This window comes from Strix uralensis, chromosome 6 (genome assembly GCF_047716275.1).
Source record: "Strix uralensis isolate ZFMK-TIS-50842 chromosome 6, bStrUra1, whole genome shotgun sequence".
NCBI lineage: Eukaryota > Metazoa > Chordata > Aves > Strigiformes > Strigidae > Strix > Strix uralensis.
The window spans coordinates 26,813,789-27,102,146 of NC_133977.1; the positions used below are offsets into that span (position 1 = coordinate 26,813,789).

The window sequence follows — 288,358 nt, forward strand, 5'->3', positions numbered from 1 at the left end:
TCTTTCTCTGCATTATCTCCATCATTAAAAATACATTTCCTGTATTTTCTCTTATCTGCTACTCATGCAAATCTCTTTTCCTCTTCCCCATCCTGTATTTCTTTTTCTATTTTCCTGGTTCTTAGATTTCATCATTCTTTCTTCTTTCATTTATTCTTATAAGTCTTTTCCTTTTTCCAAAGGCTCTTTATCTACGTTCCCCATATCTGCGCTATGAACCCCTTCTTCAATTCAGAAGGGATAATGGGATTATTAGAATTGGTGAATTGCCTTTTCTTCCCACCCTAGCCCACTTTACCCTTTATTTAGTGTGAGCGGGTGGCACTTACTCAGTAAATCATAGGAGAGGAGAAACTGGAGAATGGCTGTCAGGGTGCAGACAGAAAAGCGTTGTCTGTTCTTGGCAGTGTGCTGAATGTATATGCAGTTAAGAGTAACCCATACAAAGGCACATGTTTTTTTAAAAAAAAAAAAAACACAACAAAAAAAACCCAACAAAAAACAACCCAAAACCTCAAAATCCCAAAGGTAACTAAAGCAATGTTCCTGGGTTCTGGTCCTGTTGCTAACTGGCATAACTCACTTTCTGTAATGAATCCCAGGTTAACACCAGCTTGGGATCTGGCCTGAGGTTTGTTCTACTGAGATTTTTCCAACTGTCTCCTTTCCTCCATGGACTGAGTATGGTGAGCATGGCTCCCTTGATAACCCTCAACAGTGGCTCCACAGATGGGTTCTGACTGTGTAGGAGGTCCAGACAAAAGAAAGTGCTTCTCAGAAGGGCAATAAGCCTGCACAGAGCTCCGTATTTCTCTGCTTCTAGGTAGCTAACTAGCTAGTTCCCAGTTATCCAGTTTAGAAAGAGCTTAGGTATTTCTGCTTGACAACACAGAGCTCTGTATAAACTGGGGAAGCCAAGGTGCACTTTAACTTTGGCCACCAATATCTGCTTCATGCCCTTGTTTCCATGGGATGGAAAGGCAGGTGCTCTAGCCAGAAGGTAGTCAGGGCACAGTCACAACTGTTTACACCCATGGTCTGAGCACTGAGGGAGGGATGCAGTTTCTTCAGCATTAACAGCACTAACATTAGATCTCAGAGTAAACAGCCTCCTTCTGTTACTCAGACACTGATCTCCAAAGTACTATTCCTGCCTTTAAAGGTATAGAGAGCCATCAACTGTTTTAAATTAACATTGTCAAGATTTTTGACCCACTCACATAACTAATGTTAGGGATTTTTTGTTGCTACTTGCTTTGGCAATAAGTTTCTTTTAACAAAAAATCCATGCAAAGCCCAAAACCTCGTAACTGTGACTCCTATGGCATGCCTAAACCAAACTGTATGTGCGTATCCTTTCTAACACAAGCATTCACTCAAGGCACTGAAGGCACTGTGTACTGTAGGGCACAAGTCATGTTGTTTTTAAATTTTTTTGACAACTGAACCTTGCGGGTTATTTAAACCAAGAAAAGAAAAATATATTTCCCAGCTTCATTGTTTTTTATACAGGCAGCAAAAACTATTGTTAGAAGAAAAGTTTTCTGCAGGTGAAAAGAGTCCTTTGAAGTGTTTTAATAAAAAAATAAAAAAAAAAAAAAAAGGGGTTGGATAGCCAACAGGACCCACATGTAATACATTACTGATCTGTGCATTTGTGACCTCCGGGGTTGATTATTATAATTTATTTTACCTAGCAATGCTGCCAGGTGCTTGGGGAGAAAACCCTCCAGCTAGTAAAAAAGTAGCAGCTTGTTTCCTCTGCAAAACAGGTCAAAATGAAACAGTTGTCTCAATACTGTTCTGCCTGTGCAGGCTTCTTGGGGATGGATGCTGGTTGTATGTCTCTGCCCTCATATTGGAAGATATATCTGAGAAATCCCTTCTCCAGCCATAACCACTGACTCTCACAGGAACTCTGCTTCTTGTAATAGTTAAATTGTGGATGAATGATGGGGGAGGTTTGTGGATGTGAAAGACAGCTGCAGTACAACATGGTCTCTCTTATTTTTTAGCATATTAGGAGAAAGAGTCCTCAGAAATGGTTTGGCACATGCTTTTCCTTTTTTTTTTTTTTTTTTTTTTTTACTACCCTGAGAACATACACTCTGGAAAATATAAAGAAATGTAAAAATGACAGTAATGCAGTAATGAGCAAGCTATTGCTAATAATACTGAGCCTCTGAGCCTCATGCTATAATCAGAGATGTCAGTGAGAGAGTTTGTTGTTGTTGTCCTTTGCCAGTGACTGCAGTCAAACAATGTTTTCTTCTGTGTACTTGTATAAGAAGGATGTTCCAACAACATCAGAGCAAGAGTTGATATTCCACATATGACAGTTTAAGATGAAATTTATTCTTATAGTCTTGTGAGTTTATAGCAATCAACATTATGTATCAGACTCATGTGAACTAGTGCCATTTTATCAATTTTAATGTATTTATATACTGCAGGTACAGTTTATCAATTTAGTCTAGGCAGAATTATTTCATTTCTCATAAGCTAATAATGCGTTCTGTATTAGCTACTGTATTTTATTAGTGCAAGACATGTCTTTAAGGATCAAGGCCAAAACCACAATTATTATTTCTTCTTATCAACATTCAGCTTTCACAGGCAATTACAGCTTATGCATATTTTATAACAAGCAGTTGGAGCACATGCTGATTATGTAGTACTTGCTCAATGCCTTGTAATATTCAAGAATGCTTATGGCAGTATACAGTATTTGGGATCTTACAGTATGAAAGAACCCTTTTCCCTTTAATCACTTACAAAACCCAGCATTTTTTGCTTGGTGACCCTGATATATCTTGTTTATTTCAATTATTAAAGATGAAAAGAAAGGCAAAATATTCCTGCTTACATTTCTTATCTGTATGTTGGCACTGTGTCACTATGTGAAAACAGAACTGCAGCAGAGGAACTGCCATGTGGAGAGAGACCTGCAATCCCTCCAGTATCCAGACCTGTAGCCTGTATCTGTTGATGACCAGTTCCAGATATCTGAGTGAACCAAGAAAGAAGCCATAGAAAAAGGAAGTCTTTATCTTGATCTTCAATAGCTAACTAGCAGACAGCTTTTGCTTTGAAACATGAATGCTTGCATGTCTCAAAACAGTATGCTCCTTTCTAATTTATCCCATCTAATCCTCATTTTTGTTATGCATATAAAAAACTTTTTCTTCACCAGTGCTCAGAATGCCCCCAACAAACTGTGAGAAGAGAAATATGTCTACAAGGTGTGCCATGTGAGACACAGCTTCTGAGAGAGCTAAGGGTCATGTGGTACCAGCTTCTTCACCATCTTTTGATCCTGACCCATCTCTTACACTGAAAAAGTCAGGTTGGGTGGCATTATTCTAATATTCTCCAACTTTGCCTCAGTCAAGGATTTTTCAGTGTCAGGGAATCTACATCTGCCCCTTTAAGACTTCTCTCCATCTTCTTTGTGCTGTCTCAGCAACGTTCAACAGAAAGAACTGGAGCCAAGAACTTGGATCAAGATGTGTAATTGTGTTTTGAATTCTACTATGCTTTTGGCTTTGGTAGTAACTCATGGCTGTGGGTTCCACAGCTTAATCATAGAATTCATTGTCAAAGTCATCATGAAGATCAGTAATTTAATGAGATTCCAGCCAAGCCCAGGAAGCATTTAAAAAGTGTCAGTGATTTTTGGGAAGGTTTTATTTAAGAAGCAATAGCTTTTCAAGGAAAGCTTTTCAGAGCTTTCATTTATCTTTATCCAAATTCAGTTTAACGTTCTACTTTCTTCTTACAAAACTCCAGCTTAGTATTAATATAATGCTTTTGAAATGGGGAAACTGTGAATACAAATGATGTTTTTATCATTACCTGGGCACAAAGTGGTGTTTTGCCTGTTCTTTGCTGCTACTTTCAGGGGCAAGGACAAAATCCTGATCCCTCAGAGGATGATGGCAAAGTTTTCAGGGACTTTAATGGAAGTTTCCCAAGACTTAATTTACATGACAGAGCTGTACATGAGTGACAAAAATGTTAGAGACAGGTAAATGAAGCCATTCAGCTGAACACCTATGTGTGCACATAAATGCCATAAAACTCCACTTTTTGACATATGGCTTTCAAATTCAGTTACTATACAGAAGTTTATGGCAATATATTTCTGTTCATCATGTGTTCTGTGGGAGTTCTCCTACGCAGTATTTTAGAACTTTTAATGTTCACAGTCTCCCATGAAAATGCTTCTTTTAAGACTGAAGTTTACTTCCCTATCAAGAAAAGCAAGAACTCTAGCAGGCAAAATCTCCTGAATTCTTTTGTAACTCCAGAGAAATCTCCAAATACAAGGGCAACAGCTTCAAAATTTAGGCAGAAAATTTGTCTTGTCAGTTAAGTAGCAGTCTGCTGTCTTTATCTTTAAGGACACATCTTGAAGGAAATCAGAAACAAATACCAAATTATAGTTTTGATCTCAAGTTAGAACTTCATACGTCTTTCACGCTGCATGATGACTTTATGTCTTTATATATGACAGCTGCTGTATTAGAGAATTATTTTTTTGGCATGGATTCCAAAGGGCAGAATTTCTGTATCCCTATTATGCTGGTGTTCTGAAACATGTGTTTAATTTCACAATGAGATTATAAATTGTGGCTTTTTTCCTAACCTGTATTTTGGCATATGTGATACAATTGAATCAACTTTCCTGTGAAAACCAGCCGTTGGAATGCTGATGCATTTGTTTCTTGCAGTGTTGTGCGAGTGCAGTCACAGCCATTTAACTTTGTCTTGACAATACACAAATCTGGTATGGCATATATTACCAATGTGCTTCAGAAACAACTTTTCTCATCTGAAATCCTCACTGTGAAAGAGAATGTATGTATTTATTAATTCATTGTCAAAGGAGCAGACTTAGAATCTATCTAAATTAAAGCATAACTTACTGTCTCTTGTGAATAACTGAATAACTTGGTTCAATGTTAGGTCACAGTGGAACACAGACTGTAACAAGAATATATAAAAGCTCTGAAGGGAGCAAAGAGACTTTATTCTGGAATGGTGAACATCGTTGCCAGAGTAACATAAACCTTGTGTGTTTTCACAAGGAAATGAGTCACTTGTTTCTGTTGGCTGGAACTCTGTTTTCTTTTAATTTCATATTTTAGCTGCCTAATATAGTTTGAAGGAACCCTAGGATTGCAGTCTTTGGGCTAAGATACCTTGTTAATTAAAGCAGAGTAGAAGGGTAGCATAGCAATTACAGAGAATCAAGAAAAATGGATAGTAAATAGGGCATTATCACATGTTGTGTGAAGGAAGTTTTGATCCCGCTGTAGTACAGTTCTGAGAACTATTTACATAGTTGCAAAAAAGATGATTCATTTTCACATGTGTTATGTTTATACCTGTATGCATACTTACATCTGTGGCTTGTATTCTTTGTGAAACTAATTTGCAAGTTCCCTCCTTGCAACTGTGAGTCTCATAGTTAACTTAAGGACATAAGCCTTAGTTGTCATCAATGAACAGACGTTAAAGATGTTGGATCAGATCCATACTAACAGTGAGGCAGTATTTTCTTTCTTTGGACCAGCAACTCAGAACCAGTAAGATTATTCTGCATTTTCCTAGTGTTAAGGCAGCACCAAGCATTCTTGTAGAGTGTCACCCCTTCTTGGTGAGGCATCCTCACGAGACTTAAGATCAGCACAGCTCGTTCCTAAACCACTTTCTATTTTCTCTTCTTACAGCTCCAAACTATGGAGATTGTGCCAAGCAAAATAAGTAACACAGACTGTATGAGCAATTCTCAGCTACAGTGGAGTCTCTGAAGGAACATAGCTGGCTGGTACAACATAGACTACTTTATCCTGTATGTAATTTGGGCAGAAACTCCATATAGCTCCCCTCACTACTACAGCCTTAAATGGAAGTAGCAGAGATTGAGGGCCAAATATATTCAGTTGAGAATTAAAGTATATATTATGATTTTTTTTGATGGCATAAATCCATATGCATAAACATGGCACACCTGTGCATGTATATGTGATAGTTTAGACATATAAGAATTTTTTAAAGTTAATGTTTGCATAGGTGTATAGGTGTAGCAGATAATCATGCACTTATTGCATCACAAACACCAACAAATCAAATTCCTATTCCCATTGGTAAAGATTATTCAAAAAGCAATGCTTTATGCTTAAATGTAAACACTAGGAAACACTGAAGAGATGCTTAATCTGTCCTATTCCGAAACCAGTGTTTGCATGCATAGTCAAACTCACCCAAGAATCTCAAACCCAATGTTTATTAATTAAATATTGAGGCATGCTTTTGACAAGCTGACTAAAGCAAGTATTTTTAAATAATTTCAGTGGGGAGCAAAGGAGAAATGGAGAAGCTAAGTGAAACTTAAAAGTCATCTACTGTGATTGACTCAGAAAAAAAAAAAGTCCTGGCCTGAACCAGGACCTTGCATTAGTTTAGACACAGGTAGCTAGTTAGGACTTTCTGGGCATGTTCAAAACACTATAAATCCCAAAAAGCACAGCAGATGATATTCAGATACGCATAAGTGTAACTGAAGTGAATTGATGACTGCAGCATTAAGACTCTTGTTTATTTTGAAATGCATTACGCAGAGTAATTAGGAATTAGGGATGGGTTAGAGAGAAAGCACAGAGAAAACAACTTAATATATTTGGAATATATCACACTCGTCTCCCTCACAGAGAAGACTTATTCTTTTTTTCCTTGCCAAAAAGTGGTGTAGCATATAAAATAGGTAATCAAACTGAGGAAATAAACACCTTGTGTACAAGTGCTGGGGATTGGCTTTCTCTAACAAAGGGTTATCACAGATGAATGTGGATGTTTAAGAGCAACATTAGCTTGCAATCTTTGTGAAGCGTACAGCATTTCATTTCATTGTGTTTTCCACTCAATGAATCTGACCTACCTGATCTATCCAGTCGATATACCTAAACATTTTGACAGCTGCAGGCATTATAGAGTGTTTGAGTATCTTAAAAAGAAGATGTCTCTGCCATAAATTTTAACCAGGGATTTTACGCTTTGGTCCTCCCATTCTCTTCTGTTCAGACAGGTGGAGTTCAGACAGGAGTGTGGAAAGTGCATAGCAAATGTCATTGTATGTTTACTAATCCTAATGAGTGGTTTTTTTCTGCTAATGATATATGCCCTACATTTTTCTTCTGTGTCTTCTAGCCACAGCTGTTTCACATTTGTAATGAATCCTTTATTGTTTCTGAGGAACACTATTTCTGTGGAAATCCATAGAAATATGGAATGCATTCTTACACCATGGTCAAATAATTTCATTGACCATTTCAAATTAACAGGTCCAACAGTCTTCAAAGATCAAGATCAATATCTTGAATTCAGCATAGATTCAGTGCAAGGGTATTTTGCCAGGTGAGTTTTCAGATTTTGGAAACATTTAACAAAAATTGAGTGGAATAGGTACCATTACTGATACTTATGTTTAGGAACAAATACTGTTTGGAAGCCAATATACCTAACTGAAAACCATAAAAAAGAGATTTTACAGACTCGCCTTTAAAATGTCCAGTGATGATCTTTTACCTCAGGTCACAGCAGTCCCACCTACTATATTCAGTGTCCCTTATATGCTTACATAAGTAATGACACATGAGCACTGAGAATAGAAATCTGTAAGAAACTTTTGCTTGGGTCTGTGCAGGTTTTGTCTTTCAACAGGTACTTTTATTTTTCCAGTATTTTTGTGGGTTGTTTTTTTTTTCTTTTATTTTAGTAACTGCAGTCCTAGAATAGGAAGGTCATTCTAAATAGTATCTGTTGGTTTTATAGGCATTAGAAAAATAAATTAAGTAATTAAAACTTCTGTCCAGGGCTGGTGCCTATACAAGGCACCATGTAATCTGAATGCATTTTAGTAGAACATACTACACTAATATTCTATGAAAGATGTTACAAGTGTTTATTTGCATGCACATGTCTGTTTATCTAATTTTTTTATTAGTACTATCATAATACCTTGGCTATTTAGTCACAGACTATGTCTCCCCTTGGAAATTTCACTGTATTTTGTCATAGTCCCACTGTGTATTCTCAGTACAATATTATCTGCTCTACAAGGGTCATGATGCAAGTGAAAGGTGGGATCACAAATACATACAGAAATACAGCAGGAAACAGCTGTAATTAAGATGACAGAGGCTCCAGCACTGTCACTATAGGTGTTTCTCACCATGCAGGACTGGGCTTAGAGCAAGCAGACCCAGAGTGTACCAGCTATGTGACTTTGGAATGTTAAGGTTCACCAGTTTCAGTTTTGGGGAATACAATTCAGGCACTCTCGGGTTCTTTCCCATCCTGCACTCAGTCATATTTTTCATGGGATACCATTTCTTCAGAAGTGTGTTGTTATGGTTTTCCTAGTATCAGCCTATAAAACTTCAAGCTAAAACTTGATTTTGCGAGCTGGTCCCTGGAAAACATTGCCAGCCTTGAAAAATTCCATAGAGTGAAATTCTAAGTAGCCTTGAAGAAGAAACTGGTAAAACATTGCCAAATTTCAGAGACATACTGCCAGTTTCTTCTATTCCTACTGGGAACTTGAGCTTACATTGTACAATAACTTACGCATGGTCTATACTGAGAATTAGACTTTATTCCAGTTAGTAGTACAGCTACATCAGACAATGCCAACATGCCTTGCCCTCCACTGCTTACACTTACTAAAAACCTGAGTAAGCTCTCCAAGTACTGTTTGAATCACCTAAACTAGGAGTTTTCACTGATGTAATCATCCAGCTGGCAAATAGCAGGAAAATCCACCTTAACCAAAGTCGTCTTTAGAAAAATCAAAAAGCCCCATTAGAGAGTTTCACTTTCTCACGGCATGAAAGTGTTTTCTAGCTTCCAAATCATATTTTTTTATGACAGCTGTAAAAATAGGTAAATGAAGCTTCCAAAAGGAGCCTGGACTAAATAAGTTGTCAAAAAATGATAGGAAGAACCACAGTATGTTCCATGTAATCAGTCCTCTGTGAATAAAATGTAATGCTTCCTGTATATCCACATGTCACTTTTGCACAGAACTAAGCAATTACTCTAAATCGTCTTACAGGCTAGTACATGTTTGCAGAATATGTTTCTATGATGATTAGTCTTATGAGAATGAATGATAACTTGAATGAAATCAAGGATGTGTTAAATTAATAAGGATCTCCCTTCTATGCTGTCATAAGAATTTACTTTAGTGTCTACAACTGTGTAGTTGGCATATACAATACTTCTGTTTTCTGAGAAAATCTGCAGTTTGATGGTCAAATGGCAATGATCAATCTGCATATCTTTCTTTTTCCTCCAGTGAGACTTAAATTTCTGTCTTTGTAGTATGGAATGTAACGCAAGACCAACTATCAGCTGGCACTTGAATATGAAGCCAGTATAAAATATGTGGTTTTAATTTCCACTCAGGGTAAGATACTGGATAAATTGCATCAGCTCTTAAGCCCAGTCTGGATTTAGCCTGTTGTCTACATACTTAGATCTGCAGTATTAAGTAAAGGGTTCCAGTGAAAATCAGGACAGAATATTCACTTATCTCTTTTACTCTGTCATGTTCTAATCTGGTAGTTCTGAAAAGGAGGGAAGAAAATATATTGTTGGAAAATTTTCCAGTAAAAAGAACTTACATGAGAATTAAATGTTTTCTTTTTAGCCCTTGAGAAGAAGCATGAGGTAAATGTGGACAATACTGAGCAAAGCCTGGTCTACACTTGCAGAACTAGGAAGCAGTTTGTTTTCTCTGTCATATAGTAGGCCTTACATGTAATTAGAAGTTAGTCTTTCATACATTGTCTAAGGCAGAAGAGATGAGTTTACTAAGTTATGAATTCAGATGCTGTACTTGGTGAAGTAATGAGACGTTGAATTATTTTAAAAGAATGGTATTTCAGCAGAATATAATTCCTCATTTACGCACAGTACACTTTGTTTCCATGAAATTATACAAATATCAATTAACTAACCATTACAACACTTTGAGAAAAAGGAAAAAAAATTACTGTTCAAAAGTAATAAATCTGGCACAGAGATATAAATGCTAGCATGTCAGAGCTTTCATCAACACAATTTAAATAATTTTCTGACTTTACAAAAGAAATGAGGAAATCTTTTTATGTATGTTTCAAGTAGTCTTACATACCTTCATGTGTGAGAGTACACTGACTCACTCCCATTACAAGACCCATGCCTATCCCAAGATAGAAAATGTCATTTTAATGATGATAATGCTTTATTTGTCACCGCATACATGTACAAATCACATGGCAGGGATGCTTTCTTTTTCATCAGCTGTGGTGAGCTGCATTTACCACAGCATTTACTATTTGGGTATCTCTGGAAAATCTTTGCAGTTTCTGGCTTTGACACTATTCAGTTTGTCAAAAACTAAGTTTGAACACAGGTCTGAAATACCTACTACTGCTGGGTATATACAACTCCTCTCTGCCTCAGCTGTGCTGGGCGCAGCAGGGGGTCTGTCCTGCCCTGAAATTCCTAAGCAACCTCTCTTAAAATAGAAGGAAGAAATAAAAGCTCACTCTGGTACAGAGCTAGTTGTGGGGCTGTCAGCCTCAGATACCTCCTACCTTTGGGAGACTTTCCTCATGTAGGATGAAATTTCTGGGAAGAACTCACAGATCCTGTGAAATCTTCCCTTAAGCTCAAGCAACTCCAGCAAGAATTCCTAGTCTCCATAAGTCTGAGTTATCTCGGGGTACTTTAGAAGAAGCTTCTGCTTTTCTGAGAAGTCATAAACAGGATAAACTGTGGGTTCCTTAATTCAGATACCACCCAGAAATAATCTGCATAGCACAGTTTGGATCCCCCCTGCTTTGTGTGAAGGGCTTAATGTGCAATCTATTGACTGTCAAGAAGTCTTTCCACTGATGTTAAAGTGATTTTGGGTAGGGACTATCCATGGTATTTTTCTAGAAACTGCAAGATGCCAAAGAACTAAAGAAACTGATTCAAACTATGCTTCACCTCAGGAGGTAGATAAATGCACTGTTCCTTTTCAGTATGAGAGGAGAAAATGTAGGAACATGAGATGGAAAAGAGATTCCTAAGATATTGAGCCCAGCCTTGTATTACCATCAGTCACATCACATACTGCCCTTCAGAAACACATCTATCTCTACCTGCAGAACAGCAGAGTATTAACTCCTAGTGGAGTGTTACTCCAGAATGTCACTCTACTGAAGGCTGAAGATATTATTTTACTATCAAGGCTAATATTATTTATGACATTGTTCACTCCTTTCCTGCTGATGTCCTTTCCCTTAAATAGCTTGTTTCCCCACATACCCAGACGTCTTATAGAGAAAATTATCTCAAGAAGTACAAAACACTTAAGTCCTTGGCCAAACTTTAGCATAATAAAAATGCATGTAAATCTTAGAGAAGCTGTAACCATTTACAATGCATATGAATTTCATATAATAACTTTTATGTTGGTTTGTAAGGGGATTTCAAAAGAGGATATTGCAGCAAAAAGAAAAAAAAAGTACAGGCAATTATCATTGTAACACATTGTAAGACTTTAATGTTACTGTAGCTTCTATTATTAGTAATTGTAAAGCTAAAGCTAGTTGGTTATTCACATTTCCTTATACAACAGTTTCAAGTGCCCTCAGGATTTTTGGCTCATCCGGGCCTTGAATTTTAATCTTAATTTGGAAATTCTGTGACTGAGATGAGGTGAATTGGATGTTTTACACCTCTTTTGCTGTTTATTTCTTCTTTACAAAACTCAAGATAACTGAGCCCACTCAGATCCAGGAAACAGGATGGCAGGTGGTGCTGTGCCCCCACTGCTTAGCCCTCCTTCATAATTGTACCAATTATGGGATCCTAGCTAATACAACTTCATGGTTATTTTACTGTGCCATGTAGATAAACCAGCTTATATTCAGAGTGAGCGTTAGTCTTTTTTGGTTTCCACTTCATTGCATGATGAGGGTGAATCTTTGTTGTCTTTCCATGCAGTATAAATGTCAGGCTTTTGTTCTAATCTCCCCATCCTTTTCATCTTTGGTCTCTATACAAATTTACGAGATGTTTTAAACCCTGAACTTTTTAACTTCCTCCTGGTCTCTTAGACAGAACCATTCTACTGACTATGGAACAGTTATTATGATTTTTTTCTCATGGTCAACTCCCCAATTGTTCATTTCAGGAGTTCTTCATCATTACTTAAGATGATGAAGTACTAACCACTATCTAAGATGGGACAGCTGAAGCACTGGGTCACCAATCTTATATTGTGTGGCAATCCTCATGTTCCACATCTGTATGTTTTCTAACATAGAAATTAATTGTTTGGTACAATGTTCCTTCTGTAGAATTATGCATATTCTTATTGGGCAAAAAGCTGATTTCCGCTAACTAGTGGGTATGACACAAAGGATGATTTTGCTAATTAGCTCAGCTAATGAAAATGTTATATCAGATTTTGTATATTAGCTCTGGTTCTTGGATTGGACTGGAGTGCATGTTTCTAGTTTTATGGAACAGAACAGAGTTGTCAAGCTCCCGAACAGACTTGGAGCTGCTTGCTGTCCTCAGTGAGTTATCAGTGTCCTCACTTGTAGGCTGTCAGGGAAAAAAAAAAACAGAACAAGAACTCCATGTGAAAACACTCTGTTTGAGAAAGGTATAGTTTGCTGGTTTAGTAAATTTGCTCAGGAGGGACTGTGCCCACAAAGAGCCTGGGCTTAAATGGGACTGAATGTTTACTTTACTGGAAATGTCAAAAAAGCTAAAGAATATGTACCAATAGCTCCTACCCTTGCTAAGGCTTTCACATGGAAGTAGTAGCAGCTAGATAGCTTACATAAAGAGGGAAGATATTCCCTTTTCAAACAGCCTGTGTACAGATAGTCTGGGTTTGTATCAGAAATTAAGTTTATTTTTTAACAAAGTGTTTTAGAAATAAGTGTGAGACAGATTCTAATTAGATGTGTCTGAACGTGCTTCATAGCTGTGTGTTATTAGAATGCTTTTATTTTTCAAGAAGGAAGCACTAATGAAAATAAGCAGCTATGGTAGTACTTGTATGCTTCATAATTTCAGGAAGAGTCAGAGCAATGCTGCACTAATTAATACTGAAGTTTATCAAGAACCACAACTCTCAGGATGCCTGCAGACAAGCCCTGCAGGGTTTTCCTGCAGGGAGGGATGTTTTGAGCATTTCCAAGTCCCAGCAACAGTCTGTCCCTGTGCTGGAGGGAACACTATCCATTGGAACAGAGGGTAAAAGCAAATACCTGTTGCATGTCAGCCTGCAAGTCTCCGCATTCACTATCTGGCATGTTATGTTAACCCAAGACCAATGGCAGCTGACTAGTATTTCTGGCTGTGAACCTTGGGGATGAAGGTTCAGCATATATTTTTTACTGAGGCCAATCTGGATGCTAACCTTGGGCAGTGGAGGAGGGAGGAAGGGAGGCAGACTGCTGGGAACACCCCAGATTGGTGTCTTATGTCATCCCAAAGGATCACCAGACTTTTATGAAAGGACTCTTTTGTATCCTGTTAGCAGCAACACAACCACTTTCAGAAGCAAGATATAAGTCAACAGAGCAATTTCTAATCAAGATTTACATAAGTATAACTATTGATCCCATGATGCCTTATCTTGACTCTGCATCAGCTTAACACAATTAATTTATTACGCTTGTTTTTCATGGAACATATTTCAAATCTTATTTGTTGAATACATTGCCTTTTAATTGCTTGTCGCTTTTAGAATACATCTTATTTTTATATGTATATAATGTCTCATTGCCAGTGTTATGGACTTCCTCAGGAAAAAACAAATCACAAAAATCAGAGGAGACATTTAATAACTTTTTGATATGAGACCTGATGAGAAATGTTATTTGTTCCCCAAATACAGCAAGGTTTCTTTATTGGCCTGTCAGCATTCCAAAAACTGCATTTATGTGAGAGAGTATGTCATAAAAAATGTATGCAACAGCTCTGTTCTAGAAATGTGAATTCTAAATAGCAAAGTGCAAGAGCTACAGTACCAGAAAGCATTTTCTTAAGAAAATGCTTTGTTCATTTCATGCAAGAAGCTTTCTCAACTGCTTGAAAAAGAGGGTGTCTACCAGGTATTTTTCTCTATCCTTTTCAAGCAACTGTTCAAGAGTAAGTGTAAGTGTTAAACATTGCTGGGTTCATGCACTTGAAGAGCCCCCTAGGGTTAGATTCTAAAGCCCTTTCACGGCCTTTATACTCATAAATAAGGGATTTGCTGTATTTTAAAGCATATCAGATCACAGTGAAAGTTTAAATTAGCATTCACTCCAAGGAGAACACATTCCCCAACCCTTGTTAACGTTCACCTCTTGGGTACATGTGAAGATTGAAGCGAGAGGCTTTCCAGACACTCTGGGCATTTCCCTCCTGTTCCGTGTCCCGTTTTGCTCCTTCGAAACTGCAAAGCAGCAAGATAAATGTAGGAGGGAGTCTGCTGTATTGCTAAAAAATTAGTTTCATGTTACTGCAGCTATACCACATGGGTGTATTTTACCAATTTATGTAATAACTAGATGGCAGCCAATCACAAAACTATACAAGTGTTCAAACGCAGCTGCCAATTAGCAGCTGTAACAATAATCCATTCTAATAGCTATTAGCAGAGTCAGTGACGGGATGTACCTTTACAACCTGAGACCGAAGAAGTAATGGTTATCTCTGAATCTTCTGGTTTTTAAAAGCATAGTGGGCTATTCTCATTCTTGCAGTTTTCTTTCTGAGCATTTTATTGGTATGCAGTTGGAATCAAGTATGCAGTAGGGTGTATCCGACAAGAATATTTGGGGCTGGAATTTTCAACGGCTGCACAGTGAGGCAAACAGTTTAAAACATAGACCTGTAAATGTTTTAATCCAAAACCACTTTTCAGACATGCAATTGAAGTGACTAATGCAGCTGAGATTTGCCAGCCTGTGCATTTATGACTGCATGATTCAGATATTGTTTTGGATTTACATTAGTGGATAAAGTACACTGAGAGTCAGTAGATAGAAAAGCCTTTGCAGTGCTCTGCAATCTGTGCCCCTCTGAGTACAAGCCCACCCAGACTGCAGTGTGGCGGATGCTGTGTAGGCAACTAACACAAGATTGTGCTGCAGAGTATTAGCTTAGCTGATGCTTTCTCTTCTTTTTGGTGGCATGTTCTGAGGTTTTGTGTTTGGATGTCCCTCCAAAGAGGGAGAGTAAATCTCTTTCTTCATAGTATCCTCTACTCTTCTAGGTTAATGTTGTTCTGAATTTCTGATCTTGGTTAACCTCAGGCTCTAAACACATTCACTCCTACTCATAGGCAAGAAAATGAATAAAAGAGGAATCTGTCACAGTTCTCTCTTCTGGAGGCAGAGGAGGGGCAGGATAGAAAAAGGTGGTGTTATCTTACTGCTAAATACTTGAAGGAGACTCCTTTATTATGATAAGGAGACACAAGAACCTTAATAGATTGGGTCTTGCAGATACTGATTTTCTGGTTTGTCTCATGATGCTCTTGTATCTAAATATTAGCAAAGGCTTACCCACTTTTATAGCACTTTTGCTGTGGCTCTGTGTACCTGGAAATTTGCAAAGCCAAGTTGTAACATGAAGCAGATACTAATGTATCTACCCAGTGGTTGTTTTATTTTTTATTTTTTTTTTCATGGATCTCAAAAAGTTCAGGCTTCTCCTTTTTAAAGCACAGTTAAACTAACAGCTTTGGGCTTGACATTCCACCTCTGGAAGTGAAAACTGATTCTTTTGCCCCAGGATGGTAAAGTTAGAGAAATTAGCAGGGGAATTATAAAATAATTATTCAGAATGCTGTCACCGAAATGGTAATTTCCTTCTGCTGCTCTGAGTTTTTTCCCGCTTTGCTTTCTTCAGTGATAAGTTTCATAGAATCCAACCCAAGAGTTCTCTGCTGCCATGAAGCAAATATTACAAGCAGGCCTGATTCATTGCCGTGATAACAGAAAAATCCTATTCCTACTTAAGATGCTGCAGTGCGACTTCTGATGCAGTGTTAGGAAGAAATCTCAAAGCTGATTTTTGTCCAGAAAAGAGTGAAAATCTCATACCTTTGTGCTAAGAAAAAGGTGGAAAATACTTCTATATGATGGCTCCTCCTCTAAGGTGAAACTAAGAAAAATAATCATTGTTATTTATGAAATTTGGCAATTTATAAAACATTGTTGAGAACAGTAATCTGAATGATGGACTGCATCAAAAGAGATATTGTAACAGCAATAAATGGTGAAATAAATAGAAAGTGCTTGAGGGCTGACAGTTGGGAGTTTAGTCTTGGAATATTAATTAAATTTATAAAAGTATGTGGCATTCCTATGAAACAACTAAGTCTATTGGAACAAACTAATTCCCATTATAACTCTGCTGAAGACACATGAGTCACAGAATAAATCTGGCTCACTGAGTTAAATGCTGCATCACTACTATGGGAGACAGGATTGTACCTATTGCGTCAGGTGCAATTAAAGAACTCACAAGATGCCTAGTCTTACTATAATAATTTCTTTTCTTTTAACAGTTAAAAAGGATTGAGACAGGACTGTATATAGGTAGGAAAAAAAAGCTTATTTTTATATGGTTATCTTTTTTCTTCTGTTGCAGAAGGGAAAAAAAAGAATTGTGTGAAATGGCTGCTTTCTTTTAAGGCAAGTTTTACAGATTATTGGTCCAGGATGTTAATACTTTATTCAGTATATTCAGGATAATTTAAAAAATAATAAATTGTACTCTTCTTATTTTGATTTTGTCATTATTTTTTTTACAAAAAACACAAAACATCCACAGAAAAGACTTTCTGATCTTGATCAGCTTCTTGTTGATGCTAACGCATCTCCATAGTAATCAGTCCGTTATAAGTAACAATCTATTCTTTTTTTTTTGCTTTTTTCTTACACTTGCCTCATGATAAGAAGGACAAAGGAAGAAAAGTGTGGAAAGAAGCACAAGCAGAATAATTTATTAGTAGGAAATAATCTGAGGTAAGAATTTGCATAGTTTTCACAAGTCCAAAGTTATTTGGCACTGTGCAGTGAATGTGTAAGGAGGAAAAAAGTGTATTCTCTGATTAACATAAAGGTAGGGGTCTAGGCTTCAGACTCTTTCTTGGAAAACTGGTCCTAATATCCTTCAGTCCCATTATGGGATATTTGCCACTTCATATGCAAAAGTGTGTATTCAATGGTCCCTCCTCTGGCACACTCCCAAAAACTCTATCCAGGGCCCTATTCATGGTTAGCGTAGTGTAAAACGGGTCAATTTAACAGACTTTAATTGGATCAGTTTTCAAACATGAGTTACAAATATGGGTCTCTTCTTTTTTCACTTAACTCTAATTGCTACTTGCTGTATACTACAGGCTTGCATCAACTTGAATGCTGAAGTACAAAGATGTTGCTGTAAACTGAGCACCTCATTCTGAAAAGGGAGGCCTATGCTGTTTTTTCTGTAGAAAGCATAAAAAAGCATTCAACAATGGGTTACTTAGTCCATAGAAAGATTAATTTCTACTTACACTGATCCTTATAAAACAGAAGTCTCCTCTATTTCACAGCTACTTTTTAAAGCCTGTTGTTAATTCAAGCCTACAAAGTCCTTGGTGGTGGGAAGGAGAAGTAGCTGGAAGATTGGAGATTATCTGCTTTAGGATGACTCATTCAATATGAGCAATTGTGAATCATGAACAAACTATCTACAGGCAGCACACATAAGACTTAATAACTTCCATGTTATTAGATGCTTCTAATGTTTAGCATTAGTGTTGCTTTCCTCTTAAAAGCAGAAAGGCTTACAATATATTATTGAAGAATTACTGATTTAAAAGTTGCACAGAAATATCTGTGACACTAATTCTCTACCAGTTACCATTGCATGGGGATTTAGTCAATCTTTTCACGTTCTTGTGTATGTAACTTCAAAAGTCTTTAAAATGACAAACAAAAATGTAAAAGTCTATCCCTGGGCAACATACTGTTATTTGTTGTGCACATGGGTCATTACAAGATCATACTTTGTGATGCACTGTTCAACTACTTCAGCTGGGGCAGGTGGTAGCAGGGTGCTCTACTAGATGGTGAAGGAACAGCGGCAGAGTGGGAGTGTAGCTCAGTAGGATTTAAAGATATTGATAATAAGAGAGGAATAGTGAGATTTAAAAACCTTCAGGTTCATACTGACTCCAGCATGGAGCATCCAGTAATGGGTAACAGCTGGAACAGTATACACATATACTTGATTTCTATTGCTGTCTAATCTCTCTTTCTCCCAGCATGAGGTACTTTGACATCCAAGCAGTCCATTTCTTATGCTAGCCTCCATCTTCTTGTTCAGCCAGACCTATTTTTCCTGACATTGCTTTCTCACACTAATCCCATAGTTTCCAAGCCCTTCTGGTACTACCTTGTCTCATTCCAGGCTCTTTTGCCTCTCTCCTCCCTTTTCAGTTTCTTCATTCAGACCTTTGTTCTACTTTGTTCTTTTGCCTCTTCCTTCACATTGTTCTTTACTCTGGCTCCCATCTCCCTCCTTCAGATCTCATTTTCAGCCTTCACCCAACAATGAGCCTAGCTCACTGTCCCAGTCTACTTGTCCAGTCAGTCTTATCTCAATAAGCTGTATATTCTGGTTGTATATATAGGCTGAATGGCCTATATTCCTGGCCTGAGCTGTTCTATTGCTTTCCTATTCTCTTTACTTCCTATTTTCAATTTACTTACTGAAGCAATCCCTTTTTGATAGGTTCTACCTTGAGGTCATTCTCTCCCAGTCAGCTGATTCCCAGGCCTCCTCTACTTTTTTTACCAACTTCTTGTTCCTAGGTCAGCCAGTCTTCCTATTTAGTAATTCCTATTTCCATCTACCCACCCAGTCTCAGTATCACCAGATTCCTTGCTCCAGATGTTCTTCCCTCTTTACCACCATATGCTGCCTGGTATTCTGCCTGTATTTGAATTCTGCAACTTCTTGTGCACATTGTGAGTGCCAACAGGACAGGCTCAGAGAAGGTAGCTCATCATACAAAGTTACTTTTCCCCGAGGATCCCTCTCCTGCTGTGTGCCCAGTTCAGTTCACATAATTCTCAGCCCATTCCCTGAATGCACGTGAGTTACCTCAAATGAAGAGGGCAACCAGAAGCAGGGTCTATGAATTTCTTGAGCGACTTCTTCTCTCAGACAATCCTGAAGCACACAGGTGGATGCACTTGCAATGCATATGCGATAAAGCTGGTATTTGTACTCTGACTGTAGTGCACACAGCAAGTGTGTCAGACATGCTCAATTGCTTGTATGGGAGTGGCTGCGCTGTGCAGCTCCCTGGTACTGAAAGGAGCTAGCAACAAAAACGTTGCCATAGTGCTTCTAAAACACTCTATATTGTTTTAGCTGAATAACTCCTTTATCTTAGGGAAACTTTAATTCTGTTAAGAAATAAAAGCTGAGGTTTGTTTTTATGCGCCTGTTTATTTAAATTAGTGAAATGATTCATTTTAAATGCCCTCATCTGTGGTTACACAGTAAACACTTTTATTAGTAGATGTGTGTACAGGACATGAAGCAAGAGAGAACATGGTGAAGACCATTAAGGAAGAATAACTTCCTATGACACGTCAGAGGAGATATGCTCTACTTCTGAAGAAAATTAATTTCCCTTCATAAATTGGTAAGGCTTCCTATATTCTGTGTTTTGAACATAAACTCTCTGAACATCTTATGTTGCCAGTGGTCCTTTATGCAAGCATCCCTAGATTAATCCTAACTGCTGCTTGCGTATAGCCAAGCACTACATGATAACTAAACATTTTGTTTCTGATAGTCCCCTTTTAATGAGTTGCAGGTGCCACAAACTTCATGTTCCCTATAGTGCTTTATTGCTTACTAGATGCAGTAAAACAGTTGGCACACTGTAAATTATCAAGTGATAATTATATTCATGGCCTCAATACAAGAAGAAAATCCTCTGTTAACAACATATTTCTTCCAAAATGTGGTAATGAGATGAGTTGCACCTCCTAAGAAGAGCTTGCAGGGTGACTCTCTATTTAGAATACTGCAATCACAGTTCTATTTTCGGCCAGCATCTCTATGGTCAGAACAGAGAGTGACTCTATACTCCCAAATGTGTATTTCTCATTCACTATACTTTTTAATTTTTACTCATCCACTAAAAGAAAGTAGTTCTGTGGTTAAAATTGGAAAGATGTGATATTTATTTACCCGGCAGGTATCAATGTGAATTCTTCATATTATCTGATTTGAAAATGTTGAGCTGTGAGCTACAATAACCTGATGACTTAGCCAAGCTATTCTAGTATTTTTCCACTGTTCCAAATGTATCCTGTATGTGAACACTCCATGACAGCCACATCTCAAATGGTAATAGTGTCTCTGAATAGCATAAGATGCTTCCTATCTCTAATAAGCTCCTTTAATATACCAGTCATATAATGATGCTCATCAGTACAAATTACCACTGCAAGGTCAATGAATGTTAATATGTTTCCTGCAACAGAACCTTGAAGAATAATATAACCCCCTCCTCCTCTCTAACTAAGATAATTCCAGGCTGAGTACCATCCTACCGCAAAATAAATTAAGGAATACTGGAGTGTGCGGTTATGCCATGATTTTGTAAAAAATCTTAGAATTCTCCTCAAGTGCTATAATAATGATTACTTTTTAATGGTTTGTATTAATCTGTCAAAATTCTGTGATAACTGTAAACAACTAGAATATTTAGGGAGCGATATTCACACAAGATTTAATTTATATCATTTCAGTTTTAATGTTTGGAATCTTCCTCCAGGCTGCAAAGCTCTACAAAAGCAAACAGGCACACAGGGTATATGTAGTAGTTACACGCCATGAGAGAGCTGCAATAAATCCTGGCTCGATCATTAAAGAATTTGGGTGGTTTTTTTAATAAATTCTAATCATGTTTTTGGTGAAACAGCTGTTAATTTTATCACTTTTTAAACAAATGATCTGATTTCTTATTATTTCTTAGGTATTTTTTGTTGCTTTTTGGAAAAATACAGATGCACACTGAAAGTGCAGGTTAGTCATTCCATATGCAGGCACTAATTCAAGTAAAATTTAAAGCTATATTTTGGTGTGTCCCTTTTTAGGACAGTATGTGAAAAACTAACAATAAGTTCTGAACAGGAGCCTTAAGCAGATTAATTTTAGTATATGAAGCTTTAATTCAGTATTGTCACCAAAAGTTGTTTAGCAAAGAAAAAAGCTTTTCTGAATATTCTGTTCTGGTTTCTTTCACAGCTAACTTAGCCACCTGTCATATTTGTAGCAGATAATTAATTTCAGAGCATACAATTAGTCTAGCCAAGAATAGTCTTTACAGCATACTACCTTCTTATTATTTCTTTATCATGCTTCCCAGCCCATTGACTCATTACTTCTCAGCTACTACATTTACATTTTACTCTTGGGTGAATCCACAAAATAATAAAATTTTAAGATAACAGACTGACACTGCTCATTATGTATTGTAATAACCATAATAAGAGGGATAATCATATCACGCTTATACTTCATGCATACTTCATTGCCTCAAACTCTGGCCTGTACTCATTGATGATTCTGATTTTTTCTTGGTGTTTGCTAGAAGAATTTAATATTAAACAAAAAATGTATTAAACAGTAATGGACAATTTATTGGAAAATATAAGGGTAAAACCAGGATAGATAGCTATCTGAAAAATACTTCTAAAAAGAATGTATTTAATTAAAAAGATATTTAATCATTGAGATGATAGACAAATTGATAAAAATCTGTTTTACTTTATAGCATATATTACAGTTAAAAAGGGACTCTCATGAGAACAGAAATGCATAAACCATAGTGTACTGCTTTTTGCCCAATACATAATTCATACATGCAAATGTTCTGCAGATATTTCACTATAAATATAATTAATTGCTGCAGATTCACAGATGAGGCTGTGTGACTGTGCATGCACACATTGCCAGGCACACTCATTTATGTTGATTTCAGGCTAGAGACTCCTGTGACAGCATAATAGGTAAAGAGGGGAAAAAAAAAATCAGCATTTAGAGTCACACAGAGTCATGCGAAATCTATGTAGACAATTCCTTACAGAAATGACAGCATTCCCCAAGAAACTGATGAAAGTGACCTGAGGTAAATAAAGAAAGGTGTCTCATACTAATAAATACACATACCGTGTAATATTGCATAACATTAGAATACTGCAATTTAGTTGAATTTATTCCACTGTCACTCAGCAATTATCTCTTTATGCTGTTGCTGATTATTGGGAAAACACCGAAAATGGGGGGGGAAAAAGTTTTAATGATCATATTTGTTAATAGCTTTGCAAGGTAGAAGCTTTTGTTATAAAAAGCTACAGAAAAGTTTACAGATAGTCTTGCAAAATGGGGAATTCAGGTTGATAAACATGAACATAGGGGTCGTTTGGAAAATTCCGAGCAGGGCAGAGCTATTCAGCTTTGGAGAAGGAAGGCAGACACAGGAGATGATCTAACAGGCCTCTCTTTTCTATTCTATGTGATTTCATCACTGATAACACAAAGCAGTTAGTAGTAAAATAATTATGTAGTAAATAGATTTTGCTGTTATTTCATAATCTCAGTATCAACATTGTAAATATTTAATCTTATTTTTGCTAATAAGTCAGTAAGACCATGCATCAAGAGATTCTTCACTTCTATCTGGATTTTCAAATCCCTATCTAACAACGCGTAAAAAAAAATTTTTAAAAGTTAGGAGATTGCATTTAGTGACTTATTTCCTTTAGTAACTAGTCAGGTGTAAGGGATATGTTCTGAAATTTCATTACAATTCTATCATCAATTTACATATCTAATCAAACTCTGAACAAGATCTTATTTTGAGCTCATACTCTTTAAAATCAAAATAAACACCTTGATTTATAAAAGTCTGATCACCACAGGATTCCAATGCCTTCAGTAGGAAATCACTTAATCCCTTTTGAATACTAATGTGTTCTGAAAATAATTAGAGAACATATGTTACTATCCAGTTTCTAACAAAACTCCAAATTTATGTTGGTGTGTAAAAATTGAAGTCCTAATAGATTCCTGGGGCAGAATTTTTGGAACTTTTATGATTGTTATGCTCTGTCTTGTCCATTTCTGTGACATAAAGCTTACAAAATTTCTCAGATTTAGACTTCACTAGACTTCTACAGTGTTCAGATAATTCCTTCAGCCTTCCTTTCTAGACCTTCTCTAATCACTTTGATGGCTATATTTAATTTCTTAGAATTATCTTGTTTGTTATACTTGGAGATAGGTTTGGTAGATCATCATAAGCTTCAGTTCCTTCTGTTTGGTATTACCCAGTAAATATCTGTTCATAACACATTTGATTTTTCATGGTTTATATTTGGTTCAACTTGATTTAAATTTCAAGTCTTAGAGATGGCACGTAGGCTTCTGAATCTAGGGGTTCCCACACATTAAAAAAAATCTGTTACTTTTGAAAATCCAGTGGATTTCTACATCAAATTGAGTCAAGAGGGAACTGGAAAAGCTGAATTTATGATGTTTACCTACTAATTTGGAGGGGTCTCCATGCCCAATGTGCTGTGCAGAAGAATGCATAAATACTTGTAGATGAACGGGAATTCTGATACATTAGAAAAGCCAAACAGCAATGGAAGAAGAAAATGAAGAGTTATTTCAGTAAAGGCTTTTTTCAAATACTTATGAATATCAGTCAACTGTCCTTTTGTTGTGTTATTTAAAGTCATACTCATAACCTTTATTCACTGGGGTTATCTTGTTTGGATAGGAAGGGAGAAAGCCTCTCATTTGTTTGTTTGCTTTTTGTCTTTTCTTTTTCCTGTTTTTACTTGGCCATTTTTTAATATTCCAAGATTGCCAGAAACGACAGAGAGGAGAAATACAAATATGAGCTAGGTGAAGTAGCTCAGTATGAATAAGAAAAAGTAAATGGCCAAGATAAAATGTTTGCAGGTTGAAATTTCCTTTCAAATTTGAGTACTTGGTATTGGCAGATAATAGCAATTGACATGAGCAGATAAATGATGGAACAGGACAAAAAAAAAAAAAACAAACCACAACCCAAGTTAGTCAGAAACTGTTTTCAGTAATTAATCTGTTTTCTTTCTTCCTACTGAGTGTGAATAACCACTATTTTCTTGAGTGAGTTCTCTGAGTACAAAAGTTAACCACTAGAAATGCCTCAATTTTCATTGTTTTCTATACAATATTTATACTATGTGTTTTGTTTTGCTTGCTTGTTTCTCTGGTTTATGATATTATTGATGTTGTCTGCATCTTTAGCAGCTTAACCAGAATTTCCCGAAAGTAAGTGGGATAAAGATTCAGTGAATCTGCTCTGCTTACACTGACATTTCTGACACAGTTTCTTTAAAAAAAAAAATTCCCTATTTTTGTGAATTGTTACTTAAAAGCAAAAAATATTTTCAATCATTTCCCCATAGTCTATACATCATAAATTGTACAAAAAGCATCCAAAACAAATCTCAATTTTTGCTGACAAATCAATGTAAATTTTTTGCCAGGTTCTCTTCAATCTGATTCCCTGAAAGAAAGGGAAAAAAAATCTTCAAGTTTCCAGTGATATCATCATCTACCCATTACTCTTCAACACTCAAAAGCTGACTGCAAATGAAGATGTGTGGGAATATTTTTTGTCCAGCAACATCTCCGTTCTTGCTATAAAAAAATTTCTTACTATCATCTTTCCTTACAAACTGACACCCTGCGGACTTCTCTTGTGTATCCTCTGAAAAGCTGTAATACTTGCCCTTCTGCCTTTTCCAAGCTTGCAGAATTTGTAGACTAGTATCCTACACATTATCTCAAAAGGTTTCTTAAGAACTGCTTAATTATTCCCATCTTGTCATCTATTTTTCAGCTCTTTAATTGTCTACAAAAAATCTATCCTGTGTGTAAGTTAGAATGATCTTTCTCTTGTGAAAATGCTAGTGTTAGAAAATAATCATAACTCCATCCTGCCTTTGATTATAGTTTATTCTTCTCTGGTCACTGCAGATCTCATTAAGATTCCAAGAGCTCACTCATCCTTAATAAACACCATAACTAAGATACTGCAGCTAGGAATCTTAGCAAAGAGAGTTGAGGACTGAATGGGCAGAAAGATAGATCTGCTTCTCTTCAAAAACAGATCTTTTTCTAATTTGGGGTACAGCAGTTTGCTCTATCAAAGAGAGTTACTGTAGAGCAACCAATGGAGACATGGAGAGATTTTCCTCAGGAGGCACAAACAGTTGGAGAATCCACAGCAAATATGAGAACCAGTGGCAGATTTAGCAAAGATTCACTGTTCTAAATCTTAAATCCTATCCAGACAGATGCTAAAACTAACCTGCTCAGAAAGTACAAACTTTCTCCAGCTTGACTTCATCAATTTAACTTGTTGCTGTGTTATGCTGAAGCTGAGCTATACCAGTGAATTAAAATGTGGGTGGTAACTAGCAACAGAGGTCTATTGTTGTAAGATTGCTCTATAGAAGAGCTGTCTTTGAATATATAAAAAATAATTCATAGTATCACTACTCACATATGAGAATTTACCATGGTCTATATAATAGGTAGGTTCAGTAAAGTTACACTACTATTGTTTTATAATATGCCTGAGTCATCATGGACTCATCACAAACTCAAATGACAATTGAGAGGATCAGCGCTGACCCCATCATTCTTGGTGTTTGGTACCAATGCTGGCGAGCAACATTATCTCTGAAGAGCCTTTGCACGCCTTTCTAATAGTTTGGGTGTCATCAGGAAATAAATTTCTGCAGTTGCACCATGTGTGCATCCCCTAATAATTCTTGAAGCTGGTGCTGAAATTGTTGAAGATGACTTGAAATTGGACAGAAAGGCAGAAATCTCACTCGTGAAATTCCAACAGGTTTTGTGAAAATCACATGAATAAAAAGAGAAGAAGGAAAGAGACACCAAGCAGTTCCCCCAGGAAGGGAGAGGCTGCATGATGAGCTCAGCAGTGATCAGTCCTGTTTATCCTGTCACTAGTCAGTTAGCATGCAAACGCTGTCTGGCCAGTAAGCACTTTCTTGACTAGAAATCAGTGACTGGATATGCTGCCTCTGGCCAAAGCAGTAGTTGGAGGCAGAGGTGTGCTGTGGAGATAAATGTCAGGGAACGTGAGTGGCTGGGAACATGGTAGGCACTGGCTTTATCACAGGACTTGTGCAGTCATAAGATACAGAGCTGGGTAGCTGGCAAGGAGAGGTTTCCAAGGCACAAATGCACAGGAAATCAAGCTTTGGTAGTTGTGCGGTTCATGGAATACTTTGAATGTGATTTGGACCTTGTTCCACTATATGCAACAAGAAATTTGAAAAATTTCCTTGTTTTGTCCTCTTTCTTCCTCTCTCATCACTCTCAAATTCTTCCACTGTGCAGAAAGACATAGATTTTGTTGTTTTTCTTTTATATCTATGTAGAGGTCTCTGTGTAGAAGTTGAGCTGGACTTCATGGCTTCAATTCTTCCTACATTAATTAATTTATATTTGGATCCCTCCCATGTATGAAAGGATTACATGTACCTACTTTCATAGTGAGGTGTACAGCTCACTTTGCTCCAGGGCCTTCAGGAAGTGCTTTACAAGGGAAATTGTCACTGCACAGTTTCTGAGGACTGTAAGCTGTTAGTAGAAGGAAGTGAACTAAGGACAGCAAAACCAGGAGAACATGTATTTTGCACCCTGAACAAAGAGGCAGAGGAGATGTAATAGATTTACATCCTCTGTGTCATTCATTGTCATTTATCTTACATGTTCTGATGCAGACACACTGCTTTGAGTTACTCTGGATTTTGCCTTCAATCAAAGCCAAAGCCAAATATTTTTCAGCAATGAATTGTCACACGCTGTTGAAAGGGCTCTCTACAGCTCTGAAGAGAGGTCGACACCATGTAACTATAAGGTTTTTCAGCACTGAAGTGCTGTTGCAAGTTAAAAAGAAAGTAAAGTACCTTAGGTTTTAACAGAAGTTTCTCTCTGTCCTTGAGAGCATAGATGCATTGCCCCTGTTCAGAAAGATTCCCATTGTGGTGGATGAATCACTATAATTACTTCTTAAACAATATAATTGAATTATGCTCAAACTTTCTAGTGAGCTGGTCAAGATAACGCTATGGAGAATGACTGACATTTCAACCTATTCCCTCTTCACCTGCTCCTATGAAGATACTTGGGAATATTTTTTTGATGAAAGAAAGCATACCTCAGAATCAGCATTTTTCTCTCCGTCCATGGACTTTCCTCATGATCAGATAGAGGTATTTATTTTTATCTTCAACAAAATGTCATGAAAGCATTCACATTAATTATAAAAGGGTGTTAGATGTAATATATGTAGATTGGTTTTGTCTATTCCTCAATGTTACCTTCCCTGTTTATCCTATCTGTTCTGTGTCTGTGTTAGTTTAGATTGTAAAACTTCTGAAGGCAGAAATAAAAAATCTTATACAAAGCATCATCAGTATATAGCCAATAATAATGATGACATACCTGGGAGATCAATTAGTTCCTTACTATTACCATTCCCTACATGTTTTTTTTAATGTATGCCTTGTAATGTACATAATTCTGTTTTTTCCACTAAGGCCATACATTTATTGCATGTTTTCTGCTAAAAATTCAAGTATTTCTCTGCTATTTAACAGTTTAATACACGCTACTATTGAAATTAAGGGGAAGCACTACTAATTGAGGATAGACTTCTTTTGGTTTAAATTTTTAAAAAGCATCGTAAGTTTTTGCTTTCTTTATATTCAGAGACTTCCAACACTTTCTCTCGTGTGTGTGTTTGCATTTGTAATTCCTTGGGACTTCTTGGGTTTTGCTGGCACTGCAACTGGCAGCACCAAAATACCACAATAAGGGTTGTTTATGCAATACTTCCTGCTTTACCAAGGCCAGGAAGTGCTAACACCCGTACAAAAATTCCACAAGCTTCACAGTCCAAAGCTGTTTAACAAGCAGCTGAGCTTTCTGGTTGCTAATGCTGACGGTTTTTTTGATGTTTGTCTACCATTAGCACCGTGCCTAAAATGATGCCAGTTTGTCCTCTTGAATTGTTGGCTCTTCTTGAAGTCTAAAACCCTGTGCTTACTTATTCTTTCAATGGGACAACCATAGCTCACCAGCTTCTTTGCACTGTTTGTCCAATGTACCCCAATTCATTTCATGGAATTACCATCTCAGGAAGTCACACTTAGTTTAGGCTGAGCTTGTTAATTCTTTATGGTGTCACCGATGGCAAGCCAGTTAGGCTGAGGCACTGTTGAGAATCAACCACAAGTGTAAAAGAGAACCATCTAGCATGATGGTTTGGAAAGAAAAATACGTCTGTGCATCTTTTTTCCCTAGTTTGTACAAACAATGTACAACAAAGTATCCCCAGTTGCTGTTAGTGTATAGCTCCTGAGAAAGGGATAGACATCCATAGTAACCTTTTTTAAGGAAGAAATGGATTGGGAGAATTTGGAAGTCCATGACAAATTATTACTGTGAACACTAGTGCTGAGTATCAGCATTTATCAATAAGACTTACAAGACTCTTATTCTGACAGAGGTCTGATGGAGTTATATGATATGCAAAATGCAGGACAATCCAGTATTTTAGAGCAATGTTTTTTACCTTTGCGTGTAAGACAAGACTTGATAGTGAGATCATTAATTACACAACCTATCTGAGAGTACATATTGCAACTTCTTTTTGTAACCCAATAAATTAGTGTTTCATCTCTCCACCTGAGAGAGAGTCAGGTCTAGTTTAGGTGTCTGCGTGTTTGTGAACATGTTTAAGCGAACATGGAAGGAAAGGATTCATAGGTGACAAACCTGGAAGGGAAAACAGTTCTTTCTCAGTAAGCCTCTGCCCCCAGCCCCACCTACTATCAGAAACCAAACTCCAGAACCAAGAGCAGAAGAGCCCGATGGTATTCTTCCTGGAGGAGGGAGTCATCACAGCAACACAGGAGAATATAAAATAACTTTTTCCATCCTATGTGGGCTAGGTGCATAAATTAGAAGCCTGCAGCTTGCTGGGATCCTGTGATCCTTCTTCATGGTAGCCAGTCTATTCCCAGATGGATGGAGTCCCAAGCCTTACATCAGCTTCCTCTTTATGAGTAAACTCTTTACAAGTTGTCTGCTTAGGCAGTTTTTCTATATGAAAGTGGTACCTTATTCACTTACTTTTTTCATAAGCATCTATATTTTTAAGACCTAAAGAACTTTAGCATAGGTGACCCAATATCTCTGATCCCTCCATGATTTAAACTAACCTAATAGAATGGAGTTGAGGGAAATCATCAGAGATGGGGAGATAAACAGGGGCAGGGATAGCAACATATAAACAGCTGTGGACGTAAAAATAATTGCGTGACTATCACACCCATGAAAAGGACTATTCATAAGAATTGGATCATCAGACAGAAACCAAGGCCAAACGACGTACCAGTGTCAAAAGATGTGTAATGTTTACTTTTTAGCAATAAAATAAATGTTCCTCATGAGAAGATACGATCCTTCCTAAGCAACGTTCTCAGCTTCCTGAATGTACAAAGTGAAGGAAAAACTGAGACAAAAAAATTGACTTCTGGATTTGAATCATGCCGCGATCAAATGGTAGATTGAAGAAAGGTCATTATCAAGGTCTTGTCAGTGAACAGCTGTGTGAGCAACCATGACTGAAGCCATGTCTTATCTTTTCCTTTGATAAACTGAAGAGGCTGAGCTCCAACATGAAGTCAAATAACAGCATTCTTCAGGTAAACACGTAATCCCTTGTAATTTTCACCCCACTCTGTTTTGAAAAAAGGCTCTTCCCTGTTTGGAGGCCTTTCCAATCCACAGTCTTCGTGGATGTTGGTGCATATATACACTTTGCAAAAGGACTCTATGTTGAGCATGTGCTCTTTCAGGAGTATTTTCACCTCTAGTATCTTACTGAGAAATTAGTTTAAATATCTGTCTTACTATATCCCACTAAGAACGTACCATAACTGGAAAGGAAGAAAAAAATGGTCTTTAGGAATCAAAAAAGAAGAAATCGAAAGAATAAAGCAGTCTATGCACTGATTTTAGAATCTAATTTTTTGGCAGAAGCTCTGACTGGTAACTAGAATCTGTGGATCGTACTAAAATCTTACATCCCTGTTTAAAAGCTTGTATAAATACAAGATATATGATGAATTTGCATTAGTGCTGTTAAATACTCATGTAAATATATTATTAACAATTACTAATTTAAGTTATTGTAATTATTCACTTTTTCAGTTCTCTCAGATTAATTTTACTTCCATTGTGGGTGTTCTGAATACCTAATTGGATTCTATGATGGGAAATATGTTCAGAGCCTGTCAGAAAGTACACAATCGATAGTGAAAGAAACTTCTCAAATGTATGATATTCAGTAACAGTGATTAAAACGAATAATATGAAAGGAAATTATGAAAAGGTAGAGGGGCTGTATAGGAATCAAATATATCAGTTACTTTTCAGCATGGTATGCTGTTTTTTTAAATAAAGACAAGAAAAAAAGGAGCAATTTTTCATTTTATTTAACATGCAGAGATGATGTTGTAATAAGTTTTAACTTGTTATTAATATAACCGTCATCATGGTGGTATGTGGAAAGGCCAAAATCTGGAAGGAGTTATAGGAAACATTAAATTCTGGAGCTGATAATGAGCTGGGCAGAGCACGGTACCGTGAGCTCCCCGCAGGTGCTCCGTGCCTGCCGGGGGGAGACTCTCCCTCAGGATGAACCCCCGGGAAGGAGGGGTGCCCCCCGTTGCAGCGTCAAACCTTCGGGACGTCAAAACTGGAATCAAAATCGCTGAAACGGCGTTTGGGTGTCTCAATGACGGCGTCGCTTGGCAGAGGGCTTTTGCCGTTGTTTCCCGTGTTCCTTGGACGCAAACACAAACCTTTGGGCGGGGGCGGCCGGGAGGGGCTCCCGCCCCCGGCCCCGCAGCGGCTCAGCCGGCCGCGCCGCGCCTCGCCAGGGGGCGCTGTTACCCGCCGCGCGCCGCCTCCCCCGCCACCGCCCCGCCCGCCGCAGCGGCGCTGCGCGCGCCTGCCGCTGCGCTGCCCCGGGGGCTTCCGCCCGGTCCCCCCGGCCTGGGCCTGGGCCTGGGCCTGGGCCGGAGGGAGGGAGGGGAGAGTCCCAGCTCTGCCGGGACCGGGTGTCTCCAGCCTGGCTGGATGCCTTCCGCAAACGCATCAGCACATGGGAAGAGCTAGGAACGGCCGCGGCACTGCGAGTCACCCGCGGGTTGGACGGAACGGGCCGGCAGGCAGCTCCTCCCGGGGCACCGCCTGAGGGAGGCTCTCCTTGAGCAATCGGGAACTGGCGCTCCTCTGAGGTTCCTGAAAAAAAAAGAGATTGTCTCCAGGCGGCCTGGTTAAAGACACTGCTCCGTCTGCCTGGCAAGCCTGACCCACACGCCCAGCTGTGTGCTGGTAGCTCAAAAATTCTGTATTACAGTTGTTGTCACACATGTTCATGTTCTTTAGGTTATGTAGGGAGTCTAAGGTTGTAAATCGACTAGAAATTATAATAAGCTAAAAATTTAAAAACTTTGTGAATTCCTAGCATATTTGATCAGCTACTATAAAAATGTGAAAATCCCAAACTATAAATCCTAAAGATGACTGCAAGGTTTAGAAAACACTTGCTAGTCTCTAAGTCCTCTGAGAAAAAATGATTAACATTCTCCATTGCTAGAGATGTGTTGATTACAGCTCAGACTTTGGCTTGTTTATTCACAGGTTTTAGGTCCCCTAGGAACATATGTTTGGAGGTTTGATGTCTTTGTGCCTCCCCTAGTGAAAATGGAAGCAAAAGTGCTTTATAAACATCAAATTATACAAAAATGAATCAAAATTCATAAAATGATGCAATAAAAACTGCTAGCATCTGATAGAAATATTATCCCACGATCAGTGAGTACTTTCATAAGTTTCTCAGTGGATTAAAACCCCAGAGACCAGAACTGGAAATGCAATATTTTTATTTGGGTAACTTTCCAGCAAAATAAATACACATTAGTTTATAAAGACTTGTTGAGAAACACGAGATCTGGAAAGAATTTAAAATGCTAAGAACATTTTGGTGTATATCTGAAACACTTTATTGATATCACAATGTTTCTGACACGTGAAATTCTAAGAAATTGCAGAACTATAGTAAAATGGGGCTTAGTTTTAGAAAAAAGAAAGATACAAAATGGTTAAATATACATGTGAGAATTCAGAGCTTTTATTGGTGTATTTTTTCATTTGTGTTAGAAACAACAGAAAACATTAAGCTAGTCCAAATCAGAAAATCCAAAACTATGTTATTTCTATTTTTATATTTTTATTTTATGTTACTTGCAACAAAATTTATGTCCCATATAATCTTGCAAAAGTCACATAGTCCCTCCACATCTCAGTTTCATGTCTGTGAATGGACTCAAAAAATGGGTTCAGAAAAGGGTTGTGAAGATGAATCAAAAAAATATTGACATTATCACAGTACAGTAAAACGACAGAATATAAACATCCTAAACATTTCTAATTAAATTAAAAAAGGGTTTGTCTTCTTAGGCCCACAATCATGTAAATTGAAATGTCTTGAAATAGCACAAAATGGGCCTAGAAGAATCTCAATTTATCAGATTGACACTGTTCCACTATCATTTTTCAGAAATAAGAAAAAAATTTTTAATCCCTTACGAAATACACCATAACTAGGACTTCTATCCGGGCCTTGCTCCTAGTTCCACAAATTCACATCAGCATTAGCATTACTGTCTGTGTTGAACAGAGAAAAATAAATGAAGTTGCTCAACTCTGCTTTGTCAGTGTTGCATGACTAGAGAACTATTTTAGCAGGGAATGCTGGGGCTTCCACAGCAAGGTCATCAGCTAGAATGAATCACCCCAGCTCGACTGAGGATCTGGCATTTCATCTAGAAGACAGAAATGGATTCAAAGCCAAGGAGGAAGCTTCCATTTTTACAGTAGATCAAGGGTGATGACACTTTAATGGCTTTTTGAATTATGCAGTAGAGACACAACACCTATTAGCTCTGACAATGTATTGCACTGTAAGTGTTAATTTGCATGTACATAGGTCTGAGTGTCCAGCATTTACAAATAGTTTGTGATAAAGCTAAACATGATAAATTGTGAATGAGGCTCAAATACATTAACTAATTCAAAATGGCAATGTGTTGTGGTCCTTGTGTGAGAAAGACATTTTCCCTGTGTAAAGAAAATCAAAAATAGCACTGGTAGGTATCTGTTGAGATATAGAGTTCAAGGGTTTGGTTTGTATGGCAAAGGCTTTTTAAAAATGTATTAAAATGCCTTGTTCTCTGGTTCCATTAAATTAGACAGTTGAGACATCAAAAATGTAGAATACTGTATACGGCTAACAGGTGAAAGAGCCTACGCTCTTTGACTTATTGATGTGCTTGCTTAAGGAAATAAGGCTCATGCAATTGTTTTGCCTACTCACCTTGTCCTTCTTCATCATTTATGCCATTATAACTTTTGAAGCCTTCAGGCAATTTCAATCAAAGGTGATGGTGGAGCAGAGGTGTCATAGATAGGATAGCCCTAAAAGTTGCATGAAAATCAGTAGCTGAGAAATGGTGGCAAAGCTGGTGTTCTGCTTGAGAGCCCAGCAGGTGGGGATCAGCCTGGGCCATTTGACCAGAGGGCAGCCCACTGGCCAGTTGGCACTTGAATTAAAACAGCCAACCTGTACGTACAACTGCACAGAGGGTGTGGGACAGCTGAAGGTGTTGCTGTGGGTGATGGAAGGAGTAGGAGGAGTTTGAGAAAAGACTTATTAGGTATTTCATAAACTGCAGAGCTTATCTAAAATACGACTCTGGATTGGAAGGTTGACGTTTCATAGTTGGGAAGAGTTTTATTCCAGAAATAGGAAAATTTAGGGGCGATTTAGAAGAGAAGCCTGAAGGATGTATCCTTCACCTTTTATTTAGAACTTGCTTAAGATATGCCTTATGTAGCGTGTATCTAGCGTAATGTATCCCTAAATCTGTAGAAATAAGATGTCTGTTGTCTATGCTAATTAAACTTTTAATTCTTGTTTGCATGGCAGTAAAAAAATGTTTGTCCTGAATTATCCACAAATATTTAAAATCAATGGTTTGAAATCGATCAGGACCAACCACAGCTAGTTGGCCAAGCTGGTAAAAAGACACCCACCAGAATTCTTACTACGCTGTAGCCAAAGTGGGCTGGGCTTGGTGTTTTCCTCATCTGTTTGTGGAGAACAGGAAGGAATGGCAAATAGTGCCCTGAAACTGAGATGAGAAAATTGAAAGGGAATATCCTAATGAAAGAATTGTAGCTGGTCAATATTTTATAGAGGTACAATTATTCTCTTCCTTGTTCATCTGCTTGCACAGTGAAGACTGTATTGCTAGAGAGACTCCAGGGCGGTTAGGAACTGCATGGGATGGAAGTTCCTGATAAATAATGTATGAACAGAGGTTGGATTGATAACTACCTCCACCTAGGGATGAACATGGTCCTGTAATACAGCTAATTTTTGCTGTCAGTGAGAAGACTGTTTAAATAAAATGTTCATGTATTAAATAGACTCACAGAGCTGGACCAACGAGAGGTACCTCACAGGTTTTATGAAGAATGCTGAAAAAAAATCCAATTGCTGTTAGTATGCCATCATCTTTATTAGCTGGGCATCTTAGGGTAAAGTAAACCAGAATATAGGAAATTTGGAAAATGCAGTGCTTATGTGGGAAAGGATTATCTCGGACCTATCTAAACACGAAGAAAAGGTTATTGCTGGCAATCAGTGTACCCAAATTCATGGTGGTATGTTTAGCTGCAAACACAGAAACTGTTTTCATGAAGAGTCCAGCTGCATCTTTTGTTGATGTCCATTGCCAATAGTGGGAGCATTGCCTGGTGCATGTGAAACTTCATGAGAGGGAAAGCCAAAATGCAGAAGGATGTTAAATTCCTATATGTTAGTGACAGTTAAATACTTCAGTTGGACAGTCTTAGAATAGTGTATAGCCCTGTAGATTTTACAAAAGTGAATTACACTGACTGCAGCTGTCAAGAGCAGCTGAGCCAGTGCAGTCTATGGCTCAGCTGTAAGGATAAACGAGGGCACACCGCATGCAGCAAAGTTTCAGTGAAGCGTTGTTGCAGCAGGAGAGCTACTGTAAAAATACAGAATTGTAGTCACTATGTTGAAATAAACATTTAAGAATTTGCAGAAAGGGTTAATAGCCACTAAATCTAGAGAGTTGATTTAATTGATGAAAACAATCAAGTGCTTTTCATCTTGGTGGCCCATTAACAATGGCCGTTTATTTAGCCTTTGTGCTTAAGAGTGTGGCCTACTGCGACCTGAATTGAAGAGTCTTTCATTTGTGTTGCAAAGCAGTCAAGGCCATATGATGGGGCTAAGGGTGGCATTACAACAAGGAGGTTTTGCAAGTAATTGGAACAGTGTGTGTTGGGGGTGAGGGGAAGAGCAAAGTTGTTACTCACTGAGAGCTTAAACCTAGTTGCATTTCTGTAGCCCTCAAACACTGAGGGTATAAAACAGATCTTTTGGTTTGTTAACATTTGTATGTGAATTAGGATGCAGTACCTGGCTTCTCTGCATCCACAAGTGATGCACTGCCACTGCTTCTATTTATTTTAGTCCTTTTATGTGAATCACACTAGACAGATTCCTAGCAAATGACTGTGGTGCCTTGCATCACCTACAGACTGACCAACAGGCAGACAAAGAACAGAAGAGGGTGAATGTTTGACACAGTTTGCAAACTGGGGAAGTAAGGCACAGGGTAATTCAGTGACTTGCTCACCCTCTCGCCCACATTCTGTGGTAGATCTGATATTCGACAAAGATCTCCCAAGACTCAAACTAGTATCTTAACCAGAAAAAAAAAAAACAACAAAAAACAATCCTTGTTCAAATATTCCTGACTGTGTCAAAGTAATAACGATTTCAGCATAAACATATCTCTCAGTTTAAACCAGTGCAAACACCACAAGTGGTGCAGAGTACAGCAGTTCACTTGGTTCCCGGAGTGAGGTGGATTGAATATATTTCCCTCCTATTCTGCATTGCATTTGACTTTTTCTGCCTTACGGTAGAACCCCTAATGTCTAAACTGTAGAACTCCTAATGTCTAAATTAATCTGTAAAGCTTAAATGGGATTTCTCTTCCAACACTCTTGGAGCCAGCGGATAACTATTGATTGGGTTTAACTGCATTGCCCTAAAACTCCTCTGACATGGCAGCACATACAGTGCTTCTCAGACTTTTGCAGCAACAGCCCAACATCATATTTTAATCAGTCCTGACCAGTTAGACTATAACTATGGTAAGGAAATAATGCAAAAAAAATTAAATTAATAATGTTCCATCAATAGTCAGTGAAATCTGGCCATGGATAAAATTATGCATTACTGTTCTCCCTAACATTCAAAGCTGCAGTATCTACATTTGTATTGGTGCAGTGTGTAGGAAGTCAGCTTTTAAAGAAGAAAAAAATAATCTTTGTTACTCTGTTGGGTATCTACTAGCCTTCAGAACACAATTCAGTGTTTACCTTCCTTCTTAATCCTATACTTTGTGTAGTGCATAAATGAGGCAAGCATTTTTAACCTTGTGAGTATGTGGTTACGACGGCAGGATTTAGTACCACCAGACAGCATAAGCAGTTTCAATTTAAAAGTGTTTATTTGCCCTTGCTATGAACACAGAATAAGCAATTAAAAACAAACATTTCCATCAGTGTGAAAAGTTAGGAAATTAGTCATTTGGTTTAGTTTCTTCTGCAATGCCATCCTGTCTGTATTGCACAACTTGCATTCATATTACTAAGTTGGCTAAATACTCAACATGTTAAAAAGATACAAGCAGAGTGATGCTAAATTAAGATTTTTTTTGCCTAAGAATTCTTCATTGATCCATTCTTAATAAACACCTTCAATACTATTTTAAAAAATGAAAAAAATTACTGTAACAGGCTCATGTAAATGATTCCAATAAAATAATTATATTTTCTAACCTCATGTAAATAAAAACAGAGCATCATTTGCAAATTCTCATTAATCATCAGTGGGATCACTGTACTGTAAAAGTTTGTAGTACTAAGTTGCAAGCTTATTTTTTACATTCAATGATAAATATTAAACTCTATCAATTTTGAACTTCTGCAATGTCAGCTTTGCTAAATTAGAGCAGATATTCCAATGGAAGTAGATCTTTAATTAGAAAATATTCTGGTTGAAAATGGAACCAAATTAGTTTCAACCTTACATTACATGACACGTTTGGGGATGAGATTAAGCTTTAGAGCAAAAGACCTCGTTTGGGAAAGTTCTAAGTCCCTGCAAGGAGAGACTGGGAAGGAGCTTGAAGATCAGCTTTAGCTGTTAGAGTTGTAATCAAATACTCTCTTAACCAGATTTCTTCTTTCATCACTTTCAGGAGCCATTGTGGCAGAGTGCATTGCTGGTCCTCTCGCTGGCAGCCATCAGCCATTCTCAGTAACTTGACACAACTAAGCTGGAGACTGTTGCAGTTGTAAATGCTGGAATGATAAAGGCTCCATTTCCCCTCTCCTCATTTCCGAGAGATTTTTTTCTTCTGGGTGCTTCTCTCCCTGTCATGATTGCACAACTTGAGACAACCACAGTAGCTGCTTACATGAAGAGGGATTCTAGGAAAACACTCTTCTATTTCTAGCTGTCTTCAGTACAATATGTGTTTTCTTTCAGATCTCATTCTTTCCTTCCTCTTCGGGAAAATCATCACAAAATCCATCCATCAACTACCAGTCTTTATTTCTTCTTCTTGCTTATTCTGGTTTTCTCAGAAGGAAACTAAGTGTTCTAGCACCCGTAACCTGTCAGCTTAAGGGAAGCCAGCACCACATTCTTTATAGTTCAACCATGAACTTCAGACCACAGTTTGGCAGTTCTTAAAGCAATCTATAACAGTATCATCACGTATCTGGGCTGTAGCAACACATTTCCCCATGAAGCTTTGAAACTTCATTTCTCCTACCCTCTGACCATACACTACCCTGGAGCCATATTACCTTGCATTCTTCAGATATAATTGCAGCCTGTATGCTTTTTCCACTGCGTAAACGCCAGTACAGTCAACAGAAGGCAGCTGATTTTGGCCATGGCCATTTCAGCTTTTCCAGATGCACATTCTTAACCCCCTCAAATACCTGATCTTTCTGTTCTGCTCCACTTTTTTGTAACTTTAATCTTTGTCCCTCCCACAGAAAGTTAACATCGTGGACACAAAAATATTACCAACTCATATGCTGTGTTCATCCTTCTTTTCATGGTTATTCTAGCCATGTGTTAACCAAAAAACCCCCAAAACCAATCCAAACAAAACCTCCCAAACCTAACCAAAACTCAGAAGCTCCTATGGCTCTTTCCTGGGGAAAAAGCTGTCTCCTAAAGATGCAACTAGTCTTTTAATCTGTGTGGACCATAAAGCGTATACAAATTTCTTCCCTGGAAAATACTTGTAAAGCGATCTTAATGGCTAGCCAGGAGAGCTGCAATGTCATTTGCGTAATTGTCCTCTGCTCAGCTGGAATTTGGAAGAATATCTGCAGTTACCTCTCATTGCTCAGCCTGCACCAGGGATTCATGGCTGCACAAAGGCTGCCTTTGCTATTGCACTGAGATGCTTGTAAATCCTTAAGTTTTTTAATGTTTCTTTCCACTCTTATCACATTTAGCTTGGTTGATGTTAATACACTCAGGAGTTTTGGTGGACCTTATGTTTAGGTTTTATTAATAAAACAGTGCTGCAAGACAAAAGTTATTGTGATCAGTGTGACAAAGAAATGGTATCTGCTTAATACTCCGAGGATCAGTTTATCTTCGGGTAGAAAAGCGACACGTTTGTCAGAAGTAAAGCCACTGGGCTACATGGGTTTTTTACAAATAACAGTGGATTATAGTGTGCTGTTGGTCCCTACTCCTAATGTTTTGGAAATTATCTTTCAGAGATAAAATATTCAAGTGAAAAAAATTATGATTACTATCGACTAGAACAGGAATGTTTCCTGTTTAAGAATGAAGTGTACTCAGCACCACTGGCGAAAGTACAAATTTAAGGATGTACGATGGGCCAGATGGAGAATTTGGTCTGGTTGTGTGGTTGCTGTTCTGCAAACTGATTTTAGCACTGCAGTCCCTTCTGCTCCTAGCAGATAATGGACCCTCTACCGCCACAGAACCGAAGCCAAATGTAGTTCTTCCAAAATTGTATCTAATTCTCTCCTAAAGCCTGCGCCCTGTACCACTGCTCGGCAACGAGATGCACAAAGAGCAAAGGCGATAACAAAGCCCAACCCGGCTAATTAGGTCAGAGCCGAGCCGTCTGCGGATGCGACCACTGCAGCCCTCCTCCTCCTCCGGAACGTGGAAACCCCCCGCTCCGCTCCCCGCCGGGTGCCGCAGCTTCTCCCGCCGCTGAAGCGGCCCTTGGGCCGAGCGGCGCCGCCCGCCGCCCGCCGCGGGGGAGCTCCCCCTGCCCCGCGGGCTCTGCCCGGCCGCCGGGCCGGGGCCGGGGCTCGCTCCGCGGGCGCCGAGCGGGGCTAAGCGCCGCCCCTCGCCCCCTCTCCCTTTCCTCCCTCCTCCCTCCCTCCCCCAGCCCTGCCCCGCCGCCTGGCACCGCCGCCGCCGCGCCGGCCCCGAGCGCTCCCCGCCGCCGCTCCGCCAGCCGGCCCGCCGCCGCTGCTCGGCCCCGGCCGGGCGGGGACTTGGCAGGAACTCCCGGGGAGAGAGCGAGAGCGCCTGCCCCCGCTGCCGCCGCTCCGCTGTGGCTTTTGGGTGGAGGAGGAGAAGGAGGAGGAGGAGGAGGAGGAGGAGGAGAAGGAAGGTCTGGGCTTGGCCGAGGAGCACAGCCGCCGCCGCAGGAGAGGACGAGACAGGAGGGAGAGAGAGAGAGAGACGGAGAGGCGGCTGGAGCCCCCCAAAGTGCCCCCCCGTCCCTGCACTGCAGGCTACATTTCCAGCTTCATGGGCAAAGTGTGGAAACAGCAGATGTACCCCCAGTACACCACCTACTACTACCCCCAGTATCTGCAGGCGAAGGTAGGGTACGGCGCGGCGCGGCGGGTCGGAGGCTGGCCCCGCTCCGGGGAGCTCGGCCGGGGGCTCCTGCTCCGCCGCGCGGGCACGGCCCGGGGGAGGCGGTCAGGTTGCACAGGGGGACGGAGACAGGAAAGAGCCGGCAGCCCCTTCCTGCCGCCCGCCGCCGCCCCGGGAGCGCCGCCGGGAGCCCCCGGGCCGCCCGCGGCCACCGTGCTCCCCGCCGGGCCCTCCCCCCCCTTCTCCTCGCTCCCGACTGTGCCGTCTCCGACCTGTCTCCCTCCCTCTCGCCTTCCCCCTCCCGCCGGCGGTCCCTCCTCTTCCCCAGGGCTTTCGGCGTGTCTCCTCCTTCCCAACCACGTCCTCGGCCACCCGCCGCAAAGCGGAGCTTAGCGGGGCCCCGCTCCCGCTGCCTTCGCCGAACGCGGGGAAACGACCCAAACTTAAGGCGACAGGCCCCAAAGTGGGGCTGGCCGCTGCCCACGGCCGCGGTGCCGGCTGGGGCGGGGTGCGCTGGCATCCCGGGGGGTGGCAGGGCGTGCTTACTGCTCCGAGGGGGTAGCCGTAGTTCCACTTAAATCTCGACACCGAGGAGGCTGCAGGACTCGGATGGATACTCATTGTCTGGGGAGTTGGACCTTTGTGAGCTGCCACCTCGCAGTTTACAAACTGGATTAAAGACGCGTCAAGGGTCCAGCTCCTCGTGGTTAATGTTGTACACGGGTAGCTGTTGTTTGCAGGAAAATTGATGTTAGTTGTTCCTGTGGTGGTGGATCTCCACCTTTTTTTTTTTTTTTTTTTCCGTTCTCCTTCAAGTCTGTAAGGGCAGCCAGCCCCACTGCTCTAGAAGCATCATGCTGCAAACTGGCAGATGCAGAGGTGGTTGCATCAGCTGTCTGGAACATTTAGCATAAGCCTCTCCAACCACCAGTGTCACTCCTCACAAATCAAAACAGACCCATATGAGGCTTCAATGTGTGAACTTTTTTTAGAGGTTATAACCGTGGCGTGGGGTTTTTTTCTTTTTTCTCTCTATTGAGGTGTCCTACCTGTGTGGCAATGACAGGACAAGAATGCCCTTCTTTTTATCTGCACACTTGATAAACTCATCTTTTTACTATGTTCCGTGTTACTATATTGTGAAATGTAATTTATACTGCTTGGCTGAAAAATAAATTCCATTTGACAGTCATGAGACGTTTTACAAGTCAGCAATGAGGAGGCTTTGAAATGTGCTTTCTTATATATAGAAATTGATAGAAATACGATGAAGGTCTTTAGGTGATTTGAAATGACTAATCTCTTAAATGTGTAATCGACATCAGGCTAAACAGTACAGTCTGTAGCCATTTAAAGATTATGCCGCAGAGTAATCAGTACCGTTCAGATATATATTTTTAATGCGTTGTTTTAAAGAAAGGTAGAGTGCCTAAAGGACAGCCTTTTGCATCACTTAGCTGTATGACTACATAAATATCCTGAAATTAAAAAATGCTTTTGTTAGAAACTTTTACCGTTATGATTTTGTGTGGCAATAGTAAGTTATGAACCAAGTACATAACATTGAATATATATATATATAAAGCAATGCCACTTGGCTTTTTTGACCTGTAAATAATTGAAGAGGGAGATAAACAGTAATAGCTTACTGTAGTTATTAGAGTATGATCCTAGAAATCCATGATCCTGTGAGAAAGCTTGATGGACCATCTTTTGAAAATGTTTCCTGTACAGATAATTTCATATTGATTTGTATTACGGTCAATGACATCTTCAAAACATCTTGCAGTCTTTGCTATAAAATTATACAGCCTGAAATTACATTATTCTGTTTCAGCAGAGAGAACACAAAGCCATTTGACCTACACACATGAAATCAAATATCTGGGATCCAGTCAAAGTTTTCTGTTTTCAGAGATCTTGATTTTATAAAAGAAATAAAAGAGAAAAGGTGGCTTCTTGGTGTAGATAAAAGGACCAGTAACTGTAAGTTTTGATATTCAAATATGCAGAATTCAGTAACACAGGCCATCTTCTCACTATGGATCCTCTCTGAACATGTAGAAAAATTAATTTAATTCATAGTTTTCAGCTGTTCTATTCTTTGGGCCCTGAACCAACCTGTTGTCCAGTACATGAACTATTTCAGTAATTCTGAAGAAATCTTTGTGTTTTATTGAAGACAAATGATAATAGAATTGAATAGCCTTTGCTGAATGTGTGATGGGTAATGATACGTGATTACACTGGGGGAGGCAAGAGATTTTGAGACTAGAAGTTTTGCTTCCCATCTTATCCTTATTTAAGTAATGATGGAAAATCTGCTGACTAATAAACTGCAAATTGATAATTAGGAGAAGACGGGAATTGCTTGAAGATTAATTTTTCTGTAGAGAGCTCAAAAATATTCGTTAGTAATTGCATGCATTCCTAATGGCTCTTTAGGTTAAAATGTTGACGTGGACAACTATTTTAATTGCTACAAAATATGTTATAGATTTTGTATTTGTCTGTTATGATCTTCACAATCTTATTCATGAAGTATTCAAGCTGGTTCAGTCATATATTCTGGGAGGAAATATAAACATTTGCTGTGATTCAGCACCTCCGTCCTCCTAATCTTAGGGAGCTCAGCATCAAAAGAGATTAGTGAAACCATGGATTTAAATGAAGTGAACAAAATAAACATTGGAAGAAGGTGTAAGGCTTTTAATATGAAAAATCATTATGGTAATAAAAATAGTTCAAAATGGTTTCAAGCTGAAGCTTGTAAAATCTTCTACATTTGTGACTGCCACAATTTTTACTCTGTCAAATGATATGTTTGACATACCTGTTAAATTTTTGTGTCTTCTAACAAATGTATGTTTCAGGACAGTTCCTATATTGCAGCATTGTATGGCGTGTCAGAGAGCATCAAAAGTATTTTCCAAGTTCAATGAATGTTTCTAAAGGTTTAGAAGCTTTCTTTAAAAATATTTTTGTAACATTGCTTTTCAAATTTCAACTCAGTTGTATTTGATTTCCTTACTTAATATTTTATTTGTAATGAAGAGATTTTGTATTTCAGCATTTTAGAAAGAGATGGTAATTAAGATTGTATGTGTTTTACTAATGCTTAAAGGCCTCTCTAACCAGGAGTAAAATCTCACTGTGCTAGGCAAAGTACTGTAACATGTAACAACACAGTTAGAGTACACATAAACAAATAAAAATGTATATATACATCTCTAGGCCACAATCTGTTTGCTTTGGTCAAGTAAGAAATACAAGTGAATTTAATGTTTTGTTTTCCTTTACCTAAATATCACATGGAATTCAGGGACATGATGCACACAATGATTTACAAATAAATTGTGATAACTAGCTGTATTACTGTTTTTTTCTTGGGCAATAATGTGACAATATGACTAGTTTTACTGATAGGTTTCTGTATCATAAAGGAAAGCTCTTTACATAAGAGAGAGTTAGTACAAACCAGCAACATTTGCTATAGATAGCATGGTTTAATTAAAGTGCAAGCATTTTAATAGTCATAGACAATATTTATGTGATACTTCTTTTTGTTTCTTTTGTATGGTATTAGGTAACTACAACCTAGAAGAAATGAAATCTTGCGAATCTTGCTAAATTACCTTAGAGTGGGCTTCCAACTGTATAATTTGCTAGCTGCAGAATTAGTGCCCTGGCAGCTGTGAAAAGAACTAATATTTCTAGAATTTTGTGTAGGTTTGTAGGCAGGACTGTAGATTGATGTAAACTTGTAGTGAGCAGGCAGATTCTGCCATGTCAAAAACTTATTTTCATGCTGTTGACAGCAAACTTTAAAATGGGAACATTTAATTTTTATTCAAGCCTGTTGATGGCAGAGTAAGTAGGAAATCAGTTAAGAGGAAGCTTACTGTAGTGTTAAACAAAGCAGATATAAAACTTACTAGGAGACATTGGATAATCCACAGTTTAGTGTCAGTGTATGAAGTTAACAGACCGATGTAGAACCTTCTGGTTCAGATGCTTCTAAAGCAGAAACAGTAGGACCCTCTAATGGTTTGCTGCTAATGAATACCTTTACTTACTGCATTCTGTGACAAGCACAGGTCTGTTACCCTTTAAAAAGTTTTACTAGCTTATGAGCTGATTTTAATCAGCATAAATGATTACTAATTCTAATCAGTTTAGTTAGATTTATTCCATATGTACCATGACTGCAAAATCTTTACATAGTAAAAGAGAAGTTTATAGTAACACAGTTATGTGTGTTTATGTTTATAAGGTTGGATAGAAATAATTTGCACACTTCTTATTGTGGGAGGTTATGTTAATTGTCCATAATTGTGATCTCTCTCCGGTTCTTGACTGGTCTTAGAAAAGCGTTAAAAGAAAAAAAAAAAAGGAAGCACAGGTTAGCTTCAGGCAAACGTTTTGTCGCTGCACAGTTACCTGATCCTGTTAGCCTCCTCAGCCTCTTGAATGTGTTCTCTCCCATTCTGGCCAGGCTGGGATTTTATTGTGCAACTATCCAAAGAATTCCTTCAAAAAGTGTACCACATTGTGGAAGGGAAGGAAGTGTAAAATTCACCAATTTCCAGAAGAACTTGAGAGTGCCAGTGGTGAGGTGATCCCTCCAGCTCTTAATGTCAGGGGATATAAAATATGGAGAAATGAAGAGTGTTCTCTAGAAAGAGCATTTTCTCTTCTTCCAAACATCCCAGTCCAAAACTGGGAATGCCTGTTTGCATCCATCCATCAGACAGTCACTGGTCACAATGACTGTTTCATGTAATTGTTCCAGCTAGCTTATTTTGTGTGGGGCATCTCTATCCCGGTCTCAGTTACTGCTCCTTTTAACTTCTGAAGTTTAGTTCAGGTGGTTTGCTATGAACTAGAAATATGTCCTTCAGGAAGTATTTCTAGAAACTGTTGCTAGAATAATTCTTGTGTATGCAAAAGCTGAAGTCTTTCTGGAAATGGATTGAGTGAAATTCATACAAAACTCTGCAAATGTTCGTCCTCCTTGCCTTGAATTACTCCAGTTTTAAATTAGCCTGTAGGAGGGACTGTTTTGAGAAGTCATATCAGATTAGCCCCATGGGCAAACATGTATTAGAAGCAGGATGTAACCAGATATATTGTTAATAGTGGTGACTTCAGGAAGGTTTAAGCCTAGATACTCCACACTGGGAGCACTGCATTGTTTGTTGGAGACAAGAAGGACATATATTAATGTATCATGTATGTTGATGTACATCATTGTACTTATCTAAATAACTCTGTTAAAGGTACATGAAATGTAGAAGCACTTAACAACATCATCATCTTGAAGACCGGCTTCATTGAAGTCAACACGAGTTTTGTCTTTGATTTCAGATAGGCAACATTTTATTTACTAGAAACTTGATTCATGCTTGGATTATGCTGACCATGCTTAATTTGGGGGTGGTTTGAAATCTTCGCTTTGGAGGAGCAAAAGTTAGGCAGGGCAACATACAGATTGTGTGATGGGGGCTGGAATCAAGAAGTAGCAATGGAATCTAGACGATGTGCCAATTTTATATTTTTTCTAGGGAATCTTTTAAAAAGAGTTTTTAAAAAAGCCGTGACTTTCTTCCCTTAATTCAACCTCTTTAGAGAGAAGAATGGTATAAATATATATATGCACTAGAGACTGAATTTCCAAATGACAAAGTAAAAAATATTTCCCCCACATCATTGATGGTAGAAATTACAGGTTCTTATTAACTTTCTAATTTCTAGAAGTTTTAGTCTAAACTCATCCCTAGAGTACACTGTGCTGAGCTTAATTTTATACTGCATGATTGGCCTCATTTAACAAATGTCAACAAAATCTTGGTCTCTCCTTGATTCAGTAGTAACTTTACTGCTGACGTATAAGTCCAATCCTGAGTCTGATAGTCTTATGGGACTGCCTTTTACAGAAAAGTGATAAACCAATATATGATTTGAAAAACACTTGAAAAATTTATTTAGTGCTGTTTTCCTTTTATGTTTGATTGTTAACCCCTCCAGGCACTGGGTATGTTCCAAAACCGTGTCTATGAAGTTTATATCCAGCAGGTAGGCAACAGCTGTAAGAGACCAGAATTACACAGTATGTCTGATCTGTACTAGTGTATTTTCTAGCTTTGCCTTCAATGCAGGATCCCAAGGCAGTCATGAAAGGTGTGCAATAAGTTTGTGGGGGGAGAAGTTAATTTTCTTTGCATAAAATAGTTCTTTAAAATATGTTTTCTTTCACAACTCAACTGTTACTCTTGGTAATGACTATAGTTTTTCCTCATTACTTTTAAACCAGAGTTGAGCATGCTGTTTAGATTCTTAACCTTATTTGTAATGGGAATCCTATACTTCAAAATACTTTGCTTCTAGTTAGAGCACAAAACTTCAGCTCTCAGTCTCACGGACGAAATTTCCTGAGAGTAAATGTCTAAGCTTCCACTTAGTGTTGAAGGAACAAAGAAAAGATAGACAAAATTACTGAAATTTTCCAATGGAGAATAACACAGTGTAGTAAAGTGTTGTTTTCTAAATCTATCTTTCTATGAAATAATGCCTTTCAGAAACATATCTATTTAGGATAACAGAGAACACCTTGGACACAATTTTTAAGTTGCTTTAAAGTCCAAGCAGCAGTTTGAGATGTCAGTGTTGATAGCAGATGCATCACTCTTACTCAGAAGAGTAATTGATGCTACCAGTCCAGTGCTCCTGATGAAGGACACTTGATTGTGATAGCCATAAAGAAGTTTGAACAAAGGTGTAGCAATAAACTGGAAAATATAGCTTGGTACAGTTACATATTTCAGTTTCAGTCTTCCAAGTACTCATAATCGAGAGCGAATAACAATGGTTTAAAAACCAAATTGTTTTTCATGAAATTATGCTTTTGGTTTGAGAAGTAGTCCTTTGAAGATATATGCTCAGATTTAGCCAAAAATATGCTACAAATTATATACTCATTTTTGTTGTATGGACTTTCTAACGCCTGTGCAAAGTAGTGATCACAACTATTTCTATTGGTAAATCACCTGCTTTGTTAAAGAAGTGAAAAATGTTGGAAAAACATGCTGATAAAAATCTGTTCTGAGTTTAATTAATTTCAGTCAAAACACAGGCACACAACAGATTCAGGTCATATTTACTGTGGCTAATAGGTGATAATTACTATCTGACTTCATGTGTTTTCTTAGTCTTCCTCAGCTGAAAATACCAAGACCTGCATTTAAATGTAATTTCATTAAGTTCTAAGCTGAATTATATTATCTCAGAACTGAAGAAGACAAAGAGCCTGGACACGGGTATAATCAGGTACCATGGCTCACTTGTTTCATGGTAGCTTTTGAAGCCACTGTGCTCGGTTCATGGTCTGATACCATAAGAATACATTTAGTCTCAATTGCTCTGACTTGATGGAAACATTTCAAAATATATTTAAACTAAATTTCTGAAATCCCAGTGTACACATAAGGCCTGTGAAAAGTGCTTCAGAATCATTCCAGGTAGATAAACAGAGCTTACTGCTGCGAAATGCAACTCAAAATGTTCAGGGTGACTCTTGTGCTTTGAGAGGAAAGTATTGATCTTCTGTAGAGATGTAGAGCGAACAGGCTTCACTTTGTGGATTTTACTACAGGTTAAGAACTGAATTCCCTTGCTTGTCTCTTGGCAACACACACTGACACAATTTCTATAGCAGTTTATAGGCTGTGGTAGTATCTGTGACCTCTTCTATCCCTCAGGCCATAGCTACATAATCACTTTAATTTTACATAACTATGCACAGCAGCCAAAAAGAGCAGTCTTGGCTTTCCCCATTGCCCCCAGCAACTCATTCCTGTCCCTTCCCCTGTGCCGGCACTAGCATTTGTATGATCAGTCAGTAAGCTGAATCAAGAAACCAGTCTGGCTGAAAACTAACCCAAAAACCCCCAACTGTAATACATTTTTACAGTGGAGCAACTAGTGAGATACTTAAGGAGTCTGAGATTTGCACAGCTATGGTGAAGTTGTCTCAGAGAAAAGTACATCCTCTTGGGTCTCACTGTTGTACAGAAAAATGGTGGTGCTTAACTTTTCTAAATAGAAGGCTTCCCATGTCCTTGGCCAAAAGGGCAAAAGATCCAAGCCAAAGGAAGATACAAGAGAGCTCTTAGGTTACCAAAATCTGTTGATTGCATATATATGCAGATAACTGCTAGCATCATTTTTCTATTACTTTATTTTTTTCTTTTACTGTTTTAAATTGTGTTAGATGTTGGTGCACTAAGTGTTAAAAAAACACTTGAGTCTGTCTTTCTTTCTTAGGACCAGTGAGTGTGGAAGAAAGTGTGAAATAAGTTGCTGAGAGGGCTTAAGTTAGGTATAGGCTTGGGAGGAAAGAAAGAATCGAATGTAAATGGACCTTCCAGAGGCCTTGTAGCATAGTGTTACATCTAACTTTCCATTTTCAGCACAGTGCAACATTGATATTTTATTTCATTCTGGGGAAAGAGGGGAGAAGGCTGGCACTTCAAATTAGCAGCAGCTGCAGAATTAAGACAAGGGTGTTAGTGACTCATTTGGAAAAGTACTAGCTAAAACATTCTGTCTCCTAGAAAAAACATTTAAGAAGGGTTTATGATATAAACTTTGAATTTCATGAATAGTGCCTGTGACCTCCTGGTTTCCTCCTGGTTGCTTTTCTGATTAGTGACCATTTGCTTTTAACAATTGCATATTAAAGTGAGGAGAATGCATGGAGATATTTTGGAGGAGGAAACATCTCCATTAAAAGGGTCAAAGACTCCAGAATGCCTCTTACTTCTTTTGACCCAGTCAGTTAGACAAAAATTCAGATTCTTATTGTTCCAGGTAGAAGGAAAAAATGGTGATATTTGATTGTTTCTTTGATGTAGCTGAATTATTGACAAAGAGTAGTCAAACTCCAGTTTCTGTGAACACACAGATCCAGAGTAATAAAAACAGTTTCTTTGTTCTCAGTCCCAAATTTCCTTCTCCAATTCACTGATCTCTCTGTTTAAGCCTTTTACAGGACCGTATACTCAGTACATATGTTTAGGTTGTTCTCTACTCTTTCCATATCTGTCTTTGGGTGAGACTTTTCCTTCCTCTGATGAATATGTATTTTTCCCTGTTTTATCCCCAAGTCCAACAAACAGCTTTATTTAGCTTTAAGAAGAGAAGGCTAAGGGGAGATCTAATTGCTGTTTAAATCTATCAAATGAGAATGTATAGACAAGGTGGAACCAGACACTTCTTGGAGGTGCATAGGGATAGGATCACAGGATAATTCAGGTTGGAAGGGGTTTCAGGAGCTCTCTAATCCAACTTTCTGCTCAAAGTAGGGTCATCTAGAAGACCAGACCAGGTTGCTCAGGGCTTTATCCAGTCTGGACTTGAAAGCCTGCAAAGATGGAAATGCATAGCCTCTCTGCATGACCTGTTCTAATGCTGGCTGTCCTCGTGGTGTTTTTTTTTTTTTCCTTATTTCCCGTCTGCACCTCTATTGTTTCAGCTTATGCTCATTGACTCATCCTGACATCATGCACCACTGTAAGAACCTGGCTCCTTCTCCTTGATAACCTCCTCAGAGATTTCCATTCTACAAATGGAAAGCTGCTATTAAGTCCCACCAAAGCTTTCTCTTCTCCAGACTGAACAAGACCAATTCCTCCAGCTTTTCACAGAGCATGTGATCCAGCCCCCAGCCATCTTGACAGCCCTCCCCACTGAACTTCCTCCAGCTTATCAATGTCTTCTACCGGAGTCCAAAGCTGCATGTAGTGTTCTAGATGGGGTCTGTCAAAAGGGGTGTTAGTCACTTCTGTCACCCAAATGCAGCCCAGGAGGCACACATGCTGCTGGCTTATGCTCAGCTTGCTGTCTGCCACAACTGCCCAGGTCTGTTCTAGCAGAGCTGCTCTCCAGCCAGTCACTCCTCAGCCTGTATCCTTGCAAGGGACTCTTCTTTCCCGGGTGATATAAAAATGTTTAGCGCACCAGTCCCAGGAGGAGACCCTTGTGGTGCTCCACTTGGTACTAGCCCCCAGGTAGAGTATAACTCATTCACTATGATTCTCTGAGCCTGACAATCCTGTTTCATTCCAATCTAGTTGTCCACTTGTCCAGACTATAATGTCTTTACCTTGGGTCCAAGAATATAGTGGGACACAATGTCCAAGTCCTTGCTAAAATCAGTGTGAATGACATTCACTGCTCTCCCCTTGTCTACAGATGTAGTAGTTTTATTGTAGAAGGGAATAGGCAATAGGAGGGACACAAGTTGTGACATAAGAAAATTCTAATTGGATATGAAGAAAATTTTTTTTCACCGTAAGAGTGGCCAGGCACCTGAACAGGTGCCGAGAGAAGTTCTGGAATCTTTTGGAGACAGTAAAAACTCAACTGGATCAGGTTGCTCAGGACCTTGTCTAGTTGAACTTGCTCTTGGAGGGAAGTTGGACTAGATGACCTCCAGACATCCTTTCCACACTAGTGTGTGATTCTCTAAGGTAGACCCTGATAACTTTTGTTAACATAAGAGGCTCTAAAGTAACTGTTACTGATCCTTCTATGTCTCATTATTGTAAGCTGTGATACGGTTTTTGGAAAGGAAAGGTATAGAAGGAATTCCCTTCCTTTATTTAACAGAACATGCATTCTACAAACATGCAAATGACATTTCAATAATCTCTTCATTGTGCAAATTCCCTTATCCCATTTTAGCAAATAACTTGTTCAAGCTGCTTAAAATTTAAGGTTTTAGGTTTGTGTATTTGTTTTTCTCCTGGCAGAACATTGTAAGTGCTATAAAACTATGATGTAAATTGTGACAGATGTGTATGCATTCTCATACCAAACCACTTATTTAGGCTGACATTTCTTGTTCCTGCATCAGATCTGAATTTGTTGATAAATTTTTGTCTTGGACATGGATTAAAAATTAAATAAAACAATGATTAACTCCAAATTAAATCTTGTTTCTTTCCAAGCAGACATTATTCAGAGGAACAGCAAAGAGTACTGAGGAAGGCAGTGTTCTGACTTTCTAGCAGAAAAAAATGGGAAGAATTAGTGTGTTCCTGTCGCTCTTCAGTGACAGTTCTGCTATATGTCAAGTGACTTTTCTTCCAAATTACAGTAGGTTCATCAGCTGCAGCAGCTATGGATATGTGAAGGGCTTCCAAACCTACCCACCCAGCTTCTTTAGCCTGCTCTGCTTTTATTAGCATTTCTTTCCAGTGTCTTTTATATACTCACTCGCCCATATTTTCTAAGGATTTTCAATGGCAGGTACAGTAATAGGAAGTTCTCATGATCCCAAACCCTGAAGTTAATCTTAAAGGTGTTGCTTCTACTGGATCTTAAAAAAAATAATAAAAAAGATCATAGCCATAGCTGTCAGCCAGATTGATGATGAGAAAAACATGTAAAGCCCACCAAATGTCAGTTCATTTTTACACTGCTAACTAAATAATGTGATTGTGGTTGTTCATTAATTGTGAAAATCAGGTTTCTTGTTAGGTGCTGGAAATATATATTTAGGGACCTAAACCAGGATTAAGTTGGACCTAAAACAGGATTAAGTTGGCCTTAAAATGACTTCCTCATGGCCAGAAAGTTTCAGACAGCAGCCTTATCACCCCAAGTCATTATCACAGAAATTACCTAATTGAACACTTATTTATTTTCTTCTTTATCCTAGAGTGTTTACCTTGATGGTGACTGGGCTATCTGAACATAAATAAAAGTGAAGATTTTTACAAAAATACAGAATTGGGAAGAAATTAAGAGATATTTGTGTACTTGAGGATGTTTCTGCTCTTAGGAATTTTAAATGCTATTCTTGGACTTCTATTTAGTTGAGGTCCTGGAACTAGGGCGGAGTGTTATCCAGCATCTGACACTTACATGCTAAGTAGCCATGCATCTTTCTGGGAGAAATAGCAAAAAAATGTGGTAAAAATGAAAGAAGTATGACAGAAGTTTACTGTGCCATGTTGCCCTGAAAAGAGGCAGAAGAGCAACTATGCATATTTTATAGCTGCTACTACTTTCCTTCTTTTAAAACTGAAAGTGTAATTCCATGTCAGATGAATAATTGAATAATGAACAAATGAATAATAAATACTTTTTTTTTTTTTCACTCATATGAAATATAATGGGTCATTTTCCATGCTTGCTTACACTCTATTCAGCTCTGTCAAGGTTAGTATAAATGACTTCTCTTTTACTGATATTTATATGAAGTTTAGAAATGCATACGTGTTGAAAAACAGAACTTGTGGCATTTCTGCAGCACACCTTTTTAAGAGTAGGGATTTATCTGAGTGTTGTCTTCCAAAATGTATTCTGTCTTTCTCATTGATGGAAAGCGTGCTGCATCTCACCCAATTGCTTTTGTCATCCAAAGAGGATGCTGCATATCCCTGTGCTCTGGTGGTGGTTGATAATACTTATATATACACATTTTTAAAATGTTGGATATATCGTTTAGATTTACCTACCAATTGTAAGAAAATATTCACTGTTGATTCATTTTCCTTGATTGACTAGTTATTGTTATTCTTTGATTCTTGACAGTGTGATGTCTGCTCTGTAGGGCAATCTGTGCTTCAAGTAACTTAGACATTGGGCAATCTAGTGAAGTATGTATGTGTGTGTATTATTTATAAAATATTCTGGGTTGCTGTCTGTATGATGAAGGCATTCATGTATAAAATGGGTAATAGTTATGATTTTTTCATAAATTAAGACCTTAGTCCTTCTCTTGACACTGATGTTGAGCTCCATGTATTCTCTAATTGAAATCACCATAGAATCTAGTCTTTGCAGAAAAATCATGCACCGGAATCTTACTTTTATCTCAAGAAATAATAAACATTATAACATTAATTTTCATATTTATTTCATTACAGCCCCCCATTTTTCAATTTAAATGAGTTGCAAAATCTCCAGACCATACCAGACTATTGTTCATGCCAGCCTATAGCCTTAGAGCAGAATTCAGGAGCCATTTTCTCTGGATCCCTTGGAGACAGCGGAAAGAAGGCTCGCTGGTATCAAGGTTTGTATACAAGTCTGAGCAACTCTGGCTTGCCTAATTACTGGAGGATGTCAGGAGACTGAGCTGGAATTTCTGGGAGTAGAAAGCTGAGAGCCATGTCTGGGAATGACAAATATTTCACAGTTTTAGTGAGAATCTTTTGATAATTGATACTTATAGGAATAGCATCTGGAAGAGAGGAAAGGAAAGCATGGCTCAGGATACCAATGAGATAGCAGAGAAGTAGTCTGGTTTCTGTAATTTTATATAATCTTGGCTTCACTGAGGTGTTAGACACGTTTGGAAGAACTACCTGCCATTAGTCCTTACTCCCACATTGAGACCCAGAGCAGCTGGTCTCAGGAGCAGTGGGTTTGCACAAAAGGGAGGTGGTTCCATGGGGTCGATCTGCTTTGCTTTCTTTGCCCCCCTAGCATTGAGCTTATTTCTGAAAGTAGGTTGAATAGGCTCTTAAAAGCTGGCTATAGACCTGTCCCTGGAGCCTTGTGTTGTCATTTGAGATAGGAAAAGAGGAAAAGGTAAGTGAATAATACAAAGGTGGATGAAGGGAAAATATAAGGAAAACTAATTTTGCAAGAAGAAAATTCCTGTAGAGAACAGATAAGGGAAAAGAATAAGAGAGAAAAGAGCAGGGAAGAGAAGATACCCAGTTCAGTGGAGAGGCTGTGGCATGTGTGCCAGAACATGGCACAAGAAGACACCTCCAGCTGCCAGGCTATCCATGGGGAGTTGCATCCCCAACAAAAGGAGATTGAAGGCAGTATTCTGCAAGAACTCAGTTTGGGGACTGCTAAAGTTCAGCAAGAATGAAAGGTTATTTTTACAAAAACAATGGAGGGTTTTGGGGAATGACAGGCAAGACCTCTGGGAAAGGCCTTGTTTTATATAGATTGTGAGAGGACAAAAGGTACTCATGGGGCAAATTTGGCAGTTACCTTTGCTTCTTAACTGGTGCAAACATATTGTGATACTGTAGATAAAGTTACAGAGGTAAACTCCTCAGAATTGAAGACTCTGCCATTTCTTTTTATTTATTGTAGATTATACATCTGTTTTCTTACTACACTGAAACTAGGGTAAGTGCAAGCACTTCCTGAACACACTCTTAAGTAATATGGTGATGTTCTTATTCTTTTTGATATTTTCTATATTCAGATACTCTCTTATTCCAATAGGTCTGGCATGAATTTGAATCCAAGAAAATATACAGTATAGCAAAGACTAAATGGAGTTAGCATCCACTTAGCAGCCAGAATATCACTATAGTGTATCACACTCTACTCCTGGCAAAAGTGGCTAAACAGAAAATAAAATCAGAAGGCATCCATCTCAATATAAAAAATTAGAAGAGTCTGCATGGAAAATAGAATTCAGTTGAAATTATACAGTATATCGCCAGAGTGAAACTTTGAATTTATAGCAACATATTTTCATGTCTTTAAACTTTACACATACAGATTCATACTTTCTTATATCAAAGTTTTCATCATTCATTTGTGCTGTTTGTACTATGCCAGTTCACTTAGGTGTCCAGTCATGCTGTTCTGGATATGTGTCAGTCAGCCCATCCTAGCAGCCTGAGCGGATCTGGTGTTTGGACAGAAATAACATTCCAGCCTGCTTTGGTGAGTGGAGAGGTGGGCTTTCTGTTTAGATTAAGATCACTTGGAGAGAAAAGCAGGACCAAGAGAAGGTTTGAGGTGCTAAAGTCATCACCAGACAATAGCATTTTCAGTTCCTATATCTGAGATGGGATGATTTGTATATTCATATTTTTTGTGAAGTGGCCAGAATCACACTCTACTGTGCTGTGGCCTTTGGAGGTGGTGGAGATCATGATGTTACAAAGGGGTAACACAGAACTTGTATTTTTCTGTCACAGTCTACCCCTGTGGAGAAACAAAGCCCAAAAAAGAGCTTTAATTTTGTGGAGAAGGAGTCAGAAATAATAAATAGTGATTTTGCACTTCGAGTATGCTATCTTGAAGCCATAACTACATCTGACCAAAAGAAGATCCTTTTTATTTTGTTCAGGTTTAATGTCTCTTTTGTAGCTTTTGGGTTTGTTTCTTTTTGTTGTTTTTAAATTATCGGTTGTATTGGTGATGTTAGCCCTCAAAAAATGCTAAAATCCCATAGTTTCATCCTGCATCTCTCCCATGTGCAGTGATCATCTGAGAACGGTATTTGGCATCTAGTTCGGGTATTCTGGCAGCAGGGATCTTTGCGAGGTAACTGCTGTGCAAGCACCGTGCACAATACTAGCACAGCAAGCACTGGTGGAAGGCCAGGTATAAGGATTTATTAGGTATTCTGGAATAATTATCCCCAAATAATTTCAAGTGAGTAGAGCTTTCTTCTTGAATAAGAGTACCATTGTCCAAAACAGCTTAATCCACTTTCAAAGCCTGCTAAACAAGAAAAGGCATTCTTATTCTGAAATGTGATTGCCTTCTCATGCCGTTACTCATAAATATTGTTTTATTGATCTGATACAATTTTTATGCATACATGAGGCTTCTGTTCCTGCTTCTTTCCAGGATGAGGCCTTAAAGGTTTGATAATCCTGAAGTAAACACACTGGAGTGTTAGAGAGTAAAAGCTATCAAAGGTGCAGAATATTGATGATAATAAGATTTAGAGCTTGTCTACACTTAAAAATATAAAGGAATTTATATGGAAATACTTTTCTGGAATTATTGAGTGTTATAAATTTCCATATAGATGTTCACATATCTACACATCCATATCAGGGGTTATTTCAGAGTCGTTCTGGTAAATTTCCAAATGTAGACAGGACTTAATTAAGCTGACTTGATGTACTAAACTCATGTCAACTAAAACTCTATTAACTGTATTGTCCTCTAATTAATAATTTTAATAGTTTTCATTATATGACTAAATCCAGTAATACCAAAAGTAAATAAATGCACAATGAATATTTATTCACTTCGCTAAATAAGCATTTTGCCAGTATTCAGGACTGGGCTCCAGAGTATTTGGCAGAACACAGATGAGATTTCTCCGTGTTCTTTTTGATGTCTCCTTTCTTGAAAATTATAAGTACGGAAGTTACACAGGTATCTTGAATTTAATTTTAAATTGAAAGGTTTCTAGGATATGCAGGAGTGCAAAACATGAGTAATTACATAAATGTGTGTATACTTATAGTAACACATGTACATTAAATAGTAGTAGTTTTATAAATAAAAGTTATGTTACACAGAAGAATGGATATGAAGTTGCTTAGCATTCTAAAAACCACATTTTCAATGATGTATACATATACATATATTTAATTTAATTACACTAAGTGTTGATATGAGAGACCAACTCTGCTCAGTTATAGCCCTCTAATTAAAACTGGAGAGGGATGGCGTTAAATAAGTAATGCTGAGTAGAATTTGATATAGAAAAACTCTAAAATACAGAAGAAACTCAGTTGCAGTCTGTAGCAAATTCTACTTTTGTGACTTTTCTTCAAAGAGAATTGTACATTTGCATCCCAGGGCAGAAATTGGCTGTGTGCTTGAAAGCATGAAATCTCTCAAGGTAATACTTCATAACTATGGAATGTATCCCATGACTGATATGTAGCTAAGAACTGAGAATCAAATTACACATTAGAAATACGTGAAATTAAATATTTTTCTAGCAAAAGAGCATTATGCTGGATAAACAATATAAGTTTTCTTTTTCTAGAGATGCATTGGAGCATAAATATATGAAGCATTTAAATATGTATGTTCATATTTCCTGCCTTGTTTTGAATAATTTTTTTCTTGAGTTCATTTATTAGAGTTTTATATTTGGCTCTTTTAAGTACCTATTTTTAATTTCTTTTTACATTCTTCTTTTCTTCAATTAAGTTTGGAATTTCTGATCTTAACCAATTAATTTCCAACATACAGACTTGTTTCAGCAAGGAAGGAGCAAACATCCCTAAATTCTTACTGGTGTCTGCACAGAGGCATCCACTAAGGCACTCTCAGTGGTCTTTTATTAAAAAAAAAGTTACTGAAAACAAAAAATAAATTGGTGAACTTTGTTGTCCATATTAACGCACCTAAGATCAACAAGAATTACCTGACCGTTCATTTTCACAGTGACCCAGACCCCTGCAGGTACAGATGAGCTGTTTTGTCCTCAAGCAGAGGAGGAGTAGAGTCAACCCCACTCACTTTTCTGAAACCATGTGCAGTACGAACTGAAGCCTGATACTGATCAGGTTTAATGGGGGGTATTGGACTCCGTCCATCTCGTCTTCTTCCCATGATACTCCTGCCTGCCTTGAGCGTTGTTGTGCCAGGTGGGGAAGGCGATGATCATGGTTTTGGCTGAACAGCTCTCATAGTTGGGGAGACCTTTCTCTGTTGCCTTTGATCAACGTTAAGGAATTGCTGAGGATCCAGCCAAACGTGCAGAGAGGAAATTCTTGTGGGAAATAGAAAAGGATGTTTATTTGAAATAAAATAAATAGTAAAGGAAATGCAGATTTTTCTTGTATTTGTTATTTTACCTGAGGTTCTGTTCACATGAGCCCAGGTGGTCAGGGGGATTTTCTCTGGAAGCTGGGTTTGCCACTGCATGTGATAGACTACAAGGTACTTGGTAATTGATTTAGTTTATCGGTTATTACTCTTTATATTATTAAAGCACCCTGGCAGCCCTCCACACAGGTTAGGAATCCTTTGCACAAGGTGACTACCACTGAGGGCTTTCATGTCTCAGTGAAACACAGGAGACAAAATGGATTTAGGAAGGTATAGACAAACTGGGTAGTAGTAGTGTTTAGTGTGCTAATTCCCTTGGGTTTAAGACAGACTGATACTTTTTTGAACTTTGTTGCATAATATACATTCAGTATCCTGTGACTAATGGGTACTATTAGGGAAATCTCAATATTTAGGGAGATAATGTCAGACTCATTGGAGACCTGATAAAGAACAAAGCAACACATTAATCTCATTGTCAAAAGAACTATATGTACACCTCAGTTCCAACAAAGTGAGATGTTATTCTTTACTTATACTTAATTTCTATCAACTTTAACAACCTTCAGCTCTGTGTCACAATTCTTAAAATGCTTAATCATGGGAATAGCATTTGGAACTATTCATGTAGCTAAGAATATTCACATGATTAAAAACCTGAAGTTCTATCTGACCTCTGCAGATCAAGCCTGAAGTATTTTGCCTGTCTTTACCATAGCTCTGAATTGTCTAGATTCTGACAAACACGTTGATAATGTAGGTGTATTGAATTTTGCATAAGTTTTTAGACGTATGTAGTTAGGGTTGGAGAAATACTATACTGGTCATTCTGTTACGTTGCAAAATAAAAGCTAATTACAAAAGGCACATCTTGCAGTACTGATCCCTGAAAAGGGATTTCATATGAAAACTGTGCATTTGTATGAAATGTAATGGCCGTTTCTTCAGTGAAATTTCACTGTCCTGCTGAGCATAAAATACAGAAGCACTTATATAATAGAAACTTGGAACATTGTAAATTATGTCCTTTGAACAAGAAATGAACTTTCTTCTTATATTGAACTGAAGTTCAGGAATGTAGTGTTCTTTGTCTCATAATTGTCTGCCTACACACACCCAGTCTGCACTTCTAATAACAACTTGCCGTTGAAGGAACACACATGTCCTATATTTTTGGCCTCAACTGTATATTTTTGTAGTGGAAGATGTCTTTATATTACAAAAATAACTTCATAATGATTATATATTAGAGTTAATGGTGCCAGTTTTACATCATTATGTGCATGCATACTTGTTAGAACATGAACGATATTTTCAGAGTAACCATACAGTTTGTGGAACTATTAACTGTTTTTTGCTCCATTGAAATATTCAACAACATGTTTGTTGAATATGCACGTTTTTTCTTATTAATCTAATATTGCCATTTGTTAGGCTGTGATGAATATGTTCTCCAGACAAGCTAACAAAAGTTAACAGATCAGTTCTCTGTCCAGGAAAATGACACCATGTAAACAGAATATTAGACCAGGGCTTTAGAGGACAACCCATCATTCTGTAAAAGAAAAAGGTCAGCCTGGTATGATGTCTCTAACTGTGCTTCAGTACAGGTAAATATAAAACCATAAAGAAAAGTAATTGTCATTTAAAGCTAAGCGTAAAAAGCATAAGCTTCATTATCGTGCTGATCTGGATGAACCTTAAACAATGTTTACAGTAAGGTTTGGAGAGTTGCCTAGCACTGGAGTATACACAATTAAACAACATAGCTGAACTTTTCTTTCATGTCAGCATAATGCTAAAAAGGCCTCCATTGTACTCATATGATAGTCATTCTTGGAACTTACAACATAAACAGGAATAGAGAACATTCACTTGTAATTCTATGCCATGGTAGCTGAGTGCATTAAGGGCCATAACTGCATTTTCACCTATACAGCTTAAGAAGTAAATTAGATACATAAAATAATGGTAAGGACATAGCAAAACATGAACTCAGTTCTGACATGTGAATGTGTACCTGAATTTGGTAGTTGCAAGTAGGGACTAATAGTTATTTAACATATTGCAAAATCAATTTTGACTCTTTTTGTGCACCCTTATTTTTGTGACTAATAAGCATCTATATACTCATCCTTGCTTTGGTATAGTAACCCAAGAAAAGCAAACACAAATTACTGAAGGAATAAAGAAAAGCTAAAGCAACAAGCCAGTTGGTAGACTCTGAAAGTGGATAATCTGAGTTGGAACTACATTTTGGCATGTCATTAGTCTCAGAAATATTTGTGTTTCACATTGTAACAGTAGGAATTTCCAGAATCACCTATATGATTTCATATTTGTTCTGGTTATTTTTAATTTTTATTTTAAAAGAAATTATTTTGGATACTGCTTTTGCATACGTATACATCATGAGAGTTCTTGTAGTGCTTTTAACTAATGTTATTTCATTAACTTGCCACACTCAATTTCTATTAAGCTGTTTATGGAGAGACTATATCTGAATGAGCATTTTTAATGAAAAACTGTTAATATTAATGGCTGTATGTAAAAATGGAAGTCAATGTAGGATATGAATTTAAATGTGCAGTATATGACTTGTTTAAATCTAGGACAATTAACTAGGTTGTATGCAGTTGATGACACTGCAGAAAGATGAACACTAATTGTATCGTATATGAAAAATGCTCTGAACTTTCATCAGCATCCAGAAGAGCAGTTCAAAGCTAATGAACAAATTACAAACGTAAATGCTTCAAACAGTCAATGTTTTCTTTCAAATATTATTTTTTTTAATCGAGACCTCTTGACCTTTGCTTTCTGAAGGAATAATACTAATCCTGTGCAATTTCAGATAATCACAACACTCACTCATCAGAGATTAAACCAGGTTTTTGTAGTATTTGTAGACTTGAAATTAAAATGTTTAAACCATACATTCTCTTCACTTTCACTGAGCAGTTTTTACTGCTCATTGACCAAAAATTATTCACGCTATTGTCTGAAATTGCAGCTTATTACAGTTATGATAGAATAATTATACTAGAGCTCATAGCAAGAGGACTAATCGTCATTTTATGTTGTCAGACCCTCAATCCCTCAGTAGTGTCTACTCTGTAATAATTTTTTCAGTTTTAAAAATTGGCATCTCGTTTGTCTGGACAGATATTCAGCTGGAAAATGGTGACATGCCAGTGTTATTGCTTTAAAACCACAGAATTTAGGAATAGTGCATCAGCTCTTGTGTGAGTAGTACATAAACAATTTCTTTAGCAATCCTGCAGCATGAAGTTTTTTTTGTCTGTGAATGTACAGAAACTTTATTACCTTTGAAATAAATTTTCTCAAATTACTGTCCTTTGAATTAGGCCTTTCTGCCAGATGTGATCGATACTACATTGCCAACTGTTGCCAGTGCCTGTCCTGCATATTTTTAATACAAAAAAGTTCTTTCAATATCTAATGAATTCTTGCTTTTGAAATTAGATGAGGCTTTTGTATGTTCTGGGAATCCAAAGAACTGTCTTGCAAAGTCAAATGAATGTTGGTGCTCTTAAGTACATAAATCAATGGACACTAACTAGACTGAGAGGAATTCACCATTTGCTAAACACGCTTGGTATATAGCTTTGTGCTTGTAGGCTGGGAACAAGCACCCTGTGGGGGCACTCTGGGTTTAGGCAGTGACTGGTATTTAGGTGTGCAAGAACTGCAGGCTGAGGAGAGTAAAGGAAATGCTAAACCTGAAGGCACATGGCTGCTATGAATCAGTAAAGTCACAGCTGTGTCCACTGTGGACTAGAAAGGCTTGCCTGCTATCTTAGGTGAGGAAATTTTTTGTTGATATCTGTGGGTAACTTCAGCAGTATTTCCACCAATTTGAATGGGCTTATGCCCAGTGAATAGAGAGATGAACTCTGAAAGCCATTACAGTTAGTTCACTTTCAATTGCAATTATCACATTTACTTTAAGGCTGTAAGAATATTGTGCTACACTGCATGTCTTGTGGCTGTAAATAATTCTGCCTTAATAAAGTTTTAATGTCTATAAATCTACCTTCTCACAGGCAGCACATTTTTCTTCTAATAATACCTAACAGCATGCATCTGTAGCTAGTCCCTCAGTGTGCTGGTGCCAGCCATCCCTGTGCAGATAAGGGGTTGTCACTGCTTCCATGATAAATTCATATTAGCTAGGTTTAGAGCTAGACTGTATTTTATTTGTTAACTCATAAACTGGGACTTCACTCAAAATGAGTTTATAGAAAATAGCTTGTACAAAATAAGTTTCTGATTTTTTTAACTGTAAAAGGAAGATAACATCTTATTTGAGTGATACTTTCAACTTTGACTTAAATTGGCTCTTTAAAGTAAGAGAGAGGATGTTACCTGTTACTTCAAAATGTGGGCCAAATGGCTTTATAGTATGATGATAATATGGCTAGTTGAATTTTTAAGGCATTCGCTCAAACATTAGTAAAGTAAGTGTTAAAACAATTATCAAAAGATAAAACATAAATAAAGTGTGTCTTCTGGTAGATAATTTCTGGTATATGTTTGGATCCAAATCATGTCTGTGTAAGGTGCTACACAAAGATGAGGTCCTATTTATGTCCCAAAATAGGCCTGAAATGATACATGAGTAATGCCTGAGCATTGTGTTGGTCCCCTGTCCAGATCTATGAACCAGTTTCACGGCTATTGTGATTATCTCAGTAGACTTGAAACATCCAGTTGATATACATCCACGTCAAGCTTACTTCAGCCACGCAAATCATTATTTCAGTGGAATTAATGTCCCGTGTTGTACCCCGAAAAGTCGATGTTCACTCGGTCTCATTCACTGTTTCCAGGGAAAACTAAAATGTATTTGTAGACCTTTCTGTCCAACACACCCACATGTGCAGGTTTAATTTTGTGCGAGTATTATTTATTTGTACAGTCCCTAACCACTGATGTGATTGGAATTAGATAAATGAGGAATCCAGATACAGATAATAAAATAGGTTTCCCTCCTAGTCGTTGTCCCCATAAAATCTTGATGCTTAACCTATAAATTGTTTGAATAGTTTTGGGGTTTTTTTAAAGATAGATTCTAAGTATGAATTGCCAGAATGTTGCTGTCATAAAGTCTCACTATTCATTGAATTTACATGTCTTCAATTCTTCCAGAAATGTGTTATTTTTTCATGACACAAAAAGCATGGAAAAAAAGGCATGAGCCAGTTCAGCTTGCAGACATAAAAAACTACAAACCACCATAACCCATTAAGCTAATTATGGTATTAAAAATTAACATCTCCAGACTCCATGCTTCCTTTTTTTAACTTCTGCACAAGGGCAAAAGTGGATGTGGTGTGCACGTGAAGCAACGTGAATTTGCAGTCAGAAAAAAGGACTAGTAACAATAAACCTCCACGGATGCAGTCCTGAAGGACTTCCTTTCCAAATGTGCCCTGTTGCAAAGCACTGGGATTACTCATAGTAGTAAGGATTTGTTCTGGGACTTTACAGGGTTGCCACCCAACCATTTTGTGGCTCCCAAGATATGCAGACCTTTTATAAAACACAGAGGAGCTGAAGAGCAAATGGAAAGTACTTTTTTATATGTAGCCTTGCCACTTCAGAGATGCCAGGACGTTCAGGCCTTACGGTGCCATCACATTTTAAGCAGAACTCTTCAGTGCTTTCACAAGCAAGTTCTACTTGAGAATTGATGGCAAGAATATGACCCCGGTGTGGTGTGTGCTTGCAGGCTGAGTGGTGGTGGGAGGCCAGCTGTGGAATGTGGGAAAGCGGCTGAACTGCTGAAGTCATGCAGGGAATGTTAAATGTGTCTCCAGCTGGCAGGGAACTGCGGCTTAAACACAAGCTCCAGGTCCTGGGTATTGCTGAGTATTCCCGGCACTCTCAGCTCCTGCTGCCCTGCGCACGGCGCCGATACATGTCGCAAATGGATTGAGAAGAAAATGAATGCCTGTCGTCTTTTAGGGGAGTTTTAATGGCAAATGAAGTGAAACAGCGAAGGTTTCAACTTTTAATTATAAACTAAACTGTTACAGCAGTCCTACCCAGTCAGTGAGAAGTGTGGTCGAGAAAAGTTAATTCTGCAACTCTCAGCAGAGAGAAAAAGGGTTCTCATCTTTTTCTTTTTTATTTCCTTGGGGTATGTTCCTCTTAGAGAAAATGCAATTCATCCTTCATTAACAAGCCTCTAAATTAGTGGGGGTGTTCTCCAGCAACTTAGTTAACGAGTTCCAGTTTCACAGTAAAACCAACAGGGGCAGGGACTGCTGAGTACCTGGCTTGGCAAGGGGCAGAGGGAGAGCAAGTGGGAAATGTGTTGCAGCCCTTCTTCTGGGTGGACAGTTACAATTTCCTCAGGTCCGCCAGTGTTCCTCGATTAGCAGGGCAGGTGGTGTGAATACCCCTAAGTGATACCTGCAAGTATTTTCACATGTTTTTTTATCATGCTGACATACGCTCACTTTGTCTCAGCTCTGAGCTAAAGGGAAACCATGTTGGGGCAATGCTTAACCTGAGCTAAAATATCCTGCTGAGGTGTCAGCGAGGTGACTGCTGGTCCAAGGGCACAGGCTGTCTAATCCCAGGTCTATTGGAAGAAGACTGTGTAGACATACCCTATGTTGTCTAAAGGTCTACTGAGGGAAGAGTTAGAAAGCATGACAGTAAAACTCAGAGGTGGAAACTGTGTTATGAATAACATAGGAGTTTATAGAGTACTATCTGTTAAATGGGATATAATCAACAGTAGCAAATGGATTATTTCAAACTGCAGCATGTAACTGCCAAACCATGTTAAGTCCCTAGCAACAGTCCTCATCTGGAAATGCCTCGATGCCCTCCTAATGTTAATTTTCATAATAAGATTACAACTTTAAATCATCAAGAGAAAGCATTGGTTGGCTGTTTTTCAGCTTTTGTTTCGCTAAAGGCTCCACCCAAGTAACTCTGATCATAAGACATTTTCTTCTGTTAGAGTCATAACTCAGGATGTGTCACAAATGGCATTAACATTGAAAGAGCAATGGGCTGTGCCTCCTTATTTCTAATCCTGACCACAAACCTCTTGACTCTGGATCAGTAACAGAATGGAGAAACATGAGAAAAATGCATTTTTAAGCTTTTCCTATGCAAGCGATAATTTAAGGGGTTTTCGAGATTAACTCTAGTGAATCTTGCTGCACAGATTTCAGATGTTACTTTCCTCTGGTGACTGCACTCCCTCCACTGCCTAGCTTTTCCCTACTCATGTACCTTCTCGGTGGAGGCAGTGAGGGGACATCTGGCTATGCCTCTGCTGTTTTCTTGCAGAGTTTGACACTACCACTCAAGTTCGCTTTCCTTGATCATGCAAGCATCATAAGAACTGCTTCTTGAAGCAAGGTGTCCCCACCTTGGTAACTACCGAAGGCTACCAGGGAGCAGAGAGAAGAAAGTTTGCTGTAGGCAATAGGTGAGAAGGGAATACATCTGGAACTGAAATAAAGCTTCCCTGAAAAAAATAGTTGGGAAAGAGGGCGGGGACACAGCAGCTGAGGAAATACAGAAGAGCAGAAACAGAAAGTGTACTTCGCAAGCACATGAAAGCTCACCTTCCAGCCTCAGCCTCAGTCTGTCCTATGGGAATAGAATGCTTCTCATAGTCGGGAGGTGGAGTGCCTGGAAAGTAACCCTAATGGTGTGGGAGGGTGGGGAGATGGGAGAAAAAAGGTTGCTGAGTTAAGATACCACAAGCTGTACTTGGAGCAGCTGAGGCTCAAGCATTCCCTTCTGCTCACTCTGCTACTGAGGCATTTTTGGCAGAAGAGCAAAAAGGACACCTGGAGGCAGCAATACCTCAAACTACTAGACGAAGGCTTGCAAATGCTCATCTGCCAAAGCCTAACTTGTAGTAAGAACATTCACTGCTCTCCAATAGTCAACAATCGAAGTTGTTGCTATATGGTATCAATAGAAGCAGCTGGTGCAAGTAGCGGGTCTAAAGGAGATGAACGGGAGACGAACGTTAAGTGCTCATAATTTGCGCTCCAAGGTCTGCAGCTCAATTCAGATCAGTATCCTATAATACAGAAGACGCATTGTAATACTAAAGCTGTGTTTTCAGATGTATTCTTTTGTAGCAGTACCAACTTTAAGCATTCCTCTTTGTCTCCAGCCATTCTTTCTCCCCACATTACCCCATCAACAATGCCAGCATAGCTGTTAGTGGGGCCATACAATGAAATAGATCTGGGAACTGGTCCAGGTTAAAAATAAACAGCAAAAATGAATACCAGGAACAAGCAGGATAAGGGGGGAACTGTTTATGCTAGCCCTGTTGCTGAAAGAAATGTCTAAGAAACTTTGCACTAGTGAATTCTCATTTACTGTTGGAGAAAACGATAACTGGTGATGTGCAAAGTAAAACATCAGATCTATGTCCTGACAGTCTGAGAAGAGCAATCATGATCATTATTCACCTTTATATTTTATGAAAGGGATTATTTTAATGTGAGATAGTATTAATTTTTTACATAAATGTTACTGCCATGGAGATTATGGCCTATTCAGGCCCCCCTGTAATCTGTAAGTAAAAAAGGGGTTACCGAAGTTAAATATTAAAAATTGCTTTTGTGGTACAGTGGAGGAAAAAGTAATTGTGAAACTCAGACTAGGATAAGGGAGTTTCTAGAGAAAACCCTGTGCTGTAGTATCAGAGTATTTAAATATTAGATTTTGTAGTCTTTGGTATAAAGTACCAACAGTCCAACAGATCAGTAGTCATGATAAAAGGCTAATTGAAATATATAAATAATGGATATTTATTTTCATTATTACAAATGAAATGAGGAAATTAATTTAATCTGAAAGTATGGAAATAGGGGAAAAATGAGCTACCTTTTCTGAATAAAGGTTAATGACTGCTGTTGTACAGCATAAAAAATAATCCAGTCAGTCAGTCTGTTCTTACTGGTGAAATCATCTTCATACCACAGGACATGAAATAAGCTCATAAAGTGAAAATGGAATGAGAAAAGCATGCTATATTTGGGGAGAAATCAGATTTACAAAGGCTAGGACACCCTATCTGATGTATTTTTAAACAGGTCTTTTGATTCATGTAAAGAGGCCATGGCACACTATATTTCATATCTGCAGTTAGTTAAAAACAAACAAGAAAAACACAGCAGCAAACGACTGGGTGTATAGATATTGAGATACTGGCGTTCCCTGGGTATGCGGGGAAGCAGGGTGTCACAGGCAGAGGTCTTTCCGTACCCAAGAAGCTTTGCCAACCTCTTCTAACATCCCAACACCTCGAAGAAACCTATTTTGCCTTAAAGCAGGGATTCTGTTAAATAGTTTCAAACACAGTCTTATCTTACCTGTCTGGGTTTTATGCCTTATAAAGCGGATCAAAAAAGACTGGATAGTTTGGGGGACTAACATTTTTCTGATAAGACAAGAACTATCTTAAGAAATTTTCTGAGTTGCTGAAATTTGAAAACTGGGAGTGGAAGGCAATACATTTAGAGTTCACCTGAACTGGAACATTTTTAGAGATTTCAGTGAAACAAGAATTTGAGAGCATTCTGATTCAGGCTGAGTTAAGTGTGTCTTTGCCCCAATTAATTTTCAAGTTTTTTAAAGCTCATTTAGAATTAAGTAAAGATAATTTTGAGATGTGATATTTAATAAGAAAAAGGTTAGAATAAAATAAATGGGAGTATTGTTGATAACTTGTGAGGTTTGTGGTTGTTGCTTTATGGTTGTCATTCCTGATACCAATGTAGAAATTAGCTCAGATTTATTGGTGTGTTGTCTCTGGACCCTTCTTGCACTTCCATCTACCAGATCAAATGCCTCCTTGAATGTTTAAAGTTCTGTCCTTATTTCCATGCCTTGAGTTCTGGAAGATAGGGGTATATCCTTTATCTGCTTCCTGGCTAATAAAAGGGTTGATTGAACTACATTGCTGTAAGATAAATAATTTTTAATCAACTTCTGCCTCTGTGGCCTGCTTCTCTGCCTTTGTTTTTCATAGATTTTGCAAATAACTTCAGCAAAAGTGACATGGTTTCTGAGAGTTCAGTTTTCACTTATTTTACATCTGATAAATTGTCTCATCGTTTATAATGCTTATGATGTTGACATGTCTTGATTCCATCTGCAACTGATATAAAAATTCCTTATTTCCCCCAAACATATGTGATTTCCAATCTGATGTTACTGTCTGAAGTCATAGTAGCTAGTAGGAAGTGAATAAAGTTGTCAGCGTTCAATGGCCATTTGTTGGTAATGTGAAATGAGATGCTGGTCTCAGCCTGTGTTTGTTGTAGTTACAGAGGCCACTGTCTCAGTTGTCACCCTTCCTCGTACGCTCAGCAGAGAGCTAAAAAAGAGAAGAATTGCATACTCGTTCCTTTTTGAAGGCAAACCTCCAAAAGCAGGATTGAAGCAAATCCATAGGGCAGTATGGGGAAGCTTTCTCTCTCACTGCCCACACTGTACCTCCTGGTGTGGAAGTTGTGGAAAATGAGATCTTGTCATTTCCAGAGATACTAAACTAGCTTTGAGGCAGAGAAGGAAGGGATTTGATGTTTAACTTCAAGATGAATTTAAGTTTTAACTTTGAGATTAATGTCTTAATCCAGCAGGTCTTTAACTGAAAAAAACCCAAACCTTTTGATATTTTATGTGAAAATCATGCAATGCTGGCTGTGGGGCAATAATCAAGGGCCCAGGCCAAATGCAGAACTTTCTCTGAATGTCTTGCCACCAATCCCTAAGATTTCAAAGGCACTAAGTAGGATCACATTCAGTAAAAAAAAATTAAAAATTGGATCATCGGGTAGGTTTTAAGGCCGTAAAGAGGCTAAGAATAACAGACTGCTTCAATACAACTGGTGTCCTGGAATGATCCACTACAGCTAACTTGGGGCTGTTAGTTATTCCCTATTTACTCAGGGAAGTTTAAGACTAGATGACATTTATCTGCTGGCCCTTGTCAGTGAGGTTGAACATGGCATAGATGAGCAGATTTGATTGTGAAGGTGTTAAGACACTGAGTATTCAACTTGGTGCTGAGTTAGTGAACAGACTTTTTAAAACTGATGCACAAATGGGTAAAAGTCTTTAAAGCTTGCTGTCTTCTGTTTACTCTTGAGGATAGCCCCCTAAAATGGTTACAGATGTTCCACCATCTGTAAATGAAGGGTTTAGTAATAGTAGTAAACAATGATAATAAATATTAATAGTAATAATAGTGTTGAGAAGATTATTTGTGCAGTGCTTCAAGAATGAAAAGTGTTAAATAAATCCAATTAGTAATTAAAGTCTGTGTAATAGAAAAATATGCTCAATGAGTTAGATTGGAAAATAATTAGCCAAAATTGGCATTTCCTCTTTGGTCCATCTTTTGATCTTTTGTCGAAAGATGAAACCCAGGATTTTTATTTTATACACTGTAAAACTGAGTAAGAATTAATGGGTATTTTATAATTAAATGACAACACATCATGTTCATTAGCATGTAGTTATGGAACTACAATATTTTCATATGTGACTGTAATATATTTTAATTTTTCTAAAACATTTATGTACTTACATACTTGAGTGCTGCACACAAGCACAACTTCTGTAAAGCACAATTTCTAGTTGCATGGTGAGATCTGACATTTCAAATACTGAGGAAAAAAATTGCTGTCTGACAGACCAGACAACAGGCTTGCAGAACTTTGTACTTGGAAATAATGAATTCAGGAAATACCTTGTGCCTGACTCCAGCAACAATCTCTTCCTCCCTAAGAGTGATCCCCACTCTGTGCTCCACAGTGATGGCAAACATGCAGGCTGGAGTTGGGGGGAAATGGAAAAAGAATCTATAGCTAATGCAAATGTCTCCTTTTCGTATGGATCCATGTCACCGTTTTTGCTTACATGAGGCAAAGTTCTTTACTTCTTTCAGGAAAGCTGTGCATTCTGCAACTGAAGGCACCATTTTCTTCTCAAAGAACAGGCAAATGCATCCTAAAGCTGTCTAGGATAGCAGCCACTGTAGGATAACATTTTAAATCCAATCTGTCTCTGCTATTCAGCCACCATTTCCAATTCAATATCAAATTATTTTCATAATTCTCCTCCTCTCTGACCCAACTTCAGCTCTTTATGACTAAATGTGCAAGGAATCTATACATAGATCAAGAGAGTCAGCATTTCAACATTATTTTATACTGTGAACTTGTCTACGAATTTGGAAGAAAGTGATACTGTGGAGGTGTTCATTTTATCTCTAGAATTGGTTATATCTATGATATACCTCTGAAAGAAAAAACGAAAAGAACATACAAACATGTGTTAAGAAAAGCAGTGTTTTGTGTTAGTGAACACTCCTTCCCCTTCCGCAAGACGGCTGAACCAAGTATACAAGAAAACAAGGAGTGTCCTTATTATTGTATGCTGATCATCATGGTTCTCCTGTGTGTTCCTAACCAGGGCGGACAGGGGCTGTGATTCTTTATTGCCTTGCTCCTCGTTAAAGTATTCATAGCAAAATAAAGTGGGCATAAGGTATCTGTTATCCAGAGTCTTGAAATAAATCTAAATCTAAATCAAACCTTCAGTAGTCTTCTAACACTAGAATAAATGACTACCCAGAGCAGGAGGAATTCATCAGTCAGATCCCAGATCTCCGCCATTCCAGACTACCTGCTTGTCATCAGTTTTCCAGTAATGGATAGTTTAGGTAGTCTGCAAATAATCAAGACAAAAGGTTGCTCCAAGAGTACCCAAGACAGTAGGAAGTCTATCAGGGACACCTCCTAGAACATTTCAATTACTAAATCGTTCCTTTAGTTAAAATCCTTTTTGTACCTTCAAAGAAATAAATCCTGACTTCTGAATTTGGAAGAATGATACCGCAACTGTGTAATTCCCTATTACAGATAAAGAAAGTCCTAATTTGCATTCAAACAGGTCAGCTTTCCTATTGCAAGGCTGGCCTGTCATGTCTAGTTCTCTTGTCTAAACTAAAAATCTGGATTGGCCCAGCAATATATATTTTTTTGTCAATCAGATGCTTCAATCAGATCTAATCCCCATTATGAATGTTTGCAGGCTGCAAATGCAGCTTTGTGTCTGTGGACTGCCTCTGTATTTCCATTTTCCCTATTTCATATAGCCATTATCTATTTCATAATATCTGCAGTAGCCTGCTGGATCACTTCAGCAAAGTAGATGGAAAAATGTCACTTTTCCCTATGTGACTCTCACAGTTTCTGTTATCTTCCCTTATTTCTCCCAGTTAAAACCAGCAGCAATTAAACATGACTAAGATAACAAATCATCACCATTTTAATTTGCTCATGTACTATCTCTATATTTTAGATTCTTGGGTTGACTCTTAGGTCGTAAGCTAAATTATCCCAATTCATCCGTATCTGTGTGAAGGGAACAGTACTGTCTCCAGTTCTCAACTCAGCTCTGCAGTGCAAGGAACTTTTCACTGTCCCACTTGAATGTATCTTGTGTCTCCCAGGTTGACTACAGAGGTTTTAAGACACTACAGTAAAGATTAGGTGATGGTAATCAGTAGGGGTGCTGTGCATTCTGCCATGATCACCAAAAGAATATTATTCACCTACTTTATACTCTGTTTATACCTGTTTATATCTGTTTTGATGTTCTTAAATGATAAAGATATCAAGACCTGAAGTCAAAAAAAGAATTGCAACATCATTCCACCTAGTGGCTTTCTTCACCCTGCCTAAACCAGCACTTGTCAAACGACTATCGATTGCATGTTTCAGTAACATTTTATTTTATTTAGATGTCATTTTCTTTAATAGTGATGTTTTTGAAATACTGTAAGTATTCTACTCTCTGTTATGAAGAGATCAAAAGCAGTGCTAGGTTGAGAAAAAGATTGAATTGGGTCTCGCAAATATTCTATGAGTCAACTGCTTTAAAAAAGGTTGGCATAAACATCAAGATTCCAAACAGGTAACATGAAACATGGATAAAACTATCAGCTGTTATATTGTGTGGGTCATGCTACAGGTGTACAAGCAGAACTGCTTTAAAGTCAATATTAATAACCAATATTGGATCGAATAAAATGTTGAAGTACATCAGATCTTACTTAAATTCCAAGGGTAAAAAAATGTTGCTAGAAGTGTATGCAACAGCAGGTTTTTTTAAATGTTCAGATATGAACAGAAAAGTAACAGTAGATAAAGAGCAACCATAGCTCTAATATCATAGTATGAATGCCTTCTTTTTCATTGATAGGTTCAAAATAGCTTTAAAGTACGAGCCCAGGATTATCAGTGTATTTTACTGTGGAGGAATGAATGCACAGTGGCAGAATCATGCAGTGGCAGAAGTAGAATAGAACCTATATAAGCTCTCTTGCATCCTAGCGTGGTATGTTAATCACTAGACTACCATGAGTGTCATTTTTTGCTAGGGGGCTCAAAAGGACAAACTTTAAACTATGTATGTTTTCATCTCCCTTTTTTATTGGCTTTGGATATTTGAATATTTGTACTGTAGTCCTTCTGTTGAAAGAAAGCAAGTTCAAAATTAGTGTACAGGTTAGAATCTGAGGAGTAGTAAACTTTACTGGTGAGGTAACAGATACTTGATTAAAATGATCTATGAGATTCCGACCATATCATCAATTTGTTACTAAAGTTTTAAGTAAATAGGTAATAATCCAGATTTCAGTGGATGATGAAATAAAATCATGTATTGTCAAACTTGATATGAGTAGTCTCCAATCTATTGTCACAAATAGTGCCTTTTTACTGCTCAAATGTATGTCTCAAGCTTTTGTGCAAAGTGGTTTTCTCTTCTTTTCCCTTCTTGTAGCAACTGTATTTCCCAAGGAGAAATGTTGCATGGGAAAGGCAGAAACTTCTAGTTATCCTGTTAGTTCATCTGATAAAGGCGAAGCACATCTCTTCTGCACAAAACCCACTCTGTGAAAGTGTTAAAGAACATTTTGGATGGATAGAAATTAAATGGCAAATACACCCCAGGAGTGTACCCATCCAACAGTTTAGCTGATGGCCTGGCCCAAGAGCTGCCTCATTCCTGCAAATTGTGTGAAACCCAAGAGCCCGTTGTTTGGAGAGTGCGTAGGAACCCGTCCAGTTCGGTGCATCTAGAGCTAAATCTGCTCCCACTGCATTCAGAAGTATCTGATGATTTTAGCAAAACCAGAATTTACTCCCTATTGTAGCACATCTGCCAGCGGAGCCTTGCTAGAGTTGAAAGAATGGGTGTGTGTGATCTACATTCTGCTTGTGTGGTGCACATGCCTCTCAGACTAAGCATGTGCATATAGAAAATATTTTAGGGAGAGTTTTGACTTCCATGCTATTTTTGAAGTGCATTATGAACTGGTGAGTTTATATAAATACTGCGTAACAGTGATAGCCTCAAAACTTCAAGGTTGCTTTATATATTGCGATGAGTCAGTGATGCTGTTGGCAATATAGAGGCAGCTCTCTGCAGAACTGGAGGTTGTGGGTGGGTGGTGAAGTGTTCTAAATACATCATATACAAACTTTACGAATAAGTAAAAATGCAATTTCCCTAATTGAATATACTTTTATTCTTCCTATCACAGGGATTTATGGGCTCCCTCTAGTGGGTAATTTTAGCGTATGAGCTTTTCTTACGGGCTTGTTCTTCTCGGAGAGTTCACAGCCGATAAACAAGATGGCTGACAGGCTGCAAGAGCCTCGAGGTTTAAAAATCTTCCCGTGTTTCTGGTCGCTCTGTTGCCACCGCCGCTCTCAGTAAAGTTAAGAGAAAAGTTGCACAGCGCGTACGATGGACCCGTTACCACCCCGTCTGTTAGAGAGCGGAGGCTCTGGCGCCATTCATTCCTCCTGCGCTGCCGCTGCCTTCGCTGCACCGAGCGTTTCTGAGGGCAGCCGGTACCGCCCCGCTGTACCGCGCCCGGCCCGCGCCGCGCCCGCCCGAGCAGGAGGCGCCGCCCCACGAGTTTCCCGCCGCGTCCCGCGGGGAGGGGAGGGGGCGGCGGGACCACGCCGCTCCCTCACAGCCGGGGCGCTGGGCAGAGCTGCCCGCCCCCGGCCCCCGCGGCCCTCGCCGCTGCCCCGGCGCCCCGCGGGGGGGTTTCCACGCCGCGGTAGGAAGCGCAGGACGCGAACGATAAGCGGGTCGGCGCGGCCCTGAGGCGCCCTGGTGTGTGTCGTGGGGCCGTGCCAGGGCCCCTCAGCCGCGCGCGCCTGCCCTTCAGCGGGTGGTTTAGGCCGTCTACTGAAACCAAATTTTAGAAGTCTTAAGCCGTATTATGATAAATACCATTTATTATTAAAACTGGGAGCGTTTCAGGGCCCTCGCTTACTCTTGATTGTTTTGGAGAAAGCATTTTGTTGTGGAGAAAAAAGTAATTGGTTTAGCTTTTTTCAGTTTTTTAGTCTGTTTTACTTCCTGGTTCTCTTGTCTTAACAGAAAGCTGTAGTGTCTGGGGTGCAAACTCTGACAGGGAGTTTGTTACTATGTATTTCTACTTATCTTAAATTTTAGTTTCTTTAGTATTATTTTTTTCAAGGTTCGGAGTGTGGGGGGTTTTTTTTGAGGGGATTTTAATAGGGTTTTTAATTATACATTTGGGGCTAATTTGACCAGATAGTGCCCCGCTAAAGCTCGCATTTCATGAAAAATATGTGTGTCATCCCAGATGTGCGTAAAACAAATGGTGAGTTCCTTCAAGGAGAAATGAACGGCTGGGCTTTTGAATGCTGAATCCTGCAGTTATCTTAGCTGCAAAAGTAATTAAATGTGATTATTTTTCTTCTCATTATACTGGCACAAAATAAGAGTGGGAAAATGTCACTGAAACAATTAAAACTGGCAGTGAAAAATAAGAGCTTTTTTTTTTTTTTTTCTTTCCCATACCTCCAGCATAGTTACATTTATAACTGAGTATGTGTCTCTTGTGGTCTCGATTACATCCTGTGTTTTTAGCTGGCAGCGTTTCCTCTGCAGAGGCCCTGTTCTGTATGCCAGCATACATTTCTGTGTATATTAAAAGAACAGAACCAAGATGAAATAGTAAATGAAACTATACGCCCCCCCCCCCCCCCCCCAATAAGTGGGTTTTTAATACTAATGCTTGGAACAAAACAAGAAGTGGTATATCATTGTGTTTCTTTTTGTAAAACCAGCGAGTGTTGCTAGCTTTGCGTTGTCGAAGATTGAGCAATTGATTTAAGTCATCAAATGTGTTACACAGACCTTTCTCCCATTTTTTAATATTTAAATATTTGAAGACTCTATTTCTTCAGTAACATTTTCTGGAAGCAGAGCTTGGCTTCTCCAAAGTATTCTGTGTTTCAGAATCAGGATGCGAATCCTCACCTCCAGAAACGACTCTTTTTTCAGTTTGCATAGAAACATTTTTGGAACAGTGAACTCCACTAACAGCTGTATTCAATCTTGAGTAAAATCACTTCCTGAAAAAAGTGAAATTAAACTTAATATACAAGCTTGCTTGGAATATAATACCATGGAGTTAGGGAACTTTGTGATTATGAAACCCAATCCATTCACCCTGCTGAGGTAATTTCTTGTAAATTGTACACTGTGGAAATCTTTAATCAATGTCAGTGTTTTTAAAGCTAAAATTCATACATTTCAAATGTGCTTTTTATTTCCCCTTACCCAGAGAGTGCATTAGTTTGCTGGGTTTGCTTTTGGGTTTTTTGGGTTTTGGTTGTTTTTTTTTTTTGTTTTGTTTTTTTTTTTAATAATTTTCTGCTGTGGTTGTGTGAGGTGGGAGACGAAAGGAGTTAGGGCATGAAGAATGGCACTCTTACCTGCCCTAAGTGTTTGGCATCATAAATCCAGTCATGAAAATCATGAGACTGCTTTAAAAAAGGCAGGTATTTAAAAGCTACATCTGATCCTCTTAAAAAAAAAAAAAAAATCAGGCTGTTCTTCAGTTTAACACTGCAGTGATACGCAGAAGGAGTGGGAGGTGTTCGGCATTTTTTTATATATTTAAGATGAAACGTGAGATTCTGAGTATGTTTAAATTGCAATACAAAGGTAGAAACTGAGCTAGCCTGCGTACCGGTAAGCATCACTCTTGTGGTATAGACTAAAACCACAGAATAATACTCAGCTTGCAGCCAGACTTATGCCATTGAAGCTGAAACCCACCTTGGGGTGACTACACTACTCAGGGTACATGAGCTTCAAAACACAAAACAAAACCAAAAGCATCCATGTACTGAAGCTACATGTTAGAATTGTTGACGTAAGTCTATCCTTTAGCTGACTTCATGATCCAGGACTTCCAAACAAGACTAAAAAGAACAACACACCAAACCCAAATTGCTCAGCTGTATTTAAATTTTAAATAGAGGAACAGAATGTTTAAATCCTTATAGGGGCTGAGCATCTGAGTCAGTCATTGGGGCACTCCAGTAAAGTCCTGCCTTAGCTGCTATCTAATTCTATATGTGCCTAAAGATCTAAATATATTTTGCATATATTTCTGCATTCAGTAGCTTGGAAGCAGCATATAAGGGCAAAAATTCGAATGTGGTTTTCTTATATTTGGGATGAGTGCCATAGCCACAGGTTATAGAATCTATTTCCCTTCTTCCTCATTAGCATTTCATTATTTTATGTAAAACCGTGACCACGCTGATAGCAGAAATGGAGAGATCCACTCCTAAATGCCCAAGCCAGCAGGAGCCAGGACAGGGTGCGAGTGCTGGCTCCAGGTTGAATTTGGGGCTCCTGTTTCCACTGGGATGTTCCAAACGTGTGTTACTTCTGCAACTCCTGGCATGTATGGTTTTCTTCTGAAGCATGTGTGGTTTCTCTTCTCTTTCCCTTTACTCGTGGCATGAGTAACCTAAGGGCCTACCTTGGAGCAGGAAATTCCAGGAGGGGGAAGGCCACCTACTACGTGCTACAATAGCTAGCCAAGTGACTGACAAACTGCCATTTAACTTCTCCTGCCGTCAGCTTTAAAGAGAAACCCTCCTTTCAGCAGCAGTTTTGCTTTAAAATCAAGTTTCACTTCCTGATTTACCAGGAGAGAACAGAAAAAAAAGTAACCTGAAATATTCTAAAATAGTATAAATTCTAAGAAAAGTTAAATTTTGTGTGAGCACTGACCTTTTGGCTGTATTTAGCTAACAAAACATACAAAATTTCTCCTATGTGTCATACCGTGGATTCTGGAAAGTAAAAAAGGTAAATGTTTTAACCCAGATGTTCATATGCACAACACTTCCCATTTGACAAGGACAGTCTTTAATGTTAGTAATATTTGCTATATTTATGATTCATCAGTCTAGAGAACTTTCAGGGCAAGTTAATTATCTAGTGTGAAGTGGTCGACTTCTCTTACTGCTTTATATGCTATTTTACTTTATTTTTGGATTATCTGTATTCTGTGGAAAATATAGGTGTAGTAATGCAACAGACTACTCATTGCAGTACGAATACTTTTGTACAAAAAATATACATTGAAAGTTTTAATGCAAATAAAAATAATTGCTTTCACCCCACTTGAGCTCGGTTATGGCTCTTAGGGAGGCAGAGTATACGTTAGGGCTTTGGCTGCTTCATGTTTGGAACATCGTATTTTAGTTGGCTTTCTCGTAAAATGTAGATTATATGCTTATCTGTTGGATGATAAAACCCTCTTGGGAACAAAATTCGTTTCTCTTCTAGCATGATTTCTTTTTATTTTGTCCAAATTCATATAACTAAAATTAAAATTCTGCCCACCCCAACCAGTTTTTTCCTTTTTACTGCTGACAAAAGAACTGAGCATTTTTTCCATTCCTTGTCCAAGTTGTTAAGATGCCCCCGAGGACCTTTGTTTACAGTGTCTTCTCATTCTTTTTTTCCTTGACATTCTCCCCTCCCTCCAGCAGTGAGATACTAATTAAAGAGAGGACAGAGTGACCCTGGGTTGTTTAGAAGTCACAGGGGAGGGGTGGTGGCACAATGACAAAACCATCCCTGCAGGAAGTAATCAGGCCGGAGACCCAGCACAATACTGACTTCCATCACCTGAAAAACCCTTTCAATTTGGAGATCCAGCCCAGAAGCAGATTTATTTTCCCTTTAATAAAGTATCTTCATTACAAACAAAGCCTCAGTATCTCTGTGTGTCAGTCTGTTTGTTTAACGGGGTTATTGTACAAGTACTGTTTTTTCTTAAACAATTACTGAAAAATATTTCTCTTAGTTGAGTTTGTAAAGTAAAAGCAGTATTAATAATAGCATGTTGCCGAATATCATCTACATTTGTCTTTAATTTCAAGGGGAAAGTAGTTGGTTAGCATATCATCCAGCAGGATTACGGTTTTATCTAATGTATATGAATTTCGCAATATTATTATGGCTGTTATTACTCAATTACTACTTCGATACTTGTGGTGCTTTACAAGCATCTAGCGACAGAGAAATCCAGGATTCATTCCAAATTAGATTTTGTAAACTGAACGAAAAAGTCATCGCTTTGTATTTACACCTGTGAAAATAAGATTTCTGTTTATCCGGCAGCCTCTGCTGCAGGGTATTTCCAGCGTAAGGTAAAGGCAGGGTCCTGCCGTGTCTGCTGGGGCACCGCCTGCTCCCATGCAGCATTCTGCTGGCAAAGCCAGGGAGACTCTGTTGATATGTTAGTGCAGCCAATTAGATAAATCAGCAGGCTCTAGCCCTAGCACTCAATCTTCAGTGTTATCTGTACAGTTTTATCTTGTACCCATAAAAGAATCCAGCTGATTTCAGTAGCTATCCACTTGGGCTGGCCTGCGTAAATCAGATTGCAGTGTTGAAGTTAGCAACATGATACCTACCATTCCTGTTGAATACATGGAAAAAAAAATCCCACTGTCTGGGAGCTGGATCAAACTGCAGACAACATGCACTTTAAAATGCATAATTAAGGGATTTTTTGATTTTTATCTTTATGGATTTTTTTAAGCAATTAAGAATAAAATCAGCTAGGAGAAACATTTGGAAGAGCCTTGTTTGAGGCAGAGGAGAGAACACCATTGTGTCTCACTCCACAGCCTGAATGAATCATTGTCTTCTTAAAAATAATCTCTTAACTCTGAGGTTTGGGTTTTGTGTTTGGGTGTTTTTTTTGGTTTTTTTTTTAATTCTTGAAGGTATGGTAATACCTGGAAAAATTACAAGTTTTAGTATGTCCATTTCACTGAGTATCAGTCTGCGCAACAAGGTTTACACTTAACAATGAAACATTGTCTCTTCAGCCCAATTTAAAGTCTAAGTGTAATCCAAGTATGGTAGACACAGATTCATTGGATCAGTCAGTTCCATATATCTAACAAGCCTTTTACTTTCAGTGTTAAGGGCTGTAAAATATATAAGGCCAAAACAAAAAAGTCAGTGTAAATGTATTTTCAATTTTGCAAAATCTTTGATTATACCAGTCAAAAATATCCTGATCAAATGTAATGATTTCTGTAAGAGTATCTATATTCTAGATAGCAGGCACCAGAATTTTGATAGAATTTGTTCTGTAAACTTTTTTTTTTTACTCATTTTTTAATGACCTATTGATCCCTCAAAAACTAAGGTGCTGTCAATTTTGATTGGCTAGTAGCCTTGTGTCTTCAGGAAGAAACTATGCCCCAGCACCCTAAACCAGCCTGAAAAACATATCATGTCCTTCCCTGCAGTGACTCTGACCCTTCGCACCTACCCAGGATGTGAGCTGGCTGTGTAACTAGAGACCTGCAGAGTTATTGCTGTCTGGGCAACAGAAAAGAGCTAATAGCATCAAAACCTAATACTGTGGTCCCATGATCATTAGTGCCAGATCTGTGCCCTGTGGGACTGCTTGGCTGGGCACACGCGATCCAGGTACGAGCACACACAAGCTGCCTTGCTGTGGCTAAGGCAGAGTGCACAGTGCAGTGCTTGTGATCACAGAGGTGAAGCAGTACCTGCAGCCCGCCCGGACCTCCTGGCAGCCTTCCTGCACTGGTGCCCTCTTTCTCTGCCAAATGCCGGCCGTGTATCACCAGCTCCTGAGCCAGGCAGGAGTTCTGGCACCGCTGAGGGAACAGACTCGCTGTCTCTGGTGTAGTGGACACTGCCCTGAGCTGAGCAGTGGTGATCAGCATCCTCCAAGGTATTGGCTTTTTGGGTGTTTGGATCATTTGTGGGAGGCAAAGACAGGCATGAATGCAGTGACTGTCCAGGGTAAAGAGCCTGCTTAAAATGAGAACACCGGCATTTTGGGCACCACTGGGGACTGCAATGTTGGAGTAGAAAGGAGACGAAAAGACACTAAAAAATGCCTCTGTGTAATCTTCAGTTACAGAGCAGTACAGATGTTTGAGACTATGATGAGGCATATGTATTGCTGGAGTAAAATTGGCACCTTTCAAAAATTTGGAAAAAAAAAGACATAGTTTTTTAAATAACTTTTACCAAGGAGAGCCCATTTGTGCTGAGTATTCACTGTGGCTAGTGCAGCTTTGATCCAGTACAGAGTTTCCTAAAACTTGGTTTAGTATCTCAGGGAATCACAGCATAATTGATTCAGACCAAAAAGTATTAGCCAGTGTTCTTGACATCACCGTTGGTTATTGCGCTGCCCATTTGACTGGATTGTTATTGTTCAGATTCCTTTCTGGTTTTGTAATGGCTGTATTTCACATTAAAGTTCAATGGTTTAATTAAGGAAATGACTGAATAGGAAGTTACTGTAACCATGATTTCAGCTTTTAAAGAAAGATTTGCCGTACACGTGAGGAACTTAAGCTTTTTGTTAAATGTGCAACATCTCCACTTTGTTTTTTAAACCACCGATATTCAGATGGATAATTCAGAAGGATAATTTTCCTTCTCTTTGTGGAGCTTTTAGTTTGTATCCAAGCATATAGTATATTGCAGTGTCTTTCTCTAAGGTATGGTTTTAAACAAAGATGATTTAATTTACAAGTTTAATTGAGATCTGAAGACAAAACTAAGGACATTCTGTGTTTGCAAATGTCTCTTGAAATGAAAATATTTTACATGCTGCTACGTAAAAAACCTTGAGTAGCTGCTTGCTTTCAGTTTTGAGTCTGGTCAGGGCTCTGCAGTCAGACTGCATCTCAACGTTGCTGTTCCCTCAGCAGTTGGGTGGGATTTCAAAGTTCCTGCCTCTGTGCCTGTGTCTAGCCAAGCCTGGTACGTGTTACAGCTGCTCTCTACCTCAGAACTGGGAAATCAACCCATTAGGAAAAATATATATGTATATCTGTAGGTTTAAACTGTATCAATTTACTTTTCCACTTCATAGCACAGCCGCATGAACAGTTGATTCAATACAGCTAAGGAGTGTGGTAATGTCTGCTCCAAAGGGTGGAATAAGTGGCTGGCATGGATGTGGAGAGGGAATGCTGTGGCGGGAAGAAACATCTCTTAAATCAGATCTGATATGAAAGGAGTAGCAAAGTCTCAGTGGGAAAAAAAAAGGAGCTCACATCTACTCACTACAAGAAGTACCCACTCTGCCAAATGGTATGTTTATTAGTTTGATCAGCTACCAAATAATTACAGTGGCACAGTAAATAGCATTAAGTACTATGCATCATCTGAAGCCTGGAGTTTCTCAGCATGAAAAGGCATGACTTTGTTTTTTTTCCCTTTTCAGTATGTTTACTCTATAGTTTACAGTTTTTGAAAGGAGCAAGGAGCAGTCTAGTAGTCCAGCACAAACTAAGATCCATAGGTAGATAACATAATTCCCATTGTAGGATGAGCTGCCTAGCAGGCAATCGACACTGACAATCAAAAGGTAGTTAATGGGAGGCACATTGCCTGGCTGTTTTAACATTCTAACAAAGGAGTTCTAGCAGAGTTTTGATTCAATTCTTGAATTTTATCAGCCAAACATAATAGAAACTCAGTAATTAGACAATTTTAAGCATTTAAACGAATTGTAGGTAAGATATCTGAAATATAAATTATAAGAGGATGTATTATTTTAAATGGAAATGTTATGGTAATACATTCTAGAATTAACCTTTTAGTTAATTTAAAACTGCTTTTTGTTTTGTTAAAAAAATTAAAGGTTGCTTACATTGATGACATTTCAAAGACATAACCTGATTTTTTTAAGGAAAATAAACAGATTTTTTCTGTATTCTACAATGACACTAGCAAAAACTACAGTAAGGAAGCTTACCATGAGTTACTTGTTTTGTGTGCTTCTGCTCAAATGGATCTGTGGTCTGATTTTACGTGTTTTGATACAAAATCTGTATTGTTTAAATTTTTTTAATGAAGATTCAGATTGGACTTTTATTTTGTGGTTTAAGTCATTTGTATCTCAAAGTTTTAGCTTCTATTTTTCTTTTCCATTCTGTGAGTAAGAACAGATTGGTCAAATACGCTGTTGTAGCCAATGCATAGCCCACTGAATATAGTCACCAAGGGATTAATACAGCTCTCTGGCTTTTTTTCACCCTGGCCTAGTTCCTGCAAAATCATGTGCCTACATGATTTACTCACATGAACCGTCATATTGTATGTCGTTGCTAGGAAAAAGGGCTTATTCTTTCTCAAGTTACCAAATACTGAAGTAGATAAAAAAAAGCTTAAGGCCTAGTAATGTCAAAAAAGTTAGTAGTTTTCACAGGTTTTAGCGACTGGTGTCAGGAGCCTGCAGCTGAAATTAGTATTACAACATAAGGATTTTTCTTTACGCATATCTCTTGTCAGTACGTTTGTAGTTGATTTAAGAACGCTCCTTTTTCTCCAGGTAATGTCACTAGATTGCACACATACAAACACAGAAGTTAATGCGTATGCTTAAATGGTCTGAGGCAGTGTTGGGAACAACCCTTCTGTGGAATGAAGTAGCAACTTCGGTGGAAATATAATGAACAAGAGGATTAAAATGGAAGCATTTAGGCATATTTAGATTTTCAACTTTCTTTTCATGTCTTTTAAATGGTGTCTGTAATTCTGATAAAAATTCTTCTTGAGTTGTGAAACAGTGGGCTCTACTCAGAAAACAATCTGAAATTTCTTGGATGCAAAATGTATTTTTTCACTTTGTGCAGAATGTGATTTATATAACATCTCAGCTGACATGATCTGACATGTTTTTATGAATTCCTTTGCAAGGCAAAAATGCCCGTAGTTGCAATTTATAGTAATGAGACTGTCTACTGTAAAGTAACTGATTACAATGAAGGTATAAGAAGGAAGCATGTTTGCTTTTCCAAGCCATTAACCTCTCCTCACTTCTAGAGTACCTAAGCCTGTGTTTTGCAGTAATGTTATCTGCAGGTCTCCAAAATCTATCTGTTTGTCCAAACATAGTTTTGTGTGTGCTTCACCAAATATAGTTGGATGGTATTTTGGACTGAAGTTCAGCCAATCAGGTTAAATAATATATCCAACAAATACCTGTGGAAAATACAACAAATCTCCACCTGTAATTATGTAAACAAGTATTAAGGTGAAAGCTTTTCCGTGATCTTTAGAACAGTGAGGGGTAAAGTGTGTCTTAGGGTCAAAAGCATATTATGGTAGTAGTCAGTTGTCTTTATTATGTACTTCTGGATTACATTGGGGGACAACTGGATCAGGTCCTGAAGTGGGCAGTTGTTTATTTGGTAGTTTTGATGGATAGGTAACAAAAACCTGATGTACATGTAAGGGCACATGTTCGCATAGTTTCATGTTAAAATACGGTAGAGAAAATGATCTAAATTTGCTTCCCACTAGAAGAAGATCATCTGTTTCCTCCTAGTAAGTAGTCCTAGAAGGTTCCCGTAGCCATTTGCTGAAATCCTTTTTGTCTTAGAGCCCTGTTCAGCAAACACTGCTGGGAGTTTTGCTCTGCTCAGAAATAAGTGCAGCAAGTTGTACTGCAAGCACCAAAACGTGAAGATCTGATCTCTGGGGAGCTTAGTGCAAAATTCTTTTTGAAGATCCCAGAATGGAGAAAATCCTGGCTATGCAGAGCCTCTAACAGAAGCTGCAATAGTGCAAGATAGGAGAAGGAGTTGCCAAGACAGTGAAGAACTTCAAAGAATGCTGAACTAGGGGCGAAAGTTCAACCTGATTCTTGTGTTATCCAGACTCGCTCGCCCAACTCTGTTGCAGCGCATCTGCACAAAATGGCTGGGCTCTGGTTGTTGCAATAACGTCACTTTTCTGAAATCTGACTGGAAATGTATAGTTAAAAAAATGGTCACCAGTGGCAAATGTTTTGAGTCAAATTCCATGAGGGAGCCCTGGACTGAGAGAAGCCACTCAGCCAGCAGCACCTCCTCCCATGGGGGGACACACACCTTCTCCACCTTGCCTTCTCCCAGCTGCGTGCTCCTGCCACTTAACTTGTGATGCTCTTGTTAGACACCTTGGTGACCCAGCTCAACTCCCTGCCATGACAGAAAGAAAAGCAGAAAGATTTCTGCTGGGTTAGTGAGTTGAATCAGCAAGCAGAAGAAACAGAGGATCAAGCAAAGCACTTGAAACCATGAAGCTCAGAGCAGGATGGGGGAAAGGAGCAGAAGTTTTCCTCCTTTTCAGCATGCCTGAGCGGTTAAATACACTCAGTAGATCACAAAAGCACCATGTAAGTGCTTTCATTCTGGGTGAAATCTGGGACCCACTGGTAAAGCTGCTATTGACCAGACCAGGATTTAATTTCAGGTTTTATCTTTGATTTATGTGCATTGATATTGGTGAACAGACCTATGAAATATGGTTGTGCAGTGTCTGATAGATACTTTGAATCCAACTCAAGAGAATGTGTTGAAAACAATCTTAAGAATCTATTTACCTAAATAAATACAAAACTTCATTATGATGCAATATTTTCCCACCATGATTTGTGTTAACTGCCAGCCCATGACACTTAGTATAGAACAGTTAGTAAATAGCTCAGTGCCTTACTCCCTGAAATAAATTGTCCTAGCCATCTTGATTAATTTAGTGATTACTGAACATAAATATTCAGATCATCTCTGAATTTAAAATTGCAGGAACTGAAATGATGAAGGTGAAGACACAGACTTGGGATAGCAATGAAGTGTGTTGCTAGTTTAGCTGAGAGTGGAAGTGGCAAAAAAAACCTGTTTGCAGCTGATGGCTGTACAGCATGTAAGAAAATGGCTTTGGTGTTATGCTTCTGCTTTTCACCTGTCTGTGGTGCATCAGCCACATCCTATTCCTTCAGGTATAGGATCCTGTAGCCCTTCAGGGAAGGGCTGCATCAGCAGGAGCTCCATCCTTCTTTCACCCCCATAAGCAGGCTCCGCACGTTACAATCACAAGGTGCGGCGAACCCTCTGCTGCAGATGCTGAGTGCCTTGCTGGTGGAGGCCTTCCATTGCCATGACCACGGGGTGGATGACATTTATGAGCGCTGAATTTACACTGGGGAAAGAATTTTCTTATTCTGAAGATGTATCTGTTGATGGTTTTGTTCTGTGTTATATTGGTGTTGTGTGGGTGCTACAAATGTAACAAGTATGCAATTTCAAAACTCAGAGGGGTAGAGCATGCATTTTTAGGGGAAAAAAAACCAGTTTATAGCTGCCTTGGCAGACTGAAACCCATAACGCCTGTCAGAGACGTAAGCTACACCAGGTACTTCAGGAACAATTCTATCAAGGTTTATGTGGATACTTTTATTTTAAAGATATTGAAAATGAGATAAGATTCAGACTCCTTATTGTTTGCCTAACTTCTGCCATATAATCTTGTTTCTTCCCTTCATACTCTAAATTAGGTCATTATAATCAGATTGTGTATTATAAACAAATGTCTTTCTGTTTATGTGTGATTATAAAACAAACTTGGAGGGTAAAGACTGTAATTTTGAAACAGATAACATTTATATGCCCCTTTGAAATCTATATGGAAATGAGTTTCTGACACTCCAACTGAGATGATGTAAATGGACACCAGAGAGCCTATACAGTGTTGTCAGTATACTCTGGGGAGTTTGAGCACTGTAAAGACATTTGCAGGTCAGAAATGAGGTTAATTGACAGGGATGTGTGTGAGGACAGGAAAAATTTGCACAGTGCTTGTCAGCAGGTAGAGCTGTCAGTTCTTCACTTGACCACTAGTATTTGTCGAACAAACACAACAGGACTTCGTTCCAGGGAAATAAAAAAAAAAAAAGCAAGAGTCATCTTAGGACAACAACATAGTTTGGAAAGAGCAATGTTTTGTGGGTTTGTTCCAAGATATCTACACATATACACCTACTGTACACAGTCTCCAGTCTGGCTTGTCGCTCCTGCCAGTGTGAATGCTGTCTGCAGCAGGGGTTTGCAGAGTGATATCTGGTCTGGTTTTTCCTCAGGTATTCTTCAAGCCCATAGCTTGAGTGTGCAAGCCTTGTTTTGTACAAGTGACGATAACTTAATCTTTTTGGGTATATCATATTTTAAGTGACTTTTTTCTGCCTTTTTCGCTTTCTTCCATAATGAGCCATTTTGGATATAGTGTGTGTTATGATTCCAGCCTGCTCCTCATTGTTCTAGTACAAAATTTACTTATGATGCAGATAGTGCATGTTTTATTCAAGACTTCCAAAGTATACGTCTTGTGGAAACACCAGCTAAGTGTCTGAATTTTTTTTTTCCATAACTGTGGAGTACTGACAAATCTGAAACTATTTCACAGACTTAGATACCAAGAAAACAGCACACAAAGGAATAAAATTTATGTCTGGCTGATTTTCAGTCAGACTTTCCACTCTAAACCACTGTGCAATGATTTATTTTTTTCAGTGTCATTAACTGTTCTCAATCTTTAAGCATATTTTAATTGTAGGAGTCTTCTAATTTCTTTTATTTCTTATTTCTAAGATTCTAGTAAAATAGTAACCATTGAAGCCTGGCCCACATGGTTAAAAATTTCATCCAAGAAACCCCAAATTTCTGTTGGAAAAACTGCAGATATAACCCTACTTTAGAACCATACTAATTCTGAACTTTTAGAAAAAATATTTGTGTATTTCCAGATGTTGCATCATCTTTTATTAATATTTGTATTGAAATGTAAATACATAAAATGTATAAAAAATCAAATAGGTGCATAGAATCATTGTTTCCTAGAAAATACTTAGCAAATATTTTTACTTTCTTCTTCTACTGTTCCATAAATATATTTTGCCCAAAATGTAAAAAAATGCAGGCAAGAAAGCATGTCAAAACAGTGAGCTCTTCTTAGTAATCTCACTTAAAACATAAATATGTTTTAATATAATGATGAACAACTTCCTACATAGTTAATAACAAAGCAGAAAAAAGATATACCTTGTCGTTTCAGACAGACTTTTTGTTCTACAATAAATCTGGCAACTGTTTACAGACTTTGACTGCTTTATAGTTTCAAACAAGTGTCTGGCAACATTATCAAGCTAATGGCAGAATTCAGATCTTCTAGAGTCATTTGAGTTAATTCCACAAATCAAGATTGGGTTTTGTCCTGTGTTTTAATTACCAATTATGAGCAGCCTCCTTAAATTCCTGTTACATAGTAATCCTTTACAGTAATTCAGTTTCATACTTGTGCTTCCCAGAATATACAAGGTATATTTAGGAAGGGGGTGTTTGTTTGACAGTGGAAATACTTCTATAAGGAAGTATCTTCTTGTGGCTTTCAAAGAATAAATAATGCATTCCATAATATAAAATGCTGGCATGGCATTAACAAGAGATTGTGTTGCTCTCTATGTTCATATTCTTAACACCCGTCATCAGTGAAGGAATGGCAACAATTACTTATAATTGTGCAATTTATAAAGTGTCCTTCCAAGAACATTTAAGGAAGCATGGAAGGAATGAACTGCAAGCTGAAATGAATAGGAGGAGTCAAAACATGTCCTGGGAGGCACAAACCCAGTGGCCACAGCAGAGGCGTTCAGTGTGCACTGAAGGGAGCAGAGGACTGATCTTCTTTTCACAGAGAGCTGTTGTATTTAAGGAAAAAAACCTCCAGAGTAGAGGTGATGGGAAAATTGGAGACAGTTTGGAGGATTCCTAGAGAGAATGAGCGTGTGGGTTCTGATCAAAAGAAATCCGTTAAGAGTGACTGTGCACAGGTATTTTATAATGAGTCATAAAATGGAATTTTTAAAATTTTTTTTTGTATTCCGATCTAGAATCTAAGTAATTTGGTATCTTGGTACCAATATTTGAAATGGTACAGCTAGAAAAGATTATATGTTTTCCCCCTTTGGTTGGATCCTCATGGAGATTCTTTTCTTATTGTTGAATATATGCCTGTAATTATTTTGAAGACTGCATTCTTAAATGACTTCTCATTGTGTGTGCAATACCTCACTCTTTGTAGACCATATACTTCTGCACAAGTCATTATTTCTTAATAGTTTTCTTCTTCTAAAAAAAAAAGAAAATTTACAGAAGTTTTTGTATAGAAAGTGTTTTGCATGTTCATGGCATTTCTGCGTTCCATTTCTACTGACCTTTCCTCCTCATCCTCTAAAGGAGCTTCCCATGTAATGAAGTTTACTTTATTCATTTGGCTGTTATAAATGCTTTTCTTGCTTTCGGTTCTGAATAGATGAATTTAAACCTAGAATTAAAAATCTGCTTCTGTATGATACTTGGCTTCCCATAGCCCATTATTAACTTTTCAGGAAATGCTTAATATCTCTCAAAGTTCAGCCTTTCATACTGTTTCCTTGGTTTGCATAGGGTATTTCAAAGTATTTTTGCATTGTTGTGGCTCAGCCTCCTGCCTACTCTGGTTTGTATCTTTTTAGATATGACTGGATGTGATGAGAGGATGGATCCTCAAGCAAGTGAGCACTGTGGTGGAAAGCCCATAGGTCTTCTAGGTCCTGTCAAGGTGGGCAAATGAGGTGCCCACAATCACTCCTCCACTAATGGGTTTTCAGGAGGCCCTGAAGTGGTCAGGAGAGCAGGGTTGTAAGGAAATTCAGGAGATCCGATCTGGACTCACACGGTTTTGCAATAGACTGAGGTTTCTTTTTAAAGCAGATCCAGGGCTGAGGGACCATCTGTCCTACAGAGGCACTGAACACCCTGAGGGGAAATAGCTACTTTGGTTGAATTTTGAGATAAATAAGGGAAGCCATGGATTTGATTTAGAACAGAAATGGTAAAGTAGCAGCTTAAATGTGTAGAACTGTTTTTAAAATAATGGCTTAGTTTTGCCAGTCTACTATTTGTTAAGATTGATAAACATTACTGGAAAGATTCTTGAGGACATCCAGTTGTCTCCAGGTTTTTAGACAAATCTTTCTTTTTGTATTTACCCAGTCTCTCTGCAAACCTAAATTTGTAAACTGTACATAAAACCCCCCAAACAAAACAGAACATGTAATTACAACATTGTAACTTCAAAATGCACCAGATCTGAATAAGTAACTTTGGGTAATTTAAAGAAGCTCTGAACGTAATTTGTACAGACACTTAGAGATTTTCTTAGACCCTATGGTCACCTTTTTCCCTCAGGATCAAAAGGAATTGCTCATTTATAACTGTAAGCAGAAAGATGCCTGGCTACCTGCAAGTCTGTTCATACCTGCCGTAACAGGTTAATAATAAAGTCCTTGAAAATATGATTTAAATTATCACATCTGTATACATTTTATAGATTAGTTGTCTCAGTTTTGGGATTGCTAAATGAATAAGACTGAGACTGTTTTTTGCAAATAAGGTGTGCTTCTTGCATCCCAGAAAATACGGAGGGGAAGTGATATTAGTATCTTGAACTGATATATCATTGTCCACGTACTGAAAAGTCCAGGGAATTATCTCGAGCCTTATCAACTTAATCTCAAATACAGCGTTTTACACAGAAATCATCTTGCCTATGTTCTGGAGTAAGAACAAAGCAGCTTTTTCATATGAGCATAGGTTCATAGGGATCTCTAGTCCAACCTCCAGCCCAAAGCATCATCAGCAGAGAGATAAGGTCAGGTTGCTTAGGGCTGTACGTAGTCTGGTATTGAAAACATTCAAGGATGGAGACTGCACAGCCTCTCTGGGCAGTGCCTGGCTGTCCTTATGTCCAGTCAGTTTAGGTCTGCTGTCCCCTTTCCTCTAGTCACACTGATGTAGGGAGTCTGGGTTTGTATTCTTGATAACCTTGTCATAGCTGTTGGAAGGCAGCTATTTCCCCATTTGAGACCAAAGTGGAGACATTACTCAAGCCTTTTAAAAAGGATGTAAAATGTTCATAGGTAGACTAGCATTTAGGATAGGACATCAAGGTTTTCTTCCCAGAAAAGTCTGTAGTGTGTTTTTCTTTAACAACAATAAATAAGCAGATACCATTTGATTGTGATCTAGTAGGTGTTTACAGGATTATATTTGTTGGTGTGTGTGTTTTCCTAATGTTAGGAAAGAGAGTAATGGTAACTGAAGGAAATGGGTTATGTACTGAATCCAAGAGAGGGAAATCCGTGTCTGAATCGTGGGAGGCTGTGGGACATGTGGCAGCAGAGAGGGCAAGACGGCAGCGTTTCAAATACTGCTTTGGAATATTCTTGAGTGCCTTTCCTGGTATGACAGTGGCTGAGAACAGGCCCAACCGAGCATATAGTGTTTACATCCCTCCAGCCTCTTCCCTGGGGGATGGGGCAGGAAGAGGAGAGGGAAGGAAGCAAGGGATGATTGATGGGTTTTGAAAAGCTTTTCCCCGCGAGGGGAAGGTGTGGTCAGTCTACGCATCTCCAACTAACAAAGCCCTTCTGTAGGTGTAGCAGATGCAAGCTTTGTCACCCCTTTGGTGACCAGAACACCGTGCAGAAAAATATCCTTCCTATTTTTTGTTTGGGAATACAGATTTGAGCAGAAGTAGCCTGTCACTGTTACAGTTTATGCTGCTTTAAGACAGTGTTTCAGCACTGAATCCGATTGTGTCATCTGTGAGCATGGGGCTATAATAAGTAAGACCGGAGCACAGATTGCCTACTGTATGTAGTACATCTCGGGAAGGCATGAGCACACAGCTACATTTCTGTCAAATTAAGCCACAGGTACATGAACATATTAAGCCAATATAATCTGGTACTGCTGCCAAAACAAGCAGTCATAGCCACCCTCTCGCCCCTGCCTATTTTTGCTCCCATGCTACCTCCTCCATTACGCTGGCACAAGCAGTAGCACAGCTGCATGCTGAACCAGACAAAGGAAATGATCTGGAAGAAAACGAACCTGATCAGAGAGGGGGGGGGGGGGGGGGAAAAGAAGGTTTCACCCAGAATCAGTTGCTGAACCATTGCTTTTTCCAGCAGTGATGCCAGCTGATGTTGTAAAGTAGGCATGAGGCCACATCCTTAGCCAGATCAGGGAATATGAATTTATCCTAGCTTTAAGCCTCTGTGCTAACTTTAGGCAAATACAAATGATCCACGATCCAGCATGAAGTTAGGGTAGTACAGCCAGACCTGATCTGGTATGAAGTCTGCTGGTACAAACTTACTCCATCAAACATTTTTCAATGGCAGTGATCACCATGTGCCTCCTGTGCTTTTCATGCAGTACTAGCAGCCCTTAAACTTGTGCTATCAAATCAAGGCCAAACTGAATGAGATCCATTTTAGAGCTTGAAAGAGGAAAAAAAAAGGGAAGTTATGCAGAATGTAGTTATGCCAAGTGACGGTGATTTCTTACCATTGCCTGCACTCAGATGGGCTCTGATCTGTGGTGACAATTTATTAGGATACCAAAATAGTTGGCAATTATTTCTAGGCAACTGAGTAACTGAAGATTATGGCTTTTGTAGATACTAGCATGTCACATGGCACTATGTTACTCGGCCTTTCAGTAATGAACTACCTGGCAATATTTTGTTTCTTCCCAGCTGTTTCCCACTGTCATGTTTGTGTGTGTGAGATTAAGGCCACAGTATTACCAGAAAGAGGAAGAGAAACCAAAAGGTGCCTGATGATGCATGGCCATGCAGAAGGTCTTCCGCAGTGTTGCCAATCAGAAACTCAGTGGCTTGACAGAACTATAACCCTGGACTTCTTAAAAACTAGATTACCAGCATCACTGGGTAATGTAAATGTAATAACGTAAACAATGCAGAGTAATAGCGAGTGAGGGTGGAAAGCCCTTTTCTCCACGTGTCCCAGTCTTGTTCCCTAAGAACCACAACATTTCCTAGGCCCAAATTTTGTGAAGAAAATCAGAATTTCCCCCTGCTTCCCAGATAACTGCCTTGAGGCATTAATGAGGGCTTTGATCAGATGTCACCCCCCGTCCCCATCTCTAATAAAGAAAAACTTGAGAGTTAAAACCTACAATATTTATTGCACTCGGTCAACCCTGCAGTTTGCTGGCGGGGAGGGGTGTGGGGTGTGTTACACAAAAATCAGCTCTTCGAGCATAAGCCGGGCAATTGCGGGGTGTCCCGAGCCACTTCGGGGGTCGGGACCGGGCCGGGCGCACCGCGCGGTAGGCCCGCGGCGGAATGCGCGGCACGCGGGGCCAGGCGCAAGTTGCGCCTGGCCCCGCGTGCCGCGCATTCCGCCGCGGGCCTACCCCCCCCCGCCCCCGCTTAGGCGCAACCATTGCGCTCCGCGGGGGCGCCCGTCGCCCCGCTTCGCTCCGCGCGTCCCTTGCTGCCGCGCCCCGTTCCGCGCCGCCCCGCGCAGCACGGGGCGGGGCGCGGGCGCCGTGCTCGCTCCGCGCTTCCCCGCTGCGGCTCGGCGCTCGCTCCCTCCCTCCTTCCTTCCCTCCCTCCCTTTTTCTGGGCGGTGGTTGAGGCCGGCGGGAGGTGGGCTGGGCTGGGCTGGGGAAGCCGGCGGCGGTCAATGAGAGCCCGTTGATGGCCGGCTGCGCGGCCGCGGAGGGGTAGGGTCGGCGCGGAACGGAGCGGGGGGTCGCGGCGGGGAGCGAAGAGCCGCAGCCGGCGGGGAAGGCACGGAGGCGGGGAGCGCCCTGCAGCCTCGCCGCGCCGCAGCCCGGCGGCCGCCGCCAAAGTTGCTCCCCATCCCGAGGGGGAGCCGGGGATCAGGCGGGGCGATGATCTTCCCCAGCAGCAACAGCAGCGCGGCGGGCAGCAGCCGGACCCCGTATCGGAAGCAGGTAAGAAGGTGGGGGGGCGGGTTGTGACCCCCCACCCCCCCGCCCCGGTTCTGGGGGAGGAGTGGGGAGAGGGGTGGCGACTTGCGTGAGTTGCAACTTACAGCCTGTTAGCTTCTCGAGAGCTGGGATTTACAAAAATAAACTATTTCTTCTTTTTTATTTTTTAATCTTTTTTCTTCTTCCCCCCCTAAAAGCTGCGCCGTGACCTTGCCGAGTGCCCGGGCGGCCTCCGCCGGGTGACCTTAGCGGCGGGGCAGTGCGGGCCGGGGCGGTGGGGGCCGGGGCGGCCGCCGAGGGCCGGGCGGCTGCCGGCCCTGCTGAGCTCGGCAACAAGTGAAAAAGGGACCCGGTGTTGCAACACGGGCCGCAAAGCGAAACTCGGGGCTGGATGTTTTTCGCTCGGCGTGAAATGAGCGAAAGGATCGCGGCGCGTTCTTTCTTTCAAACAACCCTCCAAAAATCCGCCGCCGCGCTTCAGAGTTGCCCCTTCTCCCCCCCCCTTGAAGTGCTCAAGGGCAGTCCTATGACATTTTATGGGCACATAGATCGCTCTGATAAGCTCGGAGCACTCGCATCTATGGAGCTATACTGAAAGAGGTATTTCTTTGTTTGTTTGTTTAGTCGCTGGAAATAAAATAGTTGGAATAGTTGAGTTACAACCTTGCTGGGCCGTTTTCTCTTCGGCTGCGCTTTTCACCCCCCCACCCCCCAACGTTGGCATTAGTGTTACATTGTTACATTATTTACTGTGAAGCGTCTTATTTTTCATTGACTCTTTGATTTTAAAAAAAAAAGTAATAAAAATCTTACTTCCTAAGTTCATCGGAAAGTGTGCTGTGTGTTTGTGTGCCAGAGGGTAAATGGAGGAGAGGTCACTGACAAGCTCCCGGCTTGACAAAGCATGCCAAAAATACTACGGCAGGCTTCTTTCCAGGTGAGGAAAAATCCTTCCGTGTCTGCTGCTCTTAGCAGCTGAACCAAGTCATTTGACGGGTTCAGTTAGCAATACTGGGGGAGTCGTCCTATTTTGCTCGGGGTCAGAATTCATTAAGGGCAGAAGGAGCAGATCGGATCTCACTGCAGCGCACGATGAAGGGTTTCATAGAAATAATGGGGAAAGGGCTTTGAAATTTTGAACTCTGTGTGTTGTTGGGGTGGCGTGTGATCTGCGTGGCTAACCTGTGTGACAGTGAAAGTTAGACTGACATTTTCTTGAAGATTAAACAAAAATTGCCATTTCCTTTCTCCTCCCCCCTTATTTTATAGAAATATCTTTTTGATAAGAATCGCTGGTGTGCTGTCTCAGCAGCCCTCTGCAGATGCCGCCTAACAGTGTGTGGAGTTATCTTTGTATCTTGTAGTCGAAGTGTTCAAGTCCCTACATAATAAAACACGCTTATTGTGTGTGCTGGTTTTGGTTTGTTTTTAATATATGCCCCAGATTCGCCCACGCTGATCAGCTTGTCTGGTGCTCCTGTGTACTCTGTAAATGAAGCCGATTTATTAGATACTATTTTCTTACTCTACCTGCAAGGCCCATTAGTTAACGAAGCCCGCTGTGCCGGGGTCGGGGCGCTGGGCAGGGTGCGGGCAGGAGCGGGCGGGGGGGCAGCGCGGGCGAGGCCGGCGCCTGGCAGGGCTCTGTTTTGCGTGCGAATGTGGGTTTGCCTGCTGGTCTGGAGCAGGCTGATAAGATGCTCCCCTTTTCACAGTGCCCTCCTTAGATTCAAAGAGCTAAAAGGGCCGACTGAATCAGAAAAACAAACAGACCCTTTTCTTCCCAATAGGCAGAGAAAGAAATGAATGGGGGGGTATTATGTGGGCTTAAGACCCTGGGTACCAAAGGTTTCTTTTGTTAGTGTGTAGCCATTCTCCGCTCAAACACTTCCTACATAAGGAGCCAGGGCCTGAGCCTTTCTCCATTTAAGTCCATGGAAAACTCCTATTAACTTCATTCATGCAGACTAAGGTCATTTAAAGATTGACTTTCTGGTCTCCCTTTCACTCGGACTTCACCTGCAGGGGTGAGCTGATGTCAAACAGTGCTGATGAGTGTTAGGAGCCTAATTTTTCAACTCTCGATAATTAAGAATAGTCCAGATTAAGTCTCTGCATCCTCTGTGTAACCCATATTCAGACAACTGAATTATAATTGTGCTTTAGTCTGAGACACTAGGCACTGTTAGTGTAGTAAAAGTAGTCTACCATCATCTCTAAAAGGAGAAACTAGATTTTTCTATGCTAACAGCATGTAGTATGTGAAGAGGGAAAAAGTTTAAATAACTTAAAACCGAAACTAAAATATTTTGAGTAGCTTGTATGTCTCTATTAGTGTTGTAATGTCTATTAGTATTGTAACAATATCAGAATATAGGAGCACTTCAGTGTTAGGAGACTATAACAGATTCAGGTGAAAAGATGAGTGATTTATTGTTAAAAGACAAGGCAATACTCTTGATTTATTTTTAAGCACTGTAATGTAATGTGAGATTCTGCCTTCATTTAAAACGCTGACAAAATACCAGTTAGCTACAGTAAGTCCAGAGCTTTACCCATACTCCCTTTTTATTTTCCTGAAGAACTATGTTTTGTTTTATAAACGTATTTGTGCTTGTAGCATTATGCTTATTATCTGCTGTATCTATTTCAGTTTGTAACTCAGGCATGTAGTAGCCAGTCAACATCCTTGGTTTCAGGTCAGATTCGATTGGGTCATGCTTAATCTGTTTTTCTTTTTATTCTTTTAGTAAGAGTACTAAAATATGGTCTCTAAAGTTGTATTTTCAAAAGGATTTCCTGTGTTATGGGCAGATGCGCATATTAGAAATACTCCTACCAGGCTTAAAAGTTAGTTTGCTTAAATGAGTGGCAACTCATCTGAGAATTGGCTTGAAATGCAGATTTAGGTCTAGTTAAAGAATGAAAGCCATACAGTATCTGCAGTAATAACTTATCACGATGCTCATGGCCATGCATCCTGTCTGGAAAAGGTAGGTATAAACTAGTATTTTTACTAACAAGGTTACTCAAGCTATGCAAAGAATGCACATGTGTGCATCCATAATGTGAAGGAAACAGAATGACATACAATATCCTGCTTAATACAGGCTTTCTTAGCTCTCAGTTTGTGTGTGCTGAGAACGCGATGATTCTCTGTCCCTCCTCCCACTTTTGTTATTCTCATGCAAATCAGGAGGCGCTCCTCCGAAGTAAATATTTCTACACTCTGTAAAATTATCGTAAATGGAAAATTAGGCTTTCTCCTGCCATCTGCTCCTTGAATCTACAGAGCTAGTGCAGCTATTTGATTAGGGATTTTAAATCGCTTTGTGCTGGGAGGTTTCTCTGCTCTCAGGTTTCTCGAAGAGGAAGCCAGAAGCAGCTCTGGAGGCCTGGGATGGAGGCGAGCCCAGGCTCCCACCTACCACAGCCTGGGTGCTCAGGAAGTCCAGGGTGTCTGTGCCTTTTAACAGGTTTGCCCAGTAACAGTGGTTCTTGTTACATTTTGATGAGTGTAATGTTTATCTCACCAGCATAAGGAGATTTACATAGTTTGCTGCTTTGGAGCAGATTAACTGGGCGTAGCTGCATGTGAGGAATTTAACACTGATTTGGTGTTTGGCCTGTGTAAGGAGAGACATACAAAGCTTTTGATTAATCTTTTCATGCGGCTCTGTTAACATCGAGTGCCGTGTTCTGGGTTGGGTTTTGCTAAAAGTTGACGATTAAGGTGGGTTTCTAACAGTGGTTAAATGAAGAAAGCTTTTGCCAATTTTAAGCTAAAAATGCAGATTGGCTTTTCACTCTGTCTATAGGTTTAACGTATCAAGAAGCTACACCTGTAATCCTACTTTATTATTTCCCAGTTTCCCAGTTGGCGCTGTGTGTGGTGTCTGTGTGTGTGAGAAGGAACCTCATTAAACTTGCAAGACCTGGGCATGGTCATAACTCAAATCATGCAGCTCCGCAGAGCAGTCTGTGACCAGACTGATCTGACATTACACCTCTTCTGTGCTGCGGGGGGAGAGGCTGAGAAGCCCAAGAATGAACAGATATATTTGGTTACCTGAATAAATGGGATTAGTTTATTTTTGTTTCTTTCAGAATTGTAAGAATTATGTCATTTTGTGTCATTGGCTTGCGCTGACAGAGTCTATTCCCCTTTACATTGCATACAATATTAAAGGGTCTACCTGGGTTTAAAAAGACTCAGCTCTTAATTAAGTACCAGCTATTTTAATTTTTTGAGTGCATCTATAGGATTGATTGTGAAGTTCTGCTTTATTCTCAAGAGAGCAAAACTGCTCAGTCAGTGGGTTTCTATACTTGTAACACAAAGTGAATGAAAGAAATAAAAGGAAGCACCTTATCTTGTCAGGCATGATGTTATAGATTATAAAAAGCGATATGATTGTCTTATCTGTATTCAGCAATTTGAAGTTTTTTGTTTAGTATTCTAACAGGGTGAACAATGTATTTTTATCTCTTTGGAACTGCTCTTGTTTAAAGTTTTCATCTTTGCCATGAAGCTTCACATGGAAGGGAAAACAGAAGTCTGTGTCTTCAACATCTGCTGTTTTGTTTTGGGTTATTTTTTTTTTTTCCTGAAATTTCCAACTGTTAGAAAAAATTTGCTTGAGTTAACACATTTCAGAAGGGTTAGATCCTTTAAACTAGGATTACAGGCAGGGAGGAGAGGGGAAGGAAGGAAGGGAGGGGAAAATCCTTTCCTGTGAGCTTGAGATGGCTCCCAAAACATCTGCACAGTGCTGCAACCAAGTAAATAAAAATAATGGTTGTTTGACATGATAGCTGTTTTAGTCTGCTTCTTTCTTTTTTTTTCTTTCCCATCTCTAAAGTCTTCATTAAAATTGAACTTTGCTTGTTGCATGAGATGGTGTATAACAAAAGAAGTTAGTGGAGAACAGAAACTTTTTTTACTGGCTGTCCCTCATGGCTCTGTTTCTGGCTCCTTACGAATGTTTTTCTCTGTTTCTGCATCAGATTATTTTTAAAACATCTTATTTAGGGGACACTGTGAAAGCTTGTAAAGCTGTAATCCTAGTGAAGAGGTGCATGGAGGTGTTTTGATCTTGGATGAAGCGTGTTGGTCAGAAGTTTTCTAGAAAGCCAACAGAACCACATTTAAATACTCTCAGAAACCTTGCTGAAGTAATTGTTAGTTATTTTGCATATGTTTCGGAACTGCAGTGTACTGTGGTAATTATAACAGCCCTGCAGAAGCCACTGTATTTGCAGCTTCCTGATGCAACAGGAAAGGGAAGGGATGAGTTACAAATAGAGGAGAAATGTTCAGGGGGAGCCGTGGGTTAGATAAGCACAAACCTCCTAACCCAGCAATTTAGGAAACATACGCACACACCAAAAAAAAAAAAAAATCATGTGGTGTAGGGACTGGTTACTGTGATTAGCACAGGTTTAGCTCCATTTTCCTCAAGAGACTGTAGTTAAAGCAGTGTAGCTGCAGTTATGTATTGACACACAAAACAGTTTTAACCTGCAGGTTGAAGTAATTGAATGCTGGTGAGGGATGGCTTTAAACAGATTCAAGATCAACTAGGTTTAGCAGTTTAAATTTAGTAACATTTATTACAGTTCATGTAAATTGATTTTTAACAATAAAACTACCAATTTTAAGGTCTCACTTATGGACTAAGGTGCCACTGGTTTAAAAATATCAAATGTTTAGAAATATAGTTGCAACACTTCAAAAATGTCTTTTTCTGAATTTATGATGTAGTATGAGGATATATCAGCTCTATGGTCTGTTGCAAAATACAAGCTGATAATTACAGATGTGTACAAATAGAGTATAATACATAATAATACCTTTTTGTTCATGAGTGCTCATAAAAGCAGTGTTGTTCACTTAACCATAATAGTTTAGGAAGTCACTGGTGTGTGTCTTATTTGTTTAAAGTATTCTGCTTTAGAAAAATGATGTGTCAAATAGAGTGGGTGTTTTGATTTTACTTACTTGGTTAGTAAAACTGTAGAACTTTGAGTTTGCAGTGGAAACAAATAATGCATTGTTCGGGGGAGCCTTGTTTGGGGTTCATTTTCCTTGGATGACGAACAGCAGAAAGAGCAGGGCAAGGTGAGCATCAGACTTAGTCTAGCCTGATATTTACCTGTTTGTGAAATGAAATGCTTCTTTACAGCAACTAAATATATGTAACTTATTTCATCATTGATTCTGTTTCTTGACAGTGTCTCTTATTGGCAATGGCACTTTCACACCTTATTCTAAGCATTCTTTCTGTTTCTCTACTTAGACAAGAAGGTGGTTTATTTCTTTCCTTACCTGCTATTGTCTTCTGTTCTTTTATATCTGAATCTCCTCTACCATATGGTGCTTTAGCTCAAGAAAGAGGAAACATGACTCCTTAGGTTAACTACAGCTCATATATTCTGTCATCTGGGTACTACAGCATAACAACGTTAGAATTCAGTCCTTTAGGATATCCGAGGTATGTGTGTGGCACTTCATTTTTAGTGTGCTTGGGGAATGAAATCCAGGGTTCAGGTGTGAGTTTGGGTGAGTGTTACAGGGAACTTTTGTCAGGATTGCTAGTCACTGCAGGGCTCTTCTTTCATGCCTGAGGTGTTACCAGCTCCCAGGAAGGCTGTGGCAGCTTAATGGAAGAGTATCCAGTTATTTTTGACAATCTGAAGCAAAGTTTGTAGATACTTGACTTTTTCAAGGTGATTCAGAATCCTGTTTTAGGGTTTGTCTGCCCCACAGGAACATTATCAGGTTGTGCTTGTGCCTCTGCAGCAATCTGAAATCACTCAAAACACCAGACAGGCAAGGGTAAAATCAAATACAGATCCTTGTTTCCAAATCTGCAAACATAAAATTCTTAAAACTGAGGAGTGTGAGGGTAAAAAAAACCCTAAAAACAAAATAGTGGTGTAGGACCTGAAAGTTTCCTTCATGTTGTATGCAGCCTTGTGGCAGATGACCTCCAGTCTTCCCAGGGAGACTCTGGTTATTATGCAACCCTGTTGCCTTGGGTTGTGTTCAGGGAAGAGCCTCTGATGTAAGGCTCCGTATTTCCTTTTATACTTAACCCATTTGGAGAGTAAGGGGTAGAGGTTTCTTTTTATTTTTGAAGTTGGCGATGCCTCTTTCACTCGGCCTTCTTTCACCAGACCATAGGCTGTCTTTCCCAGCTTTGGAAGTAGTAATGTCTCTTGAGCATCATCAGGTGCAATGCTGCCTACCCAGGCTTTGGAGTGTTCTTCAGCTAAGCACTAAAGAGATGGTTGGTGTGTTGCAAAGGAGATTTCATGCTGTGATGGCTGAATTTCAAGGCTTGTGTTTTTCTTTCTCTTCTACCTATTTGTATAATCTGCTAATATTGCTTTAAACAGTTGTTTAACAGATTTTTCTCTGGGCTTCTACTGGACTGGAGGAGACCCTATTATTCCATCTGCTGCAGGTGACTGGCAGCTGTGTGGCCTCTGTGCCCGTCTTTGAGGACGGCCATGGTGACCCATTTTGAACTATTGGTGTTGCTGCATGCATGTGTGTGTTGTTCTGGTTTAGCTTAGCTATTCACTTAGCTAAAGTTCTAAATAGCCTATTACAACATGAAACTCTTCTATGGAGCGTAGAAGTAGTGTACAGTACAAATTCGTGTTAACTTGGCCCACTGTGGCTTTTCTGTGGGAGAAGAGGGATGGAGTGGGTGTGCTGTGCATCTGTGAACACATCTCTTGGCCAGAAACGTGCCTCCTGCAAGCCTGGGAAGGCATCACCCGCACCAGATAAACCTGGGCTTCAGCAGAGCTGGGCGCGCAGTTCCACAGATTTCTGTCCGGTATGAAAGCAACTGCCAGCAGGACAAGATCCTTTGAAGCGTTTAGTGGTCTGTCTTCCAGATGAGTTCAAGAAGAGTTCTAAAAATGTGGGTCTGAATTTTAAGACTCTTGCTTATGCCAGTGCATATTTACATACCCAGTGGTGCCACTGCCTGTGGTGAGACAACTGACATGAATAAGTGCTTATTGAGTCGGAGAAGCGGAAGACTTTTGAATTTCCCTGGTGAGAAACCTGGGAGGAATAGTTGGTGTGTCCTAGCATTGGTATTAGACTGACATTCAGCAAAATCAAATGGTATTTAAATTGCTTTAATATTATTCCATCCAATCTGCTTGGCTTACATGATCCTCATTACGACAATACTTGTGCTTATTTAAAAATACTTTGTGTAATTTTGAGAAAAAAAAATTGAGTTTGGTATTAAAGACAACTGCTTAGCTACTAACTTTTGAAACAGGGACCGTTTTTGGCTTTTCTGCAGCATTCCAGGAGATGTAGCTCTGGATGCTACTTATGAGAAACACAATAACTAGTTTTTTAAAAAAGCGTTTCTGCAGTGTTTAGCTTAAAAAGATAAATGATAGCTGTTCCTTTCTTGTCTTAGGGCAACAGCGCTTCCAATGCACATGTATACATGTATATATTCCAGAATTAGCGACAATTTTTGAATAGAGAAAACTGGCAGTATCCTGCAGTACTGAGGAGCTGTAAAGCATGTTTGAAAGCTTGAGTGATTTTTATGGTGAAGAGTACCAAGATGTAATTTACTGTGTAGAATTTCAGTTGGTTAAAGGTGCTAGTGAAATTTAGGGCACACCATGACACCAGTAGAAGAATGCAGTGGCTTTTTGTTTGTCTGAAATGTCCTAGGACCTGCCTCCGCTCCCAGTTATAATATTCCAAGATCCTATGGAAGTTAATACAAGATGGAAATGGTTAAGGAAGTCATTAATTGTTACAGCATTATGTTGATATTTCAATTGCTATAGTGACAAAATTAGGTTAACTTTTGAACCAGACTTTGTCAGATTGCCAACAAACATACTCTTCTTAGATCTGTCAAGTGTGGAGTGTCGTGGTCTCAGGGAAGTCACTAAGGGCTGAAAACTGGGTTAGTCATTAGAAAAGGCACTTTGACTTTTCATGTAACCATTCTTTACATATTCTGATGAGTTTTTGGGAGTTCCCTGCTCTGAAGCTCCTGACCATTTCATGCTTTCTGTTTTAATATTTCACTTGCAACTTTATTGTTGGTTTAGTATTATTAATGTATGGTTTTGTATTCCAATATATAAGATGATGGAATGAAAGATCTGTCCTATCTGCATGTTTTATTCTTTTATCAAAAGATCTTTTTTTTTTTTTTGGTGTGACGCTTCTCTGGCAACCCTCTTTCAAAATTACTGAATCCTCAGAGCTGGTTTCTATCTCCACCTTCTTCCTCCCCTGAAATAAGTTCTGTGTTGAGTCATTGTCTTGGGTGATAATGAAAGTCCCAGGTCAGCCACACCTATAAAGTTTTATTCAAGGACAGTGCAGGGATTAAGATGGTGACATGAATTTCAAATTGTCCTATCAACGATATTTTGGATAATCTTAAGTAAATTGTTTAGTTTTGGTTCTTCAAAAGGTATTTGTTAATAGTTTCCTACCTCCTATAGTTTTTGTACAGAAATATACTAACATCTGGAAGTGGGTCAGATATTACAGCAATTAGGACTAAATACCTTATATATATATGCACAAACATGGACATATACATATATAGATGTATATGTTTAAGTGTCTTCTCTAAAGCTCAGGATAGAGCAGATTATTCAGAATGATAAAACTTTATGTTCAAATTCTGCCTGTCATTTACTGTGTGAGTAGTTTCTTTACAGTTTATGGGCATGTTCAAGTGAATATTATTATTGATATTTCCAGATTAATAACAATGGCAGACTTCTTTTTGGCAAGAAACTGGGCTGGTAAAAGTATCTAGAACTCTAATTTTAGAAAGGACTAGATGTTGTTTTTCTGTTAGTAATAGTTGTCTTCAAGCAGAAGTTTAGTGTGCAGAAAGGCAGAGTTCAACCATTACAGTATTACTCAGAACAGGAATAACTCCATGAAGTTCCGTGGCCTAGATTTTGCAGAATTTTTATATAGATAGCTTTAGTGGGCTTGTGGCCTTATCTTTCCTACTAAATTAACTCTTTTTTTTTTTTTCCCCCCCCTCCTCTGGGAAGTCCTTATTCCAATATTCTGTTGTCCAATTTTAATTTTGAAATCCAGTTAAATTGCATCAATTCAAATATTTGGTTTATTCTTTTAGGAAAGGCAATACACAGTCTTTCAACTTTGATTTAATATGACTTTAGCAAGCTAAGGATGATTTACAAGATTGTTAGTGTTAAACATCCAACTGTTGCACGGACTGATAAACTGGAAAGTTAGGCTGGCTGCTAAGAAAAGTGGAGCTGAATGTTCTTATTAAAAATAAAATTCCTTAAAATTGCTTGCAATGTAGGACAAACCTGAAAGCAGTTGCTCAGGAGTGTAGCTGTACAGTAAGTAGATGCAAGTGATTAATTCATTGTAAAACGTTAGCCATTTGCTGGGCAGTGAATTCACTGCAGTGTTTTAAAGCTAGTTGTGAATTCCAAGTATTTTCCTTTATCTATAACTTTCTGATGTGTTCAGACGTATGATTCCTCAGCTGAATTCTTGTACCAAGGACAAGAACATGACTAATAAAGCTGTGGATGAGTTGGGCTCTGTGCCCAAATGAACTGGTTTATTCCTGACTAGTGTTTGACATGGTGTTCGTCATCTCTTGCCAGACATAGCACCAGGCATGGTTCAAGTGAAATGTCCCTTCCCCTTCCAGAGATGGAGGCACTCTCACACAGGAGCTGCATGGCCCGCTGACTGCGCGGGCTTCTGAATATATTGGTGACTGCTGTAAGCCCTACTTGTATCACTTCTGTGGTTTTGACTGTAACTGTTTATACATCTGAGTTAGACTCTTATCTATGCTGCCAGGACCAGTTCATCTTGGCAGCTGAATTCCTCATATATTTAAAGTGTTGTATTAGCAGTACATCTGGAAGCTTTCCTAGGTGTTATCTAATTCTTGTATTTTTTTCATTTCAGAATTAACAATGATCTGTAGTGTCTATGAAAATGATTCATTGTGCAGTCAGACATTCACCCCAGTAGCTATTTGGAGTGTTGCTTCCTTGAACTTTTAAGATGCACCAAGGAGTGGCATCCTGCATTTGCTTAGCATACTGTTGCTAAACATTTGTAATTTAACTTCAGAACTAAGTTTCTGGATGTAAAAGGAATCATTAATTATCATGCACCGTGAAGTCACCAACATTTTAATTTTAGAATAAGTCATATCATGTTGCTTGAGTTTCAGACACCTGAATTCTTAACCACTTAAAACCACTTTTCTCTCAGAATTAAAAATCTTAGAGTTAAAAACTAGCTGCATGAGGTAAAACTGTAGTTTACCAAAAAAAAAAAAAGTTTATCTCTTGGTTCAAACCAAGAGTGAAGTTTGAAATTAGAAGGCAAAATGCGAGGGAAATTGATGAGTACTGGGAAAGTGAGTTAGAATAGCTCTTCTGTTTGCATTATTCAAATATAAATTCCAGATTTCAAGAAGAACAGGAAATGATGAATATAAGTACACATTTTTATTGGAAGTGCTCGCATAAGGATTTTGGAAAAGATTGTCATTTGTAAAGAGAAAATAGAATGTTTTCAGCAAGCAGAAAGTATTGGATCTAATAAGTGATAAGCAACTGCCAAAACATCATCCTTTAGAGAATGAGCAAAGTCTGACTTGGGTTTGTTTCAGATAAGGTTACAAGGAAAATCTGACCCTAAGGCCTGAGCAGCATTGCTGCATGTGGTATGTACACAGTGTTTCACCAAAGTTTTAGCAGACAGGTTTGAGCATGCTGCTTGTTGCCTTACTTGTAAGGTTTAGTTAGAGACATAGGTACCACATGTATTTGCTGCAGTTGTCTTGGTTTATGTATGTAAAACCAAAGTTGTTTTAATTTCTGATTGTTTGACAGCCTAATGCTGTTTTGTTACCACTTTCATGGATCAGCACCCATGGTAAAAGAAGCAGTCTGAAATTCCTTTTCCTTTCTTTTTTTTCCCTTATTAGGTTGTTTTTGGTTTGTTTTTTTTTTTTTTTTTAGCGAGGAGGAGACACCAGGAGGGGGAAAAAACAGCCATGAGGGCAAGGCTGCTGCTTTTGACAGTAGTGCCAGCTCAAGCTATTTCTTGAACTGCCATCTTAGTTTGTGGGTCCACAGTTGTCCTTAGCCTGCCATCAGTCATGTCCCTCATTCTTGTCCCTGTGCCTTCTGCCTTCTCTTGTGCTTGTGGCTCTGGAGCAATCCAGATCGAAATGCTGATCTAGATGAGACACACAGGGCCAACAGTTGCCTCCATCACACTTTGGTCTTCTCAGTCAAACCGAAGGAAAGGTTGTCTCAAAAGCTGAGCTGCCAACAGGACCGGCAAAGTCATTTTTGTTCTTTATTTGGTTCTACACCAAAGCCCACTTATCAGACCAACAGATCTAGCCAACAGTGTTAAAGTTTTTTGACTTCCTTATACTCCCCTTTTCCCTATCTGCACATCCTAAATCTCTCAGAAAGTGCAGTTTCTACTTCACAACTTTCCATCTTAAAATGCCCTTTCAATAACATTTGAAAGATTTCAGCTTTATGTGCTGTTCTTGGTTGACCCAATGCCACATTCAGACCATCAAAGGTCAGTACAGGCAAATCATCCCTAATGTGCAACTAGACATCTACTAACCAGAAGTTACCTACTCTTGGAAATCTTGCCCTAGTTTTTATGGATGAATCTTCATTTTTAATCTTGCCTACCTTTACAACTTTGAGAATTTCATCCTACTGAAGAAATACTGGTTTGTTTATTTATAAAGAGAAGCAAACTACTATTTATAAAAGCAGGCTCATGTGCTGGATTTTGCTAGCTGATTTTAGCAAACTCCTTGCTGTGTTTCATCAAGTCCCCAGATTTGTTGTGTTCACAGTACTGTGGTGAATTGCCTTAATGTATGAAAGGACTTCTCATCTGTGTACCCTTGATCACTTGCATTTAGGAGAATATTTACATTTTTAATAACTTTGCATAAAGAGGATTAGATTTACTAATTAGTTAGATTCCCAAACTGCTACTTTTAAATTAAATGTGTCATGCTACTATTTGTTATGGCTTAAAATTCAAAAGAGTTCACCTAGAGATCACTTTAAATTGGTGCTCATCAACTTTGTGCTTTAAAGAGACTTCTAAAATCAACTTCAGGGCCATGGTGGTAGACATGCTGCCCGAACTGGCTTTCATCAACCAACAACAGAACGGTTTTGCTAGAAACAGCCTGGATCTGTTGAGACTGATGCTGAGCAAATGCTAACAAGCCCTGCTTGATCCAAATTGAATAGGATTAAATAGTATTTGTACTATACTAAGCATTGTGTTTTGGAGTATCCTAGTCCCTGTTTCCTCAAATGGTGCTGGAAAAGTGATCTCTCCATTAAGTATGCTGGTAATGAAACAAGTGATGTGTGTATTCCTGTAACATCTGAAACTACCCTTAAAGAAACAAAGTAATTGCCTTTTTTTTTTTTAACTCTTGTGCATAAAAGTTGTCTAGCTGGAGAGAGAAGAAGGTGTCGGAGGGCATAACCATCGAGTACTGTGAGATACAAAAGATGTACTGGCTGGAAGTGTGAGAAGAAGATGCTTCCCTCTAACTTCCAGGAAGCTAAACCAAGCTCCAGTTGCAGGTTAGGAGTTTGGAGATGTCTAGAGACAAAAATGATGTCTTTTCCTGGAGAAAATTGTCCAAATGTCAGCGTTTCCCTTGTATCCTCCATAGCTCATACTTTCAAGAGAGCAGGTCATAAAAGCTTGTGGAAGGAAAAAGTATAAAGTGTGTGATACTGTCTTAGTCCTCAGTGTTCAAACAACCTGTAGTTTAATTCAAGGTTTGAGTAGATGGGATACACCAGTCTAAAAGAACGTAGATGTAACTGCTTTATGTATGTATACTCACACTTTTTAAGGACTAAGGGGCAGAATGGTGATAACAAATCAGAGAAGCATTCTTAGTTTCTTGCTGCTTGTCAAGCTACATTTTCTGCTGCTAGTGTTTCTTGATCAGCTGAGGCCACCTGTACCATCTTAGCAGCATTTTCTGTAGTAAGAGCAGGCACAGGATAAGTGTTGTTTGGTATCTGTCTGAACTTTTCATTGGCTGGATGAGCTGTTCTTGTTTCTGTCTTTCCCAGGAGTTAAACATAGCTGTTTTCATCATGCTAAACTGGTTATAATTTGTTTTGTGGTTCCTGTGCATGGGTAAATCTCCATGTGCTACATAGGAGAAAGTTGTGCATATCATTCTGGGGACGACAGACCACTCCTTTTTTCCTGAAAAGCAGAGGGTATCTTGTGTTGTGACTCTGTATTATGTCATACATCTGTAGAAAATGAACCTTTTATGCCACTTACGCTGAATATGCTGTAGTGAACATTTGGCCAAAAAGGTTGGAGGTGGTGGGCTTTAGTAGGGCTGTGTAACAGTGCAAGATCATCTCTGAGAAATATTAAAAGTTGACTGGTATCCACTGGCCCCCGAAATTCAGAAACAGTTGTCTTTGACGCTAATGTCAGGTCTTCCTACGCACAGCTCTTCCCTAGCTCTTGCTTTATATCACTTTTGCTGGGTATAAAGCATACTTAAAGCATTGAGGTATTCATCACCTTCCATGAGAATATGACTAACAGCTTGTCCATCCTGGAGTTGTTAGAATGCATGTAACTGCGCTGATATAGTTGTATTAATGAAAATCTTTGGTGAGTACTATTGCCATGTCACACTCATGCTGCAGGCAGTGCAGCCAGGTGCCTGCACAGAGGTTTGCATGGGGTTTGCAACACTCCCCTCCTGAATGGGAAACAATTGAAGAGGCAAATGTTTTAAAAGCAATGCAGTTCAATTCCAGTTCTTTTCTAATGAGATTTGAGCTTTTATGTTTTATTTTAGGATGCCACATAGATTCTTGAGAGTCATTTAGAAGACTTTGGGAATTTCATTTGCAGTCTTGTATGTGCTACATGCAGTCTCATTAAAATCCAAAGAAAATTGGTATACGTGTTTCATGGTGCAAACCAAGTAGAGTTTGCTCCCTGGTACTCTATAGAAAAGCCCTATGGTGAAAGCATTGCCAACATTGCACACTTGTGTCTTCTCGTCTGTCAGTTTCATACAATGTTGAAATATATAAAACTCTTGGACGGATTTTCAGCTTGTATAAATGAATGCAGAACCACTGGGTGAGAGTGGAACTAGGCCGATGTGTGCAAGTGGAGAGAACTGACAACTCCTTACATAATGAGTCCGGTGATTTAAAAAGTTGTTACTGATCTTGCTCTCATTCTAAAAATGGATACAGTGCTAATTTAATAATACTTGGCTGCTTCTGTTCATTTTGGTGTGTTTGCCATGGAGGAGAATCACATTTATGGAAGTGTGGTCACCCTGCCATAAAGAATTGCAAATTCAGTGTCAGACCATATATATATATATATCTGGGTATGTGTATATACATATGTCACTGGCAATAACGTCTTCTCAACCATGGACTCCTTGAATTCAAAATACCATGACAAATTTAGCACAAACTCTTAGTTCCATTTCTGCTGAAGTTTAGTTGATAATCACTTCAATTTGTGCTGAAATAGTTGTAAAAGTACCTTACACTTCCTTTTTACGTGACTGCAGTATATAGAACTCAGTGGGGTATGAAATCCTGAAGTTGTATTTAATCTGCACTGTTAGAGTTTCTTGAATTAGGTATGTGCTTTCCTAGTTATACCCGAGACTTGCTTTAATACTTTACCAGCAATGTTGTGTAATGTCCTCTTCCAATGTGTTGGATTATGATGAATTACATCATCTGCTGTATTTTATCATGTTGCAGAATATAACAATCCCAAAGGCACTTTTTGAAATTTCAGAAGTGAGTAACAAAAAGATGAAGGGAACTTTCAGCCAGCACAGATAATGCTGACCTCACTGCTATGGCAAATACTATAAAGACTATGGAAATACTTGCAGTGGAGTAACTAGGAAGGGCAGTGATGCTTGGAGTATGTTTTCCTGTTGTCCAGCTCCTGGAGGAGTCATTCCATTCCCATGGAAAGTGATGTAAGATGCTACCATTCTCACTGAAGCTGGTTTAACTGTAACTTGGCATAGGCATATAACAAGCTGCTGAGCAACAGATTTGGATCTTCTGGTATCAGCGTTACAATAACCTTTGTGTTGTACTTGTGCAGTATATCTACACTGGCTTGTTCTTTGCTGATACCTCTACAGTAGTTTGGCCTGGAAATGCAGAAGTGCATTAGATAATTAGAAAAGGTAAAACGTTTGCAAACTGAGTTGGAAGGATAAAATATCTAAACTGATCTCTACCTTAAAGCATAAACTGTGCAGCTCAAAAGAGCCTGTTCATGGGGTCATCTGGATTCAGTCTTAATGATGAGGTCTTACAAAACTGGCTTCTTTTTCTGCAGGGTGTTTTCTGACATGCCACCTTTCCTCCAGCTGGAGATGCTGGCTGCAGTGAAGTGGGAGTAGTCTGTCAGAGAAAGATTAAGATTTAAGAATGTAGAAGAAAAGGCCAGAGACAGCTGCCTGTGCTGTCCCATCTACATTGTGAAAGAATGCAGCAGGAGAAGCAGGAATAGGCTGGAGTATACTGCACTGGGCCGTCTATTAAATACTGGGGTAACAGAAAGATGGCCTTGCCATAAAGAATGTACGTTCTCTTCTTTAAAATAGAATACAGGGATGCACAGTAACAATGCTGGGTGTAGTATACTGCCCATAAGGAACCAGTGATGTAGACAAAGGGATTTTGATAGGAATTGACTCACTCATACATGGTTGGGCACAAGTTCTTCAATTTATTTTTTAACTTGAGTAAACAGAAAATGACATAGTGGATCCCATGTCAGCCAAAAGAGCCATCTGTGGTCTAACCCTGTGACAAACGCTATAGCAAGAATTCCAATGCCACCAACAGTGTGGAGTTTGCCAAAAAAGCAGATGCTTCTTTTGACATGCATCTTCAATGTGGTGTCGTTTCTATCCTATAATTGCTGTCTGTGGAGGGAGGGTGGATAGGATAGCCAGATAAGCAGAATGATGAAATTGTAGTTTTTTGAGAAAAAACAAGAGTTTTGAAGATAGTAACAAAAAATAAAAAAGAAACACTATAAAAATATTTTTTTAAAAAGCTGAAATAAAAAACTGCAGAATTCTCCTATGTGCTTCATGAAACCTGTGACACTTAAGTAAGAGACAATACGTGCAAGAGTTTATCAGAAATCTTAAGTCCAATACAATATGGAAGAACAGTAAATAATATTTCAGAAACTTTTCTGCATAGTTTTTAACTTTTTGAAAGGAAGCATTTTCCTTCTGTATTATTCTAAAGAACTAAAGATCAGCCAAACATAATTTTTTAGTGTACTGCCAGTCTTTGTTATACAGATATTCAAGCAGTTTTCTGAATCAGCCAAGGTGAGTATCTACATGTCTGTACTATGCTATTTTTTTAACATGGTACTTACTCATCAGTAAGATTTATGAGATACGTAGACTTAGCTGGGCTAACCACCAATACGATGGTGGGTGGCATCTTTAATTGTTAAAAGATGATGGCCTCATACATGTTGCATATTTACTACTTCATGAAATTAAAAACTTAATTACCTATGCCCATAAAAACATGTATTTTAACATATCATAAATAGAAGTACTTGAAAACAGTAGGTTTTTGATGACATTGAATATTGTCTGTGGCCCCATTTGTTGGCACTGGAGGTAATGACAAAAAAGGTGAACAAAATAGCAGTTGAGTCAAAGATCTGCTTTCTAATAGAAGAGTCTGTCCTCTGAATAGAAGTAACTGCTTTGTGTGATCCAGGAAAGTCTCATGGCCAGAGCTTAGTTTTGCAGGATTCACTTAGAGAAATGGTTACCTGCTGTCCCTTATTTTCCTACAAGGGAGCTGAAAAATATGCAGGATAAATCTAGGTCTCTTGTTTTCCATACATTTAAGTCTCACCTGGTGGTGCTGCTTTTGGTATCCCATTACACTATAAATGCAGTAAGAGCGTAATACATATTATTTATTTTCAGATCTCAGTACACTTGTTTCCAGATTCCATCAATAAGAAAAATTAATTGCCATTTTTCATTTGCATTTTTTATCATGGGAGATGTTTGATTGTTTTCAATTTTTATTTCTAAATAAAACAAGATAGGAACTTTGTATTATCCTGATCAGAGCAGCATTTTCTACTTTAAGGTATTGGTGTACCTTCTGATCTTCAGTCTTGTTTAGGATAACTTCACTGATCATGCAGTGGTTAAAACCAAAAAGCTTCAGAAGCACCGTGAATTTGAGGGCTGGGGAGCAGGAGGAAGTGATAGGATGGATGATGCCTTTCAGTGTGCCTTTTGCTCTGCTTCCTCCCCTCCCATGACAGTGCATGCTGAGAAGCTAATGAGTTTATTAGTTTGTGCTCCAGTCCACACCTCGCTTGCTGCTACAGAGGGCCTTAGAAAGGGAACAGCTGATCTAGGCAATATTTCTTTATTTTGCTGATGAAAATATCACGTGGGATGGTGTCAGAAGTCTCAGTCAAGATCACTAGATATTTACTGCTTCTACCTCATCCACTAAGCTGGTTGCACTGGCAGTGAAACAAGTTAGATTGTCTTGATGTGATCTGTTTTTGACAGATCTATTCTGTCTGCTTTTTTTTTTGTCATTTTGTTATCTTTTAGATTCTTGCAAGCTGGTTGTTCAATAATTTGTTCCAGAATATTTCTGGGAATTGGAGTTGGGCTGACTGCTGTGAAATTCCCTGGGTCTTCCTCTTCCCCTTTAAAAAAAAAAAAAAAATAATAATTGCAAGACATTTGATGACTGACAGGGAAGTGAAACTATTTATGTGAATTCTATATGTGCCAGCTGCAGTTTGGCTGGATCTTTTTTTTAATATCCTGGGAATTCAACAACTTTCATGAAGTAGAACAATTGCCTGAATACTTGTTCTGTTCTTTGATTTTTTTCGTCTGTTTTGGGCTGACACCTGAAGAGTTTTTAAATGGTGGTAGTGAGTAGGAGTTTGCTGTTTAATGAATGCTGAAGCAGAGTCCTATATACAGTGAGAAGAGATTACTATGACCTTCTAGTTTAGGGATTTCTGAACCTCTTAATGCTGTGAGCACTGAAATAGTCATCTGAGAGGTGTGTGCAAATGCTACATTTCTGCACTTTTCCTCTTAAACCTCATAGCTGCTGCTTTCAATGCTCTAAGAAACCTTCCATGTGCTTATCTCTGACGTTTTATGGATGCCACTGGAAATATGGCCCATGCCACTATGTAGGACCTTCCTGCTAGCAAATGACCCAGTGTGGCCCCTCTCCCATCATGCAGTCTGAGACATACAAAGCTTATTGAGTAATTTTTGACTTAGAGTCTGTAAGTACTGTCTTCTGAGCTGCCACTGAAGTGCTTGTGAGCTGTATGTGATTTGCCAGCTCTGATGTGACCATCCCTGGTCTAGTCTTCTACTGCATGATGCAGGAGTTTCTAAATTAATTGCTGTTTCAGTTGAAGCATTTCTCCTACCAGCGATATCTTGGATGTTTCCTGTTGTGGAGAACATAGTAAGATTTTATACCCTGCTATTAACTTGTACCAACAGATGTGTAATGCAAGGGAGGAATTATTTTTATTATTTGTATTCAGTGTCATGTCCTGGACTTACTACCTTTCACAGGCTTGCATAAACCCATTAGTATGAGTTAAGCCTCTCTGAAAGTGGATGTGTTTTCTTCTAATTGTTATTTGAGTCCTCGGACTGGAACAAAAACTTTAATATAGTCTAGGGATTCAGTGCCATTTTCTCTCTGGATCCTGAGCAAAAAAAGCCTTGGCTGGTTTCACTGAAGGAAATAGGTCTGCATATTTACTAGAGTCAAGAAGAAAATTGGCAGTGAATTCTTTTGTGTCTATTGCTCAATGAAGGGCTAACCACAAAAACATGTACATGTTTTTTTTGTCTGGTAGATCTTAGTACCAAGCTCTCTTTCTTCAGGTACTTCAGTGTCTTGACTTACTTTCTATATTTAATGTAGGCTAGCTGTTGGATTGCTGCAGCCTGTTCAAATTTCAGAATCTAAAACACAAATATTTTGCTTTAGATGTGTCTATAATTCTGTTATGGCTAGGGCATGGTACCGGTGTATTGTTTCAGAGGATTGTCCAGGGAATCAAGGTATAAAACTGAGAGGGAAGAGGATGCTGTGATTCATGATGAGCAAGTAGATGGGGGAAGGGTTGACAGCACCAGCAGAAGAACAGGACATGGCTCAGTTCAACACTCCCATCTCTCTCCTTTGTGATACCTTTTGTGCTGTGGTGTGGCTAGTTTAATGTATCCAGCACTTTTATTTGTCTTTGGACTAGGAGAGTAAGTCAGTGGAGCACTTAAAAACCCTGCCAGGGGATAAAGTCGATGGAGTAGGTGAGCTCTGGGGAACTTTGAAGATTTTTCATTATCACTGAGACTTCAGAAGAGCTTCCTGAACCAAGAGGAGCTTCCAGTATCTATTGCTTGCTGTTGTTGCAACCTCCCCTGCCATCTCCAAGTTGGATATCTCTCTTTTATTTTTTTTTTTAGTAGTAATATTAATGGGAAAAATCCTCTTCTTGGAGAAAAAACTGGTAGCATCAGCATGGGTTTTGTCATATAGTTCAATGTGGCCAGGATTATGCTCCCACTTTTTCATGTGTCTTCATAAAAAGGAAATAACATAGATTTGGAGGTTTGTTTCATTACTAGCAGAAGATTGCTGCTGCATTAAGCTTTAATACATATAACTTAAATAATATTGGTTCCATCTCCTGTAAAAATATGGGAATGTGACATTTTGTAACAAGCTGGAATGGTTTACTTCTGTACTTCCTGTTGTTATTAGTTGTTGCTTTCTGGTGAGAACAAGTTTAGTCTTGCTATGTTACTGTGAAGGATGGTTTGCCCTCTCACCATCCTGAGGAAAAGGAAAACAGCTGTCAATGGGGAGAGAATTTGGGTTATAATCAGAATAGTCTAGGGTTGAAATTGTTAGGAGCATCTGAGCTATGACTCAGTGCTTATGCTAGACTTTCTTGTTTCGTTGCTGGTAGAGCTGCTCTCTATGAAGATCTCTAAAAGGAAGCTGAGAAAAGCACCTACTCATTCCCGCACTTCTGTATTTCAAGGAAGGGCTTCTTAAATAGCTCAGGAAAAAGGTGTATTGACCGCTTTCCTGGATTTTGCTGAAATGCTTCTTGTTCTTACTGGCAAGATGGTTCAAATTAGTTAAAACACAATGGACTTGAAGACAGACAGTATTAATTAAAAAAAAGTCAAAGTGAATATAACTTTTTTCTTTTATAGATACGTGATGATATCCATCTATGTTTTTGTTTCCTTGTATTTCTTTTTAATATGGAGAAGACTGTCCTCTATATTTAGAAAAATTGTTTTCATAGGACTTGGCTATAACATACAGGCAAGAAAACGGGCATAATCCTCTATTTTTATCTTGCAAAGATCCTCTTAAAACTTATGTGTTAAGGAATAAAATTAAAACTGAGGGGCTTTTTTTCCCCCTCTGTTCTGTGTGATTTTTTTTTTCTTGGTTTTTTTGGGTTTTTTTGAGTACTTGACTTTCAACCTGTTGACTGCAGTCCATCATTATCGTAACACCAGCTGTAGTATTTTGGGCATAGTTCTTCCATGCCAAGATACAGAAAGTTTAGAGAGCTTCTTGGGAGAAACCCAGGGCTGAATCTCCAGGTGCTCCTGGTCTGTCTGTAATATTTCGTAACAGGGAGAGTCTCTGCTTGATGCCAGCCTCCACCCACAGGGTCCTGCCTCTTCCCAGCACCTCGTTGTTTCTGCTCCATGTGGCTGGAGCACCAACACCCATCTTCACTATCTAAAGGAAGATGGAATAGGCTTGGATCCTGGGTGTGCAGATAGCTCTGTATGATCAAGACACGAGATCTGTGATCTCAGCCTTGTGCAGTAAACCAGCCCTTGCTGGAATAGTCCTGTTGACTCTTACAGTGTCACTGTGAGACTATGTTCTTTACCTGTGCAAAGAGAAGTTAAGGTCGGTGGTTTAAAGGAGGAAAAGGAGACAGGTCTCAGAGTTTTTCCCTCCTGAGGAGACTTAACAGGAGTCTGGAGGACCCAGCTTCTGAGATGTTCTCTACAGTTTATACTGGTATCATCCTGCAAATGCTTAGAAAGCAGCTGACTTGCTGAATCTTCCTTGTGACAAGTGCTGACAGACTGAAGAACAATCAGAGAACCTACCCTAAGGCAGGAGATGTGAATACAGCAGCAGAAGAACTTTCTACTGGTTGACTCGTGTCCACTGAGAATTGGACTTGGAGAGGCCTCCAGAAATACAGTTGTGCTTGCCATAACGTTTCAGACATGATGATGGAAACCATGAAATAGAATAGTGCAGGACACTCAAAATGGCGTCTCCACTACAGCTGTCAGTTTGCAGGCTTAGACTAAGTGATCAAGGTTTAATGTCTCCTTATCTACAGGAATGTGATAAAGCAACTGTCTTCATCAGTGAACAGTAATTTCTATTAAACATTTGGAGTTTTTCTTTCTGTTTGGGACATGATTTTATTCCAAACAACCTCCTGTTTCCTAAGTTGTGCACCAAGTGTGGTGGTGTCTTGCTTCACTAGATGTGGCATGCTCTTTTTTCCTGAGCCCTCACTTTCATTGTACATGTAAAGCTCTGTGTTAAGTAGATTAAAAAATAAAAAATCAACCCCCAATCCAGAAATTTTCCAGATTCATGTAATTTAATGCTTTTTATCACTGTTGCACACATCCACAAAAATATATTGTAATTTTTATATCAGTGTCAGTTACTGAAGGTGCCTCTTCAAAATGCTGTTTAGTGAAATGGGGGAGGTTAGGCGAGGTTGGGGGTAAGCAGATACTTTAAGCTTAATCACCTCAACAAAGCTGGGCAAACACCAGTGACAAGACTCTGAAACTATGAGATGATACAAGTAGTAGTTCAAGCTAAATCAGATAGTTAATGTTATGGTTTGAATTTAGAGTAGATGTGTGAGAACTAACTCTGTTGTTAAAAGTCATGGTACTTTTCCCATCAGGAGTTTTAGCTGAGTGAAGGAACTCATAATTAAATGCTGGCATGTTATATAACTTCATAGACATGCTTTTATAAAACAAAGTTAGAGACTTAAATGTATTGCTACTGTAATAATCACTCTCTGTTTTGGGACAGTCGTTATTCAAATTATCTTCTGCTTGTTGGAGTTTCCTTGGACTTTTGTAGTCTGAAGGCAGCAAGGATCAGTATCTCTCAGCTCCCAGGTCAAAGGAATTTCTCAGGGTTCTTCTGTTTTGTTTTGGTTGGGTGTTTTTTTGTGTGGTTTTTTTCCTGTTGACAGAGAAGAGCTTCTTCTCCTCCTTGGCAGGCAAAATCCTGCTCTGACTCATTTCTAGTCCTTAAGCATGGAGTGGTTTATAAGACAGGAATGGTTCATATAAAGATGAGTATATCCTCCAGTTGTTTTTCAGTACTTGTGATTATTCCTGTTTGGGTTTTATATTGAGAAGAAAACACAAGCAGGCAGTTTTCCTTGGTTTAAGGCACTCCATGGGTACTGTTTCATCACTGAGCTTTTCCTTTTCCTAATGAGTACCTGTGGTTTTCCCACCACTGCAGTCGGGCTGTGGAGGACTGGAGGGAAGGTCCCTTGGAGATCAGGCGAGAGTGTTGGGAGCTCCTCACAGCTGGCTCCAGAATGGAATAGTGTGATCATACAGCGTACGGGATGATTATTCTGTCACTGGCCTTTTTTGCTTAGATGTTTGTTGAAGATGACAGGAAGGAAACTGCTGGGGAGAAAGAATAATCGTTAATTACCTTTGGAAGTGAAGACAGAGGAGGAAATGGCAAACCAGTGTAAAAATTATATTTCTTGTGAACAGGAACCTATTGTCACAAGAAGTAATGGTCTTGTTTCTTAGATTTATTCCTCCTCTACTTGTGTTTAGTGTTTTAATGTAAAATGCAATGATTAAAAAGAATTAATTAATGTCTTTTTATGTATGTTACATTATTGCAAACCATTGTGAAGTCCATATGATAAAATCTTAAGAACAGCTTTTGATACAAATTTGCTGCAGAGACTACAGTTTGTAAAACAAAACTTTTCAAAATTGATTTCAGGTTTTATAAAAAGCTTTCAGTTAATGTTCGTGAAAGCTGTTTCTAAACAAACAGCCCAAACTTTGGCCAGGTCTCCACTGCAGAATGTCTTGCCAGTGAGTATTGTATCAGCCAGGGGTGTAGAAAAAAGTTATACATCCTTGCTGACGTCGATACCTTGGCAAAACCCCAGGTGTGGATGCAGCTGTGCTGGCAGAAGAGAACTTCTATCAGCTTAGCTTATGTCGTTTCGGGAGGTGATGCAACTACACCGGTAGAAAAACTCTTCTCTTGGCATGCGCTGTCAGCGTAGGAGGCTCTGCCAGCGCAGCTACAGCAGCAAGGCTCTGCGCCACCGCCGAGCCTTTTGCAGCAACTGCAACTGGAAAAGCAAAGCCCCTTTCACCTAAATTATAGAGGTCCCTCTTTTTTTTTTTTTTTTTTACAAGTAGTTGTCTATGAGGAACAGAGCGGAAAGAGTGATTCAGATTTTAAAATTGTTTTAATGTAAAAAATGTGTTCGAGTCATATGGCTTTAAGATGTCACTGGCCCTTTAATAGCTGTCTGTGTCATTGGGTTGCAGAGTTTGAGAGCTGCAGTATGCCCAGCATCTGTGTTTTGTAAAGCCTTTAAGGCTGGTCAAGGTATGAGTTTCTGTGGAAGCAGTGAAAAACCTTCTGCCTGTAAACTTAGGAAGACAACTGTAATCACATTTACATTCCCATCATATTTGGATGTGACCACTAGCAGTAGAGCATCTTCATGTTTAAATAAAAGTTTCAATTTCTCAGAATGGAGTGTTTATGTTTTACAGGAAGACAGAGTTAGGATTCCCATCTCATTACACACAAACACACACATTTTCCTCTCCTGCCTTTGGCCAGCTGGTGACAAGATTTTACAAAACTCCAGTTCTTCATAACATGAAAAAACATTGTAAGAAGTAAAAGCAAAACCAAAGGAAAGATGCTGAAAAACAGAATAGAGGCTCTTGGTGTCTAGTAGTAATTACCAGTTAAGATGAAGACTGGTATGTGTATGTTGACTTTTATGGCAGCTGTACATGCATGCATGAGGGAAGTGCGTGTTTCGAAACTTTGAAGAGAGCAGTTGTGCATTTGATCACTGTGTGCGTTTTGAGAACTCCACTGAAGGCTTTTTGAAGAGAAGAATAGCACCGTGCCAGACTAAATTTGTTCAGTTTGTTATGAAAATGTTTTGAAACTAGTTGCTCTGTCATTCTGCATTGCTTGTAACCCTAAAAATAATTGCCTGGCGTTACTGGAAGCAGAACGGTCTGACAGCCTGACTTGCGCTGCTATAGTTAAAATCTGTCAGTGTTTCCATTACAAACTTGGAGGGAGGGTTTAATCTTTTTCCCATTTTAAATCATGCCTGGAAGAAATTCTAGATCAGCACTTCAAATCCAAGTATAAATCTTTTGGAAGAGATTTGATGTTTCTAAAAATCTTTATTTTAAAAACAAACCAAAAAACCTCCAACCCTATGGCAATGAAATACTGATACTCAGTTTTGAAATATTAAATGATCAGGAATATATTTCATTCTTTTTGGTAATTTTCAGTTCAAGTAAATTGAGCAACAACAATGTTTCTACATATCAATGTTGATTTTTATAGTGAGTGTTGCAGTTTGCTGTTTAAGGCTATTATTGCTGTATAATAAGCTTTGCAATATGCTCAATTGAAAGATTTCAAAACCTTCCTAGGGGAACACAAAAAAGATAAAGTAACCGATATAAGGCATGCCCTTTCTGCCACTCACAATTTCGTTCCAGTTTCCCAAGGTTAGCTCCAAAATAATTTCACTTCTCTTGTGTATTAAGGCTATAGTTTCATGGATGCTTTAAACCGAGTTAAACTGTGATACCCTCCTCTCTGCCTCCACATTCCTGTTCTCTGCCTTGTGACAGCCAAAGCTTTTGCGTAGCACAAAACCACATGCGGTGAACCAGATCAGGGAAGATAATTTTTTTTGGTTCAGGCTGTGGCTACACAACTCTTTGTACTAGCCCAAAGAAGAGGGTGGCACTGGGGCGGGAACAAGTGAGTCTACACTGACATCTCACTTTATATTCCACTTAGTTTCGCGCCGCCCCCACCCCGTGCCTTTCCTCCACAGTTCACAGGGTGGTTCTTCGCTATGAGCTTCCCGAGCCGTGGAAGCTCAGGCTTTTTGCAGGAAAGGGGCTACATGCAGCCAATTCTTTTTGTCAGTGAAAACCTTGTAGTCACAAGATTTTTACTGGCAACTTTAGTTCTCTAGTATATTCCTTAAAGTATTCCGCTCTTACAACACCAGAGACCTGTTCATAATACTTTCTGTACAGTGTCCTGCTATACTGCTGTTAATGCAAATCATTAAGACTGCTCTACTGCAGATCTTCTCTAGGACATTTTTATGTTCCATTAGGGTCTGATTTCAAGAACAAGAGCATTAGATACCTTGAGGAGTAGATGGAAGTGTTTATGTGCTTATCTCCTTTTGAAACTTGATTTTTTTTTTTTTCTGTTATACAGAATCTTTTTCTTGTCACTCTTGAAATAATCCACAAATACTGAGATCAGTGGCAGTATGAAAGTTCTGCCAAGGCACACAGTTAATTTAAAGTCTGGTCTTTAAGCTGTCTGTGATCCGTCTCTATCTTTAAAAAAACAGTAGCTGTGTTGTTTGAAGTACTAAAAGCTAGAGGAGAAGATACAAAAAGGCTTCTAATTGTTTTTATATTTCTGCATAGATTAAGGAAATAGCATAGTCTTCGTGTCTGCCACCAGAATTCATTTATGATGTGTAATAGTCATAGTGATGTAAACTTAGTTTATACCTGCTGGAGCCTAGAGAAACAATATCTCTTACTTCATTTTCCAATCAGATGCCACAATGAAGAGTGATAAAATTCTATGAGTAACATTCAGCAGAGGCTATATATAATTTGAGCCTGTGTCATGCATTGAGCATGCTTCAGATGGTGGTTGGGTATATTAGCATGTGCCTGTGAATCCTGTCCCAAATGTGGTGTGAAAGCAGGTGTATTTAAAATACATGAGTAATTACGTACAGATTTAACACAGAGCTCCAAATGGTAAACAGGCTACTGTAGACTGAGCTAATGTGCATGCTCCGATTGCTATCTATAGTTTACTCTAACACACTTTTTCCTTTGCAGCAGTCCATTGTACCGGCCCACCCAATGGCTCCTCCTAGTCCCAGCACCACCAGCAGTAATAACAACAGTAGTAGCAGCAGCAACTCAGGATGGGATCAATTAAGTAAAACAAACCTTTACATCAGAGCACTGCCTCCAAACACCACTGATCAGGACCTGGTAAAATTATGCCAACCGTAAGTACTATGCTTAAATATAAATTATAATGTCGTACCCTAAAAGCTGATGGTAGGTATATGGAATGAGTGTTTAGATTATGAAGGAAGAAAAACAGATTCATAGATAAAAATCCTTATGTTGTCAAGTTTCAACTTCCCTGGCAATGAGAAGGAAAAGAGTTGTTTGGCACTTTGGAGAAGCAAAGTTAAAATATAGTGGTGAACAGAAACAACCCATTGCTTTTAGTAAAAACTATGACCACCCATACTGCTTCCTGATGCTATTGAAATCACAGATAAATGAAAATTAACACCTGAATGTGAAACTTGCTGTTAAGAATCTGCAACAGAGGGTCTTCTCTGTTCACTGCTAAGATAATCTGTTGATACAAACTCCTCAAGTAATTGTTATGCATCACTGTAAATTATAGTGTGCATTTGAATGCTTATCCTAGTTTCAGACTAATTTATGTTGGCTGTACATTACTGCACAATTATATTTATGATGAGAAACAGTCGATCCATGTAAGAATCCTCTCTAGTGACTGGAGCTTCAGGTAGACTTGGCTTAGCAGAAGGTTTTCAGGCAGTGTTGTTAACATGAGATTTTTTTCCTTATGTGAGTTTTTGGTTTTGTTTTTTAATTTTTACAGCAACACATGCCTTTTAATTACTTTCAAATGTAGGTCAGATGTCAAGGGACTGTGCAATTATGTTGTTTATACACTGTTCAAAATTGCCTTTCTTAAATATTCTACTGAATTTTTAAAATCCTTAGTACTTCCAAAATGCATAGTGCATTTTCTGGATTATTTTGAAATCAAAAGTACTTAGCTAATTTTTCAGTACTACTTATAAGAAAACACCCAAATCTCTCTTGAATGAAATGGAGAATCTTTAAGATTTGTATATAACGCTCCTGCCTGAGATTCTCAAAGTAATTTTTGTGTTCAATTTAGCAGATAAGTAACTAAGAATATACAAAAATACATGCCCAAGATCACAACACAAGTTAGCAAAATAGCTAGGAAAACCTGTAAGTCTTGGATCCCAGCTTATGTGAGGTGCCTTTGGTTTTGAATATTGCAAAAAAATCTGATACCTCATTTATAGAGAAGAATTTTTATTTCTTTCTTTTTTAAACAAAACTTAGACTTTCAGGATGGTTGTCACATATTGGTCATCTTAGTATTATAGTAGACATAACTTGCTCTCAGGTCTTTAAAGAAAAATATTTTCCATTTGTTCATTTTCCCAACAGCAAATGAAATCCATGTATTTTACAGAAAAGAGAACAGATTATCAATCTGTGAAAAGATTCATTGATAAATTAAACATTTTTACAGCTTCCCATGCGCTAATGACCTCTTGTCACTTGAATTTTAGTTGCAAATGCATGTCTTACAGAAGTGGGTTTTTCATTCCCATTTTTGTCTTTTGAACTGATGAAGAAACCTTGGCCTCCACACTCATGTTAGGACAGAGTTGTGAGGTTATTTTGCACTGGAGCCACCCAGTAACTACTATTTGTACAGTGGTTACTATAGCACCTTAATCTCTTTCTGAAGACATTTTAATTTGCACACTCTTAATGTCATCAGTGCATGAATATCCTAGAAAAAATATGTTCAATACTTTGCTGTAACAGGTCTTTTTTCTCTTGGATAGCCAAAGATTCCAATTGTTGTTGTGGCTGTTCAATATATAACTGTAGTTGGAATTTTGCAAATAAAGAAAAGGCAAGAACTGCAGCCATGAAGTTATTAAATCAAGTCTGACGTGAATTTACAGACTTGAAAGGTCATGACGTTTCTTCCTGGGAGATACTTCTCTCCTAAATGTCTTACTTGAGAGGAGAGGTGAACCTGTCTCAAAATTTTCCATTTCTGCTGAGGAACCAAGTGAGGTGTCCAGAAATTTTAGGCTTGAAACACCTTTCAAAAATCTGAGTAATCTATTAAGAGCCTTAGGCTTCTCTGCCAACAGAGCCCCTTAGCAACTAACTTGATGCTGCAGTAAGATAGAAATGACAGTACTCTCTCCTTGTTCACAGAAGCTCAGTAATCCACTTTTGTAGACTATGGAAAGTTTCAGATGCAAAATGTTTCCTTCCTACAAATCTGCCTAAACTTCTAGGACATAGAGGGCATGATATTCTTGAAAGTGAACCTACCATGTTCATTGTTTAAGCTGAGACAATACAAAATGAATGGAGAATAAAATCTTGGACCAATGGAAGTCAATGAAGAAACTGCTGTTTACTCTAGATCTCTGAAATATTTTCATTAGCTCTTTCTAAATGCCTAAGATTTTACTGGGAGGCTTTAGAGTAATTTTAGCCTCTTTTCCCCATATAGTGTGGATCTTGTCATCCTAAGAGGGTGTCCACTAGAGTGCTTGATGCTAAGAATGGATGAAAAGGCTGCTCTGCATATTGTAGAAGTGACCTTGCTAGCTGGCAATAAGCAGTTTTCAGTGGATGTACAGGAAAATGTCACTGGCTTTTGTTTTGTATCTTTTGGCTGTTGTCAGACGAAAGGAGAAACACCTGTGGGTTGAGGAAGTAATGGTTGAAAAATCTCATTGTCACTGCAAATGTGAGAAACATCCCATCTACACAGATTTTTTTCCTTCTGATCATCATGGACTTATATCATATACCCTGTGCTGAACAATTATTTTCAGCGATGGTTATTGTAGAGAAATACTGCTTTTAATAGAATCTCTCAGAATACAAGGTAGAGCAATCTACGGAGTTCTTGTGTGGGGGTCTGGTTATACAGTGACTTTTATTTGCTTTAGTATGTTTGCTTCAGTTCTTGCTCATGACAGCTAGCAGTGCTAATTTTGGCCATGTTTTTATTTTGATTAATTTTTTTTGTTGAATTACTAGAGAAACGCCTGATCAAATTATAGAAGTGTTGGGCTTGCTTTTGTGTTGTAGTACAGCTGTGCAGTATTTATGAACACAGCTAGCAAATGTTCACCTGATTTGTGGGAAAGTACTTTAATGGCAAGAGTGCAATTTGCCAATATGCATCTGTACAAAGCTGCTCTCCACCTTCATCTGCTTGGTTCTTTCTAGTCTTCTATTAGGTGAAGCTTCATCCTCTTTTCCAAGATGAAAAGAGCATATTATAATGTTGTTGTGAACGCCTACCTGGAGTACAGCTATTTTCAGACAGTATTATTGGCTTTTGTGTGGGAAATGAAGCTGCCACGTTTCTGAATAGTTCATTCAAACTTGAGCCTGCTACTCCAGTTCTGAACCGGGAAAACAAATTTCTTCATATCAGTTGTACCAGAGGCAGAAGTGTGGGGAAGAGTAAGGTGGATATTGTGTTTATCACAAGGGTGTTGTAACAGCTAACCCAGAACCAGAGCCCAGTGTCGGGGGGAAACCTTGTGAATCAGTCCTGGCCATAAGAGCTTTCCATCGGGTATGTAAGGGTAGGCAAAGCAGTCAATGCAATGACCCACAGATACTATCTTTTCTGTGGGAGGCTAGACAGGAGGGATCAGCTAAATAGAAGGACATGAGCAGAGGAAGGGAGAAATTAGAGTGAGGAGCTGATGAGCATGGTTTGGGGAAGCCTGCAAAAAGTTGCATGACTGCTGTGCAGTTTCTTTTCCCAAACCAGGTAGTGCCATTGCATGAGATCTGTGCTGAGCAAACCTCTGCCATGAAGAGCTGGTTTTACAGGGTTGCTGGAGCAGTGGTAACCTCAACAATGCCTAATTGTACTCCCTTCCCCTGGCGTGGCTACCAATACTTGCTTGATGTGCCTCCTTCAGCTGTTGTTGGGTTTATGAATACATTATTTAGGCTTTAATTGTGCTTTCTTATTTGGTGCCTGTTAAACAGTCATTTCTTGTAGCTTATTTAATATCTGGATCTGAAGATGCAAGATTAAATCCATTCAGTTATTCACTGAAATCATTGAGACTTCTTATGTGATTAGGGACTTACGCGATTGGGTCTTAGGAGATCTGGCCAGGAGTCTGTAACTTGCTTTGACGCGTTTTCTAGGTGCTTTCCAGACTCTCACTAAGCACTGTGCTTCGCTGTGGATGGTTCCGCATGGTTCCAAAGCCATGTGCTTTCCACTATCTTGCTTATGGTTTACTTGCTAGCCTGCGACGGCATCTGTAACACTAAATTTCTTCAGAGACCACCTTTTGTGCTATTTGCATTGTTAAATGAGGCTGATGCATCAGACCCTTCATCCTCCTGATGATCCCCAGTCCCACGGTGAGATTTCAAGCTTTGAGGCTTAACCCAGGTCTCCCCCATTCAGTTCAACATAAATCATCATGCCAGCCCAGCCTTTGGTGTGCTCCCTTCCAGGCTGTTTGCTCGTACTGTGCCGCTTGTATCAAGCTGTTCATAGTCTAGATGATATTTTTGAAATCTCTTTTTGGTCTGGACAGTTTCAGTTTGGCCTTCCCCCTTAAATTATCGCTGTATGGTTATAATGCGGGTTTTTAATGGGATTACAATTAGGAAAGCAGCTGGTTTAAGGTAACAAAGTTAGTGATGTAATTACCACGACAGACTGTTGTTCTGCACCAGGATGGTTGGAATACAAAACCAGAACTTTGTAGTGGCTGCCTTTGCTTATGTACATTGGGAAACTATGTATCTTGTTGAGAGAGTATTTTAAGGATTCCTTCCTAAATATTTAGCATCATGAACACAGGCATAGCTAAAACAAATGGCAGGCTAATGGTTGTTTTGAAACATTTGAGCCAGACGTGCTATACAGCTTTGTTTCCACAGTATGGGAACTACTGGTTTTTATAGTTGCATACTCTCATGTGCTCTTGTTTTGAGGCAAGAGCACCCAAAAGTTGTTTCAATTTCCTACTCTTAATAAAACACTTATTTTCATTGTCATATGCCATCCATTAGCATATTAATGTTTCTGTGTTCTTGGCTTGCTATGTAATTGTGACCTCTCCTTGTGTTGCCTTTTCCCATCTCGTTCAAACACACTCAGGACTGAGAAGTGGTGAACTGGAGCTCAGACATTTACTGTAACAGGGAGCTGTCATTGCTGTGGTTAGTTAAGAGCAAGAAATCTGCTAATTTTGCTCAGCATATCTAATTAGAAAAAGGACATGCCTGGATTTTAGGAAGTAGTCTGACTGTCTTTTGTATTTAACTCTTTGGGAGAATGGTCTGGGCAGGTCACTCCTGCTTGGTTCAGTCTAAGGAAGTGTCTGTAGCACATGAATACAACCCCCTTAGATGGTGTGGTAAGGGAAAGTGGAATGGGAAGATTTCAAAGCTAACTTCTCCAATTTTAAAAAAAATTTTCTCTTCATTCCTCTTTTGTTTATTGTCCTTTTTTCTTGCATTTTTATTTCATGGTTTGTCAGCTGCAGTGAAATACTGCATTCATAATTATGTGGAACATGATTTCATGTCATATAATTGTGTGATACATCAGTCTCTCTGAAACTGTTCCCTTTGAGATCAGTATTAATACTGATTATATTGGAGCAGAAGCCTATCTATTGTTCTTACTTTTTTAGGGTGAAGTCCTCTACAAATTAGTTCTTTTAGAGATTTATGTATGCATATTTTAAAATAGTATTATTGCATACATCTCTGAATAAATAACACCAGGTTTACAGAATTTCATTTGGTTGTAGGAGGAAGTAGATTCTTTAGCAATTGATCAGTATGTGATTTGTAATGTTCAGCTTTATGTTGTGTGGTATCGGCATCATCTTTTTCTTTATTCCTTCTTCAAGGACTGTGGCATGGTTTGAGTTTGGTATAATCTGCAGTAGATTTCCCTTAACTGCACTTTGTCATCTGGTTTTGCTCTTCAGAGCAAACGTTAACACCAAGAATGGTGAAGGTATGTTCCCTAGATGTAATAACTGGTTGTGCCAGTGCTGTGTTGGCCGTGCAGGCACACGCTGGTGTGGAACATGGTGCAGTGCTGCAGAGAAACACCCACAGTAACCTTGGGACCAGGATTTAGATAATCTCGCTTGTGTTCTGCCCAGTTGATGCACCCAGTTTCTCAGCTAGACAAACTGCCGGAGGAGGAGTCGCATGCCAGTATGTTATGTAAACCGGCTCTGCTAGCTTCTGTCTTAGCTGATGATCTTTTAAGAGGTTGCTGTCAAAACGAAGTATCCCATTTCTACAGCTGAGAAGAAATAGTATTCAGTTTTGTATGTCCCTTTTGCCAGATGCACTGGAGAGATCTAGGCCTGATATAAAGACTGAAATGTTCCTTTTTGTTAGGGCTTGACTTCCACAGTCAGTGGCAAGGCATTTGTGTGGTATGCCATGGGAGTTGCAATTGGCCTGGAGATGTGATGTGTTGTTTAAATAGTAATTTATTTTTTAGCAACTGCTTTCAGCAGTCATGTTATGAAGTGTGTAGCCTGGCATGATGTGAAGGAAGACTTTATATCTTCCCCTCAATATTTACTCTTTAATTAGACAAAAATAAAATTCAGACAGCTTTACATTCATGATCATATTAAATCCATGCTGAAATCCTCTCTGAGGAGTTCCAGGGTACTTTTTTTTTTACAGTAATGCTTTCTTGTAGAATGTCATTAGGGAGTCATATGTATTTTTTGGGGGAATTGTAATTGAGAAAAAAGTAAAAACAGTTGTCTTCTAGAGTCCTATCTTCTGGATGCAGACAGTCTCTTGAGATGTCTTGAATTTAAAATAAATATAGTTTTAATTTTCTCCTTTCATTTAGAGATTAAGCGAAGACTGAAGTTTTTTGAACTCTGTATTTCATTTAGCCTAACAGTAATCAGCAGTTCCCCTCAGCACGCCCTCTTAAAAAACAAGCAATCTTGAGTACGAATGCGCTGTGGAACTCTGTGTCTGCATTGTGGTCACAGATGCAGGGACCCAGTGATTGCACAAGCTCGGTCTCTCCCAGGAGATGAGAGTTTTGTTGCAGTGTGGGGCCAGAGGAGAGGTGATCCCATGGAATTTCCTTTAGGAAGTGGGGGCGAGGGAGGAGAGGAGAGTGGAAGGAATGTTTCAGCCACAGCTGCTTGTAAAAGAAGCACTAGGAAAACAGATTGGTAAAAGTTACCACCATCGAAGATCTCCATTGGAAAACAAAAAGCTGATTTAGTGGCGTGGGGCCTGTAAAATTTGTGAGTGTTTGCAAGTCTGCAGGTATTTGTTGTATGGAGATGCAACCCTTGTTCTGTATTGCAGAGCCACAGGAAAGAAATGTCCCCTGGCAGCTGGTGGAATGCCTTTGATCAGGGTCCCAGTCTGAGCTTCCCTGATGGCAGGGGCCCGTCTCTGATGGGAGGTGATATTAGCACAGTTATTCATTGGAATAACCAGTAATTCAGGAATATTTTGATGGGGATTTTTTAATTTCAGTGGACTAATGAAAATGTATACAAATACTAGTCAGGCTTTTTAGAGGGTTCCATGGTGTCAAAAGTGGTGCCTTCTGTTGGAGACCACTTAGGCAGGTATCTCGGTCAGAAACCAGTTCAGAATTGAATCAGCTTGTAGCCCAAGTTGATTTCTGCCCCAGCATGCTTACATTAAGCTTGCCCTTTTTTTTGAGATACCATTCAGCATAGAAAACAGGATCAGTATTTGCAAGCAGATTCTTATATCTCATGTGGTTTCACATAACTCATAGAAATCTTGTGAAGTCTTGACTTTGTTTGCTAAAGGTTTGTTCTGCTTAGCTCTGATTTTTGTAATGTTAACTCCTTGAAATGAAAAAATGAGCCATCTGATCTTGGCGCATTATAAGACCAGTAATTTTTTTGTAACCTTTCGATCTTTTTTTTTTCCTCCACATTGTGCCAAGCTGCATTTAGGGTTGAGAAACTAACACCTACAAGTTGTATGCAACCCAGATGATAAATATGCATATTTTACTTGCAGAGTGAAAGCAGTAGCAAATATAGGTAAACAAGTTAATTCAGATCTTGCGACCTCCAATGAAACTTGTAATTGAGCGAATAGGGAGAAAAATCAGGGTTTATCCTTAAAAAAAGCCTCTACAAAATGTTAAGCATTGATCCCCAATTGTTTTCCCACAACATCTAAAATTCTACCCTGTTTTGACATTCAGTAAATGTCAGCTGCCTCAGTTCAGTTTGAGCAGTGCCTTACTCAAGACTCAGACCAACCCTGTTGAAAATTAAATTACTAAAGGGCTGCTGAGAGAAGAATTAACATTTCATCATTTAAATACCTAATCTTTGCAGATAGATGTGCAGTAACTGGGGAAAAAAGTCAAATTTTAATTTGAATGTTGATAATGTTATGATACATGGACATGGAGCAAAAAACACCAGTTGAAAACAAAAAGAGAAGACTTTGATTTGGGGTCTGTTTTGACACTGTTACTAGTACAAATATTCCACTTGAATAACCTGTGTGAGCTGAGTTAATCATTAACAGAATCAATTTCGGTGGAAGAAATATGTTCTAATTTGTATTCTATCCTGCCCCTTCTATTTCTTCTCTTACTTACTTCAATCTCTTACTTTCCCAAAAGAGGGAAAAACTTGTAATCTGTTGCTTTGCTGCACAGGAGAAATCCCCCAATATAAACATTGTGTGTAACTTCACTTAGTTTTTTTTTGTATTAATAATTACATTTATTTAATTGATCATTTTGTCTACCTTAATTGAAATATGTTAGCCCAAAATGTGTGTTCTTTTTAAATGTTTATTTTCTTTATTCTGTGCAGTTGTGTAACTTTACATATTATCTTTAAAAGACAAAGTATTGGTCAGTATTTTTGCCTAGGAGAACATTGTGGACTTAGGCCTTACACATTATCAATATCTCAAATACTTGTGCTGCTTTTTGGCTTAGATATAGTCACTAACAAGCTTTTACAAGTCTATCAGAATACCAGCAATTATTCTGGTGCATTAATAAGTACTTTTTCTTTCATGTCTGAGTGAACGCAGTAGTGAAATAGGTGTTACGTTAACAGAAGATCTAAAACCAGGAGGAAAAAAAATACTTCATAAAGGGTAATACAAATGCTGGAGAAACCTTAATTTTATTTCTGATATTTAGGGTTTGCAAATAAGCGATTTATCTAAACACCTGAAAAAGAGCCAAGCTACTCTACTTCTGGTTTCAGAGACTCTGCTGAGAGGGTAACTGAAGAGCTTTTGGAGGCTGGAGACTACCAGTTTTACAGTTCAGTACCCAATTTTATTTAGTGTGTATGTAAAATTGCCAAGGAACTGGTGTGTTAAAAAACCTGGTGTGAAACAGAAATTCTTACCTATGCCCCCTAAGATGATGGCAAGCTTGTCTCCTGCTTGTTTGCAGTATGCTCACTAAGGCCAGATCTTAGACCTGCAGGAGCCCACAGCTCCAATTGCCAGTATTGGGGTTTAAAACCACTTAGCGCTCCATTGCATGGACATAGGATTTGTTTGATAGTGAAGGCTGAGCTTTTTAGCTATGTAATTGCACAGTGCCAGATAAACTCCATGGTCTCTGGTGCTTTCTTTTGGTGGTTTGGTTTGTTGTTTTTTTTTTTCTTCTTTTCCACCAGTAGCTGTGCAGTACCCCAAGGCAGAAATCTCCCCTGTCTTAAGTCTGAATACCTTGGCTGAGGTCTGGAGAAGCCCTTTGGCAGAGAGACTCTTTCCCTTCAAGGCCTGAGGGCATCAGCATGGTGGGGTATCCAGTGGAGCTGACATAGCAGTGCATTTCTTTCCTCGTGTTGCTGTTTGTAGTACTGTGATCTGAAAAGGAGTGTTTGTAAATCATCTGCATTTTTTTGTTTCTCCAGAGATCCTGTATTCAACCCCCTACATTTCCTACACTTGAAGCTACTTGTTTTTATTGTGTGGTAGGCTTTGTCTTAACTTTCTTGTTGAGGCTTTTTTATTTGTTGCCAAAAGTCTTTTTGCTGTATTTTGAAGATCTCAAATAACTCAGAGGGCAAGTGTTCCACATTCCTTTTTCCAGTGGCAGCTTACAAGGGCTTCCGTGTTGCAGTACAGAGGTGCAGTACTAGGAGTGAAAGACCACTAGCCAGGACTGCTGCTGAAAATAGTCCATCATCATACCAAGGCCTCAGCATGAATGTGCTTTCTAGTATGTAAGTTAGGATAAATTCTTTTTGAACATCTTCCAAATATTCAGAGTGATGACATTATAAAAATATACAATAATCTGTCCCCGTTTTCTGTTCTTCCCAAGTGAATTGCATGTTACTTTGTTCCATGAGAAATTCTGACTTTTTTTCACCCATTTTATTAATTGCTTATTCAGTTAAATATTTGTTAATTCTCTTTGAAGTCTAGGACACTCACTCTGAATTATGGAGTTTTGCAAATATCATTAAATATTTTGAAAAGAGTGGCCTTCCCAGGAAGAGGGGACAGCCCTGACTGTCACTAATCAACTTTTTCCCATCTAACACTTGAACTGAGATTGAGGTGGTAGTCTTAACGAGTACAAGTCCCACTGTTTTGGACAACTAAATTGGGTAGAATTGATAAGGTGCAAAAAGTAGACAGGTTTCAGTAGGTCACAGAAAGGCCCAAGTTGTTAAGAGGTTCTTGGGTAGGTAGGGTAAGAAAAGTTTTTGAGTCTGATTCCTTTTTGAAAAACAGGAAAGACGTAAATTTTTTCCTCTTAAGTTTCCATTTAACCAATAAATTGCATTTTTTTGAAGCAATGACCTGAAGCAGACCCTGTGTTGGTCTAAATCAGTATGGAACATGGGACTTCCACTTCATTTATGGTGACTCTTTTGGTCTTTCCATCAAAGATGTTGCCCTTTTAATTGTTACTTAAAATTCATTGATCAGGTGACACTGTCTGTATTGTCAAGATAGAGCTTGCCACCTGAACTCACTTGGGTCCAAACCCCTTGCTTTATCAGAGGAGATTAGGAATTTGGACTCTTCCATAGTTGTAGCTGAAAGGTGAGCAGCAGCAAGACTTTACTTTCAACAGTAACTGGTTACTGACCAAGCATTCCTCGTGATGTTTAGATGGTGGATATACGTTTTGGGAACATTGCTAGTTTCTTTATCTCATGAGATAAAAAAATTAGATAATTTAAAACAGAAACAGAGCAGAATGCATCTAAATATATAGCTGTAAAGCCAAATGCTCAATTCCTTATAATTGGCTTGCTATGTACTTCACAGTATATTAATAAAAACCCTTCTGAAAAAGGGATCCACTTCTGTTTATATCACCACAACAAAACTAGTTAAATTTTTTGCCATGAAAAAGGGGAAATTAGTTTCTGTTTCTCTGGATGAAAATGTATGAGCTCCTGTGATAGAAGGCATTTCAGTGCTGTTAGGACATTTTATCTTTGCTCTTCTTTTTGTGGTAGTTTGCATGCTTCCCCCCACCCCCCTTCCTTAAGTGAAGGGAAGGGAGGCAGCTTGAAGTGCAGAGGAAAGAGTAAATTTTCATAATTTTATATTGTCATCAGGAAGGAGTATTTTTGAGGACAGTGTTTTCTTCTGTTCATTAGTGGCCTTTCCAAACTTCTGCTTTGTTCAGTGGGACAGATTTTGCAGAAATTTTAATTGTTCCTCAAGGATTTAACTGGATTTGTATCTGGACCTGGTCTGCTGGTGTTCTGCCTTCTCCAGGATCTTATAGTTGTCTTGTGCTCATGCTTGTGCCAAAGATACTTGACAATACTTGAGTTCAGCTTCTGCAGTGGTGGAGGAAATGTGAGGCTATTCCTCTCAAGTTGCTTTTCTCTAGTGGTAGAGGTCAGCATTTGGCTGTGACAGCTCTCCTTTATTTTTTTGGCAGGCAGTTCTCTGACATTCTTATTGCTGAGATCATCTCCACTAGGGCTTTCAGAAGAACATCTGACTGGGGCTCAAATTCTTCACCTTCTGCTGTTCTGACCATATAGTACGTTATAGGAAAGGTCTCAGTCCTTTACCATTAATAATGAATTTGCTTCTAGATACCTTTTGTTGACTCAAAGATATGAATTTGTAGGTTCTCCCTTTCATTGTGATTTGGTTTTGTGTTGAGGGTGTGGATTCTTTTAATCCCAAGGATAATTCAAGAGAAAAAAAAAAAAAATCATTAAATTACTGCAGTCTGAGTCATACTTGGTCTGTGAGTTTAGTTCCCTGGCCTTCCCACACAGCATTTCCGATATTCAGTGAGCTGAGGGTGTGCAGGAAAGACTGTAGAGTGACCTAGATACCGTTTAACTCTTTAGTAATGAGTGGCTTTCAGATATTGGATATAGCCATTGCCTCTTTGGATTCTCAGTCCTTTTTTTACGATAGCTGTATCCGTTACATTTTCCTGCTTCTGAAGGGTTTTCATGAAAAACATTTTAAGATTTCTGTTTGGCCTGGTTTAAGCATCTTGTTTAGATAAATTGATTGGAAAAATTAGTAAATGAACTATTTTAGAATCTGAAGCATGGGCATTGAGATTCATCCTCAAGTGGAAGTTACAGCTTCTTCCATATAGTACTGTATCACTTCTAAGAGAAAAGTTCATTCTGCTGCCCCCTTGCAGGCAAAGAGTCATCTCAGGCTCTCGATAATAAGAAAGGTCTGTAAAGCCCATAAACAATGTGACCATGTCATACAAGCTCCCCTGTTGGCATATGTAGTTGAATCTGTTCAAGAAAGGTTGTGATACAGAACTAACTTTGGGCTTGCCATGCAGTGGCTGCTGATGCTCTAGATTCATGAAACTGCCACGGCTGCTCCTTTTAAGAAGCTTTAAATCTAAGTCTTACTCTATTTAATGTAAATACCATCCAGGCTTGCAGTTGATACAGCCAATTGGAGGATCCCAATTTTCTTTGAGCCCAATCGACCCAGTCTTGAATCACCACTGTGGGTTGGGTTTTCCCTGCTAGGCCAGGATTAATGTTCTTCCCTGTGAAGCCCAATGATTTCAAGTGCTTCCTCAGGCACACGAGACAAAGCGTAGTCTGGGACGCTGGATTTATCCTTCCATGGTGGCACTTGACATAGACATTACACAAAAGTCACTGGAGATGAGGGTCTGGGGAATCTTAGTTTCATCCAGCTTGGGTACGTTCTACATGACAATCTGGTAGTGCGCAGTGTGCTGTGACTGCAGGGCTGTCTGCAGCTCGGTGCTCGGAGTAGGGTCTATGTGCGGTGGTTCCAGAAGACATCAGTTGTATGTGACTAGCTGCTGTAGTGATGGGATCAGAACAGGGTAATGGTGCTTTTAAAGAAAATGGTGTATTTAAGCTACTAAAAGCAAATTTCCATATAAGTATCTATTACATTCTCTTTGCAAAACTGCAGAAATCAAACTGTCTCCTGTTTGCTTCAATCAATGTTCAAAAGACTATCTTAAGCAGTGTGAAACTGAGGAAGTGTCACTGAATATGACCCTGACGCATCAGCCACAAAGGTTGCACTTTAGATTTTGTGTTAGAGCTTGTGATTGCTCATGTATCTACAATTTGGCAACAGATGGATAGTATTTTTTTAATGTGTAGCACTCCTCTGTCCCTATCTCAGCACTTAATACCACTGCAGACATCTTTTCAACAGAGCCACGCAGTTATAATCAATAATATGTGAGCTGATGTTTCTGCTCAATAACATACAGCCACTTAAATGCCCTTCTGAAGTATTTTGACCCCTGGAGAGAACTACTTTAGTACAACCATTTTCCCTATTGAAATGGAGATATTTGCTATTCAGCACAGCTGGGACTTGAGACTAGAGAAGCAGATTCAAATAGGGATAAAGTCTACATGTCGTGCTATTTAAGGGGGCAAGGCCTCTGGAAGGCTTAGCAATGATTTTGAATAATTTGTCCATTTAGTGCTGTTCTGGTATGACTGACATTAAGTTACCAGAAATTAAAGGAGGTCAAACTCTAATCGTACAGTTTGTTCATTATGAGATGTTAATTCCAGTATAGAATAGCTATTGAAAGCAGGATGTTACTATGAGTATTTCATAAAAGAACCACTGTTAAAATGCAGTTCAGAGATACTGGAACTTATTTCAGTGTGTTGGGTTTTTATCTCTTCTGCCTTCCAGACAGAAGAGAGGCAGTTAGCACTTTTCAAGATGGGATGTTAAATTAGTGCAAGATGCATTTATAGGTATTTTTGTGTAGAAGGTATTTTAACCCAGCAGGCCAGGTCTTGGATTCATCCTATTGGCTTTGTGTTGTCTTAGTATTACAAAAACAGAAGGAAAATATACAAAATACATTGACATATTTTGAAGTTGTCAATGACAGGCATTATTCCAGCAAACAAGCATCTTCCATACAAGATAAATGCAAGAAAAAGCATTATATGTGTGTGTGTGTGTACATATAAGTGTGTATTTTTTTATATATGTATATATGTAATTTACACAATATGTGAGACTTTTTTTGTAGTTCAGAGCTGACAGGTGGGTCAGGGCTTAGGAAGTGGGATGTGGCTGAAAGTGCCCTTGCGCTTTGGCAATCTCCAATCTCATGTTTTTTAAGACTTTGCCAACATATTCCTTGGGGCATCATTTATTTAAACTGAGGGTATAAGACTTGGTTAGCAACCGTCACTAGAAGTGAAATTAATAGGCAAGAATAAATTAAAGAGTAATCTTCTGCAAATATAGCATTATAGTATTAATAGGTGTCTGTCTATCTATCCAGATGGAGGTAGTATCACACTAGCTAGGACGGTAGCCAGAATAACACCTTTTGATTTATACTGTTCTGACTAAAACAAGGGAGAAAGGTATGGGGAAATGTTGATAAATAATTTTATTTTCCCCTTGCCTTGTCCTTAATTCCCTCCCCCAAGAAAAAGAAATATGCTTAGGAAAAGTCAAAATAAAGGACAATGCATCATATGCTGACAGTGACTGAATTTGGCTTCCTTGGATGGAGAAGGAAGAATTGAAAAGTAAATGGTCTTCAGGTAGAGAGACTAATTTATGCTCCCAAGCTGATCTGTACTGTTTAGCACAAGGAAGAGAAAGGAGTTATGAATAATAAGAACTGCTCTCTTAAGTCTTCATAGTTTTATCTTTCAGGCTGTTAGTGTAGTCTCTGCAAAATTGGTGAGGCTGAAATTTGCCAAGATTTATGGTTGGCTGTAGAAATACTGCCTTACTTTCAGATTAAAACAGCTAGCAGTGGTAAATCAGTACATCCATGTCTGCAGACCTGCCAAGAGCTTGGTTTATAAACACATATTAGCGTTCATCTGGTTTAATTTCTCATCTTCCCAAATCATTGTCTTGATTAGTGATCATTTCTCAGCATGAAAAAAAGATAAAATAAATTGCTAGACTGTAGAAATAATATTCTAGACTTGTAATTTGAGCCTGTTTGGAACTTTATTATTTTGCTTGCAAATGAATTATGATTTTTTAAAAAAACCCTGTGTCTTTCATATCTATGTGTGTTTCTGGGAGCCACAGGAACTATGATAAACTTACTTTCAAAGAATATTGCTTCAGTTTTTTGCTTTCAGTTGTGCATAAAATGGAGATTTATTTTTTTTTCAGTGCTTTTAATGCAGGCATGATTAGTGTCCTTCTGTAGTGTTAGGGTAAGAGAACAACAGGGTGAGACCATTTGCTTTCTTAAAATAGCATGGCTTTGTTCTTCCATCTTGTAGCTCTAGGAAACTGTAACACCTTTCCCATATACCTGAATAGCCTTGTCAATAGATACACAGGCAAATTCCTGCAGAAAATGTAGGTTGTCCTATGTTTTCTTGAGTAAGAATGATTGTAGTACTAAAAAGTAGATTAGCCAAGAATTCCAAATATCTTTTTAATTAATTATCTCTTTTTGTAAAATAAGGATTCTCCAGAGTTTGCTCTATTAAACTGGATGTTGAATGATATAGATTAGAAAGTGCAGCCTGCTTTGTGAGGCAGGAATTCAGGGGCAGATGTATTGATTTTTGTCTAAAGTTGTAGTATTTACGGGTAACTTCCTGTGTGAATGTCTTAATATATGTTAGTTGATTTATGATAATCTATGATAATTCTGAGATTTATTCCTTGTGACTATCAGAATAACTGCACAAATAATGTTCATATGAATGATCCTCAGTTCAGTCTTATGATAAAGCTTTCTATAATGCTTTCAGTGTAAAGTACTTCATATAAATGACGATATACTATATTAGAAGTAGAATAGTAGCAAATCAGTTTCTAAACCGTACAATCTAATTTATGCACATCACTTCATATTCCATCCAACTGTAAAATATTTTTCTCAAAGAACAGTGCCACATAATTTGTAAGAAAAACGCAAAGTGGTCTTCACTAACATTGGTCATCAGACTCAGTAGAATCTTGGCAGGAAACACCTTCAATATCAGCCAGTATTTGTGTCCCTGCAAACAGATGTTTGAAAACTTTATGTAACTCTACATAGTTCACACATTTTAAAATACTTCACATGTGATGAGTTTTCAAATGGGTAAATAGAAAAATCTCCTAAAAGTGTAGGCAAAAATATGTTATGAAGTATTAGGTCTGCTGAACTGTTGATTTCATAAACTGTAAAGATGATGATAAACAATTTCCTTTTCTGAAAGAACAGACACTTTGGTTAATGTGTTACTGTGTTTTGGTTTTTTTATTTTCTTCAGTTCAAGAGAAAGCAAGCTATGGTTACTTAGACAATACTTGCACTTCAAAGTGTGTCAGAGGCAAATCTGTTTGTGTTTCTGATAGGTTATTTATACTTCTTAACCTATAAACTGTAAAGTAACAAGGCTACTGAACTGATAGATAGCCTAGCAGATGGTTCAGAGATTATGCTAAATCACCTCAGCTTGTCAGAAGTTAGGTTGGGTTACTGCAGGGGCAGTGGCTGCAAGAAACACTGAATGGGATCATTTTTCTTAGCTTGTTGCTTGAAATTCCTTTTCTTCACAGTATGCGACATCTTCACAGTTAAAACAGCTACGTAATCAACAAATTTAGGACCAGCATGTTAGTAGCCTGGCTTTCATGAGAATCATTAGGGTGACTAGAATCTTTAGATATCTATGAAATATGATCTGTGCAGGGCAAGAGGTTGGCTCTGCCACTTTTGCTGCTGTTGCTGTCTCCTTGTTCAGTGTCTGGAGCTGTTGCTTTGGTCTCTCCCTACCATCAAGTTGAGCATTATTACCTTGCTAGCCTATGAAAGATTAAGTGGAAATTCAATGCCATGTATTTAGTAGTAAAAATCATGTTGCAGCTGACCGAGGATAGGCCAAGATTCAGGGCTTTGAAAAAAATCTTACCCTGAAGAGTGGGTGATGATTAATCATAGTTCTGCCAAATATCTGTATTCACATCCTCAGTGAAGCGACTGAGGCAACAGATGCCAATAAACTTTTCACAGCCTAGAATAGAAGTTATAGGTTCATCCTTCAGAATTTGCCTTCTTTTTTTCTTCTTTTAAATTAATAAAAAAGCCCCAAACAAACCCCCTAATGTAAAGATTTTATACTTAGGTTTTTAAATCTCTCATTTTTTCAGTTCTGCTGCTGTTGCATTTTTCTCAAAGTAGCATCAGCTGAATTCTTCTCAATGCTTGCCAGAGAAGAATGAGAGCCTTTCCCTCCAACTCCAGAAGCTCTGTGGAGGGGAGGCTTCATGGATCTATTTTTAATTTATGTTTTCCCACTGCAATTGTGTCATTATAGTACTGAAGAATAACTACTTTTTCACCTATTGCAACATTCTTAACTTTGTAAAGTAAAACTAAATAAAACTAACTAAACATGCCATTACTTTTTTTTTTTAAACACCTCTGTTGGCAGTTGTTGGAAATCTGTTTGTTTACTATACATTAGAAAGCCACATTAGGAATGCTGTTTTAGTGTCAGCTGTAATATGTCTTAAAGGCTTAAAATACCCAGAGATACTAAAAAAAGCAATTTTCCTTAGTTGTGCCAAATGAAAAGGCATTGTACAGTGGGTCGTGCTTTTAAGATAATCAATTTGTTGTGCAAAAAGGAGCATACTAATTGAAAAACCTTTGCAAAATGTTGTAAAAATAGCTGTAGGAGCTAACAGGACTTTTCCCCCTTGACTTCCAGTCAAATTCTAAGGAATGGATAGAGATTATTCACATCTCTACAAAGCAAGAGGAAGCAAATATTTCCTGATTCTAAAAATGTTTCTTCCCTATCTCCACAGCTTATCCTCAGCTAAACCAGGAAATAACTACTCTGAAGAAAAACAAAATGGGTAGCTGAAAAATAATAATCTCCAAAATCTTCTTGTTGTGTGTCACTTTGCTGATCGTTAGGGTTTTGAATTCCTTGTTCTTTTTAGCTGTAAGGAGTAGTTAACATTTGTGTAGAGCCTGTGCACTATAAAACAAATACCTTGTCATAAAATACTGCTTTTTATCTGTTTAAAATTAATATGGTCCAAGAAACTAAGAAGGCCAAATTGTATATGTCCGTTAAGCTAAGCCTCTGCTCTTCTAAGGAAGGATAACTGTAGGAGGTGATAGTATATCTGATTTTGCATCTGGTTTTGCTACTTTTGATTACTTCTCAGTTGAAATCTGGAATTGTAACCTATTGAGCTTGAAGAAGAGATTGTTTGTACCAAAGTAATACTAGTTTGTAGTGTGCTGATGTTGGTAACTAAATCAGCAATGATGATAATATATGCTTTTATCCACTGATTCTTATTGAAAACCAAATACGAAAAACTTAAATGAAAAACTAAAGGTAAAGAGGTTGAAAAGAAAGCTTTCTTGGTCTTGTGAAGGATTTGCAGCAGCACATAAGACTACTGAATTGTCAGTAAAGCCAAGTATCTGTGGGGTTGGTTATTTTTGGTTGTGGTTTGGTTTTGTTTTGGTTTTTTGGTACACAGATCCAAACTCTTCCAAAATAGTCTTTACATTAATGGACAAAAGGTAATTTTAGTAATTTTGTAAAGACAATCAAAACAGTAGTTGGCTTCCATAGTAATAAATTCTAATTTATTTGGAGGTATTATTTATCTCCCAAGTACAATAATAAAAAATGACAATGAGAACTATTTGGATATTTTGAAAATGCTGTCTTTATCTCTGGAGTACCAGAGAGTCAAAGGGACAACTAGTAAGAAAGAAACTACCTTTATGTCAAAACCACATGACCGTTTAACAGCATGTCATCAAAGCAGCATTCTAACTTTAATTTAGGTTCACAAGGAAGTCCTATTTTGCACATACTGAAAAATATGATCCAGTGCTTGAAACAGGGCACATCTGGCTGAGTTGAGTAACCCAGTGCTTGAATATCTGAAGCTAGTAAAGGAGATTTTGCTGAACCAAACAAATTAGCCAAATCTGTAACAGTTTCAAAACACAACTCATACTAAGCTAGATTATGCATGCCCATTAACTGTGCAAATAAAAAAGATATAACTGTAATGTTTAAATATGCAATAAAAATGATTGGTCCAGCTTTTGGTGGTAGGTACTCATTATGTTCTGGTAGCAAATCTTTAGGTCTATGATGGCCATAAAGCAACTGAGTGATTCCAAAGAGTTTCTCAAAGAACAGTGTGTCTTCCAACAATAGAAAACAAAATATGGACAAAATGTTCTCAGCAATGTCTCCTTCTACACTAGGGCATAGATGTGGTGAAGAAGAATTAAAAAATAGAAACCATATGGTTTGATTCTGTTCTCCAAACTCAGTGTTCTGCTGGATTGAATAACTTCTTTATCAAGTTTTTGTAAGAGAACGTTTATCCGTAATTAAATAGCAGGATTAGAGTAGGCTATCACAAGGTCTAGCAGTATTGTATGAACAATTATTTTTTGAAATTCCCCTTGATGGGAAATTAAAAATTTGATACATGGAGAAACAAAAACTCCCTGTGTTTATCTAAGCTTAAAAGGGAGCAAGAGCTTAAGGTTCAGTACGCCACTTTCCCAAGATGCAGCAGAGGGAGGTAGGTATGGGAGCCAGATAAAACCTTTTGTACTGCTCAGAAGCTGCTCTGAGCTTGGTTTTTGGATCCAGGAGAAAAGATTTCTGGGGCTGATTATGTTCCCTTGGCTGTGCTGTTGGCTTAGAAATGCCCTGAATACTGGAAGAGCATTGAGGAATGGAAGCCAGCTGTACCAAGTCAGCTCTTGCTGACAACGCCATTGACTCTTTCTCTCAGTTACAAGGAATTTCTTTGCTCCTTTTGCACCAGGTATAGAGGAGCTGAGAACTGCAGCAGAGATGGGGCCTTCCCATGGACTGCTCTGGTTTCTCTTCAGGTCTCAATTGAGTTGAATGGATTGGGCTTCCACTTACTTTACAAGTGAGATAGACTGCAGCGTGGGCTTGGCTATTAAGATCAATAGTTTCATGTAAATGTTGTGAGTTGTGCTGTTCAAAATAGAATACTCTGTGTTTGGGGAGGTGAGGATGGTGTCTGAAAAGTTGCACATCACTGATTTGCAGAAGTCAGTGTTTGTAATGTGCATTTATTTAGGATCATACTGAAGAATAATATTCCCTTTCAAGCAGGAATTTACTGTGTGTAGAGCACATAAGGTGCCCACTGTCCATGTTGTGCAATGAATAAGGCCATGTTTGAATAAGAAAGCTATTTTTGGTTTTGATTGTTAAAAAGCTGATTTACAGACTGAGCATCTCTACCTGCACGTTCTTTTTAGTGTTACAATTAATATACAGGAATTTCTTTGGAAGTATTTATCCATTTTGTTCTAGTTATTTATCCTAGTCTAAGATTTATTTTGGTGTGGATCCATTCAGCAACTGCAGCGTGTTTTAGGGTTAACTGATCTGTTCTCCCACCTGACCTTCTTGATGGATCTGTCTGTTTGTTCTGCTCTCTCTTGTCTTTGGGTCACCTGTGAGAATATTGGCTCGTTACTGAAATTCTTGTGTTCAGCCAGGTTCTCTTCCCTTTCACAATTCCACCTTATAGTGAGTTCATGTACTCAGAGCCACTTACATGTTACGAAATTCGTGCCTGCTTTTACCACATGATTCTGGCTCTTAGAACTCAAGAGCATTCCATGAAGGGCAGTGATAAGATGCTAAGGTGTAAAAATTAATCTAGAATAAACACAGAAGATATGCAGCATTGTTTCTGCATAGCAGAGGAGTTCTGACAGCGCTACAGTAATGCAAGGAGTAATAGCAGGATCTCCAGGAATGCTCTCTGGACTTAGGCAAAGAGAGAGCACTGTTCATCTTCAACACAAAGTTCTGGACAGTTCAGGATGGAGGACATAAGCAGCTCTAAAAGGTAAGGACTTTACATGGTAGCAGAGATCCTTCTGGTGTGTTAGTGTCGGAGTCAACGTCAGATGACAGAGGAACCCTTCACAGCACAAGCTGGAAGACAGTTTGGAAGTACTGCAAAGGGAAGCACTGTGAGCTTGGTAGTATGAGGTATATCACATAGAGGTGTTGAAGACAAAGATTTGAACAATTCATTCCAGACAACCCCTATCAAGACTCTTGCTGCCCGTTCTTATTGTACCTCCCCTAATGCACACACAGATAAGTTCTTTCAACACTCAAAATATCACTTGTGGCAGAGACTTCAAGCTACTTCGTTCCCCGTTCTTTGTCATGCTCATGATGGCATCTTATCGCCCTCACGTTTGCAAGTATGTTTGTTATACTAGCAGATGTACAAAGGGAGAAAAATAAACAGTGATTCAGTTTGATCTGTGTACTTAGTTCTCTAAGGACCCTTTTCTTTCAGTGTCATGGAGGTCACCAAATTAGGCTTCAGAGATGTTTTAAATGTCAAAAGTATTCCTAGCTATTTGTAATAAATCTGTCAGTGTGATTATTTGGACTGGGTTTGACCGTGTTGCTGAACAATGTGATTTTTAAAAAGTATATGGTGATACTTTGCTTCAAGTCTTCCACTTCAAAAGTATCTCAGACAAAGATATAGTGCTGTGTTTTGACATTCACGTTGCTTGGCAGTAGATCTGCTTAGGGCAGCTGGGTAGGTGGAGATTACCGTCTCATTTCTGTACAAAAGAGTATATGTAATGGGCAGTGGTAAGCATTATCCTATTAAGTAGCAGTACTGCGTATCTTCATAATTTGACTTTTGAACAAGTTTCTTCTTTATCGCCTATCCAAATTTACTTTTGTGTTGGGTGTTCTGTACTGTAACCTGTAAACTGTTACACTGGACATACCCCTTTTAATTCCATAACTAATGCACCCTGGCAATTATTTACCTGTCTCTTACCCAAGCCCTCTCTTCATTAATATGTTAGTTGACATTGGTACAAGTGCTGTATAGAAAAGAGATGCAAAGCTGAAAACATCTTTGCATCTCCAAAGATAATTCAGACTAAAGAGAGAATGTGTTAATAGCATTAAAAAAAAAAAAACCAAAACCTCTTTTTTTGCTGCTGAACATTCATTTGATGTTATTTTTGGGTGAAAAATAACCTACTTAATAAGGAACACCCAGTTGTTTGTCACCAGCCAGATTAGCAGTTATTTGTCAAGATTAGCACTTAATTTAAAAGAAAGTATATTTTAAAAAATTGCTTCAGAGGAGACAGAATGAGCAATCACCAATCATTGTAGAAGTGATTCTGCCAGCCATGAGAAATATGCTCTGTCTTAGGCAGTAAGTCTCAGCAAGCATGCAGTAAGGTTTTGGAGCGGTAGCCTCAGCAGGATGCCTAAGACAGCTAGGTGTGCATGAGCTTTGAGAGGAATGATGATCTTCAGGCAAGACCTATCATAGACATCTTTGAATATAAGTTTTGTTTTGGTTTCTATATTCCTTTAGGTAAGCAGGCAATACATACTAGTTTATGTTGTGACTTCAATGTGTTTTATAGCTCATTGATTTCTGGTGGGTCTCGATTGCAGTTGCACTCAAAAAATGAGCAGTTGAAGACAGGAGCTTGTGTTAACAGCAGTATTAGGACTGCAGAATTCAGGAGGAAGGAAGTAGATTTTTGTGACAGTCATCATTTGAAGGAAGCACTTAAGAGGAACTGCAAGGAGTAATTTCCCCTGACCACATGATGGGAGTAAGGAGGGGATGTATCCCTCTGCCCAGGCTCACGTGGGGTAAACTGCGTGTCTGTGCTTCATGGCGTGAGTGGATGGCTAGCACTTGGGAGGCGTATTCACGGGGAAAATCGTGGGAGAAATCCTAGTGGTAGCTGCTATTGTTATACTGGTTCTCCCAATCATTCCTAGACTCACACTGCTGAAACTTCTTGGCAGTCTTCCATGGCAGCTGGTTCTTTGCAGGAGCCGTGCTATCTAGGATGGTGAATTAAATCACTAGCGGTCTTGCACATTGGAAGATGGTCCATGAAGTGGCTGTAAAGAACAGACATGCAGACGCTTATTTACGGGCTGGTGTATGTCAGCATGGGTGGGCCAGCACAGTCCCTAGCCAGCCTCTGACTCCCCTCTGTGCCCAAACCAGCTGAGAGTTGCAGTTACTTTGTTCACATACATGCCCAGTGCTGTAGTTCCCCACTCTGCCCCGACCCCCCCCCCCCCCCCCCCCCCCACACACACTTTTTACACTTTCAAGAACTGAAACAGTAGCAGGGACAAGAAAGGTAATCCTTGAGGGCTTTTTTCCCACAAAAGGTCATGTAGCTCTTCACTTTGAGAAGCTTAGGGAAGCTGATAGGATATGGAGAATGCTGGCTGTCAGATGTGATGCTGAGTGCAGGCAGTTTGGAACAAGAGTTTAGTGGATCTTGAGGAGTGTTGTCCCTGAACAGTTTACCCCTCTCACTTATAACATGTATGTTTACTCTGCATCCAGAAAAATTCTGGAGAAAGTTTGAGAAGTTTTGACTTAAGGACTATAGATTTTTCTTAATGGAATGACAGATTTGGAAAGTAAGTGTCACTAATAAGGAAGTACCTGCTCCAACTATTAAGCACAATTTCTATTGCTTTATTACAGCTTCTAGCATGGTATATTTAGGTATGCACTGATTTTCATTGATGCTTGTACATTTTCAGACTACAGATGGACAGTTCTGTTTTGTGTCAGTGTAGATGCTCACAATTTCAGATACAGTGAGGAAGGTAACACCTAGTGGCTAGTGTCCCAGGTTTACTGCCTTGCAACTATTTGAAGCCATACAATAACTCATTGAATAAATAAAAGTTGCTCAGAACATCAGAGTGATAACCACACTGAAACATGTATTTAAATGTTCTTTAGGGGGAAGGTACTTTGTAAATAGGCTTCATTTTTGAAAAACTGTTACTTTGCAAGTGAACAGTTATTTGAGTACTCTTAACTGACTAAGCTTAACTTTATTTATTAGGTTTCTCATATATTTTGAAGAACTTTTAAGACTAATACAGTCACTACAGAAATTGAGTTAGTTGTCTTTTGAAATAATATCTTTTCAAAATGATACTCTATTGCAGTTATATTTAGCAGATGAACTGGCAAAACTTCATTCTTCCCCAAATGCCACTTTCTTATTTTCAGTTCGTTTTGGGTTCTTGTACAATGATAACCTTTTAGCACACAGTAGTGCTTAGGTATACCTGCTAATGTAATAATTTACATTATATTCTCATGTGAAAACAAACTCATGTTGCATTGTTTCTCTCTTGTGTACTCACAGCATTGTGTCAGATGTAGTTCACAAGCAAACAGAGATTTGTAGTAAGGAACTTGTGAAACCTGTGCTCCATTTCCAATTCCGCTGCTGATACAGGCCAAGGGAGTTGCTTTTTTAATATTGAAACTGGGATTTAGTTTCCAAGGAAAATTGCCAGTTTTCACCAGCAGTGACAAATTCTACTCTAAATTTTATCAAAAAAATCTAATACTGATAAACTTTGCAGAGCACTTCAGAAACAGCAATCATTCCTATAGCTGGGATTGCTCTCTGCCTGTTTCCCAAGCTTAATTGCTCTTAAATCTCTGGGTACTCACCTTTGGACTGCAGAGCAGACTGGCATTTGAACTGCCTGGTTATTGAGAAGTTGAGGAACAGGCAATGAATGTGTTTTTCTTTTAAAAAAAGAAAATTGAGACTTGACTGAGGGATGTTTTGGTTTTAGTTGAAATCATTTACATTTCAGTTTTCCATTTTAAAAATACAGAAATTTTTTTACCACCTTTGCTGATGAGCTTTCATAAATCTGACTTGCACATGTCACTTTCCAGAACAGAATTTTTAATCTTTTTGTGTTTGTCAGTGTGTGGGGGAAGAGCTAGCTAAATTTTTTTTTACTGTGTGTTTTTATTTTTTTCCCCATGTACTGTGTTAGTTAGCAAGCCTAGCACTGACAAGGCAGCTTGTCTGCTTTATCTAGTATATATTCCGAGAGAGTCCAAGCTTATGTCTAAAATGTGGTTTCTTATATGTAGCAGGTTTTTAACTGTATTGTATTCTTCTATAAAGCACTTTTTCTCTGGCTTCTTTTGTGATTCTGCTGTGCCACTGAGAACATAGGGAGAATAGAACAAGATCATGCTTGAAATTGATCTTTTTTTGTCACTTCGATCTATGTGTGCATTTTAATTTTATAATTATATAGTCTATATATTATTCCATTTATTAAAATTAAAGGGTAATAGGTTATAAAATAACATGAATTGGGTATCTGTTGTAATAGGATGTTCTTTCCTCATTTTCCTTACATATGTATAATACATTTTAGGTATGGGAAAATTGTATCCACGAAGGCTATTTTGGATAAGACAACAAACAAATGCAAAGGTATGTATATTTAGCTTTGTACTGCATTGACCTGAAAGTCCTAATTAATTCTATAAAATATGCTAATGTTGTATTTCAAGTGCTTTTAACTCTTTTTTTTTTTTTTTTCTCATTCTTATTCCTAAATTAGTCTTATTCTTGCCCATGGTTGGTGTATTCAATATGTTTGTTTCCAGTGGAGCTGGCAGACAGCCTATGTCAGTGCTGCAGCCCAGCCGGAGTGAGGCTGTTATGCACAGTGCTGGCTGGCAGTTTGCCTCTATTTTAAAAACAAAAATGGAGTTAAAAGCAGCTTTTCCCCTTTTGCCTGGAGAAACTAGGGAAGCTTACAGAAGACCATTCAACTGTACTAAGCATCTGAAAAAATTATATATTGTGGAAATAAGCTCCATTGATTAGAGTAGTTTAAAGCAGCACTTAATTATATGTTCCAGTACTCTAATTGTGTTTTGTTATATGCTATTGAATGTATTGGGAGCAAAGAGAGGGTTCATTTTCACCAAAGGAATTGCAGCTGGAAAAAAATTAGAACTCCTTTAGATAAGCTGGATACATCAGTTCACTGATTTTCATCACTCATTGCAGCTGCAGTGAGATCATATCCCAGCAATGTGCATGGTGGGAGAAGGTGTGGTAACAGGCACTGAAATACCAGATTTCAGACTTTATTTTTACAATTACGAGGATAATTTCTAAGCAAAGTGAAGAATTAAGTCAGCTCATTTAGCAATATTAATAAGCATAAAGCTCATGAATGAGCATAAAGCTGATAGAGGCAGGAGAGGAGAGTTCATCATTAAGACAGACACAGTTTTTGTGTAGAACTTGGAAGCAGTGCAGGGGCATAGCTTCTCAGCTCCCCATCTTAAGCAATTAAAAGGGTGCTGACAGTTCAGAAACTGAAATTTCTGGAAATGTTTTTCCTAGCTTGTATGCAGATGTCATCTACATATATTGTGACTAAGAAGGAGGAGATGCCCTTTTCAATTATTTTAATTCATTAATACCTACGACAGCACTTAGCTGATTTAGTCTGTCCGTTCTCCCAGGTCTGTCAGTGATACAGAAATTCTTACGTTAATGTTTTAAGAGGTTTAAGCTGACTTTTCCAGTACAGATTTTAAATCTCACTTGTGAGAAGCACTAACTAACAGTCTGCTGTAACAATATACAGCAAGTTAAGGCTGCAGGGAAGCTCACTGCATGTCATTGAAATTGCAGTAGGAACATAAGTAGGCAGAATGCAGATACCTAACTGGAATTTAACCAAAAGATTGACAGTGTGTCTGGCTCTTGCCAAAAGAACATACCATAGGATTTAAACTAATTGGAAGGATGAGCAATTGAGTTTGTTTATCACCTAGAAGATGGCACAGTCAGCTTTGAAGGCGTGCTTGCTATCAGTATGTAACTTCGTATATGTTGCACCCTGCAGTGTGGTGGTGTTGATAACCTAGGCTGTCATGGGCACGGAAAGCTAGTTGTGGGTATGGAAAGCTAGTTTTGCCTTGGCAGCACAAAGCTTGATATGAGCTAACTCACTCTGTTTCATGTCAAGATTTAACAGTCCACAACATCACGTTACACAGAACAATATGCTGCTTTCTTCAGCTTCTTGGCAGGTTAAATAAGCTTGCACTGATGTACAAGGCTGTTTGAGTGGTTTTTCCCAAGTTAAGGACTTTAAAGCTGGTTCAGTTATGTCTTTGTCCTCAGTATAGACATATTATAAGAGAATATTAACTTCTGAAGAAATAATTCATTTTTCTATTCCTCTAGAGGTTTTTTTTTTTTTCTAATTTTTGGGGTTTTTGTTTGTTTTCTCTTAACCCAACTTAGACATTGGAGAAGGATTTCTTTAATATTTGAGGCGATTCACTGGTGGGAAGGAAGGGGGGTTGAAAAATACAGAATGAGGTTTGCAATAACATCTAGGGGAAGTAGCTTCCAAACTCTGATTGCCTTTTGGTGAGACTCGAGCATCCAACTCTCACGTTGCAGTAAAAGTCCCAGCCTGTAAGGTCAGTGTCTGTAAAGGCCAAGGTATGTTGCTGTTCAGATGTCCTGGAATCTATTAGCTGTACGTTGTTGTTCAGAATAAGAAAAGAAGTTACTGCAAATACATGGAAATTGTTACAATTAACTTTGGGTTTACTTTGACACTTAAAGATTGCATTATATGGCATAGAAAATGCTTTCAGGACAATTTTTTTTTACATTCTGGTTCCAGTAACAACAATGGGGAAAATTCATTTGATTTCACTATACCTGGGTTTTCACTCACTTTTTAAATTTAACTGCCTTCTATGTATATACAATGAAGTAACTAATTCACCAAAAATTGGGTTATGATGCAGTAGATATGCATCTTTTAAACTAAATTCCTCTCACAGTTTTGAGTAAATGATGTGTAACTTAGAGGCTTATGTCACTTATTCAAGCTGGGCTAAGAATTTAAGATTAGAAAAATTAACAGACTGCTTTCCTTGGTGATTTCTATGAAATAAACTGATGATGCCACATTTGCTCTTAGAAGATATATACCAGATAACACCAAGCAAAGCACCATACTACTTGTTAGCAATTTGGACAAAATCCTGATGAGCGGGCGTGGAAATTGATTTGTTCCACTAGGGTAGGTCCCCACCAGTTCAAGGTTGAAGGACTTTGGTAGGTTGTTTTTTTGAGACTACATGAAGAACTTTAGAGTTCAAATTTGTCCTCTTCACCAACAAGAAAATTCTATGCTAGTAGCATATGAACTGTTTGATTATAAGCTGGTTGCTGTCTCGTTAATGAAATATGTTTTATATTTCAGGTTACGGTTTTGTTGACTTTGACAGCCCAGCAGCTGCTCAGAAGGCAGTTTCTGCTTTAAAGGCTAGTGGAGTCCAAGCACAGATGGCAAAGGTGAGTCAAAATAACCGGCTAATTCATGCAATAGGTTGTGAATATGAACAAGCTTGTACATTAGCAGAGCATTGGCAATGGAAATTTTAAGTAGCAGGCCCTTAACAGAGAGCACAGTCCCCAAGCCACGTCATATATTAAGGTAATGAAATGGGGGATTTTGACTGCCATACCTCAAATCATCTCAACTGATGAAATAAAGAAACATAGAATGGTCTCCAAACTGATCTGGTTGGCTTTATCAGTTTATTCACGATACTGCTTTTCTGTTGATTTCATCAAAAGAAAGATTAACAATAAATTGTAAGAACTACAACAGGCTTAATGGTTTAAATACAACATGTTAATTCCTGAACCAAGTCAATATCTGAAATAGTTTACAGCACAAAGGTATGAAAGATTTTATACATTGCCTGCTTGTTACTGAGGTTAGCAGCCTCGCAATTTGGGGATGAATTTTTAAGCACAACATGGCAAAATTTAGCCTTGTGACTTTGCCTTCAGACTTTCTAGTATATTTTCTGATAACATAAATGAAATCTAAATCTGGGCATTCATGATAGATGTCTTGAAATTCTTAGCCAACCCTTTGACAACCTATTTCTGTGTAAGGGCAAATCCAAGCATTATTAAAAGTAAAGAAATATGATCTTTCTTCTTTTTCTCTCAATTTTACTGATCCTTGCCTCTAAATCAGGTTATTAGTCAAAAGTGATCTTCAGAGCAGTGCTCTTTCAGCATAAGATAAGTTTCTCAAATCTGTAAAATCAGGGAGATGATACATTAGTAATGATTTTGTTATGCGTTCTTGTTAGGTCAGATGGCCTGCTTCCAACAGAGTGCCATGAACACCACTACAAATTTATTAAAGAAAATATTACCAACATAATCTGTTCATATGATTTGTGGTACCTCTTAAAGCAATTTTTTTTAGTTTGAAAATTATATTCTAATTAAAAAAAAATAATTCCAGTAATTAGCTAGTAATCTCAGAGGCTTTTTTTAATAAAGTAGTCTGCTGCAGATCTAGCAAATCTTTTATAGTTATCCATTAGGTACAGATTTTTTTCAGATGAGATATTTTCCACAGCTCCTCAGCTGAGGAGAACAGTTAAGCTAACAACATAAAATGTCTTTGGATGGATTCCAGAGCAACAAAATGGAAACCATATGTTTCATACTTAATGCATGTTTCATTGCAGCCATGACACAAACATACATGCTTACTGGAAAACACTTGGTTTTGTTGCTTTGGGGTTTTTTTGTTTGTTTGTTTTTAAAAGGTTTTATGTATGCTTAATAAAGACCTTTTAATTAAACTTTAGTTTTTAGGTGATCACTTTAAAAAATACACCAGATTTTTCAAAGCCTCTGTTTGCCATCTTATGGATGTGATATTTTGGTAGCAGGGGAGAAGACAGAATGTGAAGTCATGTTTTGATGTCTGATTTAATTGTAGTCTTGAGTAGGTAGAGAAGCTCTAATAATTCACTATAGAAATCTAATGAATAGTTTCTTAATTTTTCCCATAGTATATTTTTCTGATTCATTTCCTCTGACAGTTGCAATATTGCTAACGTTTCTTGCTGTTAGCATTAATGAAACAATGTACACCATAATACCTGATAGTTTTGATTGATTTTTCTGACACTTGTGTCAAGCCTGGTGACCTGTGGGAAGTCTGGAACTATAAAGTTTGCATTCCAGTGAAACTTGTTGCTCTGCTTCTTAACATGGAAAGAGTGTTTGAATTATTAAAAAAACGAACCCCAAAACCAACCCAATGAACAGTACCACAACAAATAGTCACAAGTGACTAAGTTTGAGTGCTTTGATTTTTGTCTGTTTTGAGCCATTGCAATTTTTTTTTTTTTTCTCGGTAGTGCTGCTTTCCTTTTGTCTGAAAAATCCTATCTCCACTTGGATGCTCCAAACTGGGAATTGAGAGTTGTTTGGCAAGATTAGCAAATCAGACTCTTTACAAGCAAGACACTATAAAAGTTTACTTGTGTTTGTCTAATATTTTAACTTTTTGCATGTTACCACCTGTGTCATGAAATAGTCTTCTAGCAGTGAAACTGTTCAGGCTTTAGCCTGAATGTCACAGAGAAAGATTTGGAGGAGTTTCTTGGCTGTCTGGCCCATGGATTTCCTTACTGACCAATACAACTGCTTCAGTTTCAAAGAGAAGTAAATGCCTGTTGGCGGGATTTGTCTGTGGGAAGGTGTTGTTATTATGTGGTACCCAGGGTGTCAGCCAGCAGCACAGCTCCTCAGTATTCTCACCCTCCTCCCAGATGTGGTGGTAGTCCCTGACCCGCAGCAGCTGAAGAGGAAGGAGAATGTTATTGCTGAAGCCTTGTCCTGACTCTGGCTGCTGTAAACACCTTCTTGTGGTGTCCTGCTATAGCTATATGTCAGTGTGTTAAAAATTACATCAACAAGTTCATCTATAAATCCTAGTTTAGTAGAAGCAGTTCAGATTATACATATTAAAACCTTTGTTGTTTGTTTTGTAGAGATAACTTCAAATATTTGACTTTGAGCTTTTCCTATCCATGGGGTAAGACCATGCTGTACTCAGAGGTCTGCTTCCAAATTGATCTGACTCTGGAAAAACCTAGTCTTCACTCACTATGTTTTGGCTATTGCTGAGCAGACTGGGAGGGCCTGTGTCCTGAGACATGGCTTCAGGCCCAATCCTGCCAAATCTGTTCCAGGGGGGTCACTGTTGGTGGAGAAGTGACCACCTCTCAGAAGATGTCACGACGATAGTGCCAGTGAAGGAACCCAGTGTCAGGCCATTGCTCAAGAAACATTATGTTTTCAATTATTCTGCTCTGCTCTTTTCGATATCTGATTTGGGAGCACTTGGCTAAGACGAAGCCATTGGGAAGTGTTTTGCTTTGTGCTGGTAAACAGTATCTTCTGGTCACTGCTGAAACAGAAATGCCTCCAGTGATTCCTGTTGGTCAGATAATGCTGCTAAGAGTTTACGTAAGATGATACTGTATTGCCAGGGGATGGGAGTAGCTTTTGGATGGAAATATAAAATTGAGGTAATGCCCGTCTCCTCTCTTCTGATTGAATATTACCAGTGTTCAGTCTTGTCAGTCATCTTTTTCAGGGTGTACAGGTGGCTGTGGAAAGGGATCAGGAGATGATGTGAGCTGTAGTGGTAGCCAGCTTGTTTCAGGACCTAGTACAAAGCCAATAGTTTCTCTCTTACTCTAGAGATAAGGTACGGAAAGAGCTGATACATATCTTGCAAGAATACTATTGTTTCTAAGCTAGTTAGTAACTGGTGAGTGTCTAATTTTTATTTTCATTCATTTTAATTTCTTGAAATTTCCTTAATGTAATTAGTTTATTGTCCTTGCTCCTAGAGGAGTGCTTCGATAATAAACCAGTAATACTAACTTCAAAAGCTCTGATCTTGCAGAGCTGTGCATTCTTAGGTAGTAGTAGTATTTTCTTTGTTAGAGAAGTTATGGTTGCTGTCAGAATGAAATTTCTGAGAAGTGTGTCTCTTCTCTTCCCGCCACCTCACAGGTAAAATCGGTGAGATAACTGTAGGTTTCTATGCTGTTTAGAGCAGATAGCAAATGACTTTGTATAGGAAGATAAATACACACAGAAAATCTATTGTATATTGGCATTTTGAATGGAGACTTAAACTGAGAAATCTGTAACGGATGTTTTAGAGATGGTGAGATCTAAATGCTGTGGAGATACGAGTCACCTAAATTCTCATAGGTTTTTGACCTTGAACTTAACATAAGGCATTTGAGTCAGTGCTCAAAGTTCTGTCTCATCAAATGGTATTCAGTTGAGTTCAGCTGTAGTTACTGACGTAACTGTGTTTCAGGTGATTGGAAAATTGGCCCTTTTAAATGGAAAGTTGAATTTAATTCTTACTCTTCTGGATGTAAATAAAAAGTAAAAAAGAACTACTGAATAAGAATGGTTAATAAAAAACACAGTTCTTATCATCTTTCTATCTAGCAAACTTAAGCCAGGAGGAGAATGATTGTGTTTGCAGCCCAGATAAAGCCAGCTAGAGAATATCTATATTGTACTGACAGCAACGTAGAGATACACAAGCCAGCTAGAATACCATCCTGGCTGTGGCACCTTAGAGTGCCAGTGCTAAAAAACTTCCTTCCTGGCATGGCACTGACATTTATACAGCTGTATTGTCTAGCTCATGGTAGGTTAACAGATTCCTGAGATAATACAGTGGAAAGCTTGTATCTACTAAAACTGTTCTACATGGCAGAGTTACCACTTTTTACAAAGAGCTTGTAATGTACTTTGGGCATCACAAGAAGGATTAACATATGTTCTAGTGCTCTCACAGTTGTATTTCAGCCTTGTCCTTAAAATTAGTGTAGTGTCCTCCCTTGAAAGTGATTTAACCATCCAAGTCCAACACAATTGCTATAGACTCAATGAGCCTGATTCTTCAGACTGTGTTGTTGAAGACCTTGCCTTCCTTCATGTCTTTTCTGTTCTCTCTATTCATGAGATTTTTTCAGTTCTTCCATATGTACAACTTTACTCTAAGATTGTCAGGATAATTTATAATTTAATCAAGTGATATTCATTCCTTTCCAGTTTGTATTTTCCTAATTCTTTTTCTATAGAAGCACAAACTTACCTTTAGTAAACATATACCACTTATAATAGAACCCATGAAAGTAGTCCATGGACATGGAAGATTTCTGTGGTCAATGAAACTTGGTAATTTGAGCCAAGGAATGCTAATGTGTGTTTTCTGGGGAAGACTTGTTGTTTATCCATTCAAAGATTTCCCTACAGTCACACATTTTTAGGACTTATGGCTTCAGATTCATAATGTTTTAATTTCCTCATCCTTAAAATCTTCACTTCCATTGACACAATGAAGTATGCTTCTGCTTATATTAGCTCTCACATTGACAAATCACTAAATATTTTCAGATATTTTAAGCTTGTGTAAAAAATTAGGGCTATCTTCAGAATTGTTTTTTGTTCAGATTGTGTTAGAAGGATGCCTGTGATGATAATGCAAAGTATGTTGCATCATCATATACCGACTCTTCCACTGTTCTTAAGATATAATTTCTGTTTTCTGGAGTGGCCTACTGGCCTCAAAGCAACGGACCAAACTCTCTGAAACTCATTATGTGAGGGTGGTTTTTAGTTTGTGATAAATATTAGCCCATTGAGTTCATGTTGATCCTCCGGAACCAGAGGTGACATGAATTTATAATCTTTGTATTTTTTACTAATGGTTACAAAGGCAGAACTGTGAAGCAGTCCCCATGTGCTGGTAGCTTTATCTTTCTTTCCAATTACATTCAGTGCAGGAACATTATTTTATATTCTAAACTTCTTTAGGTGACTTTTTTCCCAAGCATATTTGGAAAAGATGAACTGTCTCACTATATAAAGTATGAACTGCACAGCAGATATGGGGTTTTTGGGAGGGAAAGACTGCTTAGCTACTTGTCCTTATCTCTGTAACAGAAATTAAGACATTTCCACAGCTATTAAACAAAATGCATTGAAAGCAGTCTTCCTTTATGTTGCTGATGAACAACATGGTTTTGAGTTAGCAAAAATGAGAAACAGCTAACTTTTTTATGACTTTTAATAATGTATTGCTTTTTGTACTTGTCTTCACTGTGGCAGTCTTCCGGAGAACTAAATCAGTTTTCATTCCTACAGAGTAAAGTAAGAAAATAAGTTTAGGTTACCATGGTAGCTAGTGCACTTAATCGAACTAGAGAAGGTAGGCATATTGCAATTTTTTTTTTATTTATTTCCATTTTTTTTTTTTTTTTTATTCTGCATCTGGGCTTCTGAATACCAAAGAATGGATGACAGGCAAACAGGAGCTAACTCAAGCAAATTTCTGCAGCGGTTTTTAGCAACTGTCTTGTAAGAAAAGTGGGTTTTTTTTCCTAGTTTGTAGTACTTCCTGTAGGTAATAGTATTAAATCCTACTGTAATAGCCTAAGTAAATATAATCAATTTTCCTCCTTTTATTTGTAAAAGTTCTTGAAAGTCATTATAAAATAAATTGACGGTAAACCAAATTTTCCTTACCTGAGGGTTAAATGACCATCATTTCAGAAATTGCATGTGCATTAAATAAGACGGTTAACAACCACTTCCCTTGAGTACACAGCTTCAACCCACAAAAGTCTTATCTCAGTTGCTAAGCAGTGCTGTGGCTTGTTCAGAGAAGGGTCCAGTACCCTGTTACGAACCATGGTGGGCTCCTTCAGCTTTCTGCTGAAAACAGTGGCATCCATGAGCAACATGCAGAACTCCCAGGGAGCATCCTGGTGCCCTTCTAGCAAAGGGAAGCAAGAATGCCAAGGGATAAAAAGGGAGTGTATGAGTGCAGTAATAGTCTGATTGCAAACTTGAACACAGTGCTTATTGTAGTTAAAAATTCCTTTTCATACAGTTCTTGTTCTTCTTTGTAATACAGATGTGCCTGTGAAAATGAATTAAAATGTTTAGCTTATTAATCATATATAGTGTTTATGCAGTTCTGGAGAACAAGTGAAGATTATGGTAGTGACTTTTCCCCTGAATTGTCTTGTTAACAGTCTGTGGTCAGACAGTATTAAAACTGTGGCTAAAACAGACATATTTCAGTGAGACACAGGCCAATTGTAAATTTTAAAGTAGTTTCTATACGAAAGCAGACAAGCATTTAATCCCTTCCCTATCAGCCAGAGGATCTTCCATGCTGTGAGCAGTGCCTAGTCACATGTTTCTGAATGGCTATCTGTTCGCTCTGACCTTACACAGAGCAAGAGAAAACAGATGTCTTACCGTTTTGCCAAGTTTCTTGCTTGCAATTTAGGAATGGTTCCACACGCACAGGGAGGTTTTTGTTAATTACTTTCAGATGATGGTAGAGCATTTTGCGTTATGTAGGACTCCCAATCACTTCTTTCTACAGAAATAAATATTATCAGTTGATTATTCCTATCCCTTTTATGAGAAATACTCTATCATGTAGTCAGCTTACTATTAAGTTAGTGCTGTAAGTGCTTTTTAGGAATAAGTGCATTAATCTGCAAGAGCACTCTTCTGCATCTTTGTATTATTATGTTCTGATAGAGAAATTCTGAGGACACAGCTAAAGGTGTCTGAGAAAAGACCAATAGAAACTTGCTGATGTGAATTGCTAAAAATAAGAGTTCCTAGCTTTCTCGGTAATATGGATACTTTACAGTGGTCCACACATTGCCCATAATCTGCAAGTATTGAGTATTTTCAGTGTCTTTCAGGACCTGCTGAAGGTTCTGTTGACTGAGGAGACCCTCCATGAGGTATGAAGGCTCTCATATTAAGCAGTTTTCCTAAATCTTGTAGAATTAAAAAAAAAAATAAATTGCAGTGGTTCAGTGGTTTATATTTTAATGTTAGTTTGCTGCCCTAAAATTGGAAGCTTTCCACTGAAATGGTTTATATTTTAATGTTAGCTTGCTACCCTAAAGTAGGAAGCTTTCTTTAGTAATTGTTTTTGATCTTTCCCATAAAATAATTTCAAAAGATTTAAGATTTCTATAAGGTGAAAGAAGCTTATATAATTCCATGAACTTTAAGCACAGGAAAAAACCCTACCTTTGAAAGCACTTGGAACGATTACAGGCAAGGTTTGAGCTGAGTTGTTATCTTTGCAGATATTTTTGCCAGTTTCATTTCTTTTGCTGAATTCCAGAATAAAAATTAAAAACTTAAATATCAAAATAATTATTTTTCTCTTCTGAAGCAGAATTGTAATAACCATGTGAATTAAGCGATGGCAAGACAGATTTTGGTAAGGAAGCAAGTCACAGAACTTAATGTATTGAACTGCTGTTTGATGGAGAGACAGGGATGAGTTAAAAAGTTTGTCTCTCTCCTGACTTCCTGAATTTTTAACTGTTTTACTATTTTCCATGCCAAAACGTTGTAGAAAAGCAAACATCTGTTTGTATGGTGCCTTTTGTGTAAGTCAGGATAAAGATGGATGGGGAGTCCTAGTTGTGATTGCCATTTGGAAGTCAACTTGGAAATCTAGTGTGTTCTAAGGGAAAGGAAATGACTTGCCACTTATGATCTCCCAAAATGTACCCAGATAGCTGTTTTAAGGTTTAGTAGTCTTGTGGAGATGACAGAAGCTGTACACTGACGTGAGTAATTAACAGAAGGAGAGGAGGTGTTTTGCACGTTAATAGTATAATTTTTCCACTGCCAAACTGTATAAAATTCCAAATACGCTCTAGAAAGAGTTCAGTCTCGCTTTAGGTCTACCCCAACAGTATTAGTACTATAAAAGAGCTCTTTTGAGAACCAATGGCAGTCCTTTTTTTTTTTTTTTTCCTTCCCCTGCAAAGTGAAGAAGTGGATTAAGTTAATGTATCCTGACCTAGCCGAACTCGATGATCCTTATGGGTCCCTTCCAACTTGAGATATTCTGTGATTCTATGATTTGTTCTTATAGCTGAACTGCTGCTGCTCCCCAGGGCAGCTGTGGGTTTGCACCTGCAGTGCAAATACAACCTTGGTGCACTGTGGAATGTGTGGCATTTCAATTATTCTTATTCTGGGAGAATTACAGATGAATAAACTTTCAACTCATATTGCAGGATTTCAGTGTGACATCCTCATCCTTTGGCTGCTTTTTTGCTCTCCCATTCTGCCATCTTTACCAGTTCTAGCTACAGACACATGTAGAAGTATCCCTGGGAATATTCAGGCTGTAATAGACTGTGACATAGAGAAAGAGTCAGGAAAGCAGAAGTTAGTCCTTTCCAGTCACCCATTCAGCATGCACCTGACCAAAGCCCAATAGTTACTAATGCAAAATATGGATTGTTTCATGGGCCACAAATCAGATTTTTCTATCACAAAATGCTTTCTGTTCAGAGAAAGCAATTTCCTTAGAACAATTTCCTCAGATGCACTTTTTTTTCCTCCATTCCTAAGGGATTTGCAGTGTCGGTTACTGGTAAAGTCACTAATACTCTTTCAAAGTTTAGTATTCCCTTCTCTAACGACATTGTTACGTGATTTTATGGCATGAAGTTTTCTCTGCTAGGTGGATAGGTACAAGAATCGAGCTTCCCAGCATGTATGGAGGAAGATCCCCATGTGTTACAGTAAATTGCAGTAGATCTTTGTGTCCCTTTTGGCAAGAAAAGCTCATGGTCTCTCATCCTGAATACACTGCCTGTATAATGCAAAAGTGTGGTAATCCCCTAGGCTGGAATTAGGAGCCCAAGAGAAGGGGAATGTGATCTCCCCAGTTACCCAAGTAAAATAGATTGCTCTGATATTCTGCAGTTATCTGAATTTCTTTCTCTATTAGGTGCTTCTGAATGTAAGCATTTCTATTTTGCAGGTAAATTACTTTTTTTTAGTATGAACAAAATGGGGCCTTTTTTAATCTTTCCAAATGTTGTTAGGTTTTTAAATGAGAACATTTTAATAATAAACTTAGACTTTCTGTTATTATAGAATAAAAACATTAGCAAATTAGATGAAAATATGCAAAGGGTCTGATTTTCCAGCTTGTATACTGGTTTTTAGGGAAGTTTTAGGATATTTGTGTACAATATATTTTACGGCATATAATAAAAAGCAAAAAATCCCAAATTTTTCCTTTCAAATGCTATTCGGAGTTTCAGGAAATTATGTTATAGCGACAAGTGCAGTTTCATAATGACTGTGGCTGAAACCTCCTATAAAGCTTTTGCTAATAGTACTCATTAAAGAAGGAAGTAAGTCTACATGTTGCAAGGTGCAAACCAAAATTGGCTAATACAAGTTAAGAATTAGTTTGATACTTAAAGTGAAAGCTGTCTTCATCTCACATTCCTACCTGAGGAAATTAGAACTGTGTCAAAGATATAGCTATGTAACATAGATATTCCCCTATGATTGAATACTGCTCAGCAAGGAATATGTGTCAGCTCTGGCCTCTTCAGTGGGCCTAATCTGCCTAAAAAGGTATCACCACCTGTACAGCAATAATCACTTCAATAAATGCTTTAATTCCAGTAGGCAGTTGTTGTGGTTTTGTTTTTTGTTTTCTGGTTTGATTCAAACTTCCCTGTAAATCAGTTAGTCGTCTTGTGCAGAATGAAAATATGCTGAGGACTATGCCAACAGGTATTTGTTTCAGATCATATCATCCCTAATACCAAAAAAGTTCTGCTGAATATAATGCATCCTGCAGAGACGTAGATCTATACAGGGAGCCACAATGACGATGTCAAGGTTTTGCACAGCTGTAAGGTCCAGGTTATATATGTCTGTGTAGACTAAGAATGTATTTCGTCATGGAGCATGGCCAACAATTAGCAGTATGAGAGAGATTCTCCCTAGTCAGAGCTGGAGAATATGTAGACAAACACTGGAAATGATCAATTTCAACAAAAATGTTTCTTTGAGATGGAATTCTGCGGTACGTACATAGATCACACAAAGTGGATAGCCTAAGGTCAGGGGAATGGCAAAGACGTGACTACATTTGTCTCCTTCATAAATTGCTCATCTCCTGGCTGCCCTCCTCTGTCATTTTGTCTGTTTCTAGAGAGTTCTTGGAAGACTTTTGTGTTGTCTGAACGCATAATGTAAAAGTTTGGTGAAAACTCAAAAACATTCATGTGTGGGAGAAGACGACAGTGTCCCACTCACTTCTGCATGTATCAACCTATTCTTGTGGTAATATTTTGGCAACATACATACTCTTAAATGCATTGTCTCCTTTTTTTTCCCCATGTTGTTTTCAAACTGTCATTCCAATCTTTTCTCTTTTTAGTTTACACCTGGCTTTTTTTAGCTCTTTCTACCAGTCTTGTTTCCTTATCTTCTAATTTCTTTCTTTTATCTTTTTTTGCTTTTTTCTTTTTCTTTCAGAAAAATCTGAAACATGAAGTTGTAATGCAGACTATAAACTGGTCAATTATTCACCTTTACCTCCACTGAAAAATGTTGTTGTCAGCAGTAATAGGAGGAGGGGAGCTTTTTCAGGAATGCTGTATACAGTGACAAAAGATGGAGGCCAGTAATACTAGGAAAGAACAGCCTTTAGAAAGGGGACTGAGAAGTAAAAATCTGTATCAGTAGTTATATGTAATTGTTGTTATATTTTATATTCAAAATGTCTTTCCAGTGGCAACAACAATAACAATTGTTTTTAATTCTCTTTCAGCAACAAGAACAAGACCCGACTAACTTATACATTTCCAATTTGCCGCTATCAATGGATGAGCAGGAGCTTGAGAACATGCTGAAACCATTTGGGCAGGTTATCTCTACGAGAATATTGCGGGACTCAAGTGGGACAAGCCGTGGTGTTGGCTTTGCAAGGTACTTCAGTGGTGTTAGCCATGCTGGCAGCTTTTTTCTTAATTGAAAAGGCAGGAGTAGGAGGAAAAAGCAGAAATTGTTGAAAATGATCAAACTTTAAAAGAAAAAGGAGACCTATATGGAGATACCAGCAGGGTTTTAATTCTTCCTTTGGTAAAGTAAATATGGCTGTGTCTCATCTTGCTTAGATGGCTAAATCTGAATCTATTGCTCTTATTGGAAAACTATCTAGACTAAGAGTTCACTCTCCACCACTTCCTTCTGTTCTCTGTACTTGTCCTTTTTTCTCTGTCCCTGAACCAGTAAGCAAGAGTTATGCAGTGCTTCACAGAGACTTCTCCTGTGACTTTTCTGGCTTTTGAGCCCTGAATTCAAGACATGAAACCATAAGGAAGAACCCCATCTCCTCTCCCCTCCCCCCCCCCCCCCCTTTTTTTTTTTCCTCCTCTTTCTTCATTAGTTCCTCTGAGAAGATCAACTCATCATTGCCCTTTGAATGTCAGCCCTTTGAATTTTCGGGCTCATTAACATGTTGTCATCTAGAAAAGAAAATATTTTTATTCGCTTATAGTAAATCTCACCTTAAAATATTTGACCACTCGGTCAAATATCTCTCCCAAATTGACAAGAACAAATATTTTCCATGAATTAGTAGATACCTCCCAAATATTCTGTACATGTGAGCCTACTTTTTCTCTAGTTAATTCAGTTATTTGTTCTGGGGTCTCTTCATGAAAGCCTTTTCTGTGCCTTTCTAATATTTTTCTATCTCTCATTAAGTCCTGCTTTAAACCTAGTATGGCAATCAAAATTTGGAGTCTTTAGATTGGAGATTTCTATCATCAGAAACAGGGACATGCTTTGAGCAAAGGATTGGGATTCTCAAAACATGCTGTAAAATCTGTCAACAGTCAAACTCTAGTAATTCAGATGTTCAGCCAATATTACAATAGTTCTGTATTTGAACAAACACCAGTATCCAAAATTAGGTCACAGAAAAGAACTGAAGAAATTATATCTCTTGATGAAGCCAAAATTTTTAGGGATTGGTTTCCCTGTTAGTTGGCTGTGGTAGTTCACAGCACTGTCATTTTTATTTTTCTGTTTTTAAATCTGCCCCCTGCCTCCCCTTGACTTCTACCAAATTTTTTTCCTGTCTCCTTTAAATAAATTAATAAGTATTTAATATTTTTGGTGTAAATTTAATTGGGCATTTTTATTCATATACTTGTATTTTTTTCATATAAGCATATGCATAAGTATTTAAGTGTGAACTCCGTACGTGTATACACAGAATGTGTGTATATGTTTTTGGATGACATACAAAGCAATATATATCCAAAAGTTATATTTGCTAATTTTGAAAAATAGTGATACTTGCTTAAATGCAGCTTTCACTTTTTGGTACTGTGAAGGGCAGAATCCAGTAACACCCAAGGTAAAATTCAGTAGGCATTATGAATTTATTCAGTCATTTTTCCCTAAACTTGCTTACCAACTCTATCTTGAATCAGTGGTATTTTAGGAATGCTCTTATTCTAATATAGCCAGAAAACTTTTAGATTTGTACGTGGAAGTTCAAAAGACTTGTGTGTATCCAAAAACTCGCTTGTATTGAAGACATTAAAAGAGATTAGTTTTAAAATAAGTGTTTTCCTAATAGGTCTCTATTACATGTTATGTTTTATATATACACATAAATGTGAAGTTATTTTTATATACATATTTATACACCTACATATACATAATTTATAGAGTAAGCTATTGCTGTCATACCTAATCTGAATTTCTCCCCTTCTGCAAGGTAAGTATTGGAACATTTTTGGATAAATTTTAGCTAAAATTAAAATTGTCCAAGAAACATGTAGACATGAAATAAAGATTTTAATTTCTTGCTTTTGGGAGTATTTTATTAGGTTAACAAGGGGTAATGTATTTTATCAAGTCCAGACCTGAGTCTGAAACTAAATTATATTGTTTGTTTCATGTGAGACACAAAAAAATTGGTATCTTTGATGCAGAGCCAACAATCCAGAACTTCTGAAAATTCTCTAGAAGGTATTTTTTGAAACCATGAGGAAAACTTCTTGTTCAGTCTGGCATTTTGATGATTTTGGTTGCTGTCTATGACTATGTTTGTTGGCCTGTGCAGAAAGGCTATCAAGAATTTAAAAGGTGCCAGAACTTAGTAATTTTTAGTACTGCTTCTTTGCTGCTGAGGCTATTGGCCTAATTTGTGAATCTGAATTACAGAACATAATGAACAAATAAAAAGAAAATATCTGTTCAACATTATCCAAACATCATCTTGCAGACAGTTGAAAAATATATTCATCTTCTAAAACAAATCTTGTCATACTTGCATGTCTCGGTCATCCATTGCAACTTAGTCCAAGCTGGTAGTTAGGACCGACACATCTACGTTGCAACATAAGGATGTAGCTGCAACCTACGGAACCGCTCCTAGACTAGTAGTAGCTCACCAGAAGTCCACCCAGTCTATTAAGTCTAGTTTTGACAACATAAGTGCACAAACCTGTTCGGGATGCTGGATAAATTCTCAGTAGCTGTCACAGCTATTCTGTTATTGGTTCCTGTTTTGAAGGTAACTTGGAGACAATTAAATAAGAGACAGGTGTATCATTTAGTTGGGATGATATGTATAAGCTAAAAGCTGCAAAGGCAGTTTGGGTCATGTAATCAGGCATGTTTATATTTGAGTTTATTACTCTTAAACTGTACAGACACTTCAGAATCCTCTATCAAAAGTGGCACTAACATTTGTTGTATGTATCAGGGACACTAAGGATTCAGTTATGAATGATTGTGGATCAGTCTTCCTGCTTCCTTCAAGACAGCATAGGTACTTTGTACTATAGCTGTCCAAGTTATGTTCTGCCTAATTTCTAACTAAATAGGGGTATTGTATTTGCAATTTGGCACTGACTTTGGTCTCAGAGCACATCAAATGTTAACTGAGTTTAGTTTTACCTTTCTGAAGTTGTGTGGTCTTAGAAAGCATCTTCTGTATTGCTCACACATTGGAAAGCAAGCCACAAAAGTGAAGTGAGAAAAAGCAAGAAATATGCTTTAAAAAAAATCCCAAACATGGGAATCTGGATGAGTGTTTAATTTATGTAAATTATTCTTTATTTTCTTAGGATGGAGTCAACAGAAAAATGTGAAGCAGTGATTGCTCATTTTAATGGAAAATTCATAAAGACACCAGCAGGAGTTTCTGGTATGTTGCATATATTTGTAACAAGATGTATGAATGGGTTACTGCTTACGTAGTGGAAGCCTGTTACACTGATTGTTGTATCTGGCTTCTCATTCAGAGGCAGGCCTATTAAAATTAAACTGTGTCTTGTTGGATGACTGTAATACTTGCTCACTTGGAACATAGTGTATCACTTTCCTACTGTAAACCTTTTCTAGGAATCTAGTAGTGTTCTCTCCCAGCAGATAGACAAGCAGCTAAAATGCCTTAAGCCAGCTATGCACAAATTTACATCCCACATAATCCCAGTTGAAGTCAGGAGACGAGTATGTGTTATATGTGTATCAGAACAGAATTTGGCTGATTGTCCATGGACAGTTTGTTGGGGGTTTTTTGAGAGGCAAAAAATGGAGTACTTTTGCCATCTGTTGATGATTTTTTCGAAGTAATTTTCAAAAAAAGATTTGATTAGAAAAAAATAGATTCTATAGCAGTGCCTTAATGGCAGGCACTTTCATTCATTGGGGAGCTGTGACTCAAGTCAATGTAGGCTTCAAGGTTCTTCAGGAGGATAGAAGGGGGTCAATGAAGAACACTATTTCTAGAAATATTGTGCAAGGCAAAATGCAGAAAAGCTACATAGTGCAATTTTGTTGCCACACCAAGTTCCTCATCAGTTTGCCTGTTTTGTCAGTACTGTTTCTAAGAGACAAAATATGTATTCCATATATACTTAAACATGAGGAAAGGAAATTCGGAGCAGCAGAGTAAAATAGAAAGAAAAGAGTACAATAAAGGAAGAAAGAATACATGCCTGACATTCCAGGCAGCTTTCGGTAACCATTTTATTGAGAATCCCAAGTGGGAATTTTACGAATTACGTTGTTGATGTGCTTGCTGAAGCCACCTTTATCCCACTTGTGAAATGTTCTCTGCAGCCAGACCCTGACACCAAGGAGGAGGAAAGCAGCCCTCGGCAGGCAGACAAGAATGTAGCTTGTTTAGTAAAACTACATACATGCCTCATCCCTGAACGATTACTCCAGTTTGTGGCAGTCTGTGCTGCAGGAGGGGTGGAAAGCTGCTTCAGAGCACAGGAAACCACTCCCTTCACCAACAGTAATCTAATGCAGGGGTTTGACTTCCCTGGCTTGGCTTTTGCAGGCCCTTTGCATAGGGATTGATTGCTGAGATTATTTAGTTAAAACTTTATACATTGGGGCGCTAACTTTATTTTTCTATTTCATATATTTAGCAATCTGTGTTTTATGAGATGGAAAATCCCTTTAGGGTCAAGGAGATCATGGAATGATTTTCTCTGAATGCTGACTGTGCTCTGATCCACCCTCCATGATTAGTTTTATAGTTCTGCTATGGCATAGACATAAATAAGAGTAAAAAGTATGGAGAAACCAAGAGTTCAAATTAACGTATAGGGGTTTCTATTCAATTAGAGCCAGTAAAAAAAACTGCAACAGAACCTTCTATTAGTGCTTTTTAGTTTGCACATTTTTATTTTCAGTTGCATTATCCTGTTCTCAATGAACAAGCCATCAAGCGTGTCATTGCTAATCATACTCTGTCCCTGGTGGGCTGTTGCTGAAGCTGAAGTTGCACCCTTATATGATCAGGTTCAACCAGGTAGAAATAAAAAGTTGCTGCACAGAACTGTAAAAATGATTTCTGCAGTGTGGAGGAAAATATTTACTAGAAAAGTGTGATTAATTAGGGACAAGAAATTTGCACAGAACTGGTGACTGTCAGAAAGTGGAAACTAAAGAGGGTCTCAAGATGTAATCCACCTCACAGACTTTAACTTCTAATGCTTACTTGGCAAAGTAGTTGTCTAGGCTCTCTGTCTAGAATAGGTAAAGAAGCACACACCTCCAGACTGATGTATCTTTGCTGTCAGCTCTCCTTGCAGTTACAAGGAGTGTCTAGATGAGTTGCTCAGAAATAGATAACTCTAAATGTCTGAAGTCAGGTGAGATAACTTGCACTCTCCATGACACTGAAAAATGTGACAAATGATTAGCTGCATAAAGGAGTCATGAGAATCTTGTTTATTAAAGACCCTCAGTTTTGTTGCATATGGTACAGCCCCAACTCTACTTTTCCATGCTGGTGCTATGAAGTTGTATTGCTCCCTGGAAAGGTTTTTATGGAGTTCAAATTCTTCCCGGAGTTCCTCACCACATAGCAAGCACATGTCCAATAATGTAATCTTATTAGAGGATGCAGTTTATGCTGCAGTCTGCCAAGAAGTGGGGCAGAGTCATGGGGCAGCTGTGGTCTTGGACTACCTGCACAGAGAAAAGTGGATGTAGTGGGAAAGCTCTTGGACAAACAAAGGTTAGGAAAATGTTTTGAAATAGATCAGCATCCTTCAGGGTTATAGAGCAGCAAGTTCAAATACATACAGAATAAAATCGTAGAACTGGAACTATGTTTAAATTAAAACATTGTGTCCTAGAAACTTGGCTAAAATCAGCAAAGGGAGCTGGCTATAAAAACACTGTTATCAGGATGAGGAAGGTAGGAGAGACGGGCCTGTAATGAAATAGGTGTGGGAGGAAGAACATCTGTTCAACAAAAACATGCTTTCATAATGCAGCTTTGTTATTTTAACTAAGTTTGGGTTTAAATGGAAGAATGGGTTAAACATAGTTATAGGACACATAGGTGAGACCTCCTTTGGAGCATAAGAAGACAGAACAGGAAGAACTCTTAAGAATCTGAGAGGGCCAAGAGTAGCACAAAGCAGTCACAAAAGTGTTGGCTATAGAATTGAGTGGTACTGAGCAAGCTAAACCCAGATGTAACAAGATATTCAGTCTTTATTTCCCTGCTCCATATTAGCTTAATGAAATATATGTGATATTTAGTGTGCTCTTGTTTGTCTTCAGTGAGGAAGAAGGGAAGTTAGCTCAGAGAGCAATTTCAAATGCACTGCAAGTTGGTATAATCCTAGAACTCCTAGGAATGGTGTATTAGTTTCACCATTTGTTTTAGTTGAGGTTTGTACTTTTGTAAGTTATTGTAATAGCTTGTTCTGTTTTATGGACTATGACTTTCTGTACATTTCTCTCAGGACTTTGATTTTTGTATTTCATTCTCTTCTCAACTGTATGTATATTACATGATTGCTAGAATCTTGAAACAACTTTTGCACTTAGTTCTACTTTTCTCTTTAAAGAATTATTGTTTTCAGTGAATAATGTGAGCTTTAAAGACTTTCTATTCTCCTGTGAAATGTGAATGTCATGAATTAGAGGAAATGGAGACTAGACTAATATAAGGAGCCAGGACACAGAAGAGGTATAATGAGGTCAGAGCAGCAGACTTAGCCTCCCTCCCCTAAAGATGATACTTAATGTTTGCTGTCCTTTTGCCTTGCATTGGACCCATAAAGATTGTAGACATGATCTGTTGGGCCAAATAATGGAAGGCATCTCCTCTCTATCACAGCAGCATGTAACCGCATGATAATACATGAGAATAATATAAATAATAACATAAAGAAGTTGTGCTGTAGAATGTTAGGTATGTATAAGTCTGAATGTATTTGTCTCTTACATTTAAAATGAAAAATATAGCAGTTAAAAAGTTACAAAAGTTTTATGGCTGTTTTGTAGACTTCATGGATTATTTAATACTTCTTTTACTGAAAAATAATTTAAGTGATATTGTTTTAATGTGTGTAAGGTACAGAGTATTTTTGCTGAGCAACCCATACCGTTTTTGCTTCAGGAATGGTGGGGTTACGATGATGAATCATAGGTTATCCATGATCCATCCTCCTCTTCCCACTTACTGTAAAAATATTGGTCACTCAGGGACTGTTTTAGGGAAGAAGCTGAAGGCAGGTGTGAGAGCTCTGCTCCTGCCTGTGCTCTTGACTGTAGTCTAGGAAGAGGTCCACCAGGTATTGTAGACACTACTGTTTGAAATGATTTGATCTGGACATCTTTCCAGTGCAAGAGAGGAGTGAAAACAGAGCCTTGAAGTAGTTATCTTGTGGCAGTCATTTCGGAGCTTTTTTCCATTTGCTTACCTTTACAAAGTTATCTGGCACTGAAGATCTCTATATCGTGAATTTAAGCTGATTGACCATAAACTCACATTTCTTAGTTATCTTTCACAGATCCTTTAGAAATAATCCATGAACCACAAAACCACTGCTAAAGGGTATCAAGAGGTCACAGTGCTGGTGTTACTCCTGATTGTCACACCGAAGGCAGAGGAACCAAGATTTTACCCATTAGATCAAAGATTAGAAGCTTTTACGGGTCTAATTCTCATAGTTTGAAATTGATGCTTAGTTCTAAGAAGCAACATTGGATAGAAAAGTAAAACAGTACTTAAAAGCACTCAGACTATACTCCTCTGACAAATTATTAAACCTTGTGTAAATTTATTAAAGAAATATAACCCTGAGCACGGTGTTTAAATGAAGATTAGGATGGTGAAGAGTATATGTTTAATTTCTCTTTAAACATACAAAGCTACTGAGATCTTGGGTTGCACAACTTTTTTTTTTAATTCCCACAGCTTTTGGTAAAAGTTTCTAGCTGTACAGAGCTGTACTTGCTCTATCATTAAAGTGATGTTTTATTGTCAGAATTAATTAGTCCCATATGCTTTGTCACTAGAAAATAAGCAATGAAAGTCACTAAAAGATACAGTTTAATTGAAAACTGATTAACATAATAGTATTTTAAAAGTATTTTGTTGTATTTTTTAATATCAGAAATTAGAATTTTTTGCAAAGTTGATAAAATTAGCCATGTAAAGTCAAGGGTGTGAACACAAAGTTCAACATAAGAACGTGAATTTTGTTCTTGCATTTATGGTATCACCTGGTATGTGTTTGGGTAGACGCTGAACAAACGAAGACTGAATTCTAATGTACACAGGTGCATAGTGTGTTTATGACAAGGAAGTATTTACTCTCTGGGCTAATATTGCATTCACATCTTTCTTCTGTAAAAACATTAGCCCTAGAGGAAGGTGATTCAGGGCAGGAGGAGATGGTCAGCACTTTCCACAGCCACATTTTCAAGCACTGACCTGCTGTTAAAGCACAGGAAAGCTCATGGTTACAGAACGCCTCCATAGCGGCAGCTCAACAGACTTCTACAAACCATTGAGAGTGTCTGTTGGTTTTCATTAAGTGTCAGTAGAGTGTGTATTTTAAACATGGTGTCTTAGCTGCAGAAGTGTAAGTCTGCTGTAAGTCATAGCCTTTTACATCAGCTATCTCTTAGCTGTAAACGCGACTCCTAATATTTATATTATGCCTCTCTGTCTTGCACATACAGACAAGTCACTGAATGATTAATGATCCACTTCATCACTGGACCTGCACACTTCCCAACAATTAGGCAATAAAAGTTACTCTCCCTTCCTTCCTGGACCACAAAAAAGATTGCTTGACTGTCTGTAGGGCTTGTTGGAGTTTTTTGGTTTTATGTATATCTATTGTATATATGTTTGTACGTGCAAGAGAGAGAATATCTTACATATTTGTGAAAAATAGGAGGAAAGGTAAGCTGAAGAAATAAATTTCAGATTTAATTTTGAAGAGGGTAAGGGCTATGTTCATTCTTTGGTGAGAGTAGGATCAGTACATCATACTTGGCTCCCAGGAAGGTTTATCTCTTTCTCATGACCCTCCCTCTGATGACCATCAGTCACCGTGTTCTTGAAGAAATGAACACAGTAGTACTCAGGTCACATCTATAGAAGAGCAGCCAAAAATTGCAGTTAGGCTTTCAATTGCAGCAGTTCCTGCTATCAGTGTTCAGATCTTGAACTGGAATCAGAGAAAGCAAATGCTATAGAGCCTTCTCACAGCAGTTGGTGGTATTAAATAGACAGTCTGCTTTGTCTTTTTTTAATGTGAGTTGGAGTTTTCACAGCATTTGGCTTCATTTATGGACACAGTGAGGAGCAAGAGAAGCTGGAAGGTCAGAAAAACAAGGGATCCCATGACCAGGTCTGTCTTCAGTAAGATGGAGCACCAACTTCTGGCAAATCACAAATTTTAATGCCTTTTAAATTTTTTTTTTCATTGCAGCAGGTTTTGGATATTACATATGCAAAATCCAAAACATGTTGATAATTCTTGTTCCATTTTTTCTTCCTCTTCAAATTTGTCAGGAGAGTGTTGCCGATGCACCACGGAGGATGTTTCATCAGTTAAATTTTAGCTGTTTTCAGTTATTTATTGACAGAAAAAATCATAATTATTCTTAAAATAGATTTTAATTAACATTTTATTTGAACAGTTGGACAGGTTTACTCTGACTTTTTTGTAAAAAAAAAAAAAAATCTTTGTCTTGAAACAATGATGGGAAATGTAAGCACAAATAATGCTTTCAGAAAAGTTTTGTACAATTCACTATGAGGATTTTTAATGAAAACATAATGCAGCTTTAAATAAAGTATGTAGTACCTGTGAGTGCTATAATACAGAATCACAGGGCTAGAAACCTTTAGGTATTTTCTGATGTCTTTATAAGCCATTCTCATGTCAGTTTCTTTTGACCTCATCCAGAAGTTTATAGTGTGTATTTTGGAAGTCACAATGCTTCCCACAATAGAGATGCTTTGAAATAATTTATAAGTAGCCAGAGATACTCAACTTGAGGAAGAGCTTTTTTTTCATTTAAGGCAGTTAACCAGTATTTGGATCTCAGAGTCAAAATAATTTCAGAGCAGAACCTGACAATTTTACCCATGTTGACTAACATCATCTGAGATTAACTTCTCTTATTTCAACAGAAATGTATGTGGATTAAAATGCTGAGTGATATGACCAAGGTTATTGGGATCTAGCTTTTCTAAAGTAACATCAAATTATCCATCAGCATATTGATATAGTAGCTTTTTTCCCCAAATATGCCAAGGCAGAAGTTGCTTCTCATGATAGAAGACCCCAAAGCAAAACTCAATTCTGGGAATGCCAAAAATCCCTCAGAAATGCAAGATTTTGAGGACAATTTTCTCCAGTTTCCGTCTCCTACTTTTAGGGTTTCTATTATTTCCTTGTGCATTTACTCCACTGTCTGTAGGTCTCCAATACTTTTTCCAGTGTCCAGCCTAACCTTCCCCTGTTTTTTTATGATTATAGGATTTTAATTACCATTCTCTGTAAGATAATACATTTTAAAATAATTCAGTTGTCACATTTAGTATTAAAGTCTGACACTTTGATGTTAAAGTTATTTGACTGCTGAATAACCATGCACAAGTAAGAGAGGTACAAGTCTCTAATGGATGTGTGGTCAATGTTGGAGATGAGACAGGGAACCACATACCAATTCTGCCTCCCAGTCCATCCATCTTTTATAGAGAAGGCTGTGAAAAGATGTATCATGCAGGAAGTGGGTGTTTTCCCAGCAGAGCCAGAGCTAATGTTTTAGGTTATGCCATCTAAAACTAGGGATAACTTGGCCATTAGTGCTAGTTTTGTGCCAGTTTTAAAAGTCAAGCTGTTTGCCAGGTTGTAAGTGTCTGGGGTTTTCGATACCAATCATCTTTTGTAAATGCAAACAGAGTGAAGAGCACATCAGCACTGGCCATGGTTATACTAATAGATTTTGTTGCATGATACAGATATGCTAAAATTTTTCATGGGGCTGGCTTTTTGCAGGTGGCCCTCCCACCCCACGTGTTTACTCTGCATTTGGAAACTTGCATGTTTTCAGATCCAGCCATGTCTCATGAAGGTGTTTCCAAACAGAGAACGACTGGAGGAGTGTCATGGTAAAGCTTAGACAGCTCATGTGTCAGGAATTATTGGCAGAGAAATGTTCACATCCAAGTCATAACCGTGCTTCCACCCTGTGATTAGGGAGGGTGTGGTATGATGTAGCAGAGCTGTGCTTCAGCCGTAGGTACTCAGAAACTAGTGCAGTTTAAGCTAGTAACAGGGAAAGAATACTATGCAAACTATTCTTTTTCATTGCTTCAATTTTGACATTAAAAAATTGAAGTAATGGTCAGGATTATGTTATGCAAAAGTAAAAATATAGCAATACCATTTCATGACATTATGCAAAAACCAAGATAAAAGAAAAATCTTGAAGAATTTCTGGTTGCATTTTGTGCTCTTTATAGAGAGGAGATAAAAAGGAAATGGGCAGTGGTGGCATTTTTTCACTGCAAGGTGGCACAAGGTGAAGATGCCCAATCACCCTGCTCTTAGAGGAAGTGGACGTACTATGCCAGCTATTCTGCTATTCTGGATGAACAGAGCAGTTTAAGTTTAGGGACTGAAACCTCCAAGGGGGGCAGAGAGTATGTTAAAGGCTTTTGGCCAGATTTATTCTCCACCTTCCTTAGATGTACCTCCTAAGAGGCAAAGCTCAGAATTCAGATGGCAGTTCTTATTCATCCGCAGACCAACAGACACATACTCAGGTTATATAGACCATGTTTCTTTCCAACAGGTTTTAGAGCAGTAGTTTAAAATCAAAGATACAAGGGATTCCAGATGCTCTCTTTGTGTATGGCAGCTATCTTTCTGCTATGCAGAACAGTCATTGATGCTGTAGTATGAGTTCATGTTATTTAACTGTCATACTGAGAATATAACTTAAAAAACCATGCCTCATTTGGAGGACTGAACACCTATATATGAATGCTTCTTACATTCTTTCTTTCTTTTCAGTTCCTGCAGAACCTTTATTGTGCAAGTTTGCCGATGGAGGACAGAAAAAGAGACAGAATCAGAATAAATATATACAGAATGGAAGAGCATGGCACAGAGAAGGCGAGGTGAGACTTGTAAGTCCTCTCTTCAAGCTTTAGTGTGGGTGTACAGTAATGAATACTTATGGAAATGATAGGCATTGAGACTTCTTGGCTTGGCTTTTTGGCGTATTAAAAATGTGCAGGCAACTCTTACCTGACAGTTTGCAACTCTATAAAATACTTAAGTCTATCTTTCTTAAGAGGAAAAAAGGCAAAGTGCAAACCACTAAATCCTACCTCGTTAAAGTGAACAATAAAATCTCCTTCAACTTGGTCAGAAATATGCCTGAGAGATTTTGCATATTATAAAACTACCTGAAACATGACTTTATTTACATGTAGTAAATAATACTTTAATTTATGCAGCACTGAAATGCACATCACTTTCATGGATTAAAATAGTACCAATGAAGTGCAGCGTTAATTTTTTTTTAGTCACAGCTTTTTTAATCTTTAATGTTCAAGATAATAGTTTCATAGGCTTACTGTGGTTAGCAAGCCTAGACACCTCATTTATACGAGACAAGAAAATTCAAATGTGTCTTCTGAAAAACAGCACTTCCCATTCATTCTTGTAGTTAATATATTGTAGGCAACACCCTAGCATAATTATCTCCATGTCTTGCCTCTCAAACACACACATGTTCATTTAGTCCGTATTTCATAGGTTGCATTTTGCTCCTCATGCTGGGAACTTGGAAATTCGTAGTCATAGCCAATATCACTGGCTCTCTTCACTAATTATTGCTGTCAATTAACCTTTCCCTAACATAGTAATAAATTATTTCAGTACAAATTTTCAGTTAAAGATAATACAACTAAAGAAAGAGTAAGAGAAATAATTTACAATCAAAATGAATTTTGTTAACTCTTTTTTTCCACTTTTTTTTTTACAGGCTGGAATGACACTCACTTATGATCCAACCACAGCTGCTTTACAGAATGGGTATGTTAAATAATGGCACACTAAGAAAAAAATTTTTTGCATTATGAAAAATGCACAGAAATGGCATTTAACAAATATTTCCGCATTTTCTAGATTTTATCCGTCACCCTACAGTATTACAGCGAACAGAATGATCACTCAGACATCTATTACGCCATATATTGCTTCTCCGGTTTCCACATACCAGGTTTGTATGTAGAACTTAGTAGCTTGAAATGGTTCATTGGAGCTTATGTTTATTTATCAGTTGCTACATTTGGTTTTATGAATTCTCCAATAATGCTTCATTTTAATGAAGTGGCTTCTTCATGCTGTACACCATGAAAATAATGGTCTTAAAAACTACGAGTGTGTGTGTTTCAGGAAGCACAGCAATGTAATGAGATATGTGGTGTCTTGCAAAACAAAGTCTAACTTGTGCTGATGGCTATTTGTAGCCACTTCTGCATTTCATGTATGGTTTTTCATTTTCTCTTGGTCAAGTTCTTTTAATGTTAATAATATGTCTTTAAAGGAATGATTCTTTATTTAAAACCTTCTTGATTTAGATAAATTGTATTTAGAGATATTTCTTCCTTCTTTTTGAACTTTCTTCCGGATGGTTTAGTGCAAAAAAACCCCCCAAAAAGGCCAACAATAATGTGTTACATAGTTGTGCTAATAAGGGTACAGAAACTTGCTTAACATTAGAGAAGGAAATTTTTAAGAGTTCAGAGTTCAAATTACATTAGCATTCAAATTCAGTGTTTTTATATTAAACCATTTAATAGTCTAGAACTGTGTTTCTAACCCAAAAGTTACTTTATTTTGAACAATAAAATAAAACATGAATTATGCACATTTTTTGTATTTAGAGCCCAGTACAGTTTCCTGAAAAGGAATTTTGATAGGTGTCATCTTGAGTCCCCACTAAGGGATATTGACAAACAATTCAACATTCTGAGGAATGATATGGAACAGTTTTTGTACTTTGATTTAAATCTTAGGAATGCTTAATTTTAGGGCATCGTACATTTCAGCCTACAAACAACTTGCATTTAATGCAACTAGTATGGCGGTCTCTAATACTAGTATGTATGCTCTGTAATTACCACTTGAGACAGGCCAGTTGTCCCAGTGTAAGCAAAATGATCACCTATTCTGACATTTGACTGTTTAACACATAGCCAAAGTAAGCATCAGTGATTCAGGTCATAAATAACCAAAACCAATTAAATTTTGAAAATTCTTATCTCTGCACATCAGAGGAAGGAGAAGATGCCATTTGCTTTTTAGTGAGAGAGACGTGCTGAGTTTTCTAGCTTACTATGAGTGCAAATGAATATAGAAGGCATATAGAAGGCTAATGGAGGCACTGTGGGCCATTTGGTCAGTATTCCCTTGCAGAAATTTCCACGTACCCTTCCATTCCAGGTGAGAAGAATGAGGAAGAATTGTCTAATACTAGTTTGGAGGTCTAATGCCTTCTTGTGCGAGCAAAGTGCTATGTAGGAGGTAAAACAGTGGACTCTGGGGTAAAGGGCAGCTGGATTAATTTTATATCAGTTTCTGAGGTGACTTATGCAACACCAATATTTGCTCTCAGCAGACAGTGCTAGTACTGTATTTTTCAGTATATTGAATCATTCTGCTTTGTACAATACCTCAAAAATTACAGCAAGTTCTTGCTCAGAAAAATATCTCAGTAGAATTAGCTGCTATTCTTTATTAAAATATAAATTATTTATCAGTATAAGACTCTCAGATATTCAGAATCCAAGTAAAAGTTGGAAGTTGGCATGGAAATGTACTTCTTGGGAATATAGTGTCACTTTCCTGGGCTTATTGAGATAGGCAGACCACAACACAGTACATTTCTAGAAGTGTTGTTGCCAGTATTTCAATATATGTGGCATGGAGCTAAAATTATTGTGGGTGGAGTTATTAACATCATTATATTTAAAGTGCCACAGTAACAGGAATTGAAAATTTAAGTTGAAGTCTTCTGTATTGGGGAGGAAGAAGGTTCTTGGCCGGAAGAGTTTCACAATTTGAGTATTAGTTACATCTTCATTACTGATCCCTTCTCACTGAAACCTGCAGCATTCTGTCGTCTACACAACAGGATGTATCACAAGAGCATGATTTATTTATTTTTTCTTTGAGGCATGGTATAACCTGTTCCTAGATTTATTTTTATTAAAGGTAAACAAATTTAATAAAGTTTTGGCTAGTGTTTGTTTCTGCAACTCCTGTATACCCAAATGACAGTACTAAGCCAGTTACTATCATCATATGAGTAGATTAGCCAAAGCTTTAGTCAAGCTGTACCAGTATTTTTGCCATTAAGCTTTTGCCTGAGGAAAGGGAGGGTTCAAGTGTTTTCCATTTTTGAACTCCTGTTTGCTCTTTTTCTGACTGAAAAAGAATACTACTCTGATTTGAAAATCAGTAAAAAAAGGAGGGAAGAAATATTTCCACCTTGCAGAAAATACCTCACCTGTATTTTTTTCAAGACTGTCTGTCTACCTGTCCTGTTCACAGGACTGTGGGAATGAGGGTAGAGGTGTTTAAGGGGCTTTAAATGTCCAGCAGCAGTGGTGAGTCAGCTCTGTATGTGCGGTGCAGGTCAGAATCCCACCTTATCCAACACACCTACAGGAGACAGGGAGGAAACATTTTCATTCTTACCTTTAATATTTCTTGCAGCACACTTTTTCAAAGAGCTGTTGCAACCAGCTCTTTTTAACTAAGATAACCATATAACCCATTAGTTTACCTTTTAATCTTTTTAATTTACCTTGACGTGCAAAGTTAGGCATCCTACCTCAATTTAAGTATTTGGGTAGTCAGTGGTTTTAGAGAGAAGACATGGTAGTTGCAAGAGCAGGAATGCTCATGAGAACCTTCTCTTCCTATGCTTTGGAAATAACATACCGCAATGTCTTAGAGAACAATTCTTCTAAATCTTCTCCTTGTTCCTGAAACAAGATTCTAGCAGAATTCCTGGTTTCTTTTTCCCTTGTGAAAATCCAATAATTTGTTTTATTCTGATCATACTAGAAGGCAAATGATGCTGTACTTCCTGAGGTCCCAACTATTTTTCCCCAAAGGAATTTCAAAGACAGAAGGTGCCTCCTTTTTCAACACAGCAGAAATCTCTCATGCATCCATTTGAACGCTTTCAGTGTACTTGATAAAGTTTGAGACCTGCACTAAAATCATAGTATACTGTTCTGAAAGGTGTACGTGGTATATTGTCTTCAAATCTTGTTTCTGATTTACAGGTACAATAAATACACTTTTCATAGAAATCAGTGTTGCTCCACAGAGTGGCTAATTGCATTAAAAAGTGAATAAATAAGCCAGGGGATGTGTTAACATGATTTTTTTTTTATATTATTACTGTATCTCAGTTGGAGTATTTAGGAAAAGAATGACTAAAACGAAAAATAAAATACTGATTTTGTTCTAGGTTCAGAGTCCTTCTTGGATGCAGCCTCAACCATATATAATGCAGCACCCAGTAAGTTTTTATGCTTCATTGTGTTACTGATTGTATAAACTTTTTACATACTTTTAAACAACAGGAAACAGGTCAATTCCTGCCCAGTTATTTCTAGAGTTTTGACAATGACATCATGATTAAATCATAGATCAAAATAAAAAGAGAAACAAAGATAGTAACTTGGGTTGGGGCCTCATTTTATTAGGAAAAAAAAAGAAAGCTGTCTTCAGGGTATCAAGGTGATGAGGACAATTAATTACCAAATCAGCATCCTGAGGAAACTTTTTTTTTTAAAAAATTTAAATGAAAAGCACTTTGCAAGTACCAATGTTTTATATACTGTTTACCTATTGGGAGCTGGAATTGAAGACCCAAGGTTTTAGAATGGGTCTAGAATAGTTCAGACTGGATGATTTGTGAAAGACAGATGGTTGTAGTGATATAAATGACATTATGGGCACTTACTTGAAGAAACCTGCATAACTTGTTCTGGCTTCACCGCTCATGAGTAATGCTAGTCTCCCTACACTTTTGGCTGTGGCCTCTGTACCAAACTGTCAGGCATTCTAATCTATACTCTCCCATGATATTTTGCTTCTTATCTATGTCATTTGCCAATTAAGTACCATTATATCTGAGACTTATTAGGAACATTACAAATAATAACAGGCGCTTTAATATATGCACTCCTGTAGTTAACAAACAAGTCTGTTTCCAGATATAGAAGGCATATTGTCTTGACTTTAACCTCTCCATGCAGATTATAGTATATAAATCATCTTGGCAGAACATTTTCTTCTCCTGCATGCAGAGCAGGTGAATACTGAACCAGAGCACTCTCCCGCACACTTAATTGTTGTATTTGTGGTTTTTGATGTTAAACACACACACACCAGGTTTTAAGTTTTCTCTATCAACACAGATTTTCATTTAAAAAAACATCTTGCAAATCATGCTGTGAAAGATGCAAGTTGATCTGTTATAATGCTGTAAGGTTCACAGGTATACAAGATGAGATTTCACAGTTGAAAATAAAGATTTAGATTCCTGACTTAAGTTCAGTTTTGGTCTGTGCAAAGACTGGTGCTGTCTTGCTCATTTGCTTTGCAGAGAAGCCTGCAGTCTACAGACAGGAAATTCTTTTAGTGTTTGATGTGCCTGTGACTCATTTCATCTGCACTGATCACATGGTTGTTTTTCCAACTATGTATGTCTTTTTTCTTTTATTTTTTTTCTTTTTAAGGATTAGTTATTGATTCAAAATAGTGGCTTTCAGTACACTGCAATTATTTCTGTTCATTTTGAGCCTCCATCAATTTTAATCAACACATCTGCAAGCATAAGTCATACAAAGTATTTAGAAATGTGTTTTTGTAGAACATGATTGGTAAAATTAAGTTTGTTGATAACCCTCCATTTCAGATTACTCTGAAAACGTTACTAGTGTGCCCTCCTTGTTTAACAATCTCAAGTGTATAAAAATTTGACATACACTTTTAATGAAGTTAACAAAATGGTACAGGAGTGATAGAAAGGTCATCACAGTAACTAGTATTTGGACAAAGAATCAGCATTGCTAACCCACTCTTTTAAAATGTGTGTGCTAACAAAACCAGCCACTAAGTAGGGCAGCTACCTTGTGTGTGAACATTGCATGTGACAAGTAGAATTCTCCTATCACAAGTGTCCCTCCAAAGCCTCCATTCTTAAAGATGAGATAGAAGTTTCTTCCTAAAGCTCGAAATTCCAAAATGTAAGCTAAGTGAATCTATACCTGGTAACGTGTGCAGATTTTTGCTTTAAAGTTAGCATCTGGTTAAACTCATATTTTACAAAGTGTTTTCAGCAGGTGTCTCAAGTGCATCGTACATCGGTTGTGTGTTTGATAGGAAGTCAATGCAGTTCTTACCCTATTACCAAACTGTGCAAAACGCATCTGCTTGAGTAGAATACTCAGAACGCCCCAAGACCTGCTTCCTGGGTCAGTGCCTGGGGTTAAGGAGAGTTCTTGTGGTATATCTCCTTGGAAGGACAGCCCATTCGTAGACTCTGAAATCAAAAATGTAGTTAAAATCTGCGTGTTGCTGCAACTGTTCCTTTCTTTCTCTGTTTTAATAGGGTGCTGTACTGACTCCCTCCATGGACCACACCATGTCACTACAGCCTGCATCGATGATAAGCCCTCTGACACAGCAGATGAGTCACCTTTCATTAGGCAGTACTGGAACAGTATGTAGCAATTCAATACAAAATAGAAGTTAGAACAAGTAGAAAATACCGTGTGTAGATCGCAGTATGCATGTGCAGCTTGCATGTAGGAAAAAAATAATCCTTTGGGTAGTCTTTCATCCGATAAAGTATTAAGAACTGTCTCCATTTTTAAATCATATTCAGAAGGTTTTATTCAGTCTATTAGCTGATCAGAAATTGGAAATTAATAAATAAAAATATATCAAAGCAAATGAAAGGAACCCAGGAGGTAACTCCAGGGTTGTATCGAAAAAGAAAAAGTAGTTGTTTTTACTCTTCAGGAGATCAGAGTTGCAGAAAGTAATACAAAGCGTGGAACAGAAACTAAACCAGAAGAAAGAGATACAGGCTAGCTTCTAAACTGAAAGACCCTTCTTTTCTGAGCAGATAGAATTAAAAAAAGAAAAGATGATGATCAGGGTTAACAAGAGAAGGAAGAGTCCTTTATCTAGTCTTTGAAGTCTAAATTTGAGTTTTTTCAAAACAGGTGTCTCACTTTTCTGAAAAGCCTATTGATTTCAAGCACAAAAGTCTTTCTCTTATGTATATTCCTTTAGGGAAACAGTCAATATCTATTAAATAATGCTGTCATCATAGGTAATTTGAATACTCTTAAATTTACATTGGGCTTTACCCGAACTCAACTCTCTGTCTTTCTAGTACATGCCAGCCACAACAGCTATGCAAGGAGCCTACATACCCCAGTATACACATGTCCAGACAGCAGCGGTTCCTGTTGAGGTCAGTATATTTTATAAAAGACCAGAGATAAGAGACATGAATATGATACTAGGTTTTTTTTTTAATATAGTGGGAAAGCTATCATTTTAAGCCTAACATTGTAACTGTGAATGTACTGTGAACACAGTGTATATTAAAACTATGAAGTGACATTATTCTTAACTAATATAACTAATATTATAACAAAGAATAACCTGTACTTGTAGCAGTACAGTACTTGGAGCGGTCTTCTATATGAGCATACCTCAGACAAACTTTGTGTTTTGTGAAACGTAATTTCCAATAGGAACAAGCCATGTTACTTTTGATGTTCCATTTGGTTTTCCTGTGAGCAAACTTCTCTGCCAATGGCCTACGATTGTAACTTTTTGCAGAGAATCCCGGTTTTATCCTGGCATCTCAGGATACTGTGCATATTTGCCTAATAAAGCCCTTTGCAAGCCCTGTTGAAGAGGATAACTAAATGGTAGACAATAGTTTGTCTACTGTTTTGACTTACCTTACGCCCTTTCATAGGTCAGTACTTCCTTAACAGAGGAGCTAGACAAGGTATGTTGAAGCTCTTGTATTCAGAATGAGTGCTAGACAGTCTCTTCCAGAGCCTGTAAGAAAAAACATTTTGTTCCAAAATCTATTGGTCCAGAAACTCCAGAACTTGTTTGGTTCAGTTTATACATCCTGCCATGGTGGGTTGGAGAAGGACTTTTGGTAGTTAGCTGATTGCACTGGCTGCTGGAGCACTATCAGCTGAATTAATTCCCTGGTTTCTGGGGGGGTCTGTGTGCAAAGTCCCAACTACAATTCTCTGTGTTGCCTAGTGCCTGTCTCACCATGGTACTCAAAGCAATAGTGTTTGTACATGTGGTAAGTAGATCTTATTCTTCTCACTGACCCTCAAAAGGAGAGGGACAGAATGCTCTTTTGCACTTGCAGATAGAAAATATACTAGCAGTTATTTGCTCCTTTTGAGTATTTATGTCTATAATGTCAAAGACTTGTGGGGTTGTTTTAATTATCATCAAAGCAGCTGAGGAAATACAAGGTTTTGCATAATCATTTTATTCCTCTGTTTGCTGAAATGTAAATCAGTGCAAAGTTAACACCTCAAATTTGAAATACCCTACTTGAGAAATGTTAGAAAGATTTGAAGACTGTTAATTGCATGAGTCACATGGAAATACAGATTGCAGATAATGCTGATTTTGTGTCTCATGTCTTGTCTTCCTTTTTATTTGCAGGAAGCAAGTGCTCAACAACAGGTTACAGTAGAGACGTCCAGTGACCATTCTCCATATACGTATCAGCAAAATAAGTAACTGTGAGGTAGGGGCTCATTCTGTCACATGAAAGATGTGAATTCAAAGATATCTTATTTCATAACTTACAGTACTCTGTATTGAAATATTAATTGGGGTTTTTTAATGTAATATAAATAACACTGATAATATCTGGATACAGGCAGTGAAGTTAACTTGAACTTGGCCAGAGTTAGAAGCCAGGAAAGCAAGCACAGGTTCCAGAAGTGAGTTAATGAATTATGAGTAGTAGTGTGTTAATAATTTCTCTATAGCATAACTGGATTATGTTGGATTTTAATTTGGTCATCCTGACAGCATGCTGTATACAAGAATAACAGTGAATTAGTGCAAAAATACAAGAATCACAATGCTAAAGGGAACTGTATTTGTACGTATAATATCCTCTACTTCTGTGGTACATGTAAGATTTCAAAGCAGCTTTGCAACTGACAGGCCACAGGCAGGGGGGTGGTCTGGTAGAAATCCTTGCTGACCTTTTCTCCTGAAGACTTTCCTCTTATCCTTTATGCTAGGAAAAATCAGTGTGGTCCAGAATTTTGTCAATTGATTTTTAATCCACATCCTTGTTTGGCTCTAATTCCAGGGTTTTACTTTCCCACTCCACGTTTTCTCTGGTTTTGCTTGCATGGCCTTTCTTTACTAACCAATCATTAGCTTTACCCAAACTGCTTCCATGCAAAATTTTTGCTTTCTGCATATTGCCATCCTGAACATACTGTTTGCACTACATTCCCTTCTCCATCTTCCATGTCTTAAAATTCTGGAAATTAATTCTTCCTTAACCCATCTTTTTCCAAGTGCTTTGTAAGCCAGGCAACTTGACTACATAATTTTTCTTATCAAATCTTGTAAGACCTCATACTGACAAATTCCATTTAGCTGCAATGATGTGCTAAAGATCCTCTTAGAAGGGTTTTTCTACAGTCCTCGTGGCATTTATTAGATACTCAAAAATCTCAATTAGTTAGGTGCAAGGAATTTCTAATTGTGTGATATTCTCACTGAAATGTATAGATCTAACAGTACAGACATTTTGGCACTACCTTTGATTTTGCAGGTCAGCTGTGCTATTTGACAACGCTGCTCTCATCCCATTATTGGCATAACAACTTCTTATATGTTGAAGAATGTAAAGAAGGAAATAAACCAATGGGAAAACTTCGCACATCCAACAGATGGCACAGTCTGCATAGCACAACATATGACCTGTGTTTATTATTGTAGTCTGGCCAAATGCTGGCATCTAGAGAAAGCCCACATCCTTGGTTTGCTTCCAGAGCAGGGAGAAAGCAAAGCCACAGACTCTTCTCGTTATCCATCTCCTAGTGTTAAAATCGTGGCTCCTGCACGTTTCCCATGCCAAGGCTTTTGGCTGGTGTTAACCGCTTTTCAAGGATTTACTTGTTTTGCCTTAAGTCTTCCCTATGGGTGTGTAAAACCTCCTTACCAATAGAGATCTGTGGTAGACAGTGAAGCGTAATCCTGCATGTCATCTCCCCGTCCTGCCTCTCTCTCCCAACCTGTCAGTATCTTCCCCATAGACTGGGGCCAGGCAGGAGGAGCAGTGTTTAGTCTCCTGAAAGGATGAGATGTGCTGTCACCTGAGACACATTTTGTAATGATGACTCCGTGTAGAATACCAAGCAACATTGTGTGCCACTCCTCTATGTATTTTATTCTTCAGAGAAGCACTGTTATCTTTATTTATATGCTGTAGGAGCCAGTGAAATCATAGAATCATAGGGTTGTTTGGATTGGAAGGGATCTTAAAGATCATCTAGTTCCAGCTCCTCTGCCATGAACAGGGACACCTTCCACTAGACCAGGATGCTTAGAGCCCCGTCCAACCTGGCCTTGAACACTTCCAGGGAGTGGCCATCCATAACTTCTCTGGGCAACCTGTTCCAGTGTCTCACCACCCTCACCCTCCTTATATCTAATCTAAACCTCTACCCTCTGTCAGTTTGAAACTGTTACCTCTCATTCTATCCCTACACTCCCTGATAAAGAGTCCCTCCCCATCTTTCCTGTAGGCCCCCTTTAAGTACTGGAAGGCCGCTATAAGGTCTTCCTGGAGCCTTCTCTTCTCCAGGCTGAACAACCCCAACTCTCTCAGCCTGTCCTTATAGGTGAGGTGCTCCAGCCCCCTGGTCATCTTTGTGGCCTCTTCTGGACCTGCTTGAGTCCGGGATCTATGTCAGCAGTGGCTGTGGCAGTGGGCATGTGGGGAAGGTTAATATTACTCAGCTGATTTCAGCCTCAGAGTATGGCATTTGGTATTTCTGTCCCTGGAACATGTTGGTACTTGTCATTTTTCAGACAGGTGAAGGGGAGGGAACTGACAGTTATTCTTTGCCTTAAATACAGGGAACACTGCACTCTCTTAATTGTTGTGGCTTCGTTACTACTGTCAAACTGAAGCTTCTTTCTAAATGCACATGCAGCATTTTTGGGAATGTCCTATTAAAAGTCAATATACATATTGCCATAAATAAGGGGTAAATGACAACTAGCATATTTGCACAAATGGGTGCAATCGATCAGAAATACACAGCATATTTCCTTTGGTGGCTACATTTACTAACTTTATAGCTTCTTTTCAAAAAGTTGCTACTATGTGAGAATAGTCAAAGGGACTTGGAAAAAATCCCACATTGTCATTATATATGCACCTATAAATGTACAAGCCTTAAAATACCAGACTTTGTCTTGCCCTGAGAAATTCAAAAACTGTCTAAGCTTTTTTTCACTAGCTGACGTTTTTTTTTTTAAACCCATATGGCAATATAAGCCAATACAGTGGATTGAGAAGTCTTCCTTCAAATGTAACGAGCCCTGAATTGCTGTTAAGTATTAGTGGTCATGGAGGCACAGTAGCTGTCTCTGCATTAACTGTTGTACATAGCCTCCCTGAGGCTGCACCAAAAGAAAGTTGTGTTCCTTTCCCAGAGATCAAAAGCCTTGGAGATGCCACAGGAGTAAGTTCACACACTCCACCACTTTTGGCCAATTAAAAGGAAATAACAATAACAAAACAACAAAGAAGGGAATAGCTTTGAATGCAGTCTCACAGATCCCCAGTGGGAGCTTTGCGTGCTGAACAAGTATTAGAGATAGAGGGAAAATACAATACAGGCTGTATCCTGGCGTAGAGCCTTATCCTGGGAAGGGCCAAGCACCCGTAGTGCCGCCTGTGTTATTGCTCAAATTTATACTCAGATTCACCTAGTCTTCTCACAGCTGTCTGAAATAGGAAATGATAAATCATGTTTTATGGACAGCTACATTAGGAAAAAAGCATGCAATTGTAATTCCGCTCTAGCTCTGACCTTTCTGTGTTACAGATGTCCAGCGTTGACCTGGCCTGGAGAAGGGTGCAAAGGCTGAAACAATCATGGATTTTACTGATCAATTGTGCTTTAGGAATTATTGACAGTTTTGCACAGGTTCTTGAAAATGTTATTTATAATGAAATCAACTAAAACTATTTTTGCTATAAGTTCTATAAGGTGCATAAGAAAAACCTTAAATTCATCTAGTAGCTGTTCCCATGAACAGGTTTATTTTAGTAAAAAAAAATTTTTATCAAGTGTTATGACGCAAAAAAAAAAATATTCAAATTTCTGGGTATGCACAGATGACCACGAAGACTTATTCACGTGCATGACAGAATTTGTGTTTTGGTTTATTTTTATTTTGTTTTTGTTTTTGTTTTTTTTTTTTTTTAATTGTATGAAATGGGTTTTCTGAAGTTTAAAATAGTAAAACATCCAAGATGATGTTCTGTGCTTGCAGTGTGTGAGTGTTGCTTTAGTGCTGTGTTGCAGTTATAGTGTCTGGTCTTTTAGCTTTCTGTTTTTCTTTTAATGTAGTGTGAAGTGTCTTATCCTTTTCTATAAATTCCAATTTGCCTTAAATCTTTCAATGCTGTAGCTGTTTCAGTAAGTAGTCCAAACTAATGGTGTAGAATGCTTTGACCAAATGAGCTGGTCTATTATGCCTTGTAAAACAGCAGCATAGGGCTTTTAAAGGTAGTCAATAAAAATTGCTGAAAATTTGGCTTTTTTAATGTGTAGTAAGTGTTTTTAATGATTTTTCACATAATATGTAAGGTAGTGAAATGCAAGAGGGGAAAAAATGTTTTGTGTGAAACACATTTTCTGACTGGGGAAATTTTAATAGGATAAACTGTTTGTAAGGCCATATGCCAATAGTTCCCTCTGGTAGTTTGAATGACTTAGGAACTCTGCTGTATGATGCAATGTAAAATCTTTTTTTGCCTTTTTTCAGAAACTAACTTGATGTTCTAGTTTTAGCATAGGTAGAGTAGGGAGTTTGGGGAGGGAATATCACCGAATGTTTTTGTCCTTCCTTTATACTAATGATAGTGCTTTAGGATGAGGATTGTGCTGAGACTTAGCAAACAGAAAAGTTGCTATAACAGCAAAATGGCAAAAGCTAAAAGACTCGTTTTCAAACATACGCTGAGATGTAAGTAGAAGCATAATTGATTGGGTACTAGCTCTCTATAGTAGGTAAATAAAAATAAAAAGACTTGGCACTTTTAAAAGGTAACTTTACCAAAGAACAAAGAGCCAGTAACCAATAATTCTGATTTGTCTCAGCATTACGTCTTCTGTACTTTTTATTTTTGCCGGACCAGTTTGCGGTTAGGAGAATGTGCCTTTTTTGTACATTTGCATTTAGGTTTTATAATTTTAATTGATGTATGGACACAAAAGCATGAAGGAAGACTTGGATCCAAGCAGTGCCACACTTTACATCATCACTACAAGTGTTAAGTGTAAAGAAAACCAATTTTGAAACTATGAAATTCCTGATTCATAAATACACAGTTATTTGTACTTCACATATTAGATAATTCACTGCTACTAAAGCTGTTTATTACAATTGCATATGTTTTAAATCAAATGATAAATTAAGTTGTCTTCCAAAACTGTGTACTTCTCTGGTCAGCTGTATATGATCAGTTATCTACCTCAAAGTTTATTTCCTTTTGTATTGGGACAGGTTGCTGGCCCTCCCTGTTTCCACAGACCAAATCATCCTAGCTCGGGAGCTAGGCCTAAGCAGTTGTTTCTTTCAAGTATTTTTTAGTTTTTAAATTTTGTGTGAGTATTGGAGTATAGATGTCGGTGACATTTCATAGTTTCAAAAGTAAATTGCTGCTCTGAGAAGTGTAGATTCTAGTGAAATACATAGTCATAAGAGATGTGTTTTTGTTTTTTCTTTTTTTAAAAAGTTGTGGTATTATTGGTTCTATGCTCCCTGGAATATTACTGCTTTGTAAAAGTCCAGACTTCCTGCAGCACCTTGCCTGTATCTGGTATCTTTCCAAACCTGGATCTCTCACTACTTGATATTTTTGCGTTAATTAAAACTGCAGTATGATAGCTGTGTTAGAGGGAGGGAAGAGCTGCTGCCAGAAATGTCTGAACTAAGTGCCATACTCATTGTCTGGGTAAGATTTGGGAAATTTAACCTCTGTACATAAAGAAATAATCAGTTACTTAAACATCACATAGTAGACAGCCATTAAATTATAAAAAATTAATTTATGAAGAAAGACCTTTTGTACAGATTGAAAAAAAAAGATTTTCATAGAGATATCTATATGATCAAGAGAGTTAATTTTTTATTTTTGTTTTACTAGTGCCACAAACTTGCCAGTGGTAACTTATTTGTCCGGTTCAAGATAACTCTGTAGTTTTGTTTCCTAGGACTTGTTGTTAAACGCCAAAAGACATTTTTGAACTGTAAATTTGATTAGATTGTTAGCTTTTTTCTGTTTTATTTCTTTGAAAACTTTTGAATAAAAAAGATCCAAAAAAATGAAAATGCATCGTCTTTTTCCTTCAGCTCTTCCTTTATCGGGGAAAAACCAAACAGGTTATGGTAAAACCTTCATGTTTATTTTGAAGTGCTTGAACTTGCTTACTGTTTTAAAATCTGGGGTTTTTTTCCCCCTCTCTTTCGATAAATCAAATTTTAACTCTTTCAAACCACATTACAAAGTCACTTATTCTTTCAGACAAAACAGGAAAAGACTTATGAAAAATATAGGATGAAATACCTGATTTGAATGCAAGAACTCTGTTGTCCTCTGTGTCAGCCTGCATGGAGAGTTGTATGTAACCAGGTCTACACACTGTAGTTGTAAACACAAGCCAGTTTTCTAGAAGTAAGGGTGAAGATGAAGGGTCACTTTGGTAGTTCATAGCATTGAACTGCTGCCTAAAAGTGCTTTCGTCTTCCTAAGTGCAGTGGTGATGTTCTGGAGAGCAGAGGTGATACTTCAGTGGAATTCAAAATAGTCCTGAGTGTTTGCCTTCCAGCTGCAATCTTTAAGCACTTTATTTCTTTAAAGATAATATCTGATTTTATTATCCTTTTGGCAAGATCAATACAGCTGATGGTGTGTATCGGATAGAGGACTGTTCTGCCCAAAGCAAGGCTTGGGAAAGAAAGAGAGGAAAATACAAACTATTGCGTCTCTTCAGCCGAACGTTTTACCAATTGCGTGATCCTTGACATAGCTTTGTATTAATGTGTATGGCAGGAGAGGGGCTCTGACCTAGTCTTGGGCACCCAAGGGTGCACCTAGTGGCAGAGAGCAGTGCCTGGGTGATCCAGTGGACCCCTGCACCTTGCCACCAGTGCTGGATAGGCAAAGGGGAGGTGCGCTCACCGCAGGCTGTGCCACCCTGGAGAACGCTCTTCCCCTTGGGAGACAGTCCTTCACATTATACACCTGGTTTTGACATGTCCCAAGGGCTCCACCAACCCTGCGACAGGCCAGGCAGCCTGCTGGGTGGGCTAGCTGAGGTCATGCTGCAGGCAGTGCTCAGCTCAAGCCTTTGGTCACACAATACTAATCCAAGATGCTGAACATAAATGTGTTTCTAGTGGAGCTAGCGAAAGGGACTCACCTAGAGGTTAGGAAACTTGATTTACATTAGTTTATGCAATAAAGACATCCTTGACAATGATGGCTCTTACTATTAATGAAGAGAAAAAAACTTCATGCTGTATGCCACTAAACACAGTTAGACTCCTGTAACTGAAGAAAAGCCATTTTTACCATTTTGTGGTAATTTAAATACAGGCCCAGTATGTTACCTGTCTAAAATGCAGTGGATGAGAAGATGAATACAGAAAACTTTTAAAGGGTTTCGTTACATTATTCCTGTTCAGCACCATACTGAATTAATCTCAGATTAATAAGCAGTTCTTCTGAGTTAAGTATGAATGCAACCTTACAAAAGCTATATGTAACAGACTCAGAATATGCAGGCTGGAAAGCCTATTTGCTTTTCTAATTAGCCCCGTGATAAACTTAGCTCTCTTACCATAACTCCAAATATATTTGATAAGAATGAATGCTTTCAGATTAGCAGCTTTTGCCTGATATAATAAGGTTGTGTGTATCATTTCTATCAGGCAATCTGCAATAATGTAATGTCTTTATGTAATATACTTTTATTATATATAATAAAACTCATTACCAACTGGCTTGTTCAAATGCTGACTCCATCCTGCTGCATACAATTTGTTTTGAACCGTATTTGCAAACATGCTGCTAATAAAATGTTTTATCTGTTAACAAATACTGATAGCGTCATGTTCATGGGGGATGGTTTTACACTGATAGAAATATTTCATGCAAGATTATGCACAGACCCTATTTTTTGTTTGTTGTTAGTGATTAGGAAGTAACCTTTCTTTAGGTGTTGAACAAAATCTTTTATCTTCCTCTGTTTTCTAAATTAGATGAACTGGGCAGGAGCAAGACAAGTGCAAGCAGTGCATTAACTGCAGTGTAACAAAGTACTGTTGATAGCTGAGCTCTGCTAATGACTGTTTTTATATATTGGGCTAGAATATTTGTGGAGTAAGCCAGAGTAGTCTAAAGCACTTTCCTGGTACTCTTGTCAGATTATCTCAGGAAAAAAAAAAAAAAAGTGCTGTTTTACTCTCCCCTTCTAGGTTTAATTTATGCTATGGTACCTCCACCATACCAGATGAACTTGATTGACTAAAACTGTGCCACCTCACTTTCTGCAGAAACAGCTAACATCATATGAGAAATACATTTCATGTGCCAGAATATTTATATGAGTTTGTACTCCTATTCCTCCTGTGCACACTTCACTGCACTTGTTCCTTTTGCTTTGATCAACCACTCCAAAATTATTTGCAAACTTTCACATGCATTGGAATAAGATACTCAATCCTATCCTGTCCAGCCGTGTCTTACTGTGAAAGCCAATGTGTTATTTGGTGGCATTTAAGACATGTATGCTGTTACCTTCCAAACACTTGCAACACTGACATACTCTTTCAACTGTGAAAGATCAGCTGTATCGTTCCCTAGCCAACAAATTCTGGCATTGATTAACCCAAACAAATCTGAGGTTTTTGGCTTTCAGACTTGGTCCATTAATTCTATACAGAATAGGGGTTAGGATATACAAAACCTATTCTGTTTGGCAACTTCTCCTCCAGCTACTAAGAAAAGCTGAGCTGATGTTGGAACAGCAAAGATGTACAGTGCAGTGACCAGAGGGAGTGTGTAAAAGAAAAGCCTGCATGTGGAATGAGTCAGTCTTTCCTTTTCAGGACAGCTCTAACTGCATCTACCATCTGAGAAACCTGTGCAGCCTATTTCTGTAGTAAAGAAGAAATCATATCACAAGAAAATACTACTGGATATTTTTTCCATGTCCAAGAAAAGACAGCTTGTCAACAGGCAAGCTTTAACTGTTTAAGTTATCTCACCTTTTTTCAACAGTATCCTCTCACTCAGTACTTTCATCAGTGGTACTCTGAATTCTGCTGTGTTTCATCTGTCTCCCTTCAGCTGAATAATGTGATCTCTTTCAACAGCTTCACTGGGATAGAAAGAGATTTTTGGAGAACTTAAAGGTATGTGGCACCCTAAAGACTTTCTACATGCACACTACGGGTGTTCAGATCAAACTGCTTAGGCAGCTAAGTAGCTTTATTGTTTTAGAACTTAGCATGCTAGTGTTACCAAGGGAAAAAACATTTGGAAAATGATTTCTGCATGTATACACTGCTGATCCTAAATAAGTCACCTGCAGTAGGAATTTTCCCCAGTATTTTCACCGCCTGAAATTCACACACAGGGCTGATGTTTTTAAACAGTATCTGTGAAGCCCTTAAGGGTAATAAAATAAAACAATGGTTTAAAAGAAGGCCAAGAAAAAATTTACTAGTAAATAGGATGTTTTGGTAAATAGTTTTAGCTTTATGTTTTGGTAAATAGTTTTAGCTTTTTGCAAGCACAAATAGAACATGACTTTTCTTTTGTGAGCTTCAGTCTTTCCCCAGTGGGAAGTACTTTTTCACCAATGAGAAAACACCCTGCTTTGCCTTCCAGAGAATGTAAAAAATATTTCATACAGCCTTGCTTTTGTATCATTTTTTTTCAGGTCTCTTTAGCCAGTCTCAAAGATAATCTTTAAGCAGAATATATGTAACTAGGAGCATAAAGCAGTTATTCATTGACTAGCCCACAGAAAAGAAAGGTAGGATATTATGAGCCATTAAGGTAAGCATGAGTAAGCTCACCCAGCATGGTACCTGGGGTGGCTTTGCTGGCCAGGCAGGCCATGGGCAGGAGGGGAAGGGCCAGTCCCTGAAGCTCAGTGGAGCAGACTCAGCGTTGCTGCGTTTCCATCCTGCCAAGCTCCGACAGTGCTCCAGCACGGATGACTTGCCCCAGCAAACCAACCTGATGCTTCCTGAATAGCCTTGCTCTTTTCTTCCTTTAGATTTCATACCTTTCCATGTTACTGCTTTCCCTTCTGAATCCTTGAGCTACTGCCAATCCTGTCCCAACAGCTGTACCTCTGTCTGTAATTTTACCTTTCTTACCTCTCTACAGACTTTCTCACAGCCTTTTTTCAGCAGCCTGAGGCAAGGTTACGCAGCTGGGCAGGATTGAAGCTGGGCCTTGGTACACAGCCCTGGGACTGTGGAGGGAGCAGGGGCTGCAGTGTGGGAGTGACATACTCCAGATCTTCCTTATGTCAAGAAAACCACTTAAGTACAGCTGGAGGAGTGGGTATTCGAAGAGCTCCAAGTATTGCTGTCTTTGGCAGAACAGAATGAAAACTAGGTTTCAAACAGCTTTAAGAGGGGCTGGTGTAGCTTGGTAGAATAAAATGCTCCAGAAGTTAGCAGCTGCATATATTGTAAGTTTGTGACCTTTCAGCCCTGCTCTGCTCGCTTTCCATAGTTCAACAAGTTCCAGCTGTCGGTAGGGAGAGGGTTCACACGTGAGTGGGAAGGTGCAGGTTTCACCTAGTAAAATACCCATTGCCACTTGTGCAGTTGCTGTGTCATGAGCTCTTGAACCACAGAAGTTACTGAACAAAGACAGCAGTAGGGAAGTAAGCTTGTGTACGAGAGTGGAAACCCTTGGGGTTGAAGTTGTTTCTTAGTAAACTATATTTGTATTTAAGAGAGTGGTCAAGCTCCATCTTCACTGTGGCATCTCTAGAAACAACAAAACTTTACCCTCCATCCTAGGGTGAATTTTGAAGTGATGAAAATCCAAATCTTAGCTATTTAAAAAAAAAATAAAAGAAGAAGCAGTTCCGGGAATTCCTCTCCTGAAAATATTTTGCAGATGAAACTAGCCAGTCATCTCTGGGAAAACAATTCAGGACAAACCACTGCATGTGTTACAGTAAGTATGCACAGCTCATCTATTCGAGGTGGTGATCATCTGATCAACCCTGCAATGCATGGTGCTGCCCTGTTTCAAGGCTGCAATTAATTTCCTAAGCAGCGTTGGGCTCATCAGCAAACCCAACCATTGGGACCTGTCCTTTTTTAACCGGACTCACACAGGTGAGTGAGCGGTGCAAAGCCCTGGGCTCAGAGGGGCTCTGTGCTGCCTTTGGCTTCTAGTGCAGGCGGGGGGACAGACTGAGAGGGACCCCTGCACCCCAGCTGTCCCACTGCTGCTTTTCTTGCCTAAGAGCTTAAATAACCTATCTTGCAGCCACCAGAGGGCATCTTTGTAATAAGCTGAAATAATCAAAAAAGGTGAACTCCCATTCATAGCATGTAATTATGGTGCATTTATAGTTACCTATTATTAAAACCAAAACCTCACCCTGCCTTTGCCAATACAATGCAAGTACTCACATTTCTAATAATGTGTTTTTACTCATCATTCAGACAGCAGTAGGGTTGGCTTTATCAGAGGAAAAAAAAGCCGTAATTTTCTTTTGGTTAATGAAATGCATAAGGGTGCCTTCACTGCATAGCAGGCAAGGAAGAAAAAATAAAAACAAGAGAAAAATGAATCTAATCAAAACCACAACATCACCAAAACCACAAGTGCTCCAGGCAGGGTCAGGCAGAATTGACAAGTAGCTTGTATGTGACAGACGAACACAAGAGGAGCCAAACAGCAAGGGAATTCTGGAGAAGTCCAGCAGACTGCAAAGATTAAACCAAGACCAGACCGAGAAACCTTTTTCACATTAACTCAAAGCCAGTCTATTTGCATATACTCTTGGGAGCATCCTTTTTATTATTATTATATCTTTGTAAGAACCAATACAATTGAAAATGTATTCATTCAAAACACAGTGTAAAAGAAACTAATACCTTTTCAGGAAGTAAAGTCCTCAAAATAAATTGGTATCTTGGGGGCTAAATGAAGAATCTATACTACAAAACAAAACTATGCAAAGTATTTGGGGTGATATAGAAAAGGCTGCTCATTTTTGCAAAGTTCATTCAAGAAGACCTTTCAGTGGTCATTAAAGGTGACTTCTTATGTATCTATCCAGATTACTAATACAGATGGGGAAGGTGGGAGGGGACTACAACAGAAATAGTTATTTTTGCTGCCTTGTCTCTATCTGTAGTACAGCTTGAATCTAATGAATAAATTAATTATAACCCACTGAGGGTGTCAGTGCTTCGAGTCTCAGAAGCTTTTTGTAGCATATCTTTTGGCCAAGGGGAATCAGCTTGCCTATGTATTTCAGACAGCTGTGTTCACCTCTGGTCCTGCTGGACACTCAGCCTTATACTGCATCTTCAGCGCTCCAGGCAAGGCCAGCGACTCTGACCTACACAATCTTGCTCTTAGATGTGGACTACAAGAAGCATTTGTTAATCCCTGCTGGGGATTTTGTCACTCTTCAAAGTAATTAGATTAATTGCTTCTGGACCAGGCCAAATTGCTTTATCGGGCACAATAAGACCCGAAGAGCAACCAGAACAAGTAGGACAGTTCATAGGCAGTTATGAATAAAAATACTCGTAAGTCTGGAAATATAAAGTATTTCTCTGTTTTGCATACGCCCTAGCCTTAAGCTAAACAGTGCACAGACACAGACTTGAATTTCTGGAAAAGGATCTGATCCAGGCGTGTGTTTGCAATTGTTGAGGATTGCTTTTTATATTGAATGAGGACTGGGGAGAAAAAGACACAAATCCAAAATATTATTTTTTTTTTTCAAATTGCAGACCTGAAATATTTCCTTCTCTGTTTTTTTTCTTTGCAGTCTTGAGTACTTGTGATTATCTTCTTTTGGCATCCACCTCAAAGTCAGCATGACTATGTTTGTCACAGGTTTTATATGCTGCTGCAAGCAGGACTCAAATTAGGATTGGTGTGACCAAAGGACAATAGCTCTGCCAACAAGACAGACTTTTTTTGATCTAACTAGCAGATGCTCTGCTAGCGTCTCTCACTTTTTTGCCTCTCTCTTGCCTAAAGGACTGAAACCAGCCTGTCAGTGTGATTGTACTCACGGGAGCTACAACTGTTTGTACAAGATCTGAATCTAGCCTAATACCTACTTTAATAACTGCTTCCAACAGCTACTTGTGAAGGCTCTGATGGTAAATTCCATTCAATATACCATAGCTTTAAAAAGCAGAGATTTTTCCAGAAATGGCTACTCTTTTTATAGCAGCTATTTTGCACCCTAGTGGATTATTTTAGGTAGTAACAAATTTTTCCTGCATATCTCTGGTCATCAATCACTTGCAAGAATAATATTGCAGGGGGAGGAGGCTAGAAAGAGACCCTGCTATGATTCAAACCTTGAATTCCCTTTTTTTCCATCCCCTGCTACTTGACAGTAGTTTTGGAAGAAGAAGAAACTACCAGACATATTAAAGACCTGGCATAAAATATTGGACCAGCTTTTCAGGTGTCAGTGAGGGGCAGCGGGTCTAGAGGTGCCTCTCCAGTCCAGACTTAAGAAGATCTTAGCTAGCTTTAGCTTTACAAGGAAGCCTGAAGGCTACTGACTGCCAGTCATCCTGACAAGGTGATGACTAATGGGGACAATTAGCTCCCTCCCCTAACATGCTGTCTGTCAGGGCGATTTGAAAGGGAATAAGAACACTTTTCCCTAAAGAAACAGGTTGGCAAATGGGTTTGGGTCTGTTAAATCTTTAGTGTAGTTTCATATTAACAAAATGTCAAAAAGTTGTTCCAATGAAGAGCAGGTTCAAGCCCATATTGTCTGCTCTGTAAATTCCTATTTAACTCATGTTCACATATTGAAAAATTCACTAAATAGCCAACCTGTAATTCAACAGGAGTAAGCAGCAGAACTTCCATTAACTCCAAAGGGAGAAAGAAACAGTTTTGTGTTGTCCGCTTCATAAAGCTTTTTTAATTTTAAGTAGTAACTAGTAAAGCTGTATAGGATGAGTTAAAAAATAGCAGCTGTCAGTTATTTAACTTGTTTCTATCTCTTTCAGAATGGTATTTCTAGTTTGTAGACAAAATTGAGACACATCTGTCTGTTTATTATTCATTAGCACCATTATCCAGCTGCTAATCATTAAAGCTAATGCTTACAGAAGTGTCCTGCATCTCTGATGTATTGATTTTAGCACCCATCTCTCACAGAACTTTATTTTCAGATCTGCTGAGTGCCCAGAGCAGAAAGATCAGTTTGTGATGCGTATTCACTGCTGAATGTTAAGAACCAAAATGCCTTCAGTTGGGCAAGTTAAAATTTTTCCTTAGGTCACACTTCTTAGTGAATGAGTTTAGTCTAGCTGACTGCATGGATCTCAGCAGAACTTGCTGAAAAGAAAGGAGAAAGACAAAGGGGTTACCACCGCTGAACTAGACTACTCTCTACAGTGACCAAGAAGCAATTAGACTATAATCTAAGAACCACTGTGAAAAGCTACATGACTAATCTGTATTTTCATTGTGTGACTGGTAGGAGGAAGGAGGATGTAGCACAATAGTCAATTTATTAGAAGAACAATGTAGTCATTCAACGGGGCATTATTCTGAACTAATTTAAATGACAGGAGAGCAGCCCACTCTTGCCTTAAGAAAACACAAGTCATTCAGATTCCATATCTAATAATGAAATTGTTCCATTGACTTATTTGTTGACATAAACTACATATAGCTAATATGTTCCTGTTGCAGACCCTGAGGACTCTTTGTTTATGCTAAACGTGAATGTATTCTAGCACATGAATTACTATCCTCCTGCTTGCTTCTTGGGCGCCTCCAGAATAAGTAATACGTTGGCATAACTTTGCCATTTGTCAGCCAGCAGTCTGGTAGCACATTTGCTCGTCAATCTAATTTTAACCTTTTCTCATACGAGCACTTGGTATTTCATGTAAATCAACCAGACAGTCTGTCATTCAATAGGATACTATCTTCATAGTCTTCCAAGCTATGTGCTCTATCATATGTGTTCATTTTTAAGTAGCAGAGGAAAAGTAAACTAATATATTACTTCTGGTTTCTTAATACCAGAATGCCAGGAATCTCTTTATTACCACACCAGAGACAAATGATATGTCTAGCAGAGGTTTTGGAGAATGGGGCCTGCTAATGCATTCAGCACTTTCTGAATTGAAAGGTCTGTCCTGAATGGTAAGTAGTGCAATGCGTGGTTAAAGGTTTCATAGCACATATTCTAGGTCTGTTCCTATTATCACTGTAATTTGCAGCTAAGAATACAAAAAATACATGCAACTGATGAATTAAAAAATTATTTATAAACAATTACTCTGTTGTTCCAACAAGTTTCTTGATAAAATATTGATGCTGTCTGCAAAAGAGAGCATAATTCATTCTGAAATATAGATACGTTTTATGAGTGCTCATTTATTTTGATAATTTGTATAAATAACATGAAAGTTTTACTGGCATATCCTTTACTTTGTAAGGCTTTTCAGAAATTGATTTGGCTATGAAAATAGTATGCTTGAAGTTTAGCTCTTTTGTTAGGGTTGCTGTAACTATGCATTATTTTAATATCTTTTATTTTTTAAACACGAATGAAGGTCATAGTCCATTTATGCAGCCTAAAACCCATTCTGGCTTTTTCAGACATTTTACTGCATTAAGAATGTTTAAAAAAGGCAATTGTAAAGTTGTACTATAATGATCTGTGATGTCTTCTAAGATTTCAGTCCCACACAACACCTGTAATTGTTCACTGCAGGGTACAGTAGTTAACTGTTTTAATAATTACGAAAATCATAGTTTGACTGATCTAAAATTTCCTTATTAATATTTTGAGACTATTAATACTGCATAACATTTCCCTTCGCTCAGGCTTATGTCCGATAAAATAAAGCTACATATATTTAATACCAGATTCTGTTCTGAATAGTAATTTATGACACTGTACTCAGTCTGGGGCAGACCCTGAACAGTGCCTGCATTTCTCCCCAGCCCAGTGGTTAGCAGTCCCCTTACCAAAGAGCAGAAGCGAAGCTCATTCACTCTTGTAGCATCACAAAGTCCCTCCTCAGTCCATACTTTCTTGTGCTGCAGACTCCATCATGCTTTGAGTCCATCCCCATTGCTATGCCAATTTTCTAGCAACATCCATGCACGGTATGCACCCCAGAATTTACTGTTATTGCTGTGGAATTAATTTACCTGTGTTGCGTTTCCGGGTATGAGTTGTATCTGATGATGTTTGTGCAATTTCTACCACAAAGTTCTGTTTCTGGTTGAGGTAGTACTGTAATTGAAGTAATAACACATAAACTACTTCCATCACCACCTCCAGCATCTTTTATATCTACAAATTACATATGAGCAATATTTGCACATAATGATCTAAAGTGATATAATACTTAATTTAGCACTAGTTTCACCCAAAGTTTTAGCCACAGGTTATATAAATCTTCAGGCACAGAGACCTGAGATTTCTGGCCATCTTGAATAAATATGCATCAGAAGAATTTGTCCCATAAAATATTCAGGTACTTCTATTACTTAATTTTGCATAGCAGGGGTATACATAAGTTTATCCTCCATGCTCTGATGTTCTCCCATGGGAGTTTGTTGGGCTTCTATATCTAGAGTTTTTATGCCAAGCAGCTGCAGTTTTTGCTCTCAGGGATGTGTCTAGGCAAATTCAATACGATCAGTGAGGTGGACTGTCATAAGTGGTGACAGCATTTGGTTTCACTGAACTTGTCAAAAATAATTTTACATGAAATTTGTTCATTGCATGTTAGATCCTCTGGTTTACCACCACTGTTCTTGCAGCAGCAAACTTTACCTAGTTCAGGGAAGCGTATATTACCAATAAGTGTTTGCTCTGAAGAAAAGGAGTTAATTTCTGGGAATGGGGGGGGAGGGGGCTGCATTTTATTACAGGAAAAATATTTTCTTGTCTTACTTATTGTTTGTGCATCAAGGCACATGTAGTTGTGTTTAACAAACATCCTCTTTCCCTTCAAATTTTCCATGACTCTTGATCCTTATGGATTATTGAAGAAATATAATCAATCAACAGGATCACAAGTTACAGAATTATATATGGGATGAATCTAGCCTCAGATCTTTATTTAAGAAGGAAATTAATCTCTTGATTCTGTGCCTGTATGAAGAAAAAAGAAAAATTATGGTAATGAGTTGCTGCCATTGCAGACAACTTTTTCCCTCGGGTACATATCTAAGGACAAACTCAGTTCTAGTTATTAGCAAGATATTCCTCCAGGAATCAAAAGCAAAATCCAACCATCTCTATTGGAAGGACTGTCTTTCTCTTTTCTCGTGAATTTTTTATATAATTCAAAAAACGCTTGAATTCATTTTCAGGTACTGCTAATGAGACAGCTTTAAAAATTATTTCCCCAGAGCCATTAATCATACTAATTCTGATAATGTCCATTGCTCTTTTAATCTTGATTCAGTCCTGCCTATTAGATGCAAGTCTAGGTTTCAAAGTCTAAATTCAGCTTACTTCATTGTTTATATAATGTTTCCTCCAAAAAGAGAAAGCAGATGCCACCCACGGGACAAGTACAGCTCACGGTTATCATATGCAGCAACCTTGGTATTAAATTGGTGCACAGAAGGTAAGTGCCACAACAACGTACTGTCAACCTGAGTTGCATGTGTGTGGGCCCTATAGGAAAACTAATGAGAAATTAGGATATTCTGTCCTTGCCAGCATGTGTCTGGCATCCTGACTGGTCAGAGTTTGCATACCTGTCCTCCTTGAATCATCAGATTAGAAAAGAAATTGAGAGACTAATGTGCTAAAAATGTAGCTAGAAACAGTCTACTGACAGGAGGATTTGGCAAGCGGCACTTAGGAAGAGACTACACTTATGTAAGTAAATAAAAATACTAAAAACAAGCAAAAAACCCTGCAAGATCTAATAAATTACCTGGTATTTACAGGTTTTGGTCCAATATCTTTTGACAAATTAACAGTAGTTTTATGCTAAAATTATCTTAATGGTATATTGTACTTTTCCACTGTACAGACCATGGACCAGAAGTTCATTAGAGAAGCTTTATCGCCAATTATTATTAGAAGGTCATTCTGTATACATTTAAATTTCATTTTTTAGGACATGTAATAGAATTCCCTAGTGTGTCACAGTCCTAGGACCACATTGATGGTAAAAGTCCAGGAAAATGGTCTTTATGATTTGTATTCTATAAATGCATATCAGCACCTGTCACATGGAGCTGGGCTGCTGGGTTTGTGCGAGGTCAGGGGAGGTCTCCAGTGCTGCGACACACTGGGTCTCACTCGTGTCCGGCGGGACAGCTCAGAACCCCCTCCTTCCCCCTGTCACACGCTTCCTGGCTGCTGCCAGCAGTTTGTGCTTTCGCCACATTGCGGACAGGCTGCTCGGTGACCCTGTGCACTGGACACAGCTTGCCAGGGTAATTTATGACTCATGGTATCTGACTAATTGCAACTGACAGCCAGAAATGGGGGGGAGCAGGAAAATGCCTCCCACCCCATGCAACTCCTGGCTGGAGAGCATGGTGGGCTTCCTTGCTGTGTCCTTCCACACCCATGTTCTCCTAATCAACTGCCAATTTACAACTTTAGGCCCTAATTAGCTTCCAGGGACATATCAGTGAAAAGCCATGATGTGGGTTTATAGGGGGCAGCAAGTATTACTGTTCCTTTGGAGCAAAATTTGTCCTCTGCTAGTTTTTTCCATCCAATTCTAAGGGACTCTTCTCTTAGAGTGTAGCCTACTACTCCTACTCTGACCTTACTGCCTCTCCTATCAATTCCACTTTGGGTCCATGCCCAGCTCTCTGAAGAGAGAGAGCTTCTCTCTCTCTCTCTCTCTCTCTCGTGCTTGTTGTTTGTTCCCCTTCTCCTTCTCCTCTGAAACACCTCCACAGCTTGGATTCTTTCAGAGGAAATTGCCTTCCACCACTGTCCTTTCACATCCCAGCACAGGCCAGACTGAACACAGAGCCATCTCTAACCCAAGGCAGCTTTCTGTCAAAAAGAAGATGCAGGTGTGAGTGACACTGACATTAAAGAAGTAACCTCCAGTGGTCCTCACAGCGTACCTCCCTGGGACCTGCTCTCCAGGTATGGTCCTGACCAAGTGCCACATTGCAGCTCAGCTGGCCCCATCTGAGGGCAGCTCAGGACAGGGACAGGCTGAGCAGAGCTGGAGTGGGACAGAGCTTTGTGGAGGTGCCCTGCAGCACCCCACATCACCCACCCTCGGTGGGACTCCGTAGCTGTTACAGGAGCTGTGCCACCGGCTTGCTGGTAGGAGTCACCCACAGATGCAAGGTGAGTGAAGTTTGCTGAGGGATTTAATTTCTTTGAAGGCAGGGAGGGGGAGAGAACAATACAGGGTGTTTATTCTGCAGCAGCACACCCCGTGTGCTTGCAGCACAGGGAGAGTCAGTGCAGGGCCCCTTTGCCTCCCAGCCTGTATGCATCAGCCCAAAGGGCTGTGCCCCAGGCAGGGTGAGGTGGATGTGACAAGGGATGGAGCATGAACTGGTTGTTGTCTTCCTACTTGGGACTTGCAGAGATAGAGTGGTGGCATTATTTATTGCTGTAGGTAGAGGGAAAGTGGCAGTATGGGTGGTGAGGGGTCCCCAGTTAGGGCTGAGGCCCATGGGTTCTGAACTGGGCTCCTCTGCCTCTGTAGCAGGGCAGCCTGGCCATGGGGAAGGGGCCAGTGGGTTGCCAACCCCACTGTGCTACTGCAGGATGCCTCAGGCACCGCAGCTCCCAGCCCTACTCCAAATGATGCCCTTTCCCTGCCTCTTCTCAGGTTTTTCCCAATCCTCCACTAAGCACATCTCTAACCTTACATTAGATCCTCATCTCAGCCCTGACTGATTTCTGTGTGCTTTCCCTTTCCTTACAGTGCTCCCCAGTTTCTTGTTTCCTGCCTGTGTATACACAGGCATACTTCTGCTCTTTATGCCCAGCTTCCCACTTAGTACCTTAGAAGGAGGTGTTATAGCTGTCTGCTGCTCTGACTTGTAGCCCACCTGGTACTGATGCTTCCCTACTCATTCCCAAGGTAATTCTGCCTCCCTGCCTTTTCTGGTTTTGTCTGGGGCTTTGGGATTTGTCTGTTGTTTATCCCAAACTAATTGTATTTTGCTATTCAGATCAAAGAACCTAGTTTTATGTCTGTTAAGATGAACCTGCAATGCAGTTTATGGGGAAGAAGCACCTTCAGAAAGTGCGTGTGACCTGGGCAGAAAGCAAGCAGAAGCACTGCATTGCAGAAAGAGGGTGGATTAGGATTATAATGAATATAAAACTCTTATAAATCAGAATAGCTTCAACACTACTCTTTAAAATAATGGATTAATTATTCCAGTGACATTGTGCTATGTGTCCCTGTGCTAAGAGGGCTTTTATTTCTTCCCTCTGGAGTGGGGAAAGAAAGTGGTTGCTTAAATCACTATTGACGTATAGCACATGAATTCCAGTTTTGATTTTATGAACAACCTCTATCATCATGTCTCATGTGGACTGCCTCATACTCATTGTACTGTGGGGTTAGACACACTGTCACCATGCCTATAAATAGCCTGCTTGGTTATGAAGGACTATTAGTGTTTCCTCTGGGAAGAATAGGACTTTTGACTAATGGCATTTTAGGCCAGTTTTCTTTTAACTGTCTAGAGGAGATAGGGTTTAGAAAGTAGAAAACCTGCTAAAAAAGCCAATAATCAAGGTATTAATGTTTGAAACACAGATACCTGGTGAGCCTGGAATAGTCACACAGAAAACCAAAGTTAGAAGGAGCAGAATGGTGGTGTGTTTTTAAAAAAGGAGGCTCGGCTTTCAGGGCTGGCAAGGAGCAATGCAGCTGCCATGCGGAGAAAGAGAAGCTCCCTGTGATCCAGCAGAAAGCTGAGCTGTGGCACATGGACGGCTGTAATATTGAAGAGTCTGCTCAGCACCCGAAAAATGCTCAAGTGTACTGGGGAATGACAGGTAAGGCGATGTGTTTTTCTGTATATTTTTGGAGTAAAGTAGGAAGTAATTGCGTGTAGAAGACCTTGTGTTTCAGCTATCAACTGTTTAGCTGTTAGTATGATCTTTTGAGCATTGAGAAGTCAGTTTGGTAGGGATGGATGTTCTTAAGCTTGTGGAGGGAGTGACGATCCCTGGCGCTAATGATATAGGTCATTTGGGCTGTATGACTCCTTTTCTGTGAGTAAATGTGCTGGAGACATCGAAGAGAGCACATGTCTTGCTGGCCACGCAGCAAGGAAAGTTTTATTGCACGCTGTGGGAGAGGTCAAGCACACCACTGAATGACAGGTAACAAGGTTTGGTAGGTGTCTTCTCCTGACTGTTAAATGACAAGCTATTTAGGGGTTTTCCTTACAATTAGCAACTGATCTGGAATTCAGACCCCACCTTCCACAGCCTGGGAAGTTTCCAAGGTGCGTTGAATCGCCAGCAGCGCCCTTTGTGCAAACAGCAAGTCTGTACACAAGAAGATTGCCCTACTGAAAGAAAAGGAATAAAGCATTACATTTAGGGATGTGACTAACTTCTGAACAGTGAGGAAGGCACCACACTTGCCAGCTATCTCTTCTGTGCGTTTCCTCAGTTGTGGCTGGGGCCATCTGATGAGTGTTTCCCTTTCGCTCCCAGAGCAGCACAGTCTGTCTGCTGTCAGCAGTTAATGAAGTCACTTGCAAGACGCCATCCCCTGGGGAAAAGCACTGCTATGAATAGACCTGTTACTTACGTCTCTGGTTGCAATGCTCTCAGCGCTTCGTTTGCTGTGCCACCACCTCTGATGATTGTGCCATTTTGGAACAATGGTCTTTCACTCTAGAGCTATTGCTATTCAGGATGTCAAAAATCAGTCCTCTTCCTTCTGGCAGAGCTGTAGAGCTCAGTGAGTGCTTTTGTGCTGTCCCCAGTGACAGACACAGGTACTGAGGTACCACAGGCTTACCAAAAATGTGCAGAAAGTGAATGAGTAATCCTATTGCAGCAAGTACTTTTAACAATAGTCTGCAATGAACGTCATCATCAGATATTTCATCAGTGCACATCCTAGAATAAGGAGGAAAAAATAAAGCTTTTTTTTCTGAGAACAAAATATTTCCATACTACTGAAATAGAAAGGGAAACTGTTAATCTGATGAGAAGTGTTAGAGAACATCACCTATTTGCCCAGCTGAGCTTGCATGTTTAGGTATGATTAAGCTTGTGTTTATAAGGAGTTGCATGTTGGTCTAGACAGAGGTGAGCTATGAAAGAAACAAAATCAGCAAAAATAAAGACAGATAAAGAATGATGACTCGTGCCAACATATTGTCCAAAGTATGTAAGATCATGTAAATACTTATTATGATTTGTAGGGCATACAGTCCTTGTTAGTGCCAGCAAAGTCAAGGACTACTGAATGCAGTAAGTCACTTTAGTGACCGAGTTGTGTGGCTGAGACCTAACCCAAAATAATTTTACAGTTGAACACCTTTGTAAGAAACTTTAGCTAACAATACCGATAAATGGTCAAAAAGAAAAGAACTAAGTAGCATTCAATTTGAACATTACCTGTTCTCTCTTTGGGAGATGAGGGGGACAACTTTTTTTAAAAGGGTTTTTTTTTTGTTTGTTTACAAATGCAGATTTTTTAGCAGACTTGGTGGTGTTAACAGGCTTCCCCCAAATCAAGTTGTCAAAATTTTAGTTCTCAGAAAGCTACAGTGAGGTCTTTGGCAAAATGCAAAAGTAGACTTTTTCTGCATCGTGATCTAAATGTCTGAACCATTTCTGCATGAGCAGAGTTAAAGTTGTTGTCTCGTATGAACTTTTGTTCAGGTGCCTCATTCTTCTGCTTATATAGAAACAAACCAAAAAAATCCCTTGTTACTCATGCTTTTCATATTAATTCTGGATGGCTGAATAAGTTTGAGTGATTCATGACCTATGTTAAAATTTAACATCAGCCTTTAATGTGTTCGGCCTGACACATGGTGTGTCTTACAATATTGATATATCTCATCGACCTAGCAATCTGCATCAGCTTGCTGAAGCATGCCATGAAAGGAAAACGATACAGTAGTCCTGATCTACTTCTCTGTCAAAGTTTTAATTAAAACATTCACACTATCTGTTAAGAGTGAAGGGGCTTGAGGAAATTCATAAGATGCCTGTCCTGTCATTAACAACATTTCATTTTGAAAGTTTAGGAAGATAGGAATATGCCTCTTAAATCCAACTTCTGTGACCTGGTCAGCTTCTCAATGGTACCCAAAACTCTCATCCGAGTGCATGGGTACAGAGGTGCAAACCTGAGGCCAGGTTTCTCCTTTGTTTCCCATTGCTGGCACCTAGACAGCCTGAAGGCTGTGACAAGGCAATACTCAGCCATCTGCAGGCTTGTCAGCTGGGAGGTAGAGACTGATCAAAATGAGGTTTCATTTAGTGCTAGCTGCTCCTGAAATGAGACCCTACCAGACTACCTAGGAACTGTGTTCGTACGATAAAACCTCCTGGCTGTATCTGCAGAGGTGTCTTATTAAGGTCATACAGAGATTGGGTTTTCTTCCCTTAGCAGAACTGCCTAGAGGATAGCATTGCAAATGCTGCCATCTCTCCCCAGGGTAGAAAACCTACTTGTAATGATGATCCTTATCAACCCTAGATGCTTCTTGCCCCCTTCAGTCCCACAGTGCCATGCTAGCAGCAATTCATCTCATCCAGTAGAAATGGATATTAAAACCACAGCAAATACTTCAAATGGTTGTTTAAAATCAGCTTCAGCAAGCTTTGCTCCCTCTCTGACCTTTTCCTGGCTTCCACATCTCCTGTGCTTGGCTGTCTTCCACCCAGGCTTTCAGGCTCAGATTTAGAAATCCCCTGTTCCCGACACTGGACTGTTATTTTTCTGGCAATATTTACCTGCTGTCCTTGTAGAATCAAATCAAGGCCTCTGTGATGCCTGTGCTGTTATTCAGAGTATTAGTTGACATTATAAACAGACCCACAAGAGCTGCACTAAGGAATTTCTTCAGCCAGGAGGCCTGCCCATGTTGGAGCTTTTGATGCTCTGTCTGACCCTGAGCCTGGTCCAGTTCTGGTTGCAAGAGAGGAGCAATTTCTTCCAAGGAACAGTCTTCCTCAAGGATCACTATAACAACAGAAGAAGCACAGTACCAGCATCATAAAGAAAACAATGTACTATGAAGACTGTGAACTTAGAAGAATGTAAGCAAAAGGCCAAGTCTTGAAAGATTTGTTAGTATGTAAGTTCAGAAGCACAAGCTAAATCAAACTATCATTGCTCAACACACAAGCATAACAAATAAACCTAAGAGGGGGTTTTTGAAGCACCAGAGGAAGAAAAGAAAAATGCTCCTGTGAAAGTGGTAATGATGAATCAGGTGGTAACACATAAGAACATAAATATCAGTTCAAGATGAAGGAAAAATAGGCTTTATTACTTGATGTGAGCAAATTGATGATGTAGGAGGCCTAGTAAAAATGGATGTTTTTATCAGTAATGTGACTGCTCAGGCATCATGAGTAGTTGTGTGTCAGCACAGTCTGAATAAATAACTGCAGTGGTTTTGTTTGCTTTTGTATATGTTTAAAACCATAAATGTTGATTAACTTTCCCAAAATGAGATAGAAAATGATGACACCATGAAAAAAATTATAAAAATGCACTTTCTACAAGATGACATTAGCATATTCAGTCCACTGCTGACACTATTTATTTCATAATCTTGTTTGGAATTGTTACCATGATTTTGGCTTGTAGGTCATGTACTCATCCCCTTTTATCTTCAGGTTAACATGACACAGGTAGAAGAGGGGGTTTGTGTTTTTCCTACATGCAAGAAAGTTCACACCTACAGAACAAGAGAGGAACTTCCCGAGCTTCAAAGTCCAGAAAGACAGATGAAAAATAAAATGAATAAACGATATGTTGGATTGACTGTTTTCTGGCCCAGATTTCTTCTGGGTAGCAGTAAGCACCTGATGTGCCCAAGTTAGGAACCACTTTGCTCTTGACTGTGTCTATAGAAAACATGTTGGCCCAAGACCTGTGTTTGCCGTTCCCTGGAGGTTTGCTTATAACCACACACATGGCTTGGCACGGTCCCTGGGTGCAACCATAGCACCAGTGTTTGACCTGTTTGAATTCTTCCTTGGTCTCTCCTGTTGCTCTTGGACATTACTGAGCAGAGCTGTCATTCTCTGATGCAAAAGACATTCACCTGTCTCTTCCAAATCAATGTTAACTTCTTAACCTCTTTACCCTTATGTATATTTTTGATACAGTTTTTAGATTTTGTAGTGACCTTATGGAAGTTAGACACCCAAACACCTCTCCTGTTAGGGGTGGGCAGGGTCTTGCTCTAATTGAGAGTCTCATGCACCAGATCAGTATCTTACTGTAAACCAAAAGCAAGAATAATGTTGGAAAGAATCAGATCATAAATGACTGAAGTATAATGAATAACTGACAGCTGTGACTCAGTGTCTGCATTTCTTCCGTAACACAACACTGTATTGCAGACTGGCTTTGAATAGGTTTTTCATGTAGTTTCAGGTAATGATTAACTCCCAATGACTAAAATATCTTCAGGAGAACTGATGAGACATCTCACACAGCTACTCAAGTTCATAGCTATTTCAAGCTTTTACTTTATCTCTTTCATTCAAAAATACACTTATTTTAACTGAAGCTATTTTAAAACTGTCCCATAAATGTAAAGTCAGCAGTGCTATTGCAGCATAATTTCAAGCTAAAATTATTGTATTCCAAGCAGATGCACACACAGTATGTGTGTGTGATTTTATTGTTTATTCCATTTATAAAACAGAAGCCATTTTAGCATCTGTGGCAATGCAATCATCTCTGGGATGAAATATAACTTTGTGCCAACTCACACTGTAGGATAAAAGACTGAAGGAGGGAGTACTAAGAACACAAATCAGGGGAAATCTGTGTGAGTAGGTTTGTCCCGAAGGAAAAGCTCCCACTGCAGTGTTTCATTCCTCAAGAGGGTGTGTTAAAGCATGCAAGATAATGAAGAGCAGCAGATGTCTTAAGAATTGATGTTATGAGGAGTGTTGAAAGTCATTTAACTTTTGAGAGGAAAGAGGATTTTTTACACAAACTAGATTAACTCCATCGGAGCAAATGTGGTATTAATTTTCTGGAACGAAGATTGCTGTAATTAATATCAATATAGTATAACATGATTGCATCATATAGCATACTACAAAATAATACACGATAACAATATATATTTATATATCAGCGTAATCAGTAAAAGGATTGTAAGCTAGGAAACAGAAGGGAAGTTTGGGCGACACTTTTAAGTAACTTTCATGCCTGGTTCTGAAAAGCAGAAAGGGGTGAATATATGGGGGAGAAAGAAATATCCGATGGGAGCAAAATGGACAGGAAGAATCAGTACTGACAAGGGTGGGAATGTGATGTGAATAGCCTGGATGTCAGGAATTAAAGGGATGTGAGCAACGTAATTAGAAAAATTAGCATATTTTCATAGACGATGAGCTGAGATGTTTGTGTAGAAAAATTGTGTGCAGAGGCAGGCTAGAACTGCAGTACCTAGGATGACCCCGAATCTCCCAAGGATAGTGAATTATGGTGGATGGGTAATCTATGACTGAAATGCACTTAAACCAACATGTAGACTGTTAAGAAAAACACAAATACAGAGGTACAGAGGTAACAGTGAAGTCACTGACAGAGGCAGAGAGAGATTACATGGGCAGAATGGAATCTGTCAAACTAAAGGTCTTCTGAAGGACCACTAAGGAACTGTTACATGTATATCTAACACAGATGACTACAAGCACAAAAGGGAAACTTCCAAGCATTGTCTCATTGCAGGAGATTTTAACTGCTCAGAAATAGAGTATAAAGCAAATGTTACTGACAGCGTTAGAGCCAGTTATTCCAGGGTGTAATAGCTGGCAGATTTCATCACTAAGCAGTCACTGGACTACCATGATGCTATTCTAGGTGGGCTTTGTTAGGTAGTGATGACATAAAGCAGCTGGTTGTAGAAAATAACCTAGCTAAAGTTATCCCAACTTGATTAAATTGAAAATAAGTGAAAGAATAAACAAGAATAGGCCTGTTCATTAGTTTCTCAAAATTTGTCCTTCTGAAGTGTTGTACCTAAAGAAGCTAGTTAGTGATGTCAAGTGCATGAAGGTCCAAATCTGAGTATTAGAATCTCTTTAATTTAAATAATATATAAAAAATCTGTACTTTGCACTGTAAGTAGCGTGTGAAGGGTGTTAGCACCTTATTGGATTTATAAATCCTTCAAAAAAAAAAGATATTAGGGTCAGGCAAAGAGAATGAAAGTCATATGGAAAGAAAACTCCACCATAACAGATCATCAATGAAAACGATATCTTGGGAACCAAGTAGCAGAGGATGCAGTCAGATTTGTCAAGTTTACAGACCTACCATCTGTATTTGAAAGACTGAAAGTGTCTTCTACCACCACACAGATAAAAGGAGGTCTGGTACGTGGCAAGGATGGGGTAGAGATTAAAGACTGTGTAGGTACTCCCCAAACCAAATAAATAATTTTTCTTCTTTTTTGTGAAGAGGATGGTATAGATCATGAAAGAAAATCTAATCAGGATGGGAAGAATCTGTAGAAATAAAAGTTAACATTTACAAACTTGAAAAGTAAATCCAGAGTATAGTAGGACCATAGTGTAAAGATGTCTGTTATCCATCTTAAAATGCTGAAAGAATGAGCAAATTACATTTCAATTACAGGAGCAAGTTTTTCTTAAAAGATCTGCCAAAACAAAGGAGAGAGAAGAGCAGAGGAAAAAGTGACCTCACATCTACAGTTCCATTAATCTGACCTTAGTAATATGGAAATTTTGTGCACATTTCTGCAAGAAAGAATAAATAAGGGTGTGGAGAGAAAATGGAGAAAATAGATTGAAAGCAATAAATGTTCAATACAATGTATAATGACTAAGGAAAAGTATATATGATACCATCTGTTCTGGAAAGGGAATTACTGGGCTACCTAAAGGTTGGGTAGAGATTTTCAAGCATCATAGTTTCAGCTAGTTTCTGGAAGTATTAATATTTTCATTGCTGCTAAAAGTGGCATGGTCAGAGGAGAAAAATATACACATTGTGGGGAAACTTGAGAGCTGGAGATGTGGGGTGGTATTTAATAGTACAAGTGCCAGATCACACACAAACTGAGGTGGGAATTATTTCTGTTATAAATTGTGGCTTATCAGTTGGGCAAGAGAAAGACCATAATGTCTAAGTCGTGGAAGGATGCTGAGAGAGCTGGGATGGAGCCATGGAAAAGGCAAAACTGATCAGCCTTAGATACAATGCAGGACACTTAAGGAGGGAAATGTAGGTACGGACACCATTGTAGGAGGCACTGGTCAAAGCTCTTCTGGAGTACTGTGAGCAGTCTGTCACCCATAATTAGGAAGGAACATTGAAAGAAATGCAGAGAAGTAGCCCTGGACAAAACAAAGAATGAGGGATATACAATTGCTATCTATAAATAAATCAAGGGGAGGGGAAAGAAGGGCAGGGCAAATACTAGGAAAGGAAAGAAGTTATTTAAGTTACCAGACAATGTTGTCATTAAAACAAATGGATATAAATTGAAAGTTAGTCCATCCAGGCTGGAGCTGAAGACATTTCCAGCCATGAGAACAGTGAAGTCTCTGAAACAGTCTTCTAATAAGAGTGACAGAAACAAACCACTGTAGGTGAGGGTATCATAGTAAAATGGAACTTGCTTGCAAATTGGATAACACAGAATTCACCTAGTTCTTGCATATACCATAAAGGTGAGTAGAGCCACTTTCTATTTGCCTCTCTGCCAGAGACTAAACAGTATGAGTAGTCTTATGATGGATTTTTCATAAGTTTATTAACACAGCTGTGTAAGGTGAAAGGGCACATCTTCACAACCTACGAAATTCTTTGCAGTCTTGTGTTCTCTGCTTTGTACTATTGTGGCAATAGTATATTTTGAAATTTCTGTTAATCTATTGGTTCAGATAGAAAGCACGACTCTGGCCTCCTGTGACATTGATGTGCTACAAAATGATAAGAATTAAATTTTTAAAAAATTGATTTAAAGTGATGGTAATTCTGTGTGCTGAGTGTCCAGCCAAAACACAGCAATGCAGTTGCAAACATATGAGAGCATATGATTGCATAAGGTATCAGTGGATCAAATATTATTGACAGTATTTACATGATCAATCATTTTGAACTCCTACAAAACATTGTCAGGGAAAATCTGCCCTGCCTTATCCTTTTGGTGTTACTTAGCCAAAATACTTGGAATTGATTTAGTTGATTTTATTTTTCTTTAGCGATGGTTCTATATACATGTTCTTAGTCTTGCATGGTTTTAGATATATAATACCAACAGTTCTTACCAGTTCTTTAAGAAGAATTGTAAAAGCACTAGTCATTCTATATAAGGTTGTTTCTCCAATGTTTCTGTGTAAATGTGAGCAGACACTGTTGGTTTAAATTTTCTTCCTACTATTTTCATAAGAAACATGTACATAGCAATAAGGCAAGGTGTGCAGATATCAGGAACAATTTCTGACATTTCAGAATTATGTAACTGAGCTTATAACAAAGACTCTAGAAGTAATGTTCTGTTTACTGTGACAGATGACACAGGAATTTGAAATAATGCATGCTAACAAAAAATTATAACTCTAATATAATATAAATGTCAAAATTGTTTAACAAAGATATGAACATCTCCAAAGGTTCTTATATATGTAGGAAGGCAAAATATTGGTAAAAGGTAGTAGGGCAGTTAGTATCAGAAGACCTTTATACCTCTAAATTTTATAGTAACTTCTTTACTCCAGCATAGCAGAGTAGCCATGAGATGGCAGCACTCTGCACAAAGAGCTCCTGAAAAATCTAAATCCTCTTTTCCCAGAAAGAGCCTGTACCCACTGGCAGGAGTGAGTGGCCAGAACGGTGCGTGTCTGTAAATAGAAACCATGCTGGCCAAGTTCAGAATAGCTCCTGGAAAGCTTCAGAAATGTAGCTGGTTTCAGGCAGCGCCTGAGCCCATTTTCCTCAGTTTTTAGCAGCTGTTTGGGTGCTGAGCTAAACATTCTTATCTGGTTTGGTTATTCTAGATTAACCGCATTCAAACCCTGTGTTTCAGCAAAGCACTGGACTTCTGTAGGTCTAAGTACAGCAAGATCAACTATAAGATAAATTTATTTTCTGTGTGTAAGAGCAGAGTGGAATCACATTTTACAAGTTACTTAATCCCAGCTCAGTAGTTTAGAATTTACATCTGGACAAATCAGGCCTGAATACATTGTGTTTACTACCGGCTCTTTCAAAAGCAAGTCCTCTGTGTTGTTACCTGGCCCAGCCTCCTGCAGGACTGGGGTAAAGCTTCACATTTCTCTTGGTGCTGCTGCAACCTGCCTCTCTCAGGACTGCCTTTGGCCCTTTTGTAATGGGGACAGCAGGTCCAGTTTGCATTTAGCATTAATCTGAAGGGAGTAAGTTACAGAAAGCTCTTCAGCTGAGGTGCAGGAGGTCTGAGGTGTTGTGGAGTCAGTGCTCAGCGCGGTTCCCACCACCAGCATGTTCAGCCTTGCACCAGCACTGAATGGAGGTGCTTGCTCTGGTGCCCCAGTGCCAGGCTTTTATAGCATAGCGAGAACAAGGTGTACCATGTAACTGCAAAAAGTAAACAGAAACTGAGGTCAGATTCAATACGCTGTGTGGAAATCCCTGGCGTGGTTTGAGTGCCGTGGGCTGGCTGGCAGTTCTGCTTGAATGCCGCATGATCTTCCTACCAGTTCTACCTGAACCCTTCTGCAGTTCAGAGGTTTGATTATTTTACTTCGAGTGTGAGAGTGTTTTCAAATCTGAAAAGCAAATCTTTCAGGGTGCTCACCCATGCAAAGGAAACTGAGGACAAAGGTTTACTCACGCCCTCAGCTGGAGCCAGCCGGGTCAGAGCTGTGGGCAAGGTAAATATGAGTTGGAAAACACCCTGGGTTGCCTGCCTGCTGTTCATTGCACAGTTGGTGAGCAATTTCTCCTTCTTCCTCCTCTTTCTCTCTGTTTGTTCAGAGGTAAGTTGTTGACTTCACTCTCTGCCCTCGTCTAACAGCAGTGCACTCCTCCTGAAACAAGAGGAGACCAGAACATGAATCATGGCCTGAGTCATGAATCCCCAACACCCCACTTTGCTCAGAGCTGGAGGGGAACAATGCCTTTCCTCTGTGTGGCTTTTCAGCTCCTGCAACCCACTGGAAGGAGCTACAGACACCTTTCATGTTCTAAAGCCACTCTCCATCATGCGTAGTCATGCTTGCAAACAACACCTGGAGAGGAGTAAGAGAGGCCTTTGATTTTCCACACACCTTCCTGCATCTCAGGTGGGCTCTGTGGCTTACCCTGCACAGCTGTAGTTTGGTCCTAAGCCCCCCAACAGGGTATGATATTAGTACACCCCAAAACATCGGAGCTGAAGTGGCTTGTACATTCAGATCTTTATGGTTGGACTCGATGACCCCAAGGGTCTTTTCCAACCTGAATGATTCTGTGATCTTTGCTCACAGCAGGCTCTGTGTCATTTATACAGGACCCAAAAGCTTACAGCAGTTTCTCTGGATTGATGCCATTTTCTGTTGGAGCAATACCCATCTCTCACCATGCTGATTAACAAAGAAAGATAGCAAATAGTAACAACTGGCATTTAAAATGTATAAATCCAGATGCATTTATTTTACATGGTTATTAAATAGGTGATACTATTGTTTTATATCTAGAAAAAATTTCAAGTAAAAAAAAATTTAAATTACTGATTAGTCATGACTGCATCATGACTGCGAATTTCCCCATTAAATACAACTGTTCGTTAGGGATTGTTGCTTCCTCTTTAAATGTTTTTGCCAGCTCTCCCTAAAGTATTACCAGGACCTATGCTGCAGCAAAGATAGAGACAGGACAGTATCATCACAGTATTTGTGTGTGGTTTCTGTCTGTGCTGGTTTCTCCTGTTTGTAGGACATTCATACTGCTGTGTGGCTACTCAAATCACCTCTAGTTCCTTAGAGATGAATCTAAGTGTCAAGCTTGGAAACTTTTTTCCAGGCTTCATTGCTTAGCTAATTGACAGCCATCCTCTGAAACATCTGTCATTGCTGTTCTTTGAAACTGGGTCTGTCAGGCTGCTGAGGGATATATTTCTGTGTAGACTTTTTCCAAAGAAAATGCCTTCCATTTCTGCTGGCCGAAGAGTCCGGAAGCACTTGTCTGTGCAGCTACAGAACATATGTTGTTTTCGGGAGAAAAGTATTTTAACCGCTCGTTCTGTAGACTTTTGTATATTCTTCAGTCGCTATCTTTTGGGTTAAAAAGTTTGATGGAAGCTTTTAAAGTCTACTTTGATTCCCTGTTAGAGATCATCAGGGGCTTTCTAGACAGATTTGGTTTGGAAACCAGCCAGGGAGAGAACAAAGTCACCACATGTTTCAAATGCGAAGCAACCTGCCTCTGACCTAAGGAGTGAAGCCCTTTACCTCTTATAGATGCATTGAGGAGGTGAATGTCAACTGTATATGGTGGAGAGAAGGGACACCCCACCTCACTGCTTCCAGTCCCACAAAACTCTCTGATGAAGGTCAAGAAGAGAGAAATGTTTTCTGAAGTGCAGGAGACCCTTCCCCCCACCTCTGTAAATATTCTGAGAACCATCTCAGCCTGTGCGACATTCAGACTAAATTCTTTGTATTTTTCCAGGCTTTCAGGGTGAGAGTGTGTATGAGAAGAGCATTGGAAATGAAGACTTGGGCTGTGTGTAAGGCTGAGAGATCACTAACAAGAATTTCTCCTCCATAGGGATAGCCCTCCAGCTTCTAATTAAAAGAGATTTTCCTTGCTCTGATGAGCTTGGGACATACTGATCTCTTATGGTGACTGATCAGCTTTCACTGGAGCTAACAGGCCTCCTATTCCAGGTTTTGTCTAGCACAGAAGGAACTAATTGTTGGTTTTGCTTGGGCTGGTCTCTCTGTATGTGTAATTATGCTACATCAGCTCATACCCTAGTTGCAGAAGAGGCTGGCATTTTTTCTGTAATGAAGTAATTTTTAGATTTGAATGAGCCAATCGCGAGGCATGCTTCTGTAGGCAAACACTTCCCATTCTGGAACATTTACAGACCCATCCCCAAGCTGATTTGTGGATTCAGCTCAGTGTGCCAGAAAAGATACACCATTGTTCTAGAGAAAAAAAGACCACTATTACAATGAACTGTAACTTGAGTCTAATCGTTTTTAGTTTATTTCTTATTCCCTGTCCCCAGCATTAGCTTTCTTTGTTTCTTTCTGTACCTTGATATTCAATGTTTGTTACCTGCCAGTGAATTTGTTAGAAGTTGATTGGATGGACAGAATATCTTTCTGTGCTGTCTTCACGTATTGTAAGTGCCAGGTATGGGGAGGAAATGCACTAAAGATTTCATCCTATACAAATTTTATTATCTTTCAAAGAACCACAGACTTGCATTGCTCAGCATTGCCCATACTGAAAGATAAATATCTGTTTTCTGTTCTGATGTGTCATTATATATCTGTAACCCTGATTTAACTGAGACCAGAATTTGCTCCAAAATGAATATGTAGTGGCTGATGAAAACAATAATAATTGCATTCTGTCTGTACTATAAAATACTTTTTTGTTATATCTCATTGAATTGATGCCTCTAATTTGAGTGAACAAAACAAGACTCTGTCTTACAAACCTTATAAAGAAGGGGAACCTTGCTGTCAAACCATGCAATGCCAGGACCCCAAAGGCTTTTACGCACCCTCCCCACAACAACGTGGCTACTCCAGATTGCAATTCTGCTCTTCTAGCATGTGTGATAGTTAAAGCCAATAAAGCATTAAATTAGTAGAGATATTTCCTGGTCAACATACCTTTAGATATTACACAAGGTATTTGGTGATGTTTCAAAACAAGAATCATCTGTCAGCTTCCAGCCTAGCTTTTCTTCCCTTGCCCAAGATGTACTCTTGGTACATGATGTCTCCCTTCCCAGACCTCTTTTAACTTCCTGTGCCTCTATCAGAGAATTTTTTATTCCCACTCTGTCCAGCCTTGTGAGCTTCTCATTGTGTGAATTTTTAAAAATCAAAACCAACCTTGTATTTTCTCTCTTTTTTTTTCCTGATGTTTTTGTTGTTGTTTGTTCTGCTACTTTCTTTTCATTCTCTGCTCACTCCAGACACTCTGGGTAGGTCTGTTCTTAATAATTTGCAGAAACTTATTTATTTTATTCAGGCAAGACTTCGTCTTTGGCAGCCATCCCATTTGGAGGCAGGCACTTCACCTCCAGTCATGCTGTCCTTGCCAACACCTATATAAAATATTACCACACAAGCAAATGGGGAACTGATAATCTCAAACAGAATTTGTAAATTTTATGTAGGCTGTATTATTCATTCTCTCTACACTAAAAAGTCTGATACCTTGAATCTAAGAATAAGCATTTGTTGATTGCCAGCTGTTCATCTGGCTGGTCCTTAATCTGGGACACTGCTTGTGTCTGGTACCTTTTGGCGGCTGAAGGACTGCCACCAAGTCCTTTGAGCACATGCTTTGATATGTTGTTATATTACCAGGGCCTAGTAAGAGCTACAAAGTGACCTTGTATATTGAAAGCAAAAGCACTGGGTGTTGGAGCTCCACGAGGCTGTAGACGTAGCGACAATATTAAAGGACACATACACAAATGTAAATTAGAAACAGGGAAATAAAATGTTTTTGATGGCACTTATAGGAGGATTTTTTTCTTAGTATGAGCAAACATTTTTGGTTGACTCCACTTCTTTTTGACCTTACATAGAGTACAGTGTCCTCACAGAGTTGCATCTTCACCAGCTGAGGGAACATAATCTAATCGATGCTTTTTTCATGCCACAGGAAATTTCTGTGCCTTATAAAGGACACTCCAAGGTATAGAAAGCAGTTGAAGGAGACTTAGGAATATTGTTATAAATAGAAATGTTAAGATACGGTTCCACAACAGCCTAAGCTGGGCTAAATTCAGCCTAACATATTCCCATCTTTCCTGCCAACTCTGTCTGTTTTTCCTGCTCCCTCCTGTGACCTGGGCTCCCACTCTGGACTGGGCAGCCACACGGTTCAAGGGGCCCACCCAGGTGAAAAGTAGCTCCCCACCTTCTCCATGGAAGGTGATTGGATTTTAATTGGATCATTTTGAATCAGTGCACTGTTTGTTTGGACATGACTCCTGGAAGGAGTGCAGGGGTGGGAACACAAGGGCAGAACAAAGGTAGGCTTGACGTAATCCAGTTTGAGCTGCTATGAAGCTACACATAGGCTGTGTAAACACTAGTAAAATGGGATGTGCCTGGGAATATTTCCAGGCACTAGTATGAGACTGTCTATGCTATTAAACTGTTAAAATGCTCCCTGGCATGAATTTGACCTCTTCCAATTAACAGTCTCTGCAAACAATTTCTGGGCACAATTTGGTTGCTAGAATGGTCCCAATAGGCAATTTGCAAGCGTAAACTCTGGTCTTTCTGTGCCAGTTGGCCTCAAAGCCCAGGAATGTTTCCAGGCATGTTGAGTTTAACTAGTATAGACCCATCCCTACTGTCACATTCTGCCCTAAGATTGCAGCTACCACCAGTCTGAAAAGGGAGGTCTGATCCTTGCTTGATGAGAGCAACCTAGTCCATATGAGCTAACTGGGGTAGGATTTCTGACTGTAGGAAAAAAGGAAAAAAAGGATATATATTTTCAGGCCAGCAACACAACTGATAAAATTATAATTTTGTGCTGCACTGTGTAGAGTCTGTTGTAAACCTTTATGATAAGAGAGGGCTTGTCCTGAACAAATGATTTTCAAAACGGACAATAGCAGAGCATAAAAGGTGGGAAGAGATGAAATCTGCAAATAAGAAATTTTATTTCCTTTTAATAAGGTTGTAAGAAATGCATATTTTGCCTTCATTCCAGACTGGGAACAGGGAAAAGAGATAGCAACAACTTGTTATATTGTTGTATCTGTGCTGTAGAATATTTGGCCACTTATTACACAGAGTTAAAGCTGACATGATTTTTTTTCCAAGTCAGTTGCAGAACTGGGAATGTAATTATTCCTACTTCTACATATTTCAAAAATCCACAACTGTAACATTTCCTTTTCAGGTTGCAATGTTAATAAATGTACTCTGTATCTTGAATTACTGAAGCCAGGTTCTCAATTATAGTAAGTGATTGCTTTTTGGTTTTTTTTGCAGTTGCCTTTACAAGTTTCCCTCCACATCATGAAATCTGAAAAAATGGGATTTTTACATCTGTCCAGGTATACTCACTTAGCAATTGTAATGATCCATCTACCTAACACACTCCCTCAGGGAACAATTAAAGACATTATTTTAGAGGACCCTTTTAAGAGCTGCTGTACACAGGAAAACCCGCTCTCTTGGCTGGGTTGCTCTAGGACCCAGAGTGACTGGGATTGACAGAAATCTTCACCTGAATGAATTTTCCCCTTATACCTTATAAGGAGTCCAGGAAAACAAGGAAGTGATAACCATGTTCACGTTACTTTATGCACAGCTTGTCTGCTTTACCTGCCCAGGTAGCCCTTGTTTTCACTTTTATTTATGGTCTGTCCCAGTAGGGTTGAAGTTTCCTCACAATCCAGTGTAGGTGACATCTGAAAACACCCTCCAGGAATATATGTTTTTTACGACATTCTACTTTTACGCGGACGATAATTAACATGCTAATATTTTTTTGTCACGCAGCCAGCACTGAAAACGAATGGGGATTGAATTGCTTTGCCTCTGTTTCCTATTTCTGCAAAGGAATAACTATGTGCAAGGTAAGGCTCAGAGGTAGGGAGATCCATTTCAAAACCATTTTTGCATTGTTTCTTGCTTGAAGTTGATATGAAATAGCTTTCTGTCTTCTGTATTTAATCATTCCTTTCTGTTTAATGACTTTTTTTTTTGACAGACTGCTGACAGACCCTGCAAATTCAGCTATGATTTATATGGTCATTACATAGCACAACATGTATGAAAGAGATGGGCATTTGAGCAATTTTGGTTATACTAATCACTGTTTGATCCACTGAGAAACTTAATATTATACATGTGACTGAGTGTTTCACTGGTACTTGCACAATAAATTAAAATCATATCAAGTTTCTACAGACCCGAGTGAAGCAATTTTAAGCATATAGAGTGAACATAAATCTGTTCTTTTAATATTCCTGGTTATGTTGGAAATGTCTTATTTGCACCATACCAGAAACACATGTAACACTTTATCAGGTGCACTGGAGAAAACAAGGAACATTCTCAGTGAATGCCATCCATAAAGCATGCAAAAGTAAGTATGTTAATTGCCAGCAACTGTGGTTTTTTAATTTTCATTAGAGAGTTAATCTTCTACCAATAGAAATACCATTATGCAGGAATTTTATCAATAATTCCAAGTATGGATAAATGTGTACATTTTTCACTTCCCATGTTCACTAAATGACAAGATTCTTCATAAATTGAATGATTAAACACATGTTAATAGTCTTTTATCTTCTTGGATTTAAATTTAGGAACCTGTTCTCAGGAAAGCACAGTGACTTGTGAAGATTGTTTGCTTTCCGGACCACACTGTGCTTGGTGTTTTCAAGAGGTAGAGTAAATGATACCAAAAAAATTTCAAAGTAAGACTTGAAGTGTTTGTAGTAGCTCTGCCTGATGAAGTATTGACTTAATTGGGTCAGCCTGTGGTTTTGTAATGCATGCAGTGCTTGGTGAAGCCCTCCTAGGGATCAAAAGTGGAATTCAATCTAGACTTTATGGTCTATTATTCATTGTTGTCTTTTTTTTTTTTTTTTTAAAAAAAAAAAAACAACCTTCCTCATCTAAGCAGAAAGAGAACTGCTATTAGAGTGGCTCAGGTCATCAGCCTCAGGGCTGATTCACCCACAGCACTGATGATGAAGCACCAGACATCAAGTCAGAGACGAGACTGCATCTTACATATTACATGCCAAGACAGACAGTGTAAACAGAAGGTGGTCCAGTCAGTTTGCATATACAAATTATTAATCTGTGGTTAATTTTAAGTATGATGGTAGTGTCAGTTTTATAATTAGTATGCTATAGGTGTAAGTGTTTCTTCTAAAACATTGGGCTTAAAAAAAAATCTGTATCTGTTTCACATATACCTGTTGCAGACTTTCTGTGTAACCCCGGGCAAGTCACTTAACATCTCTGCTTTTAAAACTTTCACCTGTAAATGGTGATAAAGAATATCTCCCTATTTCACAGTAAATATTCCAGGTTTTAGTTCATTAATGTTAACAAGATAGTCAGCAATTAAAAACTTCCCAGAAATAATAGACGAATAAGTCTCTTTCATGATAGTTCTGGTTTACACATTTGCTGTTAAAAGTATGTCTTGCTTTTCTGAATAGTAAAATGATACCTATGATGGGACTAACATACTGCTTTATGCAGTAGCTGACAGAGACCAAACAGCACTTTTTAAAAAAAATAAGTTTGCTAAAAATAATACAGCCGTTTGCAAAAAATGTTACCATGGGAAAAAAACCTCACCCACATTGGTGTGTTTGCAATAGTTTTTATGTTTGTACTTAACAATCAAAACAGGATTTTCTTGAAATGAAATCTGATCACATAATTTTGACTACTGCCATGTATTTTCAGAAAACAAAAATGAAACACAATTTATTGGTTTAAAAAAAGACCCAGCTGTGGAACTATTGAAAACTTCAGAGTAGTGAACATGATTTTTTTCTTTGTTCACAGGCTCATTCACTTGTTTCCTAGAGAACACACATCAACAGTGCAAAAGATGTAGAAGCTTTAGCGTCAGAGTAAACACAAGTGCCTCTAAAGAAACCACTGTTTTCTGTAGGATAAAAACACACCTTGTATTTGAAATATGAGTTTGCCTCTTCACATGTGTTTTGAAAAGCCAGCAAATCAAAGTGTGTAACTAAAGGAGATGATATGGATCTCCCTGTGAAAGTTTTATAATGGTACATGATTTTTATGCGTCCTGTATTCAGGAAGCAGTTGGCAAGAGTTTTGCCTGAGCAAAGACATAGATTCGGTCGGAAGAATAATAAACCTCTGTTCCCATCAGGTGTCTCAACGTTGCTTCCACCAAAATATATAAGATCCTTGATAATTTTCAAGCATGAAGTGTGACATCTTGGTGGAAAGAAGGGTCCCAGTTCTGGTTTTAGTAGGTTTAAAGTAAATTTGTTTTGCTTTGGATGGAAAGTTTTTCAGTGACTGAATTCAGAGAATATTTGTGGCTTAATGGCTGAACCCCAGGTTGCTTGCCCACATCCAGGAGTAAAGAATGGCCCCACGGTATGGGCCCATGACCATCAGGCAGGAATTGAATGTTTTGGTGTCAGTTGTGCTGGGCATTGCCCAGGTTTTGGTCAAAAGGTCTTGCAGGCCAGAGCAGTTTCCAGTTCAGGAGGCAGCTGACTGATTTTGAGGATCTAAACTCTAGACATAGCTCTAGGAAATGGTAATAAGGCACAGAAGCCTCTTTGTAAAACTAGCCTTTAACTTCACCGCTACACGGGGATAGTACCTACCCTGCAGCAGTGTTGTGGAAAGGAATGCATATCAAGTGCCTTGAAATGAGTAACAAAAATAAACTGCAAGTTATCCAACTGATATTGACAAGCTTGTGATTTCCTTCGGACAGGAGAAGGTCAAGTAGGACATTGGGCTAAACGTACCCAGATAGACATGGGCACGCTGGGTGCCCCGCTGGCACTGGGGAGCGAGGGAGAGAGGCTGTGGTGCTTGTTGAGCACCAGGCAGAGCAACAAGGACTTGCTATCTGCTTCAGTGAACATATTAAATGAGTGTTGAGGGGAAAGGGTAGGTCAGGAAAAAACAGTGAAGACTGGGTATCCCACCGTCAGTTTGTCACAAAATTTGTAGGAATTTATTATCTGCGAGACCTCTTCTGTTATTAAACACTGTTGTTCCATCAGCAGTTCAAAACTGTTTAGGAAAGACTGACGAATTTGCAGCGTAATCCTGTAATAGAAAAACCAGGGGCTCATAGGGCCTTTGTGTTACCATTCCCAGTACTGCGAGAAGCCAAATGCAGTGAGTGGCACAATTCCCATTCCCCAACAATAGAGCAGTTTCTCCCAGGATACCAAATCAGTATAAGTTACATTAATTATACACCTGTGTGACATGATCCATGAAGGGCAAATTTAGATTTCTGTGCCACCTAGATCTCTTTCTGCACTAGTTTGCACTAACTTGCACCTTTGTTTCTGTTCCCTGCATTGGATTGACCTTTTGTCAGCCAGGTGCTGGTGGCTGGTCGGTAAATACATTTAACTCATCCATTCCTTCTCCTGTTTGCTTTAGAATTACACAGACTCTGATGGAATTCATGGGAGGTGTGATACCCCAGAAAACCTTTTGTCAAAAGGATGCCAGTTGAATTTGATTGAATTTCCCATTTCAGAAGTAGAAATTCACAGAAACAAGCCCCTAACTGTAGCAACCCAGAACACTTCTGATGTCACACAGATTTCTCCTCAAAAATTAACTCTCAGGCTGCGACCAGGTAAGTCACTCAGTTCATAGATGTGGGATTTTTTTTTCAGCCAAGGTGATATATTGAAGCTTCTCAGACTGAATGGTCTAAAAAAAATCTTGATAGAATAAAGATAATCCTGTGTTGAGACAAAAATTATCTGTTGACTCATCAGATGAAAACTAGGTTCAACTGAGTTCAAAATACTTTCAGAAGTGCTGGGTACATCATAAAAATAAGGATTTTTTTTTAGTTCTTCTATTCTCTTGCCATTGAGGTGGCAGGGAGAGAATGAAAACCCCCAGCACCTCCCCAGCCCTGCCTCTGTGCCTCTCCCCTGCAGGTCTGGCAAACAGTGTATCTCAGAGGCAGCATAAAGCCTTGCTTTGAGGATTTACAAGGTACCAGTGACATTTATGGAAACACTCCAGACCTACTTTGGCGTCCCTGAGATGTGATTTTTTCCCGGAGAAAATTTGGAATAGAGAAACATAAGAGACACCCATTTAGGTTACATCATAGGTTTGAAACTGAGAATAAAACCTATGGGTACACTCTGGTTTTCTCTGAGTTTCTAAAGTACATGGTATGTCCCACAAGTACCACCTTTAATTTTAATTAGCTTCATATCGAAATTTTCTAAAGCTGCATACTGCTGAAGTGATGTTCTCATATTTTTTCAAATTATAACAATCAGTTGTAAATCTATGCTTATCACTTTACTGAAGAACAGTTTAGAAAAAAACCACTAGAACTGCTTTAAATTTTTCAGACCCCCATTTGAGTTTTTTGTTGACAGAGAATTTTTGAAGTTATTTTTTAATTCTACTGGTGATTTAAAATACTAGATAACTTTCACCATAGGTATAAGTTTATGAAGAAATTGGCATTGCTCATAACTTCTGTGTAGAAGTGTTAATATGTATCCCACTTTCCCATGACCTTAATAGGACATGAAGAAACAATACAGATCAAGGTTCACCAAACTGAAGATTATCCAATTGATCTCTATTACCTCATGGATCTTTCAGCCTCCATGGATGATGATCTGAATACAATCAAAGAACTGGGTTCAACTCTTTCTAAAGAAATGTCAAAACTGACAAGCAACTTCAGACTGGGGTTTGGATCTTTTGTTGAAAAACCAGTTTCACCATTTATCAAAACTACAGCTGCAGAAATAAACAACCCTTGCAGGTAGGCAGGGAAAATACCTACATCTGTTTGCATGCCAGCATTAAGTCATAATATCAATCTTTAGGATAAAATTCAATTCAGCAATCTCACTGCAACCTCTGCCCTCTTCCAGCTGTAAATGAGTCAGTTTGGAAAACAAGATGGGTTTCTTTTAGTTTCATGCTCTGATCATTATTCTGTGAGTCTTATGTTTTTTGGAGACAGGAATCTGGGAGTGATTCTGCTTTTTAGCTTTTGCTGCTAGTTACAGATGTGCTTAATGGGTTAACAAACAGGTATGCAGAACAATTATGTATTTTTCTTTAATTTGCAGGAATATACATATATATGAGAATTTTATGACATTGCTATACTAAGCAGGTGCAAACTCGAACTCAGCACAGAATAGCAGTTTCCTTTACCCATCAATGTTGTTTTCATTTTTTTTCCCTTAAGATCTAGCATCCCCCAAACCCAGGCTGCCCTAGCCCTTTCCTAACCTATGTGGAGTCGACGCTGTGCTCTGCAGCCTGAAGCAGGACTGCAGCAGCTTGGTGGTGCTCTCTGAATGTCATTAAGGGACTACAGATCCTAATGTGCTTCTGAGAATGAAAATAAGGCACATCCAGGAGCACGGCAAGGACTGCACGTCGTTAACTGGCTGAATTACTATGCTCTAGGAGGCACTTCCCAGGCTTTATGCAGACCTGTCCACATTGCCCACCTCACTTGGATGCTCTTTGATTATCTCAGTTTTTCACTAGATCTACCTCAAACACAGAAGAGAGATACATGACCAAAACCTAATCCAGACAGGCCTGCAAAGTAGCTATTGTAGTGATTTTTCACTCTGCATTATCCATAAACTGTCTCACTTATCTTGTAGAAGTGTACCATATGAGTGCTTACCCACCTTTGGATACAAACATGTTTTGTCACTAACAAATGATGCTGAAAAATTCAATGAAATTGTGAAAGGACAGCGAATCTCTGCTAATATAGACACTCCAGAGGGAGGATTTGATGCAATTATGCAGGCAGCTGTTTGCAAGGTAATTGAAACTTCTAGGTATAGTATTAGTTATTCTGTATATGACCGCTTCTAGTATTATATGATTGTATTTCAAAGCAGCAGATAATTATTTTTTGAGATTTTTTTTATGCAGTCCAAGAACCTTATTAGATTTGTGTGAAAATACTTTTGGCTGTATCAAGTAAAACATGCATATTGCAATATTTTAGTGTTTCTTTTTAATTGGCAGGGATAAAAAACAAAACAACTGTATCATTACCGGGTCTGGTTTTTTAATTGTTTTTTCTTTAAATATTTTTGATTAACTATGTTTAGAGTAGTAAGCAGATTGACATGAACATGGCCAGCCCATGTTATTAAACACAGGAATAGGAAGACAAAATGTTAGCCAAAGACAATGAAATGAACATCATCCCTTAGGAGATGTTGTGATGTTTTTGACACTCCCTTGAAAGTGGTTCTGTTCATTTATCTTGAGGTGCCATTCTCCAAATCTTTTGCTGCTTTTCTATACTCTGAGTGCAATACAGCCTGCTAAACTAATCTATTTTAAATGACAGGAAAAAATTGGATGGAGGAATGATTCTCTACATTTGCTGGTGTTTGTGAGTGATGCTGATTCCCATTTTGGGATGGACAGTAAACTGGCAGGAATTGTTATTCCTAATGATGGGAACTGTCATTTGGACCACAATAACGAATATTCCATGTCAACTGTTCTGGTAATTTACTATGAATTTTGTACAGCTCTTGCATTCTGGAAATTTAAAGACTAACATGAGCAAATTAGAAACCTAATGAAAGTATACCTTTATCACTGAAAAGTGTAAAATTTGGGGAATCCAGATATTTAATGTAATCTATTTTATTTGTACATTTCCACTTTTCAGTAAAAAGAGAAGAGTGTGTTTGTATGGAGTTAGTATAGATTATAACTGGGAAAAAAGAAAGCACAAATTTATTCCTGTTAACCCGGAAAACACATGGAATGGGGCTGACTAGTATTTCCTTCTGCAGGGAAGACAAAATTTGCATTAATCATGTTCCCTGTAAGGGTATGAATTCAGGAGAACTTCAGGAATTTGTAGGACACCGTTCATGTAGGAGAACTTACCAGCTTAACATTCAGTCTTCAAAAATACTGAATATATGCACGATGGTGTTCAGTGGAGGACAAATACCCAGTTGCTCTGGTGCAGTGTTATTCTTTGGGTTTTTTACAGATAGATATATATATATATCTCTCTCACAGGTGCTACTGATGCAAGTGTCCCAGTATGGAGGCTGCCACTGTACTTTTCTCAGAGGGGTTTCCTTAAAAACAGCACGAGTAAATTATATACACTATTTTTTTTTTAATAGATGTAGTACCTAATTATAGTTTATACTATGCAGAGAGTACAGTGTTAATTATGATCATTTGAATGTGTGTTTCATGGGAGATAATTAGCAACTGGATGCACATGAAAAATGGATTGATGTGGCTCTCTTCCGTTTGTTTGCAGGAGTATCCCACAATTGGACAATTAGTCGACAAACTTGTGCAAAACAATGTTCTGTTAATTTTTGCTGTAACAAATGAGCAAGTTCACATATATGAGGTGAGCAAACTAAAATGTTCCGTTTGCCAGTATTTGTTTTAAAGTTCACCCTTTTTCACAGCTGATACAATAATTCTAGTACTAAGCACTGAATTCTACAAGGTATTTATGTAATAAAAATAGCTAGGAAATTTTAGATCAGAGGAAGTCTCTTTTACTTAGGAAGTGCTGCTTCATGTATTAATTTTGATGTTCTCAGATAACTCTTAAATTGGATTTCAAGTTGAATCACACTAATTTTTTTAAGTCAAGGATTGTCAAACTAAGCATTGCTAAACTACTCAGTGTAATCATGATTAGCCTTTTGTGTTTTATAAGGATAGAGAAGGATAGTTGAGCCTTTTCTTACTTTTATAAGACAGGAATATTTTCTGAAAAATGCAGTTGTCTTCACGCTCAACTCTGAGATCATGGGGTTTTTTTTTTCAGCTGACCTGAGAGTTTTATTAATTTTTCTTTGCTTTTTTGTCTCTTTCCAATGAGGCAAATAGGAAATTAACAGCAAGATTAAAACTACAAAACATGATGGACAAAGTCCTCTTCTGTCATGTGTCATTCCTCATGTCTACTGAAGAAAAACACTTCATTACAGGAATTTTTGACATTAGGACTCGCAGAATCCTGTTCTGTGAAGTAATTTCCTGCTCTGTGAAGCCATGTCATGGGAAATGGGAGTCAGGAGAGAGGGGAGAGCAGAGGAGCAGTCATTACAGATATGTAAAATCCATATTTTTAATAAATTGAATATCATTCATACCTGCAGCTCCATCAGTCATCTGTACAGGCACCTGTTTTCAGCCTCCAATAACATAAACCTTCCCGAAGCCCCGTGCTGCTTTTGGCCTATTGGATATTCCAGCTGTGAGCTGAGGCAAAGCCACCAATGGCTGCTTAACTGCTTTTTGCATTGAATGTGAACAAAAGCCCTCTAAGATAAAATAAGAAGGAATGTTGGCAATTCTTATTTCTTTTTCTGCCCGGTTCTGCTGCTGGGAAGAAATCTTCACATGCAAAAAAAAATTCTAGATAAGAATTCAGTGAGGATAATAAGGACTTTTGCAGTTTAAGCTTGTCTGCCTGGCCACATACTGCTGTTTAAAGGGGGACAAGGGGAGAGAAATTGTGCCTCCAGATTTATTCAGGTTGGTTGAGAGGGAATCAATAAGGGTCATCCTGCTGATACAAGAAGCTCGTCTTTCCAAAAGAAAAACCTTCACACAACATTCCTCATTAAAAGCCAAAAGTAAAGGAATGAGAAGAAAGGTGCTTCTCTGGTGTGATACCCACATGGAAAATAGGAAAGAAAGAGTAGGGAAGAAGGTCCTATGTTACAGTGGAGAGAGCGGATGAGTCCTTGAGGTGCTCACCAGCATGAGAGTTTTCTATTTCTATATCCTCTGTGTAACCCAGGGAAGACTCCCCCGTGCTTCTGCAACTGATTCCAGTTGTAGTGTTGTCTTCAGAAAGACTAATATTCCAGGTGTTTAACAAAAATTACAAGAGTCACGTCTGTCATAAATTCTCAGATTACAATCTTGACAATGAAGGAACCCCTCTGCATCTTGGAGCATTGACTGCCTGGCTTTTTTAAAGACTGCACTGAATACAGAGCTGAAGCGTGAAAATTTAGATCAACAATACTACAAGTCAATTACAAGTGCAGTGGGATTCTATAGTCACAGCATAGATAAGTTAAAATTTGTACATTTAAAAACTTTTACTACACCTCATTATTGCTCAACAATTTCTTAATAGGGGCCTAATTAATGACAAGTGAAATCTTCCTGATTTTAATAGGAGCTGCATGAATAAGGGCTGTTCTAGGAGATAGTTTGGAAGTATCTCTTCGATTTACAGAGCCTTATTTTGTCTAAAGAAACTTTTCTCTTACTGATGGCATTATATTTTCCCTTGGAAATTGCTGGTGGTCACCCTCAGAGTTGGCCAACAGTGTTCTTATCAGGGGGTTTCTATTTCAGTATCCCTGTGTCAGTGTTATACCAGTATCAAAGTTATCAAATGTCACCTTTTGTTCACTGGGAACACTAAACAAAGATTTATAGCTAACAAAAAAATGCAAGCCATTGTTAACCTAACTGGAGAATGGTTTCTTCTTGCTACTTTCTTTGTTAGGAAAAAAAGTGCGACTATTTTGTATCTTGTAGGGTATATAGTAATCCCATTCAATATATTCTATCTGCTGCTTTCATCTTTTAATGCTGCTTTCTGTCACTTATTTGGATAGCTGTAGTTGTATGGTCTGCTTTCTATCCTGTAGGCAATGTGGAAAATTAGTCAAAGCAAGTACAGAAATCATATATGTCTCTCAGTGCAGTTTTTCCACACTACAGTATACTTTCAAGAGTATATGTAGGACCTGTAACGAGGAAAATTGTGTCATGTTTTCATCTATGTGAGTCAAATTTTTAATAGAAATGTAAATAACCAAGTATCCATGCTTAAGAATGTAAAAAGAGCAAAGCAAGACAATGAGAGTTATTCTTGTCTTAAGGGCACTGCTCAGGTAGCCTGGAAGACCTGGGAGAGGACCCTAAACTGGCACTTGGGCACCACCATTAAGCCACTCTTGTCTTGGTGGTTTACTTCTTTTAAAAAGCCTCAGTGATGGAGATTCTGCAATCTCCCTCAGAAAACCCTCACAAAGTTAATTATTGTTTGAGGTGGAAAACCTCTCCCCAAATATCTCATCTCAAATCTACTTGAACTTAACATGTAATTATGTCAGATCCCAAAACTGATCATTGCTATTTATAATTCAGTTTTAGGGACAAACATACATTAAAATGACTGTGAGGATTTAGAAAGCACCTCTTTAAATAGACTTGATAGATTCCATTAGTCTTAAGTGCAGTGTTCAGACTGTCAAATATATATTTTATATTTCTAGCCCTGTATAATCCCCAAAAATTTAGCCCAAAATAATTCAGTCATTTAATATTCTTGATCCTCTTCAACTGAATTTTCTAACACACAAATATTATGGATTGCACAAGCACAGAATACATATGCTTGTAACATAGCTGGTGTTAGTTTTGATCCTTCCATGGAACCAAACAGCTATTGCACAGCAATCTAAACGAGGGGGAAGGTTTAGGTCTGATGGTCTCCCTGACCACAAGAACTTTGAAAGTAGTCACACAGAAACATTTATAAGGCCACTCAAAATTAAATGCCAGAGAGAGGATGAAGTTTCTTACACTGAGCCCCGATAAATTGAGATTATTTATAAAAAGGGTTTGCCACCCCCAAAAAAAGGTCTTTTAAAATATGTTCATATATGACTAACTATTTGCATCATTAGTCTCAGCTGAGTCTTACCAAAGCAGCAGGGAATGTTTTTACACGATAAAAGCTATTCACTCTAATCTGTGAATATGGCAATAATAATGATATTTTGACTGTGTAAATCCTATTTGGTATATAAAATGCTTCATGAAGTAGTTATTATTGTTGATATTATTTGTTTTCAAGCAGAATTCTTTAAAAATGTATTCAAACTTAGATAAGGAAAAAGACTCCCTATTTAATCCTGACTAAGCAGCACTTCTTTTGAAACAGAAAGTGGTCTTTTTTGGACAAATTATTTCTTTTTATATCACAGGAGAATACAGCTTGAAAATTGGGTTTTTCAGACTCCATTTCACTGCTGAAAATTGAACTAAAAATACTCCAGTCTCCATACTTGTACAGAATTTCAAATGATTTTTATAAATTTGTCATGACACTCTATTTATGATAAAAATTCTTCTATCACACTGCTAAAAGTTAGACATAACCCCACTGAACTCAGATATATAATTCTCAAATTTCACTAACATGAGAGTATGTCTACAAAATGGCAGTTCACCATTTAATGAATATTTGTTAAAAGACTAAATTCCATGGCATCCTTCGGATGTTTTACAATAGTAACACTCTAAAAACATCAGTCTGTCTCACCCTGTTAATAGTTAAACAGAAGTATTTGCTACAAGGTAGGGTTTAACCAATGGACTGGAGATACACACTTAGACTGAGCTTGCAACGTCATCCTTGTATCACCATGCAGAATAATTTTCTTCAAAGGGGAAAGATAAAACGAAGTCTTCAGAACAGTATATCCCTGCTGTTTGTTTTGCATACCACAGATTAAAGGGTGCTACAGTTTAAATTCCAGGTTTATCACCTTTTCTTATAATTATCTCCCAAAGGGTCCACGTGTACAAAATGCAGAGTTTTAGTATTCTAAGGATCCTTGAGAGAGCACTAATCACAGAAGTCAGGAATGCAAAGTCACCAGCTGTAACATAAAATACAGTTAATCCCAGTGATTTACAATAGTACTTTAGAAATCTAATGAATGATAAGTATTCCATACATAATATATAAAGTAATCACAGGGCTTTTGGAAATGTAAAGTATAACAGGGCTATAAGAGTATCAAATAATCTATGTTTATTAATAGCTCTCTGGAATTCTTTTTAATTAAAATAACAGCATTGATATGATAAATTGCAAAAGAAAATGAATGCTACAATCTGGTTTTTTTAAATGATGAACACTTATTGTTTTCCAAAAGCATAGGTACAAGCAAGAGAAGTTCAGGTAGTTAATAATCAGGCAAGATAAATTTTAACAGAGCATATTTAAAATCTAGCTGCTAGATGTCATGTTAGTGTCACAATGCAATTTATTGCAAAAAGAAAAGAAAAATTATCACTGAAATAAATTGTTAAATAGGCACTGTATTATTAACATAAAGTCAACATACAATAAATCACAGCCAAAGACTACTAGGATACATGTGGGGTGTTACATCAAACATAAACCAGTAGTTTTTTAAGGGCCTTTGTTCAAAGTTCTTGTAACCCTTAGTTTAAACTTCTTAACTTCTGTGCCCTCACTAATCAGAATTCAAGATGCTCAGTTGCTTGCAAAGATAAAAAAGTGACTGCTGTTAGTGGATGTAGAATTCAAGACTCTTGAATAGTACCAACATAGAGCAGCTGAATCTACTTTTGGTTATTTTTATTAGAGAAAAACACAACTGTTGATAGAATATATTTTCCTTCTAAATTTGAAAAAATAGAGCTGAAAAATACCGTAGTATCAAAGGTGTTTTAGCAACGTATGTCCCATTAATTTTCACTGAAATTAGCTCTTCTCCATAGGGCTTTTTCAACAGGATGTGTGTAATTGAGTCTACAAGGGTCCTTGAAAATGTCACTATTATTTATTTTAGTTGGCTTCAATATATTTGGGGGATTTTTTTCAGATGGTAGCTCCTTGTCACCTAGTCTTTGTCTTTTTTATATTTTCAGAACTATGCAAAGCTTATTCCTGGAGCTACTGTTGGACGACTACAGAAGGATTCTGGAAATATTCTCCAGCTGATCATTGCTGCATATCAGGTAGGATGGTTATAATGTATTTTCTTCCTGCATGTCTACTTTTTCAAAATTAGATCACAGTTTGCTAAAAACAAGTATCTTGTAATCAGTGCATAAAAAGAAGCAAAGACCATCCTTTTTTATACTTAGATGCTGACCTTAACAGGAAAAGTGTTCACTCTGAGGATTAAGTAAGCACAGAAACAAAATTCCTATAACCTTCTGTCATTCCTTAGTTCTGCTGGAATGTTAAATTCACATCAGTGTCTCATCTGTCTTGCCTTCTTCATAGTCCTGTATTTCACACCTACTCTTAAGCCTTCTTTAATATAAGTATTCAGGTCTCCCTGTTCAATACCTCGACAGGGATTCAACTTCTCATTGGTAGCTGTCACCAGAGCAGATGTACAATTGCTGCAGGAATATTTGGGGAAAAAAGCACTACCCTGTGCTTAGTGCTCTTCTCTGCTTTAGCAATTTGATGCTGCCCCTGTGAGGCTGTTCTGAGGTTTTTAAAAAGAAGAACACAGGAGCCAAAATGGGTTTGTTTAGATAATACCAACACTTGAATAGGTTTGTTTAGACAATAGCAAAAAATACTGTAAAGATGACAGGAACACAAACACAGTGCTGCTCTTCAGAGCTTTGTTTGTACAATGTAACCTGGCTGCCTGGCTCTTTTCTGTCAGGGGAATGTTTCTAGACAGTTTTACATGTCTTTACACAGATATATTAATTTACATATATGATGATATACCATAGATTTCTCTTTCCATCTCAGTCCCTTTTTATTAAAAACCTGCTCTACCAGTTGGCTACAGTGCCAAATAACTCTTTGCAAATACCTTCTGTTTCTTTCCTTATTTTTTTCTGCTCTTCCTCCTGTCACCTGAATGAGATGATCATCATTATGCCCAAAATTAGTTTGTTCTTGATGATAGGAAGGCAAACCGAATTCTTCTAACTCTTATAAAAGTAATACAATTGGTGAATTACGATTTTTTAAATTAAATACAGAATACCAGAAGATTCTCTGTCCTATGGAAAATTAATAGGCAAAGAACTTTAAGATTAATCTTGGGAGTCTACAGATTGTAGTAAATAGGGGGGGAATTTTTATATGAGGAAAGCTATTGCTAAACATCCAGTGGCACCAGGATTTCACTTCTGGAGTCCAACCTGTTGTTAGTCACGTCTGGTCTCCACCAGGATTTCTTGAGGCTGGCACTCTAATGTACAGACAGAGGTTCCTACATTTAACACTGAAATACCATTTTGTTGTCCAGTAAGTAATGGAAAAAGCATAAAATAATTGTACCAGTGCTGTGTCCTGGTGCCTTTGCTGTCACATTAAGTGCAGAACAGTGCTTCCTCTATTGCAGTGTCATGGCACCTCCTGCCTTGCTGGAACACTGGAAAGGTGGAGAGTGCATCCTTGCCTCTTCCCCTCAGTGTCTGCCTATGCACCTATTGTCCACTTTTTCTACTCTCCTTTTCAAACCTGCTGATATTTTCAGTGCCCATTGCCTTCTGTAGCAAAAAAGAGTCCAGTTGCACTACTTCAAGATATATTTTTCTTTTTCCCATTTTAAACTACTCCCTATGCTCTAAAGTATCACTGAGTGCACCTTAATTCTGGTGTCGCAGGTTTGGTGTATAACAGCTCTGCATTCGCCTTATCTTCATGTCTTCATGATTTCATAACATTTCATCATTGACACCTTCCACCCCTCCAATCTTATCTTCAAATTGGACAATCCCACCCTTCTAAGTCTCTCCTCAGCTGCTTCATCCCCTTGGTGACTTTGGGTGATCTTCTCTTTACCTTCCCTGACTCCAATGAGTCCTTCCTGAGATGCGGAGACCAGAAGAGCTTGCAGTACACAAGACAAGGCACACCAAGGTTTATACAGAGGCAAAAAGATGCACGCTGTCTTGTTCTCAGCATCCTTGCTCGTGATCTCTGGGACATTGTTGGCTTTTTAGCTGCTGCATGCTTTGAGCAGATCATCTCCCACCACTGTCAGAGGTGACCTCGGTGCAGCTCCTGAGTTGTTTTGAGTGGTCCTTGTTTCAGCCGTTCTGGGGGCAGGGTTTGGAGGGGGCTCTGAGTTCTGTGCTCGCTCACCTCCTGTAGAGGCAGGAAGGTGACTGCAGGAATGGTGCTCCTGCCTTCGGGCCATGACTCCTCACGTCATCCTCGTTCAGGTACAGCATGTCTGGACCATGCGCCAGAGTTGCTCATAGGTTCTTAAAATCCCACATATATTTCAAGATATACAGAGTATACAAGTAGCAACATGTCACACTCAAAATTTCCTGGAGCCCATTTTATTACACTTAACCTTAAAGGTTAACAATACTATTGCTTCATGATTGAAAATCTTCCAAGCAGGAAACACTGAAAACCACCTTTTTTGGCATAAGTGAGGACACCTGAATTTTTATGGACTGGGAAGGGGAAAATGAGGGTAGACCTGTGGTTAAAAATCACATGCAAAACAGAAGATCTAATTCCATTTTTGTCACAGACTTTTCATCATACTCCCAGCAGTGTAATTCAATGCCTGGTGTCTGTGTTTCTTTACCCACAAAAAAGGAATAAATAACTATTTGCACCCCAAGAATAGAGTTAGGCTAAATCTTTTAATGTTTTGAAAGTGCTTTCAAGTCTTTGCTTGCTGCACAAACACAAGGTTTGCTAGTACTGTTCACCATGTGTGGCTATCTAAAAGCTTCAGAGAGGAAGTAAGCAAGTTAAGAAAGTCTGAGCTGTCAAAATATTTGTTACAAAGAGTTCTCATGTTCTTTCCAAGAATGATTCATTTTCTTCTGTAAGCATATTTCTGCCTGCTTTGTTTAACATTGAATTCTGCATAACTTTGTATTGCAGAGCTGTAGGCTAAAATGCATTGTGGCAGATACCAGGCCGTTTGATTAAAGTCATCCCAGGATTTTAAAATTTCAGAAAAATTCCACTTTTTTTTTTTTTTTTTTTTTTACTGATTGGTCCTTTCACTTACAGGAAAATAAGACCAGACTAATGATATATTTAAAAGACAGGTAACACAAAGGCACAAGTTTGTAACACTGCTTTGTCTTTTGTTTCATTCAGAAAATTTTTTGAACCACAGATGTTTCTCTGTGAATGGCTTAAAGCTCACTAAACTGTCCACTATTTATCCCCAAACTATGGCCACCATTAAAAGTCCTCACAGATATTGAGATATAAGAAACTGGAGTTTGTCTCAGTTTATGCATTCATTTTCAGTGGCATAAGGTGCATATTTTGACCTCTTACAACAGCGAGGCATGTTCAAATGATCCAATACAGACACCAGGATTCAAAGTATTGTGACTTGGTGTTCAGCAGCATTAAATTTTCTCTCACAGTTGCACTCTATTTGAGCCTCATAGTTTTGCAGCTGGTGGAAGAGGGAATATTTGGTGCTATTTCCCGTAACATTATCACATATCAATGTTCAGAGTTTTATCTAGAGGTTTGATATATTTGGTACTTTTCTGAGAGCCCATCTGTTGCAAACAAATTTTTACCTAAGACTCTATGCGTTGTTTCAATAGCAACATAAACACCTAACTCTAAAACAAATGTAAAGGGAAAATTGGACCTATTCAGAACTACCAACATTACCAACCTGATGTCCAGGGCACAGCTTTACTGCTCTGGCTGCGTGCTGGAAAGATCTCTGTGTAGTATGTGAATGTGTCTTGCATGACATGTGTTGCTTTGGTTTACTGACAAGGTTTTCCAAATGAAAAGTCGTTAAAAAACCCCACCAGACACAAACCTAAGAGAAATTTCCAGGGAATCCAGGACATGTACAAAGGACAGGGAGCTGTTTTTAATGCAGGCTTATACCTATTCTACTTTTAGCTTGTTTTACCCCACCAGACCTTTACTCCAGTGAGTCATCCCGATGACTTTACTAGAATGACTCACTGAAGTAAGTTCAGCAAGCTCCTCATGCTCTGATTGAAGTGCAGGGGGTATTTTGAAAAGCAATTAAGCTTGTAAGAGCACAAAACCAAGTCAGTGGGAGTTTTGCTCAGCAATTGCTAAGGTACTTTTGAAAAATTTCCATTTAGTGGATCCACAGTCCAATGAAGTCATAGGGAATTTCCCCATGGTCTGCTATGGGCTTTGGATTAAGGTTAAGTTGTGTAAGCAAAATTGCTATAAAATATTTTAGAGAGTTAAATATAAAAGCCTGTTATGAAAGAGTTCAGGAAGTAAGTTTTTCACTTAAGAAACAAAAGTTTGATTGAGCAAATCATTAAGAAATGAGAATGTTGTTGAATACAACTTGAAAGAGCACTGACAGCTCATGAAGAAGGAATTTCCATCAGGAGAAGAAAGGAAGGGAGTGAGCCCCCTGGCTGTGGGAGCTCTCTGTGGGGCTTGCCTCTGGCTCTGGTCCTGGAAACATCAGGCTAACTCATGGAGGCCTCACACTGAAGCAAAACTGAACTGGGAGTCTGCCCTGCCCTGAGAGAGATTGTGAGGTTTGATTCTACCGGAAGAGATAAAGAGGGAGCAATATTGACATAGGCTGGCTAATCAGGAAAAGCCCCGTGCTAGCAATGCAACCAGGGACACAAATCCATTCCTCAGTAAGACCAGAGCTAAAGAAAAACCTGTCAGTCAGCAGAGCGCTTAGTGATGAAAGATGATTTAATAAAACATCGAATTTATTCTCCTGCAAGGGCAGGAAATAAGCCCCATGGTAGTAGATATTAAAATGATACAGCCATTGCTTTCCACTGAAAGCCAGTTCTGTCAGCACTTGCTTTGTTTTGCTTGTTCCCCATTTTTCTTGCAATAGAGAAGTCTGTAAATAAACTGCCAAACCCACGATTTTACTCCTGTGATAAATTACAGTCCATGTTACAGAGACGTGGAGCATTAGCAGCATTTGGCAGTGCTACGGCTTCATTCATCTCACGCCTTTTTCCTTTAAGGAGCTGAGGTCCGAGGTCGAGCTGGAGATCTTGGGAGAGACAGAAGGGCTCAATCTCTCTTTCACAGCCATCTGTAACAATGAGACCTTTTTTCCACATCAGAGAAAATGTTCTCATGTGAAAGTGGGAGACACAGTAAGTAAAGAACAAGTTCTCAATAGACATGAGTCCAGAGAATTTAGGACACCAAGGTAGAGAGTTTGCTCTTTATTAAATTATCTTCTTCTAAACAAGTTACAGAAAAGTAGGTGGTATCTACGACCCTCATGTTCTGTCCTCTGCACGTGCTTCCAGAGCACCCTGCAGAGCTACGTGTGCTGCAGCTCTGAGCTGTCACCATTTTCCCTTCCAGGTCTCTTTCAATGTGACTGTAAGTCTCTCCTCTTGTGAAAAAAACAGAAGGCATATTGTGATAAAACCAGTGGGGCTCAGCGACACGCTGGAAATGGAAATTCATCCCCAGTGCAGCTGTAACTGTCAGGCAAAGGCGGAGATGAACAGCCCAAAATGCAACAAAGGGAAAGGATCGTTCGAGTGCGGGGTGTGTGTCTGCAGCTCGGGGTATGTGGGGCCACGCTGCGAATGTGACGAGAGCTCCCTGGGCACCAGCTCCTGCAAGGGTTCGGCAGAGCAGAACTCCTGCAGCGGGAGAGGCGACTGCTACTGCGGGCAGTGTGTTTGCCACCCATCCCCGTACGGAAAGGTGTATGGGCCACGCTGTGAATGCGATGACTTCTCATGTGTGAGACACAGAGGGCTCCAGTGTGGAGGTACAGTTCCTTGACGCTATTTTTAGCGTCTGCATTTTAGAGCTTTGTCTTGCTCTTAGTTATGAGCTTGTGAATCTATATTTTCGTTATATATTCAGTTGCAATCAATTCTGTATAAAGTGTAATTTAATATTTCTGAATGATGTTTAGACTTAAAACAAGGGAAAATTTTTACCTTGCTTTTGACTTTAAAAATGAGACACCTTTAACCATAGCTAATCTAAATTGGCATGGCTTTATTGGAGCATATCAGCTAGCATCACACTGGGTCAGACTTTCAATGGCTGTAGATGATTGTAGCTCCAAGAAAGTTTAGATAAGTATTTTGACATACTTCGGTGTTAGCCAGTGTACAGTTTCACTCTGACATAATTATTAAAGCATAGCAATCTTAATTAATCTCTTTTAGGATAATTCCGATATTTTTACAATTTTAACCCAGTAACCTCAATCATTCTTAGTTTAACTTGGTAAGATACAATCAGAATTTGAGAACTTGTATTTATAATTTTTTTCCTGGGCCATACCATTATAAATCAGAAGTTATTCTATTGAAACAATGGGAATAGCATTAAACTGGCAGGAGCCAGCAATGAGATTGTGCTGAATAGATAGGCTGAAATTATGCTGCTATAAATGAAAGAGGATTTACCCATTAGGTTGTGCACTGTCAGGAGATAAGATCTGTGTGGAGGACTCCAGTGAAGAGAATGGAGCTGCACTGGCTTACAGCCAGTCTAAGCGAAAATTTGATCCTCTGGCTTAAAACTGAAAATTCTGGGGGAGGAAGAAAGATGTTTAAGAGTGAGAAGAGTTGGAGAGAGGAGAATATCTGCTATTAAGGAGAATGATTTTAAAGGCCATCATTCAGATTCTTATTAAGAGACTGATTTGAAGTGTAATACATGTTTTTCCAGGCAATGGTGACTGTGACTGTGGGGAATGCATGTGCCACGGTGGATGGACTGGTGAATACTGTAATTGCACAACTGACACCAGCGCCTGCATTGCTGAGGATGGGACACTGTGCAGTGGGAGAGGCGAATGCATCTGTGGGTCATGTGCTTGCACCCATCCAGCAGCTTCAGGCCAAACATGTGAAAAATGCCCTCTCTGCGGTGACCCTTGCAGTTCCAGGCGGTAATGTGTTGTTTTACATCTCTGATGTTTTGTGTCATCCAGGTCTCTATTTCCTATACTGCCTCAGCAGTGTGCTGACTATTGTAAATTGGATTTACAGATCAGAACCCAAGAGCTTCTTTGTCCTTTGAGAGGGTTGGTTGTAACTCATACATCAACAATTTATCAGCATTACTCTTGTACAAAAGAACTTTATGGAAAACAATTCAATCACCTTCAAGCAGCACAAGTAAAGGATCATGCTTCCACTGCTGTCCCTGGCTGTACAGCTAATGAGAATGGTGGTGGCCCTATATGATAACATCAGACAAAAACAGATGAACCTCCTTCCAGTCCACAGTACAGAATGAAAACATTCCAGCATAGTTGCTACAGCAAAAATGAGGACTCAAAAAAAAAAAAAATTGGCATTTGTATTACCATTCTCATGCATATGAATTAATAAGGTCATGCTGTCTGCTCAAGCTTTATACATGTGCAAATTCATAGTCCAAATTCAGTTAAGCTTGCCTGAATTAAGGAGGCCTAACTATGATAAACTAGGTCATAGTCTGGGGATGAAATCAGTGGATAGCTGTATGTTGTGTATAAGCTGATGATAAATTGATTGTAAATGGTGAAATGTCTTCTGTTCACTGAGCATACAAAATTTATGTAGCTTTCCTGCTGTGATGCGGGGTGTATGCTACAGTGCACGATAGGAAAAGCAACCAAAAATATGTATGACATAAAGCTGACCACTCTAAGTACACCCATACTTATGCTTGTATTATGTGAGTTCTTGCAGGACTAAAGCCAGTCCAGAATGAGCAGTCTTAAGTAGAAATTTAAACTAGAAGTTGAATTAGGCTTCACAGAATATATGTTATTAATGACCCCGGCTTTGCTTGCTGAGCGTAAGTTACATTAATGTTTCGTGATGATGTCACGTCTACTTATTTAGAGTTGAGGCCCATATCTCTTCCATACCAGCGTTCTGCCACTGTATTTTCATGCCTGCTGTTGCAGTCTACACTGTATCTGAGATAAGAAGGTATTCTATGGCATTGATTAAATCGTCATTTATGTTAGTGCCAAATTTGACCTACAAAAGCGAGCCTATCTGTTTGTTAAAAGATTTAAGTAAAGAGAACTTCTGCGTGCAACTGCTCTAAACACAAGGGACAATACTGTTGCTTTGTTCTGCCCAATTTGGCAGAGAATAAGAAATATAAAGTTACATGATGGGCATTACATTAGCCTATTTAAACATGTATATTGTATGCAGTGTTGGATCTTTTCTCTCTGTTTCAGTGTCTTCCCTTGCTGAAACGCAGGGCAGGGAAAGCCAAAAGAGAGAGAACGTTGGGAATACCTGGGTAGGATAACCAAGAGAGCTGAAAGACCAGGTCAGAGGGGATGGAGATCAATGGCTCGGCAGCTGAGAAAAAGAGTGGTAGTATGAGAAACATGGCAAATATGACAAAAACACCAACAACACTGAATTTGTCTCCATGAGATAGAGGCTATCCCATTACCTGCTTGCTTTTACTATTTGCCATCTCCAGAGCGAGTGATAAGGTCATCTTCATCCTGTGAAGATAATCTCAGCAGCCTCAGCATATTCCCATGGATATATGTAACTCAATGCAACAGGAGATGGCCAGGTTTTGGGGGGATGTTTTGTTGCAGTTCTCTTTTCTTTAAGCAGTCGTTCCTTCAGGCTGCTTCCCAGAGTCTCAGCCCCTCAATCTGGCTGAAGCTATTTGTGAAGAATCAGCAAGATACATTTTGCATCAAAAATTTTCATATATGAAGCCTGTTCATTGTTTCCTTTTTCCATGAAGAAACTCTGGATTTATTAAAATCTTCATTGAATTTCTTGGAAGATTTTCAGAGACTTCTAAAGGAATTGGTTTAGACTCTGTGTTTTTAAATAATATTTCAGTCATTCCACCATTAAATAAAGTAAATAATTTCCCAATAAATTGCATTAGTATAATTAGGATGTAAGTAAGTGATTCCTGAGACAAGTAATCACATTCAAGAGACATCTGCTGAGACACCTGAATAGTGTTTTAATACATTATTCAATAGACTTTCAACAAAGGAATACTTAGAGTTGGTGCCCCAGCTTGATCTCTCTGAAGTCAATTTCAGATATTGTTCATCTGATAGACGTTCCTTTGGCTGGTATTTAGTGTGAGCTTAGTTCAGAATATTTATTTTTGAAAATGAATCTTATGTGTGAGTAACCTCATGTCTTTGATAGACCTACATGAATAATGTTGCCTGGGGTTCTGTCTGGTAGCTAATAAGCTGTGAGAGAAAAGAGGACAAGAGAGAGCATATCCACAATACCTTTATTCAGGTGGGGTTTTTTTTTTTTTTTTGGTTGGGCTTTTTTTTGGTGGCAATACCTATCATATTTCTGAGAACTACTGTATCCATAGCACAAGACCTTTTGTTTAGCTTCTTTTTAAAATGCAGATGCATACGTACTGGCTTTTGTATTATTGCTTTGCGACAGGCAGAGATTGATGAGCTGCTGAATTATTTTGCGCAGGAGCTGTGTGGAATGTCACTTGACTTCTGATGACAAGTCACTGGGAGAATGCAGTGAAAAATGCAAATTGGTTGATGCCACTGTCAGCACCACAAAGGGTTTGTATACTCAGTCTTCCATTTCTATGTGTGTGAAATTAGTGATAGTTTCCACTTTCAGTAATTTTATATTTGAAATTAGCCTTGTTTTTCTGCTGTGGAATTATATTAAGGCTTATAAGGCAATTGCCGTCTGTCTGTGGTTCTTCTGTGGTAGAGTAGGAAATGCAGATCAGGGCTGGTATTACCCTTCCAGGTCAATTAACTCATTGGATCATGCCTACTTTCTAATCAGTTTATGTAAGAAAGTATAGAATTTAATAAATACCAGTCCCTGCAAATCAGTGGCTGATGAAAGCCCCTGAGTTTGTCACGCCCGTACCATGAGTTCCAGTGTGGCTTCTTTTACCACACAAATGGAAAACCTGATTCCAGTCCTTATGCAGACTCTTGGTTACAGTTGGCAACTAGACACAGCCCTTTAATCTGTGGCAAAGACATTTCTAGTAGTCTAAAGGCTAAGCACATCTTTCAGTTGCTCGCTTTAATTCAAAACTGCCCTTCATTGGTGGGAATTTCTGAAATAGGAATTAACCTTGAATAAAATAGTACCCTTAGGAAAAAATGTAACTTGAAATAGTGCATCTTTTTCTTTTCTGTAGAGGAAGGTGCTTGTCTGTTCAGTAGGCAGTCTGTATTTATTCTAATGGCAACCCTAGTCCAAATCACGTGGCAAAATGCAATTGTTAGGTGAGGCAGGACATAGGTACATTATATCCACATCACAGATGTACCATAAGCATTAAATAAGACAAATATAAGAATTAGGATGACAATCCAGAATGCTGTATGCACATCTAAGGTTTGTGTCTGTAAACAGTTGGAAGCCCATCTGGAGCTGCATGCATGCAGAAATTTCACTGATGTACATCTTTCCAACAAAGCTACATCTTTTTTTTTTTGATTACACTACTCCATAATACAGAGTTCAAAAATTGCAAATATTGCCCTTGTAAGGAAAACTAATTCTAATTTTGTATTGTTATTAAAATTATTATCATGCTTTGCCTTTCTAGACATCAGTATTTGTTTATAAATATAAAATGTCTTTACAAGCTTCAAAAACATATAGGCACTTTTATTGTATCTCTGTAGTTAGCAAACTAACTGTAGTTAGTAAACTATTAGCAAGCTATTGCCAGATGGCAGATATTTGTAGCTAGGAATGTATAAGACATTCTATTTTCAAATATAATTAATACTAATCAAGAGCAGAAACAGTCATTTTTATGGCTCTGTTCACATACATAGAGGTCACAGGAATATGAGCATAACAGCATCATCTCCTCTTCCTGTTTATTTCCTTTTTTTCACGTCCTGTGCTTCACTGATTGGGACTGTCAGCTGCTTCTTTAGATTTAAAATTTATTTGCAGCAGTTACAGCAACTGCTGCAGTGAAGGCTGGATAACTGTTCCCATCCTAACCCCTCAAAAAAAAAAAAAAAAGAAAAGAAGCTGTTGCATACTGTGTTTCTTCTTAAATGCTTGTGTAATAGCTCAAAGGATTTGTTTTAGCATGGAGGTAGCCTCATTAAGAAGTCCTGGGAGGACAAAAATAATATTCAAAGTAATCATTAAAAAAAAAAAATCCTAACATCAAAACTGTATTACCTAAAGAAAAAAAAATTTTGAAAGTGGTATAACTAGACCACCACATAATATTTAATATATACTATTGAGCAACTTCACATGGTAGCATACTCCTGTCTGGTTTATATTTCAGGTTTTTTAATGCTCCAAGGCTTTTTGAAAACTAGAAATAGCTCTAGGTTAAATAAAATATTAGCACTTCAAAGATTTACTTTCTCTTTTGCATGTGTATGTTGCAACACAATGACTGGAACTGTGGAGCAATAAAAAAAGCTTAGGCTTTACATTTTCTTGTTTCCTGGGAATGCCTATTTTAGCCTCTGAGCTGTGCTTTTCTGCTCCTCTGCTTCGGCTCTGCGGGTGCTGGGTGTTTCTCTTCCTGATCCCCAGCAGCAGGGTCACCAGTGTGGCTGGCATGGGTGGCCTCTCTGCCTGGGGACCCAGCAGGGCACAGGATGGCACAGCAGCTCTTGGAGGTGCTGGTGGCTTCACATTTACTGGGCTTATCTCCATGGCAGGCATCTAGTTTTATTTTCATCAATTTTTAATATTTGAATATTAAATCAGTCTAATCCCCCTTTTGCCAGATGGCTGTAAGATGAGCCCTTGTTGCTCTACTCATTATCCAGGAGGAACCGCAGTTCCTTGGTGGCTCCTGCCATCACCCCAACCACAGGGCACCAGGCTGCTCCTGCCACAAGCCCAACAGGGACAGTTACACTTTCCTTGGAGAAACTGAGTTTTTCCTACCCCACAGCGTTGACACCACACAAATTCCCAGTGTAACAACAAAGTGGATGCTGCAGCCTGAATAATCCTCTATATCAACGCTGCTCTGTTCTGTCTCAAGTGAGATGAAACTGTTCAAAAAGAGCAGTTTATTGAGCAGAAGACAAACAAGAAATGGCATAATGACATTTAAATCTATAGTCAGAATTTTGTTGAATCTTATATCTAAGGATCTGTTAGGAAACAGTCTTTTGCATTTAGAGGCTCCAGCTTGCCACTGTTACCCAATTCTTCTTCCAGTGTCACTCCAGTGATTTCAAATACCATTGAAATTAAAGGAATTAAGCTGCAGGCAGAAGTGGGAAAAGCATGATGATTCACTGCAGAACACAGAAAATTACACAGGTGTAAATTACAGGAGTTTATCTGCCTAGGCAAATTTCTGTACAATGAACTGAAAGTAATCTATGCAGTAGTCTCTCCTAGTGATCCCTCATCCTAAAAATAACATCAAAGAAATAAAAATACTAAGCATAAGCTGGGCTCTGAATAGCTTGAACTGGCATCTTTGCTTTCATTTCTACATCCTTGCACATAATCAGATTTCTGCTCCCTTTGGTCTCAAATTAATAACATTAAATTAAAAACTACAATTTAAAAATAATATATTTTCAGTTACTGCCTTCTGGATGATATCTGGAATATGACCGCAAGTTTTTCTCTACCTTCAGGATAGCTAACAACTAGCCTTTTCCTCCTTTTTTTTTTCTTTTGTAAAAAAAAAAAAACAACCCCCCCCCCCCAAAAACCCCCCCAAACCCAGGCTAATATTCTTTGGATCTGCTTGCTTAAAAGAGTTGGGAAACAACAAATATTGCAAAACTTGTGACAGCGTTACTGGAAGTGTGACCTGGCAATGAGTGCCATTAATTCAGTACATTCAGTCTGCAGTTTGTGGCCCTGGTAACAAAACCAAATCTTGTTAAATCAGCAAGTCTTGTCTGCCTGTCACCTTGATAGATATCACATTGCTCTATCACGAAGGACAGGCAACAGGTTAAATACAAGACTATCACAAATCAAGACCATGTTTTCATTAAAATCCAACCAGATGTGATTCTCTTTTTATAACAAGCAGAGAAAAGAACTGTAGGGTAGTCAACTGTTTATACTTTTGTATTTTCTATGGTGTTTAATAGTGTTTTCTATAAGACCAAACCTTATGATAATAAGCAATATGAAAAAAAAAAGAAAAAAGCGAGCATTTATTTCTTTATGTACCACAGGTTTCTTTAAAATCTATATTCCTGTTTGATTCCTACTTTATATTTCACTACTCCTCATATTAAAGTTTGAGGACTTAAGATTTTTGGTACAGTTGCTCATGAAATTTCAGTAAGTTTTGAATGGGTAAGAAATAATGGAGGGTGACAATAATTTTTAAAGAAATTTTGAGCAGTTTACTGTTTTCTTTTTAACCTCTAAAAATAAAACCTAATAAGTTTTTCTAAAAATGTATTGAAAAGCATACCTAGATTTCCAATGCTATTCAAATCACGGGTTATATGGAAACATAATGGTGTCCAGCCCCAGATGTGGCATAAGTTATAAGGTCAGATATTTTTGCTCTGTAAAAATATTATATAACGGTTATGCTCCAAATTACTTCATTTCTGGCTCTGGATCTGTAGTCTCAACTTTCAATCATTTTATTTGCTTTATATTGTCCTCACAGTCAGCTTCCTCCTGTCTCCCTGTTCCCTTTGAATGAACTTTTCTCAGCAGAAAAGGTTTTCCAGTTAGGAATCATCTGGAAAACAAAAAGGATTAAGTTTTTGTGCAGATCTACATTAAATGAAGAGACAAATAAATGGGGGCAGACATTTTTTATCTGCTTCCCCTGGAATCACATTACAAATACCCCAGAATCACAGCTTTCCATTTTTAATCTATATTTACTGCTGTGGCAGTACTGGACACACTATTCTTTGAGAGGGCTATTGTGGAAGAAATAAACAGCACCCCTTCTAAGAGTATCCATTGCTGTTTGATGTATGCATATCTACTTCTGAAACATAATCTAGACACAGAAAGAGTAGCTGTAAACCAAAGAGAACATACCGTTTACTTTGTCCTATAACTGGGGACTATTATATTTCCTAGACAGCTGGTGGTTAAGCAACTTGGAAGCACTTCCAATTCATTGACATTCACAGTACACTAGATTAATAAGGTGCATTAGATGGTCAGTGCAGATTGACAATACCTGGATCAGTTCTTCAGAAATGTAAGTAAAAAATCAGAAATAAAACAAACCTTGGGTTTAGAAGGAAGATCATTAAATTTAGTAGAAATTCTGAGGGTATTTCTGCTTTCATCTTTCACTCTTTACCATCCACAGATGAGGCTGTGACAAACATGATGCCAGCAGTCTCTCTTCTTATTACATGTTAAATTTCCTTTGATCTGATGAATTACTTTTTTCCCTGCCCCTGCAGATTATTCAGAGGATAAATCCATTCCCTGCTCTTTGCAGAGGGAAAATGAATGTATAACCATATTTCTACTAGCTATGGATGAACAGGGAAGGACGGTCATTCACAGCATAGAACAGAAAGGTAAGCAGTGAATTTTGCTTTTTCTACGTGAAATCTGATTTAAAAACACAGGCAGGGTGAGCTATCTAGAACCTGAGCTCTTTTAAGCAGCACTGCACCTCCTTGTGTTTGTAGCTCTCCTCTGCCTAGCCAAAAGAGCACCTCCTCAGGTACTTATTTAATGCGGTAGTAAAATAAATACTTGGCATTTCATTTAAGATGGACAGAATGATCCCTGGGCTGCAAGAGTAAGTTAATTTTTCTCAAGTCCTTTGCAGTTCTAAGATGATGATACCAAATGTCATTTGCATTATATGAGAAAACTATAATTCACTTTGAAATTACATATATTTCATAGATGGAAAAATATCCAAAAGACTATCTGATTGGGTATACCTGATGAAATTCTAAAATATATTTACAATTACATTTAATGTTGCGGTATCATTAAGCTTTAGTTTATCATTAATTTGCATCAATAACAGGTATCCAACAGACCTCTTTATATCCTTTCATTTAACATTACTTCTTTATTTACTGTTGTTTCACTACTGATTTTTCATTAAAGCTCCTAATCATGTAGGGCAGGAGAGAACACAGACACCACTTTTCAGCTGTGAAACAGTTCAGCCTCAAGGCAATAAAAATGATTATTCTTTTTTTGACACACCCAGTGTCCCAGTACTAAATGTTAGTTACGTTTTAGGGAAAGCTAATGCAGATTTGTAACCTTGTTTTGTTGGCAGAAATGGCATTTATTAACCCTCTGTGTAGCCTTTCTCTAGCATATATGTGAGAATGAAAGTGATTTCACTGTGCAAAAAAGCAGCTTCTACCATAAGAACAGTAGTCTGGTTTTGTGTAGGTTACTATTACAGCAAAGATAGTTGTAGCAAAGCTAGTACTAAAGATGCACATCCCTTTGTAAACTACATCCGTAAGACTTAGGAATATAAGTGTAAGATTTTTCTCTTTATTAAATACATTTACCATGCATTTTAAGTAGATCTAAAAAAAAAAAAAAAAAAAGTGAAAGAAGTATCTTAGGGAAGGCACAGTTCATTAAATGCCATGTTGTGGTCCTCCCACAATGCTACAATAACCAGTTTTGTTGTCATCTGCTGTCCTGCTCCTGGGCCTTGAAGCTATTGTGCTGTGGTGGCTGCAATGCATGTGAATGTGACCTGAGATGAAACCTTCAGAAATGCTCTAGAAATTGATTTCATTTATGGAATGGAAATCAAGATGGCACCAGTAACTGCAGAACTAACCTACTGCTCAAACCAGACTGAAATGAATTTTTCAATGTCCTTAAACCATGGTTCAGCAGAAAATTTTGTAAAATAATAGCATTCACCAACTTCCATGAGCAATACTTTCTAGTAATAAATTAATCAAACTTTTTTGTGTTTTGGTGAAGCAAAAACTTCAGTTTCAATTTTGACTCTCTGAAATATTGTATGATAAAATTTATGACAGAACTTGAAATGCAAAATTCCTTCAAATTCTTCAGTTCAATGTTTTCAGCAAGTCTAATGGATTTTTTTTCTCATTGTTTTCATGAGTGAAATGTAGTTTCCTCTATTTTCTCAAGATCATTGGTGACTTTAGCTTGATACAGATCTTGCTAGAATCTTTTCCTCTGCAACATGCTGAATATCAATTAATTGAAGTAGAGCTTCAGCCGTAACATTGTAACATTCATAATCTTGTCAACTCAGCCCTGTTTTTTAGAATTATATTGATACAGATCTGCAAATAATTTTCTAACTCTTTTCTTCAGAATCTGTGTCTGTATCCAGCAGCTGCTAATCGACACGGTAAAAGAGCAGTGGAAGAAGTGATCAGTTAATTTTTTTAACATTTTAATGCAATATTTTTCAGCCAGTTTCACAAACCCTTTAGCAAGCTAGCAGGAGGAAAATAACATAGACTTGAAGAAAAAGGCATGCACAGCTCACAGCGTATGAGAAGCTAAGCATGCCTCTTGGCTGTTTTTAATTGCTTAAAATTTATTGATTGGATATCCGCAGTCATAATTGGTTTTGTTTCCGCAGATTGCCCACAGCTTCCAAATATCCCAATGATAATAGTGGGTGTCACCCTTGCTATCCTTCTCATTGGCATTGTTTTACTTTGTATATGGAAATTACTGGTGTCAGTTCAAGACCGGAAAGAGGTGGCCAAGTTTGAAGCAGAAAAATCAAAAGTTAAATGGCAAACGGTACGTTAAATGCATTGAGTTTATATGAAGTTCTTTAAGTCGGTTGCATGATGCACAACTGTCTTTAAAATTCTGTGTCTTGGTTTTGTTCTTTTAAAGTGATAGATATTACTGGTAGGTTTTCACTACATTTATTATTCTAGAAAGTAAAATTACAATTTTTTAGGGACGAAAAGTAGCTAGAGTTTAGTCTCCTGATTTAATTTCTTCCATGTGTAAAAGCGTGTAGGTAACATTTTTTTATTAGTTGTTTTTTAATTAATACCTTGCCTTTGATTAGTTTTAGCAAATTTGTGTGCTGCCTATGTAATTATCAGAGGTGTGTCCCTCTTCCCAGAAACTAGAGTCCATTTTAGGAAAGAGATTATTGATGGCCTCTGTCATGATGAGAGCCCACACACAGAGGAGCAATGAATGTAAGCTATCCAAAATATAGGTAAAAGGCCAGAGAAATTCAGGCCTAACTTCTATCTATAGCTTGTGGATGTGTAATGCAAGTTTATACCACATGTTCCCTTTTCTTCTTTCCTTTCTGCCCTTGACTTTTTTGCTCTTCTGCAAAAGCTTTAAGACTTCTGAGACTCTTTGGAAAAAAGCATGTTGAGTAAGCATTTCTAGTGGCTGTCAGGAAGGCAGGCAATATGCTGCCATTCACCCGGCTCCATTCTCGTACAAAACCCTGGGATTGCAACATTTCTGCAAGAATGGACACTGCTGGCCTTTCAGCTTTTGAGATGGCAAAAACCAGTTACTTACAGGCAAGGCCACCTGAGAATGTTTTCTTAATCCTTTGGGAGGCTACATATGGTAAGAGAGAGAGAAGGATACACTTGGTAGAAGCATTTTAATTTTCTTTTCTGTCACAAGAGGAAATGATAGGAAGTGAATGATGAGAAGCCAGGATTAAAATCCCAGGTGGTACTTGCCCTTCTCCCAGTGGGTGGTAGTCTGTGTGGCTCAAGCAAGAGGACCGTGACAAGTCACATGTCACTGCTGAGACACTATGCTTTTACAATGGTCCAGCCATAACATTTGATACACATATCAGACATATTTGATAAAGCATTGTTTGATGATGTACATTACTTTAATCTAGGAGGCAGATACGAAGTGAAGCACATTCCTGACCCTAGACTGGTTTGTGCTGCCTCATACAGACCAGTCTGAATTTCAGTGGCTTGGAACATAAGTGAGCTGCTGAAGGCTTTTTGGAAATGATTAAAGGTGCAAAATTACTTCTGTACAAAGAATAGACCAGAAATCCTTACTAGGGAGAAGAAATAGCAGGAGGAGGGTGTGTCACTTGTCTATAAAATTATGACCGGGAAAACTGAAGATGGGACATTTGTTCACTGACTTTCCCATACAAGCATGATGAGATAGCAGGCTCCAAAGAAACAAAAAGACATCATTACACAACACCTACTTAGGGCATATGATTTATTTCCAAAGATATTCTGGATGGTAAAAGTTTGCATGGATTCAGAATGTCTGTAGAGAAACCCATAGAAGGAGGACATCCCCTCTGACCCAGGAGGTTTGTGAAACGTGTGTCACCTTTTCCACGGGCAGCCTGCATTGCCTGCTGTTGGGAACACATTGCTGGGCCAGGCAGATGTCTGGCCCGAGTTTCTCATGGAGTACAAGTCATCTTCTTCTGCACACTGGGAAGCAGAGTGATACTCACTGGTGCATGTACAACCTGAATCATAATGCTGGGTCAGGAATCATGGGCCAAAATGATCCCTTTGCTGAAGCTGTATGCTCAAGGCAGTGGTGTGCAGCTACATCTGCTTGCAGCTGAAGCAACGGGGAGATGAGTTAAATATTGCATGACTCCCATCTCTTCTGTTTTTGTTTGTTTTTTTAGGAAACAAATCCACTGTACAGAGGCTCAACAACCACTTTTAAAAATGTAACTTACAAGAACCAAGAAAAGCAAAAAGGGGCAATGGCTGCAGATTCCTACTAGCACCTCTGACACTACAAACTTAGTTTTACTGGCAGGAAATCTAAAAACACTTGTTTCTTCTCAGCTGGTTATGTGATATTTGTTTGCACGTTGCAGTGGTATAATCATTCTGTTAGAGAAAATATATCTTGTGTTGGGAAAACTATAGATAACAAATTAGCAGCAAAAGTTAGTAGAAATATGGAAAAAAACCCTTTTAACATTAAAACCCCATCTTAAAAAAATAGCATAATGAATATTTTTAATTTTCTCCTTAATACTGAAAATTAAAAATTATCGTATGTAAGCCTATTTTTGTGAAATTAGCTATATACAATGGGCTATACACTACTTTGTTCACACACACATCCCATATATTTTTGTTTAGGAATGTATTTGTACCAGTCTATTTGGTGGGCTGGTTTACATTTTAAAAGATTTTTTTTTCATGAATGCTGCTTAAACTATTGAGGTTAGAGGTTCCTCCTACCACCTGTGTGACTGAACAGTTTTTCATCAGAAACAAGTAGCATTATTGCCTATCTTCTGTGTATCTAAGGTATACAGAAACATCTCCTTTCTAATTCTTATTTCTTGCCCTGTTTCCCTCTTCTCTTGTCCTTGGTGATGTCTGATGTTCTTTAAGAACCCAGACCCTGGGTTTGTCTCAGGGAAAACTAAATCAAGTCCTTATTCATTTGCAGAGTTGTTTACTGTTCCAGGCATAGACTGCTTTTTTTTTTTTTTTTCCCTTTAAATTCTAGTAGAGAGGATCCAGAGCAAAAGAGAAACATTTGTAAATTAGAGACCCCTATAGAGAAACTTTAAACCAGAAGATTACCAGAACCCCATTTCACCATTTACATCCTGTTCAGGGACTCAGAATAAACCTTGTATGCTGGACCATCACATGAACTGTTGCAGGAGCCCTTTACACGCAGGAAAAGTTCATGCACAAAGACTCAGTATAGCACACAAAGACAGTGCTCTTTTGTTGATATATCCAAAATTGTGAGGTTCTTTCAATGCCCATCAGTCAAACCATTTATTCATGTGTGAAATAATGTATTCAGCTCTTTTGGGCCATTTGTTGGGTTTGGCTTTTTTTTCAAACTAAGCAACAAATAGATCTATGGATTCCACCTCATATTCATTTCCATGATATTAACGACAATTTTTAAATCTCAGTTTTAGCTACTTACTAATGACTTGCCATAAATTCTTAAATTGTAATGCTGTTATCACGCATAGCACTAGCTAAAAAAAAAAAAAAAAACCACAACAAAATCAGCTAACATGCTGGCATAAACAATGACATTGCACTATTTTAAGCTAATAATAATGTACTTTACTTTTTAATATCACTTTTCCTCTGTATTTTTTAGTACTCTGGAACAGATGGTCAAAATGTACATATAAATGTACTTGCAAAAGACTTAGAAATCAAAGGTACATCAATACAGTCACAGACAAATAAGTACATTCCCCATGGTAAATCATATATTTGATCTAAAAAACTCGATGCCCATTTTGTAATAAATATTTACAAAGTCTGTGCAACTTCAGTCTCTATATCCTCTACAGTTTCTGGATGCGAGACTGATTTATTAGCTAGCTCTGACCCATGCCTGTTTTAGGGCCTGATCCAAAGCCTACTGGAGTCAATGGCTACAGATGAGGATCTAGTTTCAGTGAAACTATTATTTTTGGTTTACAAAGATTGTCTTGTTTACGCAAACTGGTTAATATTGTCTATTAGTGGATTAGAACCTATAGTATATATTTCTGTGCAAAGAAAAATAAACAGTATCAGATGCCTTTGGAGAGAAGGTGTTTCTATAACCACATATTAAATACAAAATTACTGCAGTGTGAAGGAAATGATGGCTGTCATTAAACAGGAACAGATTAATCACAGATTCACATCTGTACTCTTCAGTATTCCCACATATCTCATCGTGGAAACTGTGCACAGACACAGGCTTGTATCTGAGGCCCTTCCAGCCACTAGACTCCCATAGATGTCAGTGCAAGTTACATGTGAGACAAAATCCTGTTTACCTGGCACAGGGATAAATGCATGGGAGGCAAAGCTGGCCGCTGGATTCTGTCTCAGATTCCGCTTGAGTCAGGATTGCCTAAGGGACTAAGGAAATCTGGATTTAGCCCATGTAAATTATCTGTTACTCTTTTGTTTTCCATAAAGAAGACATCAAATGAGAAACTTTCTCTGAAAGAAATTAAAATATTTTTATTACTTTTAAAGGAATAAAAATCTATACTGTTTATTAAATACCTTTTAAGTTCTGTTTCTGATAAGGCTGATTCTGCTGCTCAATATAAGGGTTGAAAGCCCTTCTTCTGTAGGTGACCCATTTCAATATTGAAATACATTTCAATATTCAAATGTTATTAACAAAGTGGTGTTTGCATTTCATATCAAACACGTGGTGGTCTACATTCCCTGTTCCTATAGGAAATTTCATTTCACAAAGCTACTCGCTCTTTTCCCATCACTTGCATCTTCTGATCATCAGCAAAGATCCAATTTGGTGTGTAGACAATGGCTACAGTTCAATTACTCCTCCTAGCAATCTCTCCAAATTATCAAAGATGTGCAGAAATCAGGCAGTATGTTTTGAAATTTCCCTGCTGTGACTGACTGTACTATAATTGTTTTGTGCACCTTCAAAATCGTCAGGATGGAAATCATTCAAATAATTAAGAATTCATCAAAAGAGAGAAAATAGAAGAGCTTTGTGAGGAAAGTCTCTGTTATTGAAGGGTATCAAAGAGCTAGGCTCATTCATACAAGCCATCCTTTTAACAGCATTAATTTAGATCGTAAATTTTGACTAAACCCCCAGATTTCAAGAACTTTCAAGATCTTACTTGGCATTCACCCTAAAAACAACAGTGGTGTTCATCTTTTCTAATTAACTATATTATTTTTATCCTGTAGCATTTGTACCAAAGTTCATATTTTTCTTTTTTTTTTTTTTTTTCCTTTACCAAATTATGAGTGGGTTTCTGTGTGGTGAGTGGGATGAAAAAGTCTGCTGTTTTCATGAATATCGTTTTGACCTGAGGCTGGACCTTGAGAGTGGCCAAAACATTTTTTAATAGTAATACTTCTATTCACTGAAGAGTTAAACTGAATAAAAGAATAATCATTAGCAATTTTATGGTATTTGTGTATCTTTTACACCCTGTAGAATGGTAACTTCAGTATTGTATGTTAAATGGAAAATTTTTCATTTGATTTATAAAAGTTCCATGTTAACCTGTATTGTATATGTCCAGATTGCATTCAACTTTGTTTTGTAATATAACTAGTGGGTAATGAGTCCGGGATACAAGACTCGGATGCCAAGTGCAATACTCTCCATTTTTTGTCTGCCTTTATATGGAAGTTCAAGTTTGTTTTGCAGTGGGCATAGGGGAGTTATTGCCCCACAAAACTTATCACACACAATCTAAAAGTTAAAAAAATAGACAATTTTTATCTTAGTCTGTTTAAAAGACACAGGTAAATGCCTCAACTTGTTTCTGTAGAAAAGGTGTTTAACCTTGAATAAAGATTGTAAAACTGAATGCATTTTTTAATATACTTTTATTGTTCTTTCTTCATTTTCCATTTTGACAAGTGTCTTTATCATTGTTTTCACATAGTTTGATGAATCTTAGCAAATTTCTCATGCTTTGGCATAGTCTAGAGCTTATTTTATAACTCCTCTCCCTCCTTTTTTAAGACAGCACATGAGATTTAATGTCTGGATTTTCTTCTATTTGTGATCCTTTTGCTTTTCAAGGAAATGAGTTAACAGATGAACGCTGTAAGCAACCTATTTCTGGAACTCTGATTGATTACATATGGTGTTCTTTAATACAGTGATTCCTAAACTGCACAACTTGCTTAAACCTAAAGATCCATCCATTCTGTAAGTGTAACAGTAGTAATATCTTTTTGGAACTACGTGGCAAAGTGCATACTTTCTCTTTAATCTCTTTAATCCTTTTTTTTTCCTCTAATGAAAAGTCCTGTATTTTGATGTCTTCTGACTTCCTGCTCTGAGGAAGAGAACATTCCTTTGCACCCTTGACAGAACTGTATTTAAAGTCTATTGTATTCTTCAGACACACAATAAGATCATATTCTCTTGCACTTCACAGTGAACTGTGAAAACTGAAACTAATACAATTGTATAATGTATACTCATGGCATGTATTTTAGAATGTATTCTAGCCCAAAAGCCTATACTTTTTTGGTTTTGTTTATTTTTAGGAATTGTTCATGACTAGAAACTTTTCCTCTATGTTTTCACTGACTTATGTATCAGCTAATATTGACAGATAGCAATAAAAGCACAGAAATGACAGGTACTGTAGATAAATATAAAGGCTTTGGCTTTTCAAAGATGTTGGTAGGTGAGAACTTTGTTTCCTGAAGCTGGCTCAGTCTCTCTCTTCTACCAGTCATCACTCAAAAGCAGAGACAACCAAAACCTGATTTTCATTGCAACCTCTCCCTTCCTCACGCTATTTACGCTACAGTTTAGACTTACAATTAGAACATTTAAAACAGTTTCACGACATTCAGAGAGATGAAGTTCTCAAGGCATGATGTGTTTTTTGAAAAAGCCATTTTTCCACAGGGTAACTTTTCTCAACAGTGTTTTTTTTCATTACTGTTTCCACATTTAGAATAGGTAGGAGTGTAAATAAACTGAACGTCTTTATGTATGAAGAAACAGGAAATTTCTATTTAGTGTTCAGCAATTGGATGTTACCTGTGTTTGGAAAAGTGTGTACTACCAACTTCAGGCTTCAAAGTTAATAACTAGTTCAAAGGCAAATTGTACTTGATCTTCTCAGGTGATAGGTTAAAACTTGCTTTCTCTAAAACTCTCAACTGACTTAAAAATCAGACCTATAATTATAGTAGAATTACCATGTAACAAGCTCTCAGTTTGCTTCTATTTTAGGTTACAGTAGATTTGAAAAAGGACAGACTAAAAAAAAGAAAAAAGGAAAACAAAAAAACTCCCACCCCAAACCAAACAGGAAAAGCAAACCAAACAAAAACCAACAGAAAATCCCCAATAGTCTCAAAGGTGATAGAGAAATTAAGCCCAAAAATATATCAAACCAGGAAAAGAACAGTTCAGGCAAAGAGCCCTAGAAATCCTTAAAATCAATGAATCATTACAAAAACTTTTGACACACTTCCCCCCCCCACCCCCCAGTGTCTGCAGGAAGAGAAGTCCTCTGTGGTAATGTGTCATGAGCCACCACACAAGGTGACAATCAAATGAACCATGGTCAAGCAAGAGAATTTGCCTTTTCAAAGATACAGTGGTCTGTACCGCTCATATTCCTCCAAGAGTACTTGCAGCTACTGCTTCAAGCTGGCTGGGACAGCAGCTGCAAGAACCAGTTTAATATCTCCCTCCCATAGACTACAGGTTTTGGATTCCTCCTCTGATGCTCTCTGAATCTGGCAGATACAGAACTTTATCAAAGAGCGAGCCTTCTCACTGAACACCGTATTTACTGTGGGTGATTAGTCAGCATCCCAAAAGAGCTTGTGGAAAGACTGTCCCTTAGGGTTTGTCCACTAGTGGCACTCAGGAAATTCATTCCAAAATACATCTAGGAATTTATTGTGGGCTGGGTAATCCACATGAAACCTATGTAGTCAATGTTCAATTTGAATTAGACTGGTCTTAATCTAATTATTCTTTATTCCAAAGTAAGGACAAGAGTGTCTGAACATGTTTAATTCAGTTTATGTGATTTGCTGTACAGTCACCAATTTTGTTAATTTAGATTAAATTTTGAGTTCTTTCATGTTGAGATTCTAAGAAGATAAAGGAAGAGAAAGATGAATAGCTGGGAATTTTCCTGCCTTTCTCCATATCAAAGGCCAAGATACCTGGCCCGACTGGTTTAATAGTATTGGTGGCAAGACATTCCCACTGGTTAGAAAGTTGTTAGAGCTTTTCAGTGACTCACAGTCAGAGCATCTACTCTATTGTAATTAAAACATTTGAGTTTTTTGACTGGATATTTGCATCTGGTGATAAACTCAGCCTTGAGAAAGTAAACAGAATTTCTTTGCAGAGAAACGATGCTATTCTCACAAACATGTCTAGTTCCTTCACAGGAACAATCCACCAGCAAATGTTACTCTCCTTCTACCTGAAATGAGCAGTGACTAGAGATCATTTGGTTTTATCAATCTAACTTTATGTCTTGTACTTGTTAACAAATTTTCAATTTGGGCATGGAAAGATGCTAAGGAAAAATATTTTTGTTTTTTTTCTGTTATTTTACAAGCATAAAATTCAGAGAAGAGAACAGAAATTTTAACAGGTGGTTCTCTGGTGCCTACCCATACGTATGTGTGTGGATATAATATAAAATATAGTTATATAAGTAATGAAGACAGATACTACCACTATGTGAAGCCAGTGGGAGCTCTGGCTTCCAGACTTTCTTAAACCCTTAGATATGAGACTGGCTGTATATCTTCATATATATATATATATATATATATGATGTACCACAAAACAAAATATTGAAGATAACAAAAAAAAAGAATATCTATGCATTTTTATTGAATACAGAGTAAGGTATCTAACGCAAAAATTATTCCACCTGAGAAGAAAATGGTTAAAGAGGCAAAATTGCTTTGGATTTCTCTGTGTGCATATTCTCTAATGAGCACAGTAAATGTTTCTATTAGCTGTAGGATTTCTGAGTCTAAACGTGTATGCATGGCTGGAAAAAAAGCTCAGCTCTTCTGAGAAGGAGTCTACAAGGTGCAAAGGCACACCCTCTCCCAACCTGTGAAGTCATGTCAGCACTGGGTACACATTATGCCCTAGAATTTCTGCAAGCATATATCCTTGTTATGACTGTTACACCCAGTCAAGTTTTTTTCTGACTAGATTGATGGTACATTGATGGAGGTTGTCTATCCTTCCTAAGTCGTTGTTCTTAGTCTCTTAGTAAATGATAAAGCTTAAGACTACGCCCAACTCTCACTTCTGTCCACTCCAGTTTATACTGAAGCAAAGTCCAGCTCACGGATGCGTTCCTGTTTCAGACACCATTAAAGCAGCAGGACGCATAGAGAGGCAATAGAACCTGGCAAGAGGTGTTTTGGTGGTGGCCGCTGGAGACCAGCAACTGCAGGCTTGGACTCCTGTTGTGCTGCCTTGCAGCTCTGCTGCCAAACTGCCACTGCTGGCTGGTGGGGCAGCGTGGGCATGCAGATGTGGAGGAAACACACTGACTGAAGGACTTGTGCTTGAAAGCATCACTTTTCCTGGAGCTGATAAAAAGTTTCCTTGATGATCACTGTCAGAATCAATGTCCACTCCCATAACCTGATTATTCCCTATTACCCTGATTTATGAAGCTTCGATCTGACAAAATGAAGAGGTGTTGTGCTTAAGGAATTGGTTAGCACAGCGTAGAAGACACATCTGACCAAACAAATCCAGAATGGTTTTGCCTACAAACCTGTTTGCGTATGATTAAGAAACACAAAGAAAACTACCAGTCTCTCAGGTGCATTTATACCATGAAACAAAAGTTGTGGAAGTTTTATGGGATTTATATTTATTCTAAAATGTCTGCTAAGCAATTAAATGATGGCTTTGTTGGTTTGTTTAAAAAGTATAACATTTGTAGATCACAGTGTGTGTAATTTCTTGTATTAAGTACAATGAGTCATAGGTTTGTTTAGTAAACAAATCTACAGTCCAATATTAATAGCTTTTCTTGGGAACACACTAACTACTCTTTTGTAGCAAATCTTTGCAAACATTGTCTTATTCTACTATTGGTTTCACTATAATAGTACTAACAATTTAAGGCTCCCTTGATGGTAAACATGTATGTTTTAAGCATGCTGACTGTAGGGTAGCAAAGTACTTACATGTCTCAGTTATCTTATAGCTGTAGGTGGGCATATACAAAGGCTTAAAGTACTTACAAGTGCATAAATGCTTAAAATTTAAGCAACAAATTAGCTACTTTATCAGAGTTTAAAATTTAAGTTAAACACTGAGATCAGTTGTGTGACAAATTCTTGAAATGCTTTAACCAGTGGTTCAGCTGTATGTTATGGATCTGAGCTCTATAAACCTGAGCTAGTTAACAGGCATAGGGGAACTTTGGAAAATATCTTTAGGCATAGATTGTCTAGGCCAACAAATTCAGACATGAGGCAGCTAGGAGCAGTAGTAGTTAAAAGCTGTATGAAGACTGCAGACAAAAATAGAGTTCTACTGAATATTTGCTCTTTGCTTGTAATTTCCCTTTATACGGTGCCAGTGTGATTTAGTTTTGCTCTACCCATCCAAAGTCCTGACCTAACACTGTTTTTTCTTAGGAGTTCAGTAAATGGCAATCAAGGGAAAATCCAAGACTCCTTCCCTGCACAACATGGTAGTATCCTTCCCCTTAGGGTGTGCAAGAGAGGATGTTAGCACATTTAGGGTGCTGCAAAGAACTCTTTTCACCCTCTATTTTACCCATATACTGCTGGCCCCATGGCTGAGAGACATTTGTGCGTATAATTTGTAAGCATGTGTATTTTTGCTTTAGCTGCAGGTAGTTAAAATTATGTGAAACTCATAGTATTAATGTGTACATACTAGTGAAATTAAGGTTTGCTTAAAAGCTCTGAATATGGAAAAAATATAGGTAAGGTGGGCAGATTTTGTACGCAGTACTGTATTGAGTAAGCGTGCAAAGGGAACCTTCATAAGAAAAGGACAAGAATGGCAAAAAAATGACTGTGTTATATGGAAGGATGAGTGACATAGCAGGTATGGTTGTGCCAAGGATCTCAAAGGGAAAGGATAAGGCAAAGACAGGCTTTGAGAAGCTAACGGGGACAGGCCAGAGGCAGCTCTGGACCCATTAGCCAGTTTTGGTTTAATGCAAGTATTGCGGTATTGGATTTTTTCGCTTAATGTTACATCGGGTGGGATTACATGAATGTCTGTCTGCTATTGAATTTGATACTACTGCCAATCAACAGCCAGTCTGACATGCTAGATTTATAGTAACAGTAAAACTTCTACCCAATATTAAAGCATCTATATTATAACAAGCTATTCTAGATTTGTGTCAAGTGAACATTTACTGGGAGAGGATGGACAGAGAGCTGGGAAAGGTGAGGATTCACCAGGGAGTGGCTCAGTGGAACAGTATCAGCCACAAGGGTAGTTACTCTCTCCACTTCATGCCCATGCAGGAACAGTAGCTGTCTAGCAGAGTTTTAGAAGCATAAGGCTGTATTAATGCTATTGGTGTCACCCTTATAGGGGAGTTTTTCACTTTGGAAAAAGAAGTTTCTAGCCTAAAGCTATGAACAGTTAACAAAAAAAACTTAGAGTCACCTTTAGGAAAAAAAAAAAAAAACAACACATACTGCCTAGTGAACATTAAACTGTCAGTTTGCAGCTAGGGATTTCAGTTAACCCGAAAGTGGCCAGTATAAGCTGTCCCAAAGGGCCGTCTTACCTGATGTGGGCTGGTGGGGACCGAAACTGCAGAGCCTGGCAGGCGTAATGATTTCCAGGGAGCATGGGAGGACGGAGTAGTGTAACAGAAACACACAGGTAGAGCTGCCAAAAGGAAAAGGGTGTTGCTGGGCATGGCTGGGACCTGTCAGGGGAGGTAGGGAAGGTGGAAGCAGTGCCTGTAGCCAAGTGTAAATGGAGTGGCAGAGCTGATAAATGAGAGTAGTTCTGTGTTTGGGGTAAACAGGAAAACTTTTAATTGAAAGGGAAGATGAATACAAACTTGGATTGAACATCTGTGTAGAGTACCTAAATAGCAAAGGCAGATCTGCTCAGACAAGTGCATACATATATATATGGGTCCAAATATACACAAAAAGAAAGAGAACAGATCATCGATAGAGAAATGAAGACAAAAATATTTACAAAAAGTGGGTTCCAGACAGAAAGTGAAATAAAGGAGCCAAATCACTACAGCAAATGCCCTGAAGGAAGACAGGTAAAGCTTCAAACAAACAAACGAATTAATAAAATTGGAAAGTTATACAATTTAATGTGCAAGATAATATAAACTAAATCATCAAGTTTACTTCAGAAAATGTTGTCAGCCTTGTTGGTTTTACAAGACACTATGCCAGCAAAGATGTCTTATTACTGTAATTAACTAGGTATAGCTTAGTTATAAATACCTAGGCCAGTATAACTGCAGCTGCACTAGAAAGGATTTACCAGTTTATTAAGAGCAGAATAGATTCAAGACAGTAAAAAACTGTTTAGTCAAGAGGAAGATCCGAATAACAAAGAAAAAAAGGAACAAGGGAAACTACAAAGAATTACTAAATTGCCAAGTTGCTTTTAATAAAATATTTACAAAACCATTGTTGATGTGTTCATTATTAGGAATCTGTAATCAGAACGTGTGTACTTTGATCTTACTGACAGGAGCAGAAAAACCCACCTGAGGCAGGGCTCCTTCCCACAGCCCAGAGCAGCCTCATTTTTGCTCCCTGGCACCTTTATTTTTAAACAGCATGATCTCTTAGTGTGACCCAGAAACAGGTTCTGGAGCACAAGAGTCCCTTTCTGGAGCTCGGTACTCAAAGCAGTGGCCAAACACTGCTGAAGGCATGTAGATAGTTCTGAGTGGCCAGATTTTCATAAACGGCTCATTAACAAGCTTCTCTCTCAAAATCTGAAATTCCCTGAAAGCTGCAGTTTTCCTGAGGTACATTACAGTTCCTTAAGAGTTACAACCCTTCTGTTTTGCAAAGTCAGGTCACTTCTAGAACAGCTTGTTCAGCAATGTTTCCTGCTGTTTGTTCTCTGCCAGACATTTTTATCATCTGTTAAACTGGGAGAAAACCCTCCAGTTATCTGCTTCTTGCTAAGTGTTTGGCTTCACTTGCTTCTCAATTCCTTCTTTTACCAAACTACCAGTGAGAAACTCCCCCCATGCCCAGAGGTTTCTGTTTCCATCTTTGTATCATGACTGAGGTGGACATCGGGGAACAGAGGCTCAGTTCAGTTATGCTGAACATTTATTTTTATACATTTATGTACACATTTATATATATTTATATACTTGTCTGTTATATATATTTATATATAGTTATAAATTTGTCTGTTTCTGTTTCCATCCTTGTATCATGATTGAGGTGGACATGGGGGAACAGAGGCTCAATTCAGTTATGCTGAACATTTAGTTTTATACATTTATGTATGCATTTATATATATTTATATACTTGTCTGCTATGCATAAAGAACAATGCAGAAACATGCTTATGCAGATTAAAAAGAAACTGTCCTGCTGATTCCAGTAAAACTACTCTAACCCGGAGGTTCTGCTTTCGACTTTCCCTCCTCCATTCATAGCTTCCGTAAGACTGAAATTCAACCCAAGTGGGGCTGCTCCGACAAATATTCAACTGAAGACAGGGATGAACAAAATGAGAGAAGGCAATTATTTTTCCTCACGCCAAGATGTAAAATGACTTCGAGCTGAGAAGCTGACCTAGCTAAAAAACCAAGTCTCTGAGTGGGGTCTGTAAAAGCGGGGATGCTCAGGCGCAGAGCAGCGACCCCGTGAACACGGGCCGTGCTATCACCGGTCTCCCACCTCTGGTGTCTCTGTGTTTCGTGGTTCTTTTTAGGACAAAAGTACCTGCAGTGCAGGCGTGAGAAAGTGTTTTCAGATGGAAAACAAGGTTAATACGGAGCCTTCCGTCCGCTTGAATCCACAGCGCTGACTCGGGCAGACGGCCCGAGCTGCAGGAGCGGCGTTTCCAGCCCTGCCGAGCGGCCTCCGGCGGCGTCCTCGCTCCCGGGGAGGCGGGCGGGGGCGGGCGGCTCCAGCGTGACTTCCGCGGCCTCCCCCGCGCCCCTCCCGCCTCCCGCCGCCGCACGGAGAGAGCCCGGGGGCCTCCCCCACCCCCCGGGCCGGGCCGCCCCTCCTCCCCTCTCCTCCCTCCCTCCCCGCCGCGGGGCGCCGCCGGGGTGGGATCGCTCCTCTGCCCTCCCCGGGGCCGGGCTCGGCTGGCCGGTCCCGCGGAGCGGAGCGGAGCGGGTGGGCGCAGTGCCGCGGCGATGCTGGGCGTGCGGCTGCGGCTGCTGGCGTGCTGCCTGCTGCTCGGCGGCCGCGGCCCGGCGCGGGGCGCCGCCGCCCTCAGCCGGGACGAGGTGCCCTCCCTTCGGAGTGAGTGACGCCTCCGGGGGGCGGCCCGGGGAGGCAGGGAGGGAAGGCGGGGGGGCGGCGGCGCGGGGCGCGCACCCCGGGGGACCCCGCGGCGGGTCGGGGGGGGCCGTCGGTGTCCCCGCTCCGCGCCGGGCTGAGCTGTTCTCGCCCCCCCGCCCCGGGCGCTGCCCAGCCCCGTCCCTCCATGCGGGGCTTGCAGCGGGGGGGGCCCCGCGGGCCTCCCGCTTCGGGGTCTGCCCAGCGGCTCTGAGCGCTGTGGGCGGCCGGTTCGTGTCATGGCGGGGGCGAGTCTCCGGCTGGGGTCAGGCCGGCCCCGGGCTGGAGGGTTTGGGCAGGGTGAGGGTCTCGCCCCGCAGCGGGGTGAGGGGCTTCGGAGGTGCGAGGGGCCGAGGGCAGGCACCGACCCCCTGCGAGCCTGCCCTGCTGCCTGCGCCTGGCGCCCTTTGCGTTCTCACCGCTTATTATTCCGCTGTCCATTGCTTTCGTTGCATCTGGAGGAAAAATAGATTATTTTTCTCTCATTTACAATAAATCCCAGTTATTTTTCTCTACTACTACATAAGCGATTCTCGCTGCTTTTTTGGGGGAAGGAAGTGGGAGGTGAGGAGGAAGGAAAGGAAGATAACTTGTTCTCCTAGTTTTGTTACAGCTGTTTATTCACTGTAGCTGTGTTAAACCTAAGTAAACAGGAGCTTGGAGATACTGGCGAGCTGTTGGCTCTTCATCTGTGGCTTCATGTCAGCTCGAGGCTTCGCTTCTGGGAGTTTGTTTCTTGTCACCTTGTCCTTACATGGAGGGGCCTGGATGTAGGAGAAGTGGGATGTTTCCAATGGCCTCCCTCCACCCTCTCAGTTCCTAAAGCATAGGCTATCTCCTTTTATCTTTGGGTTCTCTGGGGCTTGCAAGTTCATAGAGCCCCTTGCAGCTCTTCATCTGCAGGATTTTGGGCACAGAATCCTCCCTGACCCAGGAGCTTTGTGACAAAACCTCTCTGTGAGAGCACCTGTACAATCAATGGACAGTGTAGCTTTGCACGCTGAGAGGAGTCTGTGAGGCGTTTCCAAGGCTTGGTATTGCTCCAGTTGTCTCCCTGCCCCACTTGAGGAGAGGGCTGAGCTGGGGCCATGGAGCTGGCACTGGACTTGCCATCTCTCATGTCTTACTTCTGCCTTGAGGTGGCACTCACCTGGCAGTCCTCAGGCCAGCACAGCCCTCTTGCCAATTGCATTTTCAGTCAGGGAGTGGAAACCACATTCAGGAGGGGGCTGCGTGGCTCAAGAATTATGGTCTGGCCACTCTAGGCATAAGTTGCTGCAGAAGGAAAAGGGGAAGCATGGTATTATTCACATAGATCATCCAGCTGGGTTATTTGTGTAGACTGTGTAAGACCCTTATCTTTTCTCAGCAGTCATTGCAACTCTTAAGAGCCTTACAGATAAAGCCATTCAAAGGTTGAAAATCCTTCATCTTTGGGTTGTGGTGTTGCTCCCCCCACCCCCAGGAAGCTGCTGCATGGGAGCTGCTGTGTGCTGTGAAGGTGGAGGTAGATTAGGACTTTGCATAAGAAGTTTATTTAAGTGTGAATCCCAGTATTATGGTGAATTAACCTCATTAATCAGTGTTTACTGGTGCTAACATCCCAGCTTCCACTTATCTAGCAAATTAGCAGTGTATTTTCTTGGTCAACCAAGATAAGACTGCTGTGGGAAAGACATACCCTAGCATGAGAGGCAGAAGCCCTTTCTGGCCATGTAGATAGAGACGCCTGTGTTGCCTGTGTCGGCTTGGGCTGGATAAGAAAGATGAAGCCGGCACAAACTGCACAACTTCACAGAAAACTCAAAAGGAAAGGGCCAAGCTGGGTGTCTGTCACAGAGTGTTGTCTGATGGCTTTTCAGTGAGCTCAGACACCTCACAGCTGTAGAGATACCATGGATTAAAGGAACCTTGCTCTGCCCCAGACGGTTAAGGACTTAATGTAGGACAGCTGCCAGGTGCATGGGAGATGCAGTTACATATAACAGGCTGATTCTCACCTGCTGCCAGTCAGAAAGGTTTGCCCTTGCTCCTGGCTGTCTCAAGCTACTACACTGTCCCACTGCTGCTTGAAAAATCTTTCTTTTCTAGAGCTACACCTAAACCATATGTACTAAACCCATCTGGATGAACCTTTGCATCTCATACTTTAGATGTGGGCTATGTCAGTTTGAGAGCGTTTTTTTTATTTTACTTACTGCTTCAGTATGTTAGGTGTAGTGAATTACAGCAGCTAGAAAGTACACGTGGCAGAAATCATCACTGCAAAATTTCAAGGCAAAATAGAAGTGCTGCTCAGGTTTTCAATGCATAATCTCCCAAGGCTTAAAATAAATATCTTGCCTATAATGTGAGAGGAACTCCATGGGTTAATTACCATTGAATTTCAGAGTGAGTGAAATAGCTGAGCTGTTATAGGTTTATATTTTGCTGATTTCCAGTTCCTCAGCTGCCCTAATATTTTTCAGTCTATATGCTCAGCTAAACATTTGCTCCCAAGACATTAAACAGCTGAGTTTTTTTCACATACTTACAATGTGATGTCACATAGTTCAGTGAATTTCTACATGATTCCAAGAAATCTAGGATGTCAGCTAACCCCACAACATCTGCTGTGATCTAGAGTAGTCATGTATGGTTGAACAATACGTGTCCAATAGGGAAGGCATACTTTAACTCTTGGCCACCAGCTCTCATGGTATAGATAAATACTACCCTTTATGTATACTATTTACAATGCAAAATATTTACTTTCTGCCTCTGTAGTTGCAGAGAGTGAAGAATGAATATGGCAGAGATTATGGCAATGTCAGCCTTGAACTTTTTAACTTTAATTTTAACAGCACCCTCCAATCCCCTCCCCGAGAATTATTTTACAATATACAGTATGACTTCTTGTAACATTTAAACCTGTACTGGGTATTTCTTGGTGACCAGTGGTTTTTTCCTTTGAACATGACTGACGTTTTTAGGCACACCTTTTTTGTGGATATGCAACTTGAGAAATACTACCTAGCCTTATTTTTGTGAACTTGCAAGTGGTCCACATGTTAAAAACTCAGCTGGCAGTAAATTTAGTGCAGTACTCTTATTTTTTGTAGTGCCAGTTATTCTGATGGGTATTTTCAGTTTTCTTCCTAAATAGCTCCAACTAAAATGTTTGTCTTCTGATACTGTTTGATCAATTGCAGTATTCTACAGACTGAAACTTTTTTTTTTCCCCCCTTACAGATAAAAGGATATTTATTATCCAAAGTGAAGACTCCAACTTGTGCATTAAAGTGGATACAGTTGGCCTTGTTCTGGAAGACTGTGGTCGACTCTCAAAAGACATGTTATGGAAGTGGGTATCCAATCGCCGTCTTTTCAACATAGGCAGAAGTACCTGTCTAGGACTGAACATCAGTAGACCAGAACAGCCATTAAGCATGCTTGAATGTGATTCAACTCAATACTCATTATGGTGGAATTGTGATGGAAAAGCATTAGTTGGTGTATCAGAGTACAAGTTAGCAGTTGAAAACAGCAAACGTATTGTGGCCAAAAAAAAATCTACTTCTCAGTGGAAACAGTATATGTCCTATGATGAAGATCTTTGTGAACACCCATTTCAAGGTAAAAATAAAATTTTGACATAGAAATGTAGATGGGAAAAGTTTTCAAAAGTTGTTTTGAAGAAAGGTCAAGTGCTTATGTTCCCTCCCAGCCTCTATTGTGATTTGGGACTCAAAGTTGGGATTTTTTATATGCAATGGTGGAGGTGAGCATACCATACAATGGATTTTTTTCCTTATTTGTTATATGGACCCAAAAAAGCACCAGTATCCTTGCAAACCAGGAAATGCTCATTTCAAATCCTCTATAAAATAAAAAGGGAAACTAAGGATTTGCTGTTGCCTGTCCTGCAGCTTTCATTATCAGGTAAACCCAAAGAGACATAACGAAGGACTTGGAATTCTCGTCACTGAAAATCAGTCTGTGATCTCAGTGTGCGTGAACCGAATGTTTGCAACGTTCAGCACTGGGACTCTGAATGTGCCAAACTTTGGAGCAGAGATCAGGCTTTTGAATAATCCTTCTGTACAGCTAGTGGAGGCATAGGAATATACGTCAAGATCCAGGTCTGCAGACCTGAACAGTTTTCCAGGTATAAGGACTAAGATAAACCCATTGACTACAAGCGTCAACAGACAGACTGTACCTTGGCCCCTTCCTCGGCATTTCTGTAGAAGGAAAGACCTAATGTTTGCACAGCATGTCTCAGACTGGAGCTGTTGATTCTCCCCATTTAAACTGGGTGTTTGGGTTGCAGATCTGGTCTCAGTGGCTTCCTGTGTAGGTGTAGCTGGGCTTGGTCTTTGCTGTCACCAAAGTCCTCCCTTTGGGATCTGTGATAACTGGGAAAGCACTATAGCATCCAACCTCTTCTTTAAAAACTAGTGGAGTTTATACTTAAGACCAGGCAGAAAATATTTAAACCCACAAAAAGTCTTGCACATTTGCTATGTACATATAGTGAGATGAAAGTAGACCTGGTTTAGTCCTAGTACTGCAACACATGGGAGAAGAGGATCAGCTTTAGGCAGGCACTTCTAGTCTAGTTTCAGGACCAAAGTAAGTAATTGCATTGGCAAAATCTTTCACCTCCAATTTCTATTTTCCTCCTTCTGCCTTAGCTTATGTACGTGCAAATGCAAGCCAGCCTGTTAGTCCACTAGGTTGGGGTGGGCTTCTCTACCTTCAAAGAAAGAAAGTATATAACTGTGGTGAGAGGTCTGTAACTGTCGAATTTGGTTCCTTGCCAGGACTGAGATAGTGCCTTGCACCTCCGTAGGTAGCAGCATGGTAGCAGGCAGAGAGAGAAGCAATCCTGATTTTTTTTTTTTTAACCCATGTTCTTTGTATCATCTGTTCATATCAGAAGGCTTTAAAGAGGATTTACAATGTGTAAACTGCTTTTTTATTTGTGCACAGCCAGCCATTAACTCTAGAAACCTCTAGGAACCTGGCAGTATGTACTGATTCTGTAGTTGAAGGACTTTGATCTTTAGGCTATCAACATGGGATCTTTGACAAACAATTTCATTCTAAGTGTGATTGTGGTTCTTTGACCTTTTGTAGAAGCTCTGAGGTTAAGGAGACACTCGCTGAGGTAAAGCTTTTACAGCTTTCAGTTGCACTGGATTCTCTCAATATTTTGGTACTCAAAGTACAATAGGAAAATATTTTAAATATTTTATAAAGCATTAATTGATTCTAATAACAGATGTACATAACATCAGTTCTTTAGCTAGATTATTATTCCCCATGGTATGAAAACTTATTTTTAAAAGCACATCTAATATTCCTTTGTCTCTCACATTTGCTTCCCCATTGAATGACAAAGAGAATGGAAAAAACAGTACAAATCCACTTTATAAGAAGTTTGAGGAGCAGGGGAAATAATGCTAAATTGTTCATCTGTCATAGACTCACAAAAATATGTAGACTTTGCATCTGAACATGTATTTATTGTGCTAACTATTGTTTTATGTAGTTGTTCTGAAATATAAGTGCAGATTTCATATGTTAATTGTTCAGGGGTTTGTTTTTGTTTGGTTGGGTTTTTTTTCCCCAATTGTAGTAAGTTGTGAGAATGTGCCTTGTTTCATGGTGACAAATTTCATAAAGTATTGTTTCCAAATTCTGTTCACTGCAGTTATGCTGCTCATACTTGTAATGTTGTGTTATCAAGTATAAATTAAAATTAGAAAATAACTTTAGACATTTTATTTTTATCATTGCCACTAAAACCAGGAATGATGAAATATGTGGGTGAAGAAATTTCTGTGGTCTGCATTCTTTTAACCTCTGTGTTTTATTTATCCCAGAAACATACACCTTGCTGGGAAATTCTTTCGGTTTCCCATGCATTTTTCCATTTAAATATAACAACAAGTGGTATTATGAGTGTACCAGAGATGGAAAAGAATTTGACTGGTGTGCCACAACAACTCACTATGAACAAGATGAAAAATGGGGGTTTTGCCCAAATGCTGGTAAGATATTCCTTGTCTTCTCTCTCTCCTCACCCCCTAAGAGTATCTTTACTCTTAATTAGTAATTCTAGGGTGCACTCTGTTTTGGGTTACTTCCCTTCTGTTAGAGGGGAAAGTCTCTTTAAAAAACACAAAAGAAGACTTTAGCAAATTTTATCATAATTTATCATGTTTGGCCTTTGGAGACACAAGTCCTCATCCCAAAAGCCAAACTACAGGGGGTGAGCAAAAGGATGTTACTCTGTGCAACCCATTGACCTTACCCTGCAGCTAAACCTCTCTGTCCTCTGTGCCAGTGATATATAGGGAGCCTCTCTGAAGCATGTAAAGTAAGGGTTGTTCTTGGAAAGTCACGTTCTGCTTTTGACTGAATTACATCTTGCACATTCTTTTTCTTCTGTGCACTTGGACACATCTTGGCCTTAAAACACTTAGAAGCAATAGCTTTAAAAATACTTGCTATCGGAAAGATTTTGGATGTATAATCTTCCTGAATATTTCAGCTTCTTGCATAAATAAGCAAAATAGTATCTTCTATCAGCAGAAGTGGTTTGGAAAACCCTTCCTGCTCAAGCTACATTTCAGATCTCTGTTCCAAAGCATCTTAAAAACAGCTGTAAATGTGTCTTTGTAATGGGGATTTCTGGGCAACCATTATAATAGATAGTATTTTCAGCCTTGCTTATACTTTGTAATTATAGTGCGTTTATTCTCTTGAGTACAAGATAGAAGGAGATCCAGTGACTGCTCCTTCACAAGTTGGGCGAGGTGTTCATAGTCTGAATATTTCAACATTCAGCTTTGGGAACAAATGGTCAGCTGGTATAAATTAAAACTTAGCTCTCATGGCTTCATGATACCTGTGAAAATCACCACCAGCTGCAGATCAGCTCCTGAGTATTTTATGAACTGTATGAAATATGGAGCAACATTTTTTTCCATTAGTGCCATATTTCCATATGTTCTTTAACAAAGGATCATGAAAGGAGTTCATAATCGTTCCTCCACTGGGATGCTACTGTCATTAATTGAATTGTTCAAGGTGTTTTATTTCTGATTAGTTTATAATCTTGGGCTGTTGGTGATGAGTCTGTTTTTGAGCAGAGAGTGGCTGTGACATTTTTTGGAAGAAGAATCCCAACACACAGCTTTGCTACCAGTTCAACCTTGCATCTGTGCTGACCTGGCGTGAGGCACGGGCTGCCTGTCAGCTGCAAGGAGGAGACCTGCTGAGTGTCACCGACCCTGAAGAGCAGAACTACATAAGTAACTTAAGCAGTGAGTAGACATTTCTCTGGGGACCTTGTAGGAAACCTATAGTTAGATTTCCTCTTTACCTGTGAAAAAGGGGTAAGCTTTGGAGCTTAATACTCTGTATGATGTCTCTCCCATTGCTGCTTGTGAGGCTTCGTCACGTAACACACCTCAGTAGAGCTGTTTGAAAAAACAAAGGTGAAGGTAAGTTACCACCTTGATAACCTGAGTGCAGAAGTGGTGGTATGTGTTATGTGAGAGTGTAATTGTCTTAATTTTCCCTCCCCACAGAGACTTCCATTCATTCTTGCAGCTGTGGTTATGGAGTGTGTTTGTTTTCTTTGGAGAATTATATAAATATTTACCTTCTTTGCAATGTACCTTGGCCTCCCTTTCTCCTGTTAAGTTTTCTTTGCAAGCTGGACTTCACCAAATGTGAATAACATTTCTGCAGGCTTGAAGTAAATGTCCTGTATGGGAAAAATGCCATCTCTGTTTTCATAAATGGATGGTGTTCCTTCTGCGACAAGCCTTTTGCTTTCCCCTGTGCAGCAAGAATCTCAGACAAATTTTGTTTTGCTGCCCCCATGCAGCAAGCATCTCAGACAAATCTCAGACAAGAGCCTTCCCACAGCATGGCTCTTGTGGGTATTTTAGCATGTGTGGAGAGGACTGAGTGGAGGAATGGGTGGTAGAGCTGTGATGTGAAAAGCTGCCTCGGGTTTCTTGCCTGTTGCTTCCCATTATTGCTGATTTTCAATTGCAGGATGTAAGCTAACAGGAAGTTATTAAAATTATTTCACTAGTTTTTTGATATGCCTGCAGGCTGTGAAGGGACTGAAAGTTGTTTGGCTTACAGAAAGCTGAAGCAGGCTAGTGTTTATGTAGCTGTTTGTTCTAGATTTAACTTTGAGGTCAGCAACAACTTCTGCAGGAAGGGTTTGCAGGATGAGTAGCTTTTGAAGGGTGCAGACTTTTGAGTTTATTCCTTTTCGTCTTTGTGTTGGTTAACAAAGTAATAGACTTTTTCTAAGGACAGCAAAAGCAGTCTGAACTTTCAGGAGACTGAGTTGAAGTTTTGTTTTATTCCTATTGTAACAAGCCAGGACAGCAGAGCTATACCTGTAGATATTTTAAAACATGGGGAAAGCATGAAGTGTTACTTTGTTTATTTTTTCTGTTTCAGGGCAGTTAAACGCCACAGACATGATGCTGTGGATGGGCCTGAATCGCCTGGAGGAGGATGCTGGCTGGCAGTGGTCAGATGGAGCACCGCTAGTGTTTGTGAACTGGAGAGCAAGTACTTGATGTTCCTTTTGGCTATGTTGTAGCAGTGTAATTATATGCTCTCTGTAGCTGCAGCTTGATACAAGACTGCTGTTCCTACAGCTACCTTTGAAAAGTGAATCAAGTGAACAAGTGTACCTCTTTTTTTTTTTTTTTTTCAGAAATATTTACTCATATTCATGAACTAAAAGCCCCTTCTAGGGTTGTAGCATCAACTGAGTTGGATCTTTTCAAAGCATTAATGATCTAGCCCTTTCATCATTTACTTTCAAAGGTGTTTTTTTAAGATTTCAGTTGCATATATAAAAGCTATGCTCTAGCTGGTTTCATGAAGGAAAGGAATTTCAGTTTGTTCACATTAACATGCTGTAATTAACATTAGCACATTAACATGAGCTTTGTGACTTGGTTTGCTACATTTTGAAGTCTGTCCACCAGCAGATATAACACAGGCACTAGAGCTTAATTCAGCCTCTCATCTGATAGCCACAGCCAAGGAGAGATTGCCACACATGTATAAATCGTGGTCAATATTCAGCTGTCTATACTATTAGTGTAATATTACTAGAAGTTTAAGTTTACACATTCATTCAATAAGATGGAGAGAGCCTTTCAACACCATTTTACAAGTAAGAACTGTTTTTTTGTAATTTTGTGCTTCTCAAAAATGTGTTTGCAGGTGTCTCTGATGACCATTTTAGAGAAAATCATTGTGCAGTGATTAATTCAAAATTGAAGTATGGCTGGCAAAGTTATTTATGTGAATCTGGATTACCTTTTATATGCAAAAAATATTTAAATAAGACAGAGCATGAAACATTGGGTAAGTCTGTCTATGTCACTGTATCCTGTTTGTGGGTGTGGAAGGAGAACAAGAGGAAGCCACCTGACTATAAAGTCAGCAGAACAGAGTTAGCTGGACTAAATGTATGGGTTTGCTCATTTAATTTGACTACAGTTTACTTTAACTGATGTAATAACACTTTCTTCTGTTTAAATGCAGCCCTGGAAAACATGTTGAGAGTCTTAAAACTAACAAATAATTTTAATATACATAGCATTTAATTGTTTCCTTACATGATCAGAGGCTTACAGAATGCTCACTCTCTTTATATTACAATAGAGCCACACTTCTGAGTTTAAAAATAGGCTTTCAGCTTCAAATAGAATTAACAAATGGCCCACAGAGAAGAAAGTTGTATAAATGCAGCTCAAAATTTGCAGTTATTTTTATGGCATGTTGTACTTCTGATGTACAAAAAAAGCATTGTACATATATTTTTTTAAAGTATAAATAAAGTATAATGAGTATAAAGTATGATGAGTATAGGATATATAGTACACAGAATACCTCAGACTCCTGTTCTGGGGAAAGTTAAACACAGAATTGAGTTTATTAGAACATTAGTTTTTGTTTTGATAAGAACAGCTTACATAGATTCAACTTCTTCCTGATAACTGAAAAGAAAGTTTCCCTACTTGTTTCAGATAATGAAAAAGGACTTACCCAAACCTTTTGTAGGTAATGCATCTGAAAATGCTTTAGCTGGCTTTGAATCAGGTTCAGAGGTAATAAGGGAGATACAACATATTTTAAACTGAATAACAGATCCATTAATGTGTTTGCACTGGTCCAGCAGCCCAAATGGTTGAATCATAAAATAAAGTGGGAGAAATTTCAGGTTGCTTGGTAGGTGATGTTCCATAGAGCATGTGTTTTGGCCTCCTTAAGTCATCTTGGATGACTCTGTTTTCAGCATTTGAAGATAAAAAAATAGGTCTGAATGTGTTATGAACATAGCATAACCTTGGCAATTCTATCTAATATACACAAACTTTGTGTGCTTAATTTAAAGATACATGGAAGTATTATGCCACTCGTTGTAACGCTGGCTGGTACCCACACAATCGCAACTGCTACAGACTTCATAAAGAGGAGAAGAGCTGGAACGATGCTTTTATCTCATGCCAAAGTGATAATAGTGGGCTCATTAGTATATCCTCCATGGCAGATGCAGAGCTGCTCCTTAACTTGCTTGAAAGTGGTGAGTTTTGGGAGTTAATTTAAAGTATACAGTGTTTCTTGAAGTGTTTTGTGTTGCTCTTTGTGCAGCCCTTCAACACTGTTAGCCACTTAAGCACCATATTGCATAGCACACCCAAACGATGTCTACGAAAAAGAAAGCATGTTGCACACCCCTTGTAGGAGACTTAAAAATGTATAGCATCACCTTCTCTAATAATCATACTTAAAATAAAGAAATGAATCAACAAAGCATAGGAAGTGAGGCCACAGTAAACATGCTGGCTTTTGTTCTTTCCTGTTCTTGGCTGGCTCCTTGCAAACTGTTGCAAAATATTCAGCGATCATCCTTGTGCAAGCTTAGAAGCAACAATTCAGAGTATCTTGCTTTCAAGCTGGCCTTGTCCACACTGCAGAGTTGCTGCTGCTAGTATGTTGGCAGAGTCCTCTTTGATGGCAGCAGGGTGTATCAAGAGTTCTGCTCGTCCACATTGTCCTAAGAGGTAGCATAATTAGACAAGGAACTTAATGAACAAAAGCTTTTTAGTGCAGCAATGCCAAGACTTTTGTTGTCATAACAGCAGCAAAGAAAAGTGAATATTTTGTGCCTCCAACTGACATCAGTGTGCTGGCAGAGCTGCTCAGTTTGGCTGTAAGTTTGAGCTTCCCAGAGCTGGGGCACAGTGACATGTTTTATCTACTCTCTCATCAGCTGTTGCAGGATGGTGTGTTACACTGGATTTACTGGACATCGTCCCCCATTATCATCCCTCCTGCCACCCATCCTCTTTGCTGTCCTGTCTGTCTTTCTCTTAACCACTGTATCATCTTCCTCACCTCTATTAACACCCTCCATAGATACCAAATACCATTATTTCCAGAGATGCTGTAATGGATAGATGAAATTGTTCTCAGCTTGTATTCAGCTTCAAAGCCTGCTGCTTCTACTTCAGACCTGCTTCAGGCTTCCCTTCAGAAGGGCTTATATGCCTGAAAGCCTGTTTACTTTTCTGGCTGTAGTAGCTGGTCAAGTAAGACATTACATCAAACTGCAAGCCTTGTCTTTCCTGTGTTTGCCAGCCACTGTGGCTACAACTGTGCTGTCACTGGAACTCAGAAACATCACTTGGAGAAACCTAAAGCTGAGTGTGCCATGGAAAGTCATGAGAAGAAACCTTCCCTTCCATGTCAGGCTTTCTGCCCCAAGCACTTCAAAAAAGTTCATATGCTCTTGATTTGTATTTTTCAGGATTTCAAAGCATGTTATCACATAGCTGATCTATTTTTTTAAACAATTTAGTCTTCAAGGGCAGTAGAACATTATCTTATCAGTAAGCTTTCCTAAAGTTTATACAGCTTTTTTTTTTTTTCTTCCTGAAAAACACATTTTTAATGGTGGTGTTGATGTTACAGGAACAACAGGTATTATTTCTTCACTGTTAAAATCTGAACTCACTTATTCTTTTACAGAAAATGTAACTGAAACATGGATTGGGTTATACAGTAATAACACCCCCATTAGCTTTGAGTGGTCAGATAGCACCCCAGTAAAATTCTCTGACTGGCACAGCCAGGAACCTAACACCTTTCAAAGAACAGGACAACTCTGTGTTTCAGCACAAGGACCTGTAAGTTTCCTTTTCTTTTTGAAAGAATTAGACAGACACTTTTTATTCTAGCTCATAATAATTTATTTTCTCATTGTGTGTACTTTTTTAAACCATGACCTGTAGTATGAATTCAGTTTTTGATTTGTAATATATGCATGTTGTGATAAATGCAATGTAGCCTTTAGGAACCAATACATTTTGCAGTGATGCATAAAAAATTTATCATAGATTTGGAGCTTATATACACTAAAAATGTTACATACGTAAAGCTTGCCAAATGGAAGAGAACAAATGTGAGAAGGTATTCTGATAAAGACAAAGTACTTTAAAATCCAAATAGTGTATATCATAATTTATGATGCATCAGTTCTGGTCTTAAAAGCTTCAAATTCATGTTTTGAAAAACTGTCAGCTGTGCCTATTTTATCTTGCTGTCAATATTTATAAATTTGAATCTTTCAAAACCAGATAGTAGTCTAGATCTACATAAAATTATAGAAGTTGACAGCAGTAAGATTGACCCCACATCAGTCAGGTGGTGTAAAACTGGGAGTAATGTTCAAATAACACTATGTCCTGTCTTACTGGTATTCATGGCACTGACAATTTTTTTGTAATTTGGTCATAAATTTACTTTACTTTCACAGTTAACAGTACTTAAATTCACTAATACATGACTTATGTAAGTAGCACTATAATCCATTTTTTTTTGGTAAAGTGTGTTTTTGTCTAAGTGAGAAAACTGTATCAAAAAGAGTTTCTGTTGTCTCTCTCCACTAGTGGATCCAGGTTGCAATCTTTAACTCATGGGAAAGCCAAGACTATTACAGTGATCTGGAAAAGTGGGTTCCCGTTGGACTCATAAAATAGGACTTTGGTAAAATTGTGGTTTTTAGATACGCAAAACCGTATTTTACTCAGTTTGCAGGTGTAAATAAACAAATGAAAATGTAAAATACAAAGGAAATAGAGATTCAAGATAAAATCTTTAGTATTTTTAGATGTCTGAAAATTATAGCATACAAACTTTGTAATATCTTTGAGAAAGGACTGTTCAAATATAAAGATTAATCTTACTATAAGGAAGAAAGTTCCTATCTATTCCGAAAAGTAGGTGCTCTGGCGTGGCCATAGTTTTAGTTAATTAAGATACATTACATCCCAAAGAGTAATTCAAAAAGAAATAGGTATGATTGATTTGAAAAGTCCTGCTGACAGTGTTGATAGAAATAAATGGTCCATCCAAGGATAAGTAAATGGAGTGAGAACAATTACTTGTTTTTACTAAAAAGTTAAAATAGGAGGAGGGAGTGTATTCTAATGTGTGTATAGATATGCATGAGAATATGAGTATGTACAGGATATACTTCTTTTTATCCCTTAGGAGGGACATTGGAAGGTTAAAAAATGTGAAGACAGATCTTTCTACATTTGCAAAAAAGCAGGGGAATTTAACAATGTCTCTCCTGATCTGGAATCAAGTTGTCCTGAGGTAAGGGGTTTTGTGGTTTTTGCTTGTTTTAGAGCCTTACTAATAAAACAGAATTATATAGGAAACCTCTAAATGTAGCTATGAAACATATGGATGTAAATAGGTAATGCTTTTCATATTAAAGACATGCATGTGTTGCTAGGAAAAATCTCACTGTTTGCCTTAAAAGTATGTAAACTGAATTTTAATGTAAGATTAAAATTCATCCCAAGATGCCTTTCATTGCCTGTTGCGTTGTCAGCGGTTGTGACCCAAGTTCCTATTTCTTTCTAGATCAAAAGTGAAAACCCTTTTGTCCACCATCTGTGCAAACAATGGCTGTTATATGATGCCTCATCCCACACATGGTTTTCATACATTGAAATGGAATGTCGGGGTGAAAAACAATCAGTTTCATTGAGACGGAGAGTGAACTCTTCCACTCGTACATTAGCATTCCTTTTGCTTTCAAACACAAATGGGAAGGAGCACAGCTATCTAAATAGGACATTGCAATAGGTTTTCAGGCTTTTAGGCTCTGCATTCTGGTAGTAAAAGGTAATGTGTTAAAGTGTGATTTTATTTGCCATCGGTTCCTTTTCGTGGTGTGAAAATAGCAAACTTGTAGACTGTGTTTTATTCAAAATTCTGGAGGAGTTTTGTGAACCTCTTTTTCTATCAACAAAAATCTGTCTTCTCTAATTTGCTTTACTCTTTAACTCATTGTCTTCCTTTTTTAATTTCCTGTCATTTTTCTTGAGAAGTCAAGAAGCACAACCAGTTCTGTTGAACTGTAAGAAAGTTGGACTGTTTGAAGTCACATGCAGTCTTTCCCCAGACATGTAGTGGTCAGATCCAGTGTTCTGGTCATACCATTATGGAGGCAGAAGTTACTGCTTGGTTCCATCTTAACATTTCCAAAAATTTGGAGTAACTGCATTCATTTCATTTAGACCAATGTATTTCATCACTCAAGAATTCTCTGTGTTATTAGTGTAGATTGAGTCACTGTTCACAGGTAGTTCGGTCTGCTCTGGCAAACTTCTTACTCAAGATAAATTTCTGCTTGCTGATGTTTCACAGCCTGTAAAAACATATGCTGAATCCTGTTATAGTCCCTTGGTTTCAATAGGTCCTTTTTTTTCTGATGTGAAAAAAGTTACATTCATTTAATCAAAAGAAGTCAGTACTAAGCTTACTCAAAGCTCCATTTGATTTCAGACATTTTGTCTTGACAACTCACTTTCTTTTAACATTCAGTGTATAGGTTGTTGGTAGTTATTGGCCTCATTTTCCAGGGCTAAGTCTTTATTTCATACAGATTTACCTTTTTTTCCCGTTTTTCTGTTGCTGACTTACCTTAAATGTACAGATTACCCATTGATGTTCCCCACATTTGATCTTCTGCTTCGTTAACCTCATACTGTTATTCGTGTTGGATTGCTGGTAGATTCTCAGGGAGCTTTGGCCTCAGGCACAGTTGTTTGCTTTTCTAAAGCTTTATAGTCTTATATATTTTCACTGAGCTTTCATCTCATGTTGATTTTATGACTTGTGCATCAGATGAACTGGTCTTTAACATTTTCTGTGGTTCTGCTGATTGCAGTTTTTGCTATATGTCCATATCAAGTTACCAGAAACCTGAGCTCTTTTTTTTCTACGCTTCTGTCATCTTAAGACATGAAAAGTGCTAAGCACTTTCTTCCCTTAGCCAGGTCAACTATTCTTTTCTCCTAGTCAGCAGGCTATTACTGAGAATAAATATTTTATTGCAAAGGTCAGATTCTCTGGGCAGATTTCCCCAACACTGAAATAACAGTTTTAAACATTTTCTTTCAGCCAGCTTTTGAAGCAGGTTGTGGAGCTGTCAGCTGCTTGATAATCAAGTTGGAGGTTTCTGTGTGCAGAACTGACTGTATTTGTACTGGTGACTTTCTCTGGTCCTCCACACTTTAATTTGTGCATCAAAAGATAACAGTATAGTACTAAATCAAGGATTTGTCTTTATGGGTGTTGTAACGGGAGAGAATTGTGCTTTTAAGAAGTGAATTGCTATTAAGGCTACAAAACCTTGTAAAGAGCAGAAGGGCAGCTGCTCAGAAGAAGGGTCCATTTGGCCTCATGTTTTGCCTCCCACAGGTGGCTACAAGTGATGTTTGGGGAAGAGCTGGACACAGCAAATATGGATAATGCTTCCCCCAGTTTTCCCTTGACTCCCAAACATTGAGGGGATTTCCTGAGCCTTTTAAGCGCTAGTGTATCTAACAGCCCACATTTGGTATTCCCTCCCAAGTGCTCGTCCTTTTTCCCCTTGAACTCGTGTGAACTCTTTGCATTCGCAACATTACTTAGTGAGGACATTGATAAATCTATTACCCTTTGAATGAAAAAAATGCCATCTTCTTTCCCTGTTGAACTATCCTCCTGCCAGCTTAGCCTTTTTTGTCATCCCCAAGGTCTTGTACTGAAATAGTCGCCCACCTTCATGGCATTTTGTAAACCTGTGTCATACCCTCCCTAAGGCAACTCCTTTTTCCAGGCTGAAGAGTCCCAGCCTGCTCTAGTTACTGCTTATGTGGAAGCATCTCCATACATTTCATCATCCTTGATGCTCTTCTTTTCTAATATCCTTTTCTGTGACTGGGGGTCAGAACTCCAGAAAATGGCAAAAAGTGAATTTAAAAGGACAGAGTAACCTTCTCTGTTCTCTCTCTTCAGAATTCTTAAGGTCCAGTTTGACTTTTTGACTAAGCTGATGTTTCATGCAACTTAACCATCATAAAAATCTTGTTCCTGTGTGGTGGGAGTGAGATAGCTGTCCCTCACTTCATACATGAAATGATTAAGGGATGCAGGTGAGGTCCCCATGTGCATCACTTCATATTTATCCGTACAGAATGCTATCTGCCATTTTATTGACCAATTACTCAGCCTTTTAGGTCTGGAATTTCCCAATCTGTGCCTGCCCTCAATGCAAGCTTACCAGCCTCCAGTTACTCCACAACTTTGTTATTTTTTTTAAAGTAAAGATTAGTGTCAAATTACTTTACTCCAGTGTTTAGGCACCAAGAAAGCTTTAAGAGGAAGATTATGCCATGCCATTTGCTCCAGATAAAAATTTCCAAGGGGTTAGGATGACTGTGTTTGCTACGTTTGAACCAGTGCATTTATCACTCAAGAATTCCAGTTGGAGGAAACTAGACATTTGCTGTCTCTTACCTGCATCCCCATAGAGGATTTTTGGTCAATACTTAGCCCTCTCCCAGCCCCCCAAGTTTAAGCGCACATCAAAGTGAAAACAGCATTGCTGTGTCCCGCAGAGGACTGACAGGAGCCTGCTGGGTCCCCAGGCACTGCAGAGCCCTCAGCACCTGCCAATGCTTTTTTCCTGTGGGGAAGTCCCAGCTCATTGGTGCAGGGACAGGGAAGAGCCTCAACCCAGTTTATTTTTGTTTGCAAAGCCAGCGTCTGAGCAATGCATATGTGTTTTTCTCAGGTGAAACCACAGAAATTGATACTGCAGCTCATTTTGCTTCTGTGCTCTCATACCATACAAAGGGCTGTGCCCAGCTGTCTTCCAGGCACTGAAGGGGGATGAATGTAGAAAGCAGTAGAGCTGTCAGCTACCCTGACAACAAACACACTCCTGACTAGAAGCTGAAATTTGCCTCCCCAGATTCAGCAGGGCTGAAGGATGCACATAATGTTTGATTGCTATCCTGAAGAGGTCTGCAGCACCTTCTTGTGCATTTTATTGTACCTGAGGACAGACATCAGAAAAAGAACTTATCTGTTTCCCCTTTTTTCTCCGTTTGCTGTTAATGTCACCATCAAGCGGTGTTTGATGGTGCCTGCCTGGGTGCTGTGTTTGCTCCCTGTTGTGCTGGCAAGCAGCACCTCCCTCATGGAAGAGGCAAAGTGAGATTGGCCGATTCTCCTGTCTGTGTGTGTCTTCAAGTTTAGACAGAGATGGTTTATTATGTCTTTATTCTCTTGATTATTTAAAACACTCCAGCAGGATGACCAGGCAGGTACACTGTGTGAACTCACACAGGCAGAATTCACACCAGTCCTGGTAGCATCTTCTGGACATCTGGAGATGAATAATAAGAAATAAAAGATTAATAATAAGAAGAAAGGAGGCAGGCTGACCACTGACTCAGTGTTCAGGCTCATCTGATAAACCATGTAAATGTGTCATTTTAATTCTGCATTATTAGAGTAGGATGATTTGTTAATTTCAATTTTTTTTAAATTATTTTTTATTTGGAAGTTCTATTTGAAAATGAGAAAGGGAGCTAAGAAATGGTAAATAACTAGAGTGCATTGCTGTATGAAAGGCCAGCAATTTCTGGAATAAATATTTCTGTTTACAGTGGAAGACAAAGGGCAGCAGTAATCCTTTTTTATAACAGCTTAACTGAATCTGACATGGCAGTGTTTACCTTGCACTTTAGGTATTAGATATCAGCAATGAGTTACCACAGGTGGAAACCAACAAGTGCTACTACACGCTTCATGCCAGAGAGATGGCTGGCTGAGGGGCCTGGCATACCTCCCCAAAACACACTCAGTAAAACAATATTCGATGTATAAAATTGAAACAAAAGTAGTATCTGGGAAGAGTGCTTTAACTGTTGCCCACATTTTTGTCACACCCATTAAAGATGTTAACGTGTGTGTGTTAAGCCAGTTTTTGCACAATTTAAGGATTTAAACTTTAAACTTTTGTTAAATTTATGCACATTTTCAGTGACCTTGAGGGTAACTACTCTTGAACCACGGTCAAAAGGAAAAGGGCTATAGGGACGTCAGTGGTGATCAGACAGAAAGTACAAAAGGGGAACAAGTTTTTAACTATATAATAATAATAATCTATAAAATAATGTTCATTTCTTTTAAGGGATGGGAAAGACATGGTGGATATTGTTACAAAATCGACAGTACCCCTCGAAGTTTTGAACATGCTTCCAGTGGTTATTTCTGCCCATCTGCACTTGTATCAGTAACAAACAGGTAGTTAATCCTATTAGACAGTGTGAAGATACCTCTAACAAGACCTATTCTAACTTTAGAAAGTGTTGCATGGTAAAAGATATTACCATTATGAAATAATATTTGCGTGAGAGGCGAGCAAAATTACTAACATTGGCTAAAATCAATGGTGCGCTTTACTGTATTTTTTGATTGAAAATAAATTTAGTAAAAAACAATCTTAGGCTAATAAACACATAGAACAATGTGCACACATGTGAGCATGCAGGAATCTAAACAAAATGCTTTCTACAGAGGTATGTAACATATTTAAGAAAATTATTAGTGTATTTGGAAACTATATTGAAAAATGAAAATATATTTAATTTTTGTAATCAAAATACATAAAATTTTAATCAAAATCAAATAATGTTTTATAAATGTTTCTATTTATGTATACATTTGACGTGAGTTCTCAGCAAATAGGTGGAGAGAGTAAAAGTTTGAAAGCATTTGAGGTCTGTCTTCCCTTGCTTTGTTCCTATTTACCTGTATTCCAGCTTCAGCAAAGCCTTTCTCCTCTGCAGATGTCCAGATGCTTGGGTTTTCTGTGCTCTCTTTGTGATTTACCCTATATGTTGTATTCCCATTAAAATTCATGCCATACTGATAGATATATTACATACACACTTTAACCTCCACGTATTTATTGTAAAAAAGAAAAACTTAAGGAGGAAATCTCCCTTCCCTTTAGGACGGGGGAAGTACTGTAACAACCAGCAATCAGACAAATGATAGCTAGAAATTTTAGGAAGAGAAAGGCTACCCCACATAAGGATTTATATCGACTGGGAATCCGGCCTGCCAGGTGGTTTCAGGATTGTGCACAATTCGTACAGCACTGTACTGCAGTACGACAGTGATCCTTATGGGGAGGATAAAGGACAAATTCTTGCAGCTGAGCATTTGCAGCTCAAACATCACCGGGAGCTGAGGGCACGCTACACCACTGGAAGCACATCTTCTGTCTTTTCCTGCTTATGTCTTTTTATTTGATTTTTGCTGGGTGTAGCCATCACTGTTTATTATATTAGTTCCCAGTTCCAATGTTGGAGGGGCAAAGGAAGTTAGTTGTTAATTTAGCTTCTTTTTTTTAATTACTGCTGAGGTTTGTTGTTCTGGTGTGAAAAATGCAAAAACTTTTCAGTGTATTGATCCTAAAATATTCATTAAAAAGTAGGTTGTAGAGAAAGGAGTGTTGATATAAAAAGAGAACATGCAGAGGAAATGAAAATTAAATAAAGGTCCTCAGTCACTTTCAGTGTTACAGATACATTCTGTTTTTAACATTAATGTCATCTTTATGGTATTTAGCCATTCTTTTCACAATCTGTGAAACCAGGAAGTCATATAACTCTATCAAACTGGGAATTTACTTTGCTGTATGTTTTCATAGGAAGCTGATTAAATGTGCTCATAAAATGAAGTATTTTTGTATGTTGCTATACCAATTATATCTGAATAAGTTGCATTTAAGTGGGTTACCATACGTGACAATTATTAATTGCAAAAAGGTGTAAAACTCTTGCATAACTTCAATGAGGAAATTGAAGAAGGAAAAAGTGATTCCTTCTGTAGTCAGGTCAGCTGGTGCTTTGAGCCCTTCAGCTCTGGTTTGTCAGTGCTGTTTTGTGTGTCCAGTTCTAATAGGATACTTCTGTGCAAACCTTTTTCTTTTCTTTCTTCTGTAGCTTTTTCAGACCCCACTGTTTTTTCTCCTTCATACAAGGAGTGTCTTATTTTTACTGTGCATCATTAATATATTCTGTCTTTACATCTTCTAGTATAAGCAATGAACTTATAAAATCTTAATCTACTGTTTTTCCTATGCGCCCAAATGCTGGGGGGTAAAAAAAAAAAAAAAGTAAAAGAGGGAAAAATTATGGTTTATACTGCAGACTCATGTCTGAAGTTCACCACAACATTCTATAAAGCAAATTAAGTGCCTCATATATTTTTCTCTTCTCACATAATTTAAATCATTTCATTAGAGCTATTCACTGAAATACCAGTTGACCTATTTTATTCTAATAAGCTTTTTGTCCTGATTATTTTATTAAGGTTTGAACAGGTTTTTATCAACAGCATGATCCGTAACATGGTAAAATCTGAGAGAACTTATTTTTGGATAGGATTACAAGACCTTAACAACACAGGAGAGTACTTTTGGCTAAGTGCAGCAGGGAAGAATCGCTCTGTGAGCTACACAAACTGGAACAAGTACCAGCCACGTGAGTAACATGCTGATAAAAAAAGAGAAATGGCTCGGAGGGGGGCAATGCGCTCTCTTCCCCCTGCTACCAGTGGCTTAGCAGTGACTGAAGAGTCCTGGTCCTTTCCTCCCTGCCTGGGCAAGATTGTAGAGAGAGAAGTGTACATTTTCTGTTGACTCTGTAACTTCCTACCATGGGTTTAGTTAGATCAGTTGGATGTTGTGGAGAAGCTGGAGCTTCCTTCCTCGTTTCTCACCTGGGTGCCTTTATCGCAGGCTCCCTAGTTGTGACAGGATGCTGGACATCATTCTTCCCATCCCCCAGTTTAAAATTAACATTTTCTCCATCATCTGTCGGGAGGACAAAGTGATACAAAAATTTGTGAGTTGCAGAATTGGAGGTGATCTCCTTTTCAGCAGCAGTCACTAGGAAAAGACTGAATCAGGAAAAAAATATACTTTCTTTTTCTGTGAGATGTTTTTCATACATTTCTTTATGGCCTTTTCAGGGAGGCCATCAGGGCTTCCCAAGACTCCCTGCAAAAGACCCCAGTGAAGTAATGAATTTTAGTCAGTAGCAGTCACTGTTTGTAATTTTGTATTTTATATGCAAAAAGAGGGGAGGGTTTGTCTTAGATACATTTCTGGCAATAAGAGCACTGCGTGGAAGTTTCTTCTACTTCCCCTTTTGTTTGCTGATACTTGGTTTGCTTGCTTGATTTTGTTTGTTTTATATTAATCCAAAGGAAAACATTCCAAGAAAACAAAAATGAGAAAATGAAGTAGTTTCTCCTTTGAAGTGTAAACCTTTGCAATACCTGAGAATAGAGACATAATAATAAAGACGTTCCATTTCACTAATTGCCTCTGAATTGCCTCTTTACATTTATTGCTTTACTACTGCAGTTTGCAAAAGTACTGTTTTATATTGCATTTCATCTCTTGCATTTTGTGAGAGGAATCCTTCATCATGGTTTATTTTACAAGCTCAGGTTAGCCAAGACAGGCTTATAAACTGGTTGCTGACAAGAGAATTTGGTACTTTTGTAAGTTCATGGGTGTTTTATCTAGAACCTGATGCCAATAAAACAGTTACTTCACCAAAAATTCACAAAATTCAAATGCTTTATTCTGATACTCAACACTTACTTCCATGTCTAGGTCATTCTGGAGGATGTGTGGCTATGCGAGGGCAGCACCCTGTTGGTTACTGGGAGGTGAAAAGCTGTAAGAATTTCAAAGCAATGTCATTGTGCAAGCAAAAAATCAATTCCTATGAAGAACCTGAACTTACTTTTCAAAAACATTTGAGTTCCTGCTATTTTGGATGGGAGTCAGAAGCTAATCTGCTCAACTGCTACAAGGTATATGACAAACTTGCTCTGAATTTTTCTGATTCTACATCGGCTTAGGAATACGCTGTTCCTAAAATATTTTTGATAAAGCATTATTTCTTTTATTTGACAAACAAAAATCAGTTGTTACCACCCTTCACTACATTTTAAGTGAGTGAAAGTCTTAAGACTTGAATCAGAACTATACTAGGAATATACATGGCTTTGTTGTAGGAAAAATTTGATTTTTATGGGTTTCTGAGACAACTGCTATCCAAAATCAACTACATTTATGGCAGTGTTTATTTTATTGCAGATATTTCACAATGAGAAAGTTCTGATGAGAAGAACATGGGATGAAGCTGAAGCATTATGCCAAGATTTTGGAGCACATCTTGCTAGTTTTAGCCATATCTATGAAGAGACATTTTTAAACAATTTATTATATACAATTTTTGATAGGTAAATATATTTTTTAACACCAACAAGATTTATCTTAATCATACAAATATGTAAAATAATCTACAATTTAGGTTCCTCCATTCTCTTTACTGGTGGCTGAGGAAGTCTCTACTCTTGACTAACATGAACTTAGAAACGGGTGAAAAGAAGTGTATTAGCAACACTAATGTGATTCTTTTTGAAGATGATCTCTATAGTAGATACTGAGCACTGTTAATGTCAAGGTGACATTCTTGTGAGTTAACGTTCTCCGCTGAAATGGAAGTTTGGCGATTTATTCCTATTTTAAATGTTTTCATCTTGAAAGTTATAATTTCATGTTTTAGTACGAAAATCAGAGTTTAGATCAAAGATACTAAAAAGTGAAGAAATGTATTGCAGAATGATATATTGAATTCAAGAGGAAGTGAATATGGATATTTGCACTATTTAAAAAATAATCTGTGAAATAGCTAAGGAAAAAGTGTGTGAGAAGTGTTATTTTCTTTGTTTCCATCATAGGACAGAAGAAAGGCAGTTTTGGATTGGATTTAATAAAAGAAACCCACTTTCTGGAGGGACATGGCAGTGGTCTGACAGAACACCTGTAACTATCTGTATACTACATATTTCAGTAACCCAGTAACCTTTCAAGTCATATTTGAGCATAAGTTCACAAAAATAAGCCTTGTGAGCAGACACTGGCCAGGAATACTGTTTGGTTTTCGTGTCCACATACTTCACTTAAAGTAATTGTTATAATAGGATTAATAGTACTCTACTATCAAAATAGGAGCATGTGCAAAAGGACTGTGCAACTGTGAAAGGAGTTTGTAGAATTATAAAGTTTTGCAGATGTGTGCTTTCCTGTAAAGCACGTTGCATTTAGCCCAGGACCAGGCACATGCAGAGTGAACACGTGTGTGTGTGTGTGTGTATTTATCTGTATTTATGTATATGCACATAGACACATTGGAAAGCCTTAGAGCTGTGCTTATATGCTTTATTTGTTCTATGACTGTTAGGTTCATGCCTGCATTCAGAGATAAGTCTTCCCTTTTTTAATACCACTTTTGATTTTGCATCCTTAAAGAAGCTGGTACCATGTACCACACTAATGGTTAGTACCTGGGATTTAAACATTGAACAACTGAAGAAGGGTTGTTTTTTAAACTGTAATTGGTTTTCAGCCTTAAAGAACAGTGCCAGCTCTGCCATTGTTACTTAAGTAATTTCAGAATGTGAGTGCAAAGTTCAATCATGCAACATGTTGAACCAAAGCAAAGGCTGTTAGATGCGAGCAAATACCACTAATCATATCAAAAAATTCTTAGGTTTCATAGGTATTCAGTTATATCAGACTCCTTCTTTGTAAAAATTATAGGAAAGTCGAACAGGACATTGAGAGAACACAATTATGGACATGATTGCGGATTTGGATTTTACCACCGTAATTTAGGTGGTCCTCTAGTTGTTGCTTATGATGTTCTTACCATACACACATCTCCAAATCCTTCATTTTCCTCTATAATGAGATTTTGAAATGCTTCATCTTGGATTGTTGGTGAAAGATAACAAATGTGTTGGTTTCAGGTGGTATCTTCGTTTTTGGAGAGCAAGTATGTTGAAGATGACTCAAGAAACTGCGGTGTGTTCAAAGTAAATAGAACGGTCTTTCCAGCACACTGCAATGAAAAGCGTGAATGGATATGCAAAATACCAAAAGGTGAAATGTTAATTAATATACGTTGTCTATTATACCCATTACTTGCAATTCAGGAGGGACAAGGAAAGAATATCTAAAAGCCTTTCTTTTAGCCACAACTGGAGTTCTCCTCATTGGTCTTCTGTATGAAATCATGGCAAAGCTATATGTGGCCATTAGGGTTGTTGGCCAGTTAACAGGTCTAATATGTGCAGTCAGATTAAAAATGAACAGCAGTGATTAACAGTTAGTTAGCAGGAGTCAATCAAAGTTCTTGTTTATTAAGGTTACTGAAAATGTTGTTTAGTAAGTGTGGCAATTATTTTATTTTTTCCTTGTTTAACTCCTTTTCTTTTTGTCCCTGAACAAGAATAGCAATATTATTCATGATTTTAATTAAATCCTTACCATGTGGAGAAAGCAATTTCAGTGAAATACCTCTTTTCATTCTTAATCAGCAATGTTTTAATTTATTTCTGTATTTTTGCAGGTGTTAAACCAAAGAATCCAAATTGGTACATAGCTGGTATGAAAACATTTTCTTTTTTCACATCTTGAAACATTATAACTTGGAAATACAATTTAATCCATTGGTAAAAATAAAATAACTAAAATGTTCTAAGTTAAAAATTTACATTAAGGAACTCTGTAGGAACTTGTTGCTAAAGATCAAAATCTGCCACTGTTTTGTTTAGGAACACTGAAACATCAGATACGGTTTTGGTTAGATATAGGAGTTTGATAAACTCTCCATCACATTAAAACTGCCTTTTTGCAAAGGCTGGGCAACTCCCTTAATATTACTGCAGTATCACAGGATAGAATATTAAAAATTTTACTCATAGTGCATTTTTTTATTTTTTTCATATATTGGTATGTTAAATATGGTTCTGCTGTTAGCTGTGGCATATATGTCCTCTGACACATGGCTGAAGGTGGGTCATGGGGGTCACAGAGAATGAGACTTGAAATGAGTTTTTACCCCTGCACACCACTGACTCTTTTGCTTGTTTTCTAGAACTGCCGTGGTCATATTATCAAGGAGCAGAATATCTTTTCCACGTCAGTCCTACGGACTGGGAAACCTATGAGTTTGTCTGTGGCTGGCTTCGTAGTGGAGTGGCAACAATAAATTCTTCTGGTGAACAAGCCTTTATTCAAAATAAAATTAAGAAGGTAACAAAACTATCCCTTTGAAAAAATAAACCCTCAGGCAGTAACTGACTGTTTTCTGCTGCATCTTTTGGAATATCTGGCTGCCTGTTGCTCCAGGTAGAATCTGAAAGACATTTTACTTTAGAAATAATTCTCTTGATGTCTTCATTTCCCACGTCTCTCCCTGAAGCCCTATTTAGCTAAAGAAGTCAGTAACATTTCAGAATCTGCAGAATCATCTCTGCAAATGAGCAGTCCAGTGAAATGAGGAGTCCAGTGAAAACTGGGGGCTAAATCATGCTCTACTAACGTGAATAACCTTACTGAAGTGACATAAATTAATATGGGCAGGATTTAGTACCTGTTTTTACCATCGGAACCCAATGGAGATACTATTTCTCTGAATAGAGTCTGACTTTAGGAGTTTGTTAATGCTTTGATAAGAGGGCAACAACAGATAAATATATGGCAAAACATTTTTTTTATAGCTATCGAATAGTGATGTTCACTGGTGGATTGGATTGCACGCAGAAAACCTCAGTGATGAATTTCGGTAAGAATAACTACACTTCAGCTGCTGTGAGCTGTACTTGGCATGCCCTGTTTACAGGCTGCTGTTCAGCCTGACGGGCTAAAATGGTTTTATGACTGAGTGGGATATTCAAGAGATAACTTCAGTTCTCATGTAAATCTAATTCAGAATATATTACCCTTAATTTTTCTCCATGTTACAGTATTTCTTCCAAAAGGGTTATAAAAGGTACAAGCCAAAGACATTAATATCAACCTTGGTTTTGTTGATTGTCTGTTTTTTTTAACTCTTAGCTAATAAAGGGGCACTTTCTACCTTGTATCTCCTTAGAAACGCTTTTCATGGAGGGTGTATTTTTAGGTAAGGATAGGAAAAAGTGTAACTACACTCTTAACATTTCTGTGCAGCTGGAGAGATGAATCACCAGTAACATA

The 288,358-nt window shown here is 38.6% G+C and overlaps 3 protein-coding genes across 14 annotated transcripts in view; all 3 read left to right on the plus strand.

Moving 5' to 3' along the window:
- Positions 1–40,113: 40,113 nt before the first annotated feature.
- RBMS1 (RNA binding motif single stranded interacting protein 1) lies at positions 40,114–187,121 on the plus strand. 4 transcript variants are annotated; one of them, XM_074873364.1, is made up of 14 exons: positions 40,114–40,315; positions 120,414–120,589; positions 146,204–146,262; positions 149,081–149,172; positions 160,382–160,539; positions 163,701–163,780; positions 172,437–172,552; positions 173,416–173,465; positions 173,559–173,652; positions 176,920–176,970; positions 179,071–179,181; positions 179,863–179,943; positions 181,182–181,266; positions 182,320–187,121. In XM_074873364.1, the coding sequence occupies exons 1-13, from the start codon at positions 40,241–40,243 to the stop codon at positions 181,257–181,259; spliced, it is 1,221 nt and encodes a 406-aa protein (XP_074729465.1). In that variant the 5' UTR covers positions 40,114–40,240; the 3' UTR covers positions 181,260–181,266; positions 182,320–187,121. The 4 variants fall into 4 exon arrangements, with proteins under 4 accessions (XP_074729465.1, XP_074729464.1, XP_074729466.1 ...); XM_074873363.1 differs by having other exon boundaries at positions 184,607–187,121; XM_074873365.1 differs by having other exon boundaries at positions 172,437–172,543; positions 184,607–187,121.
- A 12,829-nt stretch (positions 187,122–199,950) lies between these two features.
- ITGB6 (integrin subunit beta 6) lies at positions 199,951–253,936 on the plus strand. Of its 7 annotated transcripts, none has more exons than XM_074873370.1 (19): positions 199,951–200,359; positions 200,949–201,107; positions 201,795–202,036; positions 217,406–217,470; positions 217,919–217,995; positions 218,731–218,810; positions 221,561–221,762; positions 222,683–222,929; positions 223,795–223,960; positions 224,502–224,663; positions 225,447–225,542; positions 230,864–230,953; positions 235,913–236,047; positions 236,265–236,682; positions 237,600–237,822; positions 240,368–240,465; positions 245,284–245,403; positions 247,440–247,606; positions 253,310–253,936. In XM_074873370.1, the coding sequence occupies exons 5-19, from the start codon at positions 217,935–217,937 to the stop codon at positions 253,325–253,327; spliced, it is 2,283 nt and encodes a 760-aa protein (XP_074729471.1). In that variant the 5' UTR covers positions 199,951–200,359; positions 200,949–201,107; positions 201,795–202,036; positions 217,406–217,470; positions 217,919–217,934; the 3' UTR covers positions 253,328–253,936. The 7 variants fall into 7 exon arrangements, with proteins under 7 accessions (XP_074729471.1, XP_074729468.1, XP_074729469.1 ...); XM_074873367.1 differs by lacking the exon at positions 253,310–253,936 and adding an exon at positions 249,477–253,151; XM_074873368.1 differs by lacking the exon at positions 253,310–253,936 and adding an exon at positions 249,477–253,151 and having other exon boundaries at positions 201,888–202,036.
- Positions 253,937–261,646: 7,710 nt separating this feature from the next.
- The window catches only part of PLA2R1 (phospholipase A2 receptor 1), a 41,425-nt gene continuing 14,713 nt past the window's right edge, over positions 261,647–288,358 (plus strand). The window contains exons 1-19 of one of the 3 annotated variants that reach the window (XM_074873377.1): positions 261,647–261,792; positions 265,060–265,443; positions 267,699–267,866; positions 268,971–269,144; positions 270,307–270,420; positions 271,087–271,230; positions 272,264–272,452; positions 273,901–274,058; positions 275,425–275,532; positions 280,415–280,527; positions 282,607–282,776; positions 283,919–284,121; positions 284,408–284,553; positions 285,055–285,139; positions 286,126–286,258; positions 286,728–286,763; positions 287,256–287,413; positions 287,881–287,945; positions 288,332–288,358. The exon at positions 288,332–288,358 is cut by the window's right edge and continues 77 nt beyond it. In XM_074873377.1, coding sequence (XP_074729478.1) covers positions 261,684–261,792; positions 265,060–265,443; positions 267,699–267,866; positions 268,971–269,144; positions 270,307–270,420; positions 271,087–271,230; positions 272,264–272,452; positions 273,901–274,058; positions 275,425–275,532; positions 280,415–280,527; positions 282,607–282,776; positions 283,919–284,121; positions 284,408–284,553; positions 285,055–285,139; positions 286,126–286,258; positions 286,728–286,763; positions 287,256–287,413; positions 287,881–287,945; positions 288,332–288,358 — 2,684 coding nt within the window. In that variant the 5' untranslated portion in view covers positions 261,647–261,683. The remainder of the gene's footprint in view (positions 261,793–265,059; positions 265,444–267,698; positions 267,867–268,970; positions 269,145–270,306; positions 270,421–271,086; positions 271,231–272,263; positions 272,453–273,900; positions 274,059–275,424; positions 275,533–280,414; positions 280,528–282,606; positions 282,777–283,918; positions 284,122–284,407; positions 284,554–285,054; positions 285,140–286,125; positions 286,259–286,727; positions 286,764–287,255; positions 287,414–287,880; positions 287,946–288,331) is intronic. The other 2 variants (XM_074873375.1, XM_074873376.1) reach the window with 2 other exon arrangements.

Bases quoted from the DNA above. Each gene is read 5' to 3' on its own strand.
- RBMS1 (XM_074873364.1), top strand. From the start codon at position 40,241: ATGGGCAAAGTGTGGAAACAGCAGATGTACCCCCAGTACACCACCTAC. The intron at 120,590-146,203 runs GTAAGTACTATG...AATACATTTTAG, and splicing joins CTGGTAAAATTATGCCAACC to GTATGGGAAAATTGTATCCA. The intron at 146,263-149,080 runs GTATGTATATTT...TTTATATTTCAG, and splicing joins GACAACAAACAAATGCAAAG to GTTACGGTTTTGTTGACTTT.
- ITGB6 (XM_074873367.1), top strand. From the start codon at position 217,935: ATGGGGATTGAATTGCTTTGCCTCTGTTTCCTATTTCTGCAAAGGAAT. The intron at 236,683-237,599 runs GTACAGTTCCTT...ATGTTTTTCCAG, and splicing joins CAGAGGGCTCCAGTGTGGAG to GCAATGGTGACTGTGACTGT. The intron at 245,404-247,439 runs GTAAGCAGTGAA...TTGTTTCCGCAG, and splicing joins TCACAGCATAGAACAGAAAG to ATTGCCCACAGCTTCCAAAT.